This window comes from Delphinapterus leucas, chromosome 2 (assembly GCF_059928025.1).
Source record: "Delphinapterus leucas isolate spDelLeu-1000000601 "Yukka" chromosome 2, BTC_Dleu_Yukka2, whole genome shotgun sequence".
Taxonomy (NCBI): Eukaryota; Metazoa; Chordata; class Mammalia; order Artiodactyla; family Monodontidae; genus Delphinapterus; species Delphinapterus leucas.
The window spans coordinates 16,687,492-16,975,849 of NC_143130.1; the positions used below are offsets into that span (position 1 = coordinate 16,687,492).

Genomic DNA, 288,358 nt, shown 5'->3' on the forward strand with positions numbered 1-288,358 from the left:
TATAACTGATTCACTTTGTTATAAATCAGAAACTAACACACCATTGTAAAGCAATTATACTCCAATAAAGATGTTAAAAAATATATATCGCATATTCAAAGTCAAGAAGCATTTTAATCAACATTGAAAATCTTCAGAAATTGGACAAAAGTAGAGCAGTGACAGCCTAAGAAGCCATGTTTCCAGACAGGATTACATCAAGATTGTTAGTTTTGCCAGCATCACATCTCTGCAAGATGATGATGGGGCCGTGAAGAAGGGTGCTAAGTCAACTCATGTCAAAAGTGATGGTCGGGGGAGATGCCCAAATCACTGAAAGGAGCATTACAAAGACTAGAACCTGCTCTCCATCCCAAGAAGTCATCTCAATCAAGCTGCCGAAGGGTGAGACTCAATTGTACCATCCCCAGACAGCAGGTCCATTTCAATCCAACATTCTGCCAGAGCAAGTGACTTTCCAACTCTATTAATAGGGCAGTGATAAAATTTGGTATTGGCTATGAATGTTTCACGTTTATGGAACTCCTACATCATAATAGGTACCATTCTAGTTAGACGTGGAGATGAGAGACAATCTTTCTATAAAGAAAAGCCTTCTCTTGGGAGTCACCGTTGGACAAAAAAACTCTACTTTCTGATAGTTTCTCACTTATTTGTAATAAGGACCCTAAGGAACAAGAGTAGAAATTATTGAAGAAAGATTAAATTGGGTTCACCCTACTTTTACCATTCAGGATTTTAAAGCCATTGGAAAGTAGTAAACTGTGTGAGATGAATGAGGCAACTTCTTTTGAACAGGAAGATTTGGCTTTTCACAAATTGGTCCTCCCCCTTGACTCCTGACCACACCGTGATGAGTAACAGAGTATTCGCTTTGGTCTATAGCACTTTAAGTTTTCCACCAAGCAACATACTTTGTGAGCACTCTCTTCCTCTCAGAAAAGTCCACATGTAGGGCTCTCACCATCAATGAGGCAGGATGGCTGCAACGTGCTTCTGGGCTAAGTAAGTGGGATTTCCAATTTCCTAATTTTACTTTGTTTTCCAGGCTGCATTGTGCTCAGGCTCTTCTGTATCGTACTCTGAGAAACCTGCAGTGATGTGTTCTCTGTCTTGGAGTGTCTCAAAACCACCAGGCAAATTCTGGAACCACTAGCTTAGTGTACCTGCAGGCGGGGTCGGTGCTTCTCAGACCTGAATGGATGGGCGTATGGGTCATCTGGGGAATCTTGTTAAAATGACTCAGCAGGTCTGGGGTGTGGCCTGATACCCTGCATTTCTAACAGCCTCCAGGTGGTGCTGTTGCTCCTGGTTCTTGAGTAGCCAGTCCCTCTGTGGGCACCTGTCGAGATCATGCAGTGTACTATGGCGTGGTAGGAGGAATGGAGGGGGAGATGAGACCAGATACGTGCTGGACTCATTCCTCAACCTGCCTAAACTTTGGAATCCTCATTTATAAAGTGGAATAATGAGAAAGCTTAGCTCCCAGAGCTGCTGTGAAAATAGAATGCTCTCAATATTAAGAAGTATAGTGTCACCATACAAGATTCCCATAGAGTTTACTCCTTCTCTCCTAAAATGATAGAATTGGTTAATGGGAACTTTACTGCTACTAAGAAATGGCATACGTGTGATAACGTGATGCTCTTATCTGTATCATCTTGCAATGTTTCTTTGGAATATTAAAAAAAAAAATGCCAGAGATCATCCTGGTCTCACTTGCTTCTTGGTGCTAAGTTGTACACAGTTTGAAGCTCCCTTCCCTCTGGCTTCTCAACCCCTGAGCTGAAAAGCTGCTTAAGACCCCTTCGTGGATAGAGTTTAGGGAAATAGAGCTAATTCTTGGCAGAACTGCTTTTCAATGCAACACAACAGCTCTATCACTGGGAAGCAGAAACATTATGGAATGCTACAAAATCCATCTGATTTGCAAAAAGATAAAGTGCAATCCAGCCCAAGTGGTGATTAATATGTTAGGAGGGAAGACAGGAGATGGAACAATAAATAATTTTCATGTTTGAAGTTAAATGTTTCAATCCTCGTGACCTATTTAATTCTTGACTTTGGGAAGAATTCTACAGTGATTTAGCTCATTAAACCCAGGAAGAAAAGCCTAGCTTAGCAGCTAACTAGGGATAAGAAATGGGTGAAAAACATGTATGTTTAAGGTTCCTCAAACAATGAAATAGAAAACATTAATCTATATGGCCCTTAGCGTTCTTCAGAAAGTATCTCTGGATTAATTCTGATAGACTCCTTGTAAGTCATCATGTTTTCTGGAAACACCCATGAGCATAAATAGAATTTAAGTTCAGTAAAGTGATTACCCAACTCTGGATCTTTTCTCTAAGCAGAGAGACCTAAAACTCCACTGAATAGGGAAAATGTCCTCTTCTTAGTTAAATCTTGGAAGATGCCAAAGGTGTCAGTGTCCAGAGAGAAGTAGGAATATTGATTCACTGGGAAGAGCTGTGCAGTGCAGTCCGCCCCTGTGCTTCAGAATTTGGTTTTCCTATAATCAGAGAAAGGTGAAGAAAGAACCATTAGCACATGGTGGGGATAAGGGGAGGCCAGTTGTGTTGCAACAAGCTTTTTTTTTTTTTTTTTTTTTTTTGCGGTACGCGGGCCTGTCATTGTCGTGGCCTCTCCCGTTGCGGAGCACAGGCTCCGGACGCGCAGGCTCAGCGGCCATGGCTCACGGGCCCAGCTGCTCCGCGGCATGTGGGATCTTCCCGGACCGGGGCACGAACCCGTGTCCCCTGCAACGGCAGGCGGACTCTCAACCACTGCGCCACCAGGGAAGCCCGCAACAAGCTTTCTTAAGGGTTTACTCTACTCTACCCTACCCTCTTGACTTTGTTTATTATTATTATTATTACCACTACTATTATTTTAGTCCCAGATGGAAAAGAAATTTTCCTAAGAATTACCAAGTAGCTCAACTTTGCCCTTTCTCAAAATTTAGCATAGCTGCATGCCTAAACACTGTCAGATTTATTATCTATTTACTACAAGAACAAAACTTACCAACAGATATTTGGGAATTTCATTAAAAAAAAAAAACTTTACTAAATGGAATATAGAAACATTTGACACAAGATTTGGAGTTGAAAATTTTCCATTTATAATGCCAAATTCTTTATGCCTTATCTTGACAAGTATCCAGTTTAGGTTGATATTCTTTCAGGGAATGTCTTCTTAATCTTCTCTCCTTATTAGGATATTATTTTTAAAAGAGAACTTTAAAAAATCTTGAAAGTTATTTGATGCTGGAATAATACCAATTTCTTTAACAATAACAAAGCTAATATAATAAAAGCCATCAGGTTTGGGATATTTTAGGAAAATGTTTAATTCAACTGTTTCTTTGGAATGTAGTAGTCATAGTTTGGAATTTAAGTTACAGTTCAGTTCTGTGTGGTTTTTTATGCAACTCAGTGTCTGAGAATACAAATGTCATTTAAAGTTAAGGCTTCGCTGTTCATTTTGAATCAACAATTTACAAGTGTCATATTGTCATAGAAAATAAAAATTTCTGTAAAAAAAATTTGCACAAAATTTTATGATGGTACAAAACATGAAGCAATAATATACCAGTAAAATGAAAACATTTTACTACAGAAAGTTTTATAGATCTCAATAAAGAAAAAAATATGTTATTTTACACCTTTTAAAATTACGAAACAATCTAAAACAATATAAACTGAACATTTTGTAACACTGCCTTTACAAATTAATAACTTTATAAACATATAATTTTTAAATATATTTATCAGTGCAAGATACTTTCAAATTTAAAGTTGCAGTATCATTTTTCCTTGGCTGAAGACAACTGTAAGTCTGTTGCCTTAAAGGTAAATCAAGTCTTAATGCTTTCATCCTGGTACGATTATAACGGCTGAATGGATGCCTCTGGGGATAAGAATCTATTCTTCTTTCATAGTGATCAATACTTTCCTGGAAACAAAAGGCATTCTCAATTCAATTAGACCAGGATGAATGGACTTTCCCCTCCGTGATGCAATGTGACTCCCACAAATACATTCGAGTGAGACCTACAGCAGTGCCGGAAGGGAGGAAGTTCTTACCTACAACGCGGCATGGCACAAATACACGGAAAACAACCAAAGCTTCTTTGGGTTAATTCAATGCTGCCTGATAAGATATTTACTTCTCTGTGCCATTGGAGGCTTAGGTCTTAAAAGCCCCAAGGCAGGCTTTTTGTTTGTGAGGCACTGGAAGTTTCTAGAAGCATTCATTCAAGTCTCTGTTATTTCAGGGTTGCTGCAGACTGAATTTTTAAAAACATTTGTTTTGACTTTACTCATTTTCTTCCCCTCTGTCATCTTAAAATACTTCATCCCCAGGCACCATGATTTATTGTCGCTTTCTTAAATTAACTGTTCTTTCTTCCACTTCCCTTATCTGACTCAATACCAAAACAAGAAGGCTCTCACGGGTCATTTTTGTGTATCTGGATGTAAAAATCTCCTGTTTTTGGATATGGGGAGAACTCTATTCCTTTGGGTCTCACTTGAAAGCCAATTAGTATTATTTCTTCTCTCAACTTATCACTATTTTTATTAAATGCAAACATTTCTATTGAAGATCATTTCGATTGGAATAGACAGACAAATGGCTTAGGAAAAAAGATACTGTCACTTTAACCAGTTAACAAGGAAACCAAAGTTAGACTTTGGAGGGCAAAGTTAGGAATTTCCCTTATTTATTTATTTTCCAACATAAAGTCTAGTAAAAGTGTTCGCCATTACCAGCAGGTTAAAGCTGCAAGTTTCTTTTCTGGATAATGGCAAATGCTTAAATCCTAAGAGAGGAAAAAGACAGAGAGATAGGAGAGAAAGAGTTTACATTTGAAAATACATTCCATATGAAAGAACAGTAAGAGGATATTGCAGCTTTATACAAAAGGGTCAAGAGACATGAAATTGAACTACGGAAAAAGCAGAACAATTAAGCCACGTTGCCAAATCTTCGGAGCCCTTGCCTACCCGGAGGCTGACATCTCACACTAAAATATACTTTCTTCTTAGTCAGTGGGCCACCAGGGTTTGATTCAAGAGGAGGGCTTTCACCAGCGAGAAACAGGGCGGGTTAATGTAACACAATGAGAACCAGTACAAACAAAAAGGCACTTGAGAGGACGTAGACCAGCCAGTGCCAAGGATTCTTCGTTGTGGTTGTCGGCATCACACCCAGTTGCCAGCAGTGTTTGGTGATGGCACAGTTTTCTGTATGGAGTTCACAGCACAAGGTTGAGTACAACGCTGGAAAACATCGAGGAAATCTGACGGTATTGCTTCGTAAACAGAGCTGACACGCTAGACTGGTACTGAGGCTACGGTACTTTAGCTGAAAACATCCTACTCCTTCTTTGCCTATGCACAACGCGGGCGATGATACACAAGGCCAGCTTCAGGAGTCCACTGAAATGTGGTTACTCGAATATATTCTGGGCACTGGGCTGCAGGTAGCATGTCCGTCAAAAGGGCCCCACTGAACACACCTGGTGCCAGCATCTTGGATTTTGCAGTTTCCGAAAAGAATCCAGAAGAGGGAGAGAGAGAGAAGGGAAAGGGGAGTCCAAATGAATTATTAAGTCAATCATACTTGGTCTCAACACCAGCATTTGATTATTCAAAAGAAACCAACAGAAGGAAGCTGACTGTACAGGATTCCGATTGTTAACACAGCTAAGTCGTTCATGTCTGTCGGCCGAACTCATCGAAGCTCCTGAGAAAACCTGGCTTGGCATCATTAACGCACTTCGCAGCCCGAACAGTGAAAGATCAGCCGGTCCCCAGCTCAAGCTCTGTCCTCCGCTCCACTCTCCTGCTCGCCTGGTCACCTCTGTCTGCCTTCATGCCTCCGAGTAAGTACTCTGTGGATTCAGTTTGTCTTTTTTCAACTTCACGCCATCCACAAGTTCGAAGTTATAGTTCTCCAGGGCAGATAAGTTTCTTTCCGACATCCCGTTGTGCCAGCAGGCACAGTATAGCACGACCCCGCAGACGGCGCCCAGGAGGACGCCCAGGGCGCTCATGGCGATGATGGTGATGAGGATAGGGTCCAGGGTCCTCAACACGTTGCCCGGCTTCCTGGAGATGTTCTCATCACCGTCTCCCGTGCCTTGGTATCCTGGGGTGCTCCCTGGGGAGAACAACGAAATTGGCTCCATGAGCTGCCAACGTACCAGATGACAGTAGACAGAGAAACGGAGAAGAAGGAAAGAGAAAGGAGTGAAGCACACGTCCGGACTGGGCTGTCCTCCCCAAGAGCCTGTGGGGGATTTCTGCAGCGGGGGTTTGGCTCCCCCATCGCCAAGAAACACCAACGTTTAGGTTTGACTCATTGCTGGGAATTGAAGGTGGGAGGGAAGGGTATTGGGTGTTGGTGCTGCGATTCTGACAGGAAGCTTAGCGCATGGAAACCACTGACTCTGGGTAAACAATCAGGGTTCGGTTCTAATCTAATTCCGATTTCATGCAGCCCGCCATCTGTGAGATTGTAATCTGTATTTATCGTCCTTGGCCAGACAAGAGGTCTGTAAACTTTGCAAAATGCTTCGTCACACATTTGTCTAGAGGGGGATTTAATCATTCCTGGCGCCTCTGCCTGATCCCAAAACCCGGCACGAGGAACCCGCCCAAGCTGTCCTTCAAGTTTCCTCCTTGAGTCAATGGTGGTTTCACTCACGAAGGAGAGGGCTTTCGGAAGGAGGAGGGCACGCCTGCTGCTGACGTTTAAAGTGGCGTATGGCTCCAGTCTAGAAGCTGGGTCAGTGCTGTGACGAATAGAACACATTTAAGAATCAGCATCTCTGCTGCCCTGGTGGTCTCGCTGCAGATGGTCACACAGCTCTGCGCTCGGGCACTGGGGAAATGTTTTCTTTAGAGTGGGACACGAGAAGTTACTAACATGGGAGCTTTGCGTCTCATTACCTGGGACTAGAAATGAGACGAAAATGTCAATGTGCAACAGGCCTGGTGTTTACTTAATGGTGTTCTGATCAACAGGGATTCCAATCAAAGAAAACTAAAAATATGAGACGCAAGTCCCTAAATAGGGGGAAACAAGCCATAGGGACAATATTAATGTTCTCTCCCTTGATGCAGCATTGTTTTGAAACAACCTCTAATAAAGTTTACAACCCAGCGTGGACTACGTAACTAAGCTAAATGAGTCACGTGTTAATATGACCAACCGCAGACATGGGGCCATCAAGTCCAAGTCTGGCTATAGTAGGTCCACATTTCTCGTGGCAACAGGTGCTGCTGTTGATGCATAGGGCACAGAACCGCCGGCAGCAGCTGTAAGTGACGCCGGGGCAAGTGTCCAACACCACCACTGCTGGCAGGAGGCGCAGAGACTTCTGGGAATAAAATAATATCAGGCAAGGCCTAACTCCGACCAAATGCCTTGCGTTGGATCACAAAGCAGTGTTCAACGAAAACACGCATTTTCGAGTTAATCAGTCTGAAGTCCGAGGCTACCAGGTAATTTGCTGTGTTACTTAAGGCCAAGCCACTGCTCTGAGTTTCAATCTCCTCATCTGTAAAATGGGGATAAATACACTCAGAGAGCGGCTGTGAGGATTAAATAACTTATGTAAAGCGACTGGAACATACTAGCTACTCAATAAACCCCCATCAGCATCGTCAGCATCATTGTCATCAATACTGTGATCATTATCGCAAAACGAGGGTTTCAGTAGAGGAGGCTGGGAACAGATGGCCCAAACAAAACAGATTATCACAGAAATTGGGCTCCCGGTCTCTAAAGATTATAGCTGGATATAAACCAGGAACAAGAATTTGGGCTGGTTTCAAATTATTATATGAAAATTATTGCAGGTCTTTGGGTAAGAAACAATCTTCACTAGTTTCCTGTGCCCATAGTTACAAAATGAGAGTGTTTCACATCATTGCCCTCTGGGTCCCCTCTTGCAGCTCAGGCAGGGAATGGCCAGGGTAGCACACGTCCCCAGGGCTCACCCCCCTACACAGGCTGCGCCTCTTACGGCGTGAGGCTCCCAAGTCTGCAGAGCAGGTAGGAGAGGGCACTCTGACGACAGCCCAGGCACAGTACCGCGATGCGGGTGTTTATTTCATGTGAGCTGCTTTGATACACCAGAGTTCCAGAAAGCTTCTTCAGAAATCTACTGAAAGCCACAGTAAAATATTTTAAAAATCGGTCAGCAAGACAAATTTACCTGTTTCGTCGATTTTACTTTCCGGGTTCTTTTTATCCAGGTCTGCTGGTTCTGACAAGTCAAACAAAATTGAAAGAGATATTTGAACTGCCAACCAAATACAGTACACACAAACTACATAAACCTTTACACACACACACACACACACACACACACACACACACACACACACACACCCCACTAATGGCTCTGCTGGGTTTCCTTTGGAGTTTTTAGTACAATCTGACCCCACCAAGTAACTGGAGAGCTATAGAGAGGCAATGTTAAATGACTAGGGAATTGGTGTCAGATCTAAATCCAGGAAGCACTGCTGGAGCAGAGTGTGTTGTCTTAGGAGAAGAGCAGGGAGGAGGGAAATGGTTTTGGCATTTGGAGTGTGGGGAAATCTGGTGAAAATAGAAAACAGAAGTGGAGTTGCACATATGGCTACCATCCTGTGCTTTTGTAGATAACTGCTTCGTAAGTGTTAGTCAGTTTCTCATATGGTATGTCAGCTCATTAAGGCCAGAGATTGTGTCCTGTGTCTTACCAAAAAAAAGAAAGCATCTGGAGGGAGTGGAGTTCTGGTATCCCTTATGGTTATGAGTAGAACACAGGGACCTGGTTCACTTCTATGTCCCCAGCATTTAGAACAGTGTTCAGAACATACGCGGTGACTCAATAAATATTTATTAATGCATGAATAATTAACAAAGAGCTGATAATCTCCCAGCATCCATGGCTAAATATTCAAGGAAATATATCTGTCGAATAATTGTAGAATTATCTTAGACGCCTTTTCATTGTTATAGCAACACAAAGTTTTAATGGTGCTTTAGCTGTGACTTTAGCTGTGAGTATAATGCCCAGCAGTAAGCACAGCTAAGTAGATGAGTCACATGAAAACAGAAAGGCTCACGGACTTGTCTTAGCTTCTATATATTCACTGTAGCACTGGGATGCTGCTTTGCACATAGAAGGTGGTCAGTGAAAACCTGTTGAACCAGATTGGATGTATTTCTTGGTTTCAGCTGGTAGAGCTTGCTCTCCCATTCCAAAAACATCACCATCAACCTTCTCATCTTGGAATAGGAAAGCAAGCAGTACGTGCCCTGTGTAACTGCATGAAACATACATTTTAACAACTGTGTAGACCTGGATGTGGGGAATTTGTAAAGTAGCTGCAACTTAAATATTAAGCCTTATTTTCTGTGAAGATCTGCAAAGTACTGTGGCAGGAAGCAGTCTTTGGGTAAGACTGTCCTCTTTTTCCCCCCCAATTTCTTCAATCAACCCTATCAAATTATTGCCACTTTAGGGATTACGTATATCCAATACATTGTATAATAAAAGCTTTGTAAATTGCCGAAATGACCAAAAACCCATTATAGCCGACAGGCCTCCTTTGTCTTAAATTTGCCCAATAGGGTTATTCCATTTTGTTATAATTAACATCCTATTATATAATGATATATAACAAAAGTTTAAGTGTAGCAAATGGAGCTTAAGACTAATTACTGTGCTATTACATTGCCATTAGTGGTGCTATTTATAATTATATATCGAGAACTGGGAGAATGAATTGGTTTCCTATGTCAGACTCTTACTCATATACACCAGACCGATGAAATCCATAAACTCTGAAATACTAGGCAAAGTCTCTAAATTTCCTTTATTCTTTTGAGTCAACTCAACTGTTTTTAGAGTCAGAAACATCTACTTATTTGTAATAAAGCGAAGAATGATGGTGTCTATGATTCATTCACATTGTAATCTTCATTAAATCCACTGTGATAAAGAATTTCAAAGGCCTGCTGCTGTGGACACACTCAGATATTTGGAATTATCCAGCTGTCTGAGTTTTCCGCTTCTCATCACAATGTTTAGGCATGGCGTACACAGCCTGGAAACTGTGAGCTTCTTCTTTGCTATGATCTTTGGATTGCATATTATTTGTGTAGTTTTGTGGGTACCAACCAGATATTCTAAGTGAACCAGGTTAGATAATGGGGCAGCTAAAGGTAGACTGACCTGGCCTTATGCCCTGTTGCACCAGACCATGCGTTCTATAGGATGTGCTTATAGCCCACATTAAAATTCGAGGTCCAAATGAGCACGACAAAGACCATTCAGTGGAAAGACACGTGCCCTGAGCAAGCACTGCTTTCGTTTCTACAGCAACCCATACTTACTTGTGCAGTCCTCTTGAGGGATGTGGTTATTGATACTGATGTCATCCACTGCAATCCCGCCAAGGTTGCCTTTTCCGATTTCACCCTCAAAAATCACCTAACAAAATGAGATCGTTTTCACAGTATTTAAATGTTGGGTCCCAGATAACAGTGCTTACAAATGCTTGTTCAGCTCAAGTCACAGAACGTAAATGAAATTCGTGAGATTTCGAATGATCACACGATTTGCTCTTCAATCCATATTAACTGCTTGGGGATGGCATAAAACTTCTCCTCACTGTATCTTTGTATGATACAGAATTTAAAACTGGAAAAAAGCAGCAAATTAAAGGAATGTTCATTGTGACAGCCCCAAATAATTATTGAGTAGCATTTTCCCTTCTTCCTCAGCAGTCGGTCCTATGTCTGTAATCTAGGAGACTGTGAAATATGCTACTGAGATTATTATCATTGCAGCAGTATCTCAGGTTCACGAAACACCTGAAATAAAATTTGGAATTTTTTCTGCATCTCATTTGCATAACTTTCAAATATTACCCCAGAGACCCCAAAACAGCTATCCGCCCCATCCTAGAGAAGGGCCCACCTGGTAAAGTTTCAGGGATTTATGCAGCAGGACACGCCCCTCTTTCCAGTGGTCCCCTTGGTGTCCGATGGCCATCCAGACCAACTGGTCATATTCCTCTGGCTTCTGGTAGCGCAGTTTGACCCTCAGCGTGCCCACGTGTGAACCAGACATGTGATACCAGAAGGTCATGCAGTGGGCAGAGTTCTGGGAATAAACCACAGGGCTCACCAGGCGAGCCACTTTGCCTTTCTGGTTTTCATCAGCTTGGGAGTAGATGAAGTTGCCATCTCCTGCTGTGACAAAAAGCTGTGTTAAAGAGAGTGGCCAAATGGATGAACCTTTGTCTCTTTTCTATCAAGTTCTGCTACTCAAACCTTCTCTCCTGGGCTGAGCACCAGAACCCAGTTGTGCAGGGGAAGGGAAAGTGGGCAATAGATGGAAACCTCATTGACACTGGAGGCTCTGCTCTCAGCTTCTGTGAAAGCACGTTTGTGACAGAGGCTGTAAACAGCGCTCGTCTGACACCACGTATCTGGAATGCACTGTCACACGGACACGGGCTATGACTTGTGTTGATCTCTGCACCATTGCAAGCAGATTGGATGCACAGGAAGACCTATTTTCATGCAACTTTAAGATTGCTTCAGCAGCACGCACGTGAACACAGACACTAAATGGAAACGTTTAGATGTATTCTTATCTATTTACCATTGGAACAGGTAGACTTCTGGTTGATGATGCTTTGGTCACTGTAACTGCTTGATAATAAAGCTGCAGTTTGTCCAAATAATCTGGCAATCTTTTTCTTTTTTTCCGCCAAACTTCGATTCTTTTCCCCTAGTTTGTTTTAATGGCTTTTAAATTCCTTAAATACACCTGAGAGCCTGAAACTCAGCTGTGAGCCCCGCTTCTGTTTGATGTGGGCTTCTGGTTCCAGGAGAGGTGAGGCTGCATTTCTGAGGCTTATTAGAACCTGCCATTTTGGCAACGGAGATGCTTGCCGAGCTTGGAGGACTAACTCCTGGCTCTGCTGTTAATGACCCCCTGTGGGAGCACTGCCTTCTGCCACCACCTGGTCTAAACACACAACTCGTGTTTCACTGTTTGCTCTGCAAATAGCAATGCTACTGTAACACCGCACCTGCTGAAAATATGCACCTGATGCTTGAGCCTCAGCGGGCAGCAGGATGTTCGGTGTGCTGCCCCAGAGGCTGGTGTGCTTGGGAGATACTCTTTCACTGCGTGTACGTGGGCACATCCTGAGTCAGCAGCGTCCAGGTGAAGTGGATGTGTCCTCAGTCGCTTTCCTCCCTCACCTGGCTGCTTGTCTGAGATGGCTCCCAAGCACTCTTAATAAAACCGGTGGGCGGGGAAAATGAAAGGAGGGTGGAAATAAAAACCATGGCCCCGGCAGTTATGTGTGATGCTCTGGACCACGCAGACTCAAGTCACCCCTGGGGTTTGTTTCCTCCCACTGATTTACCAAATGATGCTCACCTGTCCGTGAGCTCACCTGTCTATGGTGCCACTTCACTCAGCCCACCAAGACGGGCTGGTAAGACATGCCCCCATCTTGCTGCTGCCCCCCGTCCCCGATCTTATGGAGAAGAATAACGTTGAGGATGCTTAGCTTAGATGGTCCCTGAGTCAGGCTGCTTCTCTGGCCCCTCCTGTGCTGTCTTCTGCCACTGTTGCTCCCCCGGCCATTGGACACCCTCATCCCACTGCGCTGGAGCCGTTTCCCACCCAGAACCAGACTGTGAGCACCTCGAGGGCTGGGTTCCCTCCTTTACACCTGAATCTCCAGTGCCCCTCACTGCATCTGCCATGTATGCGGGCGGCTCGATAGCATATGTGCAATGAAGCAGAGGAAGATGCGGGTTTCGGAAATCCTCTGAAAGGAGGAACATAGCTTCATTGTTAGAGGTCAAATGCAGAAAAACATGTGGGATTCCTTTGATAAATCCAAAATTGGGCCACAGATAGTGTTCATTTTCTGAAATCTCCACGTTAGATTTGCAAAGTGGCGCACGTGATCTGTGGCAGGCTGTGTGCGTGCGTCCTGTGTGGGGGGGCTCTTTTCATTCAGACTTTTTCATGTTAACAAGTTCCTGCCTTTCAGATGTCGGGCTCACCCATCTCTCTTGGCAAATGATTGTGTGTCTAGTGCTGCGGGGGTTCCTCCTGGTTTGGGCAGACCTGGCATCACTGCCAAGTAAATCGGGGCGTCTGGGAGGACAAAAGAGACCAATCCTTCTGAAGGAATCGCACTTCTCAGCCGCTAATCTAAGACAAGCCCGCCTTTTCTGACACTCCAACACATAAAGTGCTGATGTCTCTCCTTTCAGGGATTTTATCACAGCTCTGGGTCGGGGACTCTCTCTCCGTTTTCTCAATTAGCACTGTACTTCTGCAAGCCTTTTAGCTTTTCTCTCTGGCTAACATAGCTTTTAACCTCCTTTGAATGTCAGATCCTACTGAGCCATTTTGCTTCACTTCGCATCAAATTTTCCACCATTACTGCCTTCGTTTCAGCTAATTGCATTTGGTTAATTTGATGCCATTTCTATGTACAGTGCCATTTACAGTCAAAGTATTTTAAGTTTTCTAAAACTGCTTGTCTTAAGATTCAATTGAAAGTGTCTCAGAATTGAAGGAGTCCAATTTTATCCAATTTCCTTGTCATTCTTATTAGGAAAGGAAGTAGCTGTGATGGAAAGAGGCCTATTCAACCTACTTAATGGTTGTATTCACAGGGGAAAAAGTGAACAACAAAGTGGGAAAGGCATGAAGTACCCTTTGCCTGTCCGTCGGCCCACTGGCCCACTCACCCCAAGCACAGGCATGGGGAAACTCGGCTTAATGAGATTTCTCAGCACCAGCAAATGCCCCTCTGGGGTCTCTTTTGGGCAACATGACTTGAGGAAGCAGTCCTGTCGGTATCACTGATTAGAGCAGAAGTTTGTGGGGGGTGTGTGTATGTGTGTGAGGGTATGCATGTGCATTTTTCTGCAGGGCACTGATGGTTCTTTATTCCATATTTCAAGTTGGGTGATAAAATGACTCGGAGGAAAGTGGCTGACGGCTCCCTATGTACCCCAACCCTAATTAATCTTAGAAGGAAAGTAAGACAGGAGGTGAGGTGGGTTGAGGTGTGGCGAGGTTTCTATCTGCTCAGAGGGAATGGGCTACATTTACAGTCTTCCTCAAAAGAACAAGATTTCTACCCTTACCCCAATCCATTTCCACTTCATGGGTCAAGAGAGTAAGCGTTAATAAGCTCACTTATGGTTTCTGCAGCTGCAAAATAACTGAGATGACACCATCTATGGTGGTGTTTGGACTTGCTTCCAACCAATCCAGAGTCAGGATGCTAGAGATAAAATAAGACTCGTAGGATCTGATGGTTGTTGAAGTTGGGTTATGTGCAGAGAGGGTTCATTTTGCTATTTCTTTTCTACTTTTGAATACATTTGAAATTTCCCATGAAAAATGTTCAGAAAAAGTAGAAAACAGGTATTAATTCACACACACTGGTTTGCCAAGTTTGCTATTTTTTCAGAGGGGTCAATGAGTTGCCACATTTAATCAGTATTCTCTACAAAGTGGCCTAAGGGAATCTCTACTAGGGAAGGACATGATGTTAATTCCAGAAAAGAAAAGCAAAAGTGAATGCTCTGTAGTATTTTCTAAACTCCCTAAACTCAGAGACCCATCAACCCTCCACAGTAACACTTTCTCTAATTCAAAGAAATGAGGCCACAGTGAACCCTCCGTTACCTGTGTGATCCTGAATCGGTCCCGTCTTGCTGGTCAACACACTCCATCTGAGCTGCACGTGACTGTCATGCTCCCAGTGACAGAACGTCTTATGAGAACCCCAGCCAAACTCACAGTTAAAACCATATGTTGGAAACTCTTCAGTGGGTGGAAAGGAAAAAAATAGAGACAAGCAGAGAAAGACACATTTAATCATTTAGGTCAGAGAGGTCCTTAATTCGTTCATGGAAAGCATGATTTACATAACTTCATGTCTGTTTGAAAATTCCAGGAAAGCCACAAAATCCAGGATTACCACGAAACTCAAAAGATGCATGGAGAAGTCCAAATGCTTACAACATCATATTTAGTAACATTTAAAAATAATTTTTTTTTTTTATCCAGCTCAAAAAGATTATGGACTGCCTGTCAAATTGCTACATAAAATTTCCAGGAAGGTTACCTTCCAAAGCATGTATATTACATGTATATTATGTTAGCATTCTCCCTATTTCCGCAATACTTAATATGAAAGATACTCTGCTCTTGAGGATGAGTCATATAAATTGATATCCACCAATGAAAAGAATCTTAATTAGAGATTGACCCATGAACCTCAAAAGTCTAGCAACGTGACTTGGCTGAATATCTCACCCTGGAGGTTATTTGTATTCTCACCACACCAGCTTATGCTTCAGGTTTTTACCGACAGATCTCTGAAGCATTTCATAAGATTATTTTTTACTTCTGTGCTTTATATCAGGTCAGGTAATTTTAACTGGAAGCCTCTGCTGTTTTACTGAATTTTCAGATTTGCCCATAAATTGTTTGCCCCACTTAAAACCTCAATGTAAAGTCAAGTAAAGCCAAAGCATACTGGAATAGGTACCCACTTGTATATTTTGTAACGTTCAAAATGCTTCCTTTGGAATCTAAGATGAAAGTATGAAGGGATTCTCAGGAATGATTTGTGTGTTCTACAAGGTGCTCTTTGGCTATGGGTTTTTTTAAACCTCCATAGCCTTATTTTTTTACTCAACCCTTTTTTTTGGGAAATTGGTTAACTTTTTAAGAATGGGGAAAATGAAGTCTTTGATGCTTGGATCTTTGGGGGGGTAAACTTGAGCTAACAATAAAAAATAATCCTAAAGATAAAATTCTCTTGCTTCTGCCAGTCCACTCGTCCCCCGAATATACAATAAAATTAAGCACACAATAGGGGCTGGTTTCTCTAATGAGGGTCATTGCTTCTCACTGAGTTCAGGTGTCCACAAGATGGCAGCATTGAGACGAGGAGGAAGGTGCCTAGGGCAGCTAGCCAACTGATCTAAAAAATAAAGCCTCAAAACAACTTCTCTGTACAATAAGGGAAGTATAGTATTATATGCTGTGTTAGGGTCAGGCTGAGAGCCTATCTCATTTGGATCTTTTCTTTAACTTTGTCTAAGCATTTAACACAAATATCTTGCTTTCTTCTCCGAGTCTGGGCTCCCTTGCCCCTCCCCCACTTCAACAATGGCAGGAGGGATTGTAATGGAAAGGTTTATTGAATAGATAAGAATGAGTTACTTTGCATTTTCAGTTTCCAAGGAACTCTTTTCAAATGCTAATGTGAAATTTGGAAGGAAGGCACCACACGCATTGTCAAAACTGAGCAGGATGGATTCTCCCATCCAATGACAGTGTGACCTGCCAAAGGATTCACAGGGACAGCTGGGAAAGTAAACCTAGTAAGTCACGTGATGTGTATAACGTGAGCGCTTTCAGTTCGGGCAAAGGGCTGTATTTCACAGCAGTAGTGTCATTGGAGAGATAGATTTCATGCCTAGTCCATCATAACCATGAAATAGGGCTTCTTAAAGCATGAGAAACCCTCTCCAAAATCTGCCCCGCTTCTGTGCAGCAAGACTGAATTTTGCAGAAGTAGTGGTCAGCTGAACAGTGACAGAATGGTTGAACAACCTTGGATGTCAACGCCCACAGCCCCGAAAGGTACTGTTGTGTAATCTCGTGTTAGAAAATGTTAATATGGGAAAATGTTAATATGTGTGTGGTTCTGGGGGTCTCTACTTAAATGTTATTTATAAGACATGCACAAAGAGAAGGGCAGTAAGCCATTACAGCATACACATCTCTGGTTATATTTGCCTTGTTAATACCTTAAATTTATTGTATAATTTACAGAAAACCATACTATCCGTAATTTGGCTATTACTATTCTGGCGATGTCATAAAATATAAGAACTCGGATATTTTTATCATGGCCAGGACAGAGGATGGCTTTGCCTGAAGGAGTAATTCAGGCACTTCTGCTCCAGTGAATGGAAGTCAGCCTTTATCTTCCACTGTTCTTCCCAATCTACGAATTTAACATGGAGATCTGCTCTAACTACTCTTTTATCTGCTTGTCCCTATCACATAATTCATAGCAATCTTGTTAAATTAAAATAATTTTTTTTTTTTAATCAGTACCTTTTGTGGGGGATGGGTATGGAGTCAGAATAGTTCAATGTTGAAGATTCAAGCCTGGCTAGAAAGGCTATTAAACACACACAACACACAAAAAATTTCCAGAAAGGAAAAAAAAAAGAGAGAGAGAAAGAAAGAGGAAGAGAGAAGGACAGGAGCAGAGGAGAAAAGGGCAGAGAAAGAAAGAGAAAAAAAGCAAATGGACGAATGAAATGTGTATATAGGACTAAGTACGTGTGACCTTTCAATCTTCAAAATATTACCCAGGCCCTGTGGCTGCACAATTCTCATTAAATTCATTGGGAATAATCTGGCTAAATCCCTTCTTGACTCTTCAAAATAGCAGGAAACAATATTCTGCACTTAAATTTATAGCCCCTGTGAGCCAGCACCAGCTGCGCCTGGTGAACCCAGTTTGCCCAGAGTTAGATCGTCGTTAGCACCATATACGTACAAGGATTTAATTTTTAAATCTGGTCTTCAAAACTTCTATTGGGTATGCAAGCTTGCTTACTCATAGGCTGGTCTTGCAGTGGAAATAAGTGGAGGTGCCTTGGTCAACGCAACCATGGGTCATGAACATACTCTGAGCTGCTCCAGTGGATGTTTGGGGATCCCTGGAGGGTAAGAGGCTTCACCAGGGGGAGCTGGATTTAAAATGCAGGGTTTCTCATCAGTTCCTGGCAGAGCATTTAAATAGGCTTTTATGCATCCGATTACAACCCAGACAGTATATGAATATTATATGCCCAATGAATGTATTATATTGAGAAGAATCCTCAACATGAAGACTTCAGACTCTGCTTGTATCTCTAGTGGCTTCAGCAAAATCAGATGGTGATGCAAGTTTAGGGTCTGACTTGCTGCTGCTCGTCAAGGTGCCTGCAGGACAGTGGGGATCCAGGTATCAGTCGGTTCATCTGACCATGGGGTGAACACCACGGTTAGACCTGATCTCTGAGCACTGGCTCAGCCAGGAGGTGACAATGAACGGAACTCCTCAAAGAAGCTCAGACAGTTCACGATCCATAAACGAAGATCTAGAGAGCCAGATTCATGACTCAGACAATGGAAAAACAGGAAACCAAGGCAAGTTGTAAAGGACTCTGGGCTGACTGTAGAACAGACAACCCCACCAATAAGCCCTGTGGTCCCGTAATAGAAAAGAACAAACCCTGGTGGCGCAGTGGTTAAGAATCCGCCTGCCAATGCAGGGGACATGGGTTCGAGCCCTGGTCTGGGAAGATCCCACATGCCGTGGAGCAACTAAGCCTGTGCGCCACAACTACTGAGCCTGTGAGCCACAACTACTGAGCCCACATGGCACAACTACTGAAGCCCGAGTGCCTAGATCCTGTGCTCTGCAACAGAAGCCACCGCAATGAGAAGCCCGCACACCGCAATGAAGTGAAGCCCCCACTCACTGCAACTAGAGAAAGCCTGCGCGCAACAATGAAGACCCAACATAGCCAAAAATAAACAAACAAATAAATACATTAAAAAAAAAAGAACAGAACCATATTATAAAAGAAAAAAGAAGAAGAGGAACAAACCTGACTGCATATTGGATCTATTCCTTTAGCTCTAACCCTGTGCTCTCTTGCGGGTGCTTAGTCTTGTTGGCTCTGCACTTTTGTAAAAGAATGTTGCCTATAGCCTGAAGTATACAGGAAAGCCCATTCTCAAGGCTGACCTTTAAAGGTATTACACTTTTCCATTCATATAGAAATAAAAAGTTGCAGAATATAAAATAACAATTGTCTTGTTGGGGGTTTATAGGAACATTGTGACCACACGTCCACGAACAGCTGCAAGAACAAAGGATTCCAGCACTAAGAAGTTTACAACAACTAGCCACATCCCCTCCCCTTTTAGTCTAAAAGAAGCTTGAATCCTAACTCAGGTAAGATGGTTCTTTGGGACACTAGTCCACCATCTTCTTGGTCTGCTGGCTTTCTGAATAAAGTTGCTATTCCTCGTCCCAATACTTCGTCTCTCGATTTATTGACCTGCTGTGGAGTGAGCAGTATGAGCTTGAACTTGGTAACAGTTTGACGTGAACTTGTTCAGGTGGTGGTAGCAAGGGGTCTTACTGGTTCACGATTTGTACCTCTGCCCTCTGACCACAGGAGACCCTATGAGATGACTGTCTGCTCTGGATCTCCTCTGCGAAGCTATCAGGACAAAGGCCTTGAGTTCATGCACAAATCAAAAGTTCACAGAGCCATTCCTGGCCTGATAACAAAGACTTCCAGCACTGAGGGAGAGTCATCCCATTTTGGGATCTGATGTACCTTTCCATTTTCTCCAAGGCTGCTGTTCATGTTTGGTTTTTTGATGACCCCTAGTTCTTTGGACAGGCAGGAAAAGAGATGAGATCTAACAAGCTAGCTGGCAACTTCCTAGTGATTGTAATTAACTCTCTGGCAAGAGGAAAAACTAGAGAGACAGTTAAAATGTTTGTTACATTATTAGAACGTCACTTGTTCACCTTACCCCTCTTCCCTGTGACAGAGGGTCATAAAGAACCTACAAGGAAGTTACCCCATTAAAAACCGCCCTGATGGGGCTGAGTGGGAAACTAGGAATTTCCTATCAGGGAAGATGGGAAGAGAGCAAGAGCCCCATCCAGGAGGCAGGGGCAGCCAGCCAATCCCCGAAGGCTACGTTTTATAACCTGAAAAGGTGTGGATGGGCTGTTGGAATTTAGCTGAACACTATTCTTCAGCTTCATCTTCGGTATTTGGGGGTGTCTGAGCTGAGTGGTAGCAGGGAGTCTGTCACCCTGAGCCCACCATGGGGAAACCTGGGGTTAAGTTCAGCTAAAGGGAAGTTTGTTTTGCTGGTTAATTGGGTCAAGAGTGACAGCACCCTTTAAGGAAGCATGCTAATCAGAGCAGTCCTTTCTGCTTTCTGCTGGCTGCGGAGGGTCTGCTGTTGAGGAAACAGTGATGCACACCACATGCCCCATTAAGAAGTGACCGTGGAGGCCAAGGCTGCGGGCTTCAGTAGAGGAAATGGGAGAAGCTGGTGAGCTGACCTGATCACCTCACTCTAATGATTAACTTTAAAGTATGTAAAACTTCTGACTGCTTATACGGACAGTTTCCCCTGGTGTGTGTCTGTGGGGAAGATTTTCAAAAAATACTAACAGAATACAAAAGAGAGTGAGGGGGGAGACCACCTTATCCCTGTGGCTGGGCCCTGATCAACAGCAAACCAGAGGCTCTAAAAGTCATCACAGGGCCTCTATTAATAAAAGGATGCAGAGGTGCCCTTCCCGAGGGCGCTCCTCTCCGGGCGCACTGCTAGCCCTGGTTTCCTGCACCCCATCTCGCGGCGCACCCACTGGAAATGCGGCTGTAAACCTGCCAACTCTGTGGCAGACAAAACTGACAAACTTCGCCTGTCTCCGATTTGCTGAGTGGTGATGAAAATAAATAGTCAGGCTGCTGCCTGGGAGACTTCCTTCTCCTGAGTTTGCAAACACAGTCCGTGTCCTAGATGTGCTGCGTTTAAACAAAGTATGTTCCTCGGTTCCTTCCGCTGAGAGCGGGGATTGTCACCATTTGGCAATGACTGATGGGGAAGGAAATGTTGCTCCCTGCTGCATATACATGTGGATGAAAGGAAAGCAGTGTTTATGGCTCATGCTTGGGGACCAGATGCTGGTGGCATCTCTGCTAGGACTTTGAGGGAAACGGAAACTGAGAACCGTAGCGATGTGCTATTTTGTGGGAAAGGACAGGCATATGTGAAATCTACCACATTTTCTCTTTGGTATTTGATACCTGATTGTATAGTGCTGTCTATCACGGTTGGTTTTTCTGTGGTCAGCACAGTGGTACCACCTGAAACACAGAAACGGTAACATATGAGATGAGAAAAAGGCAGCATTGTAGGTAATATTTAGTAGAGAATGCTGTATGCTTACATACATCTGTTAGAGGCTAGCAGTTCCCTCAGATAATTCTTCCTTTAATTCCAGCTATAGCAAATGTCTTAAATTTTGTTCACCACAATACATTTATTCATAAAGCATCTAGGCAGTATGGAGAGTTCCAGACTTCCTTCCAAGGGCATTCCCTGACTCCCAGACTAATCGACGACGCTCACAATTGCAAGAGTGAAAAGCAAAGGCCGCCCAAGGTCCTTAGTGACTTAAGTATTAAACTTGACCTAGACCTCTAAGCTTCAAATAGTTTCCCAAGGTTTCAGATGTGTGTCTTGGGGGGAGTTGCAAGGCTGGTCCCCACAATCTATTTTAAAAACTGAAGTTTTAAAGCAGATGGCAGTAATTCCTCCTTTCTTTTGCGGCTGCGGTTGTTTGTTTTTCCCAAGGACAAATAATTCCGCCCAGTATGCAGTTCGGAGAAGCTGCAGGAAAAGGGGAAGGGGCGGAGGGACACATTTCTTCACAGTCCCGAGGAGCTGGAAGGCTGCACAAACAACACCCTGAATGCCATCAACTTCAGTCAGCCCGGGTCGACTTGGAATTCGTGGTCTGGGGACCAGTGGAAACTTAGATTTACCCTCTTAGCTTGGGTATCTTAGCTCAGCCATTTTCCGCCCTTCGTCATGAGACTTCTGTTTTAAAGTCCCGTTCTTCAAGTTGCCCAACCCAGAAGCATCACCTGAACGCTTCTTGAAAAACTGGTTTGCTGTTTATTACTTTGGTGCTTGCGAAAGCCATTTCTCCATATGTGTGCCTGCCTTGCAGATCATGGTCGAGAGCATCTATTTGCTTTCCCGAGAGATAAAGTCCTGGGTAGACTCAGGGTAAGGGCATGCGGGGCTCATGCCCATCATGGAAAGTTTGGAGGTGGCTATGAGGTGCCATTGTACACCTTCCAGTAGTGTCATTCAATAGAGACTATAATCATCTCTATTCTGGCTGAGGCCTAGTCCTATCCTGCAGCTCCCATGGGTGAGAAATCACCCGGATCATGAATCAGAGAGCCGTAAAACTGAGCTCTTGAAATAGCCTGAAGATTTCTGAGCTAGTCCACTGTAGCACCAAGTCGTGTTACCACTGCTGGCCCAGTAAATATGCTGGATAAGTGGTCTCACGTGTGCACGGCCTCAATGAGGCAGGCGCTAGGAGAAGCCATTACATATATTATGGGTTAAGAAGGTGAATCTATAATGGCAGAATTGGAGGGAGGCCAGACGCATTAGCATTCCGTTCCCAGTGGTCTTAAAGGAGAAAGACTCAAGGTGAAAATTCACTTTTAAAAACAGATATGCACTGTCAGTTGTGTTAGAGGTTGGGAGCCAAATTCCACTGTTGGGGACACACAGATCCAATGTGAAATTTGGCCTCCTGGTGCCTTTGAAGCCAACTGTATTATCTAATGACATCAAAGGCATTTGCAAATGAGTAACTTCAAGGGTGAATTTTCACCCTGACAAGCAAGCAAGGGAGAGCAAAACCTCTCCTCATTTCCATGCATTTGGTACAGTTCACCTGGAATTCAGTGTTGTTTGTAGGTAATGAGCATTTTGCTAAATACTTATTTCCCCCTATATTCAAATAGGCCACCCCCAGGAGAAGACATTAAAGTGACATCATCTCTGTTAAGGAACCGAACCTTAAGAGAGCATTGATCCCAATTTCCATGCTGCCAACCGTCAGGGTGAAAGGGAGAATACTTTTCGTTTGGTTTTGGACACTGAACGTTCAAATTTTGCAGCTGTGACAGAAAGAGCAAGGAGGGTACAGACTTGTGTGTGAGCCCAGGAGGTGAGATGCTCACCTGTGAAAAGATAGTGGGTTAGGTAGGGGCAGGCTGGGCTGCTTGCAAACACCGGCAAATGTCACCCCGCCCTTCTTCAGAAAAGACTAACACAGAGCTTCATAGAGCAAAATAAGCTTTTAAAAAAGGACAAATGGGCCGTCATGCAGTAAATGAATACAAAGCATGAGGATGTCTTCTTAGATCACCTCTTCTTGTTGGGGCAATAGAGTGAGCCTTAGCAGCACCCCCGGAAGTTCTTAATATATGCACGTATAGATCAAATTATTGAAACAAACGTGCTGGCCTGAGAAAATGACTTTTTTTTGCCAGGGTAATATGCAAAAAAAAACATCAAAAAGCTAGAATGGATTTTTTTCTATCTACCCAATAAATGATTTTAAATGCTGTAGATAAACTATCGCCTTGTACTTATAAAGGACTGTCAGTGTTTCCAGTCAAAATGACCCATTTTCTGTGGTTTGCAACTCGGGGCCATACACAATTTGCTCCGGGCTAACAGACTCACCCTATTTCATTCAAAGGCTTAGGTTTCAATTGATTCAGTCATGAGCCGATGCACAAATGAGAAGGTTGGTTGTTCTGACACGAGGAATAAATCTGAGGCTTTGTCTCTAATCAATATTAACTGACCACTTTAGGGTTTATAAAGGAAAGAAACTCTCCTCAAGAGGGTAATTGAACAGGGGAGTCTCTGATGACTGCAGACGTTCCTTTTTATGAGGATTTTCACTATGGATGGGACGTGTGACCGGGTTTGCAAAAAGCCTGAGGTTTGCAGAGTGTTCACAGACGAACTTGGGAAGGTTCTGCAGGACCTGTTTCACCAGACTGGTACTCTGTTTTAACATCAGCTGTATAAGCTTTTTAGCTGGAGCTTGACATCTTACAAAGAAAAGCCCTCTGCATTAATTAGAGTAATTTTTGTGGCTTGCAACTACTTATATACAAGATTTGTTTTCAAAAGCCCATAGCCACGTGACATTTATTGGCCATTCGACTGTAAGCAATTATCCTGGAAATTTGGAGGCAGAGAACCTTAGGAGGTAGGATTTAAATGTAAACTCAGTTCATGGTGCTAAACTTCTGAGCTAGATTTTACCCCTTATTCCATCTCAGGGTGCAGAGCAGTCTTCCTCCTTCAGAAGAGAGCTTTTGAAGTAATTGGAAATCTGGGACATTTCCTTCCACATTTTACATTAATGAGTTAGCTAATAACGTGGCACTATTGTGAAGTTACATGGTAACGCCTTCAGTTTCGCCCATGAAAATGAATTACGTGGGCTCTCCTGAATCCCTTTTGGGTAAAAATACAGACCTGCAACCACGGGCTCGTGTTTAATGTAAAATGAGAGTCAGATGCTGTAAGAAACTGTGTTTTGATCTGGGTAGCAGTAAAGGCCCCACGGTACCTTTGGCAGCAATAGGGTGATAATTCTAGTGCTTTGGCCAGTTTCCAAATGGTGGCATCCCATTTCCCCACTTGCTTAATGTTTCCTCTGCCAGTCCAAGTAGAAGAGAAGGTCACTTTCTAGCTTTTAGAGTTTTAGAATATCATGGAGTAATCCTCTAAATAAGTTGGTGAGGCACGTGGCACACACCATCCCTGATATATCTGCTAGTGGTGATGTCAAATAACAACAAATTCTGCCCTTGTAAATTCTAATGTAAAATGATTTGCAAAATCCTTGCTTCAAAGCTGCATTTCAAATATAAGCTTGATTTCATTAATTAGTTGGTTAAAGTATCCACTCAAAAAAATTGATCCCGGTTAGAAAATGAAAATAAACGTTCTCCAGCGTGTGGTTATGTACGGGTGGTGCACATGTTATCTCGGAAGGGGGTGGAGGTCAAAGATGAGAATCAGTTTATGTTACATTTAGCCATGGAGGAATTCTTATCCAATGAAGACAATCCTAGCCTTTGGCTCTGAAAATGGCTAAAATTATCGTTCGAATGGCTGTGGCTGTGAAGGACAATTTGTTTACATGACAACATGAGGAAATGAAGATGCACGTGTTTTGGCAAGGCTTCCTCCCGCCTGCCGCCGTGAGGATTTCCGCAAACACAAACAGACGTTAATTAGCGGGTCTCGACTACAACATGAACTGAGATGGCACAGCAATGGGATGAAGATGGTTTCTGCACCTGTGAGCTGGAAGTCATCACCTGTTCCGCTGTGGCAGTTGGCCTGGTCGTCATCACATTCATCCACCAGGTTCCCATTGGGAGTGGTCGGTCCAGCTGTAGGTGCTGAAACAAGATCCAAAGATTATTTTCTCATACCTCTGAAATGTATTCTCCAGCCCCCGGCTGTTGATCCTGCTAATGCTTTTGCAGAAAACTCTAATCTGTGGTTAGAAGACCGGTAGCGTGGTTTGCCTCTCTTTCAGGAGCGAAATATACTCAGATTTTGCAGAATGCATTGGGGACTGCTTTGTTTTGGTATTTGATCCATATCTCCTTCGTAGAATTGGCTGCCTTAGCATTTTATACATTGTTATACATACACATCCTTTTTCTGAAAAGTTCTTATATTCTCACTGGTTATTTATTCATGACCCTGAAGTTGGGAACTTTGATGATAGAGATTTGGCTTGAACTGTTTTTCCTTTCATTTTCAAGGTGCTAGAGGACTCACTCGTCAAGAATTCTTTTATATTCTTGGTATTTACTAAGTTTATCTTGTAAAATTTTCCCCAAAAGGGAGTCTCAGCATTCATTTTTAGTACAATATTGTTCTTTACTTCTTTATTTTTTTAAAGAGCAACTCCATTTCCCTCTAAGTAAGCTTCTCAGATTGTGAGCCCAGGCAGGTGTCTGGGAGTTCCCTGGGGTCATTTTACCTTAACTCCCAGAGGACTACATTCCACTGCTGGCAGGTATTCCCATAGCTTTGAGTTTGTAGTTGAAAAGTAGCCAACATTAATCAAAGACTGCTTTTGAAGTTCTTTAAATTTAGTTCCGTCTATTTTTCTTTTCCAGCCTGTTACTCATTTTTGCAATCTGTTTAATATCTTACAGTTTTCAGCATTACATTTCACTTTACATGACTTGAGATAATGGACAGTTCTCTTGATGTCTGAAAACCAGACAAGATGCTGGGAGTGGGGGCCTGTTCTCTAATAGCTTCTGGCCAATTGGAATGTGCTGGTAACTGCTGCTTTCTCAATAAAAATTTGACCCTGTTTGTTATTGTGCTAAAGGCCTGAGCAGAGTTATGATAGATGTAGAAACATAGCTAGTTTCAACTTCCTCAACTGCCCCAAACACACACCAATAATAATTAGGAAATCACCACGTACAGGTAATGTTCACACCGTTTAGGAGTACAAACTAGACTCTGTAAAATGCATACACACGTATTCTGGTTCTGCTTATTGCTAACACTGAATCAATAGAATCCTCTTTGGCAATCCAGATGCTTGCCTTTGCTAAGCTGCCTTTGCTCTTGGTAACGTGCCACTTTCAAACTCTCTATTCATCTTGCTGGTTTTTCCACATTCCTTATGGTATTTAAAAAGGAGGAGTTTTGCACTGGAAGTGGACCAGGGTAGTATGGGGATTAAATTGAAAAAAGTAAAAAGTGATGTCCCAATTTTACTACTTGAAAATCTTTTATCTTCTGTGGTTCTCTAACTGTTTCTTAAACATAAGTGCTAGCCCCAAATAAGATGGAGACTCCGAGATGGCTGGGTTGCACATCACCCTCTTTCTCTGTCTTTGGGTATCTCCTGTAGCACAAGGTACAAAGTCAGTATTTAATAAGGGCCTGTTAATCGTTTTAAGGGAGAAGAAAAACACTCCCTTTCACCAACTGTGTTAAACAGCTTTGACAATACTTTCCCTGGATGCTGGCTCCTCGTGTGGCTCGGGGCAACTTCCCCACCTCGGTGAGTGCCTGCAAACAACTGCAGCAAATCCCTTCACCACCATTGCTACCTCACCACAGAGTTGACACTGGCAAACTGCCACCAGGCTCAGTCTTTTCAACCATCCATTCATTCCACCTTCTAAATCAATGTCGCTTCCCAGAATCGAGGCTAAAGTCCTGCATCGGAGCAGCAGACGCCCTTTTCCAGGCAACAACATTGCTCAGCACACTGAACGAATGTGTCTGCAGGTGGTTCAGTCTGCCCATCCCTTCTTTTTCTTGGCATCTTTGCCAAAGTCCTGGCACATGGTCATTCTTGGTCTGTGTTGACAGTGACTAGATGATTCAGAGGTCCTGGGACATAACTACAGATATGGAAACAACTACCTAATAAAGAATCGGAGATAATGGCCTGCTTTTCAATAAACACATAGGAAAGCAGCTATGAATTATTCACTAGGATGGTGATTTATAGCTTAAGATTCTTTAGTGTGTAAGAAATGTTTTATGATATTTAATGTGCTCAGGAATGTAATTATATTTGGGGAGCTCAAAACACAAATAATTATGAAATCCCAAGAAGGTGATATTTAAGAGGCATCCTTCCAAACAACTCTGAGCATATGCTCAATGGATTAACATCTGGGTACCAACAAGAGCCATTCTTCGCACTAACCTAGAGAAAGACCTTTATGGGGATGAAAAAGTTGGTATAAGGTTACTCATTTATGCCCAAATTGAAGGCAGATGGGAATTCCAATGCACAAAAGCATTAACTAGTACACTAGGCAACCATCATAGTTTTTCAAACATTCATCTCATTCATTATGTGAAAAAATGCAGAGGGGTCTGCAGTTCTGAGGTCAGTGTGAGAAGTGAATTTGTCCTTGATATGACCTTCCTATGATAACCTAAGTCTATCTTGAAACAGACCTCACCGTACATTATATATATTATCTCATGTAAAGTTTTGTTTCTCTGCAGCAGCCTAAGAAATTCATGCAGGGGACTTCCCTGGTGGTTTAATGGTTAGGGCTCTGTGCTTCCACTGCAGGGGGTGCGGATTCAATCCCTGGTCGGGGAACTAAGATCCCTAAAGCCTCGCAGCGTGGCCAAAAAAACCCCAAAACCAAGCCAAAACAAAACAAAACAAGAAAACCAACAAAAATTCATCCAAGATAATGTCTTGATGTTTCAGCCTGTCAAATGCTGCTTCCTGCTAGTATGTGATGGTAGTCAACACTGCAGATGCCAGCTTGGACCAGACACGGACCTCTGAACAACACTAAGAAGGTCATGGAATCTGTGGTCGCCGGGGTTGAGGGAGGGAGAGGGAGGGGGACTGCTTAATGGGTAGGGGGTTTCACTTCGGAGCGATGGAAACGTTTTGGAACTATGATGGAGGTGTTGGTTGCATAAATAATTGTCAACGTACTAAATGCCACTGAATTGTTTACTTTAAAGTGGTGGATTTTAGGGAATTCCCTGGTGGCCTAGTGGTTAGGATTCGGAGCTTTCACTGCGGGGGCCTGGGTTTGATCCCTCGTCAGGGACCATCCTACATGCCACGAGGTGCGGCCAAAATACAACAACGACAACTAAATAAAATAAAATAATTAAAAAAACAAAATGGAGGATTTTATGTGAATTTCACAATACATCATTTAAAAAAAAAAAAGTCAAAGAAGACAACCCCACAGAATCTGAGGAGCGTTATGGAAACAACCTACAAAAAATTAGGATGTGAAGGCACTGTTATGGAAGACAGGGCACGGGGCCAAGTCCTGAAGGATGGGCATGGTTTCTAGGGGCAAAGCCCAGGGGCAGCAAGTGCTGGTGTGTTGGTCTACCACCTCCATCCATGCTGAACTACTTGAGTGTAAGGTCCACGTCCTATAGACCTTTGTGTTCCTGGTGCCTCCTTTGTGTCTGGGAAAGAACTTGTACTCAGTAAACATTGTCAAATGAGAAGATAAACTAATCCCAAGGGGGTAGACAAAGGACTAGGGGAAGATCTGGGAATGATGCAGTGTGCACTTAGGGACAGGAGAAGGCTGCTTGTCTACAAGTCTTCCTGTTGAAACAGGGAGAAATGAGGGTCAGTAGAGTATTTGATGAATAAGTCGCGCAGGGCGCCAGGTGATGAGCCTTACGGACCAGCAGGCACAAGAGACACAGGATCACCCAGGAGAAATGGGGCAATTTGCAGCAGCACCGTCAGGGGCATAAGTGCATGATGAAGGGAATAAAACATCTGGGGAACCGGGGGGGCTCTGGAAATCGTGCTTACCTTCCACCTCACAGCCCAGCAGCTCCATCCGTAGCCCTAGTCCGCCGTGCGTGGCTCTCTCAGGGTAGATCCTGATGAATCGTGTGGAAAGGGGTGGAAATGTCCGTAGCTCAGGTGTGTCATAGTTGTTGTTGCCTTCAAAAGACTGTGAAGTATGAAGAACACCAGGTATTAACAAAACCTCCCTTTCAGCAGAAAAGTCCTTCCTTTAGGACTCTTAGCAGGGCAGAGAAATGGGCCTCATCCTACTACTTCGTAGACGGCTGACATTCCTTTCCTAAATGAGAAGGGAAAAAACAATCAAACCTTCTCTAAGAAGTGACAGATGTCGTTCCTTAGAAACTCTGGAGGATACACTGAGGCTAGACCAGAAGCTGAGGATTTAATGAGACACATTTTTAAATGACAGTCTGATGTGCCTGGGAGAAGTGACACTTTTACCACTTCCTTGAAAAAGTGGAGGAAGAAAACTCAGGAAGGGAGCCTGCCATTTTTCAGAGCTTGTAACAGACACCACATTTCCAATAACGACTCCTGTCACATTCTCTTAAATGAATGGGTCCTGGTTTTGCTAAAACTCCGTCCTCTAGAAGAGCGGGGAATTCCATTCCTGGAGGAGGAGATAGTACATTTCACGTACTTCAAGCGCTCTGTAACCAAGAACTTGGGTTATTCCAATCCATTGGAACTGCTGTTGACTTAAGCAGTACCACCAGCTGGAGGCATCTGTAGATAAAAGACTTTCTCATCTCAGGAAAGTGACAGGGTCCTGACCGCTAAGCGATGTTCTGATGCCTGGCTGCACTGCAGTGAGTTGGCACCTCTTGGTGAAGAGCATTCCTAACTCGACATCACTGTGACACGTTCAGGAGCCCGGCCGTTATTGCCCTGCTGCCACTGGATTATTCTGTTTTCCTTTTTACAGTGACAGGAAGGTCAAAATCCTTGAGTGGAATCATAAGAAAATAGAGCAATGGCTAGGTTTGTTTTCTTTTTTAAGAAATGGATAAGCCTCTCTGTATCCTCTTCTCCCAACATCATTCCTAACTCTGTCCGGAATGGGAAGAGGGGAGGGGATTAGAAAAATCAAACTGCCTTATCACTGGGAGTATCCTTTTATGTATCAAGCACCATGTGATGTTTACTCGGCAAGGCATTGTTCCATGTGCTTAAAATGTATTCACTCAATTAATTCTCAAGACAACTCCAAGAGGTAGGTTCTATTATTGCCCTCCTTTTACAGGCAAGGCATAGAGAGGTCAAGTAATTTGCCCATGACCTTGGGATTCAGACCTACCAGTCTTATCTGGCACCCTTCACCACACTGCCCTTAGAAACAATCTAGTCTGATTTCCTCATTTTAATAGATGACAACACTGAAGTCTAGGACACTGAGGTCTATTCCCATGGCCACACATTCAGTTTCATTGCTTTTTCTTTAAACGGATTGTGATTTGGGCTTCCCAATCTGGTAGATCATATTGAGTGGGTGGCCATATCCATCAGGAGTGGGAACCCTGCCCAATACCTGGGTCAAAACATCACAAACCAGCCAAATGGGTGACACAAGTAAGAGAAGCTAGATTGGGAAGGTTGTGACATAACTAGAGGTTTTTTTCTGAGTTCTAGAAGCAAATTAATTGACCTTTTCCAACTCAGAAAATCCTCCAGGAATCTAGAAGTACAGGGCTAATACAGAGCCACCTCTCTCAATTAAAGTTCCCTTTATCATTTTCAAGAGTAAATTCACCACCGGGGGCCTCTGCATTCTTGATAGAACTGCAGCTGCTGCCATTGATGGAGAACCTGACGTATAACGTCAGGCCCAGTCAAGTGTTCTCAGCAAGATACTAACTATAGTAAAAATAGTATTACCACACATGCAAGTTCTGTGTACGTTAACACAGCTCCAACGCCCTCAGGAGAAAAGCACTTATATCTACGGAGTCCCAGGCTTTTCTCCTACTTTTACCTTGAGCAAAGAACTAGCACAATGTAAATACATCATAAACGTTGTCAGTGATGAACTGGGCAGAATATTAGCAAGGAAGGGCCGTATGGAATTGGGCTAAGTTTGCTAACATAGGATTGTTTACAAAATGTCTTTGTGTCCTTTCACTAATCATGCTTTAGAAGAAGAGGGCTTGGAGTATTTAGATCTATTTGCCCCTGAAAAGTCTAGTTGATTCAAAGACTCTGGGGTACCTTGTCCATCATGCACTATTTAAGGGTAAGAAGTAAGGTGAGGGCGTAGAGGATTTTAAATCCATCAAAGTGCTGTTTTAGAACACAAAACAGTGTGCTCCCTTTACCGTATGTAAAAGGTACTTGGCATCCTAAGCAGGTAATCTTCACTTGCAAGTTTAAATATAGTATGTTTTAACTATCTTTGTGCAATTTAGAAATAAATACTGCTCCTAAATGGAAGGTTTAACCAGTTTCCTTTTTCATCTTGAAGATTTTATTCCAGGGGAAGGACATGTTAGGAATCGGAGATCAGATGCCATGTAAACAATTTAGAAACTTTTATGGTTTAAATACAAAAGAACATGATAATGATGGATGAAATGTTTTAGGAAAAAATCTAACACATTCAACCAATCTTGAATGGAGTTTTTTGTTAAAATTGAAAGCTGTGTGCCGGCTTCTTGTGAATGCTATATGCGATGTCCTACAAAGGGAGTGATAGCTTTAGACTTGATTGCAGACGAGTGGATTAGATACTAAAGGCCAGGAAGCATAAGATGCATCCCATCCAAAGCCTATGGCAATTTGTCTCCTTTCCCTCTTAGAAACCGAATGTTGAAGAAAGTGTCACAACAGCTCACACTGCCATGCGACAGTGGCTCCGGGAAGTTGTTGATTTGCAGCATATTCACACTTGGTGCTAAAGCCACAGGGCTCACAACTCCTCAGAAAAGATCGCCTCTTAGGGGAACTCCAGTTTCTGATGTTTATTTTACTTTTTCTTCTACCAAAACAAGAATGGTAGACATAAAAGGGGAAAATGAAATGGACACAAGCAAGAAAGTAGCTGCACATAGATTAAAAAAAAAACCACAACACTGGAAACGTTTTAGAAACCACAAGTTAACTGGGGATGAGATGGGAGAGGAATTCTTACATTTCCGACAGCATCATCCCTCTTGGTGGCCCGCCCACTGGTGCGGAGCACAGCCGTAGGGACGGTCTCTGCAGAGCCTCCACATCTGGGCCGAGTGGGAGCTGGCTGCGTGGCCCGGCTTTGTTTATTGTCTGCAAAGCCTTTGGCCCCAGTGACTGTATGAAGCCATATTCCCACACTCCCATTCCCTCTAATGAGCTAAAATCTTTTCATAAAAGGAGTAGGTCCTTGGCAAAGCAGGGACGGAAAGACTGGGACCGAAAGGCCAATTGTGCTAGGCATGAGAAGTATCATCAGTTGAATACAGAACCCACAAATAGTTCTGCAGAACTGAGCTTCTGGGGGCTCTTCCTTATTTTAATCTGAGATCAGTTTCTAGGCCACGCAGCATACTCGGGGTGTCCTTTCCTAGTTGGTGTCTGTGCTCAGGAAATGCACATATATTTAACCGAGAGCCGTAGAAGAACATAATCACTCAAGAATACCTGTTCCGTTAAAAAAAAAATCATGCCACGTGTTCTGGTGAAGGTTGGAATATTTCTTTTTCACTAGATCCTCAAGGGCCAACTGCTTTTTGAAAGGTTCCAACGTATAAGAAATAGACATAAGCATTATTCATGACGGCCAAGAGTTAGAAGCAATGAAAGTGTCCGTCAGTGGATGGATAGATCCCCACCATGTGGTCTGTACATACGATAAAATATTATTCAGCTTTAAAAAGGAATGAAATTCGGACCCAGGTTACGACATGGATGACCCTTGAGGACATCATCCCAAGTAAAATAAGGCTAAATATTGTCTGATTCCACTTACGTGAGGCTCCCGGAGTAGTCAAATACATAGAAACAGAAAGTGGAATGGTGGTTGTCAGGGGCTGGGGGAGAGGGGGTGAAAATTATTGTTTAATGGGGGCGGAGTTTGTTTTGCAAGATGAGGAAGTTCTGGAGGTGGGCTTGCACACCAGCGTGAATGTACTTAACCCTACTGAACTGTACACTTAAAAAGGTTAAGATGGCAAATTTTCTGTTATGTGTATTTCAGCACAATTATGAAACTTTTGAAAATTGTAAAGCACTACAGAATTTAAAGACTCTTTCATTCAATAAAAAAAATTTTTTTTAATTTAAAAATACACTTAAGGGATGCGTGAGAGAAGGGGCCTGGGGGCAGGTGCTCACGGAAAGATTAGAGTCTGCAGAGAGATTCTGAATTCCTACCGCAGTGGCCCCCTGGACCCACCCTCACGACCTCCCGGTCCCCTGAGCCACCTGCTGTTCCCTACGGGAGAGAAAGGTGACCGGCGACGCGATTCTCAGCCGTGGAATTCCTGTCTCCCCTAGAATCTTACTGTCTCCATCACTCGCCCCCGCAGATCCCACGGCTTTCAGGAAATGAGAAGCAGCGCTTCCACAGGAAGAAGCCGGGGTCCTTGATTCAAGTCAAGGCCGTGAGGCAGGGCCCCCTCCCGGCACCGCCCCCCGCCTCCCGGCGCCGCCCCGCCCCCTCCCGGCGCCGCCCCCGCCCGGGCCTCACCTTGGCCTTGCGCTTGCTGTCGTCCATGACCATCTTCCAGTCCGAGCCGTTGTTGCTGTACCCGATCTTGAATTTCCTCATGAACACCTTGTTCTCCCGGTGTTTGCCCCCCTGAATGATGACGCCCCGCACGATCTTCTCCTCCGCCAGGTCCACCTGAAGCCACTCGTTCACGTACGGGTGCGGGGCGGGCGGCAGTGCCCAGCCCGAGCGGCTGGTCACCAGGCGGATATTTTCAGGCATCCAGTTCCTGTCCCCTTGGTTGGATGCTGTGATCTGGGAGTCGGAAATAAGTCCGGACACCATACCCAACATTCCAGAGCAAGGATAATCTAGAGAGGGGAACGGAATAGGCGATGTAAAATGATTTTCTAGAAGTCTCCATGCTTAGAAAGAGAATCCAACATATTGAATAAAAACATGGTCTGTACGCATTCATGTAGATCTGCAAATGTCTGGATCATCTGACATTAAAGCAGAGCTTCCCCGTTCCTCTTTCTACACTCCCTGCCCTACACTCACAGTCCGGTAAAGAAAATCTTTGATAAGAACATTCATTTCTTCCCTTTTTGAGTTCTTCTAAGTTTAAGGTCAAAGTATCGACGTTCGGTCCCTTTGGTATCCGGAAGTTATCTCTAGATCAAGTACAGGCCCTGCCCAATGGAGGTTCAGTTTATGCGGGGCTGGAGATGTGTAAACCAATAATTCCAACAGCAGGAAAGTTGCCAAGACAAAAGCAAAAAGAAGATGATGAGGTGGTGAAGAGAAAGAAAGTGCTCGGCTCAGCTTGAAGAGGTAGGAGGGCCCCCTCCCGGGGGTGGGGGAAACCTTTGGATTGAGCGTTGAAGGAGGGGCCCATCCTCCCCCCAGGTGTCCTCCCCACCCCCATTTCTAAACTGCACGAGAACTTTGCACGATCTCACTGTCAACTCAGATGTCCCAAGTCCAAACAGAAACAGTCCTTTCCCCTCGACACCAAATCCCTTTATCCAACTCTGCACTTTAATGGGTGGAATCACCACCAATCAGCTAGCTCCTGCCTAGTCATCTTGTCTTTCCGTTTTCCATTTTCCATTCCTGTTCTGCTACCAAATCCTGTCATATTTTTGTTTAAAAAAAAAGTCTTGCGATCTTCATTTCTTTTGACATCGTCTTGACGCCATGGCTACATGCCAAGTGGTCTCCTGACTACCCTCTCAAACCCCAGTTTTGAATCAACAACACCCACGTCGCTTTTCATAATTTTTTGTGATGTCACCCTTATGTTCAAAAATCTTCCATTGCTAAGGAAAATAAGCCAGACACAAAAGGACAAGTACTGCATGATTCCACTGATATGAGGTACCTAGAAGAGTCAAATTCAAAAGGACATAAAGTAGAATGGTGGGTTCCAGAAGCTGGGGGGAGGGGAGTGGAGAGTTAGTGTTTCATGGGTATAGAGTTTCAGTTTGGGATAATGAAAAGTTCTGAAGATGGATTGTGGTGATGGTCACACAATAACGTGATTACTGAAGCAACTAAATTGTACCCTTAAAAATGGTTAGAATGGTAAACTATGTTATGTACATTTGACCACAATAAAAAAAAGAGAGATCTTTGAAAAATTTCCATGGCTCTCCATTATTTATGGGACACTATAAAAAGTCTCGATCTGGTTTTTCAACACCCTCATTTTGGCTTCTTCCTAGGTATCTAATTTTATTTCCTATTACTGACAGTAATCCATTTTCTTCCCACATACCATAGAGAGAATTCTCATCATTGCCTTTGTTCAAAATGTTCCTGCTGCCCCCTCATCCTCCTGTTGACAGAGGTGAGTTCTGCCCAGACTTTCAAACTCAGCTTAAGGCTCTTCCTGAAAACTTCTCAAATGACTCTATCCTTTATCCTGAACCCTCCCTTCTCAGAAATATGACTACCATACAGGAAGCAGCACAGAGTTTAGTATTAAGCCGTTCTCTCCATGTTTTAAGATTGGGAGTCCTGTGTTCAGAACCAGATTAGAAATTCCTCAAAGGCAATGAATGGCATCATAGATCTTTCTGTATCTTCTATAGCAGCCCAAGGAGCTTCTGAGCAGGAGAGTACCCATCACTGATTAATTGATTGGTGGGTTAATAACAAAATGTTCAACACTTCAATTATTCTTTTCAAAATTGTACATCTCCATTGAGGACATGCCAGGAAGGAGAATCTGTTTTTCTTTGAAACAACTCCATTCTGCATAAATCAAAATTCAGCCTAAAATGTAACCATCGTGAGAGGCATGTTTCTAATACTATTAGGCTGTGTCCGTGTTACCAGCTGACCCTTAAGAATGAATTACTCAGATACTTTCCACCTGAGTTGTGCAGTTCAGATCATGCCATTTCTTTACTCAAAAATTCGGTGCAGGGTTTCCCTGGTGGCACAGTGGTTGAGAGTCCGCCTGCCGATGCAAGGGACACGGGTTCGTGCCCCAGTCTGGGAAGATCCGACATGCCGCGGAGCGGCTGGGCCCATGAGCCATGGCCATTGAGCCTGCGTGTCCGGAGCCTGTGCTCTGCAACGGGAGAGGCCACGACAGTGCGAGGCCTGCGTACCGCAAAAAAAAAAAAAAAAAAAAAAATTCGGTGCCTGCTCACCTACAAATTATGCACATACTTTCAACCCAGTGTGCCAGGTCTTCCATACCATGGCCTTGCAAGGCCCCTCCTCAGTGAAGGCTCCCTCACCTCGGTGGTGGTAGTAGTTGGGGGCTTTCTCTCATTCTGTTCCCTCCACTAAAGAATTCCCCATCATTTTGTCCTTCCCACTATCTTAAAATCTGGACGTGTTTTCAAATTTTACCTTATATATTCAATTTTTCTGATCTCCCCAACTAGACATGGTTTTCCTTTTCTGGGACTCTTCCTAGCTCTCCACCTGCATGTCTCATATATACTGGCCATATTCAGTTCTTTGGGTTGCTACTTGCCTCCCCAGGTTTTAAGTTCTCTGAGGGAGTGAACCAAGTCATATTAAAAACTTTTCTATGACTCCTTGTGCCCTTTATTCTTGGTATTTACTCTGCAAATATTTGTTGAATGAATCAGCTTATTAACACAATAAAAGGCAGTTGTCATTTTCCCCAAGCACCCTTTCCTGTAATTCAGCTGCAGTGTTTGCTCCAGGCTGGGATCTGGAAACCAAGAATAAATTCAATGGGGATTATAAAAAGATTGACAAAAAAGATTTTACTGAGGGTCTCTGGAAGTTATAGTGTTAAAAATAGAAGTCACATTTTCGGTCACTGTGGTCACACCTGTCCGGTTCAAAACCAGCTTTTGCAAAGAAAATGTTTAGCTGGTAATATGTACCAGATGTTACCATTTGGAGAAAAACACAATTAACTTGAATATTGTAAGGAGGGCAGAACCTTTACCGGAAGAATGTCCCTTCTCTAGTGCAGAGCTGGCTGGGGCACAGTCCTCGCATCCACAAGCCTCGTGATGCCAGCCCGCATCCTGCCAACATAGCCCTCGTGCAGTCAGAAGGGCATTCCTTCTGCAAGTCGGCCTCATCCAAGATCAAGGAAGAGGCACCTTGATTTGCCTTTGACTGAAAACCAGTGACTCACTTTTAGCCACGATTAGGAGAAAGGTTCCACTAACAATTCAAGGTTTGCATAAGCTGCTAGGATCTAGCTCTGTTCGTCCACGGTAGGCTAGCTCAGATGTGCCCTGATTAGCCTGGCTCCATCTCAGATCCTTTGGAAATAGTGTTGCTAGATTTAACGAACAAATAATCTAACAAAAACAACAACACAAGAAACAGGCTGTCAAACTAAATCAGAATTTCAAATAAACAGCAAATAATTTTTTAGTATAAGTTTGTCCCCAATATTGCATGGAACCTAACTTATACTAAAAAGTTATGCATTTATCTGCATCAAATTGAACTAGACATTCTGTATTTCACTTGGCAACCCTGTTTAGAAACCTTAAAACCAATCCTAGATGGGAGGGAGAAATGAGTTCTGTGATGGGGAATTAGGTGGTTCTTTTCTTTTTTTATTGAAACATAGTTGATGTACAACATTACATTAATTTCAGGTATACTACATAGTGATTTGACATCTGCATATATTATGAAACGATCACCATAAGTCCAGTAACCATCTGTCCCCGTACAAAGTTTTTACCATATTATTAGCCATATTCCTTATACTGTACATTACATCGCTGTGGCTTATTCATTTTACACCTGGAGGTTTGTACCTCTTAATTTCCTTCACCCTTTTCAACCCCCCACCCCTGCAACTCCTTTCCCCTCCGGCAGTGGTTATTTTCATTGACGTTATTTTCCAGTAAAATCTCTGAACTGAGCTTTAACGTGAAAACAGATATACTGGTAAATCAAATAGTTAACCAGTTTTCGAGGAATGAGGAGATAATAACTGCATTTGATGGGTGAAGCTGAATGAGCATAATTTAATCTTCCCTCGATGACTCAGAAGGTACCTCTGGATGTTGTAGGGCCTGAGATCATCCCTGCAAACTCTGATCAACACAGGAACACGCTGACCTGTGCAGAAGCCGCAGTTAATTAACTTCTGGTTAACGAAAAATTCAACAGCGTTTGTGGTGTGTTCTCAGACAGCAAGGGCATTTTCACCAGTTTCCAGCTTTGCCAAAATGATGAAGCTTGCCTTGTCAAAATAATGAAAATGCTCCTTTGTCAATTACCTACAAAGTAGAACGGTTTGCTCCAATTTTGTTTTCCTTATCTCTCTATGTGGTGACCCACCATTGTATCCTCTGGTTATTCCAGGATTGCTGTATTTCTAAAAAATAATTTCTGAATGGAAAAATTGGTTTAAAACTTGTGGGCTCTGGAGACTTTGGATTCAAGTGATGTGTTCTCATGGTAACTTTTAATTCAACAGTTTCTTTTTAAAAAATCCAGATTGAGTTGGGGCTTGCCCACTCAAGCGGAAAGGGTAAAATTTTGCAATCCAGTCACTTGTTTATCGTAAGAAATGGATAAAACTGCAGTTCATTCATTCATTAAAAAAATAAGTGTATTGGGCACGTATTTTGTTCCAGGCACACAGGACACAATGGAAAAGAAGATAAACATGGCTCCTGCTTTCATGCATCTTCCAGACCCCCGGTGAACCTGCAGTCTTGTATTTCTTTCATTGGTCTCCACGGAGGGGACCATGGCCTCTAAAAGATGAAAATTATCTACTCTGGTAATTAAGAAGAAAACACCCACGGAGGGCTCCCCTGGTGGCGCAGTGGTTGAGAGTCTGCCTGCCAATGCAGGGGACACGGGTTCGTATCCTAGTCTGGGAAGATCCCACATGCCGCGGAGCGGCTAGGTCCGTGAGCCATGGCCGCTGAGCCTGCGTGTCCAGAGCCCGTGCTCCACAACGTGAGAGGCCACAACAGTGAGAGGCCTGCGTACCGCAAACAAACAAACAAACAAAAGCCCCAAAAAACAAACAAAAAAAAGAAGAAAACACTGATATCATTGTCTCATTAGGGGCTCTATTTGCTGGGGCCTATTCTAGGTTCAATTTGTTGAGTACCATAAACTGTTTAATTTACTGGGTACCATTTAGTGAGCATTTACTCTAAGCCAAGTGTTATAAAATCCTTTCACTTAAATCTTCATTACAGCTGAATCAAGGAGATGGAGATCTACTGACTGACAAGGAGATGGAGATAAGAGGGACTGAGGGTCTTGTCCATGGTCACTCATTCACTAAATGGACAGCCCAGAGCAAAGCCTGGATATGTCTGCACACCTTCTTTCTGTGTGACCATCGTTATGACACACTGGCCTCTCCCAAAACCTGCTTTGATCAGTTATTTGGCAGTTGTAGCGATCTTACTAGAAAGATCTTACTAGGAAGTGTCTAAAATATATTAGGGGTCGTGATTAAGACAGCAGCAGTATGCAAGTTGAAAAAAAATAGCTACTTAAAGTAACTGTAAAATAGAATATGTGGGAAAATATCAAAACATGGTATTTTAGACCTCTGTTTAGATAACTAGGTCATTTAACTAGTTTTAAAAATCCAGTAAATTATTTGCCTTGTTTACCTGTGAAGACTCATACGCCTAGAATTACCTTTCAGGAAAATCCTTGTGAAAATGAGAAAGAGCAGTTCAGGCTTAAACAAGGATTTTGTTTAATTAAAAGGAGAGCTAGAAATTCAGAATTCACACTAACGCATTTGGAGTCTTTATGAAGTTTACCTCTTTTTTTCCGGTACAGTGACGTGAAATTAGGTGGGAGGAATGGACCAGAAATTTCCACCCTGCCCTCAGATGGCCTTGTTTCTATGAATTTATTACATTTGTAATGCTCTGAAAATGACCTAGAACTTTCATGCAACTGCTGATCAAGAATAAAGCCAAGGTGGGACTCCCCTGGTGGCGCAGTGGTTAAGAATCTGCCTGCCAACACAGGGGACACCTGGTCCAGGAAGATCCCACATGCCACGGAGCAGCTAAGCCCGTGTGCTACAACTACTGAGCCTGCGCTCTAGAGCCTGCGAGCCACAACTACTGAGCCTGCGTGCCACAACTACTGAAGCCCGTGTGCCTAGAGCCTGTGCTCCGTAACAAGAGAAGCCACCGCAATGAGAATTCTGCTCTCCACAATGAAGAGTAGCCCCCACTCGCTGCAGCTAGAGAAAGCCAGCGCACAGCAACGAAGACCCAACGCAGCCAAAAATAAATAAATTTAAAATAAATTTAAAAAAAAGGAATAAAGCCCTTTTCTCCCTCCAAGCCCTTCTCCACCCAATTCCTGCCTCCAAGGACTTGAACTTTCTAAATGTTTAGATCCTAAAACAATAAACAAGTCTGTCTCTAGGATGGAAATAAATAAAATTTGGGGAAGAAATCAAAAGTCAGTTTTCACTTTCCAAAACGAACTGTAAACAAATGTTTTTTTTTTTTTTCTCCTTCATTAGCTCTTTTTCAAATTGCTTGTAATTTCATGGAAAACTGCCCAGGTGATCTTTTTTTTTCCTTCAAAAGTCAATAGTTTCCTTCTCTAAAAATAATTATACTTAAGAGGATAAAAATAAAAACAATAGTGTTGGCATTCATGCAATGAGAAGTTAAACGCCCTTAATATGTATACTAACGTTATATGAAAGATAGTTCACAGATTTTTTTTTAAAAAAATTTATTTATTTATTTTTGGCTGCGTTGGGTCTTTGTTGCTGTGCTCGGGCTTTCTCTAGCTGCGAGATATGGGATCTTCCCAGACCAGGGCTCGAACCCCTGTCCCCTGAATTGGCAGGCGGATTCTTAACCACTGCACCACCAGGGAAGTCCCAGTTCTCAGATCTTTAAACGTTGTTCACTTTTAATTACTTTTTGGTGAATCAGTTACCGATTCTGTCTTTGAAGTTTTAAGCTTACTATGGAGGTTACACTATACTTTTTTCTTTTAATGAAAAATTTGCAGTGTATTTACTTAAATGGAAAGGAATTCTAACGTGACTGCTACTTACTTCAGAATACAGAGTGGTTGTACAAGAAGATCAATGGACAAGTAAGAGCAGTACTGGTCGCCATAGAAACACAGTGAGAATAACAGGACCTTCTTTTACTCCCTGCTCGGTACCTGCCTATCTTTTTAGCCACTTAATCGCCCAGTACCTCATCTTCGCCTCTCAAGTGGATATAATCCACCTACTTGTTCCAAATTTAACAGAGACTTTTAAAGTCCTTTTAATGTCGGAAGAAACAAACTCAAAAACAAGAAATACTGACAAATTGATTTCTAATGTTAGCATATTCATTCAACAAAAGATAGACATATATTGAGCCAAAACCTAGGAGAAAGTTGTCAGGGCAGTTAAGTAAGTAAAAGGAGAAATTCTGGTAAATTAAACTCCTCCTGAACAGCTACAGCTGGTGAGGCCACCTCTAGACCTCAAAATTAAAAAGACAGGTAAGTCAGACAGAGAAAGGGAAATATTGTATGATATTGCTTATATGCAGGATCTAAAAAGAAATGATACAAATGAACGTATTTACAAAACAGAAACGGACTCACAGACTTAGAGAATGAACTTATGGTTACCGGCGGGGAAGGGTGGAGGGAAGAGAAAGTTAGGGAGTTTGGAATTGACATGTACATGCTGCTATATTTAAAAAGGATAACCAACAAGGACCTACTGCATAGCACAGGGAACTCTCCTCACTGTTAAGTGGCAGGCTGGATGGGAGGGGAGTCTGGGGGAGAATGGATACATGTATACGTATGGCTGAGTTGCTTTGGCTGAAACTATCACAACATTGTTAACTGGATATACTCCAGTATAAAATAAAAAGTTAAAAAACAAAACAAAAACAAGTAAGATGCAGGGATATAATATATAGCACAGGAATATAACCAATCTTTTGTAATAACTTTAAATGGAGTATAATCTACAAAAATATCAAATCACTATGATGTACACCTCAAACTAATATAACATTGTAAATCAACTATGTTTCAATTAAAAAATATATATGTAAATTAGAAGAAAAAGTAAAAAGACAAAGCAGGTGAAGAACATTTCACGCAACAGTTATTTATTGTAAATCTACTAAGTAGCAGTCAGTGTGCCGAGTACCGAGGAGACAGAGGATGACGGGGAAGGTACCTGCCTTCTTGGAGCTTTACCTGCCTTCCTGGAGCTTGCCGTCTAGCGGAAGAGCACCACTTAGTAAATACCCACCACACGTCAGGCTGTGTAAATGCTTCGTATCCACTAGCTGATCCGTTATCACAACAACCCTGTTTTCCAGGTGAGATAACTAAGGCTTTGAAAGGTCATAAACTGCCCAAAGAAATAAGCCAGCGAGTAGTACAAGTAGGCTTTGAACTCACTTTTGTCTAAATCCAAAGCGTATGCTCTTAACTATCAAATGAAAATGACTGACCCCATTTACACCAAATGACTCTCCCAATATTTAAAAGTTTACATAAATCAAACCCAGGTGATCTTCAGTCTTACCTGTTATCTTGCAGCCATAGACTTCAAATCTCATAGATATGCCAGTTTCCCAAGTCACAGGTTTGATTCGGACAAATCGAGTTATCAGGGGTTTGGGGAAAACTCCAATCACAACATCTGTGGGGTTGGTGTTTCCCTGAAAGATCTAGATGGAAAAAGGAAGGGCCCTTTAATAGCAGATATTTTGGATTGTCTGAAAACAAATCCAGAAATATGTTTTCACCAGTGCTTGTCAAATTATTTACAATTTCCTCACTGTTTACCGTGGCTGAGGTAGTGTTAATAATTTGCCATGTTATTTTTCCAAATAATGGCAATCAGAAAGAATTGTGTCTAATATAGAATGTTGTCCTAATCATCTATTCAATTTTCTGAAAGGACAGAGCCTCCAAAGGTACTATTATAAGGATAGCATTTGTTGTAGAATACTATGCTATTATCTAAAAAAGTGGGAAAATTATTAACATTATCAGAAGGACTTACAGAATACTGTAGACAATTCTTGGGAACTCTCACTATTGTACTTTCCCAGGAACCCCTCAAAGGAGTGCGTTTTGAGTTCAATGTAGGGTCTGACTTTTTGAAAATTCTAGGTTATGTTCAGCAGTAGGTCAGGGAGCTTCCTCCCTTTTAACTTCATTTCTTGATGGAAGATCTTATCCCTGACGTTTATGAAAGACTTTAATCTTTTTCAGTTATTGGTAAAATTATGTGTTAGTGGTCAAAATCAAAACTGAGTTATAAATGATATGTAATGGAGAATCAGTTTTCCCAGGGCTTCTGTTTCTAGTTTCAAAAATGAGTCATTTTATTCTAAGAAAGATGAGGCATGTAACTGCAGATGTAATGAGTGCCAGTCACGAACCGGTTTCCCACAAGTGTCTGTCGGAGGCACTCAGCCTGGGCATGGCGCCACGGCAGTGTCCTCCAGTGAGATCTCTGAGGAACGGGGACTGTCTGCCACGTGGAACCCTCCGGCACTCGACCAGTCTCAGATGGGACTGAAAGCCTCCACTCCCCTGGATTTTACTCCAGCTCTGGGTGGGGACAGCTGTGTAAAAGCACCATGTCTCAGTCACAGGCCTTGTGTAGCTAGAGCATCCCTGGGCCATCAGAGGTGCAGAGACTCCCACCCACCTTCCCAGATGAGTCCTAGGAGGAGGACCACCGTTCCCCTGGGAGAAGGGGCTTAGGAGAGTCAGCCTGGAGTTCTTACTCCATTTAGCCCATGAGGCCTGCTCCATGGGAGGTGGTCAAATGCTTTACTAAGTCGGCTGTTAGCCGGATCCCTCTCCTGAGATGATTTAATATCGAATTTATCCCAGCCTGTGACAGCCTTTAGATTTCTGTCTTACTTCAGCAAATCTCTCTTGGAAACAATCTGTGTGGAAGCATTTTTGTGTGACGATGAATAATGGGGACATGCCTGAAGGAGCAGAGCTTCCCAAACCAGTGTTTCAAGGGCCAGTGGATCCACCTCAGGGAGGGACCACAGTCTGGTTCACCCTGAAGGCATTTTATATTTGCTGAAAACCAGGTAAGGACACACATGCCACCAACAGAAAGAGGGCTGCTGGAATGCTGGTGGTCGAAGGCCGCTGTTGCTGAGGTACATAAGCCAACTCTCTCTGAGGAAAGCAGGGCAGGGGGTGTGCCTGAAAGGCCCCAAAGTAGTGAAAGGCAGGTGGGCAACGAGAGCTGGACTCCGGGTGGATGTGGGGATTTCATTCGGGTTCAGTGAAAGGGTGCAGACGCATGCCAGGTCTTTGCTGACCCTTTATTCTTTCTGCCTCCTACTCTGGAAGGCCCTCTGTGTGCCAAGGTGACCCAGATCATGGACCAAGAGTGAGCTGTGTGCATGTCAGATGCCCCTATGGCCCTCGTGTGCTCCCCACACCCATATCCGGGCCACGCGGACAACTGCGGACCATGGCTGAGAAGCCGTGTCTTGGAGAGACAGTGAGTGCTCATTGATTAAAGAGACGGCCTGAAAGCTGGGGTCAGCCCTCCCTACTCTCTCCAGGTTCTTCTGTATGTTGGTGTGTCCTTGGCATTAGTGTTTTTTCGTTTGTTTGAAACTAAAGCATGCCTTCAAAAAACGACTCCAAAACAAGAATAAGTCATTACACTCAGGGTCAAAGTTTACTCACTAGATCTCCACCAATGACGACTATGAGGGTTTTCCTTCCCCAGATGGAGGATCTATTCCACATCCTCTAGGGCTAGACAGCGGCCTTGAGCTGGTCTGTTCACAGAGCAGCTGCATCCCTATGTCTTCGGCCTTCCTGCCTGCCCTAAGGGACAGTGAGGGCTTTGCAGCTAATCAAAGCATATTTATAGGCCTCTCACTTCACACCCAGGAGGCTTTTCTCAGTTTCAGACCCAGAAGGAGAAAATCAAGGCCAGGGATGCCCCAGATGGAGACAAGGACATGTTAATTGGTCTCTTCCCAAACCCAGGATTCCAGGTTACCTGGATCTTTGCTACCATCCTCACCAATTCTGTGCATTTCACTCGGCCTCCAGGGCAAGCTTTTAATTTTGGGGAAACAGCAAGCATGAATTCTCCAAAATCTTTTGATTAGTAAATCAGAGCAAGCATAACTTCAAATAAACAGCAGGCTGAGAAAAACATCTCAGTTCCAAATAATTCAGAGCAGAGTGCCCGGGGCACAGGGCATGGTGTGGCCTCCTCGACAGGAAAGTAGCGAGGAGGTGGCGTGTGGCTCATGGGATCTGAGGGAACACCTGTAGTTCTGTTCATTCGCACAGAAGCAGCCAAACACACTTGTAAATTAGTTTGTGAGCCACAGAGGGTAGATAAAAAGGAGTCTTCTAAAACCAGCCCATTACAGAGAGAAAGAAAGGATCAATCTATGAAAGAGAATGAGGAAACACAGGCAGAAAGACAAAACAAAACAACTCCAGAGGTTCTAAGAGGATGGTGTTTATCCTGTGCATAGTCTCTGTCCCTGTGGGAGGTTTAAAGTGATTCTTGAGTTTGACTTAATTTAGCCGGTATTGACTTTTCTTGGAAACATCCATATAATTTCCTTTTGGCTTCTGGATCTGGGAACATGAGACCCCTTGGTCAGATTTAAACCTCTAATTGCACTTTTCATTTTAAATCAATTCGAAAATAAACCAGGCAAGACAGCAAGCTCCCAAACAAACAAGTGAAAATTGATCATCCACTTCAAAGGCCCGATTGCTGGGGGAGGTGGAAGGGAAACTTACAACAGGTTTATTTCCTTCTTTTATGGTGATCCAGTCTTCCCCGTTGGAGCTAATGTCTATTCTGTATGTCTTGACATAGTATTTCTTCTTGGTTTCCTTTGAAATAGCTCCCTGTGTCCCGACAGCAGTGACAAAGCGCAGAAGGCCCAGGTCTACCTACAAGACAATACCAGCCTTGTCAGTTGCCCATCCTTGTACCTCCGGAATGTGGAGCATCTTTTCCTGTGGGTACCATGGTGTAGTTTTCATCCACCTGGGATCAACAGACCCTAATTCCATCGGCATCAACAACCCCAAGAAAGCCTCCAATATGATAAGACAGCAGCTGCCCTAGGTTGGCAATGGCCAAAAAAGAGACCTTTCTCATCGTTGCCACCAAGATTGCTTGATCCTTGGTACAAAAGAGAAAACTGGGTTCAACATCATGTTACTGTATTTTCTAAGAGATTCACAATACTTTCTAAACAGCACGTTAATAGATGTCATTTTACAAATAGAAAATCAAGACAAACAAGATAAGCTCACATACTGGATACGGAGAGGCCTGGACTAGAACTTGAGTCTAACATGATCCCACTTCCCATCCCTCTGCAGCATCCTACCTCCTTCCAAACAGAATGTGGATCAGAACGATCCTGACTCTGAAAGCACTTGTGTGTACTGCGGGTTGAGAAATGGGCCATAGATTTATAATCTGGAATGGAGTCGAGGGAAGGAGGGCAAAGTTAGGATTTTTGATCCATCTAAATTTCTTCCTTTGCCGTATCTCTCCTTGTAGTTCAGCTTGAGAGGCAGGAGGATTCCCAGGCATCAATCTGGGAAGGAACGATGCCTCTGTGGGACAACAGCTAGGACTTAACAAGCTTCCACTGGTGAGTTTCCAGGGGAGATGTTCCTCAGCCCAATGGCCTTACCTTCATCCCTCACTAAACTTTCTCACACCCCTGACGGCTGGGCCACCTGGAGGGCACCACAGTAGTGATGACCAGAGGGTGACCAAAGCCCGAGGTCCCTGATTGCATCCCAGAGGTCTGTAGTGGCTTGAGTTGTTCCCATGGCCCTGTGATGTGAATGGAAAGGACAGAGATCAGGCCCTCAAGGTTCCAGTACCGGCTCTGCCTTGAGTTTGCTCTATAGGGCCTCTGACAAGTCACTTCATCTTTAGGCTTCTAGTTCTTCATTTGTAAAATGAACAAGTTGGACCAGATAACCCGGAAGACCCCTTCCCTCTCCGACTTCCTAGGACTCCATGCTTTCAGAAAAGTGAAATAGGTATTTTTTCTTTAACTTTCCTTATTTCCATTGTTAATAACCAAGAATCATCTTAAAACAAAAATCATTACCAGTTTCTCTATATTAGAAATAATTTCCTTTTATGAATACATTTGATTATTCCTATAAAATTGTTTTCCTCTACTATGTCCTCTATTTATTGGATTTCTGTATAATACAGAGATTTTAAAGAAATGAAGCACAAATATTTGGCAAATATTTTGTAAAGGACACAAAAAGTAATTGCACGTTACAACTGATTAAGAGTAACAAGATATTTCAACCGTATATTATATTCACTACTAAGAGGCTGTTTTCCCTGAAAACGGCGACAAAAGCCAAAAAACAAAACCCCCCAAAAGCCCTAAGCACACCACCGCCCCCCCAACCACAACTTCTGAATCCTGCTTTCCAGTTGCTACATGACAACCCAATTTTCTGAAAACAATATTTCAATTAACTCTTTAGTGCCCATGGGTCATGAACAGCTAGCTAAAGAATTTCTATTTTATGTAAAGCCTGCCTTGTGAAGAACAGCTATTGTCTTCCACGAATTGCTTTTTCCTGAAGGCCCTTGGAGTAGTTAAATCAACAGGTTGCCAATTCCTTCAAAACTGAACCAAGACTTACATCCAGGAAAAACAGCAACGTCCCTGCCACAGAGACGCCAACTTGAACTTAACACAATTCAACAATAGGAGATTTCATCTAGAAAGGAAGGGGATACCATTCAATGTAAAACAATCTTTATTTCATTTTCCTGAATTTTAAGATGTAAAGTCTAGGCTATAAACGCTTTCACCAGATTTAAAAGAAAAAAGAGCAAGCCTTTAATAGCAATAAATATTTTAAGATAATAATGGTGGATGTTCTAAATCTTAATTTAACAAATAAGTATTTGTCCAACGTATTTTATCAAGTGCCTATACTTGTTAACTGGAATTTGCATTTATTCCAAAAGTGATACTAGTACTTTGTATGAATTTGTGTACAAATTTCAAAAAACGGAGGCAGTCCACGTTTCCCAGATTGCGCCAACAAAAATGCAAGCTATTCAGTTAAATTTGAATTTCAGATAAACAACAAATGTTTTTAGTATAAGTATGTCCCATGCAATATTTGGGACATACTAACAACAGGTTCATTGCTTACTTGAAATTCAAATTTAACTGGGTGTTCTTTTCTCGATGTTATCTGGCAAGCCCAAACCTAACTCCATTCTGGACAAATAACCAGATGATTTCAGGTTGCTGCAAAAACTCTGATTTCCTAATGCTGCAACTTGAAAGTTAATAGGTACTCTAGACATGGCTGCACGGAACTTTTTCAACTGTTTTCAGATGCTCTCAGACACTTAGTGCTTTGCTGACTGTCCACTGAGTCATGCCCTCATGCCTAATACCGAATCCACTTTCAACCTGAAGGGTCCTTAAAACCTTGACATCCAAGGGGGCATGAAGTAGAGCTGTGCAAATAAACTCTTCCTGTCAAACCTACGAATGGCTCTTCAGTTTGGAAATGCTTAAATTCCCACGAGTGTATAGGCAGCTTAGGCTGATTGGAAATAACTCTAGAACTTCCTTCCCTGGCTGTACTTCTCCTATTTTTAAAATTTTGTTCTCAGGGTAAGATTTAGTTGCTAGGTAAGAAAGAAGTTAACTGGTGGTCAACTAGAAGAATCCTAGGCACTAGAAACAACTGACTTGAAAGGAAGGAGCCAGTGACTGAAATTAACCGGGTGCCAACACATGAAACGACATGAAAACACATGAAAGTCCCAGACTGAAAGGCCCCAAAGCATACGTATGAATCACTCGTAAAGAAGAAAAGGTATTTTCTTTTCTCAACAGCAATGAAATGCATTCACAACCTCCCCTTGTAATTGCATAAGGTTTCCTGTTGTGCTTTAAAACTCTGCAGATTCTCTTGCTCACTGTGCTGGGATACCTGAAATTTCATTTCATTTTTCTTCCTAACATTACTACCACTGGGTTTAGAAAGGATGAATGACAACCTCACCAAATGATTAGGACTGGGACTTGAACAACTGCAATTAAAAGTGAATGGCGGGCTTCCCTGGTGGCGCAGTGGTTGAGAGTCCGCCTGCCGATGCAGGGGACGCGGGTTCGTATCCCGGTCAGGGAAGATCCCACATGCTGCGGAGCGGCTGGGCCCGTGAGCCACGGCCGCTGAGCCTGCGCGTCCGGAGCCTGTGCTCCGCAACGGGAGAGGCCACAACAGTGAGAGGCCCACGTACCGCAAAGAAAAACAATACAAAAAACTGAATGGTACCCAGAACTCTACCAAGACACAGACCAGCACTGTGGAGACGCTCACTGGCAATACCACAGAGGTTCTTTTAAGTCCTTTCTCCCTGGGGACCTTTGTGGAATGCCCTAACAGAGACCCTCAGCGCCTGAGAGAGTTTGGGAGGAGATAGGTAACTCTCAGCCTCAGAAGCACAACTGCTCACACCACAGGCATCTGTCAGGAGAGCCAGAGGGACTTAACACCTGGGTGTTTATACCTTTCTCAGGGCTGAAGCCATCTCTGCTAATCATGACATTGGCCTCGATCTACCTGCTGTTTTAGTCTCACCTGCTGCATCTACCTCCCTCCAACCGTATCTTCCAGCCGCGTATTTATTCTTCCTAACACAAGATATGCCTTTTCTGTCTTTGTGCCTTCACATGTAAAGTTTTGTCAACTTAAAAGAACATTTTCCTCTTTTTTTTGACTGCAAATGACTATTTCCTCTTTTTGGTCTGATGGGCAGAATAAGGCACTTCTGACTCCAAGATGTTTAGTGCAAAGCTCAGGTCTCCATCTGTCAATTCATCATATTGTGTTTTTCCTCTACTTCCATCCAGACTTTTATGATTTCTTTTAAGGAATATCTGCTTTTCTATATAGAAAAGTGATAGATGTCTATTGAAAATTCATAAGATGCAGAAGAGATTAAAGGAGAAATTAAAATCTTCAGAAGACCACCACTAGGAAATAAAGGCTGATAATAGCCTTCCAGAGTTCTATTTCCTTATGCAAAATATATGTAACCATCATGTGTATGTTCTGTTATTGTAAAAATGAGGTCGTATTACCTCTATGTTCGATATCCTGCTTTTCGTTTAGTTTTATGGGTATATTTCCGTGCCAAAAGTGTTTTTCTACATCATCAATTTCAATGGCTGCATGGTATTCTATGGCCTGACTGTAGTGTCATCTATTTAATCAGTCGGCCGCCTGTGAACACTTCTACTCACCTTGACCGGTGGACACTTAGTACTGCGTTTCCACTAAGTTCTGTATTAAGTGGTGAGGATACAAAGAGCAGCAAGAATGGGAGACACAAACACAAGATTACAGGATGGGGCAGTGCACGGGGGAAGGAGAGGTAGGGGGATTGGACACATCTCACAGCTGACTTTGATGTCTAAGACACCTACTGAAAGATGCACAGTAGGAGCTCACAAGTGGATAAAAAGGGAAAGGCTGTTCTAGGGAGAAGGGGGAACAGGAAGGGCAGAGGCAATGGGGAGGAAATGAATGAATGAAATAACATCACTAGACAACCTACCATGTTTCCCTCACTGCTATAGACACTATTTGTCAAGAAATGGATTGATCTCTAAAGACTACTGTGCTCTGCTCATTCGGAAGCCGAAATAATCAGTTGTCACGACCACCATTCAAAATCCGGCCATCCTCTTGGTGGGTTAGCTTTCTGAATCTGATGAGCTCTCACCAACCTCACATCCAGTAGACAAGATTGGCGACCCAAGACAGGCAGCTGGAGAGACAAAGACACAACCCCGAGCAGTTCTACATAATGGCAGCCCTCTGTGTTTTGGAGGGTTCATCATCCTCAACAATATTTCCCTTCTTCTCCTAAAAATTCAGACACACATGGGGCTTCCCTGGTGGCGCAGTGGTTGAGAGTCCGCCTGCCGATGCAGGGGACGCGGGTTCGTGCCCCGGTCCGGGAAGATCCCACATGCCGCGGAGCGGCTGGGCCCGTGAGCCATGGCCGCTGAGCCTGCGCGTCCAGAGCCTGAGCTCCGCAGCGGTAGAGGCCACATGCCTTCCCTAAATCCAATCAGCTCTGCTCCCATCACTATTTTCTTATTTTGAAAGAATGTCATTCATTATTTCACAGCTGCTTTATTTTTAATTGGAAGATGGGTGTGATTTCACATCTGAGTTTGATGTACTTTCTGTTTAACATTAAGAGTGATGGCGATGGGGTGGGAGGATGCGGGGGGGGGGGGGCTAGCACAGAGCTGAACGTCAACTGCATTCACTGAAACTGTGGAACGTTTCACTCCGTGTGTGTGACAAACATAAACATCTGGTACTTATCTGATGGTCTGTAGGCAATTTGACGGAAGTTTACCAAACTCCTTTTGAGTTCAAGTGGCCACTCTGAGTTAGCTTATCACTGTTAGCAGAAGTGACCCCATACGACATCCTGTTTCCAATATAAATATAAAAGCCTAACACTGCTGGTAGAATGTCTACCTACATCTTATCTTCACTGTGCTCCCCACACAAAGAGAAGACATAGCTAGACATCAGGCACAGAGGAGGAAAGCGCCACTTTCATCCCGGGTGGGGAGAGGCACACCAGTAGAAGAAAACAGCTGTCTTCATCCCCTTCTGGGGGGCAGGGGATGGTGTCCTACAGCTCCTGTGGGGTGAACTGTCCACCTCCAACTCCCTCTTCGTTGTAAGATGTCTACAGGTATTAACCTACATGCACTTTATGGCCATGGCATTGTCTTAGTAATGACAGGAAACACAATCCCCAGATAAACAGAAGCCAGGAGAGATACACATTTTACTGGGAATCACTTGAGGACAAAGGGCACGTTTTAGCATCGTGCAGTACATCATGAAGCAAACCTCTGCAAACTGCTGGTTAAATACCAGCATGCAGCCTCCCAGCCATGAAATAGATATCATCGCTTCCTATAATAATACATAACTAGCTATTGGTAATGTCGTAATGTGGAAAGTCTCATTTCTAAAATGAAAAATCTGTCTTGCTCAATAAAATACTGTGCATTGAGCGAGCATTGACAAGGGAGTGTTTCCAGGCTTTTAACATTCCCAAGACAGGTCAGTACAAGAGCCTGAAAAAATAAAGGACAAAGAACTGGAGTCTGATTAAAAACAGGAAAAATACTTTCTTGGTGGGGGGAGGTGGAGTGTGTCGGATTCTTTTTAGAGCATCTCTGATGACTCAAAGAGCTGTTTAATTCATCACTAGACACTACAAGCTAAAGAAAATATTTTTAAGCAATTGTCTCATTTCCTTAGATAACACACGTGCTTTCTGATAACGCCTAAGCATCTGAACATCGGTGCTGTTCCAGGATCTGGGGGCTTAATTCACAGCACCTGATCATCATGTTCCTTGACTAAGGATCTTGGACTTTTTATAGTTGCCAGTAGGAATACAACCATTTTATAGTTGGTGACATAATTCTCTCTTTATGTATTTTTCCTGATTACTGTATTACATAGAAAAAACACTGATGGCTAACATTACTATTATATATAGAAAATTCATAAGGCAACCCCTATATGTCAGACATTTTATTAAGGGCTAAATTTATATACACTATCTTTTCAACTCTTAACAATCATACAAGGACCTGAGGAACAAAGTGATGTGTGAACCTTGCTCAGAGTCACGTAACTTGTCAGTGATTAAGCCAGGATTTACCCCAGATCAGACTGGCAGCCCATGTATATGCCACTACACCCATGCTCTTCCTCAATTCCTATCTTAAAAAGCACAATTATCAAAAGGTAATTTAGAATTTCTTAGTGAACAAAAATTAAATCTTAGAGTCATTCTTTCTGGAAATTACATATTTGTATAATTATCGAGACTATGAAACCATTTATGATTACTTTGACGCCGTTTAACGTTTACATTGACTACTGGAAAGCCAAATTTTGCAAATGAGTCACTCGTGCTGTTGAAAAACAAGACAGTGGTGACAGATCATTTTTAGCAAAAGATAATGAGAAAAGATTTAACAATTCTGGTAAAGAATACAAATATCCAAGAGCAAGAAAAGTGCAGTGCAGGGAGAACCTCACCAATTTTCTCTTCTCATCTTAATTGCTTGAATTAATTTTTTTTTTTTCCATAAAGGAAAGCATTTTCCTGGGTGGAAGCAAACTACTGGTTGCAACAAAGCCTGTGCTGATAGTAAAACAATCCCAAGTGAATGAACTGATGAATTTTCCTTTCCAAAGACTTGAGTCAACCAGCTAGAATAACACTAGATAAGGCTGTGCAGCCCAGATGCAGCGCAAAGCCTGGCTTCCCCGATGCCACTGTACTTTGCGCAAAAGAACAACAAGGAAAGCACAAGACAAATGAAGTCCTCAAACAAGGGCTGACCTCTGTCTCCTTTGGCTGATAAAGGAGATTATGCTGTGGGGCTCCACTGCCTTTGGATGTTGGCATATCCTTTCATTCTCACATTAATTTTTTTTGGCATAAACCAGGAGCAACAAATTAAAGAAGAAATATTTAATTCTGATATGTTCTTGGAACTGGAGTGCCATGTGGTTCTTTCTGAAGAGTAAGATCTCTTGAAGTTTTTAGAACGGGCAAGTGGCATCGGCAGGAGGAAAGGAAAGGGACTCCGTACTGCAGGTTAATACCAGCATCTCAACTAGAGACATTTCCAGAACCCAGCTACCCAAATCACTCCCACGTGGAAACCACGAAGATGGAACTTGAAGAGGAGGACACTGTTCTGGGAGGAGAGCACGGCGGGTCCACATCTCCTCAGGGTGTCTGATGCAGCATTTCAAAGACCTTTGAGAGCAGGGCAACAGGACTGTGACACCCACCGGAAAACGCTCAGCTTCACTGATGACATCAATTTAAGAGAAATATGGGAGGGGTCTTCACATATTCCATGCAAAATCTGAGGGCTTCTTTTTCCCTTCTATATTTTCTAGAACAGATATAATTGTGTTCAGAGAAAACAAACATTCCATTTGAGTTCCTCTCTTACTCAATAAACCTGTAAAATCTGGACACCAGGACACAATGTATTCTGATAACAAAGGAGGAGAAAATGAGATCGTATGGGGGTTCCTATAGACTCTGCGATACAAGTAATCAGCATCAAAGACAATTGGAAAGTTCTATGTAGAGTTAAAGAGAAAGGCTGACCGAATGCCTAGGCTTTGGCAAAGATTGTTGTACATTTTTAAGACATACGCCAACCTGAAAACTCTGGTTTTCTTTAAAATGAAGAAGCTTCATTACTTCAACACCATGTTCACTTGCAGATGGGGACCTCAGAAACTTTAATAGCTCAGTCAGGAGGATGACACTTAGATGGTCCCCTCTTCCAACTTAGATACTTAGGAGTTCTTACTGGGTGGTAAAAGATTCAGGGACTTAATATTTTTATTAACATTTTTTGAATACTTATTTGTAAGTTACACTAAATTGAAAACCTGAGCCTAATACTTTGATCTGGAAAGAGGATAAGTACTCAGAACAGAACAAATGTAATCCCTAGAAACTTGGTTAAGAATTTAACCTACAAACTCTGTAGTAAAAATCGCATAGTAGAAATGTCTTAAGAAAGAAAGAAAAATAAATATGCTACAGTTTTAAAAAAAATTGTAACCAGCCTCAGATATGCGTAAACATGATGTAGATCTAGTCAAATGCCTATAGGACCATTGTACCATGGGCTCTTGCTAGAAGATTCAGTCAGCAAAGATTTAGCAAGCATCTCCTGCATGGAGGACACAGGCTGGCTTAGGCTCTTCTGCTATAACTCTTGGTTCCATCCATTAACTGTTTATTGTAATACTCATGAAAACTAGGGGAGCATTCTCCTAGTTAGAAGGCTTAATGGGCAGGAATGGCTCCGCATTGATCAACATCCTGTGAGATCAAGCAGACTGTGTGAACGGATCTCTGCTTCTGATGTCTGTCTCTGCTAAAACAAAGGGAGCGCAGTAATGGAAGAATGACTAAAGGGTGGTCTGGATGACAACCATTTTAAAACGTAACAGAAGAATTTATGACCTCCACACATAATTTCAGTAGGACTGTATTATGCAGATAAAGCATTTATTATTCTTGCTTTTATGATTAAAAACATTTCGGGCAAACTATAAACAGATGCACGGAGCCAGGGTGCATGCCCACACGGATGTGTCTTAAAGCCCAATAATGGTGCTTCACGCATTGTAGACGCTTAAACTGAAAGTGTGAAATTAAAGTAAACCGAAGGATGCCAAGGGTTCAGATAAAACCATTTAATCCATTAAATTCAATAGATATATATGGTATGCCAGGCTCGGGAAGGAAGCAGGCCTATGCAGAAAAAAATGATAATACCAGACTGAAAATAAGAAGTGCCACCGTGCCCACAGATGAGGCGTTGTGAGGTTCAGAAGACGATTACATGCACAAGGGGAAAGTTCAGGCTTTATGGAAAAGAGGTCATTTGAATCATTCAAACTGGACCTCATAGGATAGGATAAGATTTTGGCAGTGGAAGGGGTCGGGGTTGATGAGTTAAAGGCAGAAGAAACAGGAAAAAAAATCCCAGCCAATTTCCTGCATTTCGAAATATCTGATATGATGAACATTCTCCTTCTGTCTAGTATCTCTTGGCAAAAGTCCTTTAGAGAGCAGGGAAAAGTGCCCTCCCCACCCCTAGCCCCCAAAACACATCCTCCTTTGCAGAGGCCTTCATGGGATCCATGGGTCCAGGCCAGGAAGTGCTGGGCTGGTGACAGAGAGACCATGCAATCTTATTTGTAATTAAACTTTCAGCTCGTGACCATGCACTGCACTGCTGAGCTAATTCTGCTAAAATGTGCTTTCACTGCCTCTGGGAATCCAAGCATTCCTGGGAATAAGATCCAACCCTCAGTCTGCATGAGCCAGACACCTCTCTCCTGAGTCTCAGGGCACACTGTCCAGCCCTACCCTCCGTTTATATCTACATTTGAAAGAAAACATCTCAATGAAATGGCATCAAAACTGCGTGTTTTCTTGAGGAGTCCACACTGCTGTCGAAATCACACTGTTTGCTCCTCAAACAATTAAAGAGAGGGCCATGAGTTGAGATCATGAGCTTCTGGTGGTGGGTATTTCCGTGTCTAATATCCCTTGCACTGTGGAGGGAAGCTGGTGGCTGGAGATTCTTCTTTTATCACACAAATAAGTGCTAGATACTTGGGTGCAAGAGAGGGAAGGTTACCAGATTCCTGCCCTCTCGTCGGTGAGGGAAAAAGTCGAGTAAACAATAAATCTCAATATAGAGGGAACTGGCTGCATTAAATATCCTCAATGAGCTCTAGGGCTACAGGGAAAAATACTTGGGTGATGCAGGCAGCACACGGTGGCAAATAAGCACAGGCCGCAGGAGCACCTCTGTGGCTTTGATATTAAAGAACGACCTGGAGTATGTTTAGCAAATTAATTAGCCATTCCAAGCCGTGGTCTCCTCTTCTCTCCAACAAAAATACCAATGCATAGCCCATTTCGTTACTTTTCCTGGTTTTATGAGAGTCATAATGATGCATTGGTACACACATTAAACATAAGAATGTGACCCTAATATTTTTTCCCTTAGTCATTTGGGTAATTGGAGTGTGTGTGTGTGTGTGTGTGTGTGTGTGTGTGTGTGTGTGGTTTTGCCTGTAGTAGCTAGATTGTTGTAACTTGTTTGAAAGAGGGACAGAGCCCTCTTTAACTTTAAATTCACCTAGCCCGACCTGCAGCATCTCATCCTTAGCAAACGCTCAATACACATTTGCCGAGTTTAAATTCAACACTCTGTCAGTTCAGCGTTGCTGGCAAGACCTGAAACTCCTTTTTTCCAGATAAAGCCAGCTACCCATTGTTAAGCCAATGTTAGCATTTGAGCAACAAACTTGTACTCTTTTTTTTATTTTTATTTTTTTGCGGTACGCGGGCCTCTCACTGCTGTGGCCTCTCCCGTTGCGGAGCACAGGCTCCGGACGCGCAGGCTCAGCGGCCATGGCTCACGGGCCCAGCCGCTCCGCGGCATGTGGGATCTTCCCGGACCGGGACACGAACCCGTGTCCCCTGCATCGGCAGGCGGACTCTCAACCACTGCGCCACCAGGGAAGCCCCAAACTTGTACTCTTAATTGAGGAATATGACTATTCTTATCTTGGTGTTTAAACTGCAAATATTAAAACTACTCAAAATTTCCAGTCGTTTGAAAAGTTCACCACTTACAGGGAAGGTCTGCTGGATGATGAGTTTTGTTGGCCAGGTCCATGCCACGTGAAGGATTCTTTTTTATTTATTTCTCAAAAGACCTCTCACTAACTTACGAAGCGTCCCTCCTCCCAGAAGTTACCTCAAAGGGCAGCAAGGCTTAAATCATATTTTTGCCGTATCTATCATGCTCTCCAACCTCTTCTCAATCTTTTTGTTTTAGAGCCAACTTATTTGGGATCATGACGTCCACAGGATATTTATGGATTGGCTGTATCTGGTATCTTAGACTTTTCTCAGACCACTTCTGTATTTTTGAAAAATTAGCAACATCAATATTTCACTGTCTAACTATATAGGTCTCCAAGTTTTCACCTAATTAACATATGATCCTCAGACGATGCTCGAATTGTAGCTTTGTGTGGCTGGGAATTGAGTGCAGGTTTCAGGCCTTTTGTGATCTTTGTGTTTGTCTCATGGTCTCTGAGAAGCAGCCCAGTAGGAGAAGCAGTAATACTAATTCTGCATTGAGGACAGGCAACATAACACCTTTCCAAGGTGCAATGACCTCAGTTATGGACACATACATCTTTCCATCTATCAGCAGTTTAAAGAGATTTTTAAACCTGAAAGACCAAGAAAATATTAAACAGGTACAGGTAAGGTCTATTTCTGTTTCAAAAGCTGTTGTTCTATGCTCCCCATAAAGTTTTATTATCTGCAGTACTGGGGAGATTTCTAAATGACTCAAGATCAACACACATCTGTACTCAGACAGCATCTGTCTATTTCAGCACCAACAAAATGGCTTGTTTATTATTAGTTTTGCAGTAAGTCACGCCTTTAATTTTTCTCCCTCCTTCTAAAAGCTTGGTTTCAAAAACAAACACAAGGATGAGTTTCTAGAAACTAAAGACTTGCAGATGGGGGCAATGGTCTAAATCAGGCTCTTGGCCTATAAACTTTGACAGCATCCTTTTACACTGACTTTCCATGTATTTCTCAGGGATCTACATGGGCCTCTCAGGTTAATGAGAGTTTCATGTGTTGATGGGGAATCTGGACGTGCAGGTGTCCAAGAAAACCCCTCTACTTGGCGTTAAAAATCCTGCAAGGAGCTGACGGGATTACTGAGATTAAAGTCGGTCACCCACCAAAAGTTATAACAAACACTGCCCCGGAGACAAGGGAGAAGACAAAGAACAGGCTGCCTAGGTACAGTTGGTTGTCAGAAATTGTGTGTAAACAGTGGGTCTCTGAAGGGATGCCAATCATTCCTGAGAACAGATGAGATGAACTTCATGATTTAATATATTTGGTCAAGTGCATTTTCCCTGTTTGGAAGCTTACCATTCAGTCAGGAAGTGTATACTGATTTTTTTGTTTTTTGAAGATGATTTATAAAGGAGGTGGAAAAGCGCTTGAAATAATGCATTTTCAAAGAATTACTCTCTAAAAGAATCATCTGTAATTACCATTCACAATGGATGTTCTATAGTTTCGGACTGAGCAGAGGCCAGCCCGTGGCAGGAAAAGGGCTGGAAAGTTGGAAACTGCATGGATGGAGGTGGGTAACCAAGGTGAGGAAGGGGGAAATGCTTTGTGCTCTGAAGACACACTGTTTTGCCATCCAAATGTTGTCAGGGAACAGAACTGCAAATTCTTTTAATGCTCTGAAAGAAAAAATCTGTCTATAGTAATTTCATGCATTTCAATCCAGGTCACACAATGGGAAAAATGCATCTGCACGTCTACTTTCAAAGCACAGGAGAACAAGCACAGATGTTCCACGAAACATATCATGCTCTTCCACCCCTATCCCTGCCCGGAGTCCTTAACATAATGGAAGAAGCTGTGATTCGCATTTATCCACCGGAACCATTCTTAACACATGGAAAGACACGTCTATTTCACCACATCCTTGGAGGTGACACAAGGTGAGATGTTTTCTTGGTGAACATGGCCATACTGTGGTGTGTGTGGTGTTGGGGGTAGCGGGGTGGGCTTCTTGGCAGAAAAAATAGAGCTAAGGCCCGTATTTGGAAATGTGGAAAAAAGCATTTCTTTATGCTACCTTGCAGGTTTCCAGGACAGTAAGAATCCTATCATTTTGTCACTACACTTTAAGATGCAAAGTCAGGCCTGAGAACACATTACTCTGCGTGGTTTTAATAAAGCTGCTGGTATATAAGAAGAAATGGAATAAATAAATTTTACATGGAATTAAAATCTTTTGATAAAAAGATTTTAATTGAGATGAATTTTATATGAGACACATGAATATTCTAAATCTAGACACTTTAAAAAGAGATAGGTAGATAAACAGATGTTCCCATAAACTCTTCTGGAAAACAGCAAAGTTCTTAGACTAATGGAACTAAATTATTATATTACAGAAGTTGATAAGAGTTCAGTTTCAGCATATTACAGACTGAACCCCAAATTACCTATTCCTGTCTGCTTTTCCTTTTTGTCCTACTCTCCAGAGGAGACAGGAATGTCCAGATGTAGGTCATGTAAGATGCCTTCTACATTTGTCTTAGTAAATGAGATTCTTTTATTTACGAGTGGTTGATTGAGAGGAAATATGTTAAATGAACAAATGTATTGACTGATTTTTCTTCACGTGGTACATGATTGTTAAATAAATGAATTCTTACCATCTTGGTATTAGAGCTTTGTAAATAAAGGTATCCTTATAAACGAATGCAGTATTTGGAAACATAAGTTAAAACTACAGAAATAGGATAATGTGTGTGCTACAAAATGTTGCTGGTTGACAACAGCAGTGACTAGTCTGGATTTTCAGAATAATGTTTAAAAAACTAGGCCAGGAAAACTCTGCATACTCTGTCTTCATTTTTTAAGACTGGGAACTTAAAAAAAAAAAAAAGTTCTTTTCTCTTTTCCCCATGAACTCTGTGTGCCTCCTGAAATATCAAAAACAATTTGTTCAGTGTTTCATATTTCATTTAATTTGCTAACTTCGTTTATTATCATGAGTATTTCCCACTGGAAATTTTATCTTTAACTTCCGGATCTTCAAACTTAAGGCTCTGTCAAATTTCTTGCACCTGTAGCCATCAACCTGTGCATCTACCTGGGTCTCGGTCTTTCTCTTTGGAGATGGGGTCTGTCTTTGTCAGCTTTAGCCCTAGGCAAACACATCGAGTCATACACGCACGAAGATCGCCGTGATGACTTTCTTCTTAAGCTGTATCCCTGGTGCTGCTTTTTTCCCCTCCACTTTTCTGCATTAGTATGATGGCCTATAACATGCTCCGAATTGCATGTGGTATTTGTCTTCTTAAGGAAAGAAAAAAGACGGAGTATGGGCCAGACTTTAAGGTGTGAACAGCCTGGAATGGTGGGTAAGCCTTTGCCTTTCAGATACTTCCGTCAAAGATTAGAGAGACATGAAAGATGAACTGCCCAGACTTCATCTTATCTCCCCTAGTGAGCTGCACTTCCCCCTGAACTAGCACAAAAGAATCAAGCAAAACAGCCCCACTAGTGAGGTTTCTACGTGAAATCCTCAGATAAGCTTCAGGGTGAAGCCAACCTAAACAATTACTTGATCTAAGGAAAGAAAATCTTTTTAATTAAAAAAAAAATTTTTTTTTGCTATGTGTTGCCTGATATGATTATCAGTACTATTTAAAACGAATTCGAGCTATGCTTCACATATTTATATTTTCTTTTAAGCAAGCCCATGGTACCAGCTGATAGAGTAAATTTATTTTTAGTAGAATCACAGAATCTTAAATGCTTGAAAGGATTTCAGAAGCTGTCAGGTCCAATCACCCATCCCCTGAAGAATTCTATCTATTGCCGTCTCAGGCTTGCTAGAAGAATAAAGAAGCTTATTTATTTTTCTGCTAAATCCAGAAAATGTAGTTAGAAGTTTAAAGCACTGGGATTGTAAGAAAAATAAAACCTTGGTAAAATTAAGACTTCATTCTTCTGAAGGAAGGCAATTAAAGGAAGGCCATGAATGTGTTTTTAACCCGTGGAGGCAAAAAGAGCTGGAAAAAAATGTACAAGTCACTTGTACAAGTTCATATGTGATTATTCTAATTGCACATTAGTCATAACACGTGCAATTAGTCTCAACTGCTTACTCTGTTCGATAGTTGGAAATATAAAGGCGTAATGCAGTTTATTACTATTGGGATTTATAGAGCATTTTTAATTTAATCTACTTTCCTCTCGTTATTTGAACGTAGAATTGAATGAAATGTGAAGGCTGGGGGGCTTGCAGTGGAGAAAGGAAATACGTATGTGTGTTTGTGTGTGTCTCTGTTTCAGGTCAGCATCCAAAACTGCGATTTTGATGTGGATCAAAATTGCCATTTGGATGTGGAACTTTCAAATGGTGCATTAAATGAGAAATGTATGAGGGCACAGAATATCCATTTGCATCCCGGCTTCGGAATTTCCAGGGTGGGCCTTTCTTTTGGAGAAGTTTGCTGTGGAGGTGCTTGAAAAGTTTCCAACTGTGGGTTCTGCCACTTCTGAAGAACACACATTGTTTTGCTCTGGGGCTTTCAAATTCTGATATGAAAGTTATTTAGAGCTTAGGAGTTTGTGTGCTACATTACATGCTACATAAACGTAGCCATCGCTCCTAGACGTGAACATTAACGCACTCTGTAAAACATAGTTATTACTGCCAGGGCAGAAATCAACAAACCCCACCAAAGGAATTTCTTAAAACTGCTATCATAAAGTCTGTGCCCGTTATGGATTTCATTAACATTTTACTCCCCAAGGATTCCCAATTGTATAACAGAAGTTCTTTAAATTTTAAATACCACAGACAGGAACAGCCTTTCACCTAAAACAGATGTGAAACCATCAAACTTGCCTTCCTATTGGTCCACAGATATGAAACTGGATGGTAATTGATGGCTTCTAATGTGTTGTTGTTTAGGTTACAGAATTGGAAACTTAATAGTATGTTTCCCATGAAAAGATAAGTTAATAAAGCAATAGACAGGTTTTCAAACACAGTTCCTTACTCTTGATTACGTCTGAAGTTAAAAAAAAAAAACTGTTTATTTACATACTGCAGAAAAACTAAAACAGGTAAGTCAAGGTCAGGGACACACAACATACAGTTGTGGAAGAGCTCATTTCAGTCTTATTTTTCCTAAATCTTGTCAGTGATGACTGGTGATTTTATCCTTGTGTTTCCTTTTCTTAATCCCGTTCTTATCAGTGCATTTTGAGACCCAATCGTGCAGTACTCTAAAATAACATCTGTATTTATTTAGCTAAAAACAGTCCACTTTTTTTTGTGTGTGTGGCCTCTCCCGTTGCGGAGCACAGGCTCCGGATGCGCAGGCTCAGCGGCCATGGCTCACGGGCCCAGCCGCTCCGCGGCATGTGGGACCTTCCAGGACCGGGGCACGAACCCGCATCCCCTGCATCGGCAGGCGGACTCTCAACCACTGCGCCACCAGGGAAGCCCCAGTCCACTTTTAACAGCTAAAAGTAGTGAAGCTTAAGATAAATAAGCAGGCAGGTTTATGGTGCTGTTTTCCTGCATCAGGTAAACAGATGCATCTGTATTTTTGGAAAACAAAAGAACTACGACTCTGTTCAAATATCTACAGTAAACAGTGGAAAAGTGACAGAAACCAGCCAAGCAACCAGCTACTTTTTCTTTCAAAATTCTGATCAGTCTGATTATTTTGAAAATGACTTGATTAGGATTTTGCGCATCTTCTATACCAGTGGTTTACAACTGGGGATGATTTTGCCCCCAAACAGGACATTTGGCAACTCCTGGGGACGTCGTTTTTGGTTGTCGTTTTGATTGAGGGTGCGTGCGTGCGTGTGTGTGTGTGTGTGTGTGTGTGTGTGTGTGTGTATGTTACTGGCTTCTAGTAGCTGGAGGTCAAGAATGCTGCTAAACATCCTACAACACACAAGACTGCCCCACAACAAAGAATTATCCAATCTAAAATGTCAGGAGTGTCCAGATGCAGAACCCCTGCTCCAGACAAAGTCCAATCATTTGTTTAAATTAAAGCTTCTGCAGTGACTGTTCAATTTACTAGACATCATTTACCAATCAGCAGCTAAGCAGGATATACTGGGATTTAAACGTGCCTGCTTGGTCTTCAGACACAATCTTCTGAGAGGATCCAAATTCACGTCCTCATACTGTTACAACTGAGTGGGAGCAAAGAAGTGGTGGCCAGGATACTGAGATTCCAGCCCGGGTCTGTCAGTAACTGGCCCTGTGGTCTTGCAAATAACTTAATCCCTCTGAACACATGAACATTAAGGAATTTAGACAAAAGGATGTTTGTACCTATGTTTAATCTTACTCTTAAAGTCAAGATATTCTGGAAAGATATATAAAAACCTCTGCTCTAGAATTTAACTATGAATGTTGGTTCCAAATAGACACTGCCATAAAACAATAAGAAACCTCAACAGCAAGCAAAAAGAAATGTTCATGCTCTGGGGCTTCTCTGGTGGCGCAGTGGTTGAGAGTCCGCCTGCCGATGCAGGGGACGCGGGTTCGTGCCCCGGTCCGGGAAGATTCCACATGCTGCGGAGCGGCTGGGCCCGTGAGCCATAGCCGCTGGGCCTACGCGTCCGGAGCCTGTGCTCTGCAATGGGAGAGGCCACAGCAGTGAGAGGCCCGCGTACCACAAAAAAAAAAAAAAGGAAATGTTCATGCTCTACAAACTAACTTATTTTAAGTGTAATTCTACCCAAACACCTGTCGTTCTTTCAACACTCTCTTCCCAGTGATACTTCATCATAAAAGTCAGAGGCTTCTTTAAATGTCATACATTTTCTTTAAAGTGTGTTGACATGAAATACTAACTAGTAAAATCCTTTGACTGATTTTTAAAATTGAATTAAGTGGTCAACTTGACCAAAATGGTTAAAATTATCTTGCTATGTTCTATCTGACAAAACAACAGCTAAAAATGTCTAAATAATTATGTCACATGTACATTCTGTTTCCCCCAATCATATCTTCCTTCAAAAACAACAAAAAGCTCTGAATTTCATCTGTCCCTATAAACACATATTTCCTTCAAATGACTTCCTCTAATGTGAAACACCAAGGTAAGGTACCAGAGAAAGCATTAGGCAAAGTTCCTCAGGAGACAGTAAATTTTGGAACATGGGCTTCCTGGGTGGAAACCTAGTTAGAGATATCAGTCCTGTGATACACGAAGGGTCAGAGGTAAAGCATTTATTTTGTGCACGAAGTATAAGTCAATGCAGAACTAGGGTAAGATAACCAAAGTCTCACCTGGGCTACTTTTTTAAAAAGCAAATTGCCGGGACTTCCCTGGTGGCGCAGTGGTTGGGAATCCGCCTGCCAATGCAGGGGACACGGGTTCGAGCCCTGGTCCAGGAAGATTTCCACATGCCACGGAGCAACTAAGCCCGTGTGCCACAACTACTGAGCCCGTGTGCCACAACTACTGAAGCCTGGGTGTCTAGAGCCCGTGCTCCGCAACAAGAGAAGCCACCACAATGAGAAGGCTGCGCACCACAACCAAGAGTAGCCCCCGCTCGCAGCAACTAGAGAAAGCCCGCGTGCAGCAACGAAGACCCAACACAGCCAAAAGTAAATAAATAATAAAATTTTTAAAAAGGAAAGAAAAAGCAAATTATCTCCCTTCCAGATCAATGTTTCAGCTAAAGTAGCAAGTTAATATTAATTGCAAAACACACACAGAGCACACCTGGGGAATAAACATTCATTTGAACAGCTATATTTTCCCTAAATTTGCCAACATTATATTTTACATGCATCATTCCACATTTGGGTAACCCAGTGAGCTATTTTCGTCCGTTCTCTAGTCACACATTTATAAAGCATTTTATTGCAATTTCAGCAATTTGCTAATGATCTGAATGAGAAAATGCCCCCCGATCCTCGAAGTGTCTGGTCTGTAAACAGAGCGTTTACAGTCAGGATAACTTGCCTCCATACATGTTCTGGATTAGTTCAATTCAGCAGATAGAACCGATTTTGAACACAGATTATAAACCTACTAGAAACTAGAAACTGTATGAAAAATCACAAACTATTTCATAGGAGATCCCTGTTCCACACTCAACACATTCATATAAGAGAATGAAAGATTTGTCCAAGAGAGTTGAGAAGGAAAGAAAATGAGATATGAAATTTGTGAAAATAAATGACATTTAAAAGTTTTAAGATAAATTACATCAGCTTCTACTTTCAATTTGGGGAAACCCTCACTTTGAAGAAAAAAAGAAGGGTTTCAGATAACAAATTCTTCTAATCGAGTAAGAAACACTCACTTCTCCCACCTAAAATGCGATAAAAATGTGTAACAATACTGTGTGTCAGAGGGAACATTTCCAAGAATTCATGAGTTATTTTATCCCATTTGGCACGTAAAGGATGTCCCTTCTTAGCTCTTTTTCTTTTTTCTTTTTTTTTTTTTTCGGTACGTGGGCCTCTCACTGTTGTAGCTCTCCCGTTGCAGAGCACAGGCTCCGGGCCCGCAGGCTCAGCGGCCATGGCTCACAGGCCCAGCCGCTCCGCGGCATGTGGGATCTTCCCAGACCGGGGCACGAACCCGCGTCCCCTGCATCGGCAGGCGGACTCTCAACCACTGCGCCACCAGGGAAGCCCCCCTTCTTAGCTCTTGAAATCAGGTCCATGCCTTTAAATGATCTTTTGTCTCCATTCTCCGCAAGCTGCAAGTGAGATTCGGAGGTTGCTGGTAGCAACAACTCACACCCCTGGGTGGATGTGCAGGCACCTGTGGGTAGTAAACCTTGAAGGACCCCCTGGACTACAGGGCAGACCTTGGGGCTGGGGGCTGGGAAACTGGCGAGAGGAAGGACCGTTTCCTCTGTGACTCATGAGGTCTTAAGACCTCACCAGGATTTTCGCTTTGCCCAGTTTAGCTGGCGTGAGAGTGTCTGCCCGGCTTACTGCATTTGACAGAGCAGGAGGTGAAAAACTCACAATTCCAATGGCCAAAGAGCTCTGCAAAGGCCAGCTGCACCCGGGCCTGGTTCAGATCTGACCCCGAGCTGTGACTCGCCTCCCGCCCTCCGGCTCTCCCAGTGCCCAGTGACTCAGGTCCCAAGTCTGAGGAAAGAAGTCCCCTTTGGCCCTGTGAGGCTGACTTTCCCCACAAGTTGCAGCTTTTCCCCAAATCAGGACTTGATGAACTATTTAACCTCTCTGGGCTTTAGCCTTCTCGTAGGAAGATGCAGATAAAGAACCTCTGGTCCACTTAACCTACACTCTAAGACTAAAATGGGATGTGTATGAAAAGGGGCTTTTATAAAGGGAAAATGCTATAGAAACATAAGGTTTTGTTGTTAGAACATGTCTTAAAATGAATTTTTAAATCCTCAAATCAACCCAGGGCCACTTGGATTTGAGCAGTTTGAATGAGGGCACCTACTTTCTTCAACCCTGCAGCTGTGGCTGTGAGTAAGTGAACCCTGAGAGAGAGAGAGAGAGAGAGAGAGAGAGAGAGAGAGAGAGTGTGTGTGTGTGTGTGTGTGTGGGCGCGTTTTGACTCAGTTCAGCCCAACTCCTTACACCAAGGCCTTTGGTTGCTGGTGTCTGCTTTCAAAGTCCCTCCAGTTAGGAAATGTGGAATATCATCAAAGGGAAATGCATGTAAAGCACAAGGAAACCACTGAAACAAGCCTCCGCAGAGGTTGGCGTGAGCTCCTCTCTTCTGGAACTTTCCTTCTCCTCATCCCTCAGAATGAATATTTCTACCAGAAAATGTAGTGAACAGAGAAGGGGCTTGCTGATGTATTCTTACAGCTACAGAGGGTCTTCTTGGAGATTACTCTCTTCTGTGGGATTAATCCATCATAGGGCTGATGGACCAAACCAAACAGGATGTGGTTTAGAAGCCAACTGCTTTCTGCTCCTCTGGAATAAGAGAAGGCATGAATAATCTAGCACCAATTGTTAATTTTTCCCACAAAAGACAATATTACCAAATTTGGAGATGAGCAGAGTTTCAGCCTGAGTTGGTTTGTCAAGTAATTCTATTTCTAAAGTCACTGGAGGGTGTAGTAATCGATTAGTCCCTAGTGCCATTTTTATTTCTTTGGATCAACAAAGTTCATATCCCATCCAGGCATTATGTCTCTTGACTTCTTTTTTTTCTCTTGTCTCCTGGCATTCTAATCAGGGCAGAGTCACAGTTGTTTTGAGGAAAGCACTCCCAAGAGCTTTAATTAAAGCTAGAAGGATAAATCTGTTTACAGTGCAGTGAACACGATCATTAATAAAACATTGAAATAATTAACGAATTAAATTCTGCTTTGTGTGTGAATGGCTACACCAGGATTTAGGAGAACATGTTTTCTGATCAGACACATTCTACACACTTAGTTTGCAGATCTGAAAAGAAAAATCCAAGCCTGCTTTTTTCTGAGATCCACAGTCTCGTAGACTGCCAGAGCTTGAATGGAGAAGGCTACGTCACCTTTATTTTATAGGAAAAGAAATTCAGTGTCAATGAGGTTAATGGCTTGGGATCTAATAATGTGCTTGAAAATTAAGAATTTTTATAGCGCCACCAATACACTGAGTCTTTCCTTAGAATCCTTGATTATTTAACCAGAAACAAAAAGAAGATAAAGATGAAATGAGTAATAAGATCAGCAGTTCTAGGACACGGAACAGAATGGAATACTCTGAAGAATGTGAGCAAATCTCACCGGGTGATTAACTCTGCAATTGACAAGTAGGAGGTTTTCGCTTCTCAGGATATGAAGTGGCCTTTAGAACAGGATGTGACCACGTGGAAATGTCCAAGCCGGGACTTCCCTTCATGCTTCTCCTCACTAAAGGGCTTCTTGCCCTGGTTCTTAAGCTTTTTGCCAGACAACAGATCCCACAGGAAGCACCATGGAGGACATCCACACCGGCGGTTAACGATGCATTGTTTTTTTATGTCACTCGGTAATTTCCTAGAGAAAACAATTGAACCAAAGACTGTTCCTGTCTTGAGGGAGAGTCAGTTTCCAGGGCTGCCTTATTAATTTAACACATGCAAGTGTTTGTCCTTGTTGCTACAGCACCATGTTTGGTGGGGTATATTTCATGCAAAATGTGACAAAGCCGAAAAAGAAAACAAATGCCATCCTTATTCTGATGTGCATACAAACAGGACTGTCAAGTACAAATAAATGGTCCTGTGATGGGAGGTATGTACCTCCTGCCCTCAGCCTCCCTTATGCTGTGCTTGTGGGTTAACTTATAAAACATCTATCCAATGAAAACAAGCCCGCCACTTCCAAGGAGTTTCAGAAAAGCTGGAAGCACATGAAATTATTCATAATTAGGTGATGGGTGGATGTTAAGACCTCCCACCAAGTACACAGACGCAACTAGTGTGGAAATGAGCCCGCTGAGATCCCGCAGAAGAAAAAGATCATTTTCCCTCAAGGTGAACTGACGCTGAGCTCCTCTGACATCCACGTCCCGGAGGGGCTGAGGAGTAAGGGCTCCCCATTCTTGGTTTAGAAGCAGGAAGCCCCCGCTCATCCTGGTGTGAGGCTTCTCAGCACGAGGAAAAGCACAAAGGGTTGCAGACGGATGCTTCACAAGATACACCTGAATATATAGGAATTAGTGATAAAGATAAAGCACATCGAAGAGTAAAGAAGCAGGTGTTGGAGTCCAACAGACCTTGCTTCCAAGCCCGTGACCTTGGGCATTTACTCATATCTCCAAACCTCAGGGTCCTCATTTTAAAAATAAGGATAGGGCTTCCCTGGTGGCGCAGTGGTTGAGAGTCTGCCTGCCGATGCAGGGGACACGGGTTCGTGCCCCGGTCCGGGAGGATCCCATATGCCGCGGAGTGGCTGGGCCCGTGAGCCATGGCCGCTGAGCCTGCGCGTCCGGAGCCTGTGCTCCACAACGGGAGAGGCCACAACAGTGAAAGGCCCGTGTACCGCAAAAAAAAAAAAAAAAAAAAGGATAACTGAATCTCTGTCACAGGACTGCTCTGAGGATTGAATAAACATGAGTCAAGTACTCAGCAGAAGTTGGGGCACATAGGAAATACTCGATACATGGCGACTATCCCATGAATACCACAAGTGTCATTTGTGCTGTCCTCCTTCCAGGACGTGTGGAATTGCTGCCCCTTGGAAGTTAAGCGTGGCCGGCCGTGGGATGTGCTTTGGCAATGAACTTGGTGTCATGCTCCTCAATGGAGACTCACGGGTCAGCGTGCTTGGCCACACTCCCTTCCTCCCTCTGCCTTGGTGACAGGTTTCGGGTGACGGCCGCTCCCTCCAACTAGGTCCTGCTGTGAGAAGATGTGGGGCAGACGCCCTGCCGGCCAGAGATGGGGGGTGGCATGAGCAAAAAGGAAACCTTATTGTCTGGGGGCTTTGGGTTACTTATCTTATCCCGACCATACTTTGATAGAAAGAGTTGGACCATTTGAGATTTTTCTTCTGGGGCCATCTCAAATGGTGCCCAAGTCCTGAGAGTGATGTAAACCCTGTCCCGCTGACAAATGCTTTGTGAGAGCCCATTCTGTCTCCACGCATCTACTGACACAGAATTCCTTGCCCAGAAGAATTGCTACCGTTGCATTTTCTGAACTCTTGCAAGACTAACATCCCTAAATTACTGAGTGTTCTCCACCCTGCCGAGAATACAACTACATTACCATGCAAACATGCTTAGCACTGCAAAATGTAAGCTTCTCTCTAGAGGCACGTCTGTCAATCACATGGAACTGCTGGTTGGTGTGGGGATGTGGAAACACAAGTCTCCAAGAGCTATTTTGACGTAGACAAGTTCATTTCATTTCTGACTTAATCTAGAGCTGGATTCAGCAATCCCACCCAAGGTAAAAGCCTCTTCTTTTCTCACCCTCTACACATTTCTCAGTGTTATCATTTCGAGGTTAGTGTGAGTTCAGCCTTCTGAAATAGGCCATTTCACTTTAAGTGTATGTTAAACTAATATTGACCTTTCCAAAGTAAAACAAAATCTGGTATTTGTGCTCAACAGACTGAAACAGGCATAGATTTAGAAAGTAGGGGATTAATCATCCTGGTATATTTTCTTGCTTAGAAACTCTCCCTGGGAATTAGTCATTTTTATATATCTCGCAATTAGTCCAGGACAGGCTCTGCCTACTCTCCTGAAGAGGAAATCTGGATCCTTCAGCAAATAACATTGGATAATTTGCCCACAGTTTAACCCACACAGCCAGATATGATGTTTCATTTGACAGTGGGTGAAAAAGTCAAGAACATGAACATCAGGCCTTGGGTGGGAGTATCCAGACATCAAGGTTGGGCAAGTTTAGGCTTTGGGAGTGGTGCCAGTGATGAACTGGAGATGAGTCCGCGTGGAGGTGCAGAGGAGGGGAGCCTGTGGGGAGTGGAAGGGTGAAGGCAGGGAGGGGAATATTAGAGCAAAGTGGGGAGAGCAGAACCGACATCACTATTAAGGACAGAGACGTGTACATTTCATATGTCTGTGTCTGTACGTAATCCACAGAGACCAATACCTTCAACTAAACCACTTCTTGGGCACGTGCTACTTGGACCAGTGTGGGAAAGTAAACCTCAACCCCGTTCTGCTCTTCTCCTACCCTGAGCAAACAAACAAACAAAACATCTTACAAAACAATGACTTCAGGAAACAAAAATCTGTTAAAGTAGGAAGCACATCCATAGAAAATGTATGGCTGTTGTGGAAAAAAAACCCTCAGATCTTTTAGTTGTTACCCAAGTGAGACATCTGTGCTCAGATTCTGTAAGAGTCATATGTAAGTATCTGAGAAGATAAGGGATTTTCAGGGATGTCATCTAGGCCTGCTTTTCTCTGATCCTGTGAATTCTGCAAAGTGATTACACTCGGTGGTGGTCCCTGTCCTTCTCGTTGGAAGGCATTAGTCACGGCGTTGCTTTTTTTCAACAACCGTTTTAGATGACCCAAATCTTCCACCCTGAGTGTGCCAAGTATAAGCCACATACCTGGATCCACTCTTTGTAGGAATCCTCTCCAGGGGTCCACCCATTCTCAGGATAGTGGAGGCGGGAACGTTCGGCAGACCAGTTGGTGCTGTATTGGGAAGAAGCTGTGATCTGGTCAGAGTGAATCTCTCCGGATTCCATGCCCAGAGCTTCCATACACTTGAAGTCTGAAGGGGAAAAAAAAAAAAAAAAAAATGACCCTAAGTCATCAAAACGAAGGGGACCTAGGATGCATATTTCCTTTTTTGATCTGGAAAACTAAAACGGACTTTTCGATGTTCACACAGTCTTACAAAAGATGACAACGAGGGACGTATTGGATTGTAGCACCGATACGTGCATTTTCATGGCAAGAATGCTGAAAAGCAAGGCTATGAAGATCTCACAGTTGATTATTTTTCCAACAGGGCTTAGGTTGATATAAATACTATAAATACTATTAGAAAGTTTTTAGGAAATGATGGAAATTCAGATTTATTTTCAAAGTTGAATGTATGCAGATATGTCATATGCATACACATCAAGAGTTACATTTAAATAAAATTGTACTATTTCCTCTAAGATCTAAGAAAAGTGAAAAAGACTCTTTGTCCATTTATAGCCCATATTTGGTGGGCTAAGTAGACTTTAACTCTCCATCTTTCAGAGTCCTTGCAATTGGCACCCAGGCCTCCCCCTTTGTTATGCCCCTGCCCTGGACTGGCCATAGTTATTAACACCATTGGTTTACTTTATTAAAACACAACAGTATCCATCAGGGTAAAGTGCAGTATCATAGGGTCCCAAAGAGCACCACAGTTTTACAGCATAAATAGTAATATTCACAACGATGACCATGAATCATGAAAACATATATTCCATTGGGCCTCATATACTCAGCAAACAATGAAATATGAACTATGATACTGGGAAGTGAATAATCAATTTTAGGAATATGTAAAGTACCAAAGTGCAAAAAAAACTTTAGAGATTAAAAAGAAGATTCTCAACCATCCAGAAAAACTTCAACTAACCAAATTTCCACATTTTCTGAATTTTCTATCATAATTAATAAGGTTTGTGGCATAAAAGGTTTTCTTTCACTGGTTTTCTACTTTTAAGCTTAGGTTTGTTATTTGGAATATAAAATGGCACAAAAATACATGAATGGATTAACCAAATAAATTAAGTAAAGATAAGATTTTGAAGTTTAATTGGCCTTTTTGTTTTCCAGTAAGATCTGGTAGAAAAGATACAAGCATATCTGTAGAACAGGTCTCCTAACTCCCCTGCCTTTTCCCTGTGCTACGTTACAACCTGGCAGCTAAAACTGATGAAACACAAATTATTCATTGTTTTTTCAGGTTTCTTTTCCTCGGGCTCTTAAAAGAGCTGGAGACCACATCAACTTAGTCGTGTATTTTTTTTCTTTTTTTGCGGTACGCGAGCCTCTCACTGTTGTGGCCTCTCCCGTTGCAAAGCACAGGCTCCGGACGCGCGGGCTCAGCGGCCATGGCTCACGGGCCCAGCCGCTCCGCGGCATGTGGGATCTTCCCGGATCGGGGCACGAACCCGCGTCCCCTGCATCGGCAGGCGGACTCTCAACCACTGCGCCACCAGGGAAGCCCTAGTCGTGTACTTTAAGAAGATACAAAAAACATATTACTTTTTTTTTCTTTTATGGAAAGTTATAGCAGAAGTTAAAACATGCTTCTTTTACGTGAATATCCGCTTTCATTCACATAAGAAAAGCAAAAACAGCTTCCACCAGGGTCTCCCCAAATCAAACCACCACGCACCATCCATTCTACCTGCCTGCCTGTTGATGAACTCCACTGATGCTGACTGGTTCTTCTCATCCAGGATCGATGCCTGTCCTTTCCTGGCTCTCAGCCCAATATACACTGGGGGGTACCAGGTAGGCGGTCTGGCCATATTTCATTGTTTCAAGGCACAGTTTTGCCGTTTCCCACTTTTTCTCCCATAATTTCAGAGGCTTACATGCAGCCTTCTCGCACATAGTTTTAAGAAAGCACCCCAAAGAGTTCTTCCCATTGATATTCATATAAACCATTTAAAAGAGAAAAAGAAATACTGGGCACTCCAACTCACGAAACACATCTGTAGTGTTCACAGGGCCACAGGTGTGTGAGGAGGAATAACAGCGACTACTTACCGCAGGGCTTTGCAAGAGGCATAAATACTGACCTTCTGAAACACTGCTTTGCGAGACACTGTAGTTTGCCGAGAAGCCTTCTTTGGCTATGGCGCTGTCCGTGTAGAAAACCATGGACAGGATGCCGGATGAGGAGTGGATTCGACCTGGTGTTTTCTGCCCACAGTAACGCCCAATGTGGGGACCAACTGCAGAGGAAGAAACGCAGAGGCCGTGAAAATACCTTTTCTTCTGCAGCAGATGCCAGCAGAACCATTTGTGAACATGGGTCCCAGTGGAACCCGGAAGTGTTTTCTTACCCCAAGCAAGTCTTCGCTAGCTAATTGTTTTGCAGTGAACATATTGGATCGGGTTTGCGGAGAGGGTTTTCAAGTGTGCTCTGAAGGGCAATAACAGGCATAACCACATTCCCCAGTGAGCAGGACTGTTTTCAGGAACAAAATCGAAAATCTTGCTTTGATTGCAAAGGAGATTTGGGCTGTCAAGTGCACCCTGGCATTCATCTCCAGGACCGCACGGTGCACACGGTCCGGCGCCCAGGAACTCTAGCCAGCTTGTAATCACCCACTGGGGGGGGCTCTTGGAGTCATCTGTCCTCAATGCCCCCACCCTAGGAGGGGATCCTGGCGAATGTTCTGGAAACCCGTCCTGGCACCAGAGCAGTACCAAGGTCTGACCCAGCCCTGGGTGACCCCCACCCCCTTCCTCTTTCCATCTTTCAGTCCTGGAGCCTCGTTATGACGAACACCACAGAATTAGACAAAGGACAGTAGATTATGTCCTAATCAGGGCTGTATCTGAAGACTAATTCATAATTGTAACAAAAAATTTAGAAATTATAGGTACCAATAACTTACACATAATAGCAAATTGTAATCAAAACAAAAGAAAATGAGTCTTTCTGACTTCTCAGTTTTTTATCTCCCAAACCTTAGAGAGGTGACTGCATTGCACTTGTGTCCAGGGACGAAGAGATGACGCAAAGCAGCCATTTGACTGCACACCAGGAAACAGGTAGTAACTGAGGCAGAAGAAGGTTGGGAACACTGACTGATTGGCGATCAAGTCAAGTTGTTATTTGGCTTATACTGGCCGTCCCTTTGTTGAAGTGCTTTTAGACCAAACGTGGCAATTAGCAACTGTAAGTTGCCTTATAGACAGTGTGGAAGCCCCCTGGGCTTGGAAAATCTTTCCATTTCCCTGTCCAGATCAGCAGCAAGACAAAAAAAAAAAAAAAAAAAAAAAAATCCCCTTTTCTCTAGATTTTTTTTTATTGCACATATGGTAAAAACATACCAGATGGTTTGGGCTTTGAAGGACAATCTGGTGTGGACCATTTTCCCCTCCAAGAAATCCGTGGTTCTGTGCCTTTCAACTAAGAGTTATTGCTGTGTTCAAGGAGGCACAGTAGGTGGACCTTTCTCTGGAGGGATGGGCCTTCGGCAGGAAGGTGGGGTTCCCAGGCTGGAGTGTGCTGCTTGGATGCAGAAGGCGGCTGGTGAGAGCTGGGTGAAGCTTCATGTGTGCTCGAGAAAGTGAACCCCACGCGAACTGCCCTCCCTGGAGCCCCACATGCTAGCTGAGTTCCTGGCAGGTGGCTATCTGAGCACCCTGCTTTTTAGAGTGCTTGGATCCTGGGCTAACAGGTTTTCCGTTCTTGGCCAACCCTCTTTAAAAAAATAAAAGGAAAGAAAAGAAAAAAACTAAGCTAAAGTGGTTTACTATTTGAGTTAGCGCAAAATGATGAGCTTGAATAGCTGATAACTTCTCCACGTGCTCAAAGTAATGGATGTGACCGATTTCTCTCTCTACTGTCACGCCTCACTCTCTAGCACCCAAATGTTTGTGTGTGTCAACTGCTTTATTACGAAGAGGACAAGGTGTCTGCCCATTTAGAGGACGGATACATAGGGCACCACGTGGTCGTGGACAGTGGCTCTGCAGAATGAGGGGAAAGGTCATGATATCAGGTTTCCCAGTTGGCAGAAGACAGCATCTCAGATGAAACTCTCACCGCTTTTTGTTTCTCTCTGGCTTTAATCCTGGCCACAGATTCTCCCACAACAAGTACTAGCTCTTCGCCAAGTTTTCTTCATTCTGAATGTGGCTCTATCACCAATTCAACACTTTCCCCTTCCCCTAAGAGCGCAAAGTTGCCAGCAACATATGCATGAAAATATCTTGCTGGAGTCATAAACTCAGGTCTTTCCTTTCCTCAAAAAGAATCCCACTTCTTGTCTGTAATCTTAATGGGAGGCTTAGAGTCTATTCATCCTCCCTCAGTCTTTTCCCTCATTTAAATTCCATTATTGTGGTTTCATAACTTTCTTTTTCTTGAGTTTGTGGGCAAACTTTTACAGCCTTACTCCTGGGGGCCTTTCTCAGATCGCCACAGCCACTGACCTTACCAAGAATACAAGCACACAAGGAAAGCTGCAGTCACGCCCTCACCACCCCGAGCTCCGGCTGCCTTCCCTCCCCTCCCCTCTGCTGTCACCAGTTCCTCTGGGGAGGGCGGGAGGTGGAGTCTCTTTGAAAGAGCAAACAGAAGAGAACTTGTCTAGTGCAGACTCAGAATTTAGAGAGTCTCCATGACTCACTGGTTTATAATGTTGAAGACATGCCGCGTAAATCTGCCTTCTGTCCTTTTGAATATTGCCCCGGGACAGCAAGCAGCATGCAACTCTCTTTAGGAGCCCTCAAGATAGGAGAGTGAAAGCCTTTTTCGACTATAATACAAAGAAGTATTGAATTTTCCTGAACAACAGCGAGACCTTAGCCTAGCAAGCTAATGCAATATTGATCTGAGCCACAGCGGCTGCAAGACCCTCATCTGTCTTGTGTATGCGCTCATTTGTGGATTTACATGACCACAGCTCTTGGGTTCCCTACTTCCGGTTATTGTGGAGCCAAAGGCCTAGGAGATGAATTCAAACTGTCACAAAAACAGAAGTATGATTCAAAAATAGAATGACTGGAGAATTTAAGCAACAGGTACTAAGCTCTCTCTTGGGGGAGAGCAGGCCTGCGATGATCATAGCTTCTCAGGTGTGAAGGCAACACAAGATTTGTGCTGTTTGAAAGATACACCTGCAACAGGAAATGGCAAAAGCCCATTCTTTGTATTTTCCCACTAATCCCTCCATTAATTATAACCCTACCTCAGAATCAGACAATTTGGCTTTCTGCCACTTTTTAATGAGAAAAAAGGGCAACAATCTACTATAAGGAGGTACTTTTAAAAAGAGGTATTTTGAATAAATAAACAAGAAAGGGGATCATTTTGAGAAGGTACAAGATAGGCTACATCTACTTTTCTTAGCATAAACCTTTTGGTGGAGAATATCTGGATTTTGCAACTTTTCCCCAGAGAAAATAATTTGCAACATTTATGTCATTTATATTTTGGAAGGTTGATATCATTGATATTTTATATTTATATAATTGATATTTTATATTTTAGAAGGTTAATTTTAATATGAAAGTAAATAAAAACCAAACAGAACTCAATCCAGCTTTCATGATGCTTATTCCTAAAATCATTGATAATTTGGGGAGTATAGGTCACAGCCTCAGTTCCAACTCTTTGCCCAGCCTGGATGGACAGCTGGCTTCATCTGCGCCCAGGTTTTGTGAGCTAGGCCTTCGTGTTTGGTTCCATAATTCAGCACAAGCATTTACAGGCATGCTTAGCTCATGGCTCTCAAACCGTACGTAAACTTCCACCAATGACTCCAGAGCCGCTACTTGGGAATCTATGTTGCTTCAAAGAGAGTGCTAGCTGGAGGAGTGGGGTTTGCCACGTGCATGCCTGGGATCTCAAGTTTTGGAGTAAACTGCTTCTCTTCAAAGTCAATCTGAATCAATGGGTCACTTTCAATTACTCAGTCGTCTAATTCACTGCTTATGATAAAATGCAACATAAAATCACTTGATGGTTACAAGCCTTCAGCACCTTCTGGTTGTTGTTTTTGGAAAGGCTATCAAAGACTAAAAGCGATTTTGCTGGCAAGGAACTCTATGTGTTGAACTACATGACAAAAATGTTCCTAGTGCCACTGATAAAAAACCCAAGAGGACACAGTCTTTCATTCTGCCTAAAAAAGAGTGAGCTGTGATGCTGTTGTACGCTGGGCGAGACCAGATAAATACTAACAAATACACGATCACATTTTTCATATTCCAAAGCCAGTTTTCTCTGGGAATAAGTCAAACACAGCATAGTTTAAAACATGAGTGAACTGCAAGGCTGACAACCTGTATTGTTAATTGTTCTTCGCTTCAACTCCGTGATTTTCTAGAGCCAGAAAATTACTACTTTGGAAAACCCTTGACACTAATAACAATGTGCTTCTTTCTACATAAGTTGGTTGATTGGACCTTCTTTTCAGATGTCAATTTAAATATAAGTTCTAGAAAAGAAGGCTGCAAATTTGGATTGTGAACAAATAAACCCATTATTAAATGTTTCAACTATTATTACAATACTATTATAATACTGTTTTCCTAATTATCGGATTGAATACTTGGAAATCAATCAGTGCTCTGTTTGGGCAAATCTCACTACTTAATGAAGGAGTTCCGGTAAGATCATCATAACCCTATTTATATGGTAAAAAAGCAAAGAAGAGGCTAAAGTAATGATAACTCAGCCATGTGCTCCAATGACAACATAAGCTTTCTCTAAACCCAGATTTTCTCCAGTGTTTTTTACTATTGAGGAACATACCTAAACTGAATTACACTGATCATTTTCATCTCATTTCAAAGACAAAGGCAATTTCTTTCACATTATACTAGCTCTTCGTTTACAGTTTACTTAAATATTCTTTCCTCCATCTTGATAATAATATCTGACTATTTCATAGATGGCTCCAAAGTTCTAATTGCATGATTTGTAAGAACTTCCAAGCCACCCTTTCTGATCTGTGCAGTGTGTTCTCCAGAGAAATCTTACTATTAAACCAGACTAAACACAAGACAAGCAATGCAGCTGCAACAAATTATTTGATATTATCTCCCTCTGTTCAGAACTTGGGTGTGTATTTTTGCCATTCACCTTCTAGTTCACAGGGGTTGAAATGGAGAACTTTCATTTAGCTGGCCACATGGCCACCTCCCCGGCCTCCTTCAAATCTCTCTCACTTTCTTAATAAGGTCTGACCTGACTGCCCTATTTAAAAATTCCCCCATCCCTCTCCCCTAACCTTAGTTCTTCTCATGCCTTTACTCTACTTTTTCTTCTTTTCTTTTTCTTTGTTTATAGCACTTCTCATCTTCTAACATTCCATACACATACTTCATTTGTCTGTAATGTGCCCTGTTTATCCTCATTCCCCCTGGTAGAATCTAAACAGGGCAGCCATCTTTGCTTTGTTTGCCAAGAGGCTAGAACAGTGCCTGGTCCATGGCAGGTGCTCAATAAATATATTTTTTGAATGGACGATGAATTCAGATGATAGGAACAAGGTGTACCAAGGATGTACTGAGGCGATTTGAATCCCCAAAGATAAAAATTCCCTAGAGAGCAGACAAGGAATCCATCTAAATGAGGAATGTCCAAATGTTCTCCTCCTTCCTTTCCTAAATTTCTAAATGTTTTGGTAGCATAACAGACACATATTTCACTGTTAAAACTTTAGCAGGTACTTAACCTCTCTGGCCCTTAGTCTCTGCATTTACAAAATGAATGGTTTGATTTAACTGATGTCTTAAGAGCTCACCCTCTGATGAGTTTATGAATTAATGACCTATAGGCAAGTCATTGAAATGAGCAAAATACTTAAGTCAGGAAAACCATGGATTGGTCCCAATTTTGTCAGCAAAATAGTTATGAGACCTTGCATAGACTTTTATGGCCTCCGTTTCCTCATCTATAAAATGAAGGCATTAGATTAGAAAGTTACCAAGTCTTTTTGGGCTCAAATATTTCGTCATGGCTCTGCATAAAGAAAGTTACTGTTTTGCCTCCTCCTTTTGAGCTACTTTTTAAAGCGATGCATGTGTCATGATGCTTGTAAAAGGATCCCAGGACCCTTCCCCCAGATCCTTCCCTTTTGGGGGTGCTTCCTGCCATTCTTACCATCAGGGAATCCATCCCAGATTTCTAGCCGGTCATAGCGGCAAAACATCCCCCCAGGAGGATTTGAGTCAGCCTCCAGGTCAAAGCTTTCAAATTCCAGGATAATCTCCAACATCTTTGGTGCAAAGATAATATAGGTGCATTCTAGGCTGTTGGGATATTTTTCAGGGAATCCTGGGGATTTTATCACCCCACTAGGTGTTGTGTAGTTCTGGGAACATTCAGGACCTATAAGTAAAAGAAAAAAGGAGCAAAGTGAAAATTCCACTTAAACGACCTTCCCAAGAAATAACCTGGGCAAAGACGGTTTATCTTTCTAATAAAAGCCCACCATTATAATCACGGCCCTAATCACTCCTTACTCAGCCTTTTCGCAGTGGTGATAGGTATGGAAAGTCAAGTTCAGATTTATTGTGTTCACCTTAGTTTTCCATTTGTGTGGAGCAATTTTAAAACTTCTGCTGTTGCAGAGAAAAAAAAATGACAAATACAAAATCATGTGGGAACATTGAATGACTAAGCTACAGAAATCTCGACAGAGCCCTAGAGAAATAATTACAGCCCCTTCAAGCTTAAATCTTTAAATCTTGAGGCTGACAGCCCTTTACTGGTGAAATAGAACATTTACAATGGCGAGGGAGAGAATTCAGTGGAGGGAGTTTGGGTTTCAGATTCCTACACCAGTGACTCAGTAACTCTACCAGATGTGACCTCTGCCTCTTTGACAAACCAAATGTGAAAGGTAATTCGTACATGTACGCAGGGTGAGTGACTCATTTGGAACGGTGTTGACACAGGTGTGCCAGTAAACTGTGGGTGTTGGTGGGGGCATGGTAAACTGGGATGCAGGTCCTGTGGCTACAAGTCACCTGATACCAATGTTGACATCCTAACCTTCTCCAAAGTATCAGATGCAGTACAGGAGGTCATTCTAAAATGTTAATATATGTGTATGCGTTAATGTATATATTTATAACGTGTAATTTAAATGACGGTTCAGTGTTATCACGACAACAAATTACAGTGATCTGTAATTTAAATTACATATATTGCAAGTCATCCTTATGACTACATGAATAAACACAATTTCAGTTCATGGAATCAGCACTGAATAGGGTGCTATTCACAACACAATTGAAAACTGCCCATCTACATGGACAGGGACATCAGCCTGTCAGCTTCTGCCCCTTATCACCACCACTGCTGCCCTGATTGTCAAAGAGCTCTTAGGGCTCCCTGGGAAACACAGATGACCTGACCCTTTTGAATCTCAGGATCCAATCTGGAGATGTTCAGTTCAACAATTCTTTTCCCGGACTATTGCCTCACTGATGGGGACCCTGCGAGGAAGTGTAAGGATTCAACTCTAAATAAGGAGGCTTGTTGGGCTTGTTCTTAACTAAATATTCTTCCAAAGTGCCAAGTACTAAAGGCAACATATTAGGCATTAATACACATTAAATTTAACTAGCAGATCTCTATCTTTAGTGGCGAGGGCTAGTAAGCTGAATCTCCTCCTCAGCGCATCTGGCAGCCTGTTGAAAAAACAAATCAATCGCTTTCTCCCCATGCACGTATTAGACAGCCATGGCCCTGGAGACGAAGACTACTTAGTAGACGGCACAATAAACCTGGCCGGTAGAGTTCTGACTTGAATACCTTCCCAAGCCTTCTACGATGGGGCTCATCCTTTAGCATGACGGCCTCGAATGCTTATCTATTTGATTCTGGTTAAAAAGTTATTACCATGTGGCATTTTGCCACGTCAATTTCAGGTAAAGAGATTGTGAAATGTGTGTCTAATTTATAATATGCTTCTAAGCTATTTGGTGGCTTCTGAGACGACTAGGCCAATTTGTCATTAATTGACAAAGTCATTTATATGTAGGTAATTGGGAACCCTTTAGAATTTGATTTCCAAGATGTAGGAACAGTGACTCTGGAGACCTCCAACCTCCTCCCTGGGGATTTGGCTGGCAAAGCAAACAGGAGAGTTTAATGCAGGTTCCAATATTTTCTCCTTCTTAAAAAAATAAAATTACCCAGGTTAGGTTAAGATTTAATGAGAGGAAAAAATATGACAGGAATTAAGGGCATAATTTCAAAATCAAATAAATTCCCATGCTTTCACTGTATATCCTTGTCATGTCAGATCCCTTTATTTTATTTTATTTATTTATCTTTTTTTGGTATGCGGGCCTGTCACTGTTGCAGCCTCTCCCGTTGCGGAGCACAGGCTCCGGACGCACAGGCTCAGCGGCCACGGCTCACGGGCCCAGCCGCTCCGCGGCATGTGGGATCTTCCTGGACCAGGGCACGAACCCATGTCCCCTGCATCGGCAGGTGGACTCTCAACCACTGCACCATCAGGGAAGCCCCAGATCCCTTTAGAAGCTAGCCCAGGTTTTCTAACGTATTTTGACAAAGGCTGGGGACATTCCATGGGGAAGTGGAAGACGGCTGGATGGATCACCAGGAACTCTGAGCTCTAGTCCTGCCTTTATCACTGACCTGCTGTGTAGCCTCTGTGGCCTCTTAACCTTCCTGGTCCTCAGATTCTGTGCATCACAAATGGGAGGTGGGCTTTAGGATTTGAAAAAAATTCCTTTCAAACTCAAAGCTCCTGTAATTTCCTACTTCCTCCATTATACATCAAAATTTGTTTTACTCAGTTCCTTAATCCCTGTTGTGTAAGTTTGCCACAGTTGAGTGAGCACTTCCCCAAAAACGATGATGGTGGGAGTGGGTTGAGGGATCCCATGGTGAATACACAAGCCGTAAACAGGACTAAGGGCGAGCAGCTGGTGTGCCCAGGAGTGAGTGAGCTACTGGGGTGAGGGGGGCACACACAGCATTGGCAGCCAGTGACACCATGCTTCCCCGGCTACTTGTAAGACTGAGAGCATCCTGTGTAGCCATAGGCATCCCACATTTCGTTGTTAAGGACCATAAGGATGGATAATGATAAGAGCTAAAATATTCTCTTTGGAATTATTATCAAATGTACAGACTTTTAGTCAAATAATGTATGAAGTGACCAATCCCGCTCTCAATAAATGCTGCCCCCCCCACCCCCGCACTGAGACCCACGGGAAATGGATACGGCTTCTTCCAGCATCTGGGCCTGGATGACCCAGACCCAGGGAAGGACAGGGGCAGAGTGGGAGGTGTGCAGGCTGGGGTTTCCTAGAGAAATTTCTTCCAGTGAATGGAAATCATTTTAGGGCTGGTAGCCCAAGGTTTTAGTATCTGGGAAGAGACCTGCAGAAGGGGAATGTGGTACCCGAGGAGAGGACTAGGGTGTCCAGGGGGCTCCAGGAAGCATGGGGAAGAGGTAAGGACTGGCCAGCCCTGTCAGGCAAAGGTGGTCCTCTAGAAATGCAGCTCCAGGGATGCAGAAATGGCTCTGTGATCTACTGTCAGAAAACCTCAAGGTCAACAAGTGAAAAATTAATGTATTGGTTCAACTATGATTAGTCTAATTTATGTGTTTTGAGGAAACCTGAAATTGCTGCAGCCTGGAAGAAGTGCTATGTTTTCAAAAGAATGGAGATTCTATAACATCATTAAATGGCTTTAGAGGAAAGAACGCCCGTGAACCTGTCTATGTGTTCGTGAATGTATTCTCCTAGTTCATGATTTTATGGAGTATCTATAAGGACTACAATATGTGCAATGAGTGAGATAGAAAGATGTTTTCTTTGCATTTTTTAGGTGGTACCAATTTAGTTGGGAAATGATACATACACACATGAAGAAATTTGGGATTACTTAGGAAAAACATTTGGTTAGTGAAACACAGTTGTGTGTGTGTGTGTGTGTGTGTGTGTGTATATATATATATATATACATACAGCTTGTATATGTGTATATTTGTGTGTGTGTCTATAAGGGACAAGCTGGGTACAAGCGTAGGAAAATAAAAAGTACATTAATGAAGAGGAATAAGCTTAGAGTCTGGTTTCCATGGAGGTTAAAAGGCTTAAACCAGAAGAGAGGGAGGGCTGTGAAATCTGGATAAAGCACCCCCTTTATCTATAATCATTGTAACAGCTAGTGTGCACTGGATGCATCTTCTGGGACAGGCACTGGCTACATGTTTTCATTTCAGTTGATCTTCACAAAGAGCCTGTGCTAGATACTGTCATCCATTTTTCAGATGAGGAATCCAAAGCTCTGAACATTCACACAGACGGTCAGTAGCCAAATCAAAATTCACATGCAGGTCTGCTGCACCTCACTCAGCACACCAACCTGGGGCAGGAAGCCAGGCTGTGGGTTTGTAAGAGTGAAGCGGGGAAGGTTGGGAGCAGCTGATGTCAAGGCTTGAGCTTGACCTTGGAGGACTTGACCCAACAGGTGACAGACACCTGCCATAGGTGTTTTGGGGACAGTAGTTTGATGACTATTTGAGAAGCTGTGCTAGGATACGATAACATGGGGATTAACCACAAGGCAGGCTTGTCTGGCCAACGGCAGAGGACGTGGAAAGGAAGCTGTGACTCTCTCTCTTTTTAACTGAGGTATAGTTGATTTACAAGATTATAACAGGTTCAGGTGTACAGCAAGGTGATTCAAGATTTCTGAAGCCATGACTCTTTTGAGGCTTTGGGACGAAAATCCAAAAGAGCTGGCAGCCATATTGGATGTAGGGAGGCAAGAAGAGAAAGAAGAAAATAAGGCTTCGAGTCTCAAGGACGGCATTGAGGGGAAAAAAGGGCGGAAGGCACGGTGCATCTGAGACTAACAGAAGTGTGGGGATGAGTTCATCTGGAAGGAAGCTGAAGAACTGTTAATGACTTAGGAAGGATCTCGCTCTTTCTCCATCCACCATCTTCAGATCTTTGAGAAACACTGACAATGAAAAGTTATTCTTGCCTCCTTTTCTGACACTTTCTTTCTTTGATGCTGTCACATGCAGGTCAGCAAGCAAATGTGTGTGTTTGTGCATGTGTGTACATACACATACGTGGATTTAGATAGGTCAAACAGCTCTCAACACAAGGAAATATGTCCATATGTAATCATGTGAACACACTGAGGTCCTATGTCTGCTGTTATTTCTACTAAAGGTTTTCTGAGCACGTGCCCAGATGAATTTCTGAAGAAAGTTCTCTCCATCTATCCATATTTATATGGGACTGTACCAGATTTCTTTGACATTTAAAGAAGTTGTGCCAATGCTCCCAGACACACTTAAAACTCTCTTTTTCGTTATTCTCGGTGGCCACCGACCCAGAGGATCTTAGGCTTTTGTATTTGGTGTGGCTGGATTTTTTTTCTATTAAATAAAGCTCTTTCTCCTATATTCCAGGACAATACATTTAAATCTTGAGCCTCTGTCCCTGGAAGTTCTCCCGCACATTAATGTCCACTTAAAAGGGGAGGATGGATTGAGCACACAGCAGGAACCTACAGGCTGTTGTGAAAAACAGTGACATCCAGGTAAAGCTACAATTCGTATCAATTGATATGTGTGTTGAATTCCTCAAAGCTGGGAGACTGTGCATTCTCAGATTCTATCCCATCCCAATATGTACCATTGTGACTGAAGATCAGTAAGTGATTATTCTGCAGAGGGCAAGTGATAATTAATTTGGAAGGGGAATGCCATTTAAAGCATGACGATTTTGCTTCCTCCAGGAAGTTCTTTCCCCAACCATGCCTCCCATCAATAGAAAGCCTCTTCTTCTTCCAATAGCTTTAGAAACTCTAAGGCTAGTGGACTAGCACTTTGCTTTTCCTGGGAAATACCAGTTTTGAATTTTGCAATAAAATAAAGCGAAGAGGCAAGAGGGAGGGGATATGGGGATATATGTATACGTATAACTGATTCACTTTGTTATACAGCAGAAACTAACACACCATTGTAAAGCAATTATACCCCAATAAAGATGTTAAAAAAAGAATAAACTTAAATGAGGTGTTAAAAAAAAAAAGGGAAGAAGATGTACATGACTTTAAGGTAAGAGGGACTCATGCATTTTTAACTAAAGAAATGAAACTTCAAGAGTAGATCAAACTTATTTTTGAATAGGAAAGATAAGAATAAATGTTCTTCAAGGAGTTTTACAGAGTATATACCTTATAAACACTGGTCAGCATATTACAATGATGAAATTGTGATGCTTAAAATACATTTTAAAAGTTTTTTTAAACATGCTTCCTCCATACACTGGGTAATTTTCCTTTGTTTAAAGTATTTTCCAACATTTTTGTAATGGAATATATGACTTTTTACCAAAAGTTTAAAAACGTTACTCCTTGTCTCTCTTTTCACTTTGTCTCTTGCGAGCTCAAGCAATGTTAATGACCACTTAGTCACACTTGTTCTCCTGTAAGTTACTCACCTCTCTTGAAAATTTCGTAACGTATGGAAAATCCTGCCCCGTGTGTCTCATAATCAGAGACAAACTTGATAAAGAGAAATGGCCCTGAAGACACGACAGGAGAAGGGGCAATCTTTCCACAGAACTTTCCCCATAAACGCCCATTTTCATTCTCTCCATCGATGACTTCCACGTAGTCATACCTAAGACACAAAGATGGAAGAAAACATCAGGATAACGAGAAAAGTCCTTTTAATTTCAGTAATTTAGAAACCAGCATTCTCCACCACCATCTGTCAGGAGCAAAACTGCTATCTGCATTCACTGCTGGATTTCATGGAGAGGGAAAGAAGTCTAGCAAAATGAAATAATTAAAATGGACTACATCATGTCCATATACATCATCTGGCAACACAGAACTATTAAGAATAATGGTGTCCATTATACTTGCAGACAATGTCAGTTAAAGTAACCAATTAACAAGAAAAAGGAAAATCTCATGAGCACAATTCTCTTTTATTAAATTGTGTTCCTTTGTCTGGGGTTGGGGGGTTGTCAATACATAATGCTATGCATTCTTTTCAAACTGTGAAGTTCTTTTAGGAATTCAAAATGTCTCCTTGGCTGGAGCTCTCCATAAATAATACTTTGATTTCTGTGAGCGACCCTCTAAACATATGGCCACAGAATAATAAACAGATTCTTTACTATTTAACTCAATTCCACTAAGCCCCAGGCTTCTTAGAAAAAAAAAAACTCTCTCAGTATCCACTGTGGTCAAAACACAGATCATCTTCTCCCCAAACTACAACTTGAATTGCAGAACATAATCTCTTCAAAGAAAAAAGTTTATTTAAAAATGGAAAGTAACTTTATTTACTACCAGCCTTATTACCTTTAAAGGAATATTGTCATTTGAAATGGAAATATGACACACTTGAAATCATCAAAGTGATATGATTTTTTAAAATTCAGGTTTAATAATACACTAAGCAGACAAATGATGAAGGAAGTAGCAATAAAATATTACCCTAAAGATTGCACTGAGATAATGCATGTGTCTGGACCATTTTTTTCACTAAAAGGTGGAAATCCATCTCCAATAAACTAGCATTCCCCCAGGAAAACAGGAAGACTTTTTTTTGTTCGGCATTATCTATTTCTCAGTGTCTTGCTCTTTCTTTTCGTTTTATTTGCCAAGTCACCTAGGAGCCAGATAATCCGATTTGTCTTCCATACTTCTTCTAGAACTGACGCGAAGACATTACAATCCATTCATTGCAAAACATTATTTCTGTGTTTAACTTGGTTCAAAAGTCCTGGGATATATTAATTTCAGGAATGGCTAAAATATGGCAGTAACATAAACTGTATCTGGCGATTTAAAAGAGATCAAAGTGTGGGAAATCTTCATGATGACCCATGTCATCCTTAGCAATCCTTTTCAAACTGTCCAGGACACATGACTTATGTTTATGTAAAGTCTCACGAGACAACTGCAAAGATGCTATCAAGAGTTAAAGTGGATAGCTTAAGGCTCTCTAAATTAAAAATGACGTTACCTCATCAGTTAAAACTGTGCCAGCTTTGTGTATATCAAGAAGAAAATAAAGCTGACACTGAATGAATGAAGCACTAGTGTATGTGAATTATTGTAGTAACTGAATTTCCTCTGCTGCATCTGCTGATTCCAGGAGTAAAATCACTGGCCGGCTAGCATCGCTGTCCCTTTGCAAAACTATGGAGCTACACAGAGGAATTGTTTGTTTCTCTAGACACTGGGAGATGCTTTGCATGTTAAGACAAGACAAAGGAGGAGGATGAAGACAGCGTTACCTTCAAAATCCTCAGGGACTTTTTATAGTCAACTGAGGGCAGCTGGAAAGAACCCCATCTCTGTACTCATGAAAGCCTCACAAGTTGGCATTTATGCAGTAATTCCTTTTATCTCTGCTGCTTCATTGACTAGACAGGTCTGCATGGTTTGCCCCACGCTTGCTTATAATTTAACTGTGATTTGAGCCGTTGACTGCGTTTGGCCTGGTGACTGTGCGTCCGGCTCTGCTCTATAGGCTTTTTACTTGCATCTCGACATGGTCTGAATACTAAGTGGCCGCATCCTAGTGCATTTTGCCTTCCAGACACAAATAAGAGAGGTGGGTCAGGCATTCTGAAGAAGTAAGGGCATTTCTGTGAGGAGACCTTTCTCCCAGGTATGACAGAACTCAGCTATTACACTACTGGGGAATTACAACAGTGGATGAAGCCAGTCTTTTAATTCACATTATCTTCTAGTAGTAAATACTAGACTCTCCCCTTGGCAACAGTAAAAGCTATTTTGAAAAGGGGCAGAGGGACTGGATGCTCTACCCAGCAAGAGATAAATCATCGCATCTTAAGTGCCAATTTTAGGCAATGGGATTATTCGGGGATACAATAGTTACATTTATAAACTGGGATGCTGCTATCATTTTAGCACTTTCTACCATCCAACAGGGCCCCCAAATGTATCACAGATAGCAGTTCGTGTAAATATTCAAGAGGGTGTATGCGTAAAAATTGCAAAGGGTGATACTGCCAAGGAAGTTAAGAAAGCAGCTTGCTTCTCCCTCTGGAGTTGAGACCAGTTCCACCCCATAAGTTTCTCGCTGGCAAACGTGGTGCCAGGAATGCAGCTGGTGTGCCAGCATCCCTCCCCAGAGACTAAATGTGTCGCCACAGAGACGCACCCCGCCTGCATTGGCCTGAGGCCCAGGATCCTGAGTTTGCAAATTTCGATCCCCCAGACGGCTGCACTGCTCTGTTACTGCTGCCGGCGCGGCAAGCACCACGTTCCTTGGGATGTTAAGATCCTCAGTCCTGGAACCAAAGACCTGAGCACGTGAGCCTGGAGGTACCTATCCGACTCGCATCCCGAACCGACAAGCTCAGGCTGTGGGAGGAGATCTGGGGAATCTTGGGAATCTAATTCATAAAAGCTAGAGGAGGGATCACAAAGTTAACCCGTCTGTCCCTTTGGAGCCCGGCTCTGAAAAAAGAATGTTTCCAGGTGACCAAGAGGCTGCGTCTGGGTCCAAAGTGCACCGCCCACCTGTGCAGGAAAGCCTTCCTCAGACCTCACCTCCCCACGTTTCATCACAGGAACACCAACATCAAATGGATTTAGCCATCTTCTCATCCCTCTCTTTTTTATAATTAAAAAAAATTTTTATTTTTGGCCGTGCCGCGCAGCCTGTGAGATCTTAGTTCCCGACCAGGGATCAAACCCGGGCCCACTGCATTGGAAGCATGGAGTCCTACCCACTGGACCACCAGGGAATTCCCCCTCACTCCCCATCTCTCTTCATCAATCTTCTACCTTAAACCTTTCCCTTTCTGCACTAATAATGGTAAAGCAGCCCACGTTTACTGGGAATAAGGCATAGATCTCTCTACCTAAGCTTCTTACAATTAAAGACACTTTCTCAAGGTTTCAGTTTTTGGGTGTGCGGCCCTGGGTGGCTCTTCCATGAGTATCCCTGGCTTTAAGCTCGTGCTTCTCAGGCCCCACGCCTTCTTGCTTCCATAACCCCCGCTCTCACACTACTCAGGTATATGTGGGTGGTGAAAACATTTTGAATCCTAATACTAATCACGAGTTTAGTTTCCCATAAGAGTGATAAAAGAATAAAGATTTCCTTCTAAGAATTCTTGAAAGGATTACTCAGAGATTTTTTTTTTTCTTTCTTCTGGAAAGTTTGAATTATGGTTTTAGGAAAATGGCCAAGGAAAGGGAAAAGTGATGGGAAAATGAGAAATGTCTTCAGTCACTAAAGAGTGCTTTGGGAGGCTTTCTAGGTATGCGGTGCTGAATAGACGAATAGCACACTTATACTTAAGTCGGGTTTTCTCCTGTGAGTACAAATGACCCCTGACTCTATGGTGGGGTCTGTTAATGGGAAAAAAAACCCCGAATCCTCTACAGGGTGTTGTCTATATGGGGAGCTACCGTACCAACCCCCTCACAGCTTCTGGACATTCTCGAGTTGTTAGGAAGGGGGATTTTAGGTAATGGTGTCTTTTTAATCTCCTTCCAAGAGGCTCTCCCCTCACACGCATACGTACGTCAATAATGGAGATATTCGATACCTGACATCATAAACCAGAGTGAGAAATGATGTTGGCTAACATAATTTTCACCTACAAAAATGTGTTTCTTTGGATCTTTGGTTTATTTTACACAAGGCATTAATAGCTATCCCAACTGAACAAGCTGTAAACGATTACTGTATTGTTGTCCAAGAATTACCTTCCTTCTTCCCCAGAAGAAAACAGATTTTTTTTTTTCCTCAGAGTATTAGAAAGAGGAGTTGGATATAAAAATATACGATGATGGAGTATGGAGGGGCCAATTAGCTCGCATCGGTGTTTCTGAGCAGTTTTATATGACCCACCCCCTAACCATTCTGGCTTCTTTGCAAGGTTCTAATCAAGATAAATATATGAAAAGCCTTTTATAAGGTTCATAGACTCATGTAGTAAAAGCATTTTTAGAAATCTATTCAAAAGAAATAATCTGGAATAATGTCAAATATGTATGCAAAGAGTATTGCCTGAAGCTTTATAATAATGGGGAAAAACGGAAATAAGGCCTACAGGAAGAAGAAGGAATTTACGTACATTCATATTGAGGAATATTATTCAGCCATTAAAAAGCATGTTCAACAAAAGATTTTTTATAACAAAGGAAAAATGCTTATGATAAGTAAGTGAAAAAAACTTTACACAGTATATCCTCAATTTTCATTCATATGAAGTAAAAGAACAGGAGGGAAATATGCAAGCTATTAACAAGTGTTTATCTCTGGGTAGGGAGATTATTTCTGTATTATTATTTCTGTATTTTTCAAGATTTTTACAATGGACAAGTACTCTTTCTTAACCAAATTTATTTTGAAAGCATTAACTACTTATGTATGAAGTAGCAAATCAATACCTTACTGCCCAGCTAACAATTTTATATTTCTTGCTCAGAAAACACTATTTTTTGATGTTTTATTTGGAAATAAATCAAAGGCTTTGCCTTTTGTTTTTAAAACAATGGGATCAATGAGCCTCCTTGTGTGATACATTTTTGGGGAGTACTAGAAAGTTAAAGTGAATCTGATTTGATCTCATACTTTCTGAAATGCTGGCAGTAATACTTGCCATTTGTATAGTAACTTCCCTGTTACAATATACTCTCAGATCATTGTCTAACACGGTCTTTACAGTAATCCCAGGAGGGAGATTATTAGGTGGTACCATCTCAGAAGGAGCCCAGAGCAGTAGAAGCACCAGGTAAGAGACACATGAGTGAAATAATTAGTATCTTTTCCACATTGCCCAGTCTGGGACAAGTTTGATTCTAGTATCTGCTCTTGTTACTCCCTTTCATACGTATTTTTTGAGGGTGGGAGATGGGTATGGCTTATTATTTTAGAATTAGTCATGAACAACTGGTCAACTGGTCAATGTTGCTAGAAAATGCCACATCAATGAACACTTCCTTGGTGGTCTTCTTAACAGTGTGCTTAGAGCTGTACAAACAAGAATCCTGGTGTTTGCAAAGGTATACGTGCAGGTGTGCATGTGAGAGATAGAGACAGAGACAGCGGGAGCCCTGGCATTTCAGGAGTCACATGAGTTGAAAGTTTCAGTGGAGTTGATGGTGGCCACTGCGTGGGATTCCTCCTGGAGCTGTCCTGGCCCTCCAGCTCAGGCTAATGTTCAGGGACCACGCGGCTAGAACCCAAACCCAGTCTGGACAACAGAAATAGGAGTGGGGCTGAAAGGTAGCTGTAATTTCGTTCTCTCCCTAGTGCCAGCACCCTGGGCCTGAACACAGATGGCTCCACTAAAGACGGGGCGGAGGTAGAGCCTGCATCCCCAGGGTGGGTAGGTGGGAAGGGCAGGACCTTCTGACGACCCCCAAGTCTGGAGCCAGCCTGGTGCAGCACTCCCAGGATGGAGCTGGCAAAGCCTAGATTCAGAGCTGGGGAGAGGGCCTGAGTTGGCGGAACAGCAGAGAATCCCGCAGCACTTTCAGAGGAACAGAGAGGCTGGGCTGTGACCTGGCTGCTGTCCCTCCAGCCCCCGGGCCTAGGGTCAAATACCAATTTCTATGAAAGTCATTCTAAATCCCAACAAAATTTTAAAATTTGTACCGTGAACTGATATTTCTTTGTTTATTACATTGGTATAGTCCCCTTTCAAGTTTGTTTCTAGGTTTATAAAGCAATTGTTGCTTCATTAAAATAATGGCATATATTTTTCCTAGAGATGTATTTGTTCATATATATATTATCTTTTTCTTCCTATATGCACACTCTGTGGATTATGAGCAGGGCTGTAGGACATTAGCCTCGACCTGGGGCTCATCTGCATTTGTTAGAACACTTTCTAAAATTCAGTTTTTCTTACTTCTATTCTAGTAGTACTTTCCATACACCCCGTGAGTCTAACTTCTAATCCACAGCATTATCACTTCTCTACCTGTCGTGTGTTTATGCGTATTTGCACGAAGTAAAACGCTCTCGACACTGTCTGCACTTTTTTCCAGTTGGTGGTGGCTGCCCGTGAGACATTGGGGTAGCAGGTTAGCATCTGAGTGGCATTTCCACTACCCCACCATCCAGTTCCTTCACTGATCTTATCACCCAAACTCAGTCTCCAGCTATGAGGAGACCGAGGAGGGTCTAGCGTCTACTGAACTTCAAGATGAGCACAAGTGCCAGGGTGCAGGTACAACCGCTGGCTGGCCTGGGCCACGCCACAGAGACCAGGGGAGCCTGGTGCTAGACGACCAGGCAGCTTTGCTCAGTGGCTGCTGGATGTACTTCAGCCAAACCATCTCTCCAGCAACCTACTCCACTGATGGGAAATGGGACGTCAAACATCTCACCTTTCTTGGAACAAAAAGTTGCTGCAAACACTGTCTTTCATTTAATGCCACTGGCCTCCTCAAAGGCCCACATGGTGTTACTCTTGTTACTCGTGCACAGGCTTCCAGATCGTTCACCTCCAGGAAGTTCCAATGCCATAGAGTCCACCTGACACCTGTGCTGTGTGGCTCCTCTGATTAAAGCTCGATAAAGATTTCTATATGTATGATAGTCAGATAACCCCTCTCAAACAATCAGAGTACGGTAAAACTCATAAAGCTGATCTCACACATTAAAATTTTCATTTTTAAGCTTGTGTAATGCCTCAGGGCCATAATAATGAATATCAATAATTTTACTGCAGCCATAGAAAAATGGATCATTAATAGGTTAGATAATAACATAATATGTATAAGAGCAAACAGTCCCAGGAAATGAGGTATTACAAAAGTAAAGAAAGAAATATTTAAGGAAAAACTTTTACTGGAGTAAAAAGAAATATTAAACGGTTTTCACTGTAGTAATACAAAGGGATAATCAAAGGCAGTGGGTCACAGCTGGTCAAGACCAACTGGAAAGAAAGAAACTGAGATAATAAACATTCGGCAGGTAGCGGACAGCTTCCAGCTGCTGCATAACAAGTCACCCCAAACGTAGGGGCTTAAACCAGCACACACTTATTAGCTCATAGTCTGTAGGTCAGAGGTCTGGTCTGGCCTGGCTGGGGTCCCTGCTCAACGTATCACAAGATGGAAATCAAGTGTCTGCAGGGCCGTGTTCTTATCTGAGTTCTGTGTCTTTGTCACAGCTCACACTGCTGTGCTGGAATTCAGTTTCCGGCAGTTGTGGGACTGCAGTCCTCAGTTCCTTGCTGGCTGCCACCTGGGGGCTGCTCTCAGATCCCCGGGGCCACCCACCTTCCTTGCCACACAAGGGAGCTGGCCCTCTCCAGCTTCAAAGCCAGCAACAGAGACTTTCCCTCACATTGGATTCTTCCTATGCTTCAAAACTCCTCAGGAAAAGCTGAGTCCCTAGTGAGGGTTCACCTGATTAGGCCAGGCTCACCCAGGATAACCTCCCTTTCTCGAGGCCAACTGATTTGGCAACTTAATTAAATCTGCAAAATCCCTGTACAGCGGCACCTAGATTAATAGGTGATTGAGTAACTGGGAGAAGATGTGTGTAACCAGGGGCCGAGGATCTTGGGATTCTGCCTATCGCTCAGACCCAGCTCTGGATGGACGCATGGAGCTTGGAAGCTGCAGTACAAACCTAAGCAGCAGGGATTGTCCACTTACATCCCCTGGCAGGGCAAAGGCTAGAAGGATCCAGGGTAAGATGAAGGGCAGGGGTGGGAAACTGCACAAGGCTGGAAGCTATTTCAATGTTCTCAGCTCCCATCATCGGCTGTTGGTTTGAAAGCCCTCAGCCAACCATGGTCCTCGCCTGCAGAAAGGAAAGCGGGGTTCTGGAGAGAGTCACGCTCTCCTGATTGAAGCAAAACAGACACTCCGAGATTGTCCAACACATACGTCTAGAGACAGAAGAGTGATAATAGCTTAATTCAAAAATAAATATATAAAAGAACTCAAGACATGTGGTGTAAAATAATGGTCAAAATATATATAATTTTCATGGAAAGTGCTTCGAGTTTGAATTTCTCATTTCTGAGGAATCTCACTTTATAATTAAGATTTACTGGCATGGAAGATAAAAAATCCTTCACATGGGGAAATATCTTTAGGGTTTAACTCCGATTATGAAATCCAAAGATGCATTTCAAACGGAAGACCAGGGACGCCTCCTTTAAAACAACTACACTCCGAGGTAATGGAGTCTTCCAGTGTCAAACTTGCAAAGTTCAGTATTTATAGAAAAATTCACATGCCTTTAATTACAATAAATTTGGTTCCCAAGTAAAACGGTGCCATCTGGAAGACATTAACATCATTTACAACTTGTTCGCCTCCCTATTTCATAGAAAAGTTTTACTTCTTGCCAACTTTCCACTGTTCTCAGGGAAAAAGAAAAGAATTACTTTCATGGATTGTCTCAAGATGAGTTTATATAGCTAGTCAAACCATCAAAAAGTGACAGAGGGGAAGTCTTGGACACGTTTACTTCCTTCTTATTTACTTTAAATACTTATATATATATACATATTTTTTTTGCGGTACACGGGCCTCTCACTGTTGTGGCCTCTCCCGTTGCGGAGCACAGGCTCCGGACGCGCAGGCTCAGCGGCCACGGCTCACGGGCCCAGCCGCTCCGTGGCATGTGGGATCCTCCCGGACCGGGGCACGAACCCGCGTCCCCTGCATTGGCAGGCGGACTCTCAACCACTGCACCACCAGGGAACCCCTAAATACTTATAGCTTTAAGTTTTGGGGTTTTGTTTTAAATAAAGGCTGTTCTCTCCTCTCTGTTCCTCTTCTCTCAGGCTTCTCAGGGGGGTAAAGTGGAGAGAGAGCTCAGGTGTTAAAAACTGGGTTCTGATGTGGGCTCTGAGCTTCAGGACTCACTCCTGCACCTTTTATCTATCAAGAAGCCCCACCATTTTTGACCTCCCACAAAGTCTCAGAGGGAACAGTGGGGCAGGAGGTGCCACCTGCCTGGCCAACCATCAAATTAGCCAAACTGGGACAGCTGCGATTAAGTCCTCACACTCAGTCACTCACTAGCTGAGTGTCACTAACGAACGTCTGTGGGCCTCAGTTGCTCACCTGCAAAATGGACAAAATGATAATTAAACTTACAAGATAACAGGGAGGACTCAGTGAAATACTACATGGTGATGTCCCCTTCCAAGTGAGGCTGGAATGCAGGAGAAGCAAAGAGACAAATGCACAGAGAACCCAATGGAGCACAGCTTTACTTTCCCAAAGGTATATATTACACAGTTCAAGACAGACTGTAGTTTAGGTAGTACAGGAAGTTTGGCTATTGTTATCTCCCTGGGGGATCTATCAGTCAGAAGATGAGTAACTCTCAGAAGATGACATAACCTGATACTCTGAAGAATACTATTTGGAATGACAGTACGTCTTGTCCTAGTACTACCACCAAAAACCAGTCAATTAAAGCCATAGTCAGAAATGGAGTTAAAGAAAATATATATACTACAAGACTTTTTTTTTTTTTTTTTTAAAGAAATCACTAAATCCGTTAAGTGTTTCCACTGATGTACCCAACTGATTTAATGATCTGCAACTGGATTAGTGCTATCAGCACGCAGGGCTGAAGTTGCTCAGAAAACCCCCTCAGTTGGAATGGTGGACGCACCAGGGGACAACTTCCAGCTCTGGAAAAGCAGTGACTCTGCCTTAAGGCATAGCGGGATCATAATCTGCAGGCTTCCTTTTCAATTATTTGGAAAAAGAAATAAAGGCATAATTCCGTTTTAGACTATAGGACCTCATGTGCTAATTTTAAGAGTTAAAAAAAAAATCCTCCTGATTAATTAGTGATTATTCAGTGGGGATCTAGGTAGTTTGCTAATCAGAGCTGCAGGAACTAACGTTGGCAAATACTCATTTTTTAAAAGGCTTTTTTTTTCTTTCTTTGCAGTAATTACAGTAGAACCTTTTCAGCATCAGGTAGGTGAGATTATTCATCCTGGAGTGGGGAAGTTCCTTAGTCTGTAATGACAACCCATTTTTTTTTTTTCTGAAAATGTGGAAAGCAAAAAATGCTGAAGAAAAATGGGTCTAGTGACAGACAGATGTCTCTTCCTTTTAGTGACACCGATGGTGAGAGAAAGGTTGAGCTGACTTTTATGATGGCCAGCTGGCACCAATCCAAGTCAAAATGGTGCTATTCTGTTCAGTAGACCCTTAAGGTTTACTTAAGAGTACAAACCCCTGAGCTAACCACAGCCAAGAAATATGAAGCTTTTAGATACGGGCCTGATTCATGTATGGTGCTAGAAAGAAATGCACAAGAGAAAAATAGATCATGGCGTAGAGAGAGTTTCTTAATCCCTCGTGTTTATTGAAAGCAGCGTTCTGTTTGCTGTAAGTCATGTTTAGAGTCCGAAGCATTCATGCTTAGGGTATTTGTTCTTTTTTGAATTTTTCATTATTTAAAATTCTATTAAGTCATAAAGCAGGTGTTTCAACTGCAGATGACTGGGTTACTAGTAGTGTTACTAACTAACCTAGGATATATTCTGTAACCCCAAGTCAATTTGTGATACAGGGAATAATTTAAATAATGAGAAATATACCATGGACATAAAATACTTCAAGTGTCAACCAGGGCTTTTTTTTTATGTTACAACATGGAAATTAGTTAAAAAACAAAATATGCAGAAAATCATTGGTTATTGGCCTAAACATTAGTTTGCATGATTTTTTTCTTATTGCTGACTTGCTTTACAGACTAATTAATTGGTATAAAGCAAGCCTTTAATTATCTCTGTGTTAGGAACAAGCTCATGGAGACAAGAAAGGATTTTAATGACCTAGGTGGCCTCATGATTTATATGGATCTTGAGGAGTAATTGTGTGTTTAGAAGAAAGGAAAGCAGTGGCCATAAACTTTACCGGTAGCCTAAGACCAGAAGTAGTACCCTCTTGCCACATAAAGGGTCAGCTTGCAGAAATGGCTCTGTGCTTGGAGCATGGATTTAACCCAACCAGGAGATCATATAGCCCTCATCCTACCATCTAAAGCACTCCCCAGCCCCAAAACATCTTTATGGTAAGCTTAACAGAAAGGAAAAGGGAAAAGGGTCAAGTTAGCTAAAATAAAACATTGCATAAAGGGAGCATTTTCAAACACATGCTTCTCCTAAGCACAGCACAAGCTAGAGAAAGGTATAAAAAGTTCCCCTTGATAATACTAAAGACTCAGCTGTAAAAACAAGACAGGTACGCATAGGAGAGAGAAAGCTGTACTCCACCTTCCTTACTTCGACTAATTATTTCATAAGGAAAGGAGATTTTTTTTTCACCGAAAACCAGAATACATAAAACAATTTAACATTTCACAGCCTAAGTTCTTTGAACGGTCTTAATGTAGAGGGCTAAAGTTCACTGCGCTTTATATCTATAAAGTTTATTAAGAGAATTGACAGTGTACAGTCACAGGGAGAGATAGGAATAAGGCAGTTTCCCGCATTTTGGTTCCTGATTTGAGGGCAAATAAGTGCTCATTTACAAATACATGATAAAACAGATCCTTTGAGAATCTTTTTAGGGGAAACATTTAAAACACTGCAGCTCTTGAAGTTGTATTACTTTAAAAATACCCCATATTTCAGATATTTCATTAATTCGGATTGCATTTCCCTCTTATAATGGTAAATTGCCTTGATCACATTATTATTGTTTTCATCTCTTTCCGATCTCTTGTTTGCTGTTTTGTTTCGTTTTGTTTAAAGTAGGAAGCAGAAATCGTAGGAAACTGGCCCTAAAATGTGTCCCTCAGAATACCAGTCTTATGAAATACTTCTGAAAAGAATGTTTTTTTCCCAAAATCATTTGGGAACGCTGCATATCATAATGTTCCTTTTGTGAATATCCATAATTTGTGTCAGTAGAAGGCTCTGAGAAGTCCCATGGGTATGAAACCTTGATTTAACTTGGTTTAACCCAACATATACCAATTTCATTGATCGTAAGACCCTCTTATTACACAATAGAGGTGGAACTCGTGTTGCTCAGAAAGTATTTTCTACGTGCTATTTTGAAAAGTCACTTACTTTGCACTAGCCACAGGTCAGAAATAATAAAAAATCCAGGGAGGAAGGGAATCAACTTCGTAAATGATGACATAAATTTGGGAAGATGGAGGTAAATTTGGCAACCGAATTCCTTCTCCTATTCTGCCTTACATGTTAGAAATTTAATTTGAATCAGTGCTTTGAAAAACTGTTTTAGCGACTGTTTCTGACAGTCGGTGCCGATACATAAGATACGTAAATACGGTGCCGATATGTAAGACTGTGCCTATACTCAGTAAAAGGGACTCAACTGACGCTGACAAATGCACTGGGCATGGCTGAATCCGGAGTCTCTCTGAGCACAGGAATCAGGAACACACTGGTTTTACTACCTAGTTAATGTTAAGGTGAACACGATGAATAGAACTAGCAAAAGTTTACCGTGGGAAGAGATCTAAGGGATACATTTTACAGATGAGAAAACTGAAGCCCAGAACACTGAAGGAATGGCATATTTCAAATCCAGTTAACACAAGAATCAGAACTTTCTACAGTATTATGTTGAAAGATGAACCATTGCATCTCACTTTTTAGGAGGTGATGAAAAGGGTCTCTATGATCATCAGGGTCTACTTCTAATTTGAGATTTCCACCAAGGGATTTCTCAGCCTTCTTCAAAAACCTCCAGGAAGAGGAAACACACTGAGTCCAGGCAGGGAGTTTGGCCCATCTTCATTGCCTGGCAATGATCCCAAGCCTTCCTGACTTTGCCTCAGATCTGTTCCCTCAATAAATATTTCTTCATTATTTAATACAGTTTCCACCCATTGATCCTAAGACCACATTTAGTTCCTCTTGCACACGAGAGCCTTGCAGCTCTTTAAGCATAGCCATCACGCCCCTCATCTCTCACTTTGTTAGTACTGTAAGAAGAGAAAAATTCCAAGAATTCATTTATTAGATCGACACACAAAAAAAACAGGCAAAACACAGATAAGTATAGAAACTTCTCTAATTGCTTGAAGGCTGATGTGACATCATTATTTTAGCAACCCAGGGATGCTGAGAACTTTGAAAGCATGTATCCATTTCAAAGGCTCTATAACTGAGTTTTGGGGACTTGGGGTGGTATCTGTGCCACCAATGGCAGGGTGGAGGGCCAGACTTCTATTCTCCTCTCTTTCCAGAACCTTTCTGCCTTCCTTCTCCTCCATTCCACATGCTCCAGACTCTGCCCTTCTTACTGATTTGGGACTAGGTGATCTAGAGTTAGGGTCTTGTCCTGGGAACGAAAAACCAGCTCTGGGGAGCGAGGATCCAGGAAGGTGTGGAGCAGAAGGAAGGGCTGATCCAGGACCCCCCGTGGATGGAGCCAGAGGTCAAATGATGCCTGGGTGACAATTTAACACAATTTCCACATCGACTTTGAGTGTTGGCTTTCTGATACTAAAGAAAAAATTTAATTTATCCTGATGATTTTTCTTTTACAAACTAAGTATGCCAGCCCAAATCTCCAAATTCTGGACAGAGAACATTCCTCTTTTTGTAACTGTTAACTTTCGATGTTGAATTTTCTCTTACTGCTTTCCTCTTCACACTACTATGTAATTCCATACCAACCGATAGTCCCTTTAACACCTTTCTGTGTGTGTAATATAGTAAGATTATTGCTGCATTGCAAAAATGTCACTGATCTAGGACACTTCCCTGAATGACTCAGATTGTAATTATTCTCTTTCCCAGACAGAGACAAAATACCCATTTTCACTAGTTAAACACACACACAGCCTCCATAATCTTTTAAACCTTAAAACAGGCTTTTGTAAATTTGGAAGTCAAATGGGCTTTCTATCAGTGACTTACTACTGAATTCCTCCCTAATTATTCACTGATGAATGTACACTCAGAAACACAGGTTAACAACAGTTCAAATACTACCGAAGCAGAAGTAATGTTGGGTTTGGCAGTCTTTACATATAATAACTTCAACTGGAGGTTTCTCTAATTTTTCTTCGTTAAAATCCAATGTCTTCAAACATACTTTCCCCTTAATGTGTGACAGACATGTCAAACACTGGCTGGGTAAATGTTTGAACAGTAATAATATTGATCTCTTCAATGGAATTCTTCCATACAAATGGTAGAAGACCATTAGCAAAAGCTTTTATTTTTTACTCCCATTATGCTTTGCAATTAACGAAGAAAGTATTCTTAGCATGTGTGAAATACATACACACACACATATATATATAATTTGTGGTAAAAAAGTAGTAATAGCTTATATTTATATACAAGCTTATAATTGCTTATAATTATATATACAGAATTTTTGGTGAAAAAATAGCAATAGCTTATAATTATATATATAAAATTTTCGGTGAAAAAAGTAGTAATAGCTTATATATATGTAGCACTCTTTTCTGAATAGCTGAGAAGGCTTTTATGCTTGTCCTTGGGGTACAGGCTTGAAAAGAGAGAGTGAACCGGTAGCATCCTATGACATGTGAGGATGTCTTTTCTGCAGTTGTGTCCACATCACTCCTAGACCAGCCGGTCAATTTTGTCAAACCACTGGCTTCACAGGCAACTCATTACTGAATTCACTAGTGAATCAACTGAATTAACTCCTGAATGGTTTGCCCAGAGTCACCCAGAGCACCTGGAATGGAGTCCAGGGTCTGAGTGGTGGTCCAGACAGAGAGCTGACTCCTCGCCCCTGGGTCTGGACCTCGCTGTCAGGGACTAGAGGTAGCACGGGTGCTGGGGGCTGGGGGGAGGTAAAAGAAACGGAAGCTGTGCCAGGGGAAGGTAGTCCGAGGACACTTCTATAGCAGCGCATCTTCCACGGCCTCCAGACCGTGCTCTCCTATTTCACAGCTGCAGGGCTGTCTCAGGAAGGCTGTAAGCCCAGGCTTTGCTAGGGCTGCAAACAAAACGCAGCATTTCCTTCTTGCTCTAAACTGAACTTTTAAAAACAGTGTTTAAACCTGGTTAATATGACTTTTGATAATGGCCCTAAAAAAAGTCAAAAGATAAAACATGAATCCTAAAAGATAAATGGCAGAGCAAAAAGGAAATTGGAAAGGGTGATTTGGAGGTCAAATGCATGTCCAGGTACTAGTTGCAGGGTTTTCATTTTAAAGCACAAACTGAAGGAGCCATGCCCTGGCTAGTCCTGGGGACTCCGTGACATCTCTGACCAGTTACCACCCTGGGATAGTGTTAACTCTTCCAAAGGTCAGGGACAACTGCCCTGATGTCCCGCATCTAAGGATAACTGCACAGAATTATTCTGGCATCTCTTCCCTAGGAGTTTCTCTTTTCCTTTTTCTGCCGATCCAAATTCCATACTTTCAAAGCCCAACTCAAGGTTCACTTGTTCTGTGAAGATTTTCTTAGACTCAGTCGCCTGTAAATGTTTCCTCCACTTGAATTTATGGAGCCCTGAGCCAGTACGGACTGAGTAATCATACATTTGCCCAATGCTGACCTGGAATTATTTTCTTAGGTGTTACCATGACTTATTTATTTCCCTGATAAGATTATACTTCTTGTGGATAGAAAATATGTCTCTCTATTTATCTTGGATTTTTCTGAGAGTCAGAAACAAAAACAGTTTCCTGGGAAACAAGTTCATGCTTGTTGAGAAAATAAATAAACAAGAAAAATGAGAACAAACATGGCATAACTATGTATTCATATTTTAACATCATTTAATCGGGATCTTGTAAACTGTTTAGTAAATAGTTCTGAAAGAAAACGTCTTACACTTTCAAAATTTTTTTCTACAAATCACGTAAATTGCTTTTGGGAAAACTCAAGGAACTGTGTTCTGCTTTTGTTCCAATTACATTAAACCTTATGAAAACAGCCATCATGACAACAACGTCTCTTTGGAAGGGAACACCAAATACTTAGGGGCACAGCCTCATCTAGATGTTCTTGGATTCAAGAGCCCAATTCCTATTAGTGATAATAAGCTCTATGTCTATAAATCCCTAGACACTTATGTCAAGCCTACCTGTTTCAGTTTCCACAGGTGGAATGATGGTTCTAATGAGGTCCATGTCCTCAAGATTTCTATTTAGAAAAATACCATGTTTAGACTTCAACTTTTCAGCCATCCTTGGTCGTGTTACGGATAAGGGTGACATTTATGCATTTTGAATCGTATGTTAAGAAGCTGTAATTCATGACCTTTTAAAGTAATTTGCTCCACGTAAAGTCTCAATCCAATGGACATTAGTATGTGTTCGAAACACATACAAACGGTGAGTTTTGCCTAATGAAGCTGTTCATTATTTTCTCCCCGTTATGCTCCTGCCTGCATTATCACTGTCCGCGGCTTCCTTCAGTCAGGGGACAAGCATCATAAGGTTTCACAGGCTTTATTTTTATACTGATCTTCTGAGTGCACTACACACAATTCATTCTCCTTTCTTTTTTTTATTTTTTTGCGGTACGCGGGCCTCTCACTGTTGTGGCCCCTCCCGTTGCGGAGCACAGCCTCCGGACGCGCAGGCTCAGTGGCCATGGCTCACGGGCCCAGCCGCTCCGCGGCACGTGGGATCTTCCTGGACCGGGGCACGAACCCACGTCCCCTGCATCGGCAGGCGGACTCTCGACCACTGCGCCACCAGGGAAGCCCCCATTCTCCTTTCTTTAGTGCCTGAACGCAAAAATTCACCACCGTTTGTATTTAAGGTCAGTATCTGTAGAAGCCAACATTTTCGACTATTTTTTTCATCATCTGAATTTCAAATTCTTATCCTCAAATGCTTTTCACCCCGCTTGAAATCCAGAGTCTAAGGAGAATTTCACGCCCTGCTCTAATAATCTGTCTGTTGTATGGCTTTTAGAGATGTAAATTACAGGTTTTGTTCTTTTATTTCTCCTTTTTAGTACTGAACTTACATTAAAATGAATATAAGTCCAGCAGGCACTTCGTAAGTGAGGATATACCTACATGGGATATGCCTGTATGCACATATATTGGTGTATGCATGAGCATAAATACAGAAGATTACAATCTTATCTAAGGAAGATGAATTTATAAATAAAAAGATTCCAAATCTATGCTAGTCTGCACAAAACACTGCCATTTGGAGTTAATTTTGTGGGCTTCCCTTACCAAGAGATTTTCTTATCCATGGGAGCCACTGAGGCAGGTGGAGATGACAGACGACGGACAGGTTAACCCAAACCCCAGGACTGAGAAACGATTAACTCTAGTCGTCAGGTGATTAGCCCAAGTCCTAGGGTCACAACCTTGCCTGTCAGTACGTTGCACCCAAACTCCTTCAGGAAAAGTAAGGAAATCTGAACGTGCCATTTTTAAAGCCAAACTTGGTGCATTTGCAACGAACTCTGTATTCTGTGCACACCTTCTCGGTGGAGTCTGATTTCCAGTTTTTGTTAAATTAGTTTCATATCAGTCAATACTTGTTTAAAAACATGTCATAAGTCTGTGGCTTGTGCATGCTTCAATTACCTCTGATTATTACATCAAGATTCACAAACGAGATACCACAGGCACTCCTATTTACTGCAAAATGCTATCGAACAAACTGAAATTCAATTTCGGAGCAGATTGCAATAACCCATCAAAACAGAGCCAGTGGGGAGGTCAGGCCCCGAGGTGTTCCTGGCCATTGTTAAACCAAGACGGTGTCTCACCTAATCATTTAAACATGGTCTTGTGGCCTGACATTTTTAATGCTTTCTTGATCTCTTTCTTCTGGCTCTGTGTGTGCTTTGCCACTGTGGGGTGCAGTGCATAGCAGGTTATGGATTAAACACCAAGTCTTTTTCTGCCAATAGCACTTTGAGGAGGGGACAAATGACTGGGTACTTTTTACAGATAGTCACACCATAGGTGTCCGCAGAAAGCAACCTTTATTCAGGGTTCTTAAAAGCTGCCTGCTTTTTAGATACAAACCAATCCATAAAACTGCCAAGTTCAAATTTTCAGCTACTATCTGGGCAGTAAGTCTCAGGTACCTTGGTAGGCTGATGGGACATTTTTGTTGGCACACATTAAGATCCCAGGCTTAACTAAGGCAATCTGGTTTTAAAAATTAATTTCACTTACATAATCCCTCTGGGATATGCAGCCCTTGGTTTGCATTTACTTTGTGATTCATTGCATTTGGATTAAACTGGAGGGTTAAGAATTTTACGTGCCAGCCAGCTCTGACCCTGAAGAACAGAAACATACACATATCTCTCCCATCATCTGTTGCTTCAGGGCAAGAGAAAAGAAAGCCACTGTAATTTGGAGACAAGACTTTTCCAGACAGCTGCGAACGACAGCAACCATAGCGAGTCACTGAACAGAAGTGTGTTGTGGAGACCTGGGGCGCGGTGAGAAATTAATGGGAGCACAGAAAGTGGACCAAATATGCAGTTTTCCAAAGAGAAAATATTGGCAAGAATTCTAGAAAAAAAAACTCAAAGAGCCTGCAGATTTGTTGACCATAACCATTCAAAACATGGGTTACAAAGTTTTTCCTGGAAGCAGAGAATTAATGAAATTGGGATACAATTTAGAAGAGGTGTATATTATAATTATATACACCGCATAGAGAGGGTTATCTACATCAATCCTCAAGCTGAAATGAAATGAACTGGTTCCATCTCTTTATGTTAAATACGGAAACGGAGACGCAGGGAGGCTGAATCGCCCAAGATCACAGAGTTAGTTTTAGTGTCAAAAGACTCAGGACTTCTGACTGCCTAGCTAGTACTTTTCCACAGACGTTTCAAACATGTTTTCCCACTTCTGTTGGTTAAGAATGCAAATCTTCTCTACGGATTTACTTCTTTCCTAATTTTTCACGAAGAACAGAATTCTACCAACGCTTGTTTATGGACTCTTTTGTCTCTCTAGCATATTTCTGAACAATAAGCAAAGTGATTTTAAACATCTTCACTCAAAAAATATACATTTCCAAGGGTTCTGATTGACTTAGTTAATGCTTAACTACAAATAAGGTCAAGAGGAAAGTAAGTTTTTATGTCTGTGCCACTATGCTGACATTCACACTGAACCTCCAGAGGCCAAGTGTCTGAACATTTTGGTGGGAATCATAACATCAAAGGGCTTGAAAAGGCTCTGGGTTCATTTGGATAACCTAATCCCACTCAGGCAAGTGAGCAGATTTGTGCCTGTCCAAAGGAAGAAAGTCCACAGCTTCCCTGGTAACTTTTTCCTATATTCCATGACCCTGACTTTAAAACAAATTTTACCAGACTGTTCCAATCTGTCTTATTTTATTTTCATACCATTTCTTCTTTTTCCAAATTTATTTAAATGTACATATGCACATGTACTTAAATAACAAGCTATTTTTATCCCACTATACTCAAATTCTCTATTTCTTTTCAGACGAGATAAGAAGTGTTTATAAAATATTAACTTCAACACACTAATCCAGACAGGGACTTTTTCCAGACTTTTCCTTCCCTGGAATGTTTTTGGCCCAGTAAACTTTAATTGTAACATCTTTAGTAGATATCTTGGCATCCAGTGCAGAGGAAAACAGAAACAAAGTGCTTCCTTAGAATTTTACAACCTGTTTGCACTATTATGTCTTTACAATGGTGATGGTGTATTTAACCAAATACAATTCATTTCATTGTGCTAGAAACAAAGAAAACTATCAGGAACCAGAATTACAGAAGGGAATTTGGAGGGCATCTTCTCTGACCCCTAAATGTAACAAATAAGGAAGCAGAGACCCTAGTAAGTGATGTGGACCACAGGTCATACGACCAACAGTCTGCAGCAGAGTTAGTGTTGAATTCTGGATTCTCTCTTGCAAATCCAGTACTTCTCCTATTAAAACACACTCAGTCAGCATTCAGCAAAGGGAAGAAAACAGAAAACATATTCATTATCTTTGAAAGAAGAATGCTTGACATCTACTAATAGCGGGCGCACACACACACACACACACACTCAAAATCCACAAAAATCCCTTAAAACACAGCTGATTTGCATAATAGGGAGGTGGCACTATTGCCATACTGTGGACTTAGCAATTTTTGCATGCCCATGTGAATGAATGAATTTCACTCATCCACATCCAATGTGTATTCTTTCATCCGTCACAGGTGTAATGTGGATAATGTTCTTTAATCAGGCAACCTGAAGAAATCCCTAATACCAATTAAATATATTTTTTATTTCACGTTACCATTGAACAATGCCAGGTAGGTGTGAGCAAATCCAACTAAGCAGGACTTGTTTATATAAAATCAGAGCAGGGGTTACAGCCTCAAGTTAAAATCAGTGCATTTCTATCAATATAAGGCATTGATCACATACTGATTTTTATGTATACATGACGTTTTATGTAGTGGCAAGATTCCTGCATCTCTCAGATGCAGGATTTGAATTTGGGAGTAAGCTCTCAGAATGTGACAGTGTAGCAGAAGTCTAATTCCACATCTAACTTCTTCCTCATGGCATCACTTCTCTTTGGGGGGCTTAGTCTCTTTGCAGAATAATGCTTCAGCAAAACCCATTTCTAGTAACTATGCTGAGAGATACAACAGGCCAGAAGAGTAAGTGTCTGAAAGTTAATGAGGAAGAAAAGAATATGCCCTTCTTGTAAAATCCTGAAGGGTTCACCCTATATACGTGAACCTGGGAGAGAACCAACATCTGTATTACACCTGAGCAATAATAATAACATTAAACAAGGACTATTTCCTCAGTGTCATAGCTACCCATCCACTAAGCTGTCCGAGTTGCAGCAGGCAGCTGTGATGGGGATGGCCTTGGCCAAGAAACCAGGAGGGCAGAATTGGAAGTCAAACTCTGCTGCTGAACAGCTGGGTGATGCTGGGTGACTCACCTTACCTCTCCGGGCCTTTGTTTCCTCATCTACACCCTAAGGGGTTTGCTCTAGAAGATCTCCAAGGCCCTTTGCATAAAAACACACTGGGATTCAAAATAGTCACATTGTGCTCCGGTTCCATCATAGCCTCCGGTCACAGCCCAGAGCCTCTGACTTGCTCTGATACCATCTCTAATATGTCAGATGTGGGCGGTGGATCTCAAGCTGGTCATTCTTCAAGTGTCAGACAGTTATAAAAGAATTTAGAAACTGTAGGTTTTCATTTTGATGATTATCTTTTAAAAAGCTCAACCCAAACACCACCTCGGTCACCACCATATAAGGAATACTGCCGTGTGTTTTTGCAGGCACATGAGTATTTGTGTTTATGATTAAATGCACGTCACGTGCAGGCCACAAGAAAGCTCCCCGTGTGGACAAAGACCCAGTGGAGGGAGAATGACTCATCTCTTGGGAACCAGAAGTAACAGAGAACTGAACTCTTAAGAAAACCAGCATCCTGGCTGCTGGCACCATGGTCTACTCACTGGGAAATCAATAAGCCGTAGCTCACCCATAGCAACTCTAGGCATAAGTGGGCAGTGTAGAACTTCTCATTAAAAGGGTTTTATCCAACATGATATTTTGGGGTACACCATTAAATTAATCCACCATTAACAGACTATGAATTTAAGCCATCAGTGGCTAAAACAAATTAAACAAAAAAAAAATTGAAAACAAGCAAAGACCGTGAAAATGGCTAAAAGGGTTGTCCATCATGCTGAAACTCAAGGAAAATAAGTTAATAACAAGTAAAGCATAAAATTGCAAACACATCCTACCATTATTACGTTACCCAGTAAGAAGGATTTTGTTTCTACCAAATGCCATCATTCATTACATCAAATCGAGGTTGTTATCTGAGTGTCTGGGTTTTGCAGTTTGGTTGGGATGAGTGTGTAAACTTGCACTGCTTTATTTATTCTAGGGGGAATTTAAGCATAAATAAAAGATGAATAAATTTTGGGGATATGTATAATAAGTAAGATTATAATAAAAAATAGTTTTCAATGTGAAAGGTCTATGGACATCTTTTCTATCAAAGGGGGTCAGTATATTCGTAAGTTTGACAAACACTTTTCTTTCAGTCATATCCTCAGGCAGGAGCCCGCAGCCAGACAGGAAGGTCTGTTTGAAGCCAGGCTGCCTCTTGGTCCACTGACCTCTCTAAGTTCGATTGTTCTGGAACTCTCAGTCTCCTTTTCCTTTTAGTGACTCTAAGTAGACTCATGAAAAAAGGTTCTTTTCATCTTAATACTACTCCTTATACCCAAGCCAGCCGGAAATCTCCAAACCGGCTTGAAGGAGGAGGACAAGATGTCTCTGGACCCTCAGGGAGGGCCTGGATGTGGACAGGAGAGCTGGGGAGGGTCTATCTCGGGCAGTAACTGCCCCCTGACCCAGGGGAGGCACAAGGGGCCATCCTTACTCTAGAGCTTGTGGGGGGGATGGGAGCAGGCCCAAGGCTGCACACCAAGGCTGGTTCAGGCCAGGCAGTGGGTTCCCTGGAAGGGACAGGGTCACCAGAGCCCAGATGGGATTAGCATCTCAGTTCTAATAATCCAATTTAAACAAAGAAAAGTCATTCAGCACAACTTCAAATACTCTACATATTGATTACAAATCACAAACTGGAGGTCAACACAAACTGTAATACAAAACAAACACTGTTGTCTACAGTGGTGCCATATAATTTATGGCAAATTTAGTTAAGGCCACGGGGCTGTGTCTTATTATAAGCAGCAGCGCACTTTTAAGGGGAGACTAGTTCAACCGTAATCTGAGTTAACAGTTTTTTCCAAGGATGTTTTTAGAAGCTGTTTGTTATGAATTTCTGTTTCTTTAGATTTAGATTGAATATAAATAAGGATTCTGGAATACTGCTGGGGCCTCTGCATATTTTATTTCCTACCTTACATCTCATGTAGTCAAAGTACATCTTGTTCTAAGGAAACTACTTTTCCTTCAAATGCTTTGGGGCTTAAAAGCAGGATGAACTGTCCTAAATTGGACAGTCCCCAAGGGTACAGGGAGGGGAGGGGAAAACAGAGATTGACCCTCTTGGTGACTGACTGGAATCCTAGGGCCTCATGGCCCTAGAAAATGAGATTCTGGGAGAAAATCAGCTGCGCTAAGAAAAAATTCCTAAGCGTTACATTATCCTTGAAAAAAAGTACCATATTTTCCTGTTAATAATATACTTATCAACTTCAGTTCACAGTTGAAATTCATTTTCCTGTTAATCTCACTCATTTTGGCAGGCATAAAATATACATATTTTTATGGAGACAAGCGAGGTTTTCAAGATCTTGGGATCTCCGGAAACATTTTTTCATTTGGTGAAAGGGATCTTGCCAGAGAGCCTGTTTTCAGCACAGGTGCCAGGAGTAGCGTATAAAAGTCACGGTCAGTTTATGTCTACCCTGGGTGACCAGGACTCACCTGCTGGGCACTTAGAGATGCAGGTGTGCCCTGACCGCCCAGGCTGAGCGTCTCACGGATCTGAAAGAGCTGTTTCTGTGTGTACACAGCCATTCTTAACCCCAAGAAATGCCTCGTGAATTTTCAATCTTGAAGTAGAAGGGCCCCCTTCATGTTCTAACCCGAGTTCCCAAGATCCCAAGTGCTTTTCACCTACTGCTCAGGAAATAACCACACTTGTAACTAGTCAGGCTGACGGGGACTCCATAATCTCTGTTTCCCTGGTTGGGGAACACAAGGTCCCCTAGCCAAGCATCTGGCTGGGCAACATACAGGCCGTGGTTTTGGCATCAGAAGGATCTGGCTTCAAACCCTCATTTACCACCTCAAGTTCCGTACTCTTCGGCAGATTTTTCTTTTTTTTCAGCTACTTATTTATTTAAAATTTTTTATTTTATTTTTTATACAGCAGGTTCTTATTAGTTATCTATTTTATACATATTAGTGTATATATGTCAATCCCAATATCCCCCCCTGCTTTCCCCCTTTGGTGTCCATACGTTTGTCCTCTACATCTGTGTCTCTATTTCTACCTTACAAACTGGTTCATCTGGACCATTTTTCTAGATTCCACATATATGTGCTAATATACGATATTTGTTTTTCTCTTTCTGACTTACTTCACTCTGTATGACAGTCTCTAGGTCCACCCACGTCTCTACAAATGACCCAGTTTCGTTCCTTTTTATAGCTGAGTAATATTCCATTGTATATATGTACCACACCTTCTTTATCCATTCATCTGTCAATGGGCATTTAGGTTGCTTCCATGACCTAGCTATTGTAAAGAGTGCTGCAATGAACATTGGGGTGCATGTGTCTTTTTGAATTACGGTTTTCTCTGGGTATATGCCCAGTAGTGGGATGGCTGGATCATACGGTAATTCTATTTTTAGTTTTTTAAGGAACCTCCATACTGTTCTCCATAGTGGCTGTATCAGTTTACATTCCCACCAACAGTGCAAGAGGGTTCCCTTTTCTCCACACCCTCTCCAGCATTTGTTGTTTGTAGATTTTCTGACGATGCCCATTCTAACCGGTGTGAGGTGATACCTCATTGTAGTTTTGATTTGCATTTCTCTAATAATTAGTGATGTTGAGCAGCTTTTCATGTGCTTCTTGGCCATCTGTATGTCTTCTTTGGAGAAATTTCTATTTAGGTCTTCTTCTTAGGCTGATCTTATAACCTTTTTATACTTGGCTTCCTCTTTAGTAAAATGAGAATGAGAATGTCTTGCAGCGTGCTTGTGGGGATTAAACATCATCCCCACCCACCACCAGGCACACAGAGGCACAATATGAATTGCAGCTGTTACCATGATAGGTCTAGGCTGGCACGCTGCTAGAAAGTAAACTCCATATTCTTCCCACTAATCAAAATATTCCTCCACCACCATCACTACTATAACTTCTACTACCTACTCTTCATGAACACCGACTTGTGACAGGACCTTAACTAGGTACTTTCCCTGCATAATCTCATTTTATACCCAATAACCCCACAAGGTACTGATTTTAGGTCCACTTTGTAGTTGAGAGCAAGGAGGTTTAATAAGGTTCCATTGAGTAAGCCCAAGGTCACAGAGTAAGTGGCTGACCCTGGGTTAGGGCTGAGGAAGCCACGCCTTATTCCTTCTGCAGGATAAGCCAACTCTGCCCCCCTCACCACCACGGAAACCCACCTTTCCCCCCTCGGACTGCTCTTCCTTCTGTCCACTAGCTCTCCAAGCAGGGGTCCACCAGGCCCACAGGCTTGCCCAGAACAGCAGCCTTTGGGTCAGAGATGGGGCCTCATTCTGTTCTTTTATTTATCTATTTTAAAATAAATTTATTTATTTTATTTATTTTTGGCTGCGTTGGGTCTTCGTTGCTGCATGTGGGCTTTCTCTAGTTGCGGTGAGTGGGGGCTACTCTTCTTTGCGGTGCGTGGGCTTCTCATTGCGGTGGCTTCTCTTGTTGCGAAGCAGGGGCTCTAGGCACATGGGCTTCAGTAGTTGTGGCTCACGGGCTCAGTAGTTGTGGCTCGTGGGCTCTAGGGCGCAGGCTCAGTAGATGCGGCACACGGGCTTAGTTGCTCCGTGGCATGTGGGATCTTCCCGGACCAGGGCTCAAACCCGTGTCCCTGCATTGGCAGGTGGATTCTTAACTACTGTGCCACCGGGAAATCCCCCTCATTCTGTTCTGCTCACAGAACTGTCTCTGGTCCTTCGTGAGCGCCATCCCTAGAACTGTAGTTCCAGACGGCTGAGGCAGGAACCAGTTCCGGGTATTTTTTTTAAATTGCTGCAGGCGGTTGATTCTGAGGGATGTGCTTGGTTGAGAATCACGAATTGGTCCTGGTGGCCTTGAGAGCAGATGTTGCACTTTGTGGGGATCCCTGGGCCTCCTCCCGGTTTCCCTACCTGAACCCTGGGTTGCTAAATGCTCTCTACTTACATAAAGAGCATCCGTGAAAAGGGAAAAGATGACCTTTGTGATCTGGAAAAGTCACTTGAAAAAGTTCATGCTCTGAGCTTGCTGCTCTCTCCTACTTCCTACCAAATCAGGATGAACAACGTTGTTGACCTTCCAGACACTTGCCTTTTCACAGTCCCCAGGTGCCTGCCCACCTGTGTCCTCTTCACGGCCATGGGAATCCACCTGGACTTCTCTTCAAACCAGTGCTAGTGAAATGTTTCCAATGACCCATTTAGCTTAGCTTTCAAAAGGACAAGAAGACACCTTCCTCCTGTTTCATTGGCAGCGATAAAAATCTCTACACATTTTGCGTGTCCACCTGGCAGGAGGACTGTAAAGTCTGGACTGTTCTCGGGGACAGCTCTGTCACTGCCTCTGCTGTGCCGGAGGCCTGAAGCCCCACTCTGGCCGGTAGCGGGGAGAGGATTTCGGAAGCGCTGCTACCTGCTGTCCTGGACCCACAGAAGCAGGAGTAGGACTGCTGCGGGCAGCTTCTGGGAGGTGCGCTGGCTTGACCGCCTGTGCTGACCACAGTCCTTCCCACAGGGCTGTTGCCCTGTCTCTCCTCCATGTGAACTGAGCCAAGTCCAAAGCAGGCAGACGTTTCCACGCAAAGGAACACGACTGTAGCATCACCGGCATCAAAAGAGCCACTACCGGGTTCCCGCTTGGGCTCCGTCTGGAGCGTCAAGTTAGAGACGCATGCGTGGGAGCCCTACATGGGGAGAGCAGGAAAGCCTATTTAACTCTTCTGCCTTGAGATACATTCAGGATATTTCCTTCAGCCTGAAGTTAGGGAGGTAGGCAAAGAGGGCTGACCTTTGGAGGGAGGTTTTCATAAAATAAATAAACTGGATGACAGCATATGAAAGTTACTAACCTCCTTAGAATGCCATATGCGAGCAACTTGTAAACAGCCCATAAATATCACCTGTTGGGTGCGAAGCAAGGAGGCTGATACTAAATTCTGCACGAGCACATTTTCTGCAACACAGAGCGTGTGGTAAGGACAATTTATTCTCTGGTTGTCACAGGACGACAATGATAAAACCTGTTACTACTGACTTACGTCTGGAACCGTGGACCGTGGGTGGCTCAACCTGGGTGTGGAGATAGACCCGGTGGGTGGGGCTCAGGGGTCTCTTGGGGGCCGGGTGGTGCTAGGAGCCGGATTGGAAAATGAGCGGGGCGTTTGGTGGGGATCTTGATTCCACAAGCGGGATTTCACCAGTCACCACCACACACACAGTTTTCGAAGCAATGCATAGTAATGCCCGACTTTTGAGCCATTTTCTTAAAGGTTCACAAACATCTGTCACTCTTAGAGAACGGCGTGTGGAAAAAGCATTGTGAATAGCATCTTTAACCTTTACACACAATTTTCAATTTCCTAATAATTAGTTCTAGAATAATTAATTCTACGAAGGATAATAAGGTCTTTCCCAGGTTCTATTTCACATATAAAGTAATATTTAAAATAATGAAGTTTGTCTTTTCTCCCAAACGCACTTAGCACAGCGTTTTGAGGTAGAAAAAATATTTCAGATTTCTCCGGAGAATAACATGCGTGACAAGGGAAACAAAACCGAAGAAAAGGTGGGCTAATGGCTTTCTTAACTATAAACATGTACACAATCCAGACATATTTTAATACCATTATCTCCTACCCTCCCAGCACAAACCTTTCCAATTATACTTTTAATCAAGAATTCCCTCTTATGTTGTTACTTCCTGCCCTTCTGAGTTCCTATGATATTCAGTTTCCATCCTGGTCTCATCCTGTTTGGCCCCTTTGCGTAAAAGCTAAGGAGCCTGGCCCACAGCCTGCCAGGGCTTTCAAAGCCCCAGCAGTCTGTAAACAGGAAAGATTTCCTCTGAGGCGGAGGGCCCCTCCTTGATCAAAAGATGGCCCTTGGATAAGGACTTCCCCCCAATTTTCAGCCATTAGCACTTTGAGATCAGATGTTCTCTTGGAGGGCACATTACTAGCCATCCGTGGCAGAGGCGCTGGGCATCCTGCCAGGGGTCCAAGGGCCACACAGAAATTGCAGGAGGAATCAATTGCAGCTGCTCTGTCTGTTAATGAGGAGGTAGGGGCTGGAGAGACATAAAGATTTCCTCTGAGCAACAGTCCCGGCTGGTGAACAGCCGTGGAGGGAGGGCAAGCTAATCAGACTTCAGTTCAGAGCACGAAAACGGGACAGGGAAGCTGCATGAGGTGCTCTGGCAACCCTAGGGACCCCAGAGTTTGGAAGTAATGACTCTACACAAAAAGGCTGTTTTTATCCCCATGGTTAACCAGAGGCCACTTCAAAATTGCTTTTGAGCAATGGAAGCATAGCTGATGACATTAGTTGGAGGTATCCTTCCATGTAAAAGCTCCGGTTATGTTTGTTTTAGAGTCGACTTTATTACTTTATAGCCACAGTTCCTGTTTTCAAAGTTGAGGACATCTTTATCCAAGGCATCTCATCTTCCCCCCCACCCCCATCATCTCATCAGAATCTATCAAATTCAGGCAAAATCTGTCCCTCACCAGTCACCATATTTTGCATTCCTTTCTAGTTAATCACACCCGGCTGTGAACCTAAGAGTAAGAGTAAAGTCAGAGGGGGAGCAATCACGCCATCCGTTATCTTCTTTCTAAGGTGGGCAAACAGATCGAAGTCTGTACCAAAACAAACAAACAAACATTTTTAAAAGACCTGCTTTCCTGTATCGGTCTTATCTACAGAACCCGTTCTTCTTTTTAATTACCTGACAAGGAAAAGGGGTGCTTTGAATTCTTATCACACACTTCTCTGTGACTCTCAGCTGGCCCTTACAGACTGCCTGGTTTCATTTGCTATCTCCTTATTCAGATAATCTCCACCTTCTGAAATAGATTACAGGCTTTTAAATCCCAGGGGGGTGGGTAGTAAAATTGTTCGTCTCTCCCTTCCATATTCCATAGGTACTAACAGATCAGTAACAACTTCACGTTTAAACTCTACCTAGTTCCTTTCCAACTGACAATGATCAGGACCTTATTTCATTATAATATGGGAACAGTGATGGGGACAAACTTTGTCAGTGTGAAAGGGTTTCACAATCTCTAAGTCAGATTTTAGTTTTAATCTCTAAATCAGAGGTTGATGGTTAATAAGAAGAAAGTAAATGTTAAATGTGATGCAGGTGACGAGAGGAAAGTGAAACTGCCCACACAACCAGACCGGCGGCAACTTAGAAAACATCTTACTTACCCTTCAGACATAGGATTTACCATCCTAAACTGTAAAATATCTATTTACAAGTCCTGCTTTCCCCATTCACCGTAACCCCTTCAAAAACAACAAACAAAGCGTTACTGGTCTTTCTGTATCCGGTACCCACTAGTGATACTGGCATATGATATACACACGCACAATTTTTTTTTTTTTTTTACTGAATAATATCAAATAATATTGGCATGGGACTGAGAAAGAAGAAATGAAGATTCTGATTTTTTCAAACTTTGAGAATCTGTTTTCTGGTCAAGACATAAATGGGGGATTTAACCAAATCACATGAGGAAACAAGCATTTCCTGTGTAATACTTAGCTGTTCTTGGGAAATAACTAGATGAAATTTGGTTAACACATAAACAGAGGTCAAACAGTTGAAAGGAACTGAAACACATTATAATAATTAGTTTAGGAGGTGACCCAAGACGTTTTCAGTAAAATACTTTCCATTTTTGGCCTCCATTCCCTCTTCTTTCACTGATTTGCTTTTCCTCATTTGAATGGAACCCCAACCCCCAGAAGAACTGTATCATCACTGAAAAAAGCTGAGAAAGCTAGGAGGATGGGGAAGAAAACAAACACCGCATAAGAGACCTTGGCGACATCTTTTCCTTCTCTGAGGTTCCCCGTCAGCCATCTCTGTCCTAATCCACAAGCCCCCAATTATTTTTATTTTATTTTTTACTGAAGTATAATTAATTTACAATGTTGTGTTCGTTTCAAGTGTACAGCAAGATGATTCATTTATACATACATACACGTGTTCTTTTTCAGATTCTTTTCCATTATAGGTTATTACAAGATATTGAGTAGAGTTCCCTGCGCTCTACCATAGGTCTGTTTACCTATTTTATATAAAGTAGTGTGTATATGTTAATCCCACACTCCTAATTTATCTCCCCCCACCCCCAAAGGCCCCAAATTATTGCCTCACTGGTCCCTTTGCTCTTTAGCACCCAGGGCACCAAAAGGCTGGTACACAATGACTGTCCCTTAGCGGCCATCCCAGTGCCATTATCCAATTGAAACTTAGCTTCGAGATAAGCTGTGTCTTTCATTACGTGCTCTGGGGAACGAAATGAAACGACTCCATAAACCAATGGCCATGTGATTGGCGTTCAGTCTGCGCATCTCCTTTTATTTGTGGACCCATTCAGTCGAGGTCCGAATTTTTACAAAAGTGCACGGCACTCCTCAAAGATGGCATCAGGCCACTGCTTGAAAGCTTCTGCGGGGAGAGAAGCTCACCACGTTATGAAATGGTCCCTCATCAGGGTAGAGAGAGAGTAGAAAACCATGTCTTGAGTCTAAGCAATGAAACCCCCAAAAGCAAAAGCATCCATACCACCAGACGACTTAAGGCAATGTAAACAATTGAATCAGTTCTTTGTAACTGAAGAGTGATCTGCTATAGAACCATGCACACCATGATGGTGTGTCCTGCCAGGTCACAAATGAGCGCCTGTGACATTACAAAGGCCCAATCCACAGCACACAGGGACAGTAGCAGGAATCAATGGTTTGGGTGACCTCGCTGGTAATTCCCTTCTAAGATTTGCTGTCACATATTGAGGTGGATAACAACTATTCTAATGTGCTGAATTGCATTTGTATAAACATATGTAATGTACTAAGACCATTTAAAAAATATGTGAAACTCTTAAGTTAAAATAACTCAAGATTAAACCTGGACATCCCTGAGAATAACTCAAGATTAAACCTGGACATCCCTGAGAAATCATATTTTATGAGTTAGGAGGTTTGTTATGGTGTATTAGGATGATAATTTCTACCTATTGGTCCCTGTTCTACCCTTCGAGATGACACAGAATAAGTTCTAAACCCCCTGGAGGACTCACTGCAGAAGGGGGTGCAAGCATCCCAAAGCACCACATCCTGAATATGCACAACCTGCAACAAACCACAAAGAGGAGACACACCAGAGCTGAAAAGGAAGGGTGCACAGGTAAGGGAACCACTGTTCTGGGGACCAGGAGAACCAGGTTTGCACCAGGGACCCACTCACTGGGCAAGTCACTCACTGTTGAAACGCCTGCTTCTTCATCCATCCAACAGAAGGATCAGAATGTAAATCTGGGGTTATCTTCCTGGCTAGCTGCCGAGCAGTAGATATGTGTTCATCACTTTCTACACATTTTAAAAAATGTGTATTATGACTAGAAGTTTATGGTGGGAACACAATTTGGGGTCTTTTAGTAAAAAAGAGTTACTTCTAAACAAAATTTTAACTTACAGCTGTTATACATGTATGGGGTTTGTGTGTGTGTGTGTGTGTGTGTGCAGGAAAGTTATTGTTTACACTAATCTGCTAGGGTCAAATCCACTTTTTCCCCAGCTCTTTGTTACTTGCTTGGGCTGACTGGGCACACACTTCTGTTATTGGCAGAGGGCTGTCTACATCAAGCTCACATTGTTTCTCTAGCATAAATAAGGGAGACAGAAACAATGAGCATATAACCACTGCTGGACTCAGATGTGGTGTTTATGAAGGCAGCTGCTTTTGCATTCTTGGGGTCAGAAGGATGTGTGCGTGAGTGCGTGCATCTGCGTAAGAGCCAACAGCCCTTGAAAGCAACATCCCTTCATCCTCATTGTGCCAGAAGGATTCTTCATTCAGAGCACCTTCCCAAGAGAGGTAGACAACCAGGGAAATAACATGATAAAACATATTTTATTCCCCTGGTCAATTTTCAAGTTTCTTTGACAGATAATTGCTAATGATCTCTGTCATAGGAGCATTACTTAGGCAGTTACACTTGGTGTATTTCCTTAGTGTTTTACACCTTTTTAAAGGTAGTCAATGATGTCTTTTAGCTGCTCTACAAAGGGTCACCTAAGGAAAAGCAATTGTATGCTTAACATCTGGGAAAAATACTGCCTGTTGGGTAGGTTCCATGAGAACAAAGTTATTTCTCAGATTTTTCCCTTCCGGCTTCAGCTTTGTTTTCCTAGGAATAGTGCAGTAACACTGGAATTAATGAGTGATGGAGCCCTTGATTGAATCAATATTGAGTGAAAGTCATTTGTATACATAGATGTGACTCTTTCCGTGGGAGTCAGAGTGAATTTCTCAAAAAAGTACCAAGAGAAGATGCAGGGCAGACACAGCTGCCTGACAGAGGCAGACAGAAGCCTAACTTTATAGACCTTTCCATACTCCACATATGTTGAAACAACAGGCTGATTCATAGTTTCCTTGCTTAGTTTCCAAGTTGCCTTGCAACAGAAGCAGATTGACTCCCTTCCCTGGTCTGTAACTGGGATTCACAATCCTACAAGCTCCAATCTTCAGAAAGGAAACACTACAAAGCATGGCTCCCAATTTTTGCAGGCCACAAATTCAGATGTTTTCACAGAAGAGCCAAATTTCCAATTAAGACAGGGGTTGGCAAACTATGGCCTGCAGACCAAATCTGACCAACCCCTGTTGGTCTGTCTTTATAAATAAAGTTTTACTGGAACTCGGCCATGCCCATTCCTTTACCTATTGTCTATGGCTGCTTTCTCATTATAATGGAGGAGTTAAGTCATTGAAATTGAGATTGTTTTGCCAGAGAAGCCGAAAATATTTACTCCCTGGTCCTTTGCAGAAAGTGTGCCAATTCCTAATTTAAAATATCAATTTATGTCGTAAAATATCAATTTCTTTAAAAATGTAGATGTAATTTTAAAGTAAACATCACCAATCTCCTTCATCCCTGAGAATAACCCTCTCAAGCAAGTTGGTAATTTGTATCAGGAGTCTTATTACTATCATTGTTCAGTTCAGGAGCCATACATCTAGGAATCTCTTCTAAAGAAATTCTCAAAGATACATAAAGACGTGAATACAGATGTACAACTGAGCATCGTTCACATCTGCCTGTAATTCTGAGTAACTGAAAATCTAAATCTCCTAAGCAGTTTGGGTTAAAATTATTATTTTGCAAAGTCATGTGACATAAAAGATATGTTTTAAAAACTATTTAAGGACCTAACATAAAATGCTTAAAATGTAATTTTTAGAGAAAATGGTAGGGTAAAAGGTGTCTATAAAGAACCGTCTCAATCTTTTAAACATATGTACATTTCTAAATGCAAAGAAAAAAGGCTGAAAAAAGGCATATGAAAAATACACACAGTGTTGTCTTTGAGTGCCAGGATTATGGGTGACTTATTTTCTTGTGTTTTTCAAATATTTATTTAAGGGAAAAATATGCAGCATGGCTCCCTCATACATATGCAAACTCAGTGTGTGTACATGTCTCCATAAAAGGCCTATTGTGCAAAACAGAATATGAGGTTTGCCAAGCCACACAGAACATTTTTATTTATAACTATAAAAATTGTATTTTTTTTAGAAAAGAGAATCTGCAGACCTTGAGTTTTAAAAAGTGATTCTATGGAACACATACATTATACTTCATTTAAAACAGAGAAATTAATCCAAATATTGTCAATGGACTTACATAACAATTAGGTTTTGAAATTTATTTCTGATAACTCTGTGCTCAAGAAAAATAAATATGCATGCCTTTTTATTTGATTAACAAAAACGTTTGTCCCAAATAAAACTCTTCTCTGCCATTCTGTGGTTGGCCCATTTCCCAAAGAGACCATTTCTTCGTATGGATTAAAGATGGCAGACTGGTAAGCCTTGTGATACCACTTTTTCCTCAAGTCCATGGCAGGCACTGCAGTCCATTCTGCTACTTTTTTCTCGAATGCACTCCAAGTGGCAACTACTAATCAATCAGCGGTATCACGATAGCAAACATATTTGCCACCCTCCACATGGCGACATAACAGGTTTGGCAAGTTAATTCTTATCGCTCTTCTTCTTTTAAGACTAAATGGGGGACTTCCCTGGTGGCACAGTGGTTAAGAATCTGCCTGCCAATCAATGCAGGGGACACGGGTTCGATCCCTGGTCCGGGAAGATCCCACATGCCGCAGTGCAACAAAGCCTATGTGCCACAACTACTAAGCCTGCGCTCTAGAGCCTGTGAGCCACAACTACTGAGCCCGCGTGCCACAACTACTGAAGCCCACACGCCTAGAGCCCGTGCTCCACAACAAGAGAAGCCACCGCAATGAGAAGCCCACGCACCACAAAGAAGAGGAGCCCCCGCTCGCAGCAGCTAAAGAAAGCCCGCGTGCAGCAACAAAGACCCAACGCAGCCAAAAATAAATAAATAAGTAAATTAATTAATTAAAAAAAAAGACTAAATGGTCAAATCCTTTTTGATCAGCATTGAACCTCATCATCTTACTTCGAAAGCAATAGAATTTTGTGTGTATGTTTCAACAGCATCTCAAAATGTCTGAAATGGGACTCACTGTCTCTTTTCTTTGACTATTGACATTACCGGTACTACTGTTTTTTCAGACCCGAGGATGGAGACGTTCAATCATTGAAGTCCCAGTCTTCAGCTCCACTCAAATCCTATCACTGGTTCTAACCACGTCTCCTTGAGGATACCTCTTTCTTTCTATTTCCATTGCCACTACTTAACGTTCAGGGAGTGATGGGGACATTTCAGGGGAAGAGATGAAGATGGAATGGTAAGATGAAACATCAACCCATTTACTTAGTCACTAATATTTTTATCAAAGAATTATTACTTTTATGCCCTGGCTAGGGATATGAGGTAGAAAAGATCTCATAAAGCTTCTTTCTTCCCTTTCTGTTGAATTTGTTCCACTTGAAGAGCCAGTAAAATGGCTGGTAGGGCTATAAACCAACTCCAAAAAGTCATAGCTGACTGTGTTCAGTCCCCACTGAGATTCCTGTATATGAATCACCCAGAGGCCGTATCCCCAGCAGCCCTGCTGAGCTGGCTTTTGGCAACGTATACTTTGCAGCAACCCCAAACCATCCTGGGAAGCTTTGGAAGCCACATGCTCGCTCTGCCACGTCTGGTGCTTCCTGAGGCCCGTCACTCAGGGCCTGCTGGAGGGTGAAACGGGGATGGACTGGGACCAATAATTTCAGGCAAAGAAGACATGACCTGAAGTTAGAAGAGCCAGTCAGTGCCAGGCGTGGAGAGTAGGCATCACCGGTCAGGTATTCGGGGCTGGACATGAAGTGAATTTGGGGAACAAGAGCAGCCCAGCTGAGGGCTGAATCAAAGCAGGTCTGGAGACCCAGCAGGGGGTTATAAGTTGAGAGCATCACAGCCAGGAACAAACTCGATGCTCAGCCAACCGTTGCCTCGGCCAGACATTTTCTATATGCATCTTGTTTGGTGCAAGAGCCAGGTCCCCAGGGGGCCTGTCTTGGAACTGCAGGGGAAGCTAATGAGGATCCACAAGCTGGAAGGGCACAGAGGGCACAAAGGACACTCCTGCTGCAGCAGCTCTCCTTTGTTTATCACTGTCTTCCAGGAATGTAAGCGCCACGAGGGCAGGGCATGATGCTCTAAACCCAAACAGTAATCGGCACATACTAGGTAGTCAGTAAATGCGTAGTGAATGAGTGAATGAATGAGGTAGCAGGCAACAGTTGAGCTATTAGAGGAGGAATTCTGGTGTCCAAATAAACAATGCTTTACAAAGTGCCTGCATGTATCCCAACTTTCAAGTTTGTGAGTTCTGAATTTATTACCATGTGTATTTTTTCTCTAAGTCTATGTCATGATGAATGTTTAACAGTGAACTCGTGATCATCATCCATCTCAGGGCCTGTGCAATCAATACATAAACCAAACCCTCAGACAACACTGATAAGAAACATGAATAGTTTAAAATCTCAAGGTCAGGCCCAGGAAAACTGTAATGCCAAAAATAATGGGGGTTGACAGTTCGAGTTCTTTTTTTAGGACGGTGTTTAGAAATACTAGACATTTTTCAATTAATGCTGGGAATTAGCTAAATAACTTTAGACGTTAGTCCACGATTGATCATTCGCTTTAACAAAAATATGGCTCAGGAGGACCAAACAGAGGAGAAAAGTACAATTAGTATGTTCATTCATTTCAGGTCCTGTTTACATTTGCATCTTGAACGACTTGGGCTTATTTTTTTAAAGTAAGTTTCCTGCCTGTAATAGAATCATTAACATTCATCTTTATTGGTAGCGCATCTGTGTTTAAATTCTTCAGAAGCACCTAGTCAAATGTGCTAAGGAAAGGACAAACACAGAAGGACAGCAGATTTTATCCACATCTCTGCCCCTGTTCAGCCTTTGGCAAGCTGCTTAGTCTTTGAATATTTGGGTGATTTCATTCTACAATGGGTCTGGTACAAATAAAGGATGTCCCAAGGATGGGTGAATTAACCTGTGGTTATAAAGAGTTTTGAAATGATGATGTGCTATCAATGCTAAGTCAAATTATGAAATTACACCTTTGCAAAAATGCTATTGCGGGAATAAATGAATCTGAACATTGTATTTACAGTGTGATTTGCTTCTGAAATAGAATATTCATAATGGGCCTCAGCAGGCGACAACGAAGTGCCATCTTCTCTCCTGTTGATAGACCGCAATTTCAGAAAATGATTTTTTACAATGGCGTCTGAATAAGTGCCTTAACTCAAGGCTGTTTCACAAACAGATACGTAGCTTACACTGCCATGGAGACATAAAGAGCGAGGTGGGATTCACGAACAAAATCGCTGTTGTCATTCCTTTGTACTTTTGCCAATGTAATCTCTGTTCTTTACCATCTAATTTTAACAAGCTATGTTGAACAAAAAGATAAGGTAAAAGCTACTTCTGTGTTAGTGATCAAACCCAAGTTTAGGTTAATACTCAGGTTATCAACTGCAGTTAAATTACCCTTCGAACTTGGCCTGTGGCTCATCTAGTTTCAAGAACAAACAACTCACTCCTACAGAGAATTTCCGTAGCCTGCAAATGTTATATTGGGCAACAGCAGAACAATAAATGAGTATTTCTGAGGCCACATTCCTAGTTCTTTTAAATAAATGATTCGCTAAAACAGGCCTGTTCGTGGGTAAGATTAAGGTCTAGGTGAAAAAGTGAATGATTCCTTGGAATAAATGCGGCCAAAATAGAGTTTAAAATGCCTGACACAATTGGGGGGTAGAAAACGGACATGAAATCTGTGTCTTGGAGAAAAAAAAGCAGTAGGCAGAGGCTGTGTTGCAAAAGGCAGGGAGGGTCTGGGCTGAGCTGGGGTAGCTTGGAGAGAGAAGTGGGAGGGATGAGGGGTCTTGTTAAAAACCAAAGAAAGGATCGGGAATCAAGGCCAGGCTGAATGGGCAGAAAAGGCATGTTTGGAATTTGCTCCTGTGGCACCAGGGTTCCCCTGCATAAGCTGAGTCCTCCTATGTTAGAGGCAAAAGGGAAAGGGGCTCATTGCGCAGGACCCATCCCTCCCATCTTACAGACGAGGAAATGCAGGTGCAGAAAGATGAAACACGCGAGCCCACAGCTATTTGGAGGCTGTCACTTCTAGAACTCAGGATCACGATGGGCTCCTAGAGGCATCACACTGATCACTAAGCCAGTCTCCGGAGGGAACTGTGAACGTGAAAGCACAGGACGGATCCAAAGGAGAACAAGTTGAGGGCATGATCCGCTGGCCCTCTGCCTCGGCCCCAGCTCATCTTTCCCCCGCAGGGAAATGGAAGAGCTTATCATACGAGTCGTTCTATTCTCTGGATGCAGACAAACCTGAGATGGGAGAGTGAAGGGCTATGGGTTTCCTGACCAGAGATGTCACACAGACATCCAGAAATACCCCAGAGAACTCGTGTAAGGTCATGGCATCAGGGAGGCAGCAGGAATGTGGAAACTAGCCATGGTGGCTGAGGTGCTTACTGTTGTGGACATGGCCATGCACCTGCTACTTCTTTGTCCCTCCCTCTTGGGTTGACACTTGCCTATCGTGACACACAGCTTTAAGAAATGCTTAGCAAACACTGTTATGGTGAGAAAGGTGAGAGCCGGGAGAGCAACTGAAACCCCTCACTACCCACTTCAGCAAACGCCTTGGGCTGACTCGGTCTGTCTGCTCTCCAGGACAGCCTCTTGACGTGGCTGCTCTAGGACACAGGGCTTGGTTTTTACCTGGTGACGTGGACAAACATATTTACAACACTCAGCACAGGATGCATCCCGTGTTGCTCTTTCTAAGGGAGAGGTTCACGTTCTACATCTTCCCCCAGCAAGCCTGCTGTGAAGTTAACATGTGCATTTATTGCGGTTGCCAGCTGGAATGGAAGGCTCTAAATTATTTGTGTGAAATTTAGGTAAAGGTGGTTTGGATGTGAGCCCAGATAGTAATATACAATAGACAAAGTTTACAGAGTTGTGATACAAAGTCCCAAGAGTTTGGGGATGTCAGAACATGCTCAGCAACCTGGACTGTTGCTACAAGGTTAATACATTTGATGCCTCTAACTCCAAAACAGATTGTGGAGATGACTGTGTAACAGAAAGAAGAGATTTCTGTCAAGCAGTATCTCTGCATCTTTTTTGAGATTTAGCTAAAGCTACTCACATGTAGAAATTCTAGGCTTTTCAAAGTAGAGGTTTTTAGAGGAAACATGTAAGTTTGACTCCACTACCCTGGAAAATGAAGGGTTTACCTTATAAATGAGAAGTGTAAGTGTGCATGTTCGTAGTCTAATTAAGTTAGAGCTTTTCCCGGGCAGCTGACTCGGTTCTTTGGCGCTAGATGAACAAGCTGAGAAGGATGTCAGTCAGCCAATTCAATTCGGCAAATATTAATTGAGCAGCTGCTACAGGCAAAGCACTGTGGGAGGCTCTGCCAGGGCTGGGAAACACTCTCAGCCCCTGCTCTGGAGCATCTTCCAAACTAGCTGGGTGAACAGTAGTAGAATATTAATGATTATGACCAGACACAGAATACTGGAAGGAACATGAGTGATGCATAAACATAGTTCTTGGGGGTGTGTCCGAGGACAGAGAAAGAGACCACGTTTAATCAGAAATGGCTTTCAGAAGGAAGCATCACTGTGGGTAGGGCCGGATGATGGGCCACACGTTGACAGGGAGACGCAGGTCTGTGTAAGGCACTGACCCCTCGTCCGTCTGGGAAGGAAACAGCCCGTGAAGAGGCATGGGATAGGAAAGCAGGAGTGACTATGAAGAACTCCAAGGCGGCCACTTTGGCTGAATATAAAAGAGAACCACAGGAGAAAGGCCAGAGAGGCAGGTGGGAGCGACATGGTTTCATTTCTAGTTGAATTGAACTCGTAATTCAAGGCTGAGAAACACAGATAAAGCAAGGGGGGAACGGGGAACTCTCCATGTTTCTAAGTGGCGGGCGGGGTGGGGGGAGAAGGAGGAAAGCCCCATTCCTGAGGCTAATGTGTCAGCACCAGGGATTGGTTAACAAGTGTTGGAATTTGAGTGCTAACAGGAGAAACATAACAGAAAAGATAGATGCGATGGATATCGTAGTTACATGATTTAGAGGCTTTAAACTGATGTGCGGGATAAATAGGAATCAAGAGATGCCCCAGAGTCTCAAGGGTTCTGGACCGTGTTGTGCAAGGTTAAAGAAATTCAGGCCGAGAAAAGGCCAGTGGTTTGGGGCATGAGAATAGTCACTGGAATCTAACATCTGCACAAACAATTCAGTCAACTGGAGGGGAGAGGACTTAGGCTGAGAAGGGTTAAGGGAGAAAGTGGAGTTCTGGGTTGTAGACACCACATTCAAAGCCCTTGGCAGTCATAGGAAAGGGAGAGAGAGGTGAGAGATTAGTCTGAAGAGTAACAGGTCCAAGGAGGGTTTCTTTTACTCATGAGTGGAAAGTCCTACAGAATCTGTTGGACCGGGGAGGCCCACAAGGTCCCACAAGAAAGAAAAGCCCTCCTGCTGGACCCCCAGCCATACACAGCTGTGGTCATTTCAAAGGAAAACAGTGCTGGGGGAACTCTGAGAGGCTGCAGACATCATTTTTATCACATACGACCATTCCTGAGGGTGAGGTGACGAGAAGAGTCTAAAATAGTAATCTCTTCTCAGCCACTATCCTAAGAGCCTTCCCGCGGACGTGCTTTTCTTCGAGGCCACCAAGAATCACCCCCTCCGCCCGGCCCCACTATTGGGAAATCTGTCCTAACCAGAAATGGGGGGAAGGAGATGGCAAGGTGAAAGGGGCTGAGGCTGCTAGGAACTGAGGGAAAGCGGGGAGGATGGAAGGGACCATCAGTTTTAAAACATTGATTTTCCCAGCTGCTTTTCACTATGAATTTATAGTACAAAATCCATGTAGTTTCCTCTCTCTTGGACACAACTGTAATGGCACTATTTGGTTTCACTGATTGGGAAGAACGGACATCCCTGTTGTAATAACCACCATGACACTGGCTCCTGCCTTAAAGGATGGGTTGGTTTCCCACTGGATTGTACTGAATACATTTATAAGTCCGAAGGCACACCTTGGCAAATAATGGCTCTTTAAAGGCCATTAATGCTATTATCAAGTTTGTGACACTGAGATAGCATCTTCCTTGAATTTTCCAGAAACTCTACCCATCCAGATTTTTATTTTTTATTTAAAAAACTTTTTTTGGAGTATAGTTGATTTTAAATGTTGTGTCAGTTTCTGCTGTACAGCAAAGTGAATCAGTTATACATGTACACATACCTACTCTTTTAAAAATTCTTTTCCAATATAGTCATTACAGAGTATTGAGAAGAGTTCCCTGTGCTATACATTAGGTCCTTATTAGTTATCTATTTTATATACAGTAGTGTAGATTTTTAGAAGACTGCAATTATGACACACTTAACCAGCCAATTTATTATAAGAACATTCAGAAATTCTTGTTGGCTGAATACACGTTGAGCATGAGATACCATCTCTATTGTGGTTGTGTGCCGTGCTCTTGAAATATTTATGTGTCTCCTCCCAAGGATGCAGACTTTATTGTTTACAGTCTGAACTTATTTTAAGGAAGAAAACCTGCGGATGTAGTTCCTGTTAGAGTAATACCTAGGCTTTATTTAACATATTTATCTTGAATTCCTAAGATATTTCCACCTACATTATCTCATCCACGTTGTCTTATTAAGATTGGGAGAGAAAGGAAAGCATTTTGTTTTCTTCAGAAAGAGAAGGAAAAAGATTAACTGAAGCTGTGTCTAGGTAGACACAGACCTTGATGTCGTTCCGTCTTCCTCAGCCATGCTGTTAACCCTGTCAAACCACAGTAATAATGGTGGCATAACCAAGCCATTCATAGATTGCAACCCTGCCCATATGACCTGTGTCCTGTCTCATAGATGGGAATGCACGGCAGAGGGGCAATTATAACCCACGTCCCTAATTCTCACCAGAACACTTTTTCACAGGGAGCTGCTAACATGATCCCCTGACAATCAGAAATCCCCAGTTCGTGTTAATGAGCTAACACACACATCAGGCACGATGCTAGCACAGCTACAGAGGGAAATGAGGATGTGCCTTGAAGGACTGAACCAGTGTAGCCTAACGGTTACTCAGTAGGGGCCTCAGCCAGGGACAAAGTAATTGGCACTGGAATAAAAGGTAAGGAAAATGCAAATTTTTTTCCTTGGAAAAAAAAAAAAAGGAAGCTTCCAATCAGTGCTAACTCCCCCCACCCCCTGCCCCTTCCCTCAGCTTAATGTCAACAACCTTCGATGAAAAATCAAGTTATGGGCTACCCCTTGTAGGTGGTACTACACCTAAAAAACAACATAATCCTGAATCAGACCAAGTCAACCCAGTGCCACCAACTTTGTGGGGATCCGTGTCCTTCATTGTCTTTGAGTCAAGAGCGTGTTCTCTCTTCTTTAAATTTGGAAATTTAGTGCTTTCTAATTTTGTAAAGCTATCTAGCCAGGACTAAGATTTTGACCACATCTTAACTTCTTCCGTGCCATTTCAGTGACCAAGGGTATCTTACACAACAGCAGGCCTGCTCACAGCATCTGGTGGTTACAGAGTCAGATGAGGACTTGAAAGCGTGACTACACTGACTGGCCTTTGCCTCCTCTGGCTGTTCTAAAGAAATGTAAGAACTCGAATGGGGAGACATTCAGCATCCTCTTTCAGACGGGACTTGGCTGTGCTCTCCGTGACATGCCAATCTATCACAGAAGCAACAAGCCATCACCTCCAACCTGTCCGGCTGCTTGCACAAGTGTCTGAACAGATAAAAACAAAATACTCTGGAGCATTGGTTTCTTCTCAAAAAACACTCTTCTGTTTCTCATAGGGACCCAGTGCCTTGAGCAAACATTCTCTCTTTAACCCTTACAGAGTCACTGTGGCCAACACAAGTATCGAAATCTTACAAATAGGGGAGCTGTGGGAAAGCAAAACTTTCCTGCTATTTGCCTGAAATTCAGTGAATGAGGGGTGTTTGGAAGAGAACCCAGTCTTCTTACTCCTGGGCTTGTGAGGATCTGGTATACAGCTGGTACAGCTGGTATCTCATATGTCCCTTGAACTAACTGTATAAATGGAAACTTTGTGCTGCCTGGTTACCAGGCCTTCAAACAAATATTGTATTTATGTGTGTTTTGTGTTTTCAAACTCCATCAACCGAAGGAACCAGAATTCAGATACACCCCCTGCCGCATCCACCGCAAATTTCATTGCTAAGACAAGTTTTGACTCAGTGGAAAATCATCAATTTGTTGGAAGTTTCTGTGCACAAGCCTTCACTTAATCCAAACTAAGAGTTTAAAATTTAAGTCCTTCCTCAGAATCAGCTGGTTTGTATTTAAATTTTTGTGTGTTTCCTAGAAGAAAACGGCTGCTGAATAAAAAGTCGTCTAGTAATATTTCCCTCGAATTTTCGCATCCAAAAAGTATATCCCAAGCCACATAATCACAAAGATGGAAGGATATTTGGTGCAGCAGCTGAGCATTTGGGGTCAGTTAATTTCACTTTCCTAAGCCTCAGTGCTACCACCTGCAAAACAGGATGATAAAAAGATTAAGTGAAATGAAGTCCGACGAAGCACAGAGTGTTTCGTGAGCACATGGCAGCCACAGAGGACTAAGCAGCAAGAACCAGCCACGACGACTCCTTTCCACCAATGTTACGTGGCAGCCTGGGCGGGAGGGGAGCCTGGGGGAGAATGGATACGTGTACATGTACGGCTGAGTCGCTTTGCTGTGCGCCTGAAACTATCACAGCATTGTCAATTGGCTATACTCCAACATAAGATTAAAAGTTAAAACAATTTTTAAAAAAAGTTTAAAAATTAAGAAATAAATATTCTATTGATGACTTAAATTAAAGGAGAAAAAACACGTTGACCATAAATAAGATATAAGATATGTGCAATACAGACCTGGGCTTGATGAGGAGAAAAACTACGTTACAAGCAATTGAACGGACAGGAGCCAAAAGATTTTTTTTTTTCCTCTCCGTGCTTCTGCAGAATTTAGTAGAATTCTGAATGAAAGCAGTTCACCTTCTGTGCTATCTGTAAAGACTAAATGACTTCAGCCGTAAGCCATCATAATGTGTTTGGTGTGCTTCACAGCCAATCTGAGGGTTGTCCCGACCTTGTGTCATCCTAACTGACCTGGATACTGGACACAGTTCAATCAACCAGAGAAGAGCAGGAAATATCTTCTTTGGAGGTGCTATGTTCTGCCAGGTCACTGACTCCTACAGTCAGGATTGATTACAAACACCCAATTAAGAGGCATTTGGAACCTGATCTGAACACTAATCTTGTCTCTTGTTTTTCTTCAGGCTTAATGATCAGCCTTGATGAATACTACAACGACCATTAGTTAAGTCTATTTTATAGTCTCCCTCACAAGCACACACACGCACATATGTGTTTGTGTATGTGCTCCTCCGAAGGATGTCAGCACGCATACAAGTATCACGTTTTACGCTGGAAGGAAAGGAGCTGATAATACGCATGCCGGCTGCAGGCATATGTCTCCCTTGGATCAATTTTGAAGGGCCGCCTCCCCAAAATGAAATCTGGTTGGAAATGCCAGGCACATGTTGATTCAATTGGATAAGATTTCAACTAATCTTCTCATAAAGGTTGCTTCTTTCAAATTACGGAAATGCCCAACACACAACGACCTTGTAATACTCAAAATTCATTATGATCCAATGTGATTGCTTATAGGAAGAAATAATAAAGGAAATTAATTTTATTAAACACATGGAGTTCTTTTCAAATTAAATCAGTGCTAATGTGGAAAGAAATCAAAAGGAAGAAAGTAGACGATTACCTGCTTGAGCAGCAACAAAGGATGCTGCAGGTGGTAGCAACCACACTGACATCCGCTGTTCTGAGAAGACTTCATTTCTACCCATTCAATAGTTTTTTAATTGAATTTAGCTTGGTGGTGGTGCCTCTCACGTTGCCCATGTTGGGAAGTTACTTGAGATCAAAATCAGCAATGAAAAGATGAGGAAAAATAAAGCAAAGGAAGATCGTTCTGAATTTGCCTGGCATAAAAAGCAGGCTCTTGGACCAAAAACTTTGTGTTTATTTTAACATAACTGTAGTATAAGCAAGAAATATATTTCTATAGTAGTCAACGAAAAACAATTCGAAAAAATGCTTCAGTAAGACCGTTTTTGGATTAGAACATTTTTTTCTATCCCCATTCCAAAGAGTTTGGTGATCTTCAAAGGATAGTACATCCAGACTTCAAGACTATAGATGAGTTTTGTCTGATTTTGAAATTCATAAAAATGGAATCACAGAAGTCAGGATGGCAGCTGCCCTTGAGGCCAAAGGTCAGAGACTTAAAGTGGACAGGAGGTGGCCTCTTCCTAGGAAGCTGGAAACGTTTGCTCTGGTTCGGTTTATATGGGTATGCTCACTTTGTAAAATTGTATCAAATGTTACACTTACTTTGTATATTTTTCTAGATATAGATTATAATTTAATATATTTTTATATTTAGTATAGAAAAAAGAGAATTACTTTGGCAAAAAACACCCACTGTTTTCCATAAAACAAAGTCCTTGTTTGCTTTGGTCTAAGTGATGCTCTAAAACCCAAGTCTAGGACTAGGGGTATGCCCATGCCTCAGATACAAAAAAACTCACTAATCAGGATAGATAATACTTTAATGCAATTTAAAAAAAATAAAATTAATGCAAAAATCCATGCTGAACAAAGATCAAAACAAAAAATATAACTTAGGGAAACCAAAAATGGAACTTTTAGTCCCCAAATTCCCTATAACAACAAAGTTACCATTGTATAATTACATTTTCAGGAAAAATCAGATTTGAGGAGCTAAGGGAAGATTAATTTTCATTCAGTGAGTTTATATTCTATGAAAATAAATGGTGTTTCAAAGTTTATAACAGCTTAGGAAATTTTAAAAGTAGCATTAAAGACAATGTGTGATTTATTCCAACAAAATCCCTAGACTTGAGTATCGTCTCTACTTAATTACAGTTTTATGTGTCTAAACTTCATATGAAGTTACAAGAGTGAAATCTTCCTTTGATTGCAATGAATTAAGAAAAAGACACCAATTTATTGGTTACACAAAGAAAAGGCTACAAATCGTCATGCTAGAAAAGCATTTATGGGATGTTAGCCTTGCGTCTTGGTGAAATCCTACGAAACAGCCCTGACAAATCAGGCAGTGAAGTCAGGAAGTTGTCACTCAGAAGACCTCCCTTCTCCCCCATCACCACCACGTCTTTAGACTCTCTTTCTGGAGCTTCACATTCATTTTCCTAATGTTTTTAACCCAATGTCTGTGAAATTTTTATTGCTCCCCAGATGACATCTGATCTGAATGTAACCACACACCTCTTTGCTCAGCAGTATTTGTCACAAACCATTATAAATTATCATGCTGATAGTTTGCATTGCTGGGAAACCGGAAAAGCTCCATAAATTCTAACTACTGTATCAATGACATTCTTGTTTATTATGCAGATATAAAGTTTTATGAGAGTCAAGATGGCCGCTTTACCACCGAAGGAAACTCCAGTGGAGTAAAACCCAACCAGCTCAGTGTAAGTTCTGAAAACCATTTTCAACGCACCATGAACACTGCCTTCTGACCAACACTCTGCAGGTGGGTTTTTCTTTCTTTCCTGCTTTTAACTCTGCTTTGACACTTCACAAGCATGGAGGAGTTTGCTGGTGCAAAAGAGAGAAATCAGATTCCTCCTTTTCTTCTCCATTCAGAACATCCTATAGCCGCCTCTGGTATCAACATCACAATAAAACCAGGCACAGACTAGTTAGCTAGAAATCCCAGCCCAAGATTAGCCTGCAGACAGATGCTCTATGGCTCCATGGATTGACTGATTGATACCACACCTTGTTCAATGAAAGAATTCAGGGAGTTCTCATATTATGTTTTTGATGCTTATTTGTAATGAAACCTGATTCAGGGGTGGCATACACATAGATGGTTGAATTTTTAAAGCTACCAGGCACAACTTGGACATTCATTTTCCTTAAGGAAATATCCTCCCCCCCCGCCCGCCCCCCCCCCCACCCCCGACATCCACTGTAAAAACCTTTCTGTAAGGTTAGCACAGGTTAACTATGTACTGGGCCAGTCCTGGTACTCTTCACATGAAAATATGTGATTGTGTGCATTTCACTGTATGGTTAAAATTATGAGAGAATATTTTAATTTCATGATAAAGAAAACAATAAAATAGAAATAAAGGTATTTTTCCTACCAGAGCTTGGCTATTTAATTATTTATTTATTCCTACACTCTAATAAACAATTGTTTACTTGGGTCTCCAGGATGTTTTGCAATAAGCAAATTGTGAAGGAATCAATTTCTTGAGCGCTCCCATTATGAAAGCTGACTATTCGAATACGGACAGTTTCAAGAGAAATGCAGGATGTATTGTATGCGGATCATCCCCATTATTGGATTAACACATTTAGTTTGCTTAGTTTCCTATGTCCAAATGTTCTAACAATCACCAAGTTGTTAAAGATATCCTAAGAATGATAATAACGGCTTCTGAGGGGAGCTTCTAGCTTTTCAAAGGGCTTTCATATCCACTACCCTATTTTATCTTACTATAAAACGGGAACAGCAAGTACTTTTTACTGCTGTTAGACATATAATATAGCTGAGACAAGGAAAGACATTAAATATCTCAAATAAGACAAACGACTTGTTCTTAACAGAAATGATAAGTAAAAGCTTCCCAGTTCTCTGAACGTGATGTGTCATCTCAAATACATTTTTGGAAGTAGCTTAATATAAACTAAAAAACCCCACAATCCACCAAACCCTCAAAATCTATACATTTGCACATCCAACATAAACTTTGGAAGTCTATGAATTTATGCCTACAGGAGTTTCTGGTGCTTTCCATTTTGCTAGGGAATTCTAACCCCCTGTAGACTTTAAAGCTGTGGATTCTTCTCACAACCAAAAGGAGATAATTGTGCCACATGTGTAGAATTTTCAGCTGCAACCTTCAACAATAACCAGGAGTCATGTGGACCAGTCAGGAAAGATAGTGATGGCAAATGTCTTAAGTTGGTCTTCCTATATCATTTTTGGAATTTTCATTGATAAAACAATCAGGTAGCACCACTTGGAAACATGGCACAAAGATGTTTTCCAGGGCCATAATCTCCATTGACCATATCAAGCTAAAGGTATCAGTCTTCAAGACTGGGCAGGAGATGGCTCCTTCACAGAGAACAAATACTCACTTGCTACAATTAAAAAAGCACCTTATTCTGTAGCATTAAAAAACAAAAACAAAACTCACCATCATAATTACAGAAACAATCTTCTTGGCCTTGTCAGTTTCTTGCTGATATCACTTAAATGGTCCCTTACTCTGAGTTATAATTATCCCTTTTCTTATCATGTTTCAATAACAAAACTAACAAAAAAGTTTGCTCCCCCCATCCTACCATACTCTACCTCACATCATGATATGGCAGAGAATTATTTAAGGCTTGCTGCGTGCCAGACACTTGTAAACACTTTACACACATTATCTCATTCAACTGGCTTCCCCTTCTTACACTCCTATGCAGTTGGGTGCTGGAGCTGGCTCACACCAGCTCACGAGAACCAGATGTACACAGTTCTTTGCAAGTCTGTGCACAGTGACATCACTGTAGTTTGAAACTGGCCATGGTAGGAATATTTACACTACAGAAATCGGCAAATATCACAGATCAGGACTTGACCTATCCCCTCCCTAGATCCAGTTGTTAACATTGACCAGCACACCACTGCTAATAACTATTCTGAATTCCTTAACTATTATATTACATATATACATGGTCAAAACTCTCAGATCAGGAATTAGTAAGCATGAGTTTACTGAAATCTAACAGCATCTTATTTTGAGGAATAACGTTATTACTTGAGTGTGTTTTACCAGAGTTTCTTAAAAATATCTCCTATAGCAGTTTAAGTATTGGTAAAATGCAAAACATAAAACAAAACAAAATAAAATGAAATGGAAAACAAGTCTCCAATTTGTCTAGGTGAGTGACATTGTAAAAACCACCATACAGAATACTGGCCAAAAAAAAAAAAGAATTCCCGTTTCCAAGAAGCTACTGGAACACTCTATTAATGTCAACCTTCACACAAGATTAAAAAGTCAATATAATGCCCTGCAGCACTTCTGAATCACAGAACAAAGATTCAATTGAAATTGGCATAATTTTACCTGCTGTAGTGTTCCACTGATTATTTGGAAATTGACCAACAGGACATGAATGTATCAGGCACCAGATGTTGAATTAACCAGATGACCTCATCTCCCTGACCATGAAAAACTAGTTTACCCCACCAAACCAACAGGTTCTTGAGGACTTCTTGCATATTTTCATACTATTCTTTTCTTCTCTAAAAGGGTTATGTGTTGGCAAAGAAAATATTTTAAATAATGAAACTCATTTTAAAACTTGGGAAAACATATCAGTCTTTGAGAAACACTTTAGAAGTGAGATTTAAATAGATTACTTTCCTTTGCTAAAACTATATATCTAAACATCACTGAAGGTTGTTATTCAGGCTCAAGTCTCTGGAGAATACACCAGGTGCAGTGTGCCAGAACAGGATGACACAGATAAGACAGAGACAGGTGGTCTGCTGCATGGATGTCCAGTGAGAAAAGCAAATCTGGATCTGAGTGGACTGCCGCTTGCAATGTTCAAACATACTTTCCAACTGTGGAAAGCAAAACCTACACACAGTTCTTTCATACGAAGTGAGGAAATACAATTTAGACTGTCCCTCTAGTGAGAATGTTTTCATAATAATGAAACCTGGTATAAATTGATGCTTAGTAACTTAACCATAGCAGGAGATAGGAATGCTAAAGTACATGAACAAACATTATATTCATCGTGAATTAACAGTTCTTTTAGCATGTTCCATAAGAGATTTGCAGTTATTAATCTACTATAAAAATCCCTCATTAGACTTACCCTATAGTCCTCATTTTTTTTTTCAATGACAATTTGCTTTGGTCATGTCAAACTCAGTAAGATAAACACAGTTCTTAGATCACAAAACATGCCCCAGATTTGTTTAAAAGAAATACCCGACCTCACCGTCTACCAATGCACTATATGAGAGTGACCTACGCTATTTAGCAAGAACTCAAGTGAGAGTTTGGGTTTCTAATTCTTCACCTTTCCAGGAAAAAAAGACACATATATACACATTTCTTAACAAAAGAGTTCCAAAACCAAAAGTGTTAACAGGAAAAAAGAGTATGAGAAATTACACATTTAAATATAATCTCCCTGGTTTAGGGAACTCAGAAATCACTTAACATAATTTAATTTCCATACCATTGACACATGATCTGGCCTAGATCAGAATCCCTCCTGGATCCATTTACATTCTAGGTGGTTCACAGATCTCCCCCCCATAGACACCTGCGCCCACTAGATGGTGCTGTGGCGCCCTGCTCAAACATTCTCACTTACTTGCAGTCTCTGTCTTCCAAATCGAAGTGAGGGTTGAAGTTAATCATAATTCTCTGATATGGGTCGGGAGCCTGAATCAGCCATTCACATTTTTCACTTGGGTGATAAGAATGAGGATAACCAGGAGATGTAAGGTACCCGGGGCTTTCAATTTTTATAGTATCTCCACATTTATCTGCAATAAAAATAATATTTTAGTAGACCTTTTCCTGACAACCAGTTAGGTATTTTAAATTTACATATAAATGACCGGTTATTAAACATTCCATAACTCTTTAAGGGGAGCTCCAAGAGGCGCTTGCAGGTCCTTCAGGTGGCGCCAATACCAACACGCCACGAAAGGACACTCTTTGATCTCAGGAAGTCGGTTCAGGAGAGCGGACTGAGATCTGATAGGACTCCACCCCCACCCCACACAAAGTTCCCTCCCAAGAAAAAGGTCTTCTAGCATTAAAAACATTAAGTCCCCTCAATGGATGTTAACATGGTCCCCAGGGAGCCTCTGCTAGACTTAATTATCCCCCCAGAAGTGTAATTGCATTAAGGAGCAAGTTCTAAGTGAAGGCGACTAAAAGATGCTATTTGACCCTTTGTGTTGCTTTTTGATGATAAGCCTGGTCTGTGTCATTGATCAGTGGGGATTGTCATCCAGGATTTCAATTGGCTTAAAGCCAGACCTTTTGTTGTTGTTGTTTTATCTGCCTGTAAACCTAAGTGATTTTGAGTTATCTCTGCTTTTGAGATCCAGATCATCAGAGAACAAAGTATATGTGGTGAAGCAGAAATACTTCTGCTCTACTGCTCCAAGTTTCTCAGTCTTGGAGACCAGATCAAAGTAACTGGGCAGAAAGAAAAATAAATAGCTACACAGCATTAATTCTAATTACCTACAAGTTGGAAAAAAGCTCCACCACAGGGAGGTCTGGGTATCACATATGATGAGCTACACTGTCACAGTTTAGGAAAGGTGAGCTAACAAGCTTTGAGCCCTCCTTCCAAAAAACCCAAAAGCCAAAGTGATTCACTGAGAGCCAAAGAAACCAGTCTCTGGGCTGCTTTATTGCTCAGTGTGGACCCTCACTGTCACTTTTAATGATGGATTTCATATTGGAGAGCCTCAGCCTGCAACGCTGCCACATTTACTGATGCTTAATTTCGAGCAATAAAAATTTGGTGCATAAACTATGTAAGAGGAACAGGTATGAAAGCAGTGAAATATATAAGCCTATCAATCACAAATTTTCAGTAATGGTATGTATAGATTTTAATATTGCATCTAATAGATTCCCTGTGGAAAGCGAATGGCATTCTTTGCTCTCAGCATGAATTTATAAATCTACAGAATTTTATTACAGGAAAACCAGGTCAAATGGAAATGAAAGATGAAGTGCACATCAAAAATACATAAAGCTACATGCATTACAGAAATCATTTCCCATAAATTAAAAAGAAGATAATATAAGTTACATTGTTTTTCTCAATTGCTAGATGTTTTTGACTTTGTTTCTTAGACTGGGGGTAGCCTTATATGGGTTTCCTTTGCCTTGGCTTTTAGAAGCTTAAGGTTTGCCAAGAAGAAATGATGTTGTAACCGGAGTTCAGAATCTCAGCTAATGATCATGTTGGGCCCTGTTATGTGATTCTGCCGAGGCTCTTGCATTATTTTAAATGTGCAGAAAACTTGGAAAGCGACCCCATCTCATTAAGTCTCCTCCAGCTCTGTACAAACATCATGGCAGTGTCTGGCATCTGTTAGACGAGTGAAATAAAACAGCACTGCTTGTAGCCACTCGACAGAGTCACTTCAGAAGACATTTAGGTGGATTCAGTACCACACCAGAGCTCTTTAATCTGTGACTTCTGAGAAAGTGACAGTGTAATAAGATAATGCGGACTCCTAGACTCCCTGGCTCTGTTAAATCTCTCTAACAGTTGATTAAGAAAGAGCAGTTTCTAACGATTCTGGACCATTAGTCCTAAATAAGGTTAATGAATTAATTTAGCAGACCCTGGTACTTGGAGGAGGTGGACATGGCTGGAAGAGGTCTGTTGAGCTACAGAGGCATTAACTGGCTCTGGTCCCTGCAAGCACAGCAACATGGGTTTAACTAGTCAAGTCACCGATTGGAGCTCAGGGTCTCAGCCTTCCCCAGATTTCTGTGAAGAAAATTAAGAAGTATATATATTTCTCATGTATGTACATACACATACACCCCCACACACAGACATATGGAGCTCACAACCTAAAGTCTGAAAGCTATTTGCATTGGATTTCAAATCCATCCTATGAACACCACCACCGATTTAATCTCCAGAGTTGTGGAGGCAGAGGTTGGGTTACTGTAATTTCTAAAGTCTAACCACTTGAGCTCTTTCAATTGGAGTGAATGTTATTTCGTTCCCTGCCAGACTATAGAAAGATGCCATCATCCGAGGTTCATTAATAAATTGAACTCCACATTCACAATTGTGTGTGTGTGTGTTTTGCTTCCAAGTGTATCTTTTAGAACACTGCTTGGCAGCTGTTGGGGAAATCGATTGCTTCAATCACGAAACCTCCAGAAAGCATATTAGAAAGATTAACTTCCATCGTAAAGATGTGATTTACATTCCTCTCGGTATGAACTCCTCCACTTGTGGTCTCTTATTAAAACAATATACCACCGTAAGTAGCGGATGGTCTTTCCTTCTAATTACTCTGATTGAAATCTAAGCCAGACAAAAGTAAATATTTGATAATTAGTTAATAATAATTGCTGAAGACTTACTGTAAAGATAATGCCATCCCCTTTCTTCCACCTACTTTACAGTGTAAGTCAAACATGCCTACAACCAGATCCCATTTTAAAACACATTATTTAGGTTACAGGATACTGTTTATAACCCAGCACGGTCTTCCATTTACTTAACAGTGAGTGGTTTTAAAAGCTAAGTGGAAGCTGCAACTAGGTTGGGGATTTTCAGATATCCTGGTGCCTTACACTGTATATATCAGATTCCTTTATTGACATGATGTAACTTTCATTCATACTCCAGACAGATCAGGGCCATTTACAAAAGCGGAGGAGGGAGTTACATCCACCAGCAAACCGCTATCTCCTGCAGGCACCCACCAGAGGAAACAGTTCGGGGGAGCTGCTCGAGAACCAGGAAGTTCTCCTGGTAAAGTGTTCATTAACTTTCAACAGCCATCAGATTTTTGAAAGGGCGTCTCATCTAATTTGCCTTTGGGAGGAAACATTATTAAGATAATTGGTGTGCTGCTCTGGGAAGGTAAGCAGTTCTGCCTTGTAGCAGAGGTAGGAAAACCTCCACGGCCAAACAACCAACTTCGGGAGGGAGTCAGAGCACTTGAAATCTCCCTGCCCTACACCGACTGATCTTATTGCTTGATTTCTCCGCCGGGATAAAAGTTTCCTTCGCCCAGAAGGCGGCTCTCCGCGGTGGATCCCGGCAGCTGGGCGCGGGTCCGGGGTCCGGACGCGGGCAGCCTGGAGCCGGGTTCACCCCTGTGGCCGCGCGTCTCCGCCTGTCACTTACCGTTGCGAAAAGCGCCGGCCGCCGAGAGGACCAGGGCGAGCGCGGCGCACAGGAGCGGTAGCCCCCTCTCCATCCTCCCTTCGCTGGGTTCCCGGGCAGACGCGGGAGAACCGAACGTGCAGGGAAAACAGAGCACCGGGGCGATCTCAACAATCCGGAGCGCTTCCACTCCTCCCAGAGCTGTAAAATCCTCAGTCCGTCTTGGAGAAAGGAAAGCGGCGAGGCAATGCCGTGATCCGAGAGAAACCCTCCTCTTTTTGTGTCTCAAGTCGCCTGCATCCTGTCATTTAGCTCCGGTTTCCTCTCTCTTTTCCCACACTTGTTCCTCTTCCAGGAGCCACTGCCCGGGCCATGTCTCAGAAAAAAAAAGGGGGGGGGTGGTGGTGGGAGGAGGAGAGACGTAGAGAAACGCACACCAACGCCAATTTCCAGAAAGAAAGAAAAAAAAAATCCGGCTTGTTTCTGGACGCGTTGGAGACGAGGAGCTGGCGCCCAGGGGAGGTCCGAGGTGTCTGCGCGAAGGAGAGGAGCAAGCAATGAAAAGATGAGCGGGAGACGGAGTTGTTTCACCAACTGCACCCCTGCTTCCCCCACCTCCTCCTCCCCTCCCCTTCTGGAGCCCTTCCCTCGCTTCCTCCCGCCCCTCTCCCCGCACGGGCTCGCCAGCAATTGCCTGACAGGAGACGGGGAGGAACAAGTTTCCCTCCGTGTGCGTTCCCCGTGCGTCTGTCCGTCTCTCCCGCAGGCCCTGTAGGGACCTTCCCGCGAAGGGAGGCGCCGGGGGTCCGCGCCTAGGGCGGGCTGGCGGGTGTGTCTGGGGGACTGGGCGTCGAGGTCGGTGGCAGCGCCAGGGTCGAGCTGGCCCACCTAGGCGTGCTTGCTCGGACCCCCGGGGGGTCCCAGCCCAGGATCTTGGGGATCCGCCGCCGAGGCGTGCGGGGCGCTCGGGAGGTAGCTGCTGCGGCTCCTAACTCCGGACGCCTGGGAGGTGCCCGGGGCGGCCGGGTAGTGACCTGGGGCAGGAGCAGCAGGGCGCCCCTGGACGCTGCGGGACAGGCCCGGAGGGGCTGAGGAAAGCGCGGCAGGGGTGGGGGACGCACCCCGGAGCCGGGCGAGGGTCGGCAGTGTCGCTGCCACGTAGAGCCGAGTCAGTAGATTGGCGCGGGCGAGGCTGTGCTGCGGCCCCACCCGGCCTCCCTGCCCGGTAAAGGGGCGCGCTGCTGGGCGCCTGGCGTGCTCGGGTGCCCGCCGCGCGCCGCGGGCTCCATTGTTACCCGAGATCTGGTGTCCTCTCCTCTGGGTCAGAGGGGACCCTGGAGGGTGGGAGCTGGTGTGCCTTCCAACTAGGGGGCAGTCGTCGCCCGACCCCGCCCAGCATCCTGACTCGGAGCCTAGGTGCTCGGGGTTTGGAAATTAGGGGTCCAGTGCCCCGGGTTCCTGTGCAATCCGGGGGGAGGGGAACAGTGGCGGGGGCGGGGTTTGCTCCTGGCAGGGCTCTCACGGTACCAGTTCAGACCACAGGCCAAGGTCACGCCGGCCCTCCAGCTCCTCCCCCCCCCTCCGCCTCCCACGGCGGCGCGTCCTCACTGTGGGCTGGATGCCCCCCAGTTCCATCCCCGAGGGCTTTCCGGGAACTGCTGCAGAAAGCCTCTGCGGATAGGAACAGCAAGGACATTTCAGGGAACAGACAGGTTTTGGCAGCGGATCAGGCCCTTGAGAGGGGTAAATGCCCGCGGACCCCCTCCGAAGGAGTTCGTGGGGAAGGTGAAAAGGTCAGACGCCTCCTGGGAACGGCGTTTCTGCACACACCCGAAAGCAGAGCCTTATTCCTACCTGGCGCAAAGAGCTGGCAAAAGAGATTTAGGAATGTTGGCAGGAAGACTCTGGTCAAAGGTTTTGGCGGAAGAACTAGGGGCGGGACGGGAGAGAGGAGGCCCAGGGCGCGCGGGCCCCGGGCGACGGCTCAGCGCTCGCGGGTGGCGGCTGGGCGCGGTGGCGCGCGCCGGTTGGGGTGCAGGCGAGCCCCGCGCGGTGCAAAGCTGCACCCCGGGCTCGCCCGCCCGCGCCCGGGAAGTCCCCGCCTCCAAGCTGGAGACCAGCACCCAGGGCGCCGCGAGTCGCCCTGCCCGAGAGCGCCTGTTCGCCCTCACTGGTTTCCTCCTTCTCGGCTATCCCACCCCAGACGCGGGGTTGGAAGGGGGCACTACGAGGCCGGGAGTCAAATGCCTGGGTGGAGCGGAAGGGGCAGTGGCGGGGCGAGACAGGGCGCCAGCCGCGCCCTGCGCAGACCCCGGGGAGTCAGCGCCGCGGAGGGAAGCCCGGGCGCTTGGCTACCGCGAGCGTGCGACGCCTCCTCCCCGCCTTCCTCTCGGTTCCCGGCGCACCCCCGCCAGTCCCAGTCCCCGGCTGCGCGGGGCGAGCGGCATCGTCAGATTTGGGGTGACCCCGGGCGACCTTAGCCCGAGGCTCGGAGGGAGAGGCGCCTCTCTGAACCTGGCCGGTTGACAAAGAAGGCGAACCGGGCGGCGCAGCGCCCGGGCGTCCTGGAGTCCTGGAGTCAAGGCTGCCCTCCTCCTTCCTAGTGGAAACTGCGCGGCCGCGCTCGGTCCGGGAAGCGGTTTTGACCCGTCTCTGTGCCTCCGCGGGGTGAGCGAAGGGGCACAAGCGGAGACTTGATCTGTGTTGTTTTTAGAAAACTGCCGCCAATCTCTCTTCCCTTTCCCTGCTGAGTGTGCATTTCCCAGGTTGGAGCCACCAGCTAACAAATAAAGCCACCAGATCCTGCACTCAGAGAGGCATTGCCCTACTCCGCAACCTCGCCCCCGGGCTCCCTCCCGCCTTTCCCGGGGAAGGGCACCTCCCGCGGGTCAAGGCGCAGAAAACGTCTGTCTCTTGCTCCCCACCTGAGCATTTTGCCAGTCTCTCTCCAACCAACTAATAAGACACGCAGAAGGTACTCTGGGGGAAATATCATATTTAAGTTCTGCCTCTGATTTTTCTGGTCTCAGCTGATCTGAGGCTTTTCTGGACTCCGGAGTTTCCACACGCAGTACTGGGTAATGGGAGCCCTACCGCACTGATTGATAATTGCCCGCTAATGGGTTGGTGCAGAGCAAATTGTCCTCGCTAACAACTTCTTTCCTCTGCTGTTGGATTCTACTAAGCGCAGAAAAGGGTCAGTTTTAGACTTCTGCAATTCCCCTGCAAAGGGAGACAGACCGACCTTTACTTGACGTTAAGTGATAGACACAGGAAGAGTTTGGCAGTATTCCTAGGTTGATTTTATTTTGGTCTTGTGAACACATCATTCTTCTGGACACCACAAATCCCCAGACTAGGTAGGACCCAATTCCACTGAAGGGAAGATTCATCACACCCGAGTGCCAGTCAGAGGCCCTGGATGGGCAGTGCCCAGCGCAGTGGACTCCCATGGAGGGGTTGCTGCGGGAAGAAGGCCCTTCGCTTCTGCCTCCTGAGCGGGGCTGGAACCTAGGCCCATCATTAAGAACAGACTGGGTGCATACAGAGTGAAGTGAGTCAGAAAGAGAAAAACAAATACCTTATGCTAACACGTATATATGGAATTTTTAAAAAATGGTTCTGATGAACCTAGGGGCAGGACAGGAATAAAGACAAAGACACATAGAGAATGGACTTGATGACACGGGGAGGGGAAAGGGGAAGGGTAAGCTGGGACAAAATGAGAGAGTAGCATCGACATATATACACTACCAAATGTAAAATAGATAGCTAGTGGGAAGCAGCTGCACAGCACAAGGAGATCAGCTCAGTGCCTTGTGACCACCTAGAGGGGTGGGATAGGGAGGGTGGGAGGGAGATGTGAGAGGGAGGGGATATGGGGATGTATGTATATGTATAGCTGATTCACTTTGTTATACAGCAGAAACTAACACACCATTGTAAAGCAATTATACTCCAATTAGATGTTAAAAAAATAGACTGGGTGGTAAATGTACGGTTTCTTTCATCAAGCGCTCATCAATTTGTCAAAAATAAGGTGAGAGCCACTGCTCCCATAAGGCCATTTGAGCCGCTAACGTCCTCAAAGTATTTCAGGTTGGTGCATATGGAGACTGGTATTTCAGATCTGTATCAAGTCTAGTCAAGTTTTTTAAAGCATCAAGTCCACATATTTCAGAAAAGCAAGGACACAACATATTTTTAGTAGGAGCTAACCTACATTTGAAATGTAAGAATGGAAGAAGTGAAACAGAAAAGATTAAAAATTGGAATTTAATTTCCTATTACTTAAAATAATTCTATTAAAAATAGCACTGCTGTTAAATGACTATCATTCAAGGGGTGTCTTTTGGACCTCATGTAGAGCTGTCTCCTTCATTTGGATTGGCAGAGGAAGGACGAAAATAAACAAATTAACTTTTACTTTCTGATCCTTCACTTTGGGCCTTTTAAAAGTTACACTGAAAATTCTTTAAATATTGGAGAAAAGCCTGCCATCAAAGTTTTAAAACAAAGTTACACTGTAAAGTTTCTATAATACAAGTACATGCAGATGCAGGAAGACAATGTTAAATTTTGAATCATGTGAGTAGATTCACAGTATTTGTTGGTGTTAGACATTAGGGCTAGAATTTGAAAACTATTATTTGTCTGAAAGAATAATCTTATTCTGCCTTCATTGAATTACTTTTTAATTATAAAAATTAAAATAATAATAACCAATAGAAACACTCATAAAACCAATAAAAACATCATTAGAGAGAACCTATTCAACATCTCAAAAGGACTATTTTTAAGTGGGACAATCTATAAAATATAATTTGAGCAATCAAATAAGGAAAGGCTATCTCAACATTTAATCATAGAAAACTAAAATTCTAAAGAATTTAAAAAATCGGTAAAAACTAAATTAAAACCATCAACAACCAATGGCCAAAAAAAATTCTAAAGAATTTTAAAAATCAGTAAAAAAAAAAATTTTTTTAACTATCAACCAAAGGCGAAAAAAAAAACCCACAAAACCCACAGTTAAGATGAGCTGAATTTATCCTAACAGAACTTTATTTTGTATTCTTAGTAGATGGCTCTAGCTATTTCCATGAGAATGGGGTATGAGTGGAGCAAGGGAAGAAGTGAAAAGACTAGTTAGGAAGGAAGGAAGAGAAGACCATGAACAAGGATCATGCGGTGGAGATTGGAAAAGGTTTAGAAGGTGTAATCAACAGACTGATGTTGAGATGGATAGTCCAGCAAAGGAGAGGGTGTTCTTAAGCATGACTGTTAAGATTCCAGCTTCCATAACTGGATGGGTGGTAGTGATAGCCTTCACTTAGGCATGGAACACTAGACTAGTGTGGAAGGAAGATCATGAGTTTGATTTGGTCCAGGTTCAGTTTTTAGTCTCTTTGAGATAATCAGATGAGTCAGGAATATGGAGGAATGGTTTAGACTGGAGATATGTATTTGTGGGTCGCTGATGTATATTGAGAATGAGCATCTGGAGAGGTAGAGGAAAACCAGTAGAACATAGTGTCATAAAAGTCAGGTAGAAGAGGGATTTCTAAAAGGAAGTGCTACGCAAAGGAGTTGGATAATGTTGACAGTTCTAGTTGGATGAGGACTGAAATACACTTGAATGTAGTGGCTTGATGGTTATTGAGGATTAACTTGAACAAGAGTCATTTCAGAGGAGTAAGGGAGAGACAGGACTAGAGGCCAGGTTGGAGTGGACTAGTGGAAGTGAAGTGAATGGAGGTAAGGAAATCGGGACAAGGAGTAAAGATCATTCTCTCTGAAGGTTCCTACTGAAGGGAAGGAGACAGACAGTAGTTCTGGAAGGAAATGGTGTGGAAGGAGGTTGATTTTTTTTTTCTTTTTTGTTTGCTGGGGTACTCTTGAACATGTTTTTTTCCTCAATTTTTTTAAACTACAAAACCAAAAAAAACCAGTTTGCCTATTTCTCCCACCCCCACTTCCTATGGCAACCACCAGTCTGTTCTCTGTATCTATGAGCTTGGTTTAGCTATTAGGTTATTTATTTTCAGATTTCACATATAAGAGAGATCAGACACTTATTTGTATTTCTCTGTCCGACTTATTTCGCTTCACATAATATCCTCCTTCCTTGTTGTCACACATGGCAAGATTTCATTCTTTTTTAATGGCTATTATTCCATCTTATATACATATATGCATATACCACAATTTATCCATTCAACCATCAATGGACACTTAGGTTGTTTCCATACCTTGGATATTGCAATTAATGTTACAATTAGCATGCAGATGCATATATCTTTTCAAGCTAATGTTTTTGTTCTCTTCAGATAAATACCTTGAGGTGGAACTGCTGGATCATATGGTAGTTCTATTTTTAATTTTTTGAGGAACCTCCATACTGTTTTTCATAGTGACTACACAAGTTTACATTCCCACCAACAGTGTGCAAGGGCTCCCTTTTCTCTACATCCTCACCAACACTTATTTCTAGTCTTTTCAATAATAAGCATTCTAACAGATATGGGCTGATATCTCATTGTGGTTTTGACTTGCATTTTCCTGAAGATTAATTATATAGAGCATCTTTTCATGTACCAGTTGGTTTTATGGTTTCAGGTCTTACATTCATGTCTTTAATCCATTTTGAGTTAATTTTCATGTATTGTGCAAGATAGTGGTCTAGTTTCATTCTTTTGCATGTGGCTGTCCAATTTTCCCAACATCATTTATTGAAGAAATTATCCTTTCCCCATTGTATTTTCTTGGTTCCTTTATCATAGATTAACTGACCATATAAGTGTGGGTTTATTTCTGGGCTCTCTATTCTATTCCATTAATATATATGTCAGCTTTTATGCCAATACCATACTGTTTGGGTTATTGTAGCTTTGTATTATAGTATGAAATTAAGGAATGTGATGCCTCCAGGTTTGTTCTTCTTTCTCAAGATTGTGTTGGCTATTTGGGGTCTTTTGTGGTTCTTTACAAATTTTAAGATTGTTTTATTTCTGTGACAAATGCCATTGGAATCTTGATAGGGACTGCATTGAATCTGTATATTGCTTTGAGTAGTGTGGACATTTTAACAATATGAATTCTTCCATTCCATGAAAATAGATTATCTTTCCACTTATTTGTGTATTTTTCATTTTTTTAATTAATGTTGTATAGTTTCCAATATACAGGCCTTTCACCTCCTTGGTTAAATTTATTCCTAGATGTTCTATTTATTTATTTTTTGATGCAATTGTCAATGGAATTTTTTTCTTTCTTTTTTAAATGTCTATTTACTTATTTGGCTGTGTTGGGTCTTCGTTGTGTCATGTGGGATCTAGATCCCTGACCGGGGATCAAACCCAGGTCCCTTGCATTGGGAGCACAGAGTCTTAGCCACTGGACCACCAGGGGAGTCTGGACTTGTTTTCTTAATTTCTCTGTCTGATAGTTCATTATTAGCATACAGAAACACAACAGATTTTTGTGTATTGATTTTGTAGTTTGAACTTAACTGAATTCTTTTATTAGTTCTAAGTTTTTTGATGGAGTCTTTAGGATTTTCTATCATGTTACCTGCAAATACTGACAGTTTTACTTCTTCTTTTCTATTGGGATGTCTTCTATTTATTTATTTTTCCGTGCCTAATTGTTCAGTCTAGGCCTTCCAATACAATGTTGAATAAAAATGGAAAGGGTGGGCATCCTTGTCTTGTTCCTGATCCTAGAGGAAAACCTTTCAGCCTGTCACTGTTAGGTATGATGTTAGCTCCGGACTTGTCATATATGGTCTTTACCATGTTGAGGTACAGTCCCTCTATACCCAATTTGTTGAGAGTTTTTACTGTAAATGGATATTGAATTTTGTTAAATGCTTTTTCTGCATCTATTGAGATGATCATGTGATTTTTATCCTTCATTTTGTTAATGTGGTGTGTCACACTGTGTAGCTTGCAAATGTTGAACCATACTTGCATCCCTAGAATAAATCCCATTTGATCATGGTGTATGATTCTTTTAATGTATTGTTGAATTCAGTTTTAGTAATATTTTGTTGAGAATTTTTGTCTCTCTGTTCATCAAGGATATTGGTCTGTAATTTTCTTTTCCTGTGGCATCCTTGTCTTGTTTTGGTCTTGATCATTCTTAAATGCTGTTGGGTAGAATCTAGTATTGGGGGAGATGTTGAAAATAAGCCACAGAAAAGATAATCAGAGTGTAAATTGCCTGAGAAGGCAGGAGGGGATATAATCTGGATTACGGAAGGACAGATTTACCCTAGATTGAAAGAGGGACAGGTCCTCCGTTATAACTGTAGGGAAAGAGGAGCTGATCAGTATAATTGCAAGTAGGTTTGTTATTCTGTCGAATGAGTGGACAGCAGTTTCTCTCTTTCATATCTCCTTTCTCCTATAACAAGAGATAGAGAGGTACTGAAGGTCAACAGAAAGCAGTGAAATTGGTGTGAAGACCTGACTCACCAGAGGAACTATTATTGCTGTGGTTTTGATAATTTTTTAGGTTGGGAATTTGACTGAAAAACACATTTTCCTAGAAAAATTGGCTAGTCTTTCCTGAAACTCACAAAAATCTGCTTAACTCCTACTGAACTAGTAATAGCATATGAATGGTATTGTTTCAGCTTTAGTGATTTAAAGTAGGTGCTCAATAAATGCTTTTTGAAGGCATTCAAAAAGGGGAATCCCCATAGAAGAGGGGATTTTTCTAACCATTATTTACAACAAATCAGTGACTGTATCTATTGATGTTCAGGGAAGTACCCCAAATATCTCTTTGCAACAACGTCTGCCCCTACCCATTCTCTTCTTTGTCCTTTAATCTCCTAGAGATGGCCAAAGGAGAATTTAGAATTCATATTTACACCCTATACCAGACATCCACAGACTGGCATATTTGTATAATTCATGTGAAATACCACCAAAATATTTCTTTAGTTTTGTAAGTTCCAGAATCAACATCGATGTTGCACAAGTTTTCCACAGATATTTATGTGAATTTTTTGCTTGCTTTGAATTGTATAATTTCCTGCCTTGATAGTTTGGACAAATGTATTGGGTAGACTATTTGTCAGTGGGCATCTTTCTTCAATGTATTATGTTAAACCATCAGATTGTTAAAAGTGCTTTGTCTCCTATGTAAGAGGTAATACATTAATACTTGTTGATTTTCAGCTACAAAATTCACTGCCTGGATGGACTTGCCCTAATGCCATACAAAAGCTTGCATGAGGTGAGAAAGTCATGCAGAACAAGGCAGATTTTCTTGGAAGTTTTATATTTTAAAAAGTTTTCAGCTTATTAGTACAGCAGGCACATTTTCCTTCTGCTCGAATGCTGTAAACACCCCAGCAGGGACAATAAATAGCAGTGTAGACAGGAAGGAAAAATATTTGTCAAGAGTCACTCCTACACTTTCTCTCCTTCATTTTTTCAGTGTAAGTTTTAGTTGCAGAAGCTGGAAATAATAGAACCGTAAAAGTTTAGACAGCAAAATTGTAAAGTGACAGGGAATAAGAAAATATATGTATAGGTTTGCCTTTTGAAATGTAAGGCCAAAAAGCAAGTGCACATCAGGCCTTTCTAATTATAATTTGCATTCACAGAGTTCAGAGTAGACCTGGGTCTTACCAGCCTCTAGAGGCACTGCTTCTCTCTCTCATGCCACAGATGGGAGAACCAGGATACATGGTGAGTTCGAATTTAGCAAGGTTATGCAGCAATTCTGTGATGGAATAAAATATAGGAAATTGATGTTTTGAATTTAGGTTTGTATCTTATGAAAGCTGGAAGTAAGGCCTTCTAATAAAATTAACTAACACAGTTGGTTTATTCTTTTGAAAATTCATAGTAATATTCAATAGCTTGTGTTTTATGACATCAAACGGCTTCTTAAATTCATACTGTGCTATTGTCTCTAGTCTGGTATGCCAAGGCACATTTCTCCACTATAGTTTTTTCTTTTTTAAAACCCCTTTGTGATTTTACAGACTTTGGGATTATATTGAGGCACAGACTGGATGCTGTCAAACATACTCAAATTTAACTCATACTCAAATTGACTCAAAAATACTCAGATCTAATGCTGTCTGCCAAAGCAGACTCCCATCTCTTTGATTTTTAGGGTTCTTTGGGCCTTTATTTGAAAATGTCTGCCTTGGGCTTTTAAACAGCCCAAGTCTTATCTTTTAAACAGTCTGTCTTATCTCTCCTAGACAGACCAACTCTGCCATCTATGAAGTTGATGTTACCCTTGATCATATCAAGCAAACATCTTTTATTATGTAGATATAAGATCGCAACTTTCCTGTAACATATAAGAGGAAGCACCTCGTCAATTCCAGGATACATGAGTGTGTGGTAATCAGGGTTGTCCGTTGCATAGCAAGAAACAAATCTGGATTAATTAAACAAAAAAGTAATTTAATGGTCATATCTGAGGGAAGTGAAGGAGTGGACTTGGCTTCCGGCAGAAGTGTAGCCAAAGGTTCAGTTTGTGCCAATCAGCAGGACGTCTTCTGTGTTTCATCTGAGCTGGCTTCCTACTCAAGCAAGAGCTCTCCAGGTAGAGTTACCAGGTGGTCATGGCTGTTCCGGGCTAAGTGAGCCTTCCTTCCAGGTTGTGATCACAGAGGAAGGATTCAGGGGCAGGGTGCTTCCTCCCCCAGAAGAATGTGATTATCTTAATAAAATTCTGATTGGCTCCACTTGGATGATGTGCACAAGGGAGATGGGTTACTCTTTTTAGCCAACCTGGGTCACTTGCCCACCCTACCTGTGGCCATGAGGACAAAATGCAGAGAGGAATTCTCCCAGAGAAAAAGAGGGTCTCTGGACTCTGAAGAAAGGGGAAGGAATGCCAGACCACCGAAGCCACAGTTGTCTGCTCTTCAGAAGAACCCTCTCTTTGTTACTTAGCTGTTTTCAAGTGAGAGTGTTTGAATTAGTTCTTCATTTTGATTAGGGTTGATGTTATTGTGTTCTTTGTTTTTAGTTTTTCACCTAAATATCCACTCATAGCAGATAGCATGAATCCATAGCTTTTATTTCACGATCTGAGGGTAGTACTTCATTCAGGGTTGACTGTCAGTCAAAATTATAAAGCAGGTGAAGGAGTTCAGTTTTAACTTCATCTTCTTTTTGGTGAATGTCCTGTATTTTATTCTCTCTTCCCGGTTCCCTCACAAAGACCTTGAAATAAATAGATCACTTTAAGAGCACAATACTTAACCCACAGAATGGTGAGATTCAGGGAAGGTTTTAGAGGTGAGGAATCTTCCAGGATACCCTCATAAGGATACTGAATAAGGCACCTGTGTGCACTGGAGTCAGGGTATATCACTGGGGGTTCATAAATTCTAAGCTGCCTTTGAGGGGAAAATGAAGACATATTTACTCTGGAGAGATTGCCATGAAGACATGGCCTAAGACTTCCCAATAAAATAATACGTTTTCTTTAACAAACGAAAAGTTTTTAGGTTAACATGATTGGTGGACTCTAGGAATGAAGTTTGTAATAAACAGCAATCACATCATAAAAGGAAAGGCTTGGAACACTATGTTCTTCTTCAAATCTTGTGTAGTATGTTTTCTTGAGGTATGTTAAGCTCCACAGAACATGAAGAAATAGAGAATATGAACAGACCAATTACCAGTAATGAAATTGAATCAGTAATAAAAAAAAACTCCCAGCAAACAAAAGTCCAGGACCAGATGCCTTCCCAGGTGAATTCTACCAAGCATTTAGAGAAGAGTTAACAGCTGTCCTTCTCAAACTATTACAAAAAATTGCATTCATTCTACGAGGCCAGCATCACCCTGTTACGGAAACCAGACAATGATACCACAAAATAAGAAAATGACAGACCAATATGACTGATGACCATAGATGCAAAAATCCTCAACAAAATATTAGCACACTGAATCCAACAATACATCGAAAGAATCATACACCATGATCAAGTGGGATTCATCCCAGGGATGCAAGGATTTTTCAGTATCTGCAAATTGATCACTGTGATACACCACATTAACAAAATGAAGAATCAAACCAGGTGACTATATTGAGATATATTGGAAACAAGCCTCTGCAGTGCCAGTTTATTTTCTTTTACAAAATGTTACCCATTAAAACTTTTTAAAAGATACATGCTTAAACTCAACCACGGAGCTTCCAGGAAGATGGCGGAAGAGTAAGACGCGGAGATCACCTTCCTCCCCACAGATACACCAGAAATACATGTACACGTAGAACAACTCCTATAGAACACCTACTGAACGCTGGCAGAAAACCTCAGACCTCCCAAAAGGCAAAAAAAACCCCACGTACCTGGGTAGGGCAAAAGAAAAAAAAGATAAACAGAGACAAAAGGATAGGGATGGTACCTGCACCAGCGGGAGGGAGCTGTGAAGGAGGAAAAGTTTCCACACACCAGGAGCCCCTTCGCGGGCGGAGACTGCAGGGCAGAGGCGGGAAGCTTCGGAGCCGTGGAGTAGAGCACAGCAACAGGGGTGCGGGGGGCAAAGCGGAGAGATTTGGTCAGGGCCGACCGGCACTCACCAGTCCGAGAGGCTTGTCTGCTCCCCCGCCGGGGCGGGCGGGGCTGCGAGCTGAGGCTCGGGCTTCAGTCGGAGCGCTGGGAGAGGACTGGGGTTGGCGGCGTGAACACATTCTGAAGGGGCTAGTGCGCCACAGCTGGCCGGGAGGTAGTCCGGAAAAAAGTCTGGAGCTGCCGAGGAGGCAAGAGATTTTTTCTTCCCTCTTTGTTTCCTGGTGCGCGAGGAGAGGGGATTAAGAGCGCTGCTTGAAGGAGCAACGGAGACGGGCGCGAGCCGCGGCTAAAAGCGCGGACCCCAGAGACGGGCATGAGACGCTAAGGCTGCTGCTGCCGCCACCAAGAAGCCTGTGTGCGAGCACAAGTCACTATCCACACCCCCCTTCTGGGGGGCTGCCCCCGCCACTGCCTGGGTCCCGGGATCCAAGGACAACTCACCCGGGAGAACGCACAGCGCGCCTGTCACGCCGGCCTCTGCCGCTGCAGGCCCCGCCTCCGTGCCCCTCCCTCCCCCCCCCCCCCCGCCCCCCGGCCTGAGTGAGCCAGAGGCCCTGAATCAGCGGCTCCTTTAACCCCGTCCTGTCTGAGCGAAGAACAGACGCCCTCCAGCGACCTACACGCAGAGGCGGGGCCAAATCCAAAGCTGAGCCCCTGGGAGCTGTGAGAACAAAGAAGAGAAAGGGAAATCTCTCCCAGCAGCCTCAGGAGCAGCGGATTAAAGCTCCACAATCAACTTGATGTAGCTGCACCTGTGGAATACATGAATAGAAAACGAATCATCCCAAATTGAGGAGGGGGACTTTCAGAGCAAGATTTATGATGTTTTCCCCTCTTCCTCTTTTTGTGAGTGTGTATGTGTATGCTTCTGTGTGATTTTGTCTGTATAGCTTTGCTTCCAGCATTTGTCCTAGGGTTCTATCCGTCCGTTATTTTTTGTTTGTTTTGTTTTTTTTCTTAATATTTATTTTTTAATTTTAATAACTTTATTATATTTTATCTTATTTTATTTTACTTTATCTTCTTTCTTTCTTTTTTCCTTCCTTCCCTCCTTCCTTCCTCCCTCCCTCCCTCCCTTCTTTCTTTCTTTCTACTTCTACTAATTCTTTCTTTCTACTTTTTCTGCCTTTTATTCTGAGCCGTGTGGATGAAAGGCTCTTGGTGCTGCAGCCAGGAGTCAGTGCTGTGACTCTGAGGTGGGAGAGCCAACTTCAGGACACTGGTCCACAAGAGACCTCCCAGCTCCACGTAATATCAAATGGCAAAAATCTCCCAGAGATTTCCATCTCAACACCAGCACCCAGCTTCACTCAACGACCAGCAAGCTACAGTGATGGACATCCTATGCCAAACAACTAGCAAGACAGGAACACAACCCCACCCATTAGCAGAGAGGCTGCCTAAAATCATAATAAGTCCACAGACACCCCAAAACACACCACCAGACATGGACCTGCCCACCAGAAAGACAAGATCCAGGCTTATCCACCAGGACACAGGCACTAGTCCCCTCCACCAGGAAGCCTACACAACCCACTGAACCAACCTTAGCCACTGGGGACAGACACCAAAAACAAAGGGAACTACGAACCTGCAGCCTGCGAAAAGGAGACCCCAAACACAGTAAGATAAGCAAAATGAGAAGACAGAAAAACACACAGCAGATGAAGGAGCAAGATAAAAACCCACCAGACCTAACAAATGAAGAGGAAATAGGCAGTTTACCTGAGAAAGAATTCAGAATAATGATAGTAAAGATGATCCAAAATCTTGGAAATACAATGGACAAAATGCAATAAACATTTAACAAGGACCTAGAAGAACTAAAGATGAAACAAACAACAATGAACAACACAATAAATGAAATTAAAAATACTCTAGATGGGACCAATAGCAGAATAACTGAGGCAGAAGAACGGATAAGTGACCTGGAAGATAAAATAGTGGAAATAACTACTGCAGAGCAGAATAAAGAAAAAAGAATGAAAAGAACTGAGGACAGTCTCAGAGACCTCTGGGACAACATTAAACGCACCAACATTCGAATTATAGGGGTTCCAGAAGAAGAAGAGGAAAAGAAAGGAACTGAGAAAGTATTTGAAGAGATTATAGTTGAAAACGTCCCTAATATGGGAAAGGAAATAGTTAACCAAGTCCAGGAAGCACAGAGAGTCCCATACAGGATAAATCCAAGGAGAAACACGCCAAGACACACATTAATCAAACTGTCAAAAATTAAATACAAAGAAAACATATTAAAAGCAGCAAGGGAAAAACAACAAATAACACACAAGGGAATCCCCATAAGGTTAACAGCTGATCCTTCAGCAGAAACTCTGCAAGCCAGAAGGGAGAGGCAGGACATATTTAAAGTGATGAAGGAGAAAAACCTGCAACCGAGATTACTCTATCCAGCAAGGACCTCATTCAGATTTGATGGAGAAATTAAAACCTTTACAGACAAGCAAAAGCTGAGACAGTTCAGCACCACAAACCCAGCTTTACAACAACTGCTAAAGGAACTTCTCTAGGCAAAAACACAAGAGAAGGAAAAGACCTACAACAACAAACCCAAAACAATTTAAAAAATGGGAATAGGAACATACCCATTGATAATTACCTTAAATGTAAATGGACTAAATGCTCCCACCAAAAGACACAGATTGGCTGAATGGATACAAAAACAAGACCCATATATCTGCTGTCTACAAGAGACCCACTTCAGACCTAGAGACACATACAGACTGAAAGTAAGGGGATGGAAAAAGATATTTCATGCAAATGGAAACCGAAAGAAAGCTGGAGTAGCAATTCTCATATCAGACAAAATAGACTTTAAAATAAAGACTATTAGAAGAGACAAAGAAGGACACTAAATAATGATCAAGGGATCGATCCAAGAAGAAGATATAACAATTGTAAATATTTATACACCCAACATAGGAGCACCTCAATACATAAGGCAAATACTAACAGCCATAAAAGGGGAAATCGACAGTAACACATTCATAGTGGGGGACCTTAACACCCCACTTTCACCAATGGACAGATCATCCAAAATGAAAATAAATAAGGAAACACAAGCTTTAAATGATACATTAAGCAAGATGGACTTAGTTGATATTTATAGGACATTCCATCCAAAAACAACAGAATACACATTTTTCTCAAGTGCTCATGGAACATTCTCCAGGATAGATCATATCTTGGGTCACAAATCAAGCCTTGGTAAATTTAAGAAAATTGAAATCGTATCAAGTATCTTTTCCGACCACAACACTATGAGACTAGATATCAATTACAGGAAAAGATCTGTAAAAAATACAAACACATGGAGGCTAAACAATACACTACTTAATAACGAAGTGATCACTGAAGAAATCAAAGAGGAAATAAAAAAAATACCTAGAAACAAATGACAATGGAGACACGACGACCCAAAATCTGTGGGATGCAGCAAAAGCAGTTCTAAGAGGGAAGTTATAGCAATACAATCCTACCTTAAGAAACAGGAAACATCTTGAATAAACAACCTAACCTTGCACCTAAAGCAATTAGAGAAAGAAGAACAAAAAAACCCCAAAGTTAGCAGAAGGAAAGAAATCATAAAAGTCAGTTCAGAAATAAATGAAAAAGAAATGAAGGAAACGATAGCAAAGATCAATAAAACTAAAAGCTGGTTCTTTGAGAAGATAAACAAAATTGATAAACCATTAGCCAGACTCATCAAGAAAAAAAGGGAGAAGACTCAAATCAATAGAATTAGAAATGAAAAAGGAGAAGTAACAACTGACACTGCAGAAATACAAAAGATCATGAGAGATTACTACAAGGAACTCTATGCCAATAAAATGGACAACCTGGAAGAAATGGACAAATTCTTAGAAATGCACAACCTGCCAAGACTGAACCAGGAATAAATAGAAAATATGAACAGACCAATCACAGCACTGAATTTGAAACTGTGATTAAAAATCTTCCAACAAACAAAAGCCCAGGACCAGATGGCTTTACAAGCAAATTCTATCAAACATTTAGAGAAGAGCTAACACCTATCCTTCTCAAACTCTTCCAAAATATAGCAGAGGGAGGAACACTCCCAAACTCATTCTACGAGGCCACCATCACCTTGATATGAAAACCAGACAAGGATGTCACAAAGAAAGAAAACTACAGGCCAATATCACTGATGAACATAGATGCAAAAATCCTCAACAAAATACTAGCAAACAGAATCCAACAGCACATTAAAAGGATCATACACTATGATCAAGTGGGGTTTATTCCAGGAATGCAAGGATTCTTCAATATATGCAAAACAATCAATGTGATAAGCCATATTAACAAATTGAAGGAGAAAAACCATATGATCATCTCAATAGATGCAGAGAAAGCTTTTGACAAAATTCAACACCTATTTATGATAAAAACCCTGCAGAAAGTAGGCATAGAGGGAAATTTCCTCAACGTAATAAAGGCCATATATGACAAACCCACAGCCAACATCGTCCTCACTGGTGAAAAACTGAAAGCATTTCCACTAAGATCAGGAACAAGACAAGGTTGCCCACTCTCACCACTCTTATTCAACATAGTTTTGGAAGTTTTAGCCACAGCAATCAGAGAAGAAAAGGAAATTAAAGGAATCCAAATGGGAAAAGAAGAAGTAAAGCTGTCACTGTTTGCAGATGACATGATACTATGCATAGAGAATCGTAAAGATGCTACCAGAAAACTACTAGAGCTAATCAATGAATTTGGTAAAGTAGCAGGATACAAAATTAATGCACAGAAATCTCTTGCATTCCTATACACTAATGATGAAAAATCTGAAAGTGAAATCAAGAAAACACTCCCATTTACCGCTGCAACAAAAGAATAAAATATCTAGGAATAAACTTACCTAAGGAGACAAAAGACCTGTATGCAGAAAATTATAAGACCCTGATGAAAGAAATTAAAGATGATACAAATAGATGGAGAGATATACCATGTTCTTGGATTGGAAGAATCAACATTGTAAAAATGACTCTACTACCCAAAGCAATCTACAGATTCAATGCAATACCTATCAAACTACCACTGGTATTTTTCACAGAACTAGAATAAAAAATTTTGCAATTTGTATGGAAACACAAATGACCCCGAATAACCAAAGCAATCTTGAGAACAAAAAACGGAGCTGGAGGAATCAGGCTCCCTGACTTCCGACTATACTACAAAGCTACAGTAATCAAGACAGTATGGTACTGGCACAAAAATAGAAAGATAGATCAATGGAACAGGACAGAAAGCCCAGAGATAAACCCATGCACATATGGTCACCTTATCTTTGATAAAGGAGGCAGGAATGTACAGTGGAGAAAGGACAGCCTCTTCAATAAGTGGTGCTGGGATAACTGGATAGGTGCATGTAAAAGTATGAGATTAGATCACTCCCTAACACCATATACAAAAATAAGCTCAAAATGGATTAAAGACCTAAATGTAAGGCCAGAAACTATCAAACTCTTAGAGGAAAACATAGGCAGAACACCCTATGTCATAAATCACAGCAAGATCCTTTCTGACCCATCTCCTAGAGAAAAGGAAATAAAAACAAAAATAAACAAATGGGACCTAATGAAACTTCAGAGCTTTGCACAGCAAAGGAAACCATAAACAAGACCAAAAGACAACCCTCAGAATGGGAGAAAATATTTGCAAGTGAAGCAGCTGACAAAGGATTAATCTCCAAAATTTATAAGCAGCTCATGCAGCTCAATAACAAAAAAACAAACAACCCAATACAAAAATGGGCAGAAGACCTAAATCGACATTTCTCCAAAGAAGATATACAGACTGCCAACAAATACATGAAAGAATGCTCAGCATCATTAATCATTAGAGAAATGCAAATCAAAACTACAATGAGATATCATCTCACACCAGTCAGAATGGCCATCATCAAAAAATCTAGAAACAATAAATGCTGGCAAGGGTGTGGAGAAAAGGGAACCCTCTTGCACTGTTGGTGGGAATGTAAATTGATACAGCCACTGTGGAGAACAGTATGGAGGTTCCTTCAAAAACTAAAAATAGAACTACCATATGACCCAGCAATCCCACTACTGGGCATATACCCTGAGAAAACCATAATTCAAAAAGAATCAGGTACCAAAATGTTCATTGCAGCTCTATTTACAATAGCCCGGAGATGGAAACAACTTAAGTGTCCATCATCGGATGAATGGATAAAGAAGATGTGGCACATATATACAATGGAATATTACTCAGCCATAAAAAGAAACAAAATTGAGCTATTTGTAATGAGGTGGATAGACCTAGAGTCTGTCATACAGAGTGAAGTAAGTCAGAAAGAGGAAGACAAATACCGTATGCTAACACATATATATGGAATTTAAGAAAAAAAAATGTCATGAAGAACCTAGGGGTAAGACAGGAATAAAGACACAGACCTACTAGAGAATCGACTTGAGGATATCGGGAGGGGGAAGGGTAAGCTGTGACAAAGTGAGAGAGGCATGGACATATATACACTACCAAACATAAGGTAGATATCTAGTGGGAAGCAGCCTCATAGCACAGGGAGATCAGCTCGGTGCTTTGTGACCACCTAGAGAGGTGGGATAGGGAGGGTTGGAGGGAGGGATACGCAAGAGGGAAGAGATATGGGAACATATGTATATGTATAACTGATTCACTTTGTTATAAAGCAGAAACTAACACACCATTGTAAAGCAATTATACTCCAATAAAGATGTTAAAAAAAAAACCAAAAAACATTCAACCACAACATAGAAAAAAAAAAAAGAAGATACATGCCTAAAAGGGGATGGGACCAATGGCGGGGGAAAGCCTCACCCATGCAAGCACATGACAGAAAGCACAACTTAGTTTCAGAGGCTGGGAGTCCAGACCCAGCTCCACTGTGATTGTATGCAATTCTGAACACATTGTTTAATCCTGCTGGACTGCCAAGGTTTACATCTGTAAAAGACAGATATTGAATTAAGTCATCCTTTAATACCTTATCAGTTGCAAAAGTGAGTGATTCTACAATCTTGAGAGGAGTTTTTTTAAAAGTTGTTAAGAGTGGGTGGATTATCACCCAAGGTCACATGAAACCTGGAATGGGGGTATGGCTGTACCAGGACATCACATGGAGTAACTCATACCAACAGGGCTCCTTTGTGCTTTTGATATTTGAAACCTTCTCAGTATATTTTCTTTCTGAATTGTTTGTGTTCCTAACATGGACGGTGACATGGAGTGCGTGTCCTATGTCTATCTGTATATACTGTGAGCTCGCATGAGAAATCTGATAATAAAATAACGTACTATCAGAGGAATGGCAGGGGATGATCAAAATCATGAGAAAGTCAAACAAAGAAACCACAAAACACACAGACACAGACACCCCTCATCAAAACTCTTCTCTGCCTGATGTCTCGTAAGTATAGGGCAAATCAATATTCCCATCCAGCAGGGATCAGGAGTGTGCTTGTTTCATGAAGGATATTTGGGAGTTAACTAAATTTAAAAATTAAGGAAATGATTTTTTGAGAAAATACGGGTTAAAGCATGGCTGTTCTTCTTTAAGTTTCTCTGATCATGTGCGGTTTTGCTACTGGAAAATGTCTGCCCTTCTAGACACCCTTGTCAATGGAAACAGATCAACACCAAACTGGGTTTCTGCTCTCCATTTCCAGTTCCAATCAGGAGCAGTAATGGAGCATCCCTAGTGGCAGGTCAAGTTGAAGACAAATGATAACACATTTTGGTTGTAGGTCTCCTTTTACATTGCATCTAGCTTCTTCTATACCAGCAGTATTATTTTTAGAGTATTTTTCAGACCAATCTTGAGCTTAATTGCAGATTTGCATATAAGGTTGCAAGCTCTACCTACCACATACTGTGCTTTTGACCGAGAAGTTTTCTGGCCAATATGGGGGTCTTCACAGAGATCTTAGGTGGGCTCATACTGCTGAAGCTGTGGCTAGCTGCAGCAAATATTCTCAGTATTGTGAAATCCAGGATGTAGGGTCTGTTGCTAACATAAAAATGTTCCTCAGTGATGTGCTGGCCCAAAGCTTGAGGGGGTCAGAGAGAAACTTCTCCATCCACCTAACAAAGCCTACATTGGCTGTGGTTTTAACAACCACGTCCCTTAATAAAAGCTGTCCTTGGAAAACAATATAAATAAAATAAAGTTTTATAAAGGCCCCCGAAGATTCCACCTGTTCCCCTGAGGCTGTAATGACGATCCTGACTTTAAAATCCCCTGTCTTGTTCCTTCTGAGTTTTCCCATTTCGTGCTCCCTGGGAGTTTCTCTGTAAAATTAACCTGTGGTTAATGAGGAAATCAATGCCTTAATTGAAGGTCAGGTCTACAAAGATCTAGGTAGGTGTGCTCTGGATGATGGAAAAATCCCCCAGGGTGGTATCCTGCCTCCCTGAAAGAGAAGCCGGGTTGCAATTTGTCTGAACTGTGGTGGCCCTTGATTGGACTCCAACACCTTGTCTTCTTCTCACAATCGGGTAGTTTCCATTCCTGATGACTCCCCTCATTTGAAGGGGAAAAGGAAGAGCCCCCAAGGGCTTCATAATTAAACACAAACACTCTCACAGTCCTATGTCAAAGGTGAATGACTCCATATCCTGTTGGTGTTGTGTTCGTGCCTTCTACACAACTGTGATCTTTCACTTCTGCCTAGATCGGTGCCATGGCCTTGTTATTTTTCTGTTTCTTCTAGTGTCTTTCTTTTAAAAGAAGAACCAAGAGAGTGGTATTTTGGTGTTTTTTTTGCTTTCTTTTATCTTTGGTTATTGTTAGCATCTAGGGTTGACACACTTAGGCAGGGAGGCCATTCTAAACACAAAAGCTACTGTACTTTCAACAACTCGATTTCCTAAACCATTGGAGGATTCTGGGATCTGTGAGACTGCAGTGTAAGCATTTTATAGGGGTTCCCATGACAGCATTATTAGCTAGCAGCTTTACCTAAATAGCCTTCGTAATGTCCTTCTTCTTCTTCTCTCTCTCTCTCTCTTTTTTTGGCCAATTTACTTTCTCTTTCTATAGCTACAACTATTAAATATACATTCCCAATATCTTAGTTCCTCTTCTTTCCCTGGTGGAATATTTTCAATTCTGTAATTTCAGCTCCTGCTGCTTATTTTGGGTCATTATTATTGTGTGTGGTCCCTAGCTTAGGTATGGGTTATGCTCTAGGTATCTGTTTCAAAATTAGTTTGCTAGAGGGACTTCCCTGGTGGCGCAGTGGTTAAGAATCCGCCCGCCAACGAAGGGGACATGGGTTAGAGCCCTGGTCCCGGAAGATGCCACATGCCGCAGAGCAACTAAGCCCGTGTGCCACAACTACTAAAGCCCACGCGCCTAGAGCCCACGAACCACAACTACTGAAGCCTGTGAGCCTAGAGCCTGTGCGCCACAATGAGAGAAGCCACCGCAATGAGAAGCCCGCACACCGCAACGAAAAGTAGCCCCTGCTAGTTGCAACTAGAGAAAAGCCCGCACGCAGCAACAAAGACCCAACGCAGCCATAAATAAATATATACATATAAAAGAAACTCAGAAGATATTTCAAGTATGTTTTTTTTTAATTTATTTATTTTATTAAATTATTTTTTATTTTTGGCTGTGTTGGGTCTTCGTTGCTGCACGCGGGCTTTCTTTAGTTGCGGCGAGAGGGGGCTACTCTTCATTGTGGGGCACGGGCTTCTTATTGCGGTGGCTTCTCTTGTTGCGGAGCACGAGCTCTAGGCATGTGGGCTTCAGTAGTTGTGGCGTGTGGGCTTCAGTAGTTTTGGCGCATGGGCTTCAGCAGTTGTGGCGTGCAGGCTCTACAGTGCAGGCTTAGTAGTTGTGGCTCACGGGCTTAGTTGCTCCGCGGCATGTGGGATCTTCCCAGACCAGGGCTTGAACCCATGTCCCCTGCATTGGCAGGCGGATTCTTAACCACTGCACCACCAGGGAAGCCCTCAAGTATGTTTTTTTTTTTAAATTAGTTTGTTAAAGTTCTACATGGTTCCCCACAGGAACAATGTCATAAAAGATAAACCACAGGCCAGTCCACCAAGACATTCTAGACTCACACATAGCTGGACTTCTATTCTTGGTAGCTCCGAGCTGTGGGACCCTTGATGACCTGAGCCCTGGTTATTTTTAAGAGGGGTCAGGGCACTAAGTCAATAGGGTACTAATAAGGACAGGCTAGCAAGAGCTAGCAGGGCTCCTCTCTTGGAATGGCGAGGGGAATTTCTTGGTAGTAGGCCCCTAACGCTGTGGTAGCTTGGGGTCCTAACAGGATTCACAGCTCCAGGAAGGAGGGCCCTCACAACCGAGGACGTCAATTTGAAGAAGATGGTCAGAGGGAACGGGTGGTATCAGTGAGGCCAGGGATGGCTTTGTCACCTAGGGTGGAGCAGCAGGTAAGCAGATTGCTCCTATTGGTAAATGGCTTATTTGGAAGTTAGAGGCTGTCTTAGTCAATGTCGTTACAACTTTAAAAGTCAGCCATATTTCTCTATTATAGGATCACTTGATGTTTTCAAAGATTTGAGGAACACTCATCATTTTTCTCTTAAAGCAAGGCCATCTAGTTCTCTTTCCTTGAGTCATGCCTTTATGTTTTTGCTATTGGATGAAAATGGTTATATACAATGCACTATTTTTAAATTTTCCAGAGTAGATTTGAAGGATTATTATCATTATCCTTTACTCTTCCTTTCATGACTCAACAATAATTTTTGCACTTCATTTAGCCTTTAAAAAACTAGATTAATGGATCCAAGGATGAAGTCAATTGCAGAGTGACCCCAGGAGCTTTTGCTTCAAAACTGCTATTTTTAATATCAAATTGCCATTGTTTGGAGGCAAAAAATCATTTCAAAATGATTTCAACAATCTAGAGCGGCGTTTAAGAAATATTATCCGCAGTCCTGCTATACGTTTTCAGATGTATTCTTTGTAGCTGAAGATTGTTTTGTAAAATCTTTTGACTTCTCTTCTTCTGTTTAATGTTGTAGTCTAGAAATATTTAGATGGCTTGCCGTTATGTCGGACGTATCCTTGAGGCCATCAGAAAGGCTAGCTCCTTTTCCCAACACCAATTTGATATTTTTTATATATCCAGGGTGGAGTTTAGAAAACCTGGGTGACATGATCAATAAGCCATTTTGAGAATTGCTCAGAACTCCATTTTATCTTTTTTTTTTTTAAACAACTTTTAAAAATCAGAGCCCTTGGCATAGCACTCTCCAACTGTGCCACAGAAGACCACAAGGACGCTGGTGCTTTTTCCTGTCTATTTTTGTCCCCTACCATAGCATAGCCCTGGAAGGGAGCTTTAGAAGTCATTGGTCTGTGCCGTTGCCTTCGTGCTAAACATCACAGAGAAGAGATAACCTAGCCTGTTCTAAAAGGCTAGGCAGTGGAAAGTATTTCAAAATTAACTGACAAATATCTGTGCTTAATATGTAGATAGAACAATATGGAGAGAGGAATATGGTGTTATCCTTACCCGCAAGACGTTATATTTCATTTGGAGAGGGTAGATACATTTATGTTCATAAAACTGCCTTCAGAGACTCCTGAATTTGGTGTAGATCTTGAAGATCTAACTTATTGATTGCTGCAAATATCTCCTCTTGACTTCCCTGCTTTTGATCCTATCAGTTCATCACTGGGAAATTCCAATTGCTAATAAACTTTACTCACTTCTCAATTCTAAAGCCTTTAATGTATGATAATTAGGTTTATAGAGGTTAAATGACTATTTTAGGAATCGTCAGCTGGGAGACAAATTTTAGCTTTATCAATTATTAACCTTGTGGCCTTGGCAATACTACTTAATGTCTTTGCCTTTCGATTTCACATATGTAAAATGGGGGAAAACATACCTACTCATAGGCTTGGGAGAGTTCCATGTTTGATTTTCAGAATAGTGTCTGATATGGGGTAAGTGACCATCATATTAAATGGTATTTGTTCAACAGTCATTCAAATATTTCATTGTACTTTTAATGTCTCATTTCCTCTTCCTCCTTCTGCCTGCTCTTTTCCAGGTGAAACCCCTCCGTTTGTGTGATTAATGGTATAAGGATTCAACTGTTGATCACAGAATAGGCTGTGATCATAACTGACTCAGCCTTCCTTGTTGATTATTAATGCCACCCTTACTCCAAATAACTATGAATAGAAAAGAGAGGGTCAATTACTGTGTTCCAAATACCATCCTTGTAATATTGCATCCCAAGTTTGCAAAGGTACTGTAGCAAAAAAGGTGAACAAAACATAAGGCTTTCCCTCAAAGAGTTTACTGTCCAGTAAGAAAGGCAGACACATAAATAACTTTCTTATTCTCTCATTCTTAAGTCTGAAGGGCCAACCATGGGTCACCAAGCATTTGAGAAAAGCCTGCAGCACAATAATAAAACACCAGAAAAGAAAACTGACCCCAAAGGAAACAGAAATAATTCAGGGAGGAAAAAAGAGCTTAAAAAATACTCAGAAACTATGACTAGGATACTCAGAGGAACTTGAAAAGATGGGGCGACATTCGTGAGAGGGGAACATGAGGTGAGTCATCCAAGCCAGGTAACAGGGGCCTTAGCTCCACTTTGTTGATAGTGTTTTTCAGCAGCATGGATGGACCTAGAGATTGTCATACTGAGTGAAGTAAGTCAGACAGAGAAAGAGAAATATCGTGTGATATTGCTTATATGCAGAATCTTAAAAAAATGATACAAATGAACTTATTTACAAAACAGAAACAGACTCACAAACACAGAGAAGGAACTAATGGTTACCAGCGGGGAAGGGTGGGGGGCGGGAGGGATAGTTAGAGAATGTGGGATTGGCATGTACACGCTGCTATATTTAAGATGGATAACCAACCAGGACCAACTCTATAGCACAGGGAACTCTGCTCAATATTCCGTAACAACCTAATTGGGAAAAGAATTTGAAAAAGAATAGATACATGTATATGTACAACTGAATCACTTTGTTGTATACCTGAAACTAACACAACATTGTTAATCAACTATACTCCAATATAAAATAAAAAGTTTAAAAAAGATCAAAAGCTGAAGTTTGTTCTGGACTTAGCTTCCAATTTTGTGAGGTCCTTAATAAAGTCCATGACTGTGTCACCATCATTCCATTGGTGAAGTCCTAGTGTTAGCACATTCATTTCTTGGAAAATATTCATTCCTTGCTGGAATAGTGTGTGTGTGTGTGTGTGTGTGTGTGTGTGTGGTATGTGCATGCACATGCCCAGTATCATGGTTTGGTTTTGTTCTGCTCTGCTTTAGAGACTCCTATCTCTTTAGCTGCATACACACTGTAGCACATAGGATCAAATGACTTTGGAGCTTTGGAGCTTGGAGCTTAAGAAGCTTAAAAATGATCTCATTTTACAGGTGAGAAAACCAAGACCCAGAGATGTTTCCAAAGGTCACACAGTCATTTAGGGGCCTGGCTCAGGTCTACTGGTCTCTGGCCTGATAAATACCAAGTAAAAACCATGGAAGGTTAGAAAGGCAGAGTGGACTTCAGTAGGAAAGGAACTTGAGCTGAGCCTTCAAGGACGTGTAAGGATGACATGGCGTCTCTGTTCCCCTCTAAGTGGAGGGTAGAGGGAATTATGTCAAATATTTAAACACTGTTAGAGGCATAAGTGTATAAGATTTGTCTGAGGACAGTAAGTAGACAAGAGGGAGAAGATAGACGTAATACAGCAACAGAACACGAGGTTGTTGCTTGCATGTGAAGGGTCGCTAATGCCAAAGAGAAGGATTTCGTACTTGATTCTGTAAGCAGTTAGAAGCAACTAAAGCTGTTTGGATAGGAAAGTAGCATGTTTGGTAGAGCCTCAGGAAAATGTGTCTTGTGTCATTAAATGGGATTGATCGTATTGTAAAGAGAGTGGACGCAGGAAGACCAAACAGTGCCATCTAAGAATGAAAATCATCTGACAGAGATCATCTGAGAATGAAGAGAACTAATAATCTCTTCTTGGAGCCATTCTGTAATAAGATATGGAGAAGGAAATATTCAGACGAACATTTCACCTGGTTTTTGAATGGCTAGTCTATATATATATATATATATATATATATATATATATATATATATATCCCTAAATATGTTTTGACTTCTTTTTGCTTTAAACACAATTAGCCTTTTCTGGCTTTCTCCATTGACTTCCTAGACATTCTTTTCCCTGGTTCTTTTTCCATCTGTATAATTGATGTTGCTCCTTTCTTTTTTCCATACTATGTCCCACACCATGATTCCTATCATTCCACCTTTAGCCCTCTTTCCCTCACACTCCAAATTTTCCTGGTTGAACCTGGTCCCATCCTTGGCTTCAGCTCTCACCTATAATCTGTGGTTCCTCGAATCCGCTGTGATCTCTCTACTGCACTTCAAACCCAGATTTCCATGTAGATGAGCCACAGTCAATGCAAATCCAAAGGGTCCGAAATAATTTCATGTCTCTCCACAATCCATTCCCCGAACTTTTCTTCTTAGACTCTTCATCTTGGTTACATCATCCATCAAGATACCAAAGCTAAGAGCTTGGAGGTTTCTGTGGCTCTTGGGGGTCTCCCAGCTCTGGTGTTCCAATCCACCCTATTATACCACTCTCAAAAATATCGAATCTGCTTGAACACCTTTTACGGTTTCTCGTGTGTACAGGATAAAATTCACACTCATAGTAGGATAAATATATTCCTTAATAACCTGGTTTCATATTCCTTCTGGAATCATGTTCTGCTGGTCTGCCCTGTTCACCCTCTTGGTTTAGGAACTCCCAGTCTGATGCCGCTGATTTGCTCATCTATCTATCTCCTCATTCTTCAAAGCTGACCTAAGGTATCAGCTCTCTTGTGATGTCTTCCCAGAACCACTGGCTACAAGGCTCCCTACCCTCTATGCTCCCTGGTATTTTGTTAATTCTCCTGCTTCCATGGTGTGTTCTGGTTACTGATGTGGTCTTTGCTTCCTTTACTGGACTACAGAATCCTTGAGAAGAGAGATTCTGTTTTATTCATCTTTTTCCCAGGGCCTCGCAGTGTGTCATATAAAAGTCTGTTAAATTGAATAGAGAAATAATAAAAAGGTTGACATAGGGGATATTTTCTTTCTGATGTTAGCATCCTAATTATTAGAAGGCATGGGAGGCCTGGGAGGAGAACTAACTTGTAATGAGCATCTACTTTGTGCCGTGCGCTACACAATGTGTTTTCCATCTTCGCTCATTTGATCCTCTTAGGGATGTGATAAAATTAGTATTATTATCCCCACTTACATTTAAGTAAAATGAAGTTCAGAGAGTTTGAGTCACTGGCAGACTCTAATTTATAGATTCCAGGTCTTGGAAGTCAGTAAAAACTACGACAAGGACTCAAATTAACTTGAGTTCCCCTAAAGCCATAGACACATTAAATGACTCAGAAGAAACGAGAAGTGGTCTGAGTTCTAGGGAAAAATCTATATAAATATGATAATGACATTTTCTTATTCCAAAACCTTTCAATTGCATTGTTTTTGCAGACAAACTAACTAAATTCCAATTCTTCAGCCTAGCGTTTAGGAGCAAAAAGCTGGATGGCGACATTCATTTCCACTCCTCACGGCCATGAATTCTACCTACACGCTCTGTCCTGGTGGAATGAACTCCAAGGACTTATGCATCCTTCTACCTTCCGACTTTTGCTCACTCTTCCTCCCCCCTGGAATGCACTTTGTCAGAAAGATACTTGCAGTGCTAATTAGCTTACTTAGCCTTATCATAATTAAATATATGGTTTTCGTAAGCTTTTGGAAAAATGAAATTCTTAATGGGCCACCATTGCAAACTCTATGGCAGTTCAGGAATGTCCTGCTGCAAAAATACCCTAAAGAAAAACCGATTCACTTTGGTACATTACAAAAGAAGAAAAGAAATTGGTACTTCCATCAACATGATGAAACATTGCCAGAAACATTGCTTGAAACATGGAAAGATGATTGAAACTGAAGGATATAGAACGTTGTTGTTGTTGTTTTTTTAACAACCATTCTGAAAGAACTTACCACATCTGTTAACCTCCTAATCTAAACTTTCCCTCAACCAGTTCTTTCACCTACCACATGCCCAGTTCCCTTACGTATAGCCCCAGTCTCGGTGAAAGATCCGATGGCCCCATTCGTCTGCCTGTTGGATTTGGTTCAGGAGTAGCCAAACTTTGTTCAGTTCTCCAGTTTTCAGTCAATCTCTGGTCCGGCATGTATAGTACAGTAATTACACAGTTACACAATGGAGCATAACGTATATTTTCCGGCACATTCAATGCTGTGTTTCCTAATTACAATTCACTAACTTAGGGTAGGGGGTGGGAGAAAGTGTCTCTAAAGATGATTGAAGCACAGCTGTTGGGCGGATCCTCCCCACAAATATAAACCAGAGGAGGGGGCTGACCTCAGAGCTGGCTCACTCCAGGATAATTTCCCTCCACCCCTCTCCGACCCTACAGAAGTGAGCCTACTTTTGTTCCTATAGTTTTATAGGAGGTTAAGTTTTTCATGGGTCGTGTGTAAAACTTTATTCCTCTAGATGAGCAGTGGTAGACATATGTGATATTCAGAGAAATAGCACATCAATTATTACCCTATTGTTTGAGCATTATGGTCCTCTTCCTCAAGGAGTGTGTAAAGTCTCTTGGAGAAAAAGAGAAAATAAAAAGTCAAACGACTTGGGGCACGGAGGATTGTTATATTTACAATCTCTTATCTGAAATCCCAATCCAAACCAAATAGCTCTGATGCCTTTGTTTGTTTACTTATTTATTTATTTGTTGACTATTCATCTGGAGGCCAAAACTGACCAGGTTGGACAACTCACTTGGCAAGATGACCTGATCTGCCTTGTTGCTAGGCTCTTAATGGTCTTTATTTATCCCACTTAGTGTGACAATTCATGGTTTTGCTACAGAAATATTAATGTGATTGATTCGAGGGTACCACCTGTATGGATCCCATTAGGATATGACATTTGGACCAGATCTGCTTTGTGAAATTTGAAAAACTCTGAACTCTAGCTAAAGGGGCTTTGAATTACTGATTAAGACCTGAAATGCAGGAGAAATTATCTTGATTTTAAGCACCTCTCTCTTGAGACACCATAACCTATCCCTCTAACTCACACCGGCGATTCTTCAGTGTTATCTGCATCTGAAATCCACTGACCTCCCTTCCTTGTGTGGCTCATCTCCATCCTTTTTTTTTGCGGTACGCGGGCCTCTCACTGTTGTGGCCTCTCCCGTTGCAGAGCACAGGCTCCGGACACGCAGGCTCAGCGGCCATGGCTCACGGGCCCAGCCGCTCTGCGGCATGTGGGACCCTCCTAGACCGGGGCACGAACCCGTGTCCACTGCATCGGCAGGCGGACTCTCAACCACTGCGCCACCAGGGAAGCCCTCTGTATATATTTTGATGATTGAAATACCTGAGTACCACTAGTCAGTGCACAGCAAGGAAATGTTACTAAATTGTACTCTGTGGAAAGGAACATCTTTCAGGGCTTTCAAAGATTTCCCATAAGGGAGACTTTAAATCAAAATGCTATACTTCATTTATTCTTCATTGCAAATTAAGATCTGTGCAGAAGAAACATACATATATTCTTATTATATTTATATATTACATATTATATATGTTAATATTCTATAATATATATTTAAATCTTTTCATGTTATTTTTCATATTAAATGCTCAGTATGCTATTTTAAAATATTGTTTTTGTTTTTCTAAACTAGCCTGATGGAATTAAAGTGGAACTTTCGTTTTTAACTTCATAGGTTTCTACCTTACTTGAATTATTTTAATAATAAGATGCATGACTTTCATAAAGAAAGGACGAGACAGAGAGAAGAAAAGAAAGCTAGTAGTGCCAATGTATCTGAATATTCCCTATCTTGGCTTGATTATAGAACTTCTTAAAAGGTCATTTGGTAAAGTAAAAGAAATGACTTGGAAAAAAAAATACTCCCAAGGGAAAATTGTTTTGAACAATTAAATCATAATAATAAGAATTTAAACCACTTTGCAATTAGTCTTTTCATGAACGCCTACAACTCCAAAATGATTTTTACAAAAATGAATCTTGGCAACCAATTAATGGTTGGTCTAGTCTAATTTATTTGATTTTCTTGAGCACAGAGAAAGCCGAAGAAGATTCCTAGAAATGATAGCCATTTAAGGTATTCAAACATGATACCTATTTTTGAAAAGCCTATTACATGGATTACAAATTAAAATATTGTACCTTCTTTCTTCTTATCAAGTACACTGCAATAACTTTGAAGCAGTTTGCATTCCTATGCTTTAAGTAAGCCTGCATGATGCAGACACATCCTACACACACTGAGCCTTATTACATTCTTATTATATTCTCCTGTTAAATAAAGAACCTAATAAACCATTTTCAGTAATTATCGCTAACTTTATTTAGAAACAAAGTGTCACCATCTGCATGCTAATGATTATAACAAACTCATTGTTACATTAAATGCAAAACAGCATCCTCTTACTTAAATATATATTTAAATTTACTTTTACAAGTAAAGCAACAGGGACGAAGTTGCAACATTACTGGTTATTTGCTAAGCCATCTCTCTCTCTCTCTCTCTCTCTCTCTCTCTCTCTGTAGTGACTATAAATCTAAGAAACAGCTTTCAGGCGTAGCTCATGGAATGTCAAAATAACAGGCTTCTGTGAGCTTATACAAATATATGTGATATTTTATGTTTTAGTTTCACTCTGTATGAAATATCTTAACACATAAAATACCTTTTATATTCTTTAATATGAATCCTTTTATGATTCATCAAAAACAAGACCAAACGTTTACAACAAAACACACACCCTTGTTATTTATTTCACTCAACACATTTGAAAAAGGTGATTGGATTGATAAGAAAGGAGAGAAAAACATAAATTAATTGGGAGCACTGATATGTAATTAAAAAACTCAACAATTGCATTTATTTCTCCAATGGTCCCTGTGATCGAGAGCTTAACAATACAGCTTTGTGGGCCTGACTGTGTCCCGATGGGAAGCAGGGCACCAAATGCTCAAACCTGCATTGCCCATGTCTCTCAAGGGCTTGTGATTAGAAACAAAAAGCAAAACAAAACCAAGTCAAACCAAACCAAAAAAATCCCATGGCAACATTTGAAAATTATAGAAAATGACAGAAGGGCTTGATTTTTACATCTCTTTGTCATCTGATGCCTACTCTTATTTCTTTTGTTGGGAAGCAGAGGAAGAAAAAAAAGTAGGAGAATCAAAAAGAGAAGGAAAGGGCTTCCCTGGTGGCGCAGTGGTTGAGAGTCCGCCTGCCGATGTAGGGGACGTGGGTTCGTGCCCCGGTCCGGGAAGATCCCACGTGCCGCGGAGCGGCTGGGCCCGTGAGCCATGGCCGCTGAGCCTGCGCGTCCGGAGCCTGTGCTCCGCAACGGGAGAGGCCACAGCGGTGAGAGGCCCACGTACCGCAAGAAAAAAAGAGAAGGAAGGAGCAAAAAGACTTGAAGGGGCAGTAAGAGGAACTGGGCAAAGTGAAAACAGACAAAGGGGTTGTTTTAGCTGCCACTACACATGCTCTTTGGAAAAGACGGGGCCTTCCTTATTTTGCTCACGGCCTTTCTTGCCCTGCCCACTCTGCCCCGTCCTGGCCCACCATGACCCCAGCATCTGCCTGTGGGTACCTGTGCCCAGAGGAAGGGTGGCAGGGGGCCTCCCCACGGTTTCCATGACACCCAAGTAAAGATCCTTCAGATGTTTGTGATCTTGGGGAAGCACATTAGCTTCTCTGAGCCTGTTTTCTTGTTTCTAAAATGGGAAAACTGCTGATGTTAGAAAACGTTTTGGAGGAACAACAAAAATAACACACATGTCCACACATGCACACACTCACATCCTGCCCTTCCCCTAAAACTAAACAGGCATGGCCTTATAGAGTCTAAAAAATAAACACATAAATAAATAATAAACCTCCCCGAATCATATATTTTTTGATTACCCAAGTGAAGACAAGACACTCTGTAGAGAGAAATTTAAATAATATATAACTCTCAAAATAGTCACTTACTGCCTTATTCTGGTATATTCTTTTGGAGTTTTTCTTCAATGAATATGCATACATGTATTTTTATTCCCAAACACAGATGTATATATCATTCTGCAACTTGCTTCTTGAAGGTGACAGTACAATTCAGACTCCTTTTCATGTCAATACATATACTAGATCAATCTTGCAAATTTTAACGGTTGTCACTTACATGGCTACGTTATAATTTATTATAGTGAATTTTCTTGATGTTTTTGCATATATATATAGATAGATATAGATATATAATATCAATTTTTCTGTAGGATAGGTCCTAGAGTAGAATGTTTGTGTGACACGTATGGTGCATTTGAGATTTTGATAACACCAGCTTCCCTCTAAAAAGACTACAGATTTTTTCCCTTTATACTTAGCCTTATCAAGGTATAATTGATATACAAAAGATGCACATGTCTGATGTATATATCTTGGTGGGTTTGGACATATGCATACACCCATGATACAATCACTAACAAGGTACTAAACATACCCATCACCTTCAAGTTTCCCTTGTGTTCTTTTTTGTATATGTGTGTGTGTATTTGGTAAGAACACTTAACATGAGATCTATCCTCTTACCATTTAAAAATATGCAATTCCAGGGGGTTCCCTGGTGGTCTAGTGGTTAGGATTCCTTGCTTTCACTGCAGTGGCCCAGGTTCAATCCCTGGTCAGGGAACTGAGATCCCACAAGCCATGTGGTGCAACCAAAATAAAAATATTTTTAAAAATGCAATTCCACATTACTAACTATAGGTACTGTGTTACCTCTACACAGTTGCACATCAGATGGTACAGCAGATCTCTAGAACTTCATCTGGCATAGCAGAAACCTTATACTCATTGAAGAATAATAACTTCCCCCTCCACCCAGACCCTGGCAACTACCATTCTATTCTCCAAGATTGCCAACTTTTAAAATTACCAATATTTTTATTGCCAGTATTTTAAATTTCAGTTTTCTAAGATAGAACATCAGGGTCATCATCCAACTTCTTCCCTTCATTTTTTAGCCTCCTTCCAAACTGACACCACATTCTGTGATGATTCTTCTGAAATGTCCTAATTCTATGCCCCCATCTTTATCATCATTGTTACTTTCAGAGCTCTCTTAGCAGAAACTTCCAACTGTTTCCCAAAATACTTTCTTTTTGTCTCCTTGGGCACATTAGGAGCACACGGTTTTCCCACGCTCCAGGCCACGACAATGGACAGAGAACAGAAATGGCACATGTCCCTTCCAGGCTTGGTCACCAAGAACCTCTGTGCTCTTCGTCGTCTGCTGGCTGAGTCCTGCTGACAGCGAGGCCCAGGGGGGTGGAGGCGCCACAGATGCCAAGCCTGGGTCTCCGAATGACTGTGTGGAACTGACCCACTGCCCAGAGCAATGCTTCTCGTGTTGGGCTGTGGTGGTCCGTGTGGTCGCTTTGTTACAGCCGTCAGCCTGCATCACAGAGGATGCTCACACTATTGTAGCCGCCTGCTTGCTGGCCTCCTGCCACCTGCTTCTTCCCCTTCCCATAGCCCTGACCCCAGAAGAGTCCTCTGCACCACCCTGATGGTAACTCTCTACTTTGAAGCCTTCAGGAACTCAACATCCTTTACTACAGGGCCACTCCTTCCATGAGGCTGGTCTTCATCCCTCCCCCACCCCCAACCCCGACTCTGGTGCACAGAGTGACATGCATGGTGTTCAGTGCATACGTGTGGGGTGAACCAATACATGATGTTACCTTAGAAGCAACGTAACACAACCTCTAGGAAGCAGTTTCATAAAAATGATTTTGCTACACAGGACTATTAATTTGTGCTTAACAATTGGTGAAAATAGTGACTTCATGGTTCACCTCTTCAGGTGGGGTAAAACAGCATGCTTCTGGCATTACTGATTTATGCTCACAACGGTCTAATCTTAGAAAGGCCTGAGAGCTCATCTAGAGCAATTTCCTCATCTTGCAGGTAAGAAAACTGCCACCCAGACAGCTGGATGAACTTGCTCCAGACCATGCAGCCTGTGTGACAGACTCAGAGGAGCTCCCAAGCAAGCCCAGTCCCAGTGCCCAGATCTGGCTTCCCTGACACCTATCCCTACCGAGAGCAGCTGCAGAAAGCAAGTGACATCCGCCTTCTCCTGTCTGCTCCGATTCAGCTCACTTGCAGGCTCAATTTAACGCTCTATTTAAAGCTTCTGTGCCTGTTGGTTCCCCGAGTCTCCATCCCCCAGCCCACTCTGCAGGGGACAGGGTGTTAGGTCTGGCTTCTTAATCTGCATGCACACCCTCAGTAGGCAGACTGAGCTCTTCTGTGGACGTGGCCTTTTTCACTCCTTGGGGCCCGAGGCTACGAGGGGGGAGGGGAGTCGTCTTTCGAATGCATTGGGAGGAATGGCGGGTTTGTAACTGTAATTATACCCCACAGATGATAACTGTTACTTAAAAGGTGTATTGTTCCTTGTACTTGGGATTAGAAGCTCAGCGATGGCCCTGTTTAGAAATCAGTAATGCAGTGAGCCAAGCTTTAGGCTCAAAGGAATTCTGATCTAGTGGGAAGACAGGATGGGAAGACACTGGTGCTTTGGGTCACGGTCGCAGACTATAAATGAACTGAAACGTTGTATGGCGTTTCTGACTGCCCTGAGCTCCTTCTGGCTGGGTCCCCTTCTCAGATGCTCTTCCTGTCCTCACTGGTACTTCTGCATCACGGCTCGCTCTGTCTCCAAGCCCCTCCCTGTACACGGAATGTACATCCCCATGGGAAGTTCACAGTGGGAGAAATAATATGTCACCTGAGCTGTACTGGTTATATTTTGGTGTATAAAAAATGGAATCTAAAATAAAATGATACAAATGTACTTATTTACAAAACAGAAACAGACTCACAGACTTAGAGAATGAACTTATGGTTACCGGGGAAACGGTGGGGGGGAGGGACAGATGGGGAGTTTGGGATTGACATGTACACGCTGCTATATTTCAAATAGATAACCAACAAGGACCTACTGTATAGCACAGGGAACTCTACCCAATATTCTGTAATAACCTAAATGGGAAAAGAATTTGAAGAAGAATAGATACACGTATATGTATAACTGAATCACTTTGCTGTACACCTGAAACTAACACAACATTGTTAATCAACTATGCTCCAATTAAACAAAACCCCCCAAAACCACCCCAAACTGAATGGCTTAAAAGCACAATGGTTTATTATCCCCACGATTCTGTGGAGGAGCTGCGGGTTCTCCTGCTGGCCTCCCCTGGGCTCACTTGTGGGGCTGCCTTGAACTGGAGGGTCCGCTGAGGCTGGGCTCAGTTGGCAGAGCTGGGCTGGCCAGGCCCCTCTGTCCATGTGGACTTAGGGTTCCATGGGAACAAGCACCAAAGAGAAAGCATTAACCCTGTGCATCATATATGCTCATGTTTTATGGGCTCAGAGCCAAGGTCAGAGGGACAGATACATATGGGATGGCTGCCAGGAGCCATGATGCATTGTGGACCATTATGGATACAATCTAACACGTTGGTGATAAGAGATACTAAGAAAAATAAGGCAGGTGGTAGGGGATCCATAGAGAGTGATAGCGTGGTTATTTCAGGTGTGAAGGTCAGCATGATTCTCTGCAAAGGGCAGACAGTAGATCCTGTGCAGGAGGGTAGAGGCCAGGTGGATGGGAGGGGAGAGGGTTCCAGCCACATGGGCAGCATGTGCAAAGGCCCTGAGTGGGAGCCACGAGGGGGTCAGTATGGCTGGAGGGATTGAGCAAAGGGAGAGTATAGGCATAGTCGGTGAGACAGCCAGGACCAAACCATGGAGGCCTTTGTAGACTGTGGTAAGGAAAACATTTACTCTGCGATTTTAAGAAGGAAATTAAGGTTTTTTAAGATGGTAGATGCCCATGAAATATTTTAGTTTTATCCTACAGGTGAATTAGTTTAACAGATGTCAAATGTAGAAATTCTCAGTACGTTATCTGAATACCGTGCCTGTAATTCCCTTTTCTTATTAGTGTTTGGAGAATCACATTTGATGGACACTCAAGAGAATACGAATAGGCCAATGCTTACTAGTTTTGTGTAAAGTGTAAAGCTTGAACACATTCTTTTTTACATTTGACAAAAAGTCAAGCCAATTCCTATGCAGTCTGCTGAAGAAACTTTTTGTATCCATGGCATTTATGTCCCCTTTTACTGAGTGCAAAGCTGCTATTTTTTTTATTTTTATTTTTTTTTGTGGTACGCAGGCCTCTCACTGTTGTAGCCTGTCCCGTTGCGGAGCACAGGCTCCGGACGCGCAGGCTCAGCGGCCATGGCTCACGGGCCCAGCCGCTCCGCGGCACGTGGGATCTTCCCAGACCGGGGCACGAACCCATGTCCCCTGCATCGGCAGGTGGACTCTCAACCACTGCGCCACCAGGGAAGCCCGCAAAGCTGCTATTTTTGATGTTGATGGGAGTTCAAAGTTTACTGATCAGAGAAGTAGAGGAAACCAAAGATATAAGGCCACAGACTGTCTTAAAGCAAAGAGCCAGGACTCGCCTGGCGGTCCAGTGGTTAAGACTCTGTGCTTCCACTGCAGGGGGCATGGGTTCGATCCCTAGTTGGGGAACTAAGATCCCACACACCACGTGACTAGGCAAAATTTAAAAAAAAAAAAAGAAGAAGAAAGAAAGCGAAGAGCCAGGATGAAAAAGGGGCTGTGTCGAGGGGCAGGAGGCAGGCATACTGTGAATTGATCAAGACCCCCCCCCGCATGAAATGAGCAGCTCTCCTTGACTCAGCACTTTCCTCATCCATCTTATTTTATTTTCTCTGTAGCACTTATCACCCTGAGATCTTTGAGGATGGAAATGTGATGATGATTTTTATTAGTTATTTACTATATAAGAATTATCTCATTATTATTCTGCCCCCAGAGTCAAGGTCTATCTGACCATAATCTTCCTAGAAGTTGGGTCCCTGTTTTTTTTTGATTTGTTGGCTGTATGACTTCAAGCAAGTCCTAAATTTCTTATGCCTCAGATGTATAATTTATAATATGTAGGGTTTTTTGCATACCCTCTATATTTTATTTCTCTTTAAAAAACATGACTTTTGGGGTAATTCCACATTTGGCTTTAAATGAGGAGACTAGGACATTAAGGAAAAATGTAGAAGCTGGGAACAGAGAATGTGGGGTTTGAGAATTTAAAGAATGAACAAGATATGCCAGGAATTCAAGTTTTTGAGAAAAGTGAGGGAGAAGAGAAGCTTCCTTTTCCATCATTCCTTTTTCTGCTTTGAATGCCTAGATTCCCTCATGTGTTTCCTTGTTGAAATTCAATTTTTTTTTCTTGGTTAATATTACCTTATCCTGTCTCTTGGAGGCAAGCATAGAATCCCATTTGCAAATTAGTTTAAACCTCTCATACAGGGAGATATTGTCAAGCGTGATGTTGGGGGGAATATCGAAGCACAGGTAACCCTTAGCCCCAGGGCAGAATCACCAATACCGTGGGTATTCCCAAGTGGAGAGAATTCCCAGGAGAATCCATAATTAATTATGGCTATTACATCCTCAGGTACTATCCATACCTTGAGTTTCTATGGTTCTATGAGATTCTTATCTACGTGATTCATGGGTTTTCAGGAGAGCTCTTTGTCACAGATTTATTTCAAATCTGCTAGTTCATGAAAAAGTTTCTGATCCAGATTTTTAAAAGGTTTACTGGTGTCCTGTTCTTTACACTATGAATAGATATACAATCTCTAATACTAAAGCTTAAATGTTATACAAGGTACAGTCTTTTTTTTGCGGTTCGCGGGCCTCTCACCGCTGTGGGCCTCTCCCGCCGCGGAGCACAGGCTCTGGACGCGCAGGCTCCGGACGCGCAGGCTCAGCGGCCATGGCTCACGGCCCAGCCGCTCCGCGGCACGCGGGATCCCCCCGGACTGGGGCACAAACCCGTGCCCCCTGCATCGGCAGGCGGACTCCCAACCACTGAGCCACCAGGGAAGCCCACAAGGTACAGTCTTAAAGTCCAAGTTACGACTTCAATTTCTCACTTACCTCATCTCTGATGTGCTTGTTATTTCGCCTCTATTCTGCAGAGGGAGAAAGTGCAGGACAGTCATTAAGGGTCTAAATTGGTTGTTGCGGTTACTGCCAATGATGACACAGTCCTTTCAGTGACCTCGCTTTGCCTCTCGATGATGAGAGGGGGGACTAGGGCTGCTGGGCTCTGCTCGAGGTGGGGGGCGGGCAGCAGGGGTGCAGAGGCAGCATGCATGTGTATTCTCCAGCTTCTGAGATTCAGTCTTCCATCCCTGAACCACTTTTGCGGGGCTGGAGGCAGGAGTCACCGCTTCTTCTAGCCAGATAGGAGTACCAGTTTCTTACTGATAAGAACACATAGGCATAGAGTATATGTAAGTATCTAGCTTTGTCCAGATAAGGAGACCATTCTTCCAGTTTCCCCTGGGCTTGGATAATCTGTCCGAGGCACAGTCAATTCTTGACCCAGCTGGCTCCCTAAAGTCTATTTTTCTTCTATGTTGAGCTTGTCTCTCGGAAGTCAATGGTCAATTTTTTTTTTTTTTTAACATTATCCTCTTTCTGCAAAATCCAACCCAGAAGTTGCCTGGTTCTTTTGTCTGCTAATTCCTCTATTCAGAGCTATCTATTCCTGCTTTGGGAGGACAGAGAGATCTCCCTCTCTTCCTTAAAACCACCTAGTTATCAAAATGACTACAAGACTGTCAACTCCTTGAGGGCAGGGATTACAGATTATTCATCACTGTATCTTCATTAGTGCTTAAATACTAGATAAATATATGTTTTGTAAATAAGGTATATGAAACCAAAGTGGAGCAGAGGAAATTCAACACATATCATGTTTATAACAAATGGATTTCCAGACATTTCCAGTATAATAGATGTACTTTCTGTCCTTCTCCTCTTTTTCAAATAACTCCAACCAAACTTCTAGATTGTGTACCAATTAATGTTTGAGATTATTTTATACACACACACACTGTATACATATATATGTATTTCTGTGTCTCCTATGGTGCTAAGCACAATGTTTGGCAAATCCTAGGCACCCGGTAAAAATCCCTTAAGGGACTGAATGTGATTTTTTAAGCCAAGTTAGTTTATCTTTCAGAAGAATTGAGTTTTAGTGAATTAAACTTTTATGATCTTAGCAAATCCTTCATACAAACCAGTTGGGAAAACACCTATAATTTATGCTTCACAGACCTTCTGTCTACATTCTAAAATTTTATTTGCAGTGCCTACACTAATTTGAATGAGATGAAAACCAAGTAAAAAAAACCCCAAAACTAGTGTTGAATGTTTTTAGAAATTTAGGACTGTAATAATCTTATTTCTTCATTCCCTGTTTCTCTTACCTCATTGAAATATGAGATTTAAGAGTTGGTGAATTGTAAGTATATTTTGTATGAATTTTAGACTAAATCAGAGCATGTAATAGAAATTCTAAATGGAAATTGCCTCAATGATATTAGTCTCAAATTTTGTTGAACTATTTTGGTTTAGCTATTTGGTTTTACTGATAATGTACCAAATGTAACTGGCTTTTGTGAATTATATCAAAAACACATCTATTTTTGAAGTATTGAGGCCAACAATGAACCCTTGGGTGGAAGACTCAGACACTGACAATAGTAGAGCAGAGGTTGAAAGCAGAGGCTTTGGACTCTCTGTCCTGGGTTTGAATTCTTGTGTCAGTGCTTCCTGGAAGTAAAGCTACTGAACTATGTGGAACCCTAAGAGGTGGCCTGTATTGAGGGCCTTCTCCAAAGCATGGCCCCCTCTGAGGTTCTCTTCTCTGAATAGAAGTCTTTGGGATCTAGAGGGGGTTATGGAAGGAGAAGACATTAGGAAAGAGAAAAGAAAGCCTCATTCATTGGGGCTGATTAATTATTTAAACAAGAACTTGCAAAAGAAAAGAAACTGAAAGGTCAAAGAAATGAGTAAACGCCAATACTTGCTCCCTTTCACCCTTGAGTAGAGATTTCTTAGAATGCAACAGGTTGACATGCTGCACTCCTATCACCATCCATAGAGATCGTGAAACACAACATTTGCAGTGTCTGATTATGCAAGAATCAACTGGCTTCCTGAGGAGGAAAACAGTATTTCACACAGTCTGTATGTCACTAATGGGATCAGGAGCCAATAGAGTAATATGCAGGCCAATTTTTAATGTTTTGTCCAAAAGCTATGCCGTGGAGGGACAGCCAGATTTAGGGTTTGGAAACTGAACTTGTTACTGTCTGCATGATCTTGGTCAAGTCGCTTCATCTCGTAATCTAGGCAATATCAATGTCCTTCCTGTCGTGATTGATGGGCCCTGAGCGGACAGAAGCATAAACAAGAACACAAGTCTGACACCAGAAAGCAAAGAGTAAGCGTGTGAACGTGTGCAGGTCTTATCCGGGCTATGAGAGCTATTAGACTGAGGTCTTCGGGAAGCAAAGATTGAATTAACTAGCATGTGCTTGGCACCTAGAAACTAAACATAGAAATGGGTCAACCCATTACCAAGAGTGGGAGCTAACAAAGAGGAACCAGAGAAATAGCTCAGAAATCCAGTCTACTCATGTTAGAAGCTGTAGTCCTTGGCTCCTTGTAAATTCCACCTGTCGGTCTTTGCTTCCTCTGACATCTTTTATTGCAGCCCAAGCTCATGCAAGGCTCTTATCCCATCACCCCCAGCACTGCCCATGTTCCAGGGCATATCAAGGATCCAACGAGATGGACCCCAAACTCTTCTGAGGTGTTAGTCAGGGTTGTCATTAGGATGGACACTATAAGTTGTGTTATTTTTAAACACTTTCTTCTAAAGTCATCTTTCCTTTAAGGAAGACTTTCTTAATTCAGCTTGAGGCAGCATGGCATTGTGAAAGTATCATGGATTTTGGTGTAAGAAAAACCTGCAATTGGAATCACTGTTCTGTTAATTATGATTAGCCTGATGTGAGACACTTATTTAACTTCTTTAAGCTCCCATTTCCTCTTCTTTAAGTAAAACTAATATATGTCTAAGTAGCGTTGCAAAGTAGTAACAAAAACAGTAAACATAATTGCCACCTAAACATAAATAATGTCACTATGCCTTTATGCTAAGGCTTAGTACTGGCAAACGCTTTGACCTGTGCTATTCCATCCAATCTTCATAGGACCTTGGGAAGGCAGTGAGGGTCCTACCAGTTCGAACAGTTTGCTGAGTGATTTGTATCACCTGAAAGCCAGCTTAATGGTAAATGGCGGGAAAGAAGCAAGAGGCTGTTTGGTTTCTGCATTCACAGAGTCAGCAACTGGTAGGTGTCTGAGAGCCTTTGGGATGGTTTCATCCTGGGCTTTTCAAGCTCATCTTCAAAGAGACTGGGAAGTGGAACAAGGACAAGAAGATGGGCGTCCAAGCCCCTGCCCAACTTCAGTTTCGGCAGTTATGTATTTTCAATGTATTATTGATTGTGTTTCCATGTAAGATTTCAACTGAAGAAAGTTTGAATCAAACACTTTCATTTTAGAAGTGGTCAAACTAAGGCCCACTGTAGTTTTATCCCAAGATCATCATAAACCTCTATGGATTAGAAAAAAGAGAGGGAAACTCTCTTTTTTTAAATGGACAGATTTGCCCATTGACTCACAGATTTGATAGTTATTTTCTCTGCCAACCCTCTCCTGAGTGATTGAATAAGTTGCGATTTTAATCCTTAATTAACTCACCTGAACATGACATCAATTTAAACTATTGAAACGGCTTCTTCATTAAACAGTATTCTTTGATGGTTTACTATATACAAGGCACAATCAAAGATACCATAAAAATAAATGTCTATACACTCAATACAGCTATAATTCAGATTGAGTAGATGACTTAAACTTCTGAGAAAGCAGGAGATAGTGCCAAATAAGTGTGAACATCTCGAGAGAAGAAATTACTCAAACATTGAGGTGATATAGGGAAGTATCTTTTTTACAGAAGTTGGGGCTTTTTGCTTGTCCCTAAAGAATGGATAATATTGAAATAAGGGACAGAAGACAAGACATTCCAAGTGTGGAATACCTTCAGTAAAGTCATAGATCTAGGAAATCTCATGGCTCCTGCATTGAAGATGGTAACAAAATCAGTTTACCAAGAGATGAAGGTTTATGAAAGGAAGTTGATAGAACAGCCTTGAGTGGCCAAGCATGGAGTTGTGGGTCAGTGGGTGGCAGCTGAGGCCACTCCTTATCTTACAGAAGAGGGATGGGTGTCCAGGGGCAACTCCATGGATATGGGGCAGTTCTCTGTCCTCTCATGCCATCTCTGCCAGTCACCTCAATCCCCCACTGTATCAAACTCACGGATAACAAGATCTAAGTCATTTCTAATACCTTGACTTTACCACCACTGTTCAATCAAACTGGTGGCTGATCCCGTTTGTATTCTTTATTTTGAAGTGAAAGCGGTGGTTGAGTTAACCCTTCTCCTCGGTTCAAGGCACAGCATCCTCTTTCATCTGAGCAAGGCCTCATTCTTATGTTATTTTTCTCCCTTTTAAAATCCCTATACCCTGTTTCCATAATCAAAAATTTCAGTGTGTTTGATATGTATTTTTTATGTGTTCTTGAAAAATGAGCAGTATTATTTTGTGTGCATATATTTTTAATTTATAGAAATGATATTAATTATATAGCTTCCCTTCGTTTTTTCCACTAAGGACTATATATATATATTTAAAGATTCATCCATATTTCTATGGATGCTTCTAATTCATTGTTTCTAACTGCAACTTCTGCCCTTTCAATTACATACAATTAATCCCTAAAGCAAGGGGCAGACTTGGGAGACAACATTCATAAATATTAATTAACATATTAAGAGCAATTCAGTTGAAAAAACATTTGTTGAGCACTTACTACCAGACACTGTGCTGGTAGTACATTGGGAATACTGAGACGAATAAAATTCTAAAGCTATCCTTGAGAGATGCCTGGTCCAGTAGGGAACCCAATCATGCAAACAGATAATTACAGTTTAGTGAATTATGTGCAGAAATAGATATGAGCTCAAGAAAGAGCAGGGTGTGATTGTTTCTGCTCAGAGCTCGGCACAAAATGAGTGAAACGTGGAACAAAACAGTGACCCTTCCTAGGTTTCAAAGAATGAGGAAGAGGAGTGTTCTGAGTGGATGGGTGGGGAAAGCGTATTCTACGAAACAGCACTTTTGAAAAGAGTTGTTTCATTGCCTGCCCTCCCCCATGGCCCCTTCCAAAGACCATCCTCCACCCACAGGCTCTCCGAACAGCAGCGGTGTTTACCTCTCCCACTTCCTGAGCCAGGACTGCTTGTCTAAGGGGTGGGTACCTGGTACTGGACACACAGGAAACCTACCCATGGTCCAGCAACCAACCATGTGTGGTCTTGGTTAAGTGGCTAATTTGGTCCAGTCTATTCTTTCCCTTGACATTTGACCTAAGAAAGCCAGGCATGTCGCCAGGTGGTGATAGAAAAGGGAGCTGGTAGGTCTTGTTGCCTGGTTGTCACTTGCATGTTGATGAATAAACAGAGAGAGTGGGCTTCAGCAAATGAGGGAATGGGGCCCCTCTTGGGTGGACAGAAATGCCACCTTGCTTCCCAGAAGTTTTCCATCCTCAGCTCCAGGTCTGCAGGTTTGACTTTGCTTCCTACCTCGAGAGGTGTGAGGTCTCTTCGACTTTGCTTCCTACCTCGAGAGGTGTGAGGTCTCTTCGACTTTGCTTCCTACCTCGAGTGGTGTGAGGTCTTTTCTGAATCTTCGCAGTCAAGATTCCCTTATGATGAACAGCTTTGAATTTCTAAGTGATGTTTGCTTCAAGCATGTGCTCCAAGGCATGCAGACCTAAGAGACCATAATCTGCTTACAGAGCTTTAACTCGCTTGCTATTCTGAGTGTAAAATATGTGGGTTGAAGGAAAATCTAAAGGAAACACCTGCAGGACTTGGTGTCTGAGTACACATGGGACACACAGATCACCAATTCTGAAGTTCCAGAAGAATGATGGTAACACTGATATAAAGCAAGGGAAATAAACGAAAAAGGGAGAAGAATTCAACTTTAGGTATGTGAGGAGACTTGGGGAAACTAGATATAAATATCAAATGGTAAATTTGAGAAAGGAGAGATCGGGTCCTTCATTAACATGAGAGAGGCTCCGGGTGAGAACAAGAGTGGCCAAAGATGGGGGTCATGGAAACCAAAGGAGAAAGTTTTAAAAAGCGAATATAATAGTAATAGTAATTGCTACCAAAAGTAGTAACCGTAAGTAATAGTTTAATGGTAGTAGTCTATGAAACACAGCCAAGACAGCAAGGAAATGAGGATTATAGAAAGGCAAAACAGTCCTATAAATCATTCCATTTTAGAAAAGTTTTCAGTGCCCTTTAATATCCCTCCACAGATCTCTCTATGATAACACAGATGTAATTTTGCGTAGTAAAATCCAAGTTCTGCTCTGTTGAAAGTTGCTTTATCTAATGCTCAATACAATGCCATATGTACTTACCAAATATATTTTGATTAATAAGATGAAGAAGGTTCCTGTGCTAAAGTTATCTTTATGGACTTAAAATTAGAAAGTGGTAATCTTGGCAACCGTGGCCATGGGAAGGGGCCGTTGAGGACTCCATGTTTAGAAATGACATATAATGAAGCCTGTTCTCTGAGCATCCTTCAAGCAGTCACAGCTAATTTGGATCTGGAGGTTTGAGGGAATTTAAATTTGGGGATTTCCCATGTGAAGCATCGTTCTGCCATCATGTGCTTAGCTAAAACTGCTCCTTTGCCAGGAACGTACATACTAGCGATGCATTGTTACTTTGGAAAGAAAATAAAGGACAAATGTTACCATTCTTTCTGTGCCGCAGATTTAACCAACTAATTAAATCCATTTTGCTTTCTGGGCTTATGGTGACTTTGTGTAATTCAGACTGGAATCTTGTCACATCCAGAAGATCTGTCGTTGTCCAGGTTACCATGGCAGCTAAATTTTTTCCTTTTTGTAAAATTATCCCCAGCCCTTGGCTTCAGTTAACCACATAAGCTGGTGTATTATTAGCTTAATGAAGGGACCCTTTCTGCAGACTCCTTCCAGTGCTGTCAGGTAGCTGTCCAACTAGCATGGTGTTGCTGTGTTTGGTATCTTACATTCAGCATCCATCTGGAGCTCTTTTACAAAGCTGGTAGGTTGCGTGCCAGAGGACATCCTGCTTCATCCGAAGAAAATTCATCTCCTTCTTCCTTAAGGGTGACCCAGTGACATCATGCAGTCTCCCCCACCCCATCCTGAGCTCCACACTCTGAGGAGTGGCTTGGTTGCCATCTAAGCCTTCATGGCTGTTGTCTGTGCAGAGATTCATTTTTTTCATGCCTGTACCTATAATGCAACATACTCTGGGATCAGTTTCAAACTCTAGTGATTAACACGGGCTTATTCATTCCAAATGGGGCTATGGCTACAGTCCCTGCTGCACACATGTTATTAGGTTTGTTTTGTTGTTGTTATTATTTTTCCTCCCTAGGTTGATTCCGCCCAAGGATTAGAACAAGCAACCGGCAATTAACTCCAGAAATCTTTGTCCTTTGTCTCTGAGGCACCTTTCTGCACTTGCCACTTACCTGTAAGGTGCACCCCCAGATCACCTTCCGGATGCCATGCAATAGTCACTGAAGTTCAACCTCATGCATTAAGCTTCACTCTGGACATGTGCTCCCACAACGTAATGACAGCCAACTAGTGGCAAATTTACCCTCACAGTCTCTAGGCAATGACGCACAGCAGAGAAGTAGAGATGGGAAAAAAAGCAGTCTTTGATGGAGTCTAAAATATGGTAGGTGAACATTTAATGACACAAAGGCAGCCATTCTCAAAGAGGTTAGGAAAACTAGGGACATTGTTTATGTCGGCTAAAACAGGTCCAACACAGGATTGCATCATCAGCTTCTCCTGCTGGTACTCACCTACGCAGGAGACATCCCAGAGTCCCACGGTCAGGTTTGGGGGTAGAGATGGGAATCTCCTTACCCAACACCCTCAGAATGGCCTCACTGTCAGCTCTGCTCAGAGCCCCAGGGAGAGAGCTGCATTACCCAATATGCCAAAACACAGATAATTTGGAGCAAATTGTGATTTACTGAGGGATTACTTTTGGTTAAGTGGTTTTCCCTCCTCTCTTAAACCCTATCCCAAGCCGAATCTCTGAGCTAAATGGAAGTTTCTGTAAACGCATCCGAGCAGTGGAGGTTAAAGAGCCACTGCGAAATTTATTTCATCCCTGAATTTACAGCTTTGTTAAGCAAAACTATACAAAAAACGTAAAATGAAAGAGACTAAAAATAAAAAGGGAAAAACCAATAACAAACAAGCAAATCCAGCCAGCTCTTTTCCCTTGCCCAAGATGAAATGAAGAAAGTAAGCGTGGCACAAATAACTATTTGTAATTTTTTCCAGCTTTCATAGTCTATAAATGAGCATAGATAAAGAACACGTGGATATCCTGGGGTTTTTTTGTTGTTTGTTTGTTTGCGTTGATCTCTTGTCATTTACCTCTTCTGAATCTGAGGTCTCTCTGATAGAGCAATCAGTTTTAAGTCTTGAGAGAGAGTTAAGCAGTGATTGTAATTTTAAAAATAGTACCTAAGGCACTAGGAATGCAGAGTAAGTGCCAAGCTATAATCATTTAAAAATCCTCTTTTATTTATCCCATTTCTCATGGTCTGCGTTGGAACAGAACCTCTTGTTTTCACAGGACACCTTGAGTCACCTGGTTCCAGGTAGTCGCAGCCTGAGGATCAAGCACAGCCATTACCAGCTCTCCTACCAGGATGGATTCATCCTGTATAAACTCTTCTGATTGTCTATAAATAGCATCACTTGTGAGGATTGTTGAAATAATTTGTTACTATAATTATAGTGACATTTCTAGCATGCTATGATCATATAAAACTGCAGATATAGAAGGATGCTATTTTGGAGTTATTTTTTTCCAACTCAGTTTGTGGTTTTTTTGTTTTTTTTTTTTTGCGGTACGCGGGCCTCTCACTGCCGCGGCCTCTCCCGCTGCGGAACACAGGCTCTGGACGCGCAGGCTCAGCGGCCATGGCTCACAGGCCCAGTCACTCCGCGGCATGTGGGATCCTCCCGGACCGGGACACGAACCCATGTGCCCTGCGTCGGCATGCGGACTCCCAACCACTGCGCCACCAGGGAAGCCCTCAGTTTGTGTTTTATGGAATGGAAGAAAAGATTAGGAATGTCACTTTTTTAGAGAACAGGATCAGCTGCATTATAATAGGACAGAACAATGATACACGAAAATCAAGCATACTTCCTTAAGAAGAAAGGCAGCTAGCTACTTTAAAATGGACTTGGTTTTAGTTACAAAGAAAAAGAAAGAAAAGAAAAGAAAAGGAAAAATCCCCCCAAGTACAATTTCATAAATACGAGTGAAGTGAAGACATGTGATTGTATTATCCTAGCTGAGGGCCTTAGCCAAGACAAAGTCATTTTAATTTTTCATAGGCCTTTACATTTTTGATGACAACGTCTAAGTGGTGGAGTCACAAATGTCTGAAAAGGAAATATTTAGGATGGTTGTACTGTAAGAATCTTTGAAAAAGACAGTGTATTTTGAATTGACAAAATAGCTCCATTAGTTCCAAATGTTCAGCCAGTACCAATTAAACAAAATAAAGATTTTTTGAGAAAATGCTGTTTGCTGGTGAACAATCACACAGTGTGAGGACTGCGCCACAGTTACAGGTGCTTTTAAACTGCTTCTCAAGATTCTAAAACAGCATATGGTATCTATATAAGTGATATTGATTGACAAAAGTATAAAGTGTCAACGTTTATTATATTTATTTCTTTAGCTTTATTGGGGTATGACTGACAAGTAAAATGGTAAGATATTTAGTGCGTAAAATGTGATGATTTGGTATATGTATACATTGTAAAAGAATTCCAACAATTGAGTTAATTAACCCACCCATCACCTCACATATTTACCTTTTAATTTTTATTTTTTGGTGAGAACCCTTAAGTTCTACTCTCTTAGCAAATTTCAATTATACAATACCATGTTATCAACCATGGTCACCATGTTCTACATTAGATCCTCAGATCTCATTTATCTTATAGCCAAAGATTTGTACAATTTAACCAACCTCTCCTCATTTCCCTATCCCCAGCCCCCCGGCAACCACTATTCTATTCTCTGATAAGTGATACCATGCAGTATTTGTCTCCAAATACTGAATGTTCTCCAGGTTCATCTATATTCTCAGGATTTCCTTCTTAAGGCTGAATAATATTCCATTGTATACATATATATATACCATATTTTCTTTACCTATTCATCCACTGACAGACACTTTGGTTGTCTCTATACATTGGGTACTGTGACTAATGCTACAATGTGCAGATAATCATCTTGAGATAATGGTTTTGTTTCCTTTGGGTATACACCCAGAAGTGGGATTGCTAGATCACATAGGAGTTCTATTTTTAACTTCTTGAGGAACCGCCATACTGTTTTGCACAGTGGCTGCACCATTTGACATTCCCACCAACAATACATGAAGATTCCTTTTCTCTGTGTCCTCACCAGCATTTGATAGCTCTTATCTTTTTGATGACAGACATCCTAACAGGAGTGAGGTGATATCTCATTGTGGTTTTGATTTGTATTTTCATGTGCTTGTTGGCCACTTGTACGCTTCTTTGGGAAAATGCCCTTTCTATTTCTTTGCCCATTTCTTAATTGTTGTTGTTTAATTGTTGTTTGTTTTTTGCTATTGAGTTGTATGAGTTTGTTATATATTTTGGATATTAACCCTTATTGGATATGTAGTTTGCAAATATTTTCTCCCATCCAGTAGCTTGCCTTTTCATTTTGTTAATGATTTCCTTTTCTGTGTAGAAGTTTTCTAGTCCCATTTGATTTGGTCCCATTTAAAATTTTTGCTTTTGCTGCCTTTGCTTTTGGTGTCAATTCCAAAAAATCATTGCCAAGACAAAGTCAAGGAACTTATCACCTATGTTTTCTTCTAAGAGTTTTACATTGTCAGGTCTTATGTTCAAGTGTTTAAACCATTTTGAGCTGATTTTTTGTGTATGATGTAAAAGAGGGGTTCAAGTTCATATTTTTGCATGTGGATATCCAATTTTCCCAACACCATTTATTGAAGAGACTATCTTTTCTGTACAGTATATTCTTGGCACCCTTATGAAAATTAAGTGACCATATATGTATGGGTTTATTTCTGAGCTCTTTATTCTTTTCCATCCATTCTGTGTCTGTTTTTATGTCAGTATCATACTGTTCTGATTACTATGGCTTTGTAATATAGTTTGAAATCAGGAAACATGATGCCTTCAACTTTTTTTTTCTCAAGATTTCTTTGACTATTCAGGGTCTATTGTGATTTCATACAAATTTTAAGGTTATTTTTTCTATTTCTATGAAAAATGCCACTGGAATTTTGGTAGCGATTGCATTGAATCTGTAGATCATTTGGGTAGTATGGACATTTTAAAAACATGAATTCTTCTGATCCATGAATGTGGAATATCTTTCTATTTATGTCCTCTTCAGTTTCTTTCAACAACGTTTTGGAGTTTTCCATGTACAGATCTTTCATCTCCTTGGTTAAATTTATTCTTAATTTTTATTCTTTTGATGCTATTGTAAATGAGATTGTTTTCTTTATTTCTGTTCGGGATTTGCACTGAGCCCAGGGGGCATAGCTGTGGGAAGTGTTTGCATACTCGTTTGAAAACTGCTTTTTGTTTGTTTGTTTTGTTTAGTATGGTTCTGTAAATGCCAACCTGGATTGGCTATCATCGCTAAGTGATTTGAGGGCCCTTTCCTTGGGTGCAGGCCACAAAAGATGGAGTGCTAGATGTGAGGGCAAGTTCCTTCCAGGGAGAAGCTGAAGACTTGCTTTTTCTGATGGAGTGAGCTGCAGGGAGAAGGTAGGGCAGGTCTTTTGGGTTGCTGGGAGGATCGCACTCAGCACCTCAATGCAGGCTGATTAGAAGCTGGACCCTCAGGCAACAGCTAGAAAAGTATGCAGTCAATCCTCTTCCAGAGAGAAACTGGGAGATGCGCATTTTGCCTTCTCCCTCTGCGCTGTGAATAGTTCTGAGGGGCTTATGAATGCAAGCCCTGTAGGCTCTCGGAGTAGGTGATTTGGGGGTCTGCCCCTTGGTTGGATGCTTTAAAGTTGGAGTGCTGTATGTGTGGTCCTAGACCTTTGCTCATCAGGGAGAAGCTGGGATTTGGGGGTTTCTTCGGATTGTATGTCACTGAGACTAGGGAGTGGTTTATGGCAAGGGCATGTCTCAGCGTTTCCTCCTCAGTTTGATGTGGATAATTTCTCTGTCATCCAATGTGTAGGAGTCACTCAACTACTTCTGGATCTCTTCCAGAAGGAATGGTCCATGTGCAGCTGTATATTCAGTGTATCTGTGGCAGGAGGAAAAGTCAGGAGCCTCCTACGTCACCATCTTGGTGATGTCACTCATGTCAAAGTTTATTTTAAATGTAACTCCTCTTCTGAGTTCCCATGCTGAGACCTACTCTTTTGACCTTGCTGATGACCCCACACAGCAAAATGGGAGTTGGCACTGTCTAGCTTTTTTAGCACTGATCAGGATTATAATTTTATTTATCTGTATGATCTTTTCTCCATATGTCTGTACTCTCCAGGAAGCTGGACATCCTGTTTGGTTTGTACCCAGTCTTATTAACAGTCCCAGGTCAAGAAGAGCCGGACATATAGTAAGTTGACAAGAGTTGATGAATGAATGAATGATGGAATCAGATTAATGCTGGCTCTGAAATTTATAAGTTGTAAATTTGGGCAAGAATTTCAATTCTAAGAGCCTCAGATTCTTTATTTATAAAGTGGCTCATTTGGCCGGGAAGTTCTCCAAGGTCCCCAGCCTTAAATTCCTTAAATAAATCCATGGTGGATGCCTCAGGGCCCTGCCATCACCTCTTTCTCTGGGAACCATCGGCTCAGCCCCCAGCTACCTCTCACCTGCTGCACCACCTTCCCTGGATGTAGCCATCCGTCCAGGGATGGATCTGGAACCTAGCTGGGACAATCCCATTCTCTTCTCTAGGTATGTGGCTTTAGGCCTGGACACCTGCCAACCAGAGTCTGCTTTTGGCTATGCTGTGACCTGTGGATTTGGGGACTTTGGGGTGGCCACCTCCTGCCCAGCGTGGACAGACAGGCAGAGTCAGAAGGTAGCGAGAAGAAAGAAGAAGTCTACAGAGCAGAGCAGGCTTGCCAAGAGGAGAGTTCTGGCAATTCCCAGTTTCTCCCTGAAGCCTACAGCCTTCTAACCGTGGGTGCCTCAGGTTGGCTTGGGTACTGATAGTAAATTTCCCCTTTCCCCCTTTTTAGGATGAAAAGTAGCTCTAATTAGTTTGTTACTTGTATTCAGAGGCCCAGCTAAATATACACATACATTCTTCTCAATAATGAAAGTTCGTTTAATTGGACGTTGACTAGATTCGTTGAATCCTCATTCAGAGAAACTCGTGCCCAGTATCTGCTGTGAGCAACATTTATCTGCACCTGTGACTCACCGACTGTCTCTGGGACAATCTTTTGTGTTTCTACACAGCAGGGACTCCATAAACCTGGGAGATGAAGAGCCTTTGACCTGGGATGAGTAAATAATCCATTCTCAGCCCCACCTCTGAACAGGTTGGTCTTGCCGGCTGCTGTTGACCTTTGTGGTCATCCCCGCACACCTGCCTGTAATTTTCAGCCCTTCCTGCCCACCACTGCGGACATCCCAGACCCTGCACAAGAGTCACCTCCCTGATAACATCAGCGCAAGCCCGTGTCTGCCCGTGGTCTCCTCTGAGCTGCCCTATCTTGTTGTCACACACATCCTGACTTTGTATTTCCCTTCCTGATCTCACTGAGAAATGAGTAATTGGGTTATGAGTTATCTAATTCCATTAGCCTCATTATTCCTCAGAAATCTGAGTCCTGGATAGGCAGTGCTACAAAATGGATGAAACCAGAAGACTCGGGTCCTACTGGTGACCATGATCTTGAGCAAATCTCAGTCCTTCCTTATTCATAAGATTAGAGCCAATTGCGTGATTTCTGGGATGCTCCCACCTCTCCACCTGTACTAGTGTCTCTTTCCACGTTCCTCTCACTCCCTCCCCAGGCATCCTCCAGGACCTGAAGGTGTGGGGTCTTGTTTGTAGGTGGCTTGTCTCCCTATGGGTCTGTCAGTTCTTTGTAGATGTTTTAACATTTCAACTAAATGAGCTTTTTAAAGAAAAGAGGCTCCCAACAGACAGAGGGAAGACGGGGTGTGGGGAGCACAGCTCTTTGACCTGGAAGGTCTCAAGCACTCAGCTCCCCCTCTGTGTGCTGTTAGTGTTTGCCCACATTTTTTTCCCCTGTGTCCTTGACTGCCACCATCACTTGCCCTGGTTGTTTTTGCCTTACCAGATGTTAAGCGTTCCATGTTTCTTCTAGATCAGGATGCCTTTGTTTGACATGAAGCTTTCTCCTTTTGCTTGCTTCACATTCCAATGTTGAAATGTTTTTAATAATCATTTTTTTCTTTTAGTTGCCATCACAATCCCCACCTTGTTCTGTGAATGACATCCCTGAGCAGTAAATCAAGACTCTGGAGGGGCCGGCCCTGGGACTCCAAGGTAAAAATTTGGACGCTGGAGGGTTTGTCTCATAATCTATGCTTCTGTTACCGGGCTGGCATGCGTTCTGGTTGGAGAGTTTCAACCGAGGAGGTCAACGGACGAATCCGGACCAGCAGTCTCGGTCCTTGTGATAGTAAGGGAAGAACAGCAGACTAACACTTCAGGTATGAGCTCAAAGCAAAGTTTATTTAAAGCATAGGTACACTCTCGGAGGGAGAGCGGAGTGGCTTCTGTGAAGTGAAAGCAGCCCCGCTGCACAGGTTGTGCGAAGTTTATAAGGAGGGGAGGGGTCGGGTTGAGGTCTGGTGGTCAGGCTTCGTCATTTGAGTGACGGGTGACATTGCACGTGCCCCAGTTGTAACTTCCTTCTTATCACCCCTAATCCATTTGAAAAGCCCACTGGGTGGGGGTGGGACGGCTAAGCCGCAATGTAAATTTATTACATTGATGACATAATGAGGGGTCAGCTTATTTCAAGTTATTGCCAGGTGTCTGCTGCGCCTGCACACCTCGGGGAGTTCCTCTTTGGTTGGGTTCTTCCTGTCTTCTCAGGATGTGCTGACCACAGCCTGTACCTCAGCCCCTCCTTGTCAAGACTGGCTGAGGCAGGCCCCTGGCCTTGAGTTTTTCACCCTTCCGTTCCCAAGCTGCTCATTTCTAGCTAACTACCTAACCTTTCCATCTTAATGAGGGTGAAGTTAACCACTTGACCATACCTTTCTCTCCAGACGACAGACCTGCTCTTCACACATCAGTCAGATACAATAGCTCAGCTTCCAAAGCATGGCTGCCCTGCAGCGCTGGGTGACCAGAGAAAGGAGAATATCCACTAAAGTGTCTCACAGTTTGGAATCACTTCCTTACTAGCTTTATATTGGGGCCAATTTTGCATGACAGTGGTGCTTATATACTGAACCAAAAATGTTTATCGATTCTCCAGGGCTCTATCACAGCTCTATCTGCCGACTGAGATCTTCTATGAATTTCTCCACTTCTTTTCCCTCTGAGTTGAGATCATACCAAAGGAGAGACTGAAAATAAAGTAACTTACCACGTGGGAAAGAGGGTATTTTTCTTGTGACTGTTAGCTTGCAAAAACAAAATTGAAGATAACATAGGTTCATGCTATGTCCTGGGTAATGACAACAATCTAGTAACAGCCAAGAGAAGGCAACTTTATTGCTTTCTTGCAAACGAGCCAAAAACAATAGTTCATCAAGTTTCCACTACACTCATAATGGAGCATTTTATGATCTTCTAAGGAGAAGTTTGAAGAAATACAAGACGTGTGCTTTGGATAAAAATGCCAGTTTCTCTTAAAATCCTTAAATTTATTTGTCACACTTTCTTTCGCAATTCCAGACTAATTTCTTTGAGGCTAAGATCTTGACTAATTTGTTTGTTTCTTCTGTAACATAAAGGCCATGAAATTTACACTCAAAATGACCATTGTTTTGCACTGGGTGTTCTTGGCCTGTTATTTCCTACATAATCTTCACTATGGCTTTTGGGGACTGATTCATTTAGTCTTGGCACTTACTGAATTTTTCTTGTCCTTTGCAGCTATAGAGATGCCTCAAGTTGGCAGGAAGGGAAGGGAAGTCTTTGTGTTGAATACCAAAGTTGGCCTCTATTACAGAGATGGAGGAATGCTTTTTGGAATGACATTGGAGACAGCCAAAAGAACATCGTGAAGACATTCTGATGTTGACGGAGAGAACTTCCCACGGTGTCATTGGTGGTTAGGCAGGCAGGCAGCTACTTTTGAATAAGTAGAAATTGCAGTTGTCGTGTTTGGCTTAGACAGTATGTTTTGGAAGACAACCTAAGTGAAAAGGAAAGCCTCGATATGATCAAGGCCTGAATGTTTGCCTGTTACTCAGGCAGCCTCTGATGGAAGAATCGGTATTAAGAAGATTACCTTTTTGAATTACTTCCAATGTTGGGCTAGAGTCAGACAGCAGGGGACATCCACGAGGCCAGATAGGTGGGGTATAAAGCATCACAGCTAGATGAACCCCACAAAAGCCCATCCATAGACTAACTAGCCTTCACTGCTATTGTCTCCACCTGAGGGTTGATGATCCACTTGACAAGGAGATTCTTTCCAGAGTCATAGGTATAGTTACCACCCTGCAGACCAACAATTCAGGACAGGATACTGAATTAGGGTGAATCTGCAGGGTAGACTTCAATAGCATATTCCGGGCTTTCTTCTGGGAAGGAAGTGAGAGAGATTCTTGGAGCAGTAGGTGGGGAGAGATGTCAGGTCGAGGAAGGCTTGAGTAAGAGAGGTTAAAGAAAATCAGAAGTTTGGCCCTAGAAGGCTGAATGTGGCTGGAAACAGGAGAGAAAAGGGGAGAGCAGTGTCAAGGCACGGAGTCCTTCTGGAATCGAGACTTGGGTTCTTTACACCTGCCGCTTCCCCACTGGTCTAAGCCTGTCCCCCAGTGTCTGTGGTCCTACTCCGTCCCCATGGCTTGGTTTGGCAGCGACCTGGATGAGGCAGGGAAAGTGGGAGACAATAGTGGGGACGGTACAGAGCCTGGTGACAGCGTTGGCATTTGCCTCCTTTTGTGGAGGAGCTCAAAGCCAAACACGAAGCTCTAGCTTCTAGGCTCTCGTTGTCTGAATGAGCTGACTTGCTGCAGAGTAAACCCACAGATATGCCGAGTTTCCCAGCGCAAACAGCTGGAGCAGTTTCCCAAGGGCTTGAGATCAGGGAGCAGTAAGAGTGCCTCTGTGTGTGTGTGTGTGAGTGTGCGCGCGTGCATGTGTGTGTGTGAAGGGGGCATGGAGGGAACCCATGGTGTCACAAACTCTCCTGTCAGAAAACCACCATCATGTTTATTATCTTGCCAATTAGACCTGTGTAAGTGTGTGGTCGAGATATGGAAACACAGAAAAGATACAGTTCATTTGATCCCCTGTTGCTGTTCACTCTCTACCTGTAGAAGGAGAAAGTGTTACGGAGAAAAAACCTGACCCCGTATTGGATCTATTCCTTTAGCTCTAACCGGGTGCTCTGTTGCCTGAGCTTAGTCATGCTGGCTCTGCACCTTTTGTAAAAGAATGTTGTCTATAGCCTGAAATATACAGCGGGGGTCCCCAATCCCTGGGCCGTAGACCAGTAGTGGTCCACGGCCTGTTAGGAACCAGGCCGGACAGCATGAGGTGAGTGGTGGGCGAGCGAGCAAAGCTTCATCTGCTGTCCCCACATCGCTCACGTTACTGCCTGAACCATCCCGACCCCGACCCCGACCCCATCCATGGATATATTGTCTTCTACAAAACCTGTCCCTGGTGCCAGAAAGGTTGGGGACTGCTGGTACACAGGATAGCCCATTCTCAAGGCTCTGATCTTTAAAGGTGTAACACTTTTCCATTCATATAGAGATAAAAAGTTGCAGAATAGAGAATACCCTTTGTCTTGCTGGAGGTTTACAGAAACATTGTGACCAGACCTGTGTGAACAGCTGCAAGAACAAAGGATTTCAAAACCAAGAAGTTGGCAACAACCAGCCACAGCCCCTCCCCTTTCAGTCTAAAAGAAGGCTGAATCCTAACTTGGGTAAGATGGTTCTTTAGGACACTAGTCCACCATCTTCTCGGTCTGCTGGGTTTCTGAATAAAGTCACTATTCCTTGTCCCAATACCTCATCTCTTGATTTATCAGCCTGTCGTGCGGCTAGCAGTATGAGCTTGGACTCAGTAACAAAAGGAGGTAAAAAGGCATGGAAAAGGATGACAGCTGCCCTGTGATACCCACAACCAAAGGGGTTTGGCCTTATTTTAATCCCAGAGATTTTTGAAATTTATCAAGGGAAAGAAACACTAAACTCCTTTTCTGGCATGTTAATGATAATATATGCTTGAAAAACTCATTATAACCATTAACATGAATAACTAGTGATTTAGAATTTGAGTTAAAGAGTTAGGTTGCTACACTTGTGCTCTCTGGGTGTTTGAATACAATTATTTGAGGATTAAACTGAAAGACATCGATCAGTTCCAGAAATAAATAGCAGGCTTGCTTGCAAAGCTAAAATTGGAATGGAGAAATGAGAATTCTTGGGGAAAATGTCTGTTGTATGAATGAATGAATCCAAAGTAAGATATTCCACACCTAATTACAGGAAGATTTTAGGAAAGAAATTGAGGTTTTTAAGAAGATAAGAATAAATAAATAAATTAATTAATTAAAAAAAAGAAGATAAGAGAGCAATTTATGACTTTAAGAAACAGTTTTGCTGTTGTTTTGGTCTATAGGATTGAAGATGGGATTAAAGAGGTAAAAACTGTATTTTTATTATTTAGTAACCTTCTTCATTTAGACAAAAACTGATGCTAGGCTACCTTTCTTGGTATAAAAGGAGTATCTAGGACCTATTTAAACATTATCTCAAATAGCAATTACATATTAAATTGAGACAAACCCACTGCATCATCCTTAGTTCCTAAAAAACAAATCCTTGGTAGTTTATATTGTACCTAGAAATAAATGGAATTTATCATCAAAGCTAAACAAATCAGTAGCTATTTGCTACATTATAAAGATAACCTTGGATTTGATGGTGTTGCATACTCAGGATCAGATGACTACACATATTTTTGGGAAAAAGAAAATCCTTTCAATTAAATCTTTTTCTACAGTGTAAATGTGTTTCTAGTGATTTAAGTCAGACCCTGAAGGCTGATTTTAATGTACTTTCATTAAGGATTTCATTGATGTATGAGCCTATGGTCCTTTTGGCTGAACTCCTTCCTGTCTGTTGAGATGTTAGTGAAACATCAAGCAAGGTGAACAAAACAGGCAGCTCACATGCAGTATTCTGCAGGTCTCACAAAAATAAAATCATCTCAAAGAAACTTAGAAATGTAACGCCAAACAGAATGCGGGAGCCGTTTTCAAAAGCTTTTTTTCCTTTGGACTCCCAGGCCACCCAAAGGTCAGCAAGATTCTGATGTGCAGAGAACATTAGGAAGTTCTGGGTCCGCTCATCCCTGGGAGACTAAAAACCCAACAAAAATTCAACCGTTCAAACCATTTTCTAATATAAAAAAGAATCCAATCCATGCATGTTTGTAATTTCCATAAATTAGCCTTGCAGGCTAGCATGGTGTTTCATAACATTGTCGAGCTATGCATCATACAAATTAGACCAGAGCTCTGGCCAAGAACTGTTTTAAGGAAAATTACAGATCCTCTACCCTTTCTTGCACACGGAGCTCATGGATCTTCTCTGTCTGCCTGGAATCACAAAGAGGAAACTGAACATTTTACCCAAAATATTATTGTAAAACAGTGGCACAAAGCCTCTTTCCAAGAGACAAGTCCTGCTGCAAACTTGGGCGAGGTCAGGGCAGAAGAGGCAGCGGCCAGGGCTTGGGCTCCGAAACAGTGGGCTGGATTTGCAAATCACGTTTCAAACGAACAGTGAGAAACAATTAGGGAGATCAGTGTATGAAAACAGTACCTGAGGCTACTGAGGTGGGAATGCAAAACTGTGCTGAGGATTCAACAACTTTTCTGACACAGTTGTTAGATAAGGTGAAAGGTGACTCTTTTGTAATGCTGCCACACCTCCACCAGAAGCCCCAGCTCTTGTCAGGAAGCCACCACCTGAAGCTTCCACACCCTTCCCAGGTCCCTCCTGTCCCTTACTCCCCTTCCCACCTCCCTGCCTTTGCTCTACCCAGATTGCCTGCTCCACAGGCTTTTGTGTGTCTCCTAACAAGCAACCCGGATTCACTGCAGCCCGGCTGTGTGGTAGTCTTTGCTCTGCTTGAAGTGTATGGAATTCAGATTTTTAAGACCCAGGCACTTCCCTCAAGGGGTTTAAAATCTCCTCAGAATGAAAAGAAACAAATGTATAACAGATAACTAGAAACATAAGGCAATAAAATAGCCCAGTGCGTGGGAGTGATGTAGAAATGCAGAGAGCGCTCATCCCCTGGGAAGTCATGAGACAACACGGAGGGCACTTAACCGTTTAACAGAGCCCTGGAGGACAAGCAATATTCAGATAGGTAGACTTCGATGGGCTGGGGCGTGGACTGGCAATTCCCACCGGGGTTCAGCTGCAGTAAAGGTCAGCAAGCAAGATGAAGGAGAGAGACGGGGAGGGGTGGAGATGGACGGGGTCAGGTGTCCAGAGCAGGGAGCCACTTAATGTGCGAGGCCAGAGCTTGTACAGGTTTGCATTTGGCTAGGTTACCCAGTAAGTGAGATGAAGATATTAGAGTGATGGGAAGTTTCAGGGATAATATGCAGGACCCAGTGCACAATGAAAACACGAGGTCCCTTGTTAAAAACGTGGGTGGGGGGAGAGTTCCTTTGAATTCCTAAAATCGAAAGCTAATTTTTTCCCCCTGTGGTCTTTACCTTTTATGGGTGTTTGGTTTGCTGTTTAATATCATGCTTCCCTAGGCACAGGTTACTCTCAGGGAAAGTGCAGTGCTCCCTGGGGGCCTGAGAAGCCCAGCCCACGACTCGGGGTGTGGTGAGGGGTGGTATCCTCTAGCGAACAAGTTTTCCCTCCTGCCAGCCGCTGGATCGGTGTGCCTTAGTGACGAAGTGGAGCCAGGCATCGTCCCTTCCCGTGGCACACGGCCCACGGCTCCAGCCCAGGGCAGGTGGGTGACTGCACGCATCACCCCTGGATGTGCTGGGATCCTGGATGCAGCTGGGTGAGAGGCTCGCCTCTGCAGAGGTGCTGCCAGCCCGGGGCAGAGAAGGCCACGGCCATGGTCCACTCTAGGATCCTGCCCTGAGCCTAAGTCCCGGGTGGGCCCCAGGGAGCCAGCGTGCAGGGCTCTGGGAACCCATGAGGGAGACAGAAAGCTACAGGGAGATAGGCTCCAAGTCCCAGGGCACGCTGCTCGCACACGGTAAGGCCTGGAGAGGCCAGTGCCCTGACGGGGGAGGCTGGGGTCTGACACAGGGGTAACAATAGAGGAAGAAAGTGGGGAGGGGACTGCGGACCAAGGAGAATAAAAGTCAGGGCAGCTATCGGGTTTAGAGCTTGGGTAATACAGAAGATAATGACACTCTGCTATAAAAAGGAAAATAAGCCAGAGTCAGTTTATTCAAGTTTTCTTTTTAGTTTTGGGTGAGGGGTGGCAAAGGTAAGAGGTATCATTTCGGACATCACAGCCTGAGGCTGAGAGCAGGTTCCTGGGACGAAGTGTCCACAGGCAGGTGGCCACCCACCAGGCGAGCTGGGGACAAGGTGGGGCTCAGAGGAAGGTTCAGGAGGAACTTGCCCAGAGTGGGGCTTCCTGGAAGGTTCTCGATGGAGTCTCGGTGGGGGGACGGTCCAGGAGGGGCCAGCACACGTCAGAGAGTGTGCTTGTGGGAAGCCTGCCTTTAAAGGGGAGAGAGAGGGCAAGGAGAGAGGGGACTCCAACGTGTTGCTGAGAGAGGAGGAAATTTTCAGAAGAAAGCCGAAGGAATCAACCCAGAAAATCTTGGAGAACAGGACAAAAAATAATTCTTCTTTATAATTCCCAAAGATATAATTTCAGTGGCACAATTAACTGGTTTATGGAGTGAATAGGAATCACCCATGCGAATCAGGACATTCTGGGGCCGAGTCCAGCCTGGGACGGACAGTGTGAAAGAGGTTTTGGAGGCAGACAGTCGAGGTTCGGAGCTGCATTTGGACACTTCTAGTTGCCGACATAGGTGGCAGAGAAGATCGTGCCAGGCAGGTGGAGGTGCGGGAGAGCACAAGGGACCCTCTGTCCAGCTGCTGGTAGGTTGCTGCAGCGGGATGTGTGGAAGGGGACGGGGAGGGGCAGAGGTGGGCAAGGGCCAAGGAAAGACAGTTATTGAAGGGTCTGTTGTAGGCCAATGACCCGAGGAGAACAACAGAACTAGGGGAAAGTTTTGCTGCATGCTGAGAGCATCTGCCTGCTGCCCTGATCCATGGATCCAAAGTGGATCCATGAAGTTCAAACCCGTGTTGTTCAAGGGTCAGTTTATATACATATACAGTGATAAACACATATCTATAAATACAGTTATATATATGATTGATATAAAATAACTTTATTGATCAGTTGATCAATCGAGTATCTTTGATTTTGCTGCAGGTGACAGTTTTTTCAATAATAGCTTTATTAAGAAATTCACATACTCTAAACTTCACTCTTTTGAATGCTACAACTGTACAGTGTCTAATTTTAGAACATTTTTGTCATTCCGAAAAGAAACCCTGTATCCATCAGGAGTCACCGCCCATTACTCTCCTACCTCAGCCCCTGCATATTATTCTCATTCTATTTCTAATATTTCCGTTTTCTAATTTCAAACATTAATCTAATTTCTACTTCTATTGATTAGTTTATTCAGGCCACTCCACACTAATGGAGTTATACAACAGGGGGCTTTCTGAGACCGGCTTCTTTCTCTGGGCATAATAATCATGGGCTCTACTTTTTACAAGTAATAGTTTTGCCCCTTACTACCTAACACAGGTCACCACTTTTCCTAGCTTTGAAAACAATTTCCTCACCACTTCTCCAGCCTTTGCTAACAGTGTGCTTCCTGCTTTTCCATCTTCCACTCACCTGTTGGTTCCAAAATCAATGCTGCACATGTTAGATTTTGGTTACATCAACATCCTACTGCTGGTACCAATTTCCGCATCATTATTTATTACCAAAATAATGTTGTATCAAAGACATCAAACACCAGTGGCATGCAATAATAATCATTTAGTTTTTTTTTTTTTTCTGTACGCGGGCCTCTCACTGCTGTGGCCTCTCCCGTTGCGGAGCACAGGCTCTGGACGCGCAGGCTCAGCGGCCATGGCTCACGGGCCCAGCCGCTCCGCGGCATGTGGGATCTTCCCGGACCGGGACCCGAACCCGTGTCCCCTGCATCGGCAGGCGGACTCTCAACCACTGCGCCACCAGGGAAGCCCAAATCATTTAGTTTTGTTCATGAATCTGCAGGTCAGTTGGATGGTCCTTCTGGTCTCAGCTGGCTCACTTATGTACCTGCTGTCAGCTGTAGGTCAGAGAGCTCTGTTGGTCTCTCTTGGGGGCTGGCTCACTATAGGCTTGTCTGGCATGGCCTGGCTAGGGCCAGTGGGCTCTCTTTCATGTGGGCTCTTGTCCTCCAGCAGGCCGGACTGGCTCCTTCACATAGTGACTGGGCAAGGTTCCAGGAAAGAGAGCAGAATCACATGAGGTCTCTGAAAGTCTGGGCTCAGGACTGGCACACAGACACTTCTGTTGTGTTCTATTTGAAAAAGCAAATCACAAGGCCAGCTCAGAATCAAGGGGTCGGGAAATAGACTCCCCCTCTTGATGGGAGGGGCTGAAAAGTTACATCATAAAGGGAGACCATTAATTGAGGCCGTCATTGCCATCAATCCCAGCTGTTATTTCATCACGGACACCAAACAACCACAGCCAGTTCAATCGGACAGCTGGAGTTCCATAGTTTTTCCCCAATTCAATTCAGCAAATATTTATCGAGTGCCTGTCGTTTGATAAACACTATGTGTGATCTTGAGGAGATAAAGGTGAAAGGACTTGGAATCTGTCCTCAAGGAGTTCATAGTCTAAAAAGGGAACTGGACATGTGATCCAGCATGTACAAGACAATGTTATAAATTCAGCAGTACGTTCAAGAAAGAAAATGAAGTGATACATTCCACTGGGGGATAAGGGAGTATCCTAGAGAAGATCATAAATAACTTGGGTCTTTGCAGGAGAACAGGAGGTTTCCTGGGAGACAAGGGGGTGACATGGATCAGTCAAAGGAGAGGGAAGAGTATGGACAAAGGTTTAGAGGCATAAGTGCTTGTGGTGAGAATAGGGATTCCAAGTAGTTCAGAATCCTTGAAGTATCGGGTTGTGGGAAGGAGGAAGCAGGAGAGAAGTGATGGAGGTAGATGATGAGGTAATGGTGTGAGCTGCTGGGGCTTCTCTCTAATGCTTAAGAATTATTTATTATCCTGGATGTAACTGCGAGCTGGTGAAGCAGATGAGTGGTAACATTTCTCTTAAGAAAGGCACCTAGCTTTTGGTACTTTTGATAACGAATGGACTGCAGAGAAGAGTAGAGGCTAGTCAAAAGGCTATTGGAATAGCCCGGTCCATTGAGGGAACAAAGATGTACCAAGACAATGGTGGTGGAAACAAAGGAGGAGATAAGATTTAAGGGAGGCGTAGGAAGCAGGACTTGATGATTTAGTGTGGAGGAGGATGAAGAAAAGGAAAAAGTGAGAATGATATCCAGGTCTATTATCCATTGCCTTGGTACCCGGAATTAAGGCTCCAATTTCTTACTCACCTGCCACGTGGCCCTAAGGTGATCTTTCGGAGGAGCAACTCATCAACCTAAAAACCTCAATCCTATCAATCAATAGCCTACAGATATTCTTCAGACATTAACAATGTTAATGCTTTTTGTTTTGAGATAACTAGATTCACAGGCAGTTGTAAGAAATAACACAAGAGCTCCTGTGTACTTTTTATCCAGTGTCCCCCTCATGGTAACTAGACCACACTGATGCTCTCTGCCAGCCGTACTCGGATTTCATCGGTTACATGCATTTATTTATCTGTGTATGTATTTAGTTTTATACAGTTTCATCCCGTGTGTAGATTTGTGACCACCACCACAGTCAAGATACAGAAGAGTTCATCCCAGGTTTACCCCCGTGACCCTTTATAGCCCAGCTACTTCCCTCTCTTTCCTGCTCCTTGGTCTCTGGCAACTACTAATACGTTCCTCATTTCTGTAATTTTGTTATTTCAAGAATGTTATGTAAATGAATCATATAGTACCGAACCTTTCAATATTGACTTTAAAATTTGCATAATTTCCTTGAGATCTGTGTGTCAATTGTTCCAAGTTCCTTTTTATTGCTGAGTGGTATTCCATGGCACAGATGGACCACAGTTTATTAATTATTTCACCCACAGAAAGACTGCAGGTTGTTTTCAGGTTTTGGCTCTTAGGAATAAAGCTGCCACAGATATTTGTGTACAGATTTTTATGTGAACATAAGTTTTGATTTCTCTGTAATGAACTTCTAGTAATACAATTTTTTGGTCTTATGGTAAAGCATGGGTTTAGTTTTATAAGAAACAGCCATATTCTTTTCCAGAGTGGCTATACCATTTTATCTTCCCATCAGTAATGCCTGAGGAATCCAGTTTCTCAGCGTCCTTGCAAGCATTTTGTATTTTTAATTTTAGTCATTTTAACAGTTGTGTAGTGATGTCTTGCTGTGGTTTTAATTTGCATTTCCCTAATGGCTACTGATGTGGAATATTCTTTCATGTGCTTATTTGCCATCTGTATATCCTCTTCAGTGAAGTGTCTGTTTATGTCTTTTTTTTTTTTTTTTTTTTTTTTTAACTCTTAGCCTCTTGTGCATTTATCTAACCAGAAAATAGTCTGAATTTTTTTTTTTTTTTTTTGCGATACGCAGACCTCTCACTGTTGTGGCCTCTCCCGTTGCGGAGCACAGGTTCCGGACGCGCAGGCCCAGTGGCCATGGCTCACGGGCCCAGCTGCTCCGCGGCATGTGGGATCTTCCTGGACCGGGGCACGAACCCGTGTGCCCTGCATCGGCAGGCGGACTCTCAACCGCTGCGCCACCAGGGAAGCCCCAATAGTCTGAATTTTATCTTTATGTTTTCACTAAAGAGATTTTCCATGGGAAAGAATCAAAAGTCCCATTAAATCTCCAACCATTCTATTTAGATGACTTACTTAGTGTAAGTCATTTTATTGTTGAAACAAATGGGACTGGTCCCGAAGACTAGTTTTCCCTCGAAGCCACTGGATGTTTCCTAGTATCCTGTGTTGCATACAGCTGCTGAAGGGTGACTCATTACTTAGACTGGTACTATGGGACTTGTGTTGAAGCAAAAAAGTCTGGCTTGAGGCCCAGCTAAAGCTTGTTATTTGTGCATCTCTAAAGGATACTGTTGACCAGGCACTCAGGTGGTGCGCCAGGTAAGGAACAGAAGATCATTGTTCAGTGGTCTGTGTTTGATTGGAAACTGGGAAAATGTTCTCACTTATTGATAGAAAGGACCACCTTTCAGCACCTGATGCGCTTCCCCTCCTCTGGTGTATCCTGTGAAATGTGTCCTAGATTTACTATTTGTGTTTTTTACCCAATGAGTTCAAGAAGACGGACATACCTTTTATCTCTCTTAAATAAGTCATAACTGCTGGATCAGTATTTATAAAAATTTTCTAAACAAAATTAAGATCAAGCATATGTAAGTAGTTAATTTAGAGGAATAGGGAGAATTATCAAAGACCCTTGCTGGAAAGTGTAAGTGAAAATTTTCTCCACCTTCTCCAACAAACTTACAAGCATATCCATTTGTACAGATTTTCTCTCTAGCACAGAATATAACCAAAAGAATTCTGTAAGACCTTACAATTTAATGAAACAAAAATAATAAAAAAAAATACATGGAAGAATAATCATTTCCATTTTGGAAGTTCTGGGATTGCTGGCTCTATTGAGCATTTGTTCCTTGGAGAAGCCATCCTGGAACAGATCCAGGCATCTGCGGCAAGATGGTACTCTAACACGCCATCTCTCCACGTGGGTGGATGTGTGGCAGGCCCTACTGGTGGCATAATGACAATACCAGGGCACGAGAGGTTAGGTAGAGGTGCACACATAGGACCAGAGAACTCCGGAGCATTTATCTTTGCATCCAGCATGTATTCATCAAGCTCCTTCCATAGTCTAGTTCCGTGCTGAGTACCTGCAATCCACAAATAAAAAAATCCCAGCTCTCAAAAAGTTCAGAAACTCACATGGGAGAGAGGCAAATGATCATCTAATAGAAAGGGATATAATAAGTGTTAGGATGGCAGCAAGCACGTGGTATTAGTGACAGACAGAGGAGCTCTGATTCATCCCTATGGTGGTGATGGGGTAGGATGGGTAAGGGACGATGTCCTGGAGGAGTTGAGCACTGAGATTGGTCTTGAGGGTGAAATAAGAATGTGCTCAGCAGACATAGTGGGGAGAGAAGATTGTGCCAGGCAGATGGAAGTGTGGGGGGAGAACAAGCGACTCTGCCCAACTGCTGGTAGTTTGCTATGGCGGGGTGTCTGGAAGGGGGAAGGGGTGAGGGCTGCAAAGGTGGGAAAGAGCCAAGGACAGACAGTTATTGAAGGGTTTGATGTAGGCCAATGACACGAGGAGAATGCATAACTAGGGGAAAGTTTTGCTGCATGCTCAGAGCATTTGCTAGCTGCCCAGAGAAAGTGAAATCAGGAAGCCAATACCTTGTGGTTCAGAGTGTTAATATATATATATTTTACCATCAAATTGCTCCTCCGGAGCCCAGCCTATTCTCTGGACACTGGGCTACAAAGAGACTATCCTTTAAATGTCAGTGGACAGAGGTTATCGCCTGGCAGGGTCTGTACATAGGTCTGTACACTGAGTCATCACAGCTGCGTGGGGAAGCTGATGGAGATTATGGGTGCTGATATCTTGTCCTCCCCATTCACAGGTGCTGGGAACCCCTCAGATGAATCCCGTCCTCATCGATGTGCGTTATTTCTCCACTAGGGGTGGGATAGAGTTTGAGATTGGAAAATTACGAAGGAGATTTAAATCATGACATAGGAGCCACAGCTGAAGTGTACGGGAAGGTTTTATTGGGATAGATGAAGTCTCACAGGAGACATTGCTATTTTTAAGTGCTAAAAGTGTTTTCCATGTAGGAGGAGGGATTTGACTTTTGCTGCACAGCTGTCGATTGTACAGTTGGGTGAAGCTTTAGGAAAACTTGATTTAGTGCACAGTAAAAATTATGATGCTTATCATTTGGTGAGTGACTAACACACACCAGATATTATGCTAGGATCTCCAATCCTTTCAACGACCTTGTAAGATAAATGTTCCCTTCCTCCTTGTGCAGCTGAGGGGCCTCAGGTGAATTCGAGACGCAAACCTATCTGCCTGACTCTCTTTTTCTGATACTTCAAGATTCTCTTGGGAAGAGCTAATCTGTAATGTTTTATTCCCCTCTGAGTGGAGCTATCTGAGGTGAAATGGACCACGCGCCGGGTAGATAGTTTCCAATCCACCCAGTGATCACTGCCATGGATATTGTAATGGGGATTCAAACATCCCTTGGGCTGTTGGACTATGTGGGCTTTAAAGCCCTGTTTAAATGAGAGCTTCTAGGATTCTGTGCCATTTTGTAAGCAAGTTGGATACTTACACTATATGACGTGGGCATTAGTTTCCTGTTGCTGCTGTAGCAAATTGCCGTAGAATCAGTGGCTTAAAACAGCAAATGTTTCTCCTCTTACAGTTCTGGAACTCAGAGCCCACCTTCACTGGGCTAAAGTCAAGGTGTTGGTGGGGCTGGCTCCTTCTGGCAACTCTGAGCTCTGTCTCCTTGCCTTCATCCACTTCTAGTGGCCGCCGGTATTCCCTGGCTTGTGGTTTCTTCTTCCATCTGCAAAGGGTATCACTCTAATCTCTCCTTGCATCCTCACAACCCCTCTTCCTCTTCTGTAGTCACATTTCCCTCTGCTTTCCTCTTATAAGGACTCTTGTGATTTCATTGGGCCCACCCGGTTAATTCAGAATAATCTTCCCATCTCAAGATCCTTCACTTGATCACATCTGCAAATAAATGCCCCTTTGTCACATAAGGTAACTAACATTCACGGGTTGTGGGAATTAGGACATGAACATCTCTGGGAGGCTATTATTCAGCCTATTACAGCCCGAACAGGCTAACACATGGACACAGTGTTAGCCTGAAGGAATGAATTCCAATTCGTATATGTCCTACAGACACTCAGGACAGATCCCTTTAAAGTTGTTCTCTAGCACATGCATTGCCGATAAAACAAAGAACAGCTCCACAGGGGACCAAACAAAAAGCACTCTTACTTATCTTTTCTCACAAAGGATGACAGCATTTTAAAATTCAGATAAATAAAATATGTGCCCAGCAACAAAGTCTCTGGAGGCAGATGAAATACTAAAGTACAAAAATAACCAAGAAAAACTAATCACAAATCAGGCAAAAACCGAGCACTACCATTGTTTTGCATTAACTGAAACTGTCAAGCCCTCAGACCTAGGGGACCAGGGGAGGGAGGCACATACAGATAGAGAATTTAATATTAACACTGGAAAGGAGTTTGACACACAGCTGATCCAACTGGCAAAAGTAGCACATCTCAGAGTCCAACACCTGATAATAAATTATCACCTTACACGGATGCCAGACTTTCCCCAATCCCATTTTACACTGACTTCTCTGGGGAGCTATTTGAGCCCTCAAATACACCATATAGGAGTCTGGGAATGAGGCATTCATGCAACAAGAATCTGTTGACCATCTAGGTAGGTAGGTGTTACCACATCAGACACTAAGGGAGATATAAAAATAAGTGGGAGGGACTTCCCTGGTGGTGCAGTGGTTAAGAATCCGCCTGCCAATGCAGGGGACACGGGTTCGAGCCCTGGTCTGGGAAGATCCCACGTGCCACGGAGCTACTAAGCCCGTGAGCCACAACTACTGAAGGCTGCACGCCTAGAGCCCGTGCTCCCAACAAGAGAAGCTACCACAGTGAGAAAGCCAAGCTGGTTGTTCCTTTGCTGCCGTCACCTCATGTCTGTAGGGTGTCCCCTGATGCTCTGGAGAGGCAGAAATTCTCATCCACCTTCACTTAAAGAATTAGTGCAGCAAAGATGGGTTAGGAAAGAAGTGGGGTTAGGACAGAAATTCCAACAGCCTGTGGCTTTTTACTGCAGAAATTCTAGCATCTGGGAGGGTGAAGGGAGGAAGCTGACCATAGCGCCTGTTGGCCCATTGACCTGAAGAAAGAGGGTTGCTCGCTTCAGTTCACTGCTACTCTACCTCTCATTGTCATTTAAAACATAGTTATAAGATTTGGGGGTTTTGTTCTGAATATTTTTGTTACCCAGATTTACTATTTATTTAGTTTCTCTGTCCATTCTGGAAGTGATAATTTTGGATGGATGAGAAACACTCCCCCCAAAGTACAGTCATGAAATTGAGGTTTTATACTTCTGTGCAAGTTCCTGAAAGTCTGAGAGATGCACGAGCTCAGCCTGGATGGGCACTTTAATGCAAAGTGGGGTGAGGGGAGGACCGCTTCCACAGCAACCACAGAGGGTGATGGTGTGGAGAGGGAGGAGATGATGTGAGAGCCTAGGAGAAGATCAGGGCTTGAACGGAATGTCCTGGAAGACGGCAGACGCCTACAGAATGGGTGTCTAGTAAAAGCCGGGAAAGAGATGTACAGAGACCTCATGAGGGAAATTGCTGTTTGAAGGATAAAGAAGGAAGGAGAAATAATAAGGATGGGAAAATGCTTCGTTTAAAAAGTTGATGTTTCTGGCGTGGGTAGAATTACTCAGTTAATCCCTCTGAAGTTTCAGAAGGCAAAAACTGGCTGACAGTAAAGAGAGCAGATCTGTGAAGGGTCAACCGGGAGGAAGAGGGCAAATCACGAGACGGACAAAAGCCGAGTCATCATCAGGACGAGGTTGGAAAGAGAAGTCAGTGACTGTCCACACTGGGGCATCCATCCTGGGAACTTTCATTATTCAAACACTGGTCTTGACTCACTCACATTTCAGTCATGATTCACATTCCAGAGTTGAGAGGGTATAAAGTAGCCTTTAGCCATGGGGCAGTTTCTGACTTATTCTGGAGCTGAGATGGGCATTGACTTGGCAGCCATACTGATAAGTAGACCAAGGACAAAGCATGTTATTTGATCACGTTTACTAGAGGGGACACAGCTGGATGGACAGAAGCAAGGGTCTGTTGTAGACGCCTGACCTGACCTGGGGTGGAATCATGGGAGTGCACGCCAAAGTGAAGAGGGAGTTTTGCTTTGTTCTGAAACCCTTCTCTGGGAAGGAGTGAGAAATATCTATAGGTAGGCTGTGTAGCTGCACACCCACACTGTGGGTCTTCAGAGACCATTTTCTCATTAATAATTTTCTCAGACTCACATATGAGCCCGGGCCCAGTGGAAGTGGTGCTTTGTGACCTCACGTGGCAGGGAAAGCTGCATTTACTTCTGTGGCTTATAGTCAGTAAAGGATAGGCCTGTGAGGAAGGAACCAGAGACAGGAGAAACAATGAAAAGTATCTTTCTGAGATTTAGCCTTCCTTCCTCAGGATTGCCAAATTCTAAACAGTGCACATCATGGCAAAGATTATGAAAATGTGTGACCATACACTAATTTGAAAAGATACATGCGCCCCAGTGTTCATAGCACCACTATTTACAATAGCCAAGATATGGAAGCAACCTAGATGTCCATCAACAGATGAATGGATAAAGAAGATGTGGTGTATATACACAATGGAATATTACTCAGCCGTAAAAAGAATGAAATTCTGCCCTTTGCAACAACATGGATAGACCTGGAGGGTATTATACTTAGTGAAATAAGACAGAGAAAGAGAAATACTGTGTGCTGTAACTTATATGTGGAATCTAAAAAATACAACAAATGAATGAATATAACAAAACAGAAACGAACAAGTGGTTACCACTGGGGAGAGAAAAGAAGGGAGGGGTAAGAGAGGAGTAAGGGATTAAGAGGTACAAACCACTGTGTATAAAGTAAATAAAGTACAAGGGTATATTTTTTTAAATCCTCTCTTTGTTGAATGTATGATTCAATATCATAAGAATGTAATGTTTTCCCAAGTCAATTTATGAATTCAGTTCAATCTCAAAAAAGGTATGACCAAGTATGCATAATTTCTAGATATCAAGACTATAACTGAAGATCAGTTATAGTTAAATCATGTCCTGATAGATCACAAAAATGCATTTTTAGTTACTCAGAAAATGAGAGTACACCAGCAGTCTTATTTCCCAGGAGATGAGACAATCCACCCCTGCTTTGACAATCCGCCCCTACTTTCAGAAAAACTGTGCAAATCCAAGAGCTATGTTTATCTCAGAAGCTAACTCTGATTCCCATAGCAGAAGTGGCTTGGATCTGAGTGGTCCAAGAGGATGAGGGGGAGCTGCGTAACAAACCCAGGAATACGCTTCCCATAACCCAGCAGAGAAAAGTGGGGAGAGAACAGACATTACGCTTTACGGATCCTTCCTGAAGCCTGAAGGAACGATGAGAGGGAAGCTGAGGATAGGGCTGGAGATATGTATAGAAAATGTAGCGTTGGCGAACTATACAGCAACAAGGAACTTGGGATAAAATCAGAAAGGATGAATAATACGTGACACAGAAGGATGATGTGAAATTTTTTTGTACAGTTGGAGAACCTCCTTGTTGAGATTCCAATGGTCCAACGCCTAAGAGTCTTTGAAGAGAGAAAGAATTACACTTCTAATTTGTGGCAAGTGAACCCGGATTCTATTGGAGCCTTCTTCATATTAGAGAAGGTTTTGAGGATCAGGGAATGCTGGAGGCATCCCTGGGTCAGGAATGACTCAAAATCTAGTCCCAGCTTTTTTGTTCAAAAATCATTAATACACTTGTGCTCATTAATTGACACAAGGTGGGCACAAAACTTCGATTGTCTAAAATGAAGATATATGAGAGGGGATAAAAAAGCATATTATAATGCCCTGGATTGAAAAGAAAAGGTTGATTTTAGGAACAGATGAGGTTCTATATATAATTTGGCACCTGATAGAAGAAGAAACATGTGACAGATTTCTACTCATAACAAATTGATATGAGGGAGATGCCCATAAGAGGAAGCAAATCTCATGGAAAAACTAGAAGAAAATACCACTGTAAATGTCAGCCAAGCAGCCAGTGCCCTGCAAGCAATATTGGGGGCATAAGGAAGTGCCCTTTCTGTGGAAGCCTGTTTATTTTGTACTTTATGGGTAATGGGACTTCTTGAACATTTTTGTTTAGAATCACAAACCTTGAAAATCTGTCCCTACTACCACCACCGTCCCCCATCCCCCCAAATAAACATTAATATTACAGGAGGAAATAAGTAAATGTCTTTATTAGACCTTTCTGTGCTAAAGCTTTCATTTCATTTTGAATAACCATAAAGAGTGACCCATACAACTGGACCAATTTCTTCTAAGCTCAAAGGCAGGTGAAGGATGAGAATAATGTAAGATTCTAAAATAAGACAAAGACAATAAAAATATAAGCAGTGGAAAGCAATTCAGGGAGCAGCAGCGGCAGCTTTCAGAAGGACACACGGGAGCCCCCAAAGTGTACAAGAAAAGAAAGCAGGCTGGCAGATGGCTTAGTCAGCTCAGCGGTGACAGTGGGACAGAACTGAGGTCCTGAGCAAGTACTTCTGAGAACTAGCAAATAGCTTTTTCTGCATGGAGGTTCCTGAGCTTATGACATCCATTTCTAAATGGACACAGTGTTGGCTAGTAAGAAGAATTTAGCCTAATGAGGAGAGAGGTGACACCTAACCTAAATGCTGAGTGGAGGGCCAGAAATAGCTTACTTTCTGAGTCTGAATCAAAAGAAGCATATGATAGGAAAAGTCATCCCCCTTCCAACCTCCCAAGCCATATAAGTATATAGGTTGCTATTAAAGTTTGTACATATGAGAAAAAGATAGATAGATAATAGGTAGGTAGCTAGATAGAGATATAGATGCATGAATGAAGAGATGGATGGATGGATGGATGGATATATACATACATACATATGATATACATGAATTTTATAGTTAATAAATAGTCATTAACATTCTAATATCAACTGAGTGAATGGGAAATTTGTGGAAGAATATGGCTCTGCATCCTTTGGATTCATCAGCTGGATAATTGGTGAAGATTCCTTAGAGAAAAATCAGGAGCACACGTAGGTCAGCCCAGGATAGAGTGGTTAGAGGGAGCGGGGGAGGCACACCAACCTTGATTGTGCAGCTTTGGGTAACTGAATAAGAGGGTTGTCAGAGAGGAAGATGGAAGGTTCTCAAAAATAGATGACATATGTTTAACTGTTGGTGTCTAAAGTCAGATAAACAAAATCCAGGATGTGCAAGATTGAGCGTGAGGAGAATGAGAATGAAAAGGAAATGCTATAGAAGAGGGGCCTGTTGCAATGCTAGGACGTTAGACCCAAACTGGGGAAGTATATTCATTACCCAAAGCATATGGATCCTAGCAGTAGACCCAGCATTTGCATAGCACTGGATCCACCCAGCATCTGAGAAAGAGACTCTTATGCTCCCAGATCTATGGGGTGAAAACCCCCCACTCTGTGTGCAGTGCTCTCCAGACCCTGCGTCTGCATCTCGGCATTAGTGCTGTAGAGGGTATCTTAGCCCACAATCCACCTTGGTATATTCCATTTACACCACACGGAGAAATAAAATGTATTTCTAATTGGCTTTCTAATAAGTACTAATTAGTTCAGGCCTTTGTGATCCATAAAGAGATAAAGAATGAGCTTGCATCCTTCCATCAAAGCCCTAAAGCTGCAGCTGGCACAGCGTCATGCTGCTTTCTCTGCTGATCTTTGGGAAGGAATTGAAATTACCTCCGTGAAAAATCTCATTTAGTTTTTGCTAATATGTATTAAAATCGTAGAGGTGAAACAGTGCAAGCAACTGTGACAGAGTTCCCAGGAGTGGTCTGAGGGGACCAGTTTGGGGCAACATTAGGACAATAACTAACTCTTCCCGGAAGTAACATTTAAACCAGGTTTTAAGTTGTGACCATCGTGCAGCCTCAGCCATTTCAGTACATCATCGTATTGAAGGACTCTGAAGGTGATACCTAAGGGTTCAGAGTCAAAGGAAGAAGGTGAATGCATCATATTGGTTATTATGGATGAATGGGCTTAAGCTGGACTGGAGGAGATATGGGTCTTCATAGCTATAGGCTTCAAAAGGATCTTGCAGCTGAAGAGGTGGTGTGAGCACCACAGAGAAGGAGTCCAGGACCAACGGAAAGACCTCAGAAAGCAGGCTGCTGGGGCCACTGTCCTTGTGCTTATATTAAGCACTGGTCCAACTCCACCAAAGTTAGGAAAATTGATCCCAAGTACCTTCTCCACTAAGTGAGCCATGGAGATACTCTCACAGTTTTCAGTGCATGAAAACTCCCTGGGAAGCAGCTGAGACAGTCTTTCTCTTGCTTCTGCTTTTACCTGGGTCTTAGGAAATGTCCCAAGTTATCCCCACAGCAGTTTCCATAACACAACATTTCCTCAAGGCTATTCTAGGGCTGTCCACTTCCCATTTCCTGTGTAAGGTCATGTTCTTAAAGAAATAGTGACAATGATGCCTTGTGCCACTGTTTGTTGTGATTCAAAAGAAGTATTTAGAAATCATTTGTGATGTAGTAACAAAATCTAATGTATCCTTGCTATCTGTAATCAGACCTTTCTGGAAGGGGACATAGTACATAGGCTATGTATAACATAGTGCTTAAGCTTTAAGTCCAATGTGTTAAAATAAAATAAATCTGTAAGTTAAAGGCTGCTGTGGTGAGGGGCAGAAGAAAAGATAAAAAGAAAGGTCATGCAAATATCGTGGGACTTTTGTACTGAAAAATGAAAAGTCAATCTAAGAGAAAAGTCTAAGAGAAAAAGAAACCCACATAAATGAAGGACATCTGAGGGAGGGGACTAAGAAAATAAAATATTTTCACAGTAAAATTTTAGATTCCTAGGAACGAGAAGAGATAAGCAGAGAAGGAGGGTAGGAAGTCGGGGTTGTATACAGGTGGAGCAGGAAATTATTTCAGCCTAAACTAAAGTCAGAGTGGAAGTGAAAAAGAAAGCACTCAATTTGTGAGGTTTCTGTTCAGGAAGTGGAGCCAGGGTCCCATGGGAACGAGCGTGGCCGAGGAGGAAATGGAGAAATGATAGATGATTCCAGGCCCTGGAGTTGGGGAGGCGAGGAGGTGTTATTGACAGTCAAGAAGGAGACCAAGGCGTCTCAAAAAGGAAACAAACAGGGTTCATTTTTAGATTGGTTATTTGATGTATGAGGAGAAACATTTAAAAGTCAAGACCTGAGGGAGGATGTGTCTAGGAAATAGAGGGCAGAGGGGATCGAGACACCCAGGGGACGACTCCACTTACTCCACTCAAGGAGAAGAAACGTCTTAAGGGCCGAATTTAGCGGGAGGTGAAAACATGAAGAACGTGAGCACGATTGCCTGAGAGTTTATGAGATGGATTCATGGTCCTGACTTTACTGTTTCCTGTGCATCTACACCTGTATATCTTTCCGTGCATTTGTCTGAATCACGAAGCATGTAGAATCTGCTTTTTATAGATTGAAAGAATGAACTTTTGGAGATTATGGTAAAGAGAGGATTTGGGAGGGGGGATGAGGAAAGCTCTTGAATAAAGCAAAGGATAAAAGTCAGAATTCTTATGCATCAAAGTGAATGAAACTTTATAAATAACTAGAAGGAAGGGAGAATAGAGGGCAGATAAGATTTTGACAAGATGAACACAAGACTGATTTTGAAAATACAGAGGAAGTAGCAAAAACACTGTGACGGGGCCAGGATGTGAGGCAATGGAAGGAGAGCGGGGGGATTGAGGGGTGGTAAAGGACAGAGGAAAAGACAAGTGTTCCGGAAGAAATTGGGAGAAATGTCTAGGGAATCAGAGGCAAATGCTTGGGATAAATGACACCCAGATGGCCCGGGCCACCTGTCCTTTTCCTAGAGAAACAAAGGCAGCCCCAACCCTATTCTTTTCAGCAGTTAAAGGCAATATCAGTGCGTGAAGATCCCACAAGAAGGGAAGTTTCTGATGCTAATTTGTGCACTAGGGTTAGAGGTTAAGATGGGCAGGGAACTGACAAATGAAGTAATCAATAACCTAGAAGTGAACACAATATATGGCTTGAAGAGCCAAAGATGCACCACACTACTGCTGAAGCTGCATCCAAAGTTTTTAAGATTGAAGAAAAGGACCATATGGGACTCATGGTGTGGGCTTGGGGAGCCTGGAATCCAAGTAGATGCCATGGCTACTGATCCAGAGACAGAGAAGCAAGTTTTAAAGAATACCAGCTCGCGCATGCGCGCGCGCGCGCACACACACACACACACACACACACACGTGCGCACATGGAAATAATTAGCAGGTGGGTACCTGTAGGCAGTGATTTCTTGACTAGTATTCACTTTCTACTTTTGAGCTTTTGCATTATTTTAAATTTGAATTACTTTCTAATCAGAAAAAATATATATTTCTTTTTATCATTAAGAAAGCCAGCTAACTTTGAAAATCAAGCTAAATGAAGGATTAAGCCATCTTAATGCCCTAGTATGTAAGCAGTTAATCCTTGAAAAAATCTCTTTTAATGTCGTTCCATAAGCAGTAAGGGTGTTTTTGCCAGTAGGTGAGAACTTTAAGGCAAGGTGACTTCAAAATGAGAAGAACAATTGCCATTTATTTTTATTTTATTTATTTATTTATTTTTGGTGTGCGGGCCTCTCACTGTTGTGGCCTCTCCCGTTGCGGAGCACAGGCTCCGGACGCGCAGGCTCAGCGGCCGTGGCTCAAGGGCGCAGCCGCTCCGCGGCACGTGGGATCTTCGCGGACCGGGGCACGAAGCCGTGTTCCCTACATCGGCAGGCGGACTCTCAACCACTGCGCCACCAGGGAAGCCCGCCATTTACTTTTTTAAGCACTCGCTAGATACTTGTTGGATAGAGTGGAATTGTGAATAGAGTTGAATTTTGCAGGTACATACTCTACAGAGAGGTAAGATCTGATCTCTGCTGCTGGAAAATCTCACGGAAGCTCTTCTGTTTGGGGGAAGTTAATGGTTCTTTGAGGCAGGCCTCCATGACAAACTCCTCTTCCGGAAGCTCTCTTTGTGTGACCTCTAAGCAAACATACCTTCTGGTTTTCTAGGCCAGACTCAGTTTCATACCTATCATCAAATCATCCCCCAAACCATAGGAATGTCCCAGCAATTTCAGCGTTTCTGACTTCTGAACTGTATCTGACTCAGACATCTCTGAGAAATAGGAAGTAACACCAAGGCCTCTGTGGGGTCCCATGTTTGATGCTCTGGTTGGAGAGCACGGAGCCAGACATTGAATGTCAACCTGCCACCTTGGTCTCCCGGCTCCCTCACCTGCTTCCCGAGATTCCGAACAGGGTTAGACAGAGTCCTCACCATTGACACGTGTGCTTTATGCAGAGGTAATACAATTCCCTCTTTCGGCAGTGGGAGGAGGCCTGCTACAACTGGCTGACGACCTTTATGACTGAGCCAACGGCCTTTGAGTGGGTGAAGGACTCTGTGAAGTTGGATCAAAAAGGCAGAAATAAGGAGTCTCCTCTTTTTATTCATGTGAAGGGAATTCAAAAAGGATCCAGGTCCTCTTATTTGTGCCTCCCATTCCTTTGAGCCTATGTGGGACTGAATGGGGCTCCTTCCTGCTCCAGGTGGTAGGGGTGCTGTCATCACCAGGAAGATGCTCCTGCGGATGCTTGGTCTACACATTTCGAGTGGTCCATGTGAGCCAGACAGAGATAAGGCGGCTCTGGTCTCCCCGCCATAGTGACTTCCCTACACCTGTATGTCTTCTTTCCCTTGTGCCTGTGTGTGTTTTCCTGCTCATCTCCATAAATAAAATGTGCTTTCTCAGCTGTATAGCTGCTTCCCCTGATTAACTCCTTCCCTGGTCTCTCTGTAATGGTGTTTCTTCTTTAACTTAAAACAGGCAGGCTTCTGCTTTTTGAGTTGAGTTAATGGGGAATGGAAGGGAGTTCGCCTAGTGTCCATGGGCTCTCCAAGAATCCCCCAAACCCCCTTACAAACGGCTTCCATTTTCAGGTGATTTCTCTTGATTTTGTTTATGCCTCACTAAGGTTTATATGCCAGTCAGAATTTCATGAACCAGCCCACACTGGGTTGGATTTTAAGTAACACCTTGCAAGGAATCAGGGAGCTTCTGGCTATCATTCCTGCCCTCAGAGCCGGGTTGGTCCTTTGCCACCCTCGGAAGAACAAAGCGTTACATCTGCTTTCCTTGCCTTGCAAGGCGGCTTTCCCCATCTCACTGCGAGCTTTATTATCCACTGGTCTTCCTCTAACCCTTACACACAATAGCTTGCATCTATTTAAGTATCCAGATCCCTTTGGAAACAAAGCCTTCTTCTGACACACACGAAAAGGATTTTCAGGCAGCAGATCTGCAGGTAGTAATTTTAATAGCCACTAATGTGAATGAATAATTCTAACAACCTCATTTCAGATGTGTTATCGGGACACTGGAGAGGGTTGCCATGGCTGCTGTATTTTATTGCTCACAGCTGTGCAAACTCATTTTGGCCAGCAAAATTCTCCTGTCTAACCTCTCCTTTCATTGGTTTTGGTATGTACAGTCTCAGGCAGTGTGGATTTAAAAAAAAAAAAAAAAAGAAAACCCTTAAGGGAAAGTTGTGTTGTGTTCTCAAGACTCCAAGTAAATAAGTAAACGCTATTGATAGGTGACAGTAGAGATCCTGGTGCTTTTGATAAGAATTATGCACTTTATATTCATGAAATTAAATCATTGCTCTGGCACATTTATCAATATCAATGTTCAAATTATAATTTGTCGATAATTCCAAAGCACCTTCTTTAAGTGCTCTGGGGAATAAACAATATTCCTTAATGAACTGTCTTAAGTATCATTGCCTCCTACAAGATTCCCAAAAGTGCATTAATTAATTCATCATCTCAGGCCTGTAACCAAGAGCAGACCCGTGAATGTTTAGCTAACTGTGCATAGAATGTTCCAGGGAGCTGCATGAGCACAGGGTAACTCCATGGAAATCCCACCTGTCTTGTCTTGAGGGAGCTCACAGCTGGGCAGGTAAGATTCGTACCTTAATAACCATAATAGGATACTAAACAGAACTCCATTTATGAATCACTGGCTAATTTCCTGGCCTATGACAGCGTTTTAGATACACCTTCTTGCTGAACCCTCACAGCATTCCTATAAGGCTGTCATGCTGGTGGTTAAAACATGGCCACAATTTCTTTGACACTCCCTTTGAGAGGCAGGGTCTATATCCTCTCCCTTAGAGTCTGGGCATGCTTGTGACTGCATTGACCGGTAGAACACAGCATAAATGACACTAAGTGACTTCCGAGGTGTCTTAAAAGGCCGTGCACCTTCTGCCTTGGTCTCTAGAACAATTGTCCTTCGAGCCTACAGCCATCATGTTAGAGGTTGGACACCCTGGGGCCGCCATGCTTTGAGGAAGCCCAAGGCATGTCTAGGTGCTCCTAGTGACAGCGCCAGCAAGTCGGGTGCCAGACACTTGAGACGTCAAGCTTCCAGGTGATTCCTGCAGTAGATTCCATCTTCCCAGCTGAGGTCCCAGACCCTGTGAAGCAGAGACAAGCCATCTTCTCCATGGCTTGACTGAATTCCTGATCTACAGACTCCATGAGCATAATAAAATTGTTGCTGTCTTATCCCTAACTTTTGGGGTGGTTTGTTAAATACCTAGAAGTTAAATATCTTGGTTAATGTCACATAGTAAGTAAGCAGGCCAGGTCTGTTTGTTGCCACTGCTCAAGATCTTTTTACCATCAATTTATAAGTGCCACGGGAGACGTCTATAAATGGTGTTATGAAAACATGAGAAGAAAGTATTTTTCTTTCTGTCCAGGGTCATTACTGTGGACTCATGGAGGGCTTGCCAATCCTAAATTCAGAAAAGCTATATAGAATGTGTGATCTTTAATTAGAGTCTGTTTTTTAAATCCACCTCTGGGTTCCTACCGAATTTTCATGTATCTGATTTGAAAAGAAGCCAACTCATTGACTTTCACTTTCATGTGAACTGATATGGCCTGGAACTCATAGGAACCCCTCAAGTTCTGTTGTCCTGCCATTGCTCCGTTGGAAGCCAAGCACGGGAAAGCCTTAACAGCTTTCCTTCTTCCTTGCCATTTAAATGTTGTCTTCTCGGTTCATTAAAAAAAGCTCTAAGGCTTTACAAACCTTGTTTAGGTCTCAGGACTGCAGGAGAGATGAAAATCTGAAGAAGTTAGACACTCCGACCATTCTGCCAGGGATGCAAAGTCTGTCTCCACGGTGAGGCCCACTCAGAAGGCCCAGTAAACCCAGACTCACTCTGCTGCTCCACACAGGCCTGGACAAAAAGATAAGGCCAACCTCATACCCACTTAGAGGTTTGCAGGACTGAGGGAAATGCTTGATGAAACTGGGATAATTTAATAAAAACCTCAAGCCTCCTTGGAGCTGAACTCTAGGCAATATATATATATATATATATATATATATATATATATATATATATATATGCACTTTGAAAACTCTTACAGGAAGGATTGACATTTTACATCAACTCCATTTTCCTGGAACAAATGGACTAACTCTGTGGGGCAGTCTTCATAATGAGAGGTCTTAATTCAAGGTCACAGGTAAGAGAATTGCTTATGCAATTAGTCACCAAATGCATCTAGAAGCCTTGGGGAATAAGGGACTTTCTTGCTGAGGAGACTTATTTTTTAACTGTATAATTATAATGTCTCTTATCAGCTTCTCTGTGGATTCGGTGTCCACAAAGACAGCCTGTGGGGAAAAAAATTATAAGGGAACAAATGTCCCACCAGATGACAGTGCCCTGTTGGTAGTAGCATTCGGGAGACTCAGGTGGAGAAACAGAGCAGGTGTGTTTTGTCCACCGTGTTTGCTCAGCACCTCCTGGGTGGGACCCCCTGGTGTATCACATGGGGGTTTGAAGCTGCCTCCCACACGTGGTGCTGTGGAGATGGTGAAGGAGGATTCTAGAATACCTGAATGCTTCTCTGGAGCCCCAGGGTCTGCATTCTGCCTCTCAGGCTATTACATTTCATCTGAAAGTCCTGTCTCTGTTTTCTGTCTTTTTTTTTTAATTGAAATGTATCTGATGTACAATATTATATAACTTGCAGGTATACAATATTATATAACTTACAGGTTCACGATATAGTGATTCATACAATATACTCCATTTATAGTTAGTATAAAATATTGGTTATATTCCCTGTGTTGTACAATATATTCTATAGCTTATTTTATACCTAATAGTTTGTACTTCTTAATCCCCTACCCTTATCTTGCCCCTCCCTCCTCCCCACTGGTAACCACTAGTTTGTTTTCTGTATCTGTGAGCCTGCTTCTTTTTTGTTATATTCACTAGTTTGTTGTATTTTTTTAGATTCCACATATAAGTGATATCATACAGTATTTGTCTTTCTCTGTCTGACTTACTTCACTTAATATACTGTCCTCCAAGTCCATCCATGTTGCTGCAAATGGCAGAATTCCATTCTTTTTTATGGCTGACTAGTATATATATATATATATATATATATATATATATCTCACATCTTCTTTATCCATTCGACTGGTGATGGGAAAGTCCCACCTATTGAACTGCCCTGGGCAGGCTGATGGATCCTGCTGGCCGCTTTCCAACATGGTAGGTTCTATGACACCAGCAAGTAACACGACATTGAAATGTAACCTGCTGGGAGGGACCCCGAGAACCTGCAATGTCATCCTTGTGAGTGTGACAAGCTGGCAAGAGACTGGGCATAAACACTTCTTAACTGACCCTTGACTGTTGTCATGATGTAGAGTTTTCATATAGAAAGGAAAAAAATGCCACTGTACTTTAGTAAAAATCGAGCGTGACATTAAATATTGCCAGTTAAATTGTTTTTCTATGGGGCTGTCTTCTGCATGGGGTTTGTGGTATAATTCTTCGCAGGTTATAAAAGTACATAATCCCTTTTGACAAATATAGATACACGTATTTCCCCACTAGCAATAAGTGGATTAGATGATATTTCAGATCTAGACAACCCTAATTAAATTACTCCTAACTTTACTGGCCTCTGTGGATTGATCCCTCTTGACCTTCACAGCCCATCAGAATAAATGGAAAGAAAGCATTCTAATATTTTTTCACATTAAAACTTCTACGTGAGCCTTCAGATCTGTAGACTGCATATATATATCAAACTGCAAGCAGCAAGTGTTTGCTTGTTCTTTATGTGTTTTTTTTTTTTAAACCTGTGGTAGTATATATTAGCATTATGTCAGGAAATAGATTAGATTACTGCAAAGAAAGGTCATTTAAATTACATTTTTAATGTTTCCACGTTCATTTAAGAAAGAAAAAAATAATATTTTAAAAACAAGTATCCTTTCTCAAGACAGGATTCTAAATGTATGCTTATGCCTTTATCTTTTTAACAGTACAGGATAAAAGTACCATGGGACATAACGAACAAAAGGCATTTTCTTTAAATGGGCAAAGTAGTGGACATTTTCGCTACGACACCATGCACTAGAAATTGTCCTTCATGTGAAAGGAACCTTTTTTGCTCCTTATGAGGCGTCTTTGTAGTAAATACTGTAAGAAAACACTTTTTGCCATTTGTGAAAAGGCAATGTTTATGTTACATTTTTTTTGAAAAAGGTTTGTATACTTCATTCTGTTTGTTTAAAAAACAGAATTTCATGGCAAGATAACTGATGTGCCCTTTGAAAAATAAGTATCAAATTAAAAAATTATGAGTAACATAGACTATTGGAACTAACAAGTTTTTCTTCTTTTTCCTTCTTTCTCCGCTTTTCCTTTTCTCTGCCTTATATAAGACAGTTTATGATTTTCCAAAATTAGCCAACTTTCCTCGAGCATTTCAAATACAATCTTGTTTGTGAATATTTACATACAAAGTCTTCAGGGTTACCCCTATTATGTAATTCAAAGTGCTACGCCCACAGTGGGACTAATACTGTAAACTTCTCATCTGATAGGAATATCCATGTATATTAAGCAACTAGAAGCAAGATTTAGTCTCACTCAGTCTTTTTCTTTTTGCATTCTCCACAGTGGTTAGTACAAAGCTTTACACATAGGAGGTACTCAACAAATATTTGAATTAACTTGGACTATGGCATTGACCAATATAATGGGTGATTGGTACTTCTTAATTATAACAATATATAAACACAATGCAAAACAATTATATGACGGCCTGGTGACTTTGTTGTTTTGCTGAGTGAATATTCGTCTATCTGATTAACCACGCGGCCTTTTTGATGCAGATGGGTAATCATCTTCGTTATCCACCTGATGGTACCTGACATGCAGGCGCATTTCGATGGGGTTTTGGCATCACCATCAGGTACTGGGTTTCTTTCTCTCCAGTCTTCTAAGGGTACATTTCCTAATCCCATTTTTTCTGTCAGCTAGAAAAGATATTTTGGCTAAACACACACACACACACACACACACACACACACACACACACACACCCCACACACAAAATTTCTCAAGCCTGCCCATTTTCAATTTTAACTCGTAATTCAAGGGATTCTACACAGGATAAAGGTTGATTGTAGAAGGAGACATATTTTGCTCTCTGATTTTTTGATGTGGCATTCTTACATCACGCTAACCTGGAAGAAGTACCAAATCCTCCAAAACAAATTGCAGTAAAGAAACATCTCCCCTCTCTTTGGCACCTTCCCAAGGCTCATAGCCTCAGAATGCCTGCTATTCCTTACATTATCAGGGTGGTCTCTTGAAAAAGACTGTATATTTGACATTGACTCAAAGAAACTGACATCCAGAGAGGTTATATAACAATGGTCATAATGTGGGCAAAATCAGAGTCAACATACTTACCATTGTTTTTTCGGTAGTTTCTGCTCATCCATGAATAAAGGTCAGTATTGTAAAAGAACTAACCATTCTTTCTCATCCTAATGAAAATCTTGACATACTAGTAATTTCCCAACCCCTCCCTCCCTCCTTCCCAAAATGTTGTTTTCAGTTAGTCTGTACTTGTGACTAGAAGAACCAAAATCAAAATAAAACCTAAATTACTTAACTTTTGTATTTATATACACTTTCCCCCCAATGACTCCCACAGGTCATTTAAATACTCATAACATCACCTCTGAAAAAATTAAATTCCATAACTTCTTAACTTCCTTTTCCTATTCTTTCTGTCTTATTATACTCTTCATGGTTGATTCAATCTTCTTTTTTCCCCCTCCTTCTATCCAGGGAACCTGGGCTGCCCCTTATAGCTCCTGTTTTTCCCCTTCTGAAAAGCAATTGAAAACATCTTTGCTTGCGACTCAGAGGGAATTCAGCCATTTAACATAAAATTACTCAGGAATTCCCCAAATGGAGAACATAAACATCTCCTATGGTGTCAAGGGAGTAGTTTCTACAGATGGCAAGTTCAAGAAATAGCAGCCAGTTGACCAGTGCCCAAACTCAGGTGGGCGGTCGCCGAGGGATCTGAATGCTGTGTGAGCCCTTCATCCAGTACCTGTTTTCTTGCTGAGATATTCCCACTGTTCGCTCTTGTCTACCCCTTTATTCACTTGAATAATCACTAGCAGCAGCAGAAGCCTCATTATCTACATCATCCTCTCTGTGCTCATATCACGGGTAAGAGGGATGCTGTTCCTTCCTTATGAATTCATCGCCTTCTTGATAAACGATGCAAACAGCGTATCATGCATAGAATTTCTGAGCAAAGGCTGGGAGCTTTTCAGTGAGTCCTGGTCTCACCTTAGTGGCAAGTGTTACCTGCCTCACTTCCCTTCAAGCTGCCAACCAAGACAGGGCTGGCTTCCTTAAAATGGACCTCAGGGATGCACATGCCATATGGCAGCACTGCGACTGTCACGCTATGCCCCAGGGTATTTCCCCCATAGCTTACGCAAATTGTAAATTATTATCCATAAAATAATGGGAAAGAGAGACAAGGGCAGGAAAAGGAACTGCTGTAAAGCCTCCATTAGCAAATGAGATTGGCTCTCCTATTCATGTGAGAAGTTCAAGGAGGCAATCTTGTTAAACAGCCATTTTGCATAAAGAAATAATATGCCATAATGGACCTTTTCAAATAACTTTGATGTTTTCCAGAACAGTTTATTAATACCATGCTTTGGAGGAATAAAGGGTGAAGTCTCACTAGAGGATAAAATCATCAGTGGTTGAGCAGTCGGTCATGGCTCAGCAGATTCCCCACTGTCTGGAACACGCTTCCATCCTCGGCTAGAAGTGCCTCTCGGCACAATTTCCTGCCACTGCACCCCCATTTTATCTGGGCATTGTTTACATCAGGGAAACACAGTCCTGGTTTTCAATTGTCTGTAAATGACAGCCCAAGCAATAACAATGAACTACCACGTGACCTCTCCCTCTTTTCCATCCCTTCCCTCAATACCCCTGACCTTAAGACTGGAAACAAGGAGGAGTGTGGGTAAGAGGGACAGGAGGGGCAGGAGGGTGATGGGGCCGTGCCCCAGGTTTGCAAGGGGCAAGTTAATAATTTACCTACTTGAAGTAGGTTTCACAAGCAAGAACCACCCTTTGGCTTCTTGGCTGGATGTGTACCTGCCTGTACACACCTGTGTGCTAAACTCACTCAACCGCTGCTTATCAAACTCCTTCATGGAATTTTCCCAATACTGCCTGCTTCCAACTGTACCGCTCAGCTTTCTGTCCCACTCTCCTGGGCAGGTTACGTGAAATAAAATGTCCCTCAAGTGCTTTCAGTTTCTCCATGTTTTGGGTACATTCTCAAAAGTGATTTCTTTTCATTATATTAATTAATGATACCATATTTTTACAAGTGCATTCTGCAGAGTGCTAGTTTTGTAGGTTGTTAAAGGAGTCCTTGCCAAACAAATTTGGGAAACCCTGGAAAAATAAAGTTAAACAGTTTTCTTTGCGATGGAAATTTAACACACTATAGAGCTTTTAGTAGATTTATTTGTTTTGTGAAACTTCTGGAGAGTTATATATTGTTTGTTGCATTTCTCAAACTTACTCAACTTTTGCCAAGGAAACCCTTTTGTCAGACATGCTTTGTGCACCGCGATGCGCCAGTAGGAGTCGCAGAGGGAGAAGGACTGATTTTTTTTCAGCCTCGAATAGCTTGTGTGGTCTAAGGTGGCTTGAGAACCAATAAATACACAGCATGGGAGCGGGATGGCAAAAGCTCTACCTTCTAGAGATTCTCTTTCTTACTGGCTTTGATGATGCCAGCAGTTATATTGGAGAGGCTGGTGTAGCAAGACACTGAGAGCAACTTCCCCCCAACAGCCAGCAAGGAACCTCAAGCTCACAGCCCTTTAGAGACTGAATCCTGCCAACAGCCACGTGGGGGATCCTTCCCCAGTTGATGCTTCAGATGAAGCCGCAGACCCTGGACCCTCAGTTGCAACCTGGGAGAGATAGGAAGCAGAAGACCAGCTGGGTCATGCCTCCATTCCTGACCTACAGAAACTGTGAGATAATAAGAATTTTAAGCCACTAAAAGTTGGGGGTAATTTATTATGCAGCAATAGGTAACTAATACAGATTATGGTCTCGAGTCTAGACGAATATGAACCAACGTCTTAGTGGGATTAGTTTTAAAACTTATAATTGAGAATGTAAGTCCTAGGCAGAGTTTTGAAGGAGAAAACAAGATTACTTTTCTTAGGATAGAAAGTATATCCCAGTCATGAAGAAAAGAATGTACAAGGACTCATAGGCCCATCATTGCAGAGAATACTTCCTGAGAAATATTATTGTTAATTCTATACATGGCACTATGGGGAGTAGAAGAATGAATAATTTCTCTTGTCCTCAAGATACTTTGTCTCTAGAAGAGAAATGAATAAATAATTGAGCATCTATTTTCAAAAGCAGAAGTAAAATAAAGATACAAAATGCTATAGAAGCTATACTTCCATATGTGCATATGGGAGAGATTAGTTCCAACAGAATGGAAGGAGAGAACTAAGGAAGTTTACTTGGAGGAAATACCAGTTGAATTGGCCTTGAGGAATAGGAAATAAAATAGTAGTATTTTAACAGATGGAAGGGATGAACAAAAGCATTCCTGGAGGAAAGGAAAGTGTAAGAAAACGTTCAGATATAAGGAAATATGGGATGAATTCAGGGTGTCTTCAGTAAGTATGGGGTGCCTCTCAGAAAGAACTAAAACTGAAACTGAATACTCAAGTGATTTTTTATGAACTGGGTGGATTTTTGTTTCAACAAATTACATCAAGGGCATGACAATTTGGCTACCAGAATGAAAACGCAGTCTCAGTTTCTATCCTTTTGATTTCATCTCTAAGTCTGTCACAGAGAACAAACATCTCCCTTCAGATAAGCCTCACCACCCCTTTCTAAATGACCTCAGGAGGTCCACGAGTTGAAGCCTATGACTTGAGATAAGCGGAGATTGAAGCCATCCAAGCCAAAGACCATGAAACCCATAATCACCTCCAGACAAGATTCCACATTTTCTCTAGGAAACTTCTCCTAACGTTTGACAACTTTCACAGCCAGACTAATCTTCTTGATTTTGTGTTCCCTGATGGTTAACTACCCACTTTCAAATTGTGAAGATACTTAACTCCTCTCTGAAAACTTCTGAGTTTCTTTGACCTTTCTTCGTAGGTCCTTCTTCTAAGTCATTAATAATTGTCATGTTCTCCTCTGGACCTAGTTCAAATTCTCTATGTCTCTTTAGTAGTAAAGACCCTATCTTGGCAGAATCCATTAATAAAGGGCCTTACATATGACAGATGGGGTTAAAGAATGACTTGGCTTTCACATTTCATATTCCATGCACATGACATCACATGATGTTTACTTCCTAATGTCAGGACCATGTCACGGGCCTACATTTGTTCTGCCCATCATGACTTCCAGAGCTAAGAGAAGTTTTGGCTGTATGAACAGATCACTACACTTTTCTGCAGGGTCATAGGATTTAGGAGTTATTACCCTTCACGTGAGCTATATTGTAACGAATATCCAATGTGATTAGAATTTTAATATTAGAACACTGAAACTAAAGCAGCCTTCTATTGGTAAAGTAGCACAAACTCACCTAAGAACCTTCACAGGCATCTTTGAGGGTCTCACAAACATCCTACCGTGGATGTTGAATGGTTCCTAATTCTATCATTGTTTTGCTATCGAGCAAGCTAAGGTTTGGAATATGGTAATTTATTTATGTAAGTAGATCCTAAGTGATGAACTCCTAAAAATCGAATTGAAATCAAACAAACCCTCATGAGACCTGCCTCTTCAAGCAAACACTGCCTCAAGTCTCCCCTAACTTGTCAAAGCATATACGCCCTAAATCACTGATAAGAACATGCAACTTCCTTAAGTTGTATTGTAGTAGCTAAAATTCAGATGCGATAATTGAATGATTAGGGTGTGGCTGGGAGGATTGGTGAGTTGTTTGGGGGCCCATGCACCCCAGCTGGTGGGTCCCTGGCCACTGTCAGTAAGACCACGATGCTGCTCAGCTAGGACCCTAAAAGAAGGTGCCGGGCAGGACTGGTATTTTTCCCCTGACAAGACAAAGCCACCACCTTCCTCTTAGGTGGTGGAATCCTGTCCTTTTAATACCTGATGACGCCCATCACACTTGGAATTGAGTGAACAGATCTATAAGCCGACTCTCTCTTGAAGTAGGGGACCTTCCTTTCTCCCCAGATGGGTAAGTGTCTGGCAATAAAAGGCAGTACATCTGTCTATCCATCTGTCTGCCTATCTACTCCTGGGTCTGTAGTCTTGGTTGAAAGGTCCTACTTCACCAGAAGAACCTGTTTTTATCTCCATCTTTAAAAATGAAAAATTGTTTTTAACCAAGCTAAAAAACCAAGATTGTACAACTGCTTAATAGCTGAGGAAGGCCTAGAGTATGTGGGTCTTAATGCCAGTGTTCTTTCTATTAAACCACACAGTTGATAGTGAAAGTTAACTGGGAACTTTAGTGCTTAGGAATCCCATTCCTATATGATTATACTGTTTGTCATCATGAAATTATGCATGTCATTGAGTGATAGAAATCAGGAATTGCACAGAACCAGTCAGCAAATTATATTCTAAGTATTCCCCTTGGAATCAATTTAAAAACATCTTTAACAGATTAGTTATTTTGTTTCATCATTAGAAAGCAATACATAAACAGAATATTTAGGCAAAGAAATATTTTTCATTCACATTAATTACAGCAAATTGGCTAGAGAATCTGTAATAAATTGCAAAGTTTGATACCTTATGAACTTATTAAAGTGAAAGCTTTCCTCATACCCTTTAAATTATTCATTTTCATGGCTTAAAATTATAATTTAATAGTTTTATTGGCATGCGATAATTTGTAAATTACAAGAATATTGTCATGTTACTAGTACTTCATATACAACTGAAAATTACCTTTGGCATTTTAGTAGCAATATAAAATAATGAACAAATGTGCAAATCTGATTGGTTACATAGTTTTCCAGCTCTTTTGCAAAACAGATAAAAATTCTTCAATAAATCACTAATTTATACCTGAAAAGTTTAATCTAAGAAGACCAGCTATTTTATTACTTCCATTTGATTTTGTGAAAATTTCACTTGGAACTGATTTTTTTTCTTTTCCTCGTTTTTTTTTTTTTTCACTTGAGTCAAACCCTTGATTTCCTCTGTGACAAAAGGAGAAAACAAAGATGCATTCTGCTTTTCTGTCTAAATCCCCCGCTCACCTTCTCCCCTGGAGAGAATTTTCTGTAGTGGGTCTCTACTTTTTACCTCATTTCAGCACTCACCCCTCCCCAGTCAGGCTTCTATTCCCATCTTTCTCTGAAATTGCTCTTTTAAAAGTCACCAGTGGTCATTTCCTTTTCCTTTTTTTAACTTGACTTCTTAGGACCTTTCAAAAACACTTGAACATTTCCTTCTTGGTAAAACACTGCTCTTGATTTCCTTAACATCATGCCCTTCCCCTCTTTTGATATTTGCTAGTCTCCTCCACTAGCTCTTCTTCCTCTGTTCAATATCCAAGTTATAATCCCAGCCCCCTTCTCTTCTGTATCTTTGCTTCTTCCCCAGGTAATCTTATCAAGTCCCATTGCTATAGCTATCATCTATATGATAATGAATCCCAAATCTATTACTTCCATCCTGACCTCCTCTGGTTATCTGACGTCTACATTTAAATGACTCAGAGGCTCTCAACTTCCTGTTCAAAACAGAATTCTTGATTTCTTACCACAAACATATTCTCAGTCTGCCTCTTGCCAGCAAAATATTCCAGCATCTACCAGTCGCCCAAGCCAAGAACCTCGGTGTCATCCTTGACTTCTTTTATTCCCCTACTCCCTATTTTCAATCCATCACAAGATCTATTAACTCTGCTTCCAGAACATGTGCCAGACCCATCTATTTCTATTTACCTCCCACTCCCACACTGCCTCTAAACTACTATCACCTCTTGCCTGAAACGCTGCTGACACCTCTTTAGTGGTATTTCAGATTCTGGTCTTGTCCCCCTTCAATGTATTTCCTACACAACAGCCAGAGTAACCTGGTAAATCATACTGTCTCACCCCCTTTTGAAAATTCTTCACTGCGTTCCCTCACAGTAAAAATAAAACCCCAAATCCATACCTTGGCTCTAAAGGCCACCTGACTTTGCCCCTGTCTACCCTTCTGAACCCATCTTGAACCCCCTTCCTTGACTCTGTGCAACCACAATCCATCACCCCATCAGCCTGAGTACATGACAAAAAAGAGAGTGGAGGAAAGCCTTCAGGTATTTTAAGCTACTAAGATTTGAGATTGTTTATTTCTATAGCATAACCTAGCCTGTTTTAGCTAGTACAGGGAATCATTTATACATTTGTTTGTAAAATGCATATATCTTGGGTGTAGTATATATCAGACATTATTAGTGGAACAATTAATGTAACTGGGATAGACAGTTACATTCATTGCTCTCAAGGGGTTTACATTCTAATGAGGAGGCATAAAATAACAGATAAATGTGTAAAATAAACCCATGATACCCTGGGAAGATATCATAAACAGAGGCAGATGACAGCCCCAAGGTGAGGAAGATGGCCACAAAATGTATCCAAGACAACTGTGAAGTTCGAGTTTTTTGAAATAAAGATGATAAATGGAATTAATGAACAAAGTTTAGCAATTAAAAAGACTGAGAACTCTCAGATTTAAAGGGAAATATCAGAACTCATACTAAAAGATATATAGAATGCAGTGTAGGGCAAATGATAGAAAAAGTATCACATACTTAAAACACAATGTAGAATATTTTAATAGTCAAATTAGAGAGAACATTTATGTTTTTTAGTGCCAAGAAATGATCAGACAACTAGAGCAATGAATCATAAACAGATAGCTATGTGTATGTATACACAGATACATACACTATGGAAACCTAGTGTATGATAGTAGAGAAATTACAAATCATTGGGAAATATCAATATTTACATATATTGTGCTGGGGAAGTTAGTTTGCCACATGTACAGAAATCAGATTATATCCCTATCTCACACCATACACTGCAATAAATTTCAGATGGTCTCAAGTTTCAAGCCTGAAAGGCAAAACACACCTCTATTAGAAAACAATGTAAGGGGTACTTTGTGACATTGTTTTGAAGAATGATTTATTTAATAACATGCAAAGCTATAAATCATAAAGGGAAATTGATGGAATTTATTATATAAATATGAAAGATTTCTATTCAACAAAGGTGATAGATAAGGCATAGTCTGAGAGAAGGTGTTTCCATTTTACATTACTTCTAAAGGACTAGCATATACGTTGTACATGCAACTCTGCAAGTCTAAACAAAAAGAATTGAACCAAATAGAAGTGGAAAGTCAAATGGCTTATGAGATCGGCTCACACCAGCATGGTCAAGTTTTGGTGAGGGCCCTCTTTTCGGCCTGCACACAGCCACCCTCTGTCCTCCTGCACACATGTCTTTCGTTGGTGTGGACAAGAAGTGGATGAGAGCTCTGGCTTCTCTTCCTCTTCCTAGAAGGACACTAATCTTATCAGATTGAGGTTCAACCTTTATGTCCTCATTTAACCTTAATTAATTCTGGAAAGGCCCTCTACAATCATTTTAGGGATTAGGGCTTCAACACATGAATTTTGGGGGAACACAATTCAGTTTATATCGACTCTCAATTTTCTAAAAGTTTTGTTTGTTTTAGTTTTAAAGTAACATTCACAGATCATAGCTTAATATTTTATTTTATTTTATTTTATTTTAGGCTGTGCCTTGGGGCTTGCGAGATGTTTGTTCCGTGTCCAGGGATCGAACCTGGGCCCCCGGCAGTGGAAGCATGGGGTCCTAACCACTGGACTGCCAGGGAATTCCTTAGCTTAATTTTTTAAATCCTCTATTTTCTGTTGAAAATAAGAGTTAGACTCTTGAATCTATACTATTGACAAAAACCCTAAAACATTTCTTATCTAGTTTCCTTCTCAATCGATACCATCCTATAGAGATGAAACTCTATGTTAAAGACAACTGGAGTGGTGATTCCAACCACATGCTTCCTGGGTGGCCAATGTCAGCATTCAATCTACTAACATATCCAATCAAACTTGCCTGATTTGAATTACGGATGTAAATAGTGAAATCATCAATCCATTCTTTTAGTATCTCACCATATTCCAAGCACTTGTGTCATATGCATCTTTTGTTTGATCATTTCAACAATCTTGAGAAGCAGACAGAAAGATCTAGTTTTAATTTTATACAAGAGTAAGAGGTTAAGTGACTTGGCAACAAAAAGCAACAAGCAAAGGACAGATCCAACAATAAAACTCATTTTTTAAAACAATTGGTTAGTGGTTTCTCTTTTCTGTTTTTCCTGTGCAATGTTTCAACAGTTAAATAATTGTTTAAAGCTCATTCATTCTATAAGAAGGTACTGAGGAGGGTACTATGACAGAATAAAAAGATGAATAAGACATGTTTTCTCTCCTCTAGGAACTCATGTTAGCTTGCACCGTATTTCCTGCAATCCAAACCAAAGCTCTGCTGCATGAAGGCAGCCACGTCTTTCCATTCCACTTTAAATCAGCTTTCTCTGTGAGCATCCCATAAATTTGAATTATGGTTTAATGTTCGTTTATTATTAGGATTATGGTTACAGTGCAATTAATTTCTGATGTCTACACTGATTCACTAAATCAAAAAATTTGAGGGTACATTTTACTTTTATTACTTCTTAAATAACCAACTTCTGGTTAATCAAACAAATACTGCAGTAAATCCATGTGAATCACTGTTGATAACACTGGATTGACTTTTTCTCTGCAATATTTTGAGTCAAGGCATGATTTTGATATTTATACCTTTACCAACATTTTAATGTTTATAATACCACCTTAATTAATAAAATATATTGAAAAATACTTAAGATAGAACTCATAACAAATCAGAAATCAACCTTTCTGTAGCTAAACAATGCTTTATCTTTCTGATTTCTAATGACTAGCATTTTCTTTTGTTTTTTTTCTTTTTCTTTTTTTTTTGCGGTACGCGGGCCTCTCACTGTTGTGGCCTCTCCCGTTGCGGAGCACAGGCTCCGGACGCGCAGGCTCAGCGGCCACGGCTCACGGGCCCAGCCGCTCCGCGGCATGTGGGATCTTCCCGGACCGGGGCACGAACCCGTGTCCCCTGCATCGGCAGGCGGACTCTCAACCACTGCGCCACCAGGGAAGCCCTCTTTTCTCTTCTTTAAATTATTTTCAAAACATTTACTGAAACATGCCTTAAAGATTTTTTTCTTTCAGGGAAACATAAAAATCCATTTATGTCCACTAATGCAAGCTGATTTTCAGTATAAGACTTTACCTTTTCGGGGGCAGACTGTTGAATCGTTGGTACTTCTCTTCATGAAACCTCCTAAATTGCACATGATTTAGCATCATTATATCTTTAATGATAGAAATCACATATAAATTGGGTTTAAAATTTCCAAGAATAGTTTTGAGGATTGCAGTACATTTGGTCTTTAGGGAGTCTGAAAATACCAAATTGACCAGGTCAGATTTGATGGTCTTGGATCACTGTGTTTCATTACAGCCCATACACAGAAACTTATGCATCTTCAAACAGCCTTGCTCCAATGTGGGGAGCTGCTTTAAGCCATTCATAATCAATAAGGCAGCTGGTTATGCTTGAATTAAGTAAAATAATCAACAAGGGTTGCAATAAACCCTGTCCAAGTAGAGTTTGGAAGCCTTCAACATAGAGTTCTTAAAAGCAGACCATAGCTTCTAATGAATTACTTGCTCCATGACTGCTGCTGCTTGAATCAATTCCATCATCAACTTCACCAACATGTCTCTCCACTGCATTCATAAATAGGAAGTTCTGAATGGCTTCCATGATTTTCCCAACTTGGGCAAAACCCATCTGGTCATGCCCAGCCAGTCCTACTATCTACAAATGTTCTGACTTCCACATATGGACCACACAGCACAGGCAAGGCAATCAAAATCTGTTAGTCGTGGAATGATCCGTCTGGTATTTTCAGCCATCTTAATAATTAATTGGGTAGCATCTGAATCAATAATTCCATGATCCAAGTCGGTCAGCAATGCGGCCAGGCTTTCCTGATAATTGGTCTAGTTGTTTTGATTTCCAGGACCTAGTCACAGAAATTGTGAGGTCTTGACTAGGTTCTCAAAAACATTCATGCAATGCAGCTTTATGGAAATAATTCATATGAGCATTACTGTGCCAGTGATAAGGGTGAGAAGCATTAACTCAACTATTAAGTGATTTGCTATTCATATGTATTACTAATGTATTAACTATGTCATTCCCATTATATAGTTGTTCTATCTATCTGTCTCTCTGGAGAGGTACATAAAGATCTTGAACACAAGGATAAACATTTTGATAGAGTTTGGGGAAATTTTTCTATATCCATGTTTTATAAATAAGAAACAGTTTTCATGAGAAAGATGCTATATTTATTCAGATATAAGTATATATATATATAAAATATATTATGCAGATATAAATAAATATTCTCCAGTCCCACGCCTTCTCTCCACTGCCCTTTGCAGCTAAAAGACCAAGACCTAGGAGAATTAAATATTAAAATTTATATTAACATATATACATATAGATACTAGATTCAATTATTTTGAAATTCCTCAACAATTAAGAGTTAAAAAGGAATTTAGGATGTAAAAACCTCTAAAATAGAAGGATCAGCAAGAAAATAGATTGTAAAATTATTATTATTTAATTACAAAATACTTTGTTAATGCTCTTTTGCTCCATGAGAGTTTTTCATCTGACAAAAGGCTTAGCCACCTCTTCAAGCAGAAGATCACTTCAATACCTGAAGATAAATATCTACCAGTAGCCTTTAAATAATGCTTGCCATGTTTGTCATATATGAAGCAGACTTATACATAAATTAAGTCTTCCTAAACTGTAGTTATGAATCAGAGTCCTATGAAATGTGCTATGGCTAACACACTCTGGCGGGATGATGCTACGTGTTCAATTGTTTTAATGATAAATTTCCATTAGAAAATGGAACGATCTGTTGACAGACAAAACCAGGAACTAACAATGGACTATTTAGACTTGCAAATGATGGAACATTTAATTATTCCAAAATAGCATTCCCCGGTTAAGGGATGGTCATTAAATCCATCATCCTTCAGTGTATGTGCATGAAACATCTATCATGTCTTCCTCAAACAGGAGTCAGTCATCTAAATATAGATTTTTGGACCATCCATTTCAGCATGACATTTCATTGAAAGCCTGGAATTCCATTTATTTTGTGTAACAGAGATAAAGTGTTTGTAAACGATGTGATAAGACCATAAAGAGAAAGTAAAGTGAAATCCAGCTTCATACAGAGATAAATACAAACTCCACTAAGGACACTACACCACAGAAAGTGAAAAATGAGAGACACTGTGTCAACCACACAATTCCAGGTAAGAGTCAGTGTTCTCCAGATATAGTTTTTTAAAATGTGCGGTCAGTTTTAGTACTGTAAATTGGTGTGCAAATTAATTTGCATTTTGACTCAAGACAGAGACAGCAAGATCAAGACGAAAAAAACGAAATATACTTGAATTCTTTATGTCAGTGCTCAAATACTGAAAAAATATTTATCTACCATGTGAAAGATAAATGTCTTGCAAAACAAAATTTTAGGAAATTCAGAAATTAATTGTTTTTTCTGCAGGGTCTCATTGTTCAGCAGATATATATTGTAGGTAGATATGCGTTATTTTAAGTCTGATTGGAGACAAGTTATGTTTGGGACCTGAACAAACATTTCATGGGAAGATAAGTACAAATAAAATCAAATAATTCTCCTAGAGGTGGCCCCCTCCTCTCATGGAATGGTAGGGAGTGAGAGGAACTTGGAGGAATTTATAAGCAAGTTTTCCATAAGGGACCTTGAAGGGAAGGGTCTCATTTGGTCCAACGTTACTAACTGCCCCTCCTGGTCTGGGCTTCTCTCAACCAACATTGTACAGCCTAGGAGACCAAGGCCCAGAGAAATTCAGTGATGGCACAAGGCTACATGCTGATGTCAAATTCAGGCCTTGTGTTCATGCTTCCCAGCACTAAAATGTTATTTTAATTCACTATTCTGCTGAAGGAAAATGTGTATGTCTGTGCATGAGTGCATACATACCACCAAAAGTCTCTCTATGAGGGCTTCCCTAGTGGTGCAGTGGTTGAGAGTCCGCCTGCCGATGTAGGGGGCACGGGTTCGTGCCCCGGTCTGGGAGGGTCCCACATGTCGCAGAGCGGCTGGGCCCGTGAGCCATGGCCAATGAGCCTGCGCGTCCGGAGCCTGTGCTCCACAACGGGAGAGGCCACAACAGTGAGAGGCCAGCGTACCACCAGAAAAAAAAAAAAAAAAGTCTATCTATGAAATTTTAATCACACTATGAAATTGGGAACTAAGGGTCTAATAACCCACCCTATTTAATTGGACCGACTTTAGAAAAACTTTCAAATAGTTTTCTTAAAGAGCTTTGGACATGCTATGAAAGGTACAGAAAGTCGTCATCTCTGCTTTAAGTACTTGTGAAAGGCATATGTACAGAGGAGAGAGTGTTTGAGAGACCCTTATTTAAAATATGCTCAAAACCTGTGATCACTTAGTACAGCTAACAAGTGTGTACACTCCCTTGTCCTCAGACCTGGACTTTTAAAACCAGAAAGACTTAGCTGTTTTACCTGATTCCCCTCCCACCCAGCCCTCCTGTCTCCAAAACTTGTTGTCTCTTACACATTTGAGGTCAGCTGAATCAATGATGGTGGATGACAAGAAAAGAGGGAATTATCACTGACTATATTTACCTTTTTCCGTATTGTATCCACAACACAGGAACAGGCAGTCCCAGGCCTATGAAACGTTCTTTAGGATTTGACTACCTGACTTGTGACCTTGCTAATGGCCAGTAAACTCTCCCGTTTCTCATTGACCCTCTTCCTCCCGGTAGAAGAGGCCTAGTTCATTGTTTCTGAGAAAAAAAAAAATTGGTAAGTAGCTCTATTACTGTCCTGGTAAAGATAGAGAAATAAAAAATGCATCTTTCCTTACAAAGGAACTGGAAATTAATATAGATAGATGGTATGAACTCTTAAAATCTTGGCAGCTTAGCTGACTGATTCCTAAATAAAGGCAGGGTTCTCTGAAGTGACATAAGCAGAGCTCACCCATTTTCTCATAAATGGGTTGGCAAAGTAGAGGAGACAGTAGAAGACTTAAACCTAGGAAGTCAGAGAGAACGTTTTAGGAAAGCCACAACTGACTTTATAATGTGTCCTATTTATGAGGCAGCTACAGAGGTAAATAAACATCAATTGTGTATGATATTGCCAAGTCTACACAAGCAAACTCCCATCATTTTGCTTAGTGTTTTACATACATATGGACTGTAAGATCAAGCTTGATATGTGTGATTTCTTATGATCAGCAGTATAAGAATCTGCCTTTTGCTGGCATGCTACACTGTGAAAGATGTTACATTTAGACTCTGCCTGACATCAAATGTGGGCAACATCTACGCCTAACTTCCGGCACCTGTCTCAGCTTCTTCTCTCTGCTCAGTTAAAATATCTTATAACAATGTCCTCATATGTACCCTCATACGTAGAGTTTTGAAATGTGGTACCTTGGAAAGTTTTATAGGAAAAATCCCTGGCATGGTGAAAGCAGTTTATAGCACACCTACACATCTACAGAAACATTTGTAAGAAAAAAGAAAAAGTACCTCCAGGCGTTTCACAGAACTAAGTGTGGAAATATCCCTAACATGGACAAAATCTGGTCCCAGCAAAACATGATTCTTTCTGTGAAAAAAATCCTGTCACATCCAGCTCCTTGTATGATGTTTCTTCTTTCCTTCCCCACCGATACCCCAATCTCCTCCCCTTCAACTGACTCAACTTTCAATATTCTACCATTTCTCTGCTAAATGTTTAGAATCTATTTTTTCGCTTCTCCTAATTCCTACTCCAATCCAAATTCCACACCCACTTCCCTCTCCTCACAGCCCTCTCTCATCTCATTTAATGGCAGAAAGTCACAGTAGAGGCCAAACAGGTGAGAGAGCAGCTTCTACCTGGATGTGCTTCAGGTTTTCTCATCTCTAAGCCTCCCCACCACCTCGGCCATTTGCTTACATTCATAGCGCAGTGTGTCTCCCAGGAAGGGTGGTGACGCGCAGAGGAAAAAATGGCACGCTTGTTGTGCCAGTGCCTCACAGCACCAACAGGAAATGGCAACTTGAAAATGAATTAGGCGAAGGAATTCAGGAAACTGAGGGACAAGTTGTCGTGACGGTGATTTGCCCCTCCCAGCAGCAACACACACAGGAAGGTCAGAGTAAAAACAAGTCCTCAGAAGCTGAAGTGGACAGATTGATCAGAGCCAGTCACGGGAGAGGGACATGAAGGATGCGAAGCGCTGTGGAAGCCAGTTGAGAGACTGGGACGGCTAACCCTGAGAATGTTCCAGAATCAGAGAGGCATTGTAAGAGTCCTGAGGTCAGTTAGGGTTTTGTGAATTGAAACATACAGGACTGAACTGGAGGACTATATTCTATTCAGGTTTGCAGAAAGAAGAGGCTGGAGCGGGTCAGTGGCTCAGGAAGGCTCTCATCTTCATTACCTGCTTCGGCCTCAAAGGGGTGGAAGGCAGAAAGAATTCCAGCTGACAAAGCTGTGTGTTTCCCTTCCTCCCAGGACAGTTCTTTGGTCCTCCAAACTTAAGGATATTACTGTTTTCCCTCTTCTTCAAATCAAGGAAATTAACTCTAGGTAAAAATGAAACTATATATACAATACATACATACATACATACATATATATGTGAACATATACTCTTAAAATCGAATATATATGTGTGCAATATATAAATATACTATATCTATATCTACATAAATATAGATATATATATTAGACTTGAAGAATTTGGGGAATTCATAAAAGAAAATGAGATGATTCAAAAGTGAGGACTGTCCAGAAAAAAACAAGAGAGATGGTCAAGCAATCGGATCCAGAGGAAGTTCAGGCATTGCCATTAACACAGAAATCTAGGGCACTGGCATTGCTCATACCAGGTGCTCTTGAAAACTGAAGGGTTTGGGAAAGAATAAGGGAAAATAGCTGATACATAAAGATATCATAGAATATAAAGATATCATAGAATCATAAAGATATCATAGAATCAGAGAGAAATACAACGAAGAAAAAAAAGCTGCCTTTTAAAACAAATCGACATATGGAAAATGTACAAGTATTTACATGGTTTTATTCATTTTGTTCTTAAGAACCATTTTTTTTTTCAGAGCCCTAAGGTAATATTTTTAGACTACACTACATGGAAGACATATATTTTTCAGATAATCACACATGGTGTTAAATTAGCTTTGTGTATGTATCTTCCAGGCACTGGGGTAAACATTTAGCCACCAATGTCAATAATAAGTTTGTTTCATTCAGCATACTAGTCTTCAAAATATAGGCCTGTGTTTATAGATTAAGATTAAATCTAGGAGGGAATTGGGTAATTGTTAAGCCATAATGACCTCTCTCTTTTCTGAAAATGAAATAAATCTAACAGGCATTCCTTTTAACTAAGCCCTTGAGAGAGCCGTTACATTAGTGTTTTCAGAGATTGTTACTCTGGAGCAAGAATTAGCTATTTGTTTCTGGGTCACTTTGCTATAATATTTTAATGACACTATAAATTTTGGAGCTAATTAGCATAATAAAAAATTCCAACCAGTTTTCTTAAATATTCTAGGACATTCAATGAATAGTTTCAGAAAATCTTCAGACTCATGTTTCAAAACATGTCCAGTTTGCATCAGAATAACTCATGATTGTCAACAGTATCACCTTCCATCCAGAATCACTTCAGGCTAAGACAGAGTAAAAGGAACTAGATTTACCCTTTTGCCTGAAACAACCAAAAAAAACAAAAACAAAACCCCAAAACAAACAAAACATGTGAAGCAACAGTTTTCAAGACGTTGGACATTAGACAACAAAGGACCATGATCCCTGAGGGATGGTAGACTAATGAGGTAAGCTCTACAATTGCCCCAGCTATTGCCTCAGCTACTTACAAGCCACTGTGTGGGGAAGTGGAGCCCAGGCAGAGTCTGGTGGTCTCATTCACTTGTGGAGAAGGACCTGAGAGTTAAGGGAACCAATGCAGGTAGAATTCACAGGATACCATACTGTTAGGAGATATCTGCAGAGAGACAGAGACAGAGAAAGAGAGGAGAGCGAACTCTGCAGGTGTGCAGAGGGTCTCCTCTGATTTATACCTGAATATGGACCAGATTGTGCATGTGAGGAGACTACCTGAAGCCAGGGAGAAAAAGTATTTGAAATGATTAGAAGATATGCAATGGAATTATAAAAAATATGCAGTTGATTAAAAACATAACCTAAAAAGAGGGAAAAAAGGAACAAAGAATAGGTAGGACAAATAGAAAACAAATAGAAAGATAATAGATTTATATTTATCCACATATATAACTATATTAAATAGAAATGGTTTAAGAGGCCCTTAAATTACAAAAAAGCAAGACCCAGCTAAATGCTATCTACAAGAAACACATTTTAAATATAAAGGCACAGATACTTTAAAAGTAAAAGAATCGCAAAAATATACTATGCAAAAACTAATTTTTTAAAAGTTAGAGTGGCTATACTAATATTAGACAAAGTAGATCTCAAGGCAAAGAATATTAATAGGGATAGAAAAAGGTCATAATGATAAAGTGGTCAGTTAATCAAGAGGACATAATAATTTTAAACATTTATGCATGTAATGAAAGAGCTTTATAATTTATGAAGCAAAAACTGACAGAGATACAAGGAAAAATAGATAAATCTACATTTATAATCAGAGATTTTTATACTCTTCTATTAATTGGTAGAACAAGCAGACAGGAAATCAGTTAGGATATAGAAGACCTGAACAACACTGCAACCAACTGATCTAACTGACATCTATAGGAAACCTCAGCCAAAGACTTAGAATAAACCATCTTTTCAAGTACCCATGGTATTTTACCAAGATATACCATATTCTGTCATTAGAAAGTCTCAGTACGCAATTTAAAAGGATCCAAGTAATATAACGTATGCTCTCTGACTACCATTCAAAGAAATTAGAAAACAGGAACAGAAAGATGCTGGGAAAATAGATAATTGGAAACTAAATATAGCTATTAAATTGGATCTGTTGTTAAAAACCTTCCCATAAAGAAAATGCTAGGCTCAGATGGTTTCATTTGTGAATTCTACCAAATATTTAAGGAAGAAATAATACCAAGCCTACACAAAGTATTTCAGGAAAGGAGAGGATACCTTCCTAACCTGTTGTATGAGGCCAGCATTACCCTAACATCAAAAGCAAACAAAGACATTACAAAAAAAAAGAAGGTCAGTAGAGCACAATATCCTTAAAAACATACATGCAAAATTCTAAGTAGAATTTAACCAAATCAAACTCCAAAATATATAAAAGTCATGATATATTATGACCAAATGGGGTTTATCTCAGGAATGCTGATTTAACATTTTAAAAAATCAATATGCTTCATCATATTAATCTAAGAAAGATAAAACAAATAATCATCTCAGTGGACACAGAAAAAGCACTTGACAAAAGTCCAGCATCCATCCTTGATTAGAAAATATAAAAAAAGTAAAAAACTCTCAGCAAACTAGGAGCAAACTAAAAGGGGACTTCCTCAACCCAATTAAGGGCATTTTACCTGTAGTTAACATTTTCTTCCAAAAATGTTTTAAAAATTAATGAGAGATTACCGTGAGCAATGGTGCCCAGGAAAGGGTCTTCAAGAAAGAAGGGCTAAGGATAGCTGCCTGATGTGGATTTGTCCCCACTAAAGTTTTTAGTTTCTAGCATTGTGACTTAGGAAATACTTTATCTGGTGCATTTGGCAATCTCTGCCTTCAGCCTGCACCACCCTGCACTTGGCTGGCTGATTGCTGTCTCTTCAGTCTAACTGTGCACGGATCTGGCCTTGGAGAGAACACAGACACAAAACTCCTTGGGATTCCTTCAATAACTTGTTTCCTAAATTATCAGTCGGAATGCAGTCTAATTTTTATTGTCATGCATGATTTGGGATACAGTCATGCTGAACCCCATAAATCCTTAGCATCTGAATCATTGCAGGAGTTGGTTTGACTATTTTCAGACATAATCTCACTAGAATCTGGAATGTGGGTTCCTGAATCATCATTCCTAAATTTCTGAGCTAATCTGAGCTTTGTGATGATAATAATTGTAATTCTGGATTTAATGTAGTCCCTTTCATCTTCAAAGTGCTTGGCAAACGTTAACTAACTAGCCCTCCAGTCCTCAAGAAAATACAACAGCACCATTTTTTTTTTTGCGTTACGCAGACCTCTCAATGTTGTGGCCTCTCCCGTTGCGGAGCACAGGCTCCGGACGCGCAGGCTCAGCGGCCATGGCTCACGGGCCTAGCCGCTCCGCGGCATGTGGGATCTTCCCGGACCGGGGCACGAACCCGTGTCCCCTGCATCCGCAGGCGGACTCTCAACCACTGCGCCACCAGGGAAGCCCAACAGCACCATTTTTGCAATGAGATGTAAAGAAGGAAAAATATTGAAGTTTATAGTTCATTAGCTTGAAGCAAAAATGTGGGAGTTAAACCTAGAACCTGCTCCAGTTATGTGGGTTTGGGGACATACCTCCACCAGAGGACTTCAGAAAATCACTAATTCTTTTCTTTTGCAAGTATGTGTATTATAAATGCTGTTACTTTAAATGCTAGGATTTCTTTTTATGCACTGATATTCCCTCTATCTAAAGAATTAACCTACAGATCTTGAGTCACACATAGGTAGTATTAACCTCATATTTTAAAGAAGCTTCTTCTGGTGCTTATGCCAAAGCAAGAGTACAGACGCATAGCCATAATTATGTCAGTACAGGAAGCACATAAAAATAATGGTGTCTCAAAATGTCTAGCTGCAGGCGCTTCTTGTCCCTTTGGACTCAGACCATTTTCACAGTAAGAAATGGAGGCTTTCTGGATGCCTGATCAAACTCTGCCAAAAGTTCCTTTATTTGTTAAGCCTAAATTTCATATTCCCCTGCCTTCAAATTAACTCACCCTAATAATATGGAATGTCTTTCACGTTTGCTGCTTCCTTTATGAATGAACCTGGCAATCACAGGTGAAAAGCTAATATTGCTGCAACATTTCACAAATAATACTGCTTAATTATCAACAGAGTACATTTGCTAACTGGTTCAGTCATGACCGTAAGTTATAACTGGGAAGGAAATCAGACAACGTCTTTGCTTACTTTCCTAAATGCGGCAACAACTGTGCCCCACGTTACTGAGAATAAAGCATGTGCAACAGAGGCTTTCACCGATTGCTGCGAACAGCAGCAAGCATTTGTCTGAATCTGGCTCTGGATGTACTCAGTGGCTTCCTTCCCCACCAGCAGTAAATTTTGATGCTTGCAACAAATAACCTTGAATGACATCATTGCAGTAAAGGCAGCCCATCTTGTGCTGTGTAGTCAGACCCAGGTCTGACTTAAAATAGGCCACCTTCACTAGGAGCATTTATCTCACTATTTCAAAGTGCTTGGTAAATATTAGTGCACTTTCTCAATGGTTTTGGAAAGCGTTATAACAATGGTTAAGAACAAAGTTGTTAGATGGGAAATCTAACTCAGGAAGTCTCCTACTGAAGTCAGAATAATTAGCAGCCAATCAGATGTGTGCCTGGTGCTTGTTCATTTGCATGTTTGACAAATATTTATCAAGAGTTTGTTATACTATTATATTAGACAGTATAGACATAAACCCTGGCCTCCCAGAGTTTACAGCCTGGTGAGAATATGAGATAGCCAAGTAGCCAAGCAATTATAAACAATGCAAAAGCCCCATTAGAAAAAAGAATACTTTGGTGACACTTAAGAGAGTTATCTATTTCTTGTTTGGTGCATCAGGGAAAGCATAGGGCAGTAACTGACTTCTACACTGAAATCTGAAAAGCAGGTAGGGGTCAGTTAGATGGGGGAACATAGGTAAGAGTGTTACCAGCCATGGCAATGGTGTGCATGAGAGCCTGGAAGCAAGCAAGGATGTGGAGTGATTGGGGAAGACAAGATTTTCACTCTCACAGGATAGGGTAGGAAGAGGGGAAGGAGATGTGGCTGTGGACATATTGCAACCAGGTTTTGCTAGTTTTGTAAACTATGTTAAGGACTTTGGACTTTTTTCCTGAGAGTACTGGGGAAAATGTTGAAGGATTTAAGCCATGACGTATCATAATTGGTTTCATATTTTTAAAAATATCACTTGTGGAGCAGAGTGGGAAAATGATTGATGGCAGAGGCTGCTGTAGTAATTCAGACACAGAATGATGGCGACCTAGATTAGGAAAGCAGCATTGGGGATGGAGAAGAGGGGATGGATTTATAGAAGATACAAGGGTTAAAACTTTTAGATCGTTGAATGTGGCAGGCAGGGGAGGCTGAGGAGTGAAAGCTGGCTCCCAGTTTCTGGCTACGTTTGATGTTGGTACCATTTGTTGATACCATGAGCACAAAGAAGAAGAGATGGGAGTGGGGCATGAGGGTAAGGAATAGACATTTTGTTAGTACCATGGTCTAAACACTATTGGAGATGACCGGTAGACAGCTGGCTATCATATTGGTCCGAACTCTAGGAGAGAGAGATAGACTGGGGCTACAGGTTTGAGAATCATGGCCTATATAGATGGTAGATGTATCAGGGGAGTTGCCCAGGGAGAGTATGTAGAGGGAGAAGAGAGAAAGCCTTGGGTAAAATCCCCAAACACCATCATCCAAGGGATAAAGAGGAATCTTGAAGGGAGATCAAGAAGCAGCCAGAGAAGTAAGAAGAATACCAAGAGAGAAAAATATCACAGAAGCCAAGGCAACTGTGTTTCAAGAAAAAGGAAGATAAAGTGAGTAAATAAGGAACTGAAATCTATGAATTGGATTGAGAAACGAGATTGTTGGTGTCTTTGGTGAGGACATCCCATTTCGGTGGAATGGTTATGATAGAAAGAATATTTCTGTGAGCTAAAGAGTGAATATGAAGTGAGAAAACATAAACCATCTCTGTAGACCACATTTGAGAAATTGGGAAGAGGAGTAGAGGAATAGGGCAACTGCTGAAAGGTGAGGACGGTACATAGATGGTAATGTTACAATGTGAGAGCATATGTAACTGCTTAGAGAAAGGAGCTAGGACAAAGTGAGAAAAAAGGTACAAGATGACGAGCACATAGCTTATGGAGCAGCTGGGCTACTAGCCCCGGCACTCTCAGTACTGAGGTCCTTCCTGACCTCAGATCAAACATATTAAAATACACCAGTCGCTCACGTTAAGTACATTTTTCACAAAGAAACAAAGTAAAATGATGCTTATAATTTTGCTTTCAAAATGAGTTGGCTCTAGATAACTCAATTTATAATTCAGTCTCTTGATCAACACTTAATGTGCATAGTCGGGATTTTGGAAAATGGAGAACATCCAACTCACAAATTGTTTTCAAATGGAGTGAAATGTTCATGAATATTAAGTTCACAATGCTGACATAACGTTACATTTTATATACATTCTGTTATTTATTACATTTGATTTTCATTATTTATATTTTGAATTCAAACTTTTTTTCTGGACACAAACATGTCTGTAGGTACTAGATTTCTTAAGGGCCGAAATGGTCTAAAGAACAAGGTTCTTTAGGAGGTGGGAGGTGTCAGGGTAAAGGGCAGAGGGGAAGGGACTATTCTTCAAAAGGAAACTCATTCTTCTGTACAAGAGAAAAGGACAAAAGAACAGATGAAGAAGTAAGTGGATAAAATTCCCAACTAATGGTATCTACTTACTCTAGGAGGTAGAAATTGAAATGCTGTCACCTCTTTGTGTGCCTCTGTGTATGTGTGTGTGTGTGTGTGTGCGTGCGTACATGTGTTCTTGAAAAGGCATGATATTCCTTCTGGAAACTTTCTTAGAAGCCAACACCTTGAAAATGTTCTCCACTGATGGTGTTTGGAAACTGTTGCCTCTTTCCCTCCCCTGACATCTAGAGACATCACACCCTGTGGGGTTGGATATGAACAGATGCACAGAAGTACTGCACCTCTCTGTTCAAGCTAAGAAATTGCTTACTTGCCCCATTCTTCCTCCTCAAAGCAACCCCTCTTCCCCTCTCCCCTCATGTTAGGGTGCCAGAGGCTGATCAGGGCATTCTTATCCACCTTTGTGACACTGCACTCCACTCCCCTTTAAAGTCTTATTTAAAAGAAAGAGGAGAACATATTTTAATATGAATTGTAATACATCCTATTTTCTCCTTTCCTTTTTTTTGATAAATACTACATATTTCCTATAGAATAATCAGAAAATGCAGACAAAATTTTAAAAAATACCATCTTTGGGCTTCCCTGGTGGCGCAGTGGTTGAGAGTCTGCCTGCTGATGCAGGGGACACGGGTTCGTGCCCCGGTCCGGGAAGATCCCACATGCCGCGAAGTGGCTGGACCCGTGAGTCATGGCCGCTGAGCCTGCGCGTCCGGAGCCTGTGCTCTGCAGCGGGAGAGGCCACAACAGTGAGAGGCCCGCGTACCGCAAAAAAGAAACAACAAAAAAAACCCATCTTTAATACATCAACCATGTTAATATGTCACTGTTTCTTAAAAAAAATTCATGATAGGAACTATTTTATAATCTGCTTTTTTATTTCAAGTAAAATATTGTGAAGGTCAATAAACATATTTTACAACAAAATGTTTTATAGCTATAGTGTGTTCCATTGTTTAACCATTTTCCTATTGCTGGATATTTGCTTCCAAAATGTCAATATTATAAAGAACACTGTGATGATTATCCTTGTATTTAAATGTGTGTATGCATTATTCTTTTTTTAGGTTTTTAAATTTTTTATTCTTTTTACTTTATTATTTTTGGCTGCATTGGGTCTTTGTCGCTGCATGTGGGCTTTCTCTAGTTGTTGCGAGCAGGGGCTACTCAGGGGCTACTCTTCGTTGCGGTGTGCAGGCTTCTCATTGTGGTGGCTTCTCTTGTTGCGGAGCACAGGCTCTAGGTGCACGGGCTTCAGTAGTTGCAGCACACGGGCTCAGTAGTTGCGGCATGTGGGCTCAGTAGTTGTGGATCGTGGGCTCTAGAGTGCAGGCTCAGTAGCTGTGGTGCACGGGCTTAGCTGCTCCACGCATGTGGTATCTTCCCGGTCCAGGGCTCGAACCTGTGTCCCCAGCATTGGCAGGCGGATTCTTAACCACTGCGCCACCAGGGAAGTCCCGTGTATGTATTATTGATTCTACTTACTGAGGATGAACTTTTAGTAGTAGAGTTGCTAGTTATGAGTTTGTACTTTTCAAGGCTGTGGATTCATTTCGAGGTCACTTTAACATAATCCCTTTACTCCTCTGAAATACCTAAGGTCTTGCCATCTATTTTCATCACCTTCTATATAGAGAAGTTGGAGGTGGCTCAATGATTTGGGGGACCAGCTTGGAAAAAAACAAAATGTCAAAAATCCAACCTTCTCAAAAGTCTCTGCCTCTTTAAAAAATTGAATCACTTCTTTTCTCAAAGATATCACCACAAAATGGTGTTAGACTCCAAAACTGCAAAGTTGATGCCAGACAATCCATTTCGGTAATGGGATGCCCGGTGCTGTTTTCAGCATTTGTAGGAATTGAAGGTCATGGGTAGTGGGAGCGAGGTCTTCTCTCCTGAAGCATCGGTGCAATCTTATTCACTTCGGAAATGCTGCAGTGCCTGTGGGAAACCTGAGAGCATCAGCGGGACACTATTATTAAAATCTCCTAATTATTTGAAAAGCCATTTGGGATAATAGAGTAGGTTTACTTTTCTTTCATTAATGTCCCTGGGCAGGCTATAGAGAAGTAAGAAAGTCACAACTTCGTTGCTTTTGGCCAAAGGCCATTGCAGTACTTCCAGATGGAGGGATAAAATAGGTAGAGTGTTCTTCAGAAAAGGTTATACGCTTGTAGACAGAACAGAATTAGCGCACAATTCTTAGTATACTAACACACAGTACTTTGGTATTGGCTTTCTGAAGAGAATGTCAGATCAATATACTCCCATGTCAAATGGACCGTGATGTCTAAAATAACTGTAGATCTGGCTTTAGAAGGAGCTAGTGGGCAAATAAGAGACAAGAAGGTACATGAAAGTCTGTGACGGACAATAAGTAACTCACATCTTATGGAACAAGGTCTAGATAAGGTACCGGATAAATTACACTGATAAACTTCTGAAATTATCCAAAATACATGTGACAGAAGTCTAGAGTAGTAAGAAACAAGTGTCTGTCATAATTCAGTGTAAGAAATACCATTTGAGTTAAGCTCCTTATACTGTGTAAATTTGCCTAAGCCACATAAATTAGTACACCTTTCTTTCTTATTGGTTTTTTATATAGCAAAATTAAAATAGAGCAGTCTTCAGGGGAGAGTATCTTGAAGGTCACAACAATGTGAAGAAGATGGCTGTGGGGCGTGTCAGCTGAATCACCCAAGGAAACTGGAGGAATAGGACTGGATTTCTTCCACGGAGCTGGCCTGGCAAATTCCCATGAAATTAGGTCACTAGGCAAACGTTCCAGGGCTGGCAGCATACTTATGATTCTCAATCTCCCTTCTATGTTGTTAAAAAAAAAAAGAGTCTTTGGTATTTAGAAATCCTGCTAAGGCAGTATCTGAAATAACAGAATGGCTTGGGGGGACACCAGATGAATGCTAAATATGAGGAAAATATAGAGTTTAGAGAGAGTCCTGAGACTCGAGAGAGAAACTTAGCTACTGAGGCTAAAGGGTGAAGTCAGAAGCTAATCAATCAACCAATTAACAAGTATTTATCGAGAATGTACAAGACACCTGATACCACAGCAACTAGAGATGCTGAGAAGTGCAGGACCTGCGCTGGATGCTGCCTCTAGTTCATTTGGAGATTCAGGAACAGCCCAATCAGGGCTACTACATAGAAAACATCCACCTGGTGCACTCGGCTGCACATTCAGAGGTTGACAAAAAGATAGATGAAGTAATGTGTTGGTCAGTGGCCAGTGTTTTAACTCACAAGGCTCATAACCTTCTCATACCTCAGATCTCAAGTTCTGTTCTTAGACACGCATTTTCTGGCACATTCATTTCAAGAAGTCTCTAAACAAATACCAATTCTAAATACTCTCAGAAACCCAAGAACGTCTAAGTAATTTTTCCCAGCCAACAGCACAGATATAACAACGTCCCTCTTACTGTCCAATACTTGTTTTAAAATTTAAGAGATATTCTTTAGCTTAGGTAGCTGGGCATCCCTCATTTACAAGTAATGGTACAACTTTCCAGGGAAAAACAAAAGCTTCCCGAGGTAACTGAGTGTCCGTATTCCCTGCACTGTGTCTGAGGGCAGCCCCTGGCCCCTCCGTGCTGTGGTCTTTAGCATTATTGCTTGGAAAGGTGACCTATGTGTGCTTCCAACTATATGGATGAAGATTGTCTCCCATAATCAAAAGACGAGAAGGTACTGAAAGTCTACTTCCTGTTGCAGTAACAAAGGCCCAAGTAACCTTTATCAACTGAACCTTGCTGGTTCAATTGATGGTTTTCTAGTCATTGGTTTTTACGTGTGGAGAAGCCAGTATGTGTAAAGATACTTATCACCTGCTCCAGTGGCCTGTGGTCAGTGTACTTAGAACATCACCAATAACAACACACAATGATTTTCTTTAAAGATTATCTTGGACTCAGGTCCTAAACTGTCTTTTTTTTTTTTTAATCTAGTGAGAAACTAGTGGACATTAGCTATGCTTGGTTAAAAGTTTGAAAACCATGCAGCTAGAGAAACAGTCTTGCAGTGAGTGAAATGCTATAACTTGACTTTCACACTCTTTTAGTTTCATCACATTGACAGCAGATTTTTACATTTCTTATGAATTTTTGATTATTTTTATCAGACAGTTTGAGAAATTCTAAATATCACATTGCAAACCTAATTATTTTTAAGAAGAGCGTTATGTCACAAATGACTGACTGCTTATCTATAATATGCAGGAAGACTAATCTTATTTGGAAATAACCAAAAGGATCTGTTAAATTATGGATAAAGCATGAATCATTTTATGCCTAACTATAAAAATAATGAGTAAAATATCAGAGAAATTTGTTTGGGGAATTCTAGTAAAAAAAAAAAAATAGAACAGTTACCAATTTTCCTAATAGAACTTTGGAAGTAATTGTATTCCCAATTTCACGGAAAAATAATTTCATTATTATTAATGTGTTTAATTCTCAAAAGTTAGCTGTGATATTTTTAGTGTAAGCTTGTAAGACATTCATATGTGAATTTTATTATTCCTCCAAGAAAGCAAAAATAAACAGTAAGACTAATTTCAGATAAGGATAAAGATGTCTAGATTCTCTGTGCTCTACTGCTGAGCAACCTTTGGCAAATTAATTTTCTGGAACTTGATTTCCACATCTATTAAACAAAGAGGCTAGAAGCAGATCACTCCTGACAATAATCCTGAGACATACTCTGAAAAACAATGTTCCTTGGGCAAATGAATTTGGAAATCACTATACATTGTATCTCCAGTAGGATATTCACAATCCTGTAGTAAAGGAACTTGCTTATCTTTGTTATTGCCAAAATTCCCCAAAGTGATTTGGCCACAGACTTCTTCCTCTGTTTTCTTTGCATAACAAATAGCATACTTGGAAGCACTTTGAGAAACTCTGGCCATATGATCCGAAGGGTGTGCTCCAGATCCCACATGGTGCTGTCTTATGTAATTCAAGGCAAGACAATGAAAAGCTGAGTCTCACTCTTCTTTCAAGAACAAAAATTGGGATCTTTGTGTGCATTGAAATCCTGTTATTCTTCCTAATGATAGCTTACTAGTCCCACTTTTTTAGTATCCACGAACACCAAAAGTCATACATTTTATGCAGGCCCTGGACCACAACTTTTTAGCCACTGAGACTTCTGAGCCACTAGCAAATTACCACAAATAGCTTAAGCCTTACTCAATTATGAAACAAATGTCAAAAAGGACAAATGGCTAAAGCCTTGGACATCCAAACCAAACTTTCATACTTCTCAAATCATTGTAGCAAATTGTTGGCCACATTTGTTCAATAAACACTTAGTGAAGATATGCTATATCACAACATTATGACAGATACTCTCAAGCAATGAAGAAGAAATGCTCCCATATATGAAAGGAGATTTTTGTCTAGCAGGAGATGAGATATACTAAAACATTAATGCTAATAATATACTATTATATTACATAAATAATAATAACAGCAAAAAAAACCCAATTACTACTGTTTATTAAGTCTATATTATATGGCAGGTACTACATATACATTATCATTTATCTTGTTAAAAAACCCTGAAAACATAGATTCTATTATTATTCTCGTTTTACAATGAGGAAACTAAGAGAGGAATGATTTGTTCAAGGACACACAGCCGTCAAATGACAGAGGATTCAGACTCGGGTTTACATGACTCTAGCCTCACACGACCTTTCAAATCAGGCTTAAATGAGACTGTAGGCAGAAAAGAAGGGATTAATGAGATAGGGAAACAGTGAGCATTAATTGATATAACTAGGTAGGATCAAATCAAGTTTGCCAGGAAGTGAGTGAGTTGACCTTGGCAAAAAAAATAAATAAAAATCGGATATCTCTTTCTCCGAGACAGGAATGAAAAAGATATGGATGAAAGAGGAGACAGACGTGTCAGGAGAAAAAAGCCTTCTAGACTCATTCCTTCCTCACATGAAGACCTGGGGAGGATTCCTAATATTTACTCTCACCCAGGCCTACATGTTTGAACTTGATCTCCCTTTGTTACTCAGTGTGAGCCTGGGTCCAGATGGACACAAGGCCTTGCAATGAAGTATCAAGTCTTCCTTACCAGATCAAGTATCAGTATCCATCTCAGAAACTGAGACCCCAGCCATGCCCCCCAACCATTTTATTTTTTAAACTGAAAAAGCAGGCATAAGATATATTCCAGAATCCCAAAATAACTGAAAAAGATTCTCCCAGGCTTCCTGGGTATGGAGGCACAGTTCCCCCATCTTATTGTCAGGGAACCTTTCAAATGCAAAAAAAAAACCCCATTTGTTCTTAGAGAACCTCAACTGCTGTTGGAAGCCTAGAGAAAGAGCACCTTGTATCTCAATGTACTCCAAATGTAAAGATTTACCTCAGCTTGAAAGGGCGTCTTCATTCTTGGTTCCCAGCACTGCTTTTTGGCTTATCCTGGGCACCCAGATTCCTAACAGTGTCAGAGCTGGTAACTGGCAGCTTGTTACCGCTGACCATCACTGTGTGTCTTCCCTATGTAACCTTTACCTGCTTGAAAGGACTGAGAAAAGAACCCCCTATAACCTTTCACCCCTCTTCCATTTGTAACCTTTGAACTTCATGGGGCTTAAACAAATTAAAGTATTAGATTCCACCATGACTCAAAGTAATGAAAACCTTTCTCCAGGGTCTCAGATGAGCTGCAGAAAATAAAGACCGTATGTGAATTTTTTACGTCCATGACGTTGGGCTGTTCAATGGGTGTTTAGAAGGGCTCCAAGAGCATCTTAACCAGGCCTCATCCTAAGGTAAGCAATGGTTTGGGACCCAAATGCTCTGAGTTCTAGCCTCAGCCTCTCTGCTAATTCACTGAGTGGCCTTGGGGCATTTAGAGGAGTTGGGTTAAATTGTCTCTTTTAAAGATCCTTCCAGGGCTTCCCTGGTGGTGCAGTGCTTGAGAGCCCGCCTGCCGATGCAGGGGACACGGGCTCGTGCCCCAGTCCGGGAGGATCCCACATGCCGCGGAGCGGCTGGGCCCGTGAGCCATGGCCGCTGGGCCTGTGCGTCCGGAGGCTGTGCTCCGCAGCGGAAGAGGCCACAGCGGTGAGAGGCCCGCGTACCGCAAAAAACAAAACAAAACAAAAAAAACATCCTTCCATTTCAAATATTCTAGATTTAAGTGGGCAAAATGAAACATCTGCATTGAGGAAAAACTCAGCTTTGGGTGTGTGTATTTCAGAATGCAATGCACACAGATCTCTGTAAGCCAAAGACAGTATTTCCTCTGGACACTCAGTGTTTAGAGTGTGTATGCAAAAATAGACTCATTCATGGGAATCACATTAATAAATTATATGATTGTATAATAAGTTCAAGCAGTGTGCTTGGCAACAGTTTCTCAACTCTGTCCAATAAAGGGACAAAAATCCATACACTCTGGTCACCTTTGAGAGAGTCAGCAATTATCCTCAGGAGTTTGCAAGTCAGGAATTCTATACCTCTGATGCCTGCAATCCCAGAACCTGTCCACACCAGGCCATAGGACTCTGTGCCCTCTTACTTTGCAATAGGAAGAAGCAAATATAGCTTCCCAACTTGGGGAAGGTCAAGAAGTCTAACAAATATATCCAACATTTACAATATTATGGAATTAACAATTTACCAAATTAAAGAGAAGGGCTTCCGGTGCCCTTGTTGTGTGTCATTTTTAATAATAATGCAATATTTGGGTAAAACTTTTCCTCTTGCACGTCGCCTATGTCCTGAGTACACAAACATTTGGGAAACTGCTGGCTTGAGTTCAGAGGTGAAGTATGTAGCATTGGAAGAAAAGAAAACTAACTGATGAACTTAAATCTTGGGTCCATAGTTTAGTCTTGCTCAATCCGTACTACACTGAGACCAAAATTAAATCTAAGAAATGTCATTCTGTGTCTTAGCTGTCATTTTCCATTTGATTGCCACCAAGAGTGCTAAATGTATTGTTTTCTCTCCATGAGGAAAATTCCTATTTTTTTCCCAGACAAATTTTCTGCCACATGATAGGAAAGTTCAAAATAAACGAGATTCTAAACTATACGAGAAAAAGAATATACGTTGGCATCCCCTGACCTGGTGTGGTCCCTGGTGCCAGTAGGTGTTTACTAAATGTTTATTGAATAAAGTTACTAAATTAATGAAGTAATGGGAGAATGAAGAATTGAGGGTCCTAACAACATGTGAGTATATGGAGCTTGCAAATATCTTTGTGGTGCATTATGATCCTTTGTAAAATGCTGCAAGTTTGGATTGGTTGATTCCATTCAGAGACTGACTCCCTAGCATAATTCTACTGGATAATTATAAATTCCAACGAAAATCAAGAACATTCTCTTTACCAATTCAGATTGGTCCTGGCAGACCTGAGTCTGTGAATTCTTGGTATGGTAAATCCTCATCAAATGCCAGCTGAACAATGTCTGGAGAAAAACGTTCTCTGTTAGGTTCACTGAAAATGAGAACAGCTTTTTTTTTCCTTTGATTCTTCCTAGAATAATTTGTTATAATGAAAGAACACCCTGCTCTCCCAGGGTCATTTCTAAGAAAGTTTAAGTTTAGACTTTTCTCTCAGTGTCTTTCAATAAGGTCTTCTGGAGTGATAAATATTACTGTAGGCCTAGCAACTTTGCAATAAGTAAACATGGAATCAAAGGAAAGCTACCTTTTTTCCCCTCAACTACGTCCAGTCACAGCTTTGGCAGTCTTGGGTTCAATTACTAGGAGTTCTGCCAGCATCTTGATATTTCTTCTAGGGCCAGACAGAAGAAGGACAAAGCTGATCCACTTATATGCTACCACTGCCTTTGCTCTTTCCCCCTCTTGTTCCTATGTAGCCAAGGAGTCATCATCTCTATCTTAGTTCCTCTTTGTTGTGTCAAAAGTTAGTGAAGAATTGCCAGGTGGATGATGAACTCTTTCATTTTCAGGCTTGAGGATCCTCAGCTTTATTGGAGAGAAAATAATGTAGAAACTTCCTGTGAAGTGAATGAACAGGTTTCATATAAATCGATAACAAAATGATTTTATCTTCCAAAAACAGCTCATTCATAAAAAATGAGACTAACGTTTATTTTCCCCTCTGAAGAAGAATAACACTGGCTATAAGAAGCTTGTATAGGACTTCCCTGGTGGCACAGTGGTTAAGAATCCGCCTGCCAACGCAGGGGACATGGGTTCGAGCCCTGGTCCGGGAAGATCCCACATGCCGTGGAGCAACTAAGCCTGTGTGCCACAACTACTGAGCCTGTGCTCTAAATCCTGGGAGCCACAACTACTGAGTCCACGTGCCACAACTACTGAAGCCCGCAGGCCTAGAGCCTGTGCTCCGCAACAAGAGAAGCCACCGCAATGAGAAGCCTGTGCACTGCAACCAAGAGTAGCCCCCCCCCCGCTGCAACTAGAGGAAGCCTGCACACAGCAACGAAGGCCCACTGCAGCCAAAAATAAATAAATAAATAAAAAGAAGCTTGTATAATGTTTATATAAGAATTTATTCATTTATCTGACAAATGTTTATTAAGCACTGAATATGTGCCTGGTGTGGTTCTAGTTCCTGGGAAGACAATGGTGAATAATTCCAAAAAATCCCTGTTCTCAAAAGAGACATTTAAAAAACAAACTAATAGTTTAACGTAATTTCAGGTGATTCTATGAAGAAAAGAAAAGCAGGGTAAAGCAGAGGGGACAGATGTGCATTTGTCTGAGAGGTAACATCCACATGTAGACCTGAATGACATCAAGAGAAACGTCAGACATAAAAGCCCAGTGGAGGTGTGAGATCAGAAGGTGCTGAAAAGCAAGGGAGGAGGTGGGTGGTGGAGCTAGGAGCCAAGAAGGACAGGGCCCCGGTGAAGTGGGTCTTTCAGCCAAGTTGAAGTTAGAACTTCATCCTCAGCGTAATGGTGAGGAATTGAAGACTTGGATGGCGAGTGATGCAATCTGATTTTTACTTTAAAAGATCACTTTGGCTATTTCATGGGGAAAAAGAGGGAGCTGGGAGCTGGTAGGAGGCTTTTTCAGCAGCCCAGGCAAGCGAGAAATGATGGTGAAAATGTCAAAGTGCCAACGAGTAACGTCATTAGAACTCTTCCTCTGGGTTTGTTTGGCATGGGTATTCTTTCATAATCTCTGTCTCAGCGTCACGCCCTCTTAATCTCAGAAATAAGAATCCTGAACAAAAGCATTCTGCAATCATGTCTCCTACAGTTGGGTGTCCAACACATTTTCCCTTCTTGCTAAGCCTAGTTAGACTTCAAGGATATTTATGGAAGCTCCCAAAATGAAGAAAATGAGGCAAATTATGTGAGACAAATGGAGACACATGATAACAAGGGGGATTGTTGTTCAAGCGAAGAATGGTAATCGTGGGCTAAGAGGAAAGGCGGTGATGTTGGGATTTCAACACACCAACCAATCCTCAACACTCCCTGTAAAGACGTAGATGGTTGAGCACAAGAAACACACACAAAATAAAATATTCCAGTGAACTGGATACTGATTTATTACATTTTCAACACCAAAAATCTAAAGAGTATGGCCAGAGAAAAGGATTTTTGTAGCATTTCTGTGCATCTTTGGCAATGCAGGAAATGTATCTTGAATATTCAAATGTTAGAATTGCCAGGAAATGTTCATGGTTTTATGTAGACAAAGGAGCCTTATTGTTTAGTTTGAGACCATTGAAGAAAGCTGGGGATAGACAGACATATGATCTATAGAGTGCTCTTCTTTAAAAGTAGATTTCCGTCCACCAGATATAACCTTGGTGAAGGGAGAGAAGGGAATTTCGCCTCCATTCTCTAAGCAGGAGAATGGAACACAGAGAGGTGAGAAGAACTGCTTTCAATTCCATGAAGATGAGATCCAACCCAGAAACTCCACATCCATCTCCTCATCCACTACGCTGGCTACTCTAGTCTGGTCACTTAACAAGGGTCTGTAAGTCACCGCATCCTTTCTTTTCTTTCATGTTGTTTCACTTAGTAGAGGAATGAGTTTCCCTGGCAGGGAAAGTGGAACAAAAGGAAAAAATGCTTATTTGAGAAAAGAAAAAGAAGCTATAAAACAGCATATATGTCACACACACACACACACACACACAAATCATTCATCCTTTAGAAGCAATATATTTTTATCATACTTTTTCTACTTCTAGCCATGAGAAGATCTACTGTTCGTGTAGTTCAGTAAAGAATCAAATAAGTTAAGAAGTAGAAAGTGAAACCCAGGGAAAAAAGATCAAAATGGATCGAAAAGCTTAATTCTGAAGGACAGAGGCTGAAAGAGAATTCCATGGTAATTTACAAACAAAACAACTTACGCAGAGGTTGGTGACCAATTGCTACCAGTGTCGCATATTTGAACGTCTCCTCATTTTTGATGCAAGGATGCTGATCTAGCTTCACAATGAACACAACAAGAATGGCTTGAAACTTCATTATGAGAATTTCTGGTTAGTTATAACTCAGACTTCTGGGAAATAAAGCAACTGTTGAATACTAGCGTGATTTATACCAAGTGAGGGCTTTAAAAAGTAAACTCTATTCCTCTGAGGTCCATTTCAGCCTATTCTCTCTCCCAGTCACTTCCTTCTTTCTATCATTGAATATATCGTCCCATGCACTCTTTCCTTTTTCTTCTGTTTTCAAGCCATAACTTATTTCAAGGCATAGTTCAAATACCACAATGGTGATTTTCACCTTCTATAAACCTCTGCAACAAAGCAGACTTTTGGAATTTATAGATATACCATTTGTACTTTCAACTATTGCAAAGGATTCCAATTCTTATTACTTTCATTGGGTATTAGAATCATGGTGTACAGTAAGAAATCACTGACCAGTGTGGGAATCTAGTCTACGGTTGAGCATCTTCAACTTAATGAAATCCTGTAGTTCTCTACCTATCTTTGTCACGCAGCAACTCTTGAACATGAAATTTGGAATCTTTAGCTTTTATCTCTGGCAAATCCCAGATTTAGGTACGATCTACTGTACCTAAAGTCTGTATCATAGAACATAACTAGGGGTCCAGAAAGGATCTAATCTGAGTACACCTCCCCTAGGAGCTCTGCAATATGATGGCATGACTCTTGTTCTTTGATTTACATATAAAATCATTTCAGCTGGTGAGAAATGAGTTTAAACTTCCTTTTCACAGTTCCTGGTAAGTTATACAAAACATCTGGGAAAAAAAGTGTTTTGGAGAATTTAGGTTCAGTATGCAATGGCCATACCGAACCTAGCGCCTTCCAATGATTCTATGAAAACGACATTGAACTTGCCCTCATACTACAGTATGAAGAAGGGTCCCAGCTCTGATCCCAGAGACAGCCAGTAGGAATGGGTTCTACTTTAAGTCATGGAGAAATGGCAGGGAAGAAGTGGTGTTAGTGCAGGAAAAGTGGGATCGTGCCATAGGAATTTCCACGGTCCAGCTCTATGAACATTTAGCCTAAATCCTTCAAAAATTAGCTCTAATGTATTAAAAAGTAAGAGCATTGTTTAGAGGTCAAGCAAGCCATTACAATTGTTGGTAAGAGATATGATGAGTAGTGGGAGATGGAAATCTCAGAACTGGGAGAGCACTGACCAATTCTGCATAAGTACTGAATGGGCTAAAAGAGTAACAATAATTAAAGGTAATAATGATAATACTCATCCTTGATAGAGTGAGTTCTCTTTATGGGTCAACACTATGTACATTATCTCATCTAATCCTTACAACTACTGTTTGAGGTAGTATCATTAAGTCATATTACAGAGCAGGAAACTGAAGCATAGAGAATTGAAGCAATTTACCAAGAATCACATAGGGCATAAGTGTCAGGGTCAGAATTCAAGCTTACACTTACGTGATTTCATAGCTCCTATTCTTAACCCCTATGTTCTATGTCTTCTACACGATGGGACAAGGCAGAGGAATGTTCTTGTATCAAAGAACAAAGCCCAGGGCTTCCCTGGTGGCGCAGTGGTTGAGGGTCCGCCTGCCGATGCAGGGGACACAGGTTCGTGCCCCGGTCCGGGAAGATCCCACATGCCGCGGAGCGGCTGGGCCCATGAGCCATGGCCACTGAGCCTGCACGTCCGGAGCCTGTGCTCCGCAACGGGAGAGGCCACGACAGTGAGAGGCCCGCGTACCGCAAAAAAATAAAAAAATAAATAAAAATAAAATAAAAATAAATAAATAAAAAGAACAAAGCCCATGTAAATCTGCCTCATAAAAGGAATCCTAAACCTGGCCACCTGACGGCTGCAGTGAGGTGGGGTGGGATGGGAGACTGATGGGGTATGAAGACATAAGAATCCAGAGGGTTGACCTCAGTTAGAATGGCCCAGCCTTGGATTTCCCAGTAACAGAGGTGGCCTGTAAAACAAAGGTTCCCCTTATATTTTTCTCTAATCATTTAACGTGCGGCATGTATCACTTTCAAGGTGAGAACTCAGTCTCTTATAATATTATTTAAGAATGCTTAACATTTAATAGATAGATGAGAAGTTTCATTATGGCCCCATGGAAATGAAAGTCAGAGGACTGACCACAATTACTTTTAAAGGGCTTTTCAGTTCCCAAAGAACTTGAGTTTTAGTTACGTCCTCATTTGTAAAAGACATATTCAGATATTCAGGAAATTTCCTGGGCAACAAATGTTTTTCTCTTGGATAGTTATACCCTTCACCTTTGCTTTCAGTTCTGAACTTTAGAGAAAACAAGATGTAATCAACTCATGGTCCAAACCTACAAACCAAGCGTATGTAGATTTATGTAAATATCCATGTAAATCAGGCACAGCCACTGGGCTTCTGGGAGGTTGCAAATGGAGCCCTTGGTTCAGCAGAGGTCAAATATCCTTGGATTAGAGCTCAATTCTACATGCAGATTTTTATAGGACAATGGCAGCCCCTAAACACAGCAGTCTTTAAATGCCGTGATAATTCTATGCTTGAGTAGTTTTCAGTCATAATTAGGAAGAGGTGACCTGGTTCAGAGAAAAATGAAGAGCAGAATGAAACTGATCTCTAATGTTCCTGTTTACTTAAGTTGGGTACTTATTATCTTCCTGTCCCTGCTTTCCTAATTTTTTCACGTGCCCATGGAAAGACCTCAGGTGGCATGAAAAATGACTTTTTAAATTTTTCAGCTGGCTTTGATTTGAGTACTGAATTTCTCCAACTTACCTAAAAGACAGGATAGAGAATAGTCCAAGGGCAGTGTCCTTGGAATGGCTTCAATGTCAACGGACCACCTTCCCTGAGATGCTGCACCACCACCATCACCAGTTAAATTATCCAAGGTTATAGCAACAGAGAATCTGCAATGATTGTTATCACTACTGTTACTAAGAGCTATGGAATTTTAATTCCAGGGTGATCAGTGAAAAAGGCCATTAGACTTTGGAATGTCCTTGTGGGAGCTTGCTGGATTCTCCTGGGTACAGTAGACTAGGCTATTCCCAGTCCCTCAGTCTCAGGGCAGAGGAGCAGGTCTGCGGAGCAAACGGCGGTGATCATACCAAGTCAGTGTTAGACTTGGAGAAATGAGCACAAATGGTCCTCTGCCATCCATGTGTGTGCGATGGCTATTGAGTTTCCAACCAGAGGTTTTGTCCACTTTTGTTGCAGCGTTCAATTAATTAAGCTTTACCAACACTTCTTGCCCGGAAACAACACTCATGCAGGAAAACTTTAACAGTTTCCAACCCTGGCCACTCCCAGTCCACTGCCACCCAGCACTGCCTCCTGGTCTCCCCAGACACCTCGTTTCATACCTGACACTGAGAATATTCCTGTTCTCTGAACGTGTTTCCAGGACTGTGGCCAACGGCAGACACCAGGTCTTTAAACACATTCGCAGCTGAATGACTAAAGAAATGACATGATAGTTTTAATTAATTCTTTGCAATTGAGCCCTATGTTCCTTGGATAAGATTATTACTTCCATGTTCCTCTGGTTCCACTTCTATAAAACAGATCAAAATGCCAATTTTCTTCAATGAAATGGTCTGGAAAATAAGAAAGACAAAAATCTGAAAGCATTTACAAATATCTCTTGTTAAGTTGAGAAAAGGAAATGAGTGACTTTAAAATTAGCCAAATTCAATGAAGTCCTCGTGGAATTTTTTTTACAGTCGTCTGTAAAAACTTTATCAGGATTAAGAGCTGTGGTTCTAGTGCTGACAAAATGTGAAAACAAGATTAAAATAGGTGGAGTGAGGAATCTAAAAAGTCAGAGGTGGAGTTCGCTGTGTCGAGGGCAGAGAGCCAAGGACTTGGGGCATAGGGAGTGGGTGCGGGAGCTTTTCTTTAAATAGACAAGAGAAAGCAGGCAAATTATGCCATGGGGAATGGATCACAACCCAGCTTTCAGTTTGCCAGATAAGTACTTTCATTTAGATTGTAAATAATCTCACCCATGGTTAGGTATAAAGCAGGTAAGCAGTACCAATATTTGAAAGAGAAAATTGTTCTCACTTCTAATTAAAAGATGTTATAGTCTCAGCTGGCTGTGTTGTCCAAGAATCTATTAATCAAAGAAGCCATTATATCTCTACTTACGTTAATTCCATTATTATATCACGTGAGTTATGTTCAAACATTTATTGCCCAATAATTTTCAGAGAAAAATGTAATAACTTGGGTGGAGATACCATTAATGTGAAGAGATTTTTTTTGGCACAGGAGTTAATGAAGTACATGAAGTAACCCCCAACCCCAATTATAATGAACTTTTCCAAATTCCAAGGCTAATGGGAAAGCTCCAAATGGTGTAAATGAGATTGTAGGATTCCAGCAGCACTCTGTGAATGTCAATTTAGTCCTAGACTTTTGCAAGGATAAGAGCAGGTAAACAAAATCAGGGATCTTTCTCACCTTCCAGAACACTGGAAGCTATTTCTTTCTTTCCCATTAATTTTTTTAGCAACAATTTCCATTATGGAAATCTTTATACACATAAAAAATTACTTTCTAAAACAGGCAATAGATTGTTCCTTTTTAAAATCTCAAGTGTTAGAACAAAATATCCTTACAAAAATCATTCTAATAAGACCTTCTATGTTACTATAAGAGGATTTATCATGTGTATTGCCTTTTATCATTGGGCTTGTCAAACTACAGAATTGTGAGATAAATGGTGATAGTAGTCACATAATCTTTTCTGTAGGTTGTCTGAGCGATTGTAAGATGAGATGGTCCTTGCTAGACCTAACGCTTGGTTCCAGACCCCTGAAATGTCAGAGGTCTATGCAGATCTGAGGCAGAAAAGAGAGACTGAAAATGAGAAAATGTGGATTTGGGCTCAGTCAATCACAGCATCTCAATGTTTGCAGTGACCTCAGGAAGTATCTAGAACAGACCATTCTCCCAGTCAGAGATGAGGTGAGGCCTGAAGCTGAGGAACCCCATTGCCCCAGTGTAGAGAAGGGTAGGAGAGTGGGGAGCCCCCCAGGTCCTCAGGGAGTGGTTTTCCTTTTTTAGCAACAGAAAGTCAACAGACCACATTTGAAGTAAAATAATGTGTGACATCCCAATATATGAAACATGTAAGATAGAGGGGCTGGGTTGAAGGCAGAGGGGGTGGAGGATAGCCATCCCCCCACCAGGCTCTGCACCATAGTCCCACAAAGTTTTCCTGTGGGAAGTTATCAGACCCTTAGATCTCTGGGGAACTGCATGAGTTAGGACTCTTCTAGTTGCAAAGGAAAGAACTCAACCTGAGTAAGGATGAGGTCAAACAAAGTCATAATGATGATGATAACAATTCCCTCCTAGACCCAGAGGAGTCACTCACGCAGCTGGCTTTGAGGGAGGACCTAGAACTGGGGCGGTAGGGCATCAGATCTCTCTGTCTCTCTCTGTCTCTGTCTCTCCCTTTAAACACACAGACACACTTCTGAATCCTATGTGCAAAGATCAGGATGGATCCAGTCTGGGTAGGGCCACCACCTGTGATGGGGTGGGGGGGGGTATGCAGGGAGGAAGGGCCTCACAGGGTCATGGAGTAGACACCTGGCTGCTGTGGGTCAGGGGTCAGGGCCCAGAGAAGAAGAGCTGGTCAGATCACCCAGCAGTTAGAAAACCACTGAAATAATACACGGGAGGTGGAGACACACAAACTGGAATGGGACCAGAGCCTGGAGACCAACTGAGTTACAGGTAGCCAGGCCGGGCATCTGAGCACAGACATGCGATCCAGGACTGCCAGGGGTCCAGGCAGCAAAGGCACTGCTGCTCACCACCTGAGTCCACAGGACTAGGTGGTGTCTAAGACCCCAGACCTGCATGGCAGTGGGAACCTGGGCACCATGAGGAAGCGGGCAGACAGCACAGGGAGCTTGGGGAGCATGTTCCTGGGTCCCCACTTCTGGCTGAGCCCCAGGTCCTGTGGCACAAGCATAAGGTAGGGCCCTACCTCGGAAGAGGTGGAAACCAGGAAGTGGCCTTGAAATAAACATGGATTGGACAAGACAGAAGCCTCGCTTTTAGTCTAGACCTGGAGATTAGGGGAAGGGACTGTCTCTGGGATAGTTAGTCCCATGGGCTGCTGACCCGGGACTCAAGACCCAGCTGAGCAGTTCAGATGGCTTTCTGAGTAGGGGCCCAGGGGAACCCGCAGGCAACAGCGGGGCTGAGAACGTGGCCTCTGCTGGGACAGAACGAGAAGGGTCCTCAGAACTTCCACTTGCTCTGAATGGCATTTGTGGGGACGTGCCGTCCCCGTGCCCCCTGCTCAGTAGTGGTCTCTCTCTTAACCCTTCCTGATAGCGTGAGTGATTCCTGAGAGGAGAAAAGGGTAACAGTTCCAGTCACATATAACGTCTGAGCCAAAATAAAGAGAGATGTGTTGAAAATGTGTGTTCTCTGAAAATGAACAAACACAACCGGTATATACCTTCTAACCTAACACTTTGAATAGATGTAGGCTTAGGGTGTTTATAAAGATTTTTAAAGAAAGATTTCATGAAATAACTTCCAGAGTTGCTCTTATATATATTACCTCATGGTATTTTTCATACACAGAAGGACTAATACGTTAAGCTTGCCTACATCTCAATGTGCTACATGTTTTACTCATTTGCTTAATTTGCTGGAGACTTCAACATCACGTGGCTGCTAGAAGAAGGACATGGAAACGTTTAGAAGCAGGACTCAGGGTTTTAACTTCAAACGCCCACTCCCAATCCTCCTGCCAAGAAATAACAAAATATTTGTCTCTGAGATAGCTAACCTCCCTTCCACGCACAATCTACAACACATTGCGCTGGCAAGCTTTACGCGTCGCTCTGTCCTATAGACGATGGAAATCTTTTTGCCTAGGTTTTCAGTTTTTGTCACAAAGATGAGAAACACCAGGAACACACACACAGTTCTCCAACAAATCAGCTTGTCTTGAGGTGATTTTTCACCTAATTTAAGGGTAAGTGTCAGAGAAATGTTTCACTAAGAGCTGAAATTTCAAACGGAGACAAAAAATGTGGTTTGTAACTCCAGTGAGCATTAAGATTTATCTGCATAGCGCTCTCTCCCAGTCCCCAGGATTCAGTGTCCAGAGGAAGAATAGACATCTGGGCTTGTCACCCCGGGGTGACAGAGTTGAGCATCTTCTTTTGTTTTTCCAGTTCCTTTCTTTCCCCCACGGACTCTGGATGCATTACGTATAAAACCAACCCATGGCTTTTCTGACATATTTTGCCCAAGCTGGCATTATACACACCTGCCAATCACCAATGAAAGGTGATTACTTATTCAGGAGAGAGGAGCTTTGAAGAACAGTGGGACATGGTTTCAAATAAATGACACATTTTATCTGTTTTTCAAATAATTCATGGAAAATACTGACATAAAGTGCCAATTATTTTTTGCCCTTGAATAGGGCTGGCAGTCTTATTGTATGCTTTAAAAGTCACTTACAATTTGCTCACTTTTTTTTTTTAAATTCCCCATGGAAAAGGATGTACTTTCTTTGCTCTAAAGATTAAAGTTCAATTTGACTTCCTATTTTATGAAAGGGATTCTTAAAGACATTGCAGTCTCGTCCCCTCCTAGATATTACTACAAGTCATAAATTTGGTGATTGATGTGTAGAGGATAGCCTCCAGAGGCTGCACGCTTGTTAAAATAATAAAGTGCTCTTTATCTACTGGATGCATTCGGGAGAATAGCGGGTGGTCATTGTTTACAGCGCTAACGCCAGCCACCCCATTGGAGAAAGCTCATTTTGGACCCAAGCTTCACGCCATGCCTGAGTGATTAGACTTCTAACAAAGCCAACAACAGACTTATTCTCTTTGTTTAATCTAAATGAGAATTAAGTGCTGCTGCATGACAGCTCAAGACCCTGTATTGTAAAATGGTTTGCTAGATATGTTTATTGAAGTCTAGTGGCTGCAAGATTTTGGAGGGGGGCAGGAATGATATCCAGTGGAAGCACACTCTTCATTTTCCACCTTCCCAAGCTATGCTAGACTGAAGCCAACATGGCAGATAGGAGAAAGAGAGGTGGCAATGTCCTTTGGCTTGTGTCAGGGGCAGCTGTGTCACTTGGACTCCCAGGGAAGCACACAGGCTCAGGAAAACAGTGGCCCATATATTTTCATTAAGGAAAGAGTATGCAACTAGTCCATGAGCCATCAGGGTAATTGACACAGAGCCCTTCTCAAAGAGCATTGTAGCTACACAAGCATAGGGCTGGTCTATGCATTAGCTGCTGACGTTCCAGTTGAGAGGGTCAAACAAACAAACAAAAAACACAAGAAACAAAAACCTGTGCAAGACACTGTTCCCTAAAGTAGCCTCCTGGATACGGTTGAACAGGACTCTTTGGGACGAGCAGTAATTGTATCCTGGACACTTGGCAGGTCTAGCCACATACAACATAGACCATTCTAGCCTTGTACCTTAAAACATGCATTTTAGATGTGATCTAAAGAATCTGAGTTCAAATACACAAGCGTCAGAGTGCTTTAGAAAGGACTCACTGGGGTCTGGTGTAAGGACCAAGGCCAAAGCATTAACCAAAATGCTGGCTTCTAAGCCACTGCTCCCGTTTTAAGGACCAGCTTGTTTTTATGTATTTACTTGCATTGCTGCTCTCCAGTTTCTGCTCAGGACACATTCAGTATCATATTTTTCTTTGAAAAAGATAGGTCATTCGTCTAAGACCAGAGGAGAGCCAGAGAGCTCAGGGTGGTCACAAAAATTATTACTGAAGTACAACAATCAAGGTATTAATGCCATCGGTATTGTTACTAGAAGAAAAAAACAGATGCCATGACCCAGGGTCATCATGGCAATCCTCATTGACTTATTAATTTATTGTTACTTCAAAGATGTTTTTCTTTCTTTCTTTCTTTTTTTTTTTTTTGCGGTACGCGGGCCTCTCACTGTTGTGGCCTCTCCCATTGCGGAGCACAGGCTCCGGACGCGCAGGCTCAGCGGCCACGGCTCACGGGCCCAGCCGCTCCGCGGCACGTGGGATCTTCCCGGACCGGGGCACGAACCCGTGTCCCCTGCATCGGCAGGCGGACTCTCAACCACTGCGCCACCAGGGAAGCCCAAAGATGTTTTTCTTGACTCAGTCAATGCAGCCTTGTGAATACTGATACTTTGTTTCTCACGCATTTATCTGCTCATGCAATGGTTTCTACCAATGATGCTGGGCATTTTCAAGGTTCAGTGTAGAGATGTGTATGGACAGGCTGTTTGTCTATGACTGTCTGCTGGGATAATGGAGTTTCCAGGAGTGCAGGGCAGCATAAGTGGGAAGCCCGCCCATTTCCTTACAAAACAATTCTCTACCTCTGTTCTCCAGTTTAAATAGCCTTAACTATACTTACCTTTTTTTCCTAAGACTTATCCAATCCCTATTCATTTTGACTAATCTCCTTGGGATTCCTGCACCAGGTGTATAATCATTCTCCTAAGGCTTCAAGAATCTCCCAAGTTTCAGTCCATTGGTGGCAGATCTGGGTAATCAATTAAGAAATCTTTTTATACTTTCTGGAAACACTGTATCTTGTTTTATGATCCCCATTTTCTCAGAGTCTGGCTAACTTAGGACGTGGGTAAAAGAAAACATTTACTAAGTCTCAGCTAAGAACAACATGAAGCTCATCCTCTTGGAGAAAGTAAAAAAATACCAAAAATAATAGAAAAGACAGTTGAATCGCTTTCATTTATTCCCTCCCAACAAAGTCTAGAGTAAGAGCAGATTCTAGCTCCCAGGCAGTGAGGTGTAGTTCTCTTTGCCATTTTTGTCATGAACCTTTGATGCTTCACAGGCCAGGAAGGAAGTTAGAACCTGAAATCTGCAGAATCCGGGCCTTTAGAAAGCAGTGGAATCCTCCCAGGTGAGAAGTCAGGAGTCAGAATGAAGGGTAGCAGGTACAATAAGACAGAGGCTCAGCAGCTAGGAAACATTTCCAGAGTCCCACGCCCAGGTTTTAAGATCAGAGACCTGTCGACATCTAGAAACTCCATTCGTGATGCACGGGCGACAAGGCTTGCAACTCTGCCTCTGGTGCAGACCCTTTGTATGGTTTTTCCTGGGGCAGGAGTCATTCTGGGTGTATATCCTGCCAAGGACAAGGGCTGAAAACAAAGGCTGCTGCTGCTGGGAGTACAAGGGAATATATAAATGGCTCTACTGGGCAAGTATATTTGTGATGATATCCATTACCTAATATAGACCCTCTTCTTGTTATTTGTTCATTTATCCTCTGGCTTTATTGAGATATAGTTGACAAAATGGTGTATATTTAGGCTGCACAATGTCATGATTATGTGTATATGTGTGTGTATATATATATGTGTGTGTGTGTGTATATATATATATATATAATTATGAATGCTCAGAATACATTACTACAGATTTCCAACTTTCAGTGATCTTTAAAGCCATCTGGAAACTTTGGCTATAAGTCATATCCAATCTTAAAGCACTTCATCCATATCAACACGTTAAGTTCTGCTGCTGGGTTTCTTCAGCTCCTTCTGAGCTTCAAGGTACAGAATATTTCCAATACTGTATCTGTTAGGTGAGCCGACGCTGGTTGTGAAACAATTCAAAGAAAAATTAACAAGGGAAGAAAGGAAAGTTTTTATTCACTTTCCAAGGGAAGAAAGGGGCCAGATGCATAGAGTGGCATTGGCACCGAAGAGGGGGGAGGGTTAGGTCTTTTACTGGGCTTCAAAGGGCAAGATGCTGGAAAAGGGGGTGGGTTTATGTCTATTCTGATCCACAGAAGTACCCGGGCTGGCTGTGTCTCTATAGGATGTGGTTTTTTGGAGAATAGACTTGCAGTCTTTAGTAACTTTCCAGTTCTTGGGTGTCTGAAAGACACTTAATAGTGGCTCTTGACAGGCACTGCTCTATTGTGAACAATGTTGGATGGTTTTACAGTATCATTATCTTAAAAAAGGCTATTTCTTCTCTAGAGCTTTGCCTCGTAATGACCAGGATCATAATAACGATTCCTGTCTAGAAGAGAGAATCTAGAGAGGAAGAGGGTGAGACAGAGCTCAAAAACAAGAAGTGGCTGGTATTGGAGATAGAGTTTTAACAATATGAAAGCAGAGAAAAATTAAAAGAGACAATAAAACATGCATGTACCTATGCAGACATACATTGGATGGTTTCAGTGAAAATAAGAGCACCACAGAGAGATTCCTGGGCATCTCCATCCAGGCTGATGGAGAATGAGAGCCTGAGGAGACAGCTTGGGCTGCTGTAACAAAGTACCATGGACTGAGTGGCTTAAAGACAACAAAAAGTTCTTTCTCACAGTCCCGGAGGCTGGAAGTCCAAGAGCAGGGTGCCAGCGTGGACGAGCTCTGATGAGAGCCCTATTCGGGGTGGAAGCTGTCTCCTTTTTGTTGCTTCTTCACATGGCAGAGAGAGACAGAAAGCAAGCTCTCTCATGACACTTATAAGGGCACTAATCCCATTCAAGGGGGCTCCACCTTCCTGACCTCATCTAATCCTAATTACCTCCCAAAGGCCCCAACATCATCACACTGTGGGTAGAGTTTCAAATTACAAAATGGAGGGAGTGCACAAACATTCAGTCCATAACAGTAACTATAAGCTCTACTATTTCATAATGAACTCCAATTTCAAACAGGTTAAAAAATGGACATTAGGGAAAGCAAGATAATAAATGTATTACAATGTGCAGCCCTGTTGTCAAGAGGATAACTGTTTAGACTAAGCTTGTCAGAAATCAGAGCCTGATTTCTTCATTAGGAGCTGCAATCCCAAGTTGCAGAGGGAGGGAAAAGGGAAAAGGGAAGAGGGTGAGCCTATAATTGTCTCTATCGACTGTGACTGATTGCTAGGTCCATCTTTCAAGAAGCTGCATAGACTGTATCTGGTCAGTAGGTCTTGGGGAGAAAATGAGAATATTTATCCTCCATCTCCATCTCTCACCACTGAATGCTCTGCCCAGGGTGCATAAACCCTTCCACTCTTCAGGTTGTACTTATGTGGACTCTGGGCAGGGTTTCCCTTGGATGGAAGGTGAGAGGCACATGACATGGGAATGAGGGAAGGTGACATCAAGGTTGTGCAAAATAGTCCCAAACTGTGCAGAAAAGGATGATCCTCCATTTGATGGCTAGAAAAAGAGATGAGGATGAGCTCCGAAGTGTTACTGAAGAGGTATCTGATTTAGTAACTAAACACAAAGAGCAGTCAGGCGTCTTTGAGGTCTTCTGTTTATTCATTCAGAAAGAGTTGTGAAGCACTTGATGTTCTTGACACTCTTCTAAGATCTTTGCACATATATTTCCATGGTAGTCTTGCAAGGCTGGCACTATTACACTGTCATTTTACAGACTAGGAAACTGGTACTTAAAGAGTTTTAGTACCTTGGTCAAAGTCTTATGCTAGTAAGGAGTATGTCTGGGATTTGAATCCAGCTCTGTCTAACTCCTAATCCCATTTTCATTACATGACATCAGCACCTCATACCAGACCAATGATATCAGAGTTTACTGGGAACGGATCTATCTATTGGCACTTAAAAAAATTCCCCAACTAGTTCCGACGTGCATCTAGGCTTGGGAATAACTGCCCTATCTTAAAAACAAAAAACCCTTAGAATAATTACCCACTGATTTCAAATATAAGTTGGCCTTCACTTGCACTCTGCTTATTTTATTACTGTGAAGATTTGTTGTATTTCAATGTTGATAGGATAAGGGCTTCTGTGTAGGTTAGAAATCTATACAATAGTCAATATGCAGGCAGAATATTTATTAACCCCCTAACATTCAACACTATGTTGTGATCACATCTTTAACTTTTGATAACAATCTTTTGTTGTACTTTTCCTACAGTGTAATCTCCTGAACTGTGTTGCTCCAACTTGGAATAAAAAAGAAATGCCTCTAGATTCTCCCTGGCAAAGATAAATCTTAGAAAATCGAATTCCAACTAGAGAAATCTGGTTTGGATCAAAGTAACTAAATCATTAATCTGGATCTTTCCCCCAAACTGGAGCCAACCCAAGTCCAAGCCATGATAAATATGTAAGAGGCCAGATATTTAGAGGGAGATTAATTCTTCCTTATTGTTGATATGTTTTTGCTGACAGAGGGGACAGAGACCAATGATAGAAGACTGAAAGGCTATGTTTGGGTATTTTTAGCCTGATTAAAACAAGGAATAATTCAAAATGTATTTCAAACGTCTTTTCCCACAGAATTCTGCAAAACTCCCAGCCTGATTTCTGGATCTGAGAAGCTTGGCCAAACGGTCTGGATACTGATGAACCTCTCCCATTCGGACTGAGCCTCCTAGTCAGAGGTCACACCCCATCCGTCTAAACAACATTTTTTTGTGAAACACACACAGACCACAGATGGGACTTGTATTTGGTGTCTTGGATGGGAGATGCCAGCAGTTCTCATGGATTGGTTGAAGACATTAAAAATCACACTGCAGTTGGCAAAGCGACTGCTTACCTTCTGAGCAACTCTCTCAGGTGACAGCAAACACAGGCAGGTTCTGAGTCACGGGACGAAGCGAATGGGCACCAAACGTGCACTCCCGGAAGGAAAAGCTTTTTTCCAGCCCCCTGAGGCTGCTGCATTTTCAAAAAGGTTGGCTTTCCTGACTCCCATAGCTGGGGTTGGATGGAGGGCAGAGGGAGGGAGGGAAGCTGGATGACAACTCAAATCCTGCAATTTCCCCACTGGATTCCTAAGAAAGCCTGGACTGATGGGCAATCTGGGGGCTGATAAGACAGAAACACAATCGCTCTCCTGGGCCCTTGTATCTTGCAGGGTAACTTGGACAACACACCCAACCCCATTTTGGCACCTCTGCTATAGTCTGACTCACTTCCTCTACCCAGAGGAGAAACAAGGACTCCTTGGACAAAGCCTTGACCTTCACAGCCAATGAAGCCAGCAATTCTTCAGATTTTGAGAATTTGGGGGGACAAACCCCTCCAAACCTGTTCTCAGATGAAGTTCTTTCACTATTAGCTCTGGGTCCAGTCTGAGTTTCATTTCAGTGTTTTGGCTAATTCAATGCCTTAGATGTAAAAAGGAGCTGAAATAATTGGGGAATAAAAACAAACAAACAAATGCAACCCTCCACCAAGATCTCCTGTTCCTTCCTCTGCCCTATGACTCTATAGGTACAAACAGAGCCCAGGCGAGAGGCCAAGGTGGCCCACCCATGACAGACAGAGTCAAACCCATTTTATTCAATATTTATGAGCAGCCTCTGCTTGATAAAATTGACACACTTGGCAAAGCAGATAGAAAAGCTGAGCAGAATTCTGTAGAAAGAAACTGGACCTACCCAATCCCTTACTTCAGCTAGGAAATGTTCTTCCTCTGAGTCACCCAACTGCCCAGTTACCGGAAGGCCCCAGTGGTCACTCCTGGCACACAGGGAATTCTGAACCAGTAACACTTCTCTTGCTATGAATTCATATATTGGGTTTAATTGTGACGAAATTGATCCCAAGTGCCTCTTTTAATGGCTTTTTCTCCTTTCTAAATGCACACTCCACCCTGTAAACTTGCACGCCAGTCACCCACACGTAATGCTCTCTCTTCCTTTAAGAACTGGCAATACATCATTTTTACTTGAGTCAGTGTGGATGACAACCCTTGGAGACAGGAAAATCCAACCAGAGATTGCCACTGGGGTCACTGAATTGTAACTCAGCGGACACGTTTGGGACAACCAGGCATTCTATCTGCCACACTTTGGGGAGAACTAAGCTTGAAGATTCAGGAGGTAGATCTCAACATTCAAATCCCAGCTTCACTATTTTATGTCCAGGGGCAAATTACTTAACCTCTCAAAACCTTAGTTAGTTCATTTAAAAAATAATTATAAAATCGTCCCTGCTGTGAGGATTAGGTGAGATCAAGTCTGTCGGGTTCTTAGCATCCTGTGTGTGGCAAGGGGTAAGTATGGCTCAATAAATAGGAGCTAGGATTATCATTTTATTATCCTTATATGTCTTTAATCTTGACGGGATGCTACACAACTCAGTAGCATTTCCTGGATTCAACCAGATTTTCAAAAGGAAACTTCTCAATAATTCTCCTTATGACATTTAAGGTTGCTTCTCTGAGGTTTTAGGAAGATTTCCCAGTTTTCCTAACATAAAGGAGATCCTTTTCAGACTCCCTCTGACACCAGTATAGTTAGAGGGTAAAAACTGGGGTTCTTTATTACCTTATGATCCCAGAATCAGCCTGGGTAGTGTCGAGGGTCTGCGCTGAGATGAAGGGGCAGGCGTAGGCTCTCCACACCCTCCAATTCTTGTGTTTCTGGGCTTTTTTTGACCTGCTGAGGGTTCCTCTGGCTGCAAAGTGGTGCCGGATGGTGACAAGATCATCAGCTACATTAACTTGCTTCCATCCCAAGGTTGCCCGATGGGGATTGTGAATGTCAGGACTCTGGGTTTCACGGTTAATGGATCTAGCTAAGTAGATGGAGTGAGTGAGCTTAATTGATTTTGCCCAAGTTATGGGGCGTGGGGCAGGGGCAAAAATGGGTGCTAGAGAGGAGTAAGCTTAAGGTTATCAAAAAGAGATGAGGCAACCTATTTTATAGAGGATGGATACACAGCAAGGTCCTCCTGTATAGCACAGGGAATTCTATTCAATATCCTGTGATAACCCATAACGAAAAAGCACATGCAAAAGAAAGTATACATATGTGTAACTGAATCACTTTGCTGTACGGTAGAAATTAACACAACACTGTAAATCAACAGTACTTCAATAAAATATTTTTTTTAAAAAAGAGATGAGAAATCTAAGGATTTTCATTGTTCACTAAAGAAGACCTCAGCGAGGACACCCTCTAAGCAAACAACGAAACAAGATTAGAGGAAGGCCAAGAGATGGCTCTTACCAAAGACAAATGAGTGGAGACATATTGGGTTTGAAATGTTTGGGTCTTTCCTGGCAAGAGACACGCTCCCATCTTGCTATTGTCTCCTTCCCCTTTCAGCTCTCATTTTTCAAAGACAGAGATCATCCCCAGACCTGATTTGAATCTGATTTGCCAGGATGTGCCCTGAAAACATTTTGTCCCTTTCCATTTTTTCCCTTCTCTTTAATTTTTTTTAAATCACAGGTATGTAATAGAATCTTCATTCCTGAAAGTGATTTATTTGTGCTGACATCATCAAAATATCACGACATGAATTCGACTTTGTGTTCAGGATGATTAAAAATGCATATTTCTTATCCTTAAAAACAGGAAATCATGTTTCTCCTTTAGAAATGGACCTCATCCCTAAAAGAGTTGGACTCTGTTTGAAATTCCCAGCATACGATTTTGAGGATCATCTGAAAGAGTCTGTTCTTTTTTTTTCTTTTTTCGCCAAAACGTTCCCATAAACGTTCACATTAAAAGCAGAAATGCCCGGTAAATAGGACAAAAACCCTGAAAATTTGACTCACATTCTAAATGTTTCAGTGTATCCAGAAAACATCTGGACCAAAGGTTTTTTTTTTTTTCCTCTTTAGAAAAAAAAAAAAAAAACCCCACTCATTCGTTTGTGTCTTTACATCTTAAACAAAATGAATTAATGGCTTTTAAACCCTTTGCACTAAAAAAGGAAAGTGCTCCCAGCTTGACAACTTAAATGATAAGTTGCAGCCCAATGTGTTTTGAAATAGACCAAACATAAATCCATCTTCAACAGGGAGTTTTAATTGGAAGCCACGCTGACCCCTCACTCCAGCGGTGCTGCCACACAGCTTGTGATAATGAAGACGGACAAATTGTCACAGCTGCATGTGGCCCTACAGGATCTCCCCTGACCGCCTTAGCCACACTGAGGAACGTCAGGAAGGAGATACACATTCCAAGGTGCAGGGAATCTACAGAGATCCAGTGCGAGCTGCTGCACCAGGGCTCCCTCCATGGGGGGGTGGGGGGGGCAGCCTCTCAACAATGGGAAGAGGAAGGGGCAAAACCCATCTGAACAGCGGGAAGCCCAGGAAAAAGCCTCAGAAATTCAAACAAAGGAGGAGGAAGGAAAGAAAAAAAGTCTCTTCTCCTGGAGAATTCCCTTTTTTGCAGCTTGCTTAGGGATTAAGTTATAGAATCTTCTTGAGCTTCTAAGATTGGTATAGGAGGGGTTGCAAATCTCATCCAGAGCCCTGATGATTTTTTTTTTCTGAAGAAAGTAAACCAGAAAACGAGTTTCTACTTTAAAGTGTGCTGTTGAACAGAGATTGTGAGATTGAGACCATTCCAGGAGAGGAAGTTTTAAGGCCAAAATTAAAATAGCACATTTGTTCCTTGCAATTTGACTTCAGAATCCCCCAAGGCTCCTTCCTCGGGAAGCCTTATTTTCATTTGAGAGATGTTGTGCACCATATGGATTTTCTTTTTTTTTTTCTTTTTTTTTTTTTTTGGTTTACATACGGCATTTGCCAAGAATGTCTTATGCGACACAGCACCTCATTTTCCATGGGGGTCCCAAGAGAGACAGATACCTTCAAAGCTCTATTTGCTTGGTAACTGTAAACATGCAGAATAAAACAACACCATTTAGCAAATAAAATGATACTCCTAACTTTTAAGCTGTGTGAATCATAATTACAGCAATCTCAATAATTATTAGCCCTCAATGTTCAAAGAACACCAACTTTCACTTACAAGTGAACTAAAATTGGAATCCAGCCTTGGCATTAGCCTATTAAGAGTCAGAGCCTCAACGGAAGGCATATACGTGCTTGAACAGTTTGACTTAATTTCCAGGTGAATTCAATCAATGTGTCAGTTCCCACTGAACTTACAAGATGATTGACTAAATTGATTGGGCAAGTTGACTTGCTGTATGGTCACCTTGTAGACTTAGCCTCTGCGCAGATCTGGAAGTGGGGAGTTAGCTATGGGAAGATGGGACATGAAACAGGAGACAATCTAAAGTAGCTGAGTGTTCAAAAGTACCTCCGTGAACAATAAAGAAATCCAGCAAACATTAGGCATTGGTGAAATACCTTCTAGAACCACATGCTACCCATTTTAGAAATATTTCCAGCATAGAGATGTGAGTATCTTATCAGCATACTCTCGGATAATCTTTATGGTTATATATATACATATATATATATATATCTTCAAAAGCGTGTGAAAGTAATATTCAAATTTCACTTCATATCCAGCTAAAAGCTTATGATCCATGATAAAAACAGGAAACACAATTCTGACAGAGAAAAATAAATAAATATCTTACAGTTTTGCATACCAATTATACTTTAATAAAACTGAAATTTAAGAAATATAGTAGTTAAGTGTTGTGTTATTCTCTGTAATTCTTCATATTTGTGGCTGGTATATTTGGCAGTTCTCAACGGAATGTAATTCACTAAAGTGGACTTAAAATGGAGTTGTGGAAGTGTTGAGTTTAAGAGGAACACATTCAATCCTCCCCGACAAGTTCCTCTAGACTTCTTTGTTGCTGGCAGTCTTGGAATAACAGACTGTCTCATGATCTTTCAGCATCTTCTCTTTGGCACTCAGACAGAGTGGGTATTGCAGTTTGAATCTGGAAGGCTCTTAGTTGTGTGGATCTTGGTTAAAGAAGAAACGGTCTTCTCTTCACTTACTAAATAGTCTTCAAGTTGAGAACAATTACTCTCGCTGTCTGACTTCATCTGCTGAATCACTAAAATCTCATCAGCTAAACGTGCTCGGAATGACAGAACACGCAGGGAGCCCGTACAGGGGCCCCGGCCCTCTGAAGATCTTGTATTTTGTTTGTTTGCTTTTGTAATTTGTAATTAGAGTACTGTAATCTACGTTTCCCGAGGAATACTCCAGGAAATATCAAATATACATATATATGTGCATACACATATATATACACACACAACAACCTTTAAAAAATTATCTATATAAATAAAAAGTGCACAGTATTTATAACACAATCATATTCACAGCACGTTATTAAAATACTCAGAAACCGGGCTTCCCTGGTGGCGCAGTGGTTGAGAGTCCGCTTGCCGATGCAGGGGACACGGGTTCGTGCCCCGGTCCGGGAAGATCCCACATGCCGCGGAGCGGCTGGGCCCGTGAGCCACGGCCGCTGAGCCTGCGCGTCCGGAGCCTGTGCTCCACAACGGGAGAGGCCACAACAGTGAGAGGTCCGCGTACCGCCAAAAAACAAACAAACAAAAATAAAATATAAAATAAAATACTCAGAAACTTACTGTATTCGGCACAATAACTCAAAGAAATAATGGGAACAGGATGGGGGGACAGGGTGGTGAGTGACAACAGCCAAACAGAACATACGAGTGTGAAAAGCCTTGCGGCAAACTGTCTCCCCAGTATTCTACAGGAAGTGTCTTGGGCCATTCAGTTCCTGTGTCGAATTTGTAACTACTAGTTTGATGGAAGCTCTGGAATGGTGGCAAAGTAGATGGATATCTAGCAAAAATAGTGGCACAAACTCAAGAAGTTAACACACACCTGTTTTAGTTCACTTACTGTGTGCCAGACCCCAGAGCAAGTGCTTTATGTATTCGACCTTATGATTTTCCATAGAGCGTGGAACTTGGGGTCAGAAAGAACTCGCATCCATATCTTAGCTGTGGCATTGAACTAGCAGCGTGCACACGGAAAAGTTAGTTCAGTCTCTCCAAACAGTTGTTTGTTCACCTGTAATCAGGTACGGAACGCTGACCATTTCTGAAGAAAGCTTTATAAATGCTCATTTGTGTGTGCTGAATTTCTACGGATCACATTTTACTACGTGTGAGGGCTGTGCGCCTTAGATTTCACAGTCATCTTTCTATCCCCCAAATACCCCAGTTTCTTTGGTTTTCTCATGGAATTCATTTCGGAGGCATCAAATTATCTTCACTGTTCTTCTGAATTATGTCCAAATTCTCCATAATTCATTTTAGTTCCGTTCCAAGAGAAATACAGCTCCCTAACCCAGGCCTGTCTGAAGTTGAATTAAAGGGAGGGATGGGCGTGGGTTTCATGTGTGCAGCGCATCAGCAGTCTGACGCCCAGTACACCCCCGGGAAAGAGGTGCCCTCTGTTTCAAATGGAGGAGCTGAGACACAGAGAAAAGAAACACCTCGCCCTCATATCACGTGGACCCGGCAGCAATTTGGCCTTCCTCCGACCTAATGTTCATTGAACACCAACGCTCTGTCTCTACTTGCTCTCCTGACAAAACGACAGAACCACGCTCTTTGTAACATTAGACTAAGATGCTGGCTTTTTGTTTTATAGATACATCAACAGTGTTTGAATTTTTGCGTCGCTAAGGGTAGATCGGCCTGGGGCAGCGTGCTGGAAGTGTCATGATTAGAACCCCATTGAAGTAGAAATAAAGTACACGTGGTATTTTGCAAGCAAAACTACTCATTTCAAGTTTTTTGGCAAGGACTGGTTTCTGATTCCTTGGAGACTTTTATTTATTTATTTTTAAAAGATTTATTTATTTATTTTTTGGCTCCGTCAGGTATCAGTTGTGGCACGTGGGACCTTCTCTGAGGCATGTGGAATCTTTCGTTGTGGTGTGCAGGCTTATCTCTTGTTGTGGCGTGCGGGTTTTTTTTTTCTCTTCTCTAGTTGTGGCGCACAGGCTCCAGGGCACATGGGCTCCAGGGCACGTGGGCTCCAGGGCACATGGGCTCTGTAGTTGTGGCTCACGGGCTCTAGTTGAGGCATGCGAGCTCAGTAGTTGTGGTGCGCCGGTTAAGTTGCCCCACAGCATGTGGGATCTTAGTTCCCTGACCAGGGATTGAACCCATGTCCCCTGCATTGTAAGGCAGATTCTTTACCACTGGACCACCAGGGAAGTCCCTCCTTGAAGACTTTTAAACCAGTATCATCAGAACAACTTAAAACAGAATAAAAGAAAATTAACTCCTTAGTCATGTTATATTGGGGACCATTTAGGTGAAGTAAAGAAAGACAAATGTGAGTAAGGTAAAGGATCCTGGAAGCATCTGAATGCAATTCCTTAATGACATCTTGTGTCTATCTTTCATGTTCCAGTTTTGTATGTTGTGGCATGTAACGTCCTCTAATGCGATAATTTACCTAGTAAAACCCTATGCTCAATTTAGAGTTTGTTTTTGAATGAGGAAGATGAAAATAAAAGGTATCTCACTGCATCCGCACCTAAGACATCAGCAGAAGCCTGCTTTTACAAGTATCGTGCATATGAAAAACCACTCCAAAGGAGGATGGTTTTATTAAGACACCAGAGGAAAGTTCCACGTTGTGACCAGATTTCTTCCGTGTCTCCAGCAAATATTGTTTGGCATCTTCTGGGTGGTTACTACAGTTACAGATTTACCTCTGCCTTTGGAAATCTGGCTTTTCCCCTCTTTTGGTGGCATTACTCCCCGGAAGGCTGTGCCCACACCGTGATCTCCCCATGAGAGTAAAAGCAACAGTTTCTTGTTTTAGAAGAAGCATTTTTAAGGTTTCATCAAATCTGTCAAAGATAAATCCCTAGAGGTAAAATCTTTCCTCCACAAATAAGCTGATACCTACCCATCTCTGATCCCTCCAACTTCCCTTGGAGATAAGAGAATGTAGTTCCTTGAGAAGCAGGCTTGTCCTCAGAGGAGACCACAGTGCTTCAGGGGTCAGTCAAAAGGCTGAAAGTTCAGCCTCCAACTCCTCTGAGCACTTTGCCCTCATGTCAAGCTTCTCAGCGATGGTGACAGCTAACAGCCGGATTCTTGGTGACGTGGAAACTTGATCACCACATCAGCACACAGGCCATCAAAAATGTGACCCTGAGGTGAAGCCTCCATGTCATGTTACCTCTCCCCTCAGCCAGGCCACTACCCTCCCAGCACTGCTTTTCAATTTATATTGATATTCTTCTTCCCTCCTCTCCTGTTCCTTCACACGCGGCAGTTGACAATGGTAATAAATGTGTCCACACTCAAGGATGGGGCTGTGACAGGCTCAATAAGAAGTGGACTGATTTGTTGCTTTGGGGTTGAAAGCTCAGACTTTCATGAAACAAAAATATTATATTCAGGGTAATGATTTATGGCTCAACTCCTGTTTGATTGCAGACCATAAATACTAGCAAACGGCACTTACAGCATCTCTAGAGGACATTAAGAACATACTCAAGTTTATTTTATACAGCAATTACTGATTCAGTATAAGCATGGACATTATTTGAAAGACGTGATTTTTCCCCAATACCCCTTTGGAGATGATAGGGTTCAACAATGATTTTCACACACTCCAACCTTATCCGTGTGCCTCTAAAGGGCTCAGAGAAATCCAATGACAGGTCAACTGGTGACGTAAAAGCTGATGTCCATCAACACTGTGACAAGGATGTCATTTTTTTTTTTTTAACCCTGTAATAACCAAGACCCCAGCCTCGAATGCATGGTCTATGACGAGCATTATCCCATTAAAATTTAGAAGCTACCAAGTCAGTCACCTCAGTATAAACTTGCTGACTGGGCTCCCAACTTGAACCTTGATGGAATCGCTTTGATTTCCTTGTACCTAATTTCTTCAGTGGTGAAGCAAGAACCATCTGTTTCAATGGATAGTTTGGCCCTTGATCACACCATTTCGATCTGCTGGCCTTTTGGGGTGTCATCCTGTAACTACTCTCACCCCAGAGGGGATCCTGATTTCTCATGCCCTTTTGACCACCCCCAAGTCTTGGAGCGCGCAAATGAGGCACAATTAGCCATTTATAACTGAAGCCCATACCGGCCAGAATGGAGAGGAATGCCTCGTGTAACGTTTCATTTATGCTACAGAAACATTTCAATCCCAGGAGGAACTTATTTATACACGCTATAGCCAGTGCGCAGTGAATTAATTTTAAAGCAGTGAATTATATTTTTCTATGATACAGATTTGATTCCTACTTGGAAAAGAAAAAGACCTTTCTAAAAGCTTCTATTGAGTTGTAGAAGGTGGATCCCAAAGATGCTCCTTGAAGTGCAATTCAAGCAAAGTCTCCAGCAGATGAGGGTATGGCTTAGGAGCTGCTTTATGTTTATTATTATAGTAGGTAGCCACTTTCCCTTCCCCATCTTGTTTGAGAGACTTCCCAGAAGATAGAAACCAATTAACTCTTTATTTTGGCACAGAGCGTCCTAGGTGTTCTTTCAATGGGTAATATTCTTGCTAAATTATGGATGAGCTTGATAGTAAGACAAATGCCATTATCTGAGTTATTTATTCATGCGACGTTGTCTGTAACATACTCACACTGGTTTTTCTCAAACTTCAGTATTGATCAATTGCTTTAATCAGTTGTCCAGAGGGATGCTAAAAGACTCAGCAATCACAGCTTGAGTACCAACATCTCTCTCTGGGTCTCTGCCAGACTAAGAGTGAAAACTGTGGATATTTTCAAACTCTTGGTAACAAGAACACTGAGTAGAAGAGGCTGGACGGCTCCGTACACTCACATGGGTGAATGTACCTCCTCCTTCCAACGCCACACACAGGAAGGCATCACTTTGACGATCCCGTCATATTTTTGCTCACACATTTTGTTCAACTGTGATGTTAGTTGGAATGGCTACAGGCATCCAGCTCTGCCCTCTCTTAATGATACCCACATATCTTTTCTGCCTTTCCTTTCAAACCAAGGCACAAGCTCTGCTGGCTCCCCAGAAACACACGGCCAAGACCTCAGTAGACAGTCAGTATTCTGTACAGAGGCAATTAAAGATGATATAGTTGGGGCTCTACTTTTATTTATACTGTGTAATGAGGCTCCAAATTTAAAAAGTTATATCCTAATCTCTATTAATATAAGGAGTTGCAGTCTTGTGAGTGCAGTGGTCCATATTAGGTGACAAATTGATCATTTTTACACTTTCTTTCAGTGCCAAGATTCAGCATTTCCCAAGGACAAGTGCCGATGCAAATAGCAGGGGAGCTACCCCCTCCCTCCTCGTGCTACTGTGGAAGTGGGTTTCATTTGAGCAATAAGACCTGACAGACTGTGCATTTGTGGGCAATTTTGGTACACCTTGGGTGGTATTAGAAAGCATACAGTCAAAGACAGGGGCTTGAACTTCCTAAGATGTGCAATCATGACCCTGAAATGCACAGCTGGGCTCCTTTTTACAATTGTGAGACGGAATACATTAAAATAATGAAAATAAGGAACAAAGACATAAGTGGTAATTGGTAGATGGGGGTATGAAATCTATGTCAAACCATCGTAAGTCTTTGTATTTGGATTTCTAAAGGCATTTCCAAATGGTCATCCCTTTACAAAGCTTCACCGCTTTCTCATGCACAATGAGACCCACCGTCTACAAAGAGCTTCTGACCTGTTTCTCTACATTTCTTTTTTTTCTTTTTTTTTTTTTTTGCGGTACACGGGCCTGTCACTGTTGCGGCCTCTCCCATTGCAGAGCACAGGCTCCGGACGCGCAGGCTCAGCGGCCATGGCTCACGGGCCCAGCCGCTCCGCGGCATGTGGGATCCTCCCAAACCCGTGTGCCCTGTATCAGCAGGCGGACTCTCAACCACTGCGCCACCAGGGAAGCCCCTCTACATTTCTTAATGAAGTTGGTAAGATCTGGAAAGGTTTTGTTTGAGAAGAGAACTTTGCCAAGTGGGGTCTGCATTAGTTTTTAGACTTAGGCCAGAGATCTGAACGGGAAAGAGGCACTTGGGGAGGACAGAACCCCTTTGGGTCAGTAAAGCACAACTGAGTAACTGCTGAGAAATTCAAGACAGTCTGTATAATTATGAGCTCTGTGGTAGGCTGAAAAATAGCCCCCCCAAAATACCCACGCCTTAATTCCTGAAACCTGCGAATGTTACCCTACACGGCAAAAAAAGAGTCTTTGCAGCTGTGATTAAGGCAGGGATCTTGAGATAGAGAGATTATTCTGGATTGTCCAGTAGGCCCTAGATGCAACCACGTTTCCTTATAAGAGGGAGGGTCTACACACACACACACACACACACACACACACACACACACAGGAGGCGATGTTACCACACGGCAAAGATTGCCGTGATGCAGCCACAGCAGCCCAGGAGCGCCCGACGCCTCTGACAGCTGGAGGAACAAGGAAGCAATTCACCCCCAGAGGCTCAGGAAGGAGCTGGATTTCGACCCAGTGATACTGACTTTGGACTTGTGGCCTTCAAGACTGTGAGAGAATACTTTTCTGTTGTTTTATGCCTCCCATTTTGTGGTAACTTGTTACAGTGGCCTCAGGAGATGGATCCAAGTCCCAGTGGGTTTGGGGCTTCTGGTCTTTGAGCCCGTGTCCCCCCCCCATGTCCCATGACTATTCTTCAAGTTACATTATGGAGTTATTTCTAGATAATACTCTATCTTCAAAGAACTCAGAAGAGTAAAATGTCTTGATTCCCACTCAGCTGCCGTCTTCCTGCTACAGTTTTCTGAGGGAACCTCAGACCCAGGTTCAAAGCCTCCCAAATACTTCTTTTATAAGCCCAAGCCTCTCCTCACCCTGTTACCCCGACCCACACGGCCACGGTTCTCCTTCCCTTTCCAGACCCGAGGGTCTTCCTTGAGGCTCCTACCCAGGAGCGTCCTCCCCCTTCAAATAACCTGTATCTATTTTAACCCTTCTGTGCCATTTGCCCCAGAGATATCCAGTTCTGTAGCCATCTTCCTGTGAGGGCATAACCCCATGCAGGAAGAAAGAGCCTCTGTATCCTCCAAGGGGCCTGGACCAGCTTCACACCCTGAGGGACAGGACTTCTCTGAATACATTTTCCTTGGCTGAAGAGCATGAGAACCGTGCAGAGGCATGTGTACCCCCAGGCCTGGAGTCTGGAGCATCTTATATGATGAAGAAGGGAGAGCTCAGGCAGCTCTACAGGTCAAAACTTAAGACATTGGCCCCAGGACTTTCAAGGTGCCAAGTAGGAGATGCTAAGGGTCAAGACCATGGGGAAGGTGAAGGATTGCGGGGAGGTGGGGCTGTACTAAGAGGGTTCTGACCTGTGTGTGCAGAGCTGGGGAGCCCACAGTTTGTGCCACTGGAACAGACCACCTAGAGAAATGAGGTCCACAAGGCCATGAACAAATAGACATCAGTGAATACATGCACTGTTGCATGGATGGGGGTAGCACACACTTGCCCACCTCTGTCCACTTGCGTCACATCTACCCAGGAGAGTCACAGCCACCAGGTACAGAGCCCGTTAGCTTTCCACTTACTTAGAGGTCAGGGGCCGAGGCTGGACTGTGGCGTCCTGGGGACTGTCTGCAGGGCCCTCAGTCCCGCTCAGGCAATTCTGTAGACAAATCACTTGCTTATTTCACTCACAACCCTTACGTATTGTCACAACAATTCAATACAGACTCATTTCATAAACTGTCCTCCCAGCGTAAACCAGGGATGACAGTTCACAGACTCTTGCACCCACCTGCACTCTGAATTCCCACAGAATTAATCCGGCTCATCTCAGAGCACTCCCATATGTGTCATTTATAAGAAAGAATTATCCTCCTCCCTCCTCTATCTGGCACGTGTTCCAAGACCCTGAAGAGCTTGTTGGATTTTTGGGTATCAGAAATCTGATTCCTGTTGGATGGAAAAAAAGAGTTGGCTGGACTTGCTACCCTCAGAGCTGGCACTCCGACTTGGCTGTTGGGAGGAACTGCCCCTAGTCAGGACTCAACAAACTATTGAAAATCTAGGAAGAAGCTCTTTCTCCCAGAAACACTTCCCCTGAAGGTGTTTGTTTCACATACAATTTAGTAGTCTCCTGGGGGCCGAAAGGAAAAAAGAGATTTTTGTGTATTTGTTTATTTTTTTAAGCCTATGATGAAAGAAAATCCACAAATAACTAGGGTATCAATTGAAATTTATTTTTAGGTATAAATCTCTCCTTCACATTTAGGTAACAACTGGGGCAGTTCTAGAATAAAACTATTTAAAAAAAAGAAAACTACTGATAAATAATAACATTCATGATGATTATAATATCTGATAATTATCGAGGCTTGGCTCTGTGTCAAAGATTCAGACGCTCTTGCTTCATTCTTGCAACAAGCCTGTAAGATTGGTATTGATGCTATTGTTCATCCCGGGTTTACAGATGAAGAAACTGAGGTCAGGGAGGTTAAGAGCCTTGCCAAGGTCACACACAGCTAGGTAGTGGTGGAGCTGGGGCCAGAGCCCAGCAGTCTGTCTCAGAGCACGTGCTTGTTGGGATACACAGGGTAGAAAGCTCTATACTTTTGTAGCAGGTATAAATTTTAGTTTATACAGTCTGGTGGTTTCCCATTCATCAATCACCTTCACATCATCTCTAAGTCATTTTCCCTCTGGGCTGGAGGAAAGAAAGGCTGAGCCACTGCTGGGGCTTCCTCATCACCACCTTCGGCGTGTCTGAGCAGCGTCTGGGGATCTGATGCTGAGACCTCGGGTGGCCAAGGTTCCTCCGTCTGCCTGGTGGCACGTGGTCCCAGGGCCCGGGATGAGCTCTGCTCTGCAGCTTCTATGCGAAGCTTGGGGCTGCGAGTCTTGGGGGCATCACCTGCCCACCTCCCCTGAGGCCCCGCGTCAGCCTCAAGATGGTGCCCAGAGCAGGGAGCAAGCCCTCACCTGCCTGAACTGGGGAGATCTGAGTTGCTCAGAGGGAGATCACCTCCCTCCTTCCCTCCTTCCCTGCCCTCCCCCCGCCTTATCTCCCCGGAAGATGCATATAGACACTCTCTCCTGAGTCACTGCACTTCTCAATGGCTGTAGAATTTTGACAATTTTTGCTTTCTTCCCTGCTGCAAATCCCCAGCAGGCACTGATCTTGATATCTGCTGAAACAGGTGAAGAAGGTAAGGGTAGAATACAGAGTGAAAACTTCAGCAAATATTGCAAAATACACACCTGCCGCATCTCCCCTCACTTATGTTCACACTTGTGTGTTGGCCTCACCGCTGGCCCTAGCTCTCACACGCACACAATCATTCCCATGTGGGCATAGTTTCCCATTCTTTTGATCTTTAATAACACTTTCTTCTCCTATCAGGTGAGGCTTATATTATCTAGGCTTTGTCTCTGACAATAAAGATGTGTTATGAAAATACATTAAATGTTCCTTGATTAAAATTCCCAACAAGTTGTACATTAGAGCTGATGCCCTAGAGGTAGTGGTTGGTGCATAGGTGACCAACGTTTTCTATATGTCAATTCATACCCACAGTAATTCTTAAATGTCTTATAATTTGTATTTTTTTTGGGGGGGGGTTGGTACGCGGGCCTCTCACTGTTGTGGCCTCTTCCGCTGCGGAGCACAGGCTCCGGACGCACAGGCTCAGCGGCCATGGCTCACGGGCCTAGCTGCTCCACGGCATATGGGATCTTCCCGGACCGGGGCACGAACCCGTGTCCCCTGCATCGGCAGGCGGACTCTCAACCACTGCACCACCAGGGAAGCCCTGTATTTTAATTTATAATTATCTTGGAAGATCTGATTGTTTGGAATTCGCAATTAAGCTATTCCAGTTATTCAAATCTTCAGAAAGGTTATTAAAGGAATATTTAAGTATCTCATTTTATGGAAATTAGGAACACTGGGCTATAATTAAATATAGTTATTCAGAAAGTTGGGGAGAAAATCTCTAGGGAAGATACAGTATTTACTGTCCATATTGGTTTCAATATTGCCATGTGTGGGGCTTTTTAAAAAATATATTGCTTCTATTTTATCTTGTGTTTCTCTACCAGGAGTAAAGCCCTAGGCTGTCAGTGCATACAGGACATATGTGGGGACGCTTTCTGAGTAGACCTCATCTTCAGGGATCATTTTATTTCCACAGTTTAGTGCCTCCTTACGAGAATAGAGCACTCCATAATTTTTTCTGAAGATTCTATCAGTCTTGATCCAATGTGTGGGGTGATAAATGACAGGAGGTTGGCCACAGAGGAGAAGGAAGGAATGAATCATGCTGTCTCCTAGTAACCAGTCAGTAAAGAGCTTCCAGCAAGCATGTTAAACTGTTAAACCCCAAAGTACACTTACCTTTGGTATCATCTTTAGACAGGCAGTCCTAATCTATATCTGTGCTCTCAGCCTTCTTTCAAAACTTCCAAGAAAACAGAAACAAATGGGATCCAGTATGCATATGCTTACCACCTCCTTCCAAACCCAAATGAAACATACCTACCCAGAGAGTCCTTTCCCCAAGGGCAAGAGCTCCTTGCCCTTGATTTGCTTTTCTGTATGTTGCTTGTTATGTTGTTTTGAAGCAGTGTTTGCTATGTATTCTTTTTTGTTTACAGGAACGTTCCTCTACGTACTGATACTTGGTTCCATAATTCAGAGTAAAGGTCAGCAAGGATCGGCAAAATTTCAGAATAGAAAGCTGCAGAAAAGTATCTTTCTTATGCATCCCATCAACTAAAGATTGAATCTTAAATTTATTAAGGTTGTGGAAAACATCAGCTCTCCCTAAATGACAGATAAGAAGGAGGAGAATTAGGCATATTAACCGTATTCTCACTGTTTCCTCCAATCTTTAAGGATGGGCGTTCTCAGGAATACGGAGGAAAACAAGAGAGTTAGTGCTGGAGCTTGGAACCCAGGGATATAAAGGGCTGCTGCAAATCATCTTAGAAGAACCTCTACCGTGTGGTTGCAAGTCTCTGAATAAAACCATCAGTTCTATAACGGTAGGATTTATTCTGGTTCCTGTTTTCTTCAAAACTCTATGCAGAGTAAGCGTGCAGGCAATGTTTGCTGCACAAATATGCTTCCACTTTAGGCAAGAAGAATACGCAATCTTTAGACAGAAAAAAAGGACTAACAAGAATGTTTGGGGTTATTCTTAGGGACTGTCTTAGGGTTATTTAGAGGCAGCTCTGGGATTTTCCCAAGAAAGCTTTTGGCTTTTGGGAAAGTTGTCCCCAAAGTTAGGCTGTCTTGTAAATAAGCTACAAG

The 288,358-nt window shown here is 42.1% G+C and overlaps 1 protein-coding gene across 5 annotated transcripts; it reads right to left on the bottom strand.

Moving 5' to 3' along the window:
* Nucleotides 1-2,620: 2,620 nt before the first annotated feature.
* On the bottom strand, nt 2,621-140,733 carry NRP1 (neuropilin 1). Of its 5 annotated transcripts, none has more exons than XM_022580440.2 (17): nt 140,181-140,731; nt 136,641-136,815; nt 86,118-86,299; nt 79,768-79,995; nt 73,718-73,873; nt 71,531-71,697; nt 46,003-46,158; nt 42,767-42,911; nt 33,775-34,106; nt 29,118-29,262; nt 25,123-25,206; nt 20,989-21,048; nt 14,750-14,887; nt 10,988-11,262; nt 10,402-10,498; nt 8,231-8,281; nt 2,621-6,168 (listed from the first exon to the last, which is right to left on the bottom strand). In XM_022580440.2, the coding sequence occupies exons 1-17, from the start codon at nt 140,251-140,253 to the stop codon at nt 5,879-5,881; spliced, it is 2,754 nt and encodes a 917-aa protein (XP_022436148.2). In that variant the 5' UTR covers nt 140,254-140,731; the 3' UTR covers nt 2,621-5,878. The 5 variants fall into 5 exon arrangements, with proteins under 5 accessions (XP_022436148.2, XP_089762596.1, XP_022436149.2 ...); XM_022580441.2 differs by having other exon boundaries at nt 2,622-6,168; nt 10,988-11,259; XM_022580437.2 differs by having other exon boundaries at nt 2,622-6,168; nt 25,102-25,206.
* Nucleotides 140,734-288,358: the final 147,625 nt, after the last annotated feature.

Excerpts from the sequence above, each read along its gene's own strand:
- NRP1 (XM_022580437.2), bottom strand. The coding sequence starts at position 140,253 with ATGGAGAGGGGGCTACCGCTCCTGTGCGCCGCGCTCGCCCTGGTCCTC. Across the intron at positions 86,300-136,640 it reads TTGGAAGACAGAGACTGCAA|GTATGACTACGTGGAAGTCA; the intron begins GTAAGTGAGAAT and ends TTTGTGTCTTAG. Across the intron at positions 6,169-8,230 it reads AAGTAAAATCGACGAAACAG|GGAGCACCCCAGGATACCAA; the intron begins GTAAATTTGTCT and ends TGTTCTCCCCAG.